At 47.0% G+C, this 282571-nt stretch overlaps 9 protein-coding genes across 22 annotated transcripts; 5 read left to right on the top strand and 4 right to left on the bottom strand.

Annotated features, from left to right (window-relative positions):
* The first annotated feature begins 1727 nt into the window (after positions 1-1727).
* NEDD4L (NEDD4 like E3 ubiquitin protein ligase) lies at positions 1728-73098 on the top strand. Of its 5 annotated transcripts, XM_054293324.1 has the most exons (31): positions 1728-1807; positions 18673-18746; positions 27688-27769; positions 30457-30495; positions 31854-31907; positions 47392-47442; positions 49316-49377; positions 49494-49596; positions 49823-49986; positions 50873-51005; positions 51503-51679; positions 52763-52837; positions 56826-56957; positions 57413-57532; positions 58167-58364; positions 58759-58836; positions 60139-60193; positions 60283-60339; positions 64064-64122; positions 65415-65480; positions 65944-66173; positions 66789-66910; positions 67675-67745; positions 67848-67943; positions 68977-69050; positions 70004-70064; positions 70363-70422; positions 70894-71001; positions 71317-71413; positions 71688-71760; positions 72719-73098. In XM_054293324.1, the coding sequence occupies exons 1-31, from the start codon at positions 1760-1762 to the stop codon at positions 72819-72821; spliced, it is 2922 nt and encodes a 973-aa protein (XP_054149299.1). In that variant the 5' UTR covers positions 1728-1759; the 3' UTR covers positions 72822-73098. The 5 variants fall into 5 exon arrangements, with proteins under 5 accessions (XP_054149299.1, XP_054149300.1, XP_054149301.1 ...); XM_054293325.1 differs by lacking the exon at positions 60283-60339; XM_054293326.1 differs by lacking the exons at positions 1728-1807; positions 18673-18746; positions 27688-27769; positions 30457-30495; positions 31854-31907 and adding an exon at positions 33835-34055.
* Positions 73099-101405: 28307 nt separating this feature from the next.
* Positions 101406-120557, bottom strand: ALPK2 (alpha kinase 2). Its single transcript, XM_054293335.1, has 12 exons — positions 120539-120557; positions 118020-119385; positions 114703-114711; positions 111713-114546; positions 109636-109783; positions 108838-108965; positions 108700-108735; positions 107462-107736; positions 107254-107342; positions 106794-107011; positions 105918-105966; positions 101406-102271 (listed from the first exon to the last, which is right to left on the bottom strand). Exons 1-12 carry the CDS (start codon positions 120555-120557, stop codon positions 102037-102039), a joined length of 5406 nt encoding a protein of 1801 aa, XP_054149310.1. The 3' UTR covers positions 101406-102036.
* An 8443-nt stretch (positions 120558-129000) lies between these two features.
* Positions 129001-145069, top strand: MALT1 (MALT1 paracaspase). Its single transcript, XM_054293356.1, has 17 exons — positions 129001-129152; positions 129921-130087; positions 130872-130993; positions 131383-131533; positions 131657-131835; positions 132068-132164; positions 132818-132850; positions 133920-133946; positions 135011-135043; positions 135879-136082; positions 139101-139278; positions 140433-140507; positions 140894-141021; positions 142527-142676; positions 143387-143544; positions 143733-143858; positions 144605-145069. The coding sequence occupies exons 1-17, from the start codon at positions 129001-129003 to the stop codon at positions 145067-145069; spliced, it is 2445 nt and encodes an 814-aa protein (XP_054149331.1).
* An 18-nt stretch (positions 145070-145087) lies between these two features.
* On the top strand, positions 145088-187436 carry ZNF532 (zinc finger protein 532). Of its 8 annotated transcripts, none has more exons than XM_054293349.1 (11): positions 156771-156851; positions 157324-157471; positions 159079-159188; positions 164909-167265; positions 171829-172010; positions 174884-175060; positions 179052-179214; positions 181660-181938; positions 185149-185261; positions 185584-185731; positions 185989-187436. In XM_054293349.1, exons 4-11 carry the CDS (start codon positions 164929-164931, stop codon positions 186481-186483), a joined length of 3894 nt encoding a protein of 1297 aa, XP_054149324.1. In that variant the 5' UTR covers positions 156771-156851; positions 157324-157471; positions 159079-159188; positions 164909-164928; the 3' UTR covers positions 186484-187436. The 8 variants fall into 8 exon arrangements, with proteins under 8 accessions (XP_054149329.1, XP_054149324.1, XP_054149323.1 ...); XM_054293348.1 differs by having other exon boundaries at positions 156772-156851; positions 157330-157471; XM_054293354.1 differs by lacking the exons at positions 156771-156851; positions 157324-157471 and adding an exon at positions 145088-145725.
* A 6653-nt stretch (positions 187437-194089) lies between these two features.
* On the top strand, positions 194090-199153 carry SEC11C (SEC11 homolog C, signal peptidase complex subunit). Of its 2 annotated transcripts, none has more exons than XM_054293339.1 (6): positions 194090-194179; positions 194864-194973; positions 195398-195547; positions 196666-196785; positions 197316-197373; positions 197777-199153. In XM_054293339.1, the coding sequence occupies exons 1-6, from the start codon at positions 194138-194140 to the stop codon at positions 197828-197830; spliced, it is 534 nt and encodes a 177-aa protein (XP_054149314.1). In that variant the 5' UTR covers positions 194090-194137; the 3' UTR covers positions 197831-199153. The 2 variants fall into 2 exon arrangements, with proteins under 2 accessions (XP_054149314.1, XP_054149315.1); XM_054293340.1 differs by having other exon boundaries at positions 194101-194175.
* A 2775-nt stretch (positions 199154-201928) lies between these two features.
* On the top strand, positions 201929-206383 carry GRP (gastrin releasing peptide). The gene is made up of 3 exons (XM_054293337.1): positions 201929-202070; positions 202523-202773; positions 205978-206383. The coding sequence occupies exons 1-3, from the start codon at positions 201929-201931 to the stop codon at positions 206029-206031; spliced, it is 447 nt and encodes a 148-aa protein (XP_054149312.1). The 3' UTR covers positions 206032-206383.
* Positions 206384-211569: 5186 nt separating this feature from the next.
* Positions 211570-213162, bottom strand: RAX (retina and anterior neural fold homeobox). Its single transcript, XM_054293345.1, is given in 4 exon segments — positions 211570-212022; positions 212545-212808; positions 212913-212973; positions 212975-213162. Coding segments are annotated over 4 exon segments (966 nt in total).
* Positions 213163-219443: 6281 nt separating this feature from the next.
* Positions 219444-226959, bottom strand: CPLX4 (complexin 4). The gene is made up of 3 exons (XM_054293342.1): positions 226793-226959; positions 224925-225012; positions 219444-219671 (listed from the first exon to the last, which is right to left on the bottom strand). The coding sequence occupies exons 1-3, from the start codon at positions 226957-226959 to the stop codon at positions 219444-219446; spliced, it is 483 nt and encodes a 160-aa protein (XP_054149317.1).
* Positions 226960-230322: 3363 nt separating this feature from the next.
* Positions 230323-242874, bottom strand: LMAN1 (lectin, mannose binding 1). 2 transcript variants are annotated; one of them, XM_054293343.1, is made up of 13 exons: positions 242660-242874; positions 241711-241865; positions 241520-241627; positions 241006-241067; positions 240190-240289; positions 238931-239054; positions 238519-238577; positions 237804-237936; positions 236801-236997; positions 236625-236695; positions 234288-234438; positions 233465-233586; positions 230323-232427 (listed from the first exon to the last, which is right to left on the bottom strand). In XM_054293343.1, the coding sequence occupies exons 1-13, from the start codon at positions 242865-242867 to the stop codon at positions 232391-232393; spliced, it is 1527 nt and encodes a 508-aa protein (XP_054149318.1). In that variant the 5' UTR covers positions 242868-242874; the 3' UTR covers positions 230323-232390. The 2 variants fall into 2 exon arrangements, with proteins under 2 accessions (XP_054149318.1, XP_054149319.1); XM_054293344.1 differs by having other exon boundaries at positions 236801-236994.
* Between the last annotated feature and the right edge of the window lie 39697 nt (positions 242875-282571).

Here is a 282571-nt window from a genome sequence, read left to right as displayed (position 1 = left end):
AGGACCCCTGAAATCCTGGTTTTCTGTGGCATCCAGGGGATCAGAGGTGGCAGAGATGCTTCTGCTAAGGCAACCAAGTAGGTGAGTGCAAAGCAGGGGGGCAAAGCTACATCCAGAGCTGGGAATGATCTGCTGAGCTTGGAACAAAGAGGAATCAAAGGGAATGTACCTTGGACAATGTGGAGTGAGCCCGGTGCCAGGTGCTCCTGTGGGCTCCACCATGCCAGGGCTGGCCTTGGCCAGGCAAGCAGGAGCAGCCTGGCCGTGCTGCTGGGGAAGCCCCTGCCCTGCCCAGCCCTGCCCTGCCTGCACCGCGCGTGCTTTATGGCCAGCAGGGACGGGGCAGTGCAAAGGCTGATGTCTCCCCAGGCTGGACTTTATCAGCTCCGAGGCACTGCTGCCTGGGCAGAGGTCACATCCTTCCTGCCCCACAAAGGGCTTTGGAAAGGCTGGGAAAACACTTTCTGGCCTACAGACTGCTGTGGGATCTCTCCCTTTTCCCGTTCTGCTTGGCTCTGTGGAACAGAAAGAGGCTCAAAGCACCTGAGCACACAGAGGAGGGCTGCTGAAGCCAGTGGCACTTGTCTGAAGTGCCCAGAACCGCCCTGTGCTGGGCTGTGGTGTGAGATCTGTCCCGTGCCAGTAGCCCCACGTGCCTTTGGTGACACATTGTGCACGTCAAGGTAAATGTGGCAGAGCATAAACGTGTCTGGGCACCGCTGCCATGGAACTCCCTCAACAGCCTCCACTTAAGCACCACCGTACTGCCAGGAGACAGCGAGAGATCATAAATGGGAGATTAGCACAGGGAGGGGCACGGCTGGGGCAGAGCCAGCTCAGGGGCACGAGGCAAATCAAAACCTCATGCAGAGCTAGAGCGAGACTTGATTTTGCCCAGAAGTGCCCTCACTCCAAGTGCCCACGGTGCTTTGTTTCCCTAAAACTTGTGATGGGGAGGGAAGAAATGCCACAGTGAGCGACCACCTCTGACTGCTCCGGAGAGCCGCCAGCAGCGGGGGCTTCGCTCCTGCGCATCCCGGTCCCGCACAGGGACACGGCCCGGGACACGGCCCGGGACACGGCCCGGTGCCGCCCGGGGGAGACATCCTGGGACACGGCCCGGTGCCGCCCGGGGACAGGTCCCGGGACACGGCCCGGTGCCGCCCGGGGAGCGCTCTCGCAGTCCGGGCCCAGCGGCGCCGCTCCCGCCCACTGGGGGGCGCCACCCACACGCGCCCGCTGCCCCCGCGCGCCAGCTCCGCGCGCATCCCTCGCGCGCGCATCCCTCGCGCCCCCCTTTCTTCCCGCCCCCCGCGCGCGCATCCCTCGCGCCCCCTCACGCGCCCCCTCACGCGCCCCCTCACGCGCCCCGTAACGGCTCCCCTCGCGCCCCCTAACGGCTCCTCTCGCGCCCCCTCACGCGCCCCCTCACGGCCCCTCACGCCCGTCCCTCAGGGCGGCGCGGGAGCGGAGCGGGGCCCCTCCCGCGCTTTGTGCCGCGCCCCGCCCGCCGCCGTTGGGCCGGCCCGGCGCTCTCCCCGCCCCGCCGGCGCTACCCGTCCCTGCGGCCGCGCTCAGCCCCGGCCCGCGGCGGCGGCGGCAGCGCGGGCGGCCCCCGGCGGCCCCGCCCCCGGCCCCTTTCCGCCGGGCTCGGCTCCCGGCGTCTTCCGCCGCCCGCGGGCCAGCGGCGGCAGCAGGAGAAGGCGGCGGCGGCAGCGCGGGCGGCGGCGGGCGGCTCGGCGGGCCCGGGAGCGGCTCCATGGCGACCGCGGCGACGGAACCGGTGTACGGGCTCTCGGAGGACGAGGTGGGTCGGCGCGGACGGGCTGGGTTGGGGTGTGCCGGGGCCCCGTCGGCGGGAGCCGCGGCTGAGGTTCGGGAGCTGGGCGAAGGTCGACGGTCGGTCCGGGAGGGCAAGCGTTGCCCGCCCCTCAGGGCTTCGCGCCCCTCCCGCAGCGGCTACTTGCCCGGAGGCGGCCCGGGTCGGGGAGCGCTGCCCGCACCCCAGGCAGGTGCGGCCGCCCAGAGCCCGCGGGTGCCTCGGTGGGGCCGGCGGCGAACAAAGAGCCGCGGCCGGCGGTGCTGCGGGCGGGGGCGGCCGCCCCTCCGCCTCCTCCCCGCAGCGCTGCCGGTGTCCCCAGGGGAGCGGCCGCGGGGCCGGAGCGGAGCAGCCGCCGGGCCGGTGCGCCGGGTACTGTGTCAGACACAGCCTGGCCCCAATGCAGATGGAGCTGATAAGCGGGGTAGGACCCGCGATAACTAATCACCGTGTGCTGGCTTTATCAGCTGATGTCTTCTGCAGAATCAAGCAAATCATACAGGCATTAGGAGAATAGTCCAGTTTACTTTAGGTGAATGTTAAAAATCTTACTTAATGCCCTTTTTGTTTCATTGCCTTGGTCAGGTGCTCCTTTTCTTAGGAGCCAGTGTCATAGAGCATCAGCAATGGGCAAGGCTGCATTATGGGCTGTGGTTTCGGGGTATCGGCTGTTAGGAACGCATGTATATCTTCTATTTTTACAGGCCAGAATAGTAATTATAACAACATTGCTTCCGGTTTTGTGGGGTTGAGCACAACGGGTGATGTGTCAGTCTGTCTGTAGTGTAGAAGAAACATTAAAAACATCCTCTGCCTTGTGAAACTGGCAGTGTTTCTTAGCTGGTATATTTCAGCGGCACCGGGTCTGGATGACTGGAATGTTTAATTCTCATTGGGAAGGAGGTTCCTGGGCAGGAGTGGGTGTTTTGGGAAGGGGGGGTGTCATTCTGTTGTTGTTAAATTATAAAGCTGAGAGCAGAGTGATTGCAAATGCTCTGCGTGTGTGTGAAGGTAGGGGAGAGGAGAGGGCGTTGCAGGAGCATTGGGTGATGTAGATAGCGAGCACAACGGCAGAGGAGAACCTTCTCCTCCCTGGGCTGTTTCCATAAGCCTTAGCGTGAGCACAGCGGTGGCTGGCACCAGTCCCCGCGCAGCTTTGGGCCAGCTCCGGTGCATTGCCTCACGCTGCAGGTAGCTGGGCCCACTGCTGGGCCATCTGCAGGGCCCTGCTTGCTCCGGGGCTGCCCTGCGGTAATCCTGTCCGGTCCTGGGCTCCAGAGGGCCTCTGGTGATCTTGCCTGCTGCTGGGGGGTTTGCACACGCTTAGGGAACAGCTAAAGGCAGTGGGGTTTGCTGGCCCAGCATGGGCATTCCAAGACATTTGGTTGGAGGTGCTTTTGTGCTTATATTAGCAAGTGAGCTCTGTGAGGAAAAGGGAAACCTGGAGCCACCCTGCCAGGTCCCAGGGAGGTGGCTGAGAACATCACGCTGGAATTGGGCTGCTGCCTTTTCTGTTGTGCGTGCGCTTGGCTGTGTCTTTTGTCCCTGCCTCCTGCCTCGACATATGCTGGTACTTGCACAGAATGCTAAAGAGAAATGGATACAGGGAGAAATCTGCTGGCTGCTCTCACCTTGGCTTGGAGGTGGAGGGATCTTGGGACAGCAGGGGCTGTTCCTGCCGTGATGCTCAGCCCCAGCAGATGCTGGGGACTTGGCCTGTGGAGCAGTGGGCAGGGAGATGTGGTTTTACCTCCCGAGGTAAAACCAAGCTGTTAGAAAAGGAGCTGCTGGGAAAAGAAAGGCTTTGGTCTCTCAGCAGTGACCAATATCACAGCTGCAGTGATGACCACAGCCACACTGCCAGAGGGACAGCAGTCTGTGCTTTGTCTCTGGCTTTGCTGTGCATCTGCTGATGCTGGACACTTCTCGGGAAGAGCAGTGACCATCTAAAGCTACAATGGGATTCCACAAATGGAAATAGGATGGAAGAAAGAGGGAAAAGGGTCTGAGGGAGGGGTGGCGTGGAGAAGGGTGCAGGTGATACTTAGAGCCTGTTGGGCTGTTTCATGACCCTGAGAGCCTGACCCACCGTTGAGTCTCTAGTAATGGGCAGAGGAGAGCCCAGAGGGAGGGGAGGATGGTCTCTCTCAGGAAGATGGCTGCATGAAAGCTCTAGTGAAGGTAAAGCTCAGGTGGGCTGAGGAAGGTGTGCTGACAGTTCTTCGCACGCTGGCCTGTGGGTAATGAGTTCCCTCTAGCATTGGCCTGGACTTGGCTCATCATTTTTTGGAAAGCAGAGCTCTATTAGCTGTGAGAGAGCCGTGAGAGGCTGAGTTATGTACGTGGACATATTCAGCCCATTCATTTCCTTTGTTCCTGCCTGGGTTTGAAGTGCAGTTTGCAGATCTGTTGTAGATGGGTTTTGGAGGGCTTGAGTTGGCCTTGTGCAATGCTTCCACTGCTGGCACGTTTGCTGATTGGAAAATGCAGTGATTTACATGCGAGCCGGACTCACGGAGTGGCTCTCCAGAGAGAGAAGCGGCAATCTCTCCTGCAGAGCAGAGGCACAGCTGGTGTGTGTGCCAGGCGGGGAGCAGGCCCGGCCGCGTGTGCCGGCGTGTCTGCGCGCTGTGGGCCTGCACTCATCCCTGCGCACGGGGCTGCCTTCCATGCCAGTGCGGTTCCCTTTTGCCCAAGCACTCTGACAGGTGTTGGAACACCAGGCCTTTTGGGGATTTGGGGATCACTGACTCACAGGGGATGAGCCAACCATTGCAGTTTTTCATGGCAGATGATGTTGTGTTCATAGATCAGCCTCCTTGTAAACCTGAACTGTAAAGTGTTTTATATTAATTAGTTAAAATGAGTTGTAAATCAGATTCATAGCCTGCCAATTTTTCACTGTCAGGATGACCTCAGCACTGGGCCAGGCTGCTCAGAGGCTGTTGGAGCTCCATGCATGGGGCTGTTTGGGACCATTGGGAAACAGGCCTGGGCAGCCAGCTCTGGCTTAAGCCGGGGTGGGCCAGGTGACCTTCAGAGGCTTGTGCCAACCTCAACCTCTTTGTGATTCTGTGAAATAGTATTTATACGGGCTCCTGGAAGCTTAGGTACTCTCATGCAATCTCTAAATATCAGTGTATGTAAAAACTTACAGTCCTTTGTAGTGGAAAATATTTGTGAATGAAGTGCACCTCTTGTTTGTTTCAGTTTGGGTTTCTTGAGAGTCAGATGTTGCCCACACAAATCCACAAACATTTTGCTTTCTTAGTGTCCTTGGGTAGAAGCAAAACTTGCAGCTCCTTGGAACTTGTTTGCTTTAATAAAAAATGGAACTTCAGAAAAAATATCCTTGAAGACTGTCTTTTTATACTTTAAAATATTAGGAGGAAAAGAGGTTCATATGTGAAACTGCTCTCTGCAGTTCCAGCATTCTTCTCTTTTTAAGTTCTGTTCAACTTCTGTGACTTGTGATTGAGTCAATTGGAATTAGAAGCTTCCTACTGAGATGACATTTTGTCATGCCTTAGAATTTGTCAAAAGGATCTTATGTTCCTGAAAATATCTCAATGTGTGAGATACAATCCCATATGCCTCAAGATAATAATTCTGTGTGTAGTCACTGTAGCCTAACCTTTCATCACTGTTCTGGTGTGCTGTGCTGGGCACAGCCTTGTGCCTGAAGAGTGAATCCTAAAGGATTTCAGAACCTCAGGAGCCTGTGTGGTGCTTCGCTTTACTGAGACACACTTTGGGGAAAGGGAAACAAACCCAGCTCTGAGTATGATGGAAACAGTTCCTATGGACAGGAAAGCACAGGCTCACCTGTACTGGATCTGGCATCAAGGTAAGGAGTAAGCCAGGATTTGCTACAGTGGTGCTGTGGTGAAATGCAGCCCGTGCTGTGATGGGTAAACTGTCTGCAAACTGTTTCAGACTGAGGCATGTGGGAGGTTGGCTTTTTGTGCCTCATGTTTACATGTTCCTGATGGATTTGTTGCTCTGGAATGATCTCCCTTGAGGGTGTCTCTTTCCCAGTACTCGAGTATCATGTTAGCAGATCCATGAGATGGGGCTGCAAAGGCCTCAAGAAGGTGTTATTGCTCATTATCAGCAGGATTTGCTGGGGAGGAAAAGGGCTGCGATTTTCCCTCCCACCCTGGACTTGGTGGCAGCAGTGACATGTGGGAGTTCAGGCCCGGATCTCTCTGCTTTGCATTTGAAGCAAACCATCAACTTTGGAAGTAATGGCAATGCTGAGTTGTTTGGGCAGTGTCAGTGTTGCAGATGGTTGCAGTTAGATTTTGGGTGACGTTTCCTGTTGTGTGGTCTCGTGGTGAGGCTGTACCCTGCAGCTCACCCGGCTTCCGTGCTGTGCTGGCACGGCCAGAGATGTTTCCTGAGCCCAGGCTGTGCCCGCAGAGCCCCTGCCAGGACAGGTGCTGGGGAGGGGTTCCAGAGCCATGTCCCCTCATTCCCAGCTCAGCTCCTGGAGCAGCACTGGAGCTCCGGGTGCTGTGGCACTGGAAGAGTGCTGCAGAAGCAGCTTGTGGGTGGCTGTGGCTCCTCAGCTGTGAGGTGGAAAGGGGCAGCCCAGGGATGCACCCCTGGCCCCGTGAGCTCCAGCCCAGCCCACTGTGTTCTTGAAACCTGGAGGCTTTATGTGAAAAAACCCTTGAGTTCCTTGAGAAGATGCACCCTTTGTCACCACCACTGAACACAGACCCTTTAGATGAGAGCTCTGTTGTTTCTGCTCTGAATATTCCAGTTACATAAAAGCTTCACTGTGCCTTCTGAGTGTGAGAGGGGCCTCCCTTGGTCACAGCTCTGACAGTGTCTTAGCCATAAGCAATTCAGAATAGTGACTTTTTTATTGACCCTGAATTGTTTTTATAGACTCTAAGTGCACTGGCTTCAGGGCTAGCATGTAAACCTTAAATGATGATTAAAAAGTCTAGGTAAGGAAGCATTTCATAAATGACAGGGCTTGCATATCTACTTGTGTGGCAGAATATCAAAATAGGCTGTGGTTCTCAGGAGGTCAATAGATTTTTATAACAGCCTGCATTTTAAACCAGCTTTTGATGAGTTATCGGCAGTTTTGGTCACTAGTGCTGACACTAAGTAAATTCTAGTTTTATTATAAAATTAATGTAAAGACATTGAAGGAGGCTTGTAGTAATACGAGGGTCTGAGGAATGTTAGTTTTAGCTATACCCCCATTCAGAGATGCTCTGTCTTCCCTTGGCTGTTGTCCTGTCCTCTGAGGGTGGTGTGTCGGTAGTGCAGCCCGTGGTTCCGCCGCTGCCTTAGGGAAGGGGGATAAGCGTTCCTTGGGTGTCATGTGAAGGGCGGGCCGCTGGAGGGCGCTGTGCAATAAGAAATGGGAACGCGAGGTTCTCCTCTGCTCCTGCACAGAGGCCATTTTCCTGGGAAGCAAACAGGGACTGTGAGCCCCGCACCTGTTGATGAGCAGGCACCCCACCCCCGGGGCACAGCTTGCGCTGGGAGGTACGGTCATCAGATTTCTGACGGGATTTTTTGTGCTTTGTTTGGAAAATATCACCAGCCATGCTATGAGTGCTGAATGAGCTTATCTGTCAGAAGGGAATTTGTGTTACATCTTAGGATTTTGTGGGAAGAATTCACCCCTGCAGCTTCTAGGCTGGACTTGTATGTGCTAAGGACCTTCAGCTGGTGTTGGTATTTAATATTATATATTTAATATTATATGGTATTTAATATCATATATTTAATATTATATGTGCTAAGGACCTTCAGGTGGTGCTGGTGTCAGTGGTTGATCCCAGGACAGTTTACTGGCACCTCCACCTTGTACTTGAGTAGAAGAAGTTGAGGCTGATGGCTTCTGGAGCAGCCCACCCAAATCAGTGGATTTGCACTGCTGAAACAGAGATGCGGCTTTCTCTCGTACACCCTGGGACCACCTGTGGACAGTGTCCCATGTCTCTGCAGGGCTGTTGGATTGCAGTAACTTCTGGAAAGGTGGTGGAAGTCAGAGGTATGTGGCACGAGCAGCTGGGGTGGTGGTGGGTGTGTGTGAAGGGAGGGTAGGGCACCTGCTCTTTGGTGGCTGTGAGCTGTGGCATTGGCTGTGTAGGTCTCCTGAATCCAGAGCTTTGGCTAGAATCCTGACCCTGATGAAGTCTCTGACAAGTTTGCGTAAAAGCAGAATGTTAAATAGATTAATTCCCTAACAAATGAGTGGAGTTTTTAACCTTTCTTTAAATATTTCTTGAGTTGACCATTCCTGCTGTTTGTGGTGAAGGGAGTGGTAACAGGGAGAAGTGGTGAGTGGACAAAACTGTGAATTTGTGGGCTTTGTGCTTGTGCTGATTCAGCCTCATTAACAAAGCAACAGCTTTGCTCTGCAGCCATGAGCAATGGATGTGCTTCTTTAATCTCTGTTCTTGGTACAGTGATGTTCGAGGTATTATAAAATATTGGCTGTTGTTTGTAACAGTTGAGCTGAAAGAACTTGAAAAATGCTCTGTCTTAAACAGGGCTTGCTTTAGTGAACCGAGAGCATACAGCAGTGGTGTAGATGCAGCTCCATTTTATAGCTGAGGGAATGGTGTCACTGTTTAGAGTTCAGGGTTGCAGGATCACCTCCCTGCCTCACTTGGTATCTTCATAGGTGCCTTCCCCCCACTCCTTTGTTAAAAGGCAGTCTTAGTGCTAAAGTTTACACCCATCCCACTGGGTGGGTGGACACTTGAGATGGAGGGCTGCCCTATCCAAGGAGTGGTGAGTTGGGCAGCTTAGGTGCTGTGTGCCGCAGTGAGAGGCACGTTCCTTGCACAGCCTGCGCTTGTTTCAGTAGGATAAGTGCTGGGGGCACACATTTGGGTGGGTACCAGAAAGACCTCTGCATTTATCCTTGCTGGCTGTTTGGTTTGTTTCAGGCCCATCTGGTCAAGTTTGGTAATTTACTATTTTATTCCTTATTTCCAGCGTCTATAGAAAAACATTGAGTCCTCAGGGTCAGGTACATTCCTGTGCATGCCTGGCCTGGACTGTGTGTGAATAGCACCACTCTTGCTACCGTGGCCCGAGGAGGCACTTCTCCTTTCTGTTCGCTGTGGGAGGGAGCCTTGCAGTGTGGTTTTCCCGGGCAGGGTAGGCTGTCCCCAGCAATGCGGTGACACGCCGGGATCCTGCCAGTGTCCGTGCTGATGACTCGCCGTCCCTGCTGTTGGAGCAGGGCGCCTTGGGCTTGCAGTGAGTGGGATGAATCTTGCCTCCTGCCTTCTCTGTCGGCAGCGCCTCCTGGCCGCTGCAGCCCAGCAGGAGGGCTGGTTTCTCCTTGCCGTCCTTGCCTCGGCTGGCTCCGGTGCTGTTTCTCGCCCACCAGTCATGCTGCTAAGAGGCTTGTAGGAGACGAGAGCATTGTCGTGGAAAACTAGCTGTTCCCATGGCACGGGTAGCCTGAGAGTGCCAGAGGTGTGTTTTCCTTCCTCAGAAGCCGCTCTCTGGCTGTGGCCATGACATCAGGATTCCAGCAGTGCTGCTGGGTTCTCCCTGGAGGTGCAGCGACCTGAGAGCTGGGCAGGAACAGAGACACAGAGACAGGCTTCCCCTGGCCATCAGGGAGGCTGGCTGAAGGTCTGGAAACCAGAGCTGGATATGGGCCTTTAGGAGACATAAGGTGCAGTGAACCTGAATGGATTGTTCTCTTTTTAAGGTAGCACTATAGATATTTTTTCCAAATTTTCTTTTTCCTACAAAGTGGATTATCCTGATGCTTCTGTTACCTCTCTTATCCAGAAGCTGCCTTCTCGTTTTGCGTTCTGATTAGCATGATAAAGAACATGTTGCATTTTCCTCCCCTGTGTTGAGGCTGAGATTTTACTTATCCCTGTTTTAGGGCCAGCTGCATCCCAGGGGTGGTGGTGTGGCACTCTGGAACCCCAGAATGGGACAGGTGGTTGCAGCAAAGCCCAGCAGACCCCCCTGTCCTGCGGGTGCTGTGCTGGGCAGCTCTGACCAGGCTGGCAGCAAGGTCAGAGTTGTTTTTTCCAGGGATATCCTGCAGCTGTACTAGAGGTTGTGCCAAATCAAGTTGCAGTCAGGTTTTGGTTTTGTCTTAACTAGTTTCTGTTGTAGTTTGAAAGTCAAACATTGTAAATTAGACTGTGCTAAATGGTTAACAGGTGGGGTGTGGATTACCTGCCAGGTCATTTGTCACCATGTTCCTGCATGCTCCGAATGCAAGATCCTGACAAGAGCCCCTTTGGAAGCTGTTGAAACCATGGGCCCTTCACAACTGATAGTGACTGGCCTCAAAGTCTGCAGAGTTAAGATGCTGGAGTTCGTAGCTAGTGTGTTTTCAAGTCCTGTGGTCACCTTCTCATATGTGCCTACTTGTGTCACTTTTTTTTTTAGAAAAAAGCCTCCCTCATTCATATTTTGGGTCTTGTGCTTTAACACAGACTAAGTCTTCACAAACCAAACTGCTGACCCCGGTGTGGTGGTGTGGTTTGATTTAGTTGCCCTCAGGGTGTTGCTGTGCCTGGCAACTTCGGTTTTTTCACTGACCACTTTAGCACTTTTCTTAGTGTCACAAGTTCCTTACCAGCATTTTTGTTTTCTGATCTTTGGAGCAGATTTTGCAGTGTTCAGTATAAGCAGCTGCAGTATGGGCTTGCATGCAGGACAAATACCATCTCATGGAATGTGTTAGGTTGTCTGTTGGTGTGGAGCCTCAGCCTATCTCCAGTGGGAGCCTGTTAAAGGAAGCAGTTCTGTGCCATTGCAGTTTGGGCTCTGCAGCTCCAGGCTGGTTTTCTCCCTTTGCTTTGTACAGCACGGTCACCATTTGGCAGCAGATTTAGACTTTGTGTAGATCATCTTGTTATTTCTAGAAGGGGGTGTGACTTCATTTAAACCTGCCTGGAGGAAACTGAGTTTGTTCTTCAGACTTGTGTTAATTTGTGTGACCCCAAGAGCCTTTCAGTGCTGTACCTCAGTCACTGTAATATGCATTTGTGTTCTTGGAAGAAAAATCCTATTCTTTATTCCCAAGTTGTTGACTGAGCCCTCTCAAAGTCCTTGTGGTGTCAGGAGCAAGCAGCCCTGTGTGTACCTCATCATCTCTGCAGGTAGCAATGTGATACAGGGTCAGGAATAAGCAGGTAGAAGCAACAGTTTCTTTACACAGCTGGTTGCTGTGGAGGCCGAGCCACTGGCTGTAAGTTGCCTGAGGAATTCAGCATTGCTATGCCCTCTGCTCCCTCCTGTTCTGCCTCTTTGGGGAACATGCATCTGTGCTTCCCCGGGACAAGGTCCTGCTCTGGGATGTGAATGACTGACCCTATTGCGGCGCTTCTCCAAAACATGGATTCTGAATGTGCCTTTTGTTTGGGGCATCGAGCCCCAGTTTGCATCCAGAGTGCCTGGCAGGACACAAAGTGCAGCCTTTGTTTTAGATAATGAGTGGTGAATATTTTAACGAGCGTTTCTTAGTCTAGTCAGTGTCAAGTACCATTTTGGGAACAAGTGACTGAGCTAACCTCTGAGCTTGGTCTGTCAACAATCCATTTATTGATAGAATTTCACAAATTTTGAAGGAATTTCCCATAAACAATTTATATAAACAATTATATAAACCATAAAACAAAAACCCCCAAAACAAATGGCCACCCCAAATCCAAAACGAATGCAAGCAATACTCCAACCCTCCCTGAAACACTTCCAAGCCTTCCACATCAATATATAAGCAGAACTGATACAAACCGAAAAAGCATTCAGTATCGCTATCGCTGTATTTGGTTTACTTTAGAGTCTGTTCTTTTACAGTGTGTGAAAGACAAGCATATTCCATTAAAAGAAGAAAGTGCCTTTAAATTAAGATAGTATCTACTTTTCCTCTTCAAAAGCACCTTCAATGCATGTATATATAGGAGAGAGCTCCTGCAGCTGAATTACTCAGTCTCCTGCATTGGGCATATTCTTGTTAATATCTTTTTTTCACTCGAACTTAAATTCTGTTCTCATCTTTGGCTGTTCATAACATATCCCTGTATGTCAGTGGATGCTCTGGAGAAGAAGGGAAGAAGATTTGTCTTTCCAGCCACGAGGGGCTGTGCTTGCTCCTGCTCAGTTGCCAAAATCTAGTCAGCCTTAAGGCTGGATTAATAACTGAACAGTTTTCCTGTTCTTTGTGATACACCAGTTCTCAGATGGAAGAGCCTGCTAGCCCTAGGCTATCCAGTTATATGACAAATAAATACTTATAATGAATAAAAAGAGTCAAAGCTTTGTCAAGGGCTGCTGTAATAAAAAGGGAGCAGGAAAGGAAGAGGTAGAAGGAGGTGGTAGAACATAGTGTGCAAGTAGGTTGGAAACACCAGGACTACAACCAGGATCCAAAAGCCTGACACGAGATGTTTCTGGTGGGAACAGATCCCTTCCCTATTGACTTGGCCTTTTCACTGGTTTAGGTGGCTGGTTTTTGTCCTCTAATCTGTACGGGGGGGCAGAGGCTGTAGTGGAGTGATTCTTCCTTCAAATGTGAAATTCTTGGGGAGCAAAGCCTTAATGGACAAGAGGTACTGCTAGAGGCTTTGACGTGTTATTCTTTTGCAAAAAGAAACTTAATCAAGATGAAGAAGAGAAGCCAAAGGAGTGAACTGCTGACAACACCACTCACTGAAATGTTAATGTGTTTGGAAGAATTTTTTCACCAGGGGAGGTTGGAAACTCATACAGTAACATTAATTATTAACTGCAGCCAAGAGCTGGAAGATCTAATTTAATTTCTGGTTGGATAATAGGATGATTCATGCAACAAAACAAACTGTGTCAGAAAATGAAGTGTCTCTGAAAATTGACATTCCCAACTTCTGCTCTGAGCTAAAGCTACTGCAGGTAAGCTATTACAACAGCTAAAAAGTGAAAAGTACAGGCTGAATTCCCTGCAGATGTCAGGCTGTGATCCATAGGAATTAGGAGTTTCTGCCTTCTCCAGCCTGAGCAAACCCCCCTCCTTTAGCCTCTCTGCTTCTGCCCCCAGCACCCTTTGCCCATGGAGGCACAAGTAAATGTGTTTCTCCAGCCTCCGTGGAGCAGTGACAAGAGCGCTGCCGCTCATCAGACACTCCATGGGCTGTTAGGAGAGGTGACTTGTGGGTTCTGGTGTCCCAAAGTAATTGCAGCTAGCCAGCTCTTCCCTCTGGCTGAGTGTCGTCACCCAGGGTACCTGAGCCTTGTGTCTTTCTGAGACTGAAGGAGTTCAGAGCTGTTTCAGGTTTTAAGAGTGACACTGGCATTTTCATGTCGGTTGGCATAGTTTTCCTTCTCTCAAGGTTTTTCCAGCAAAGCCTGTTTAAGGAGCTCCCTATCCCATTTTTCTCCAGGTGAAGCAGCCTGGGCTGTGGGTGTGTGCTGTGGAATCGATCCCTGCAGTTATCTGGGTTAGAAATGAGCCTCCAATCACAGTTTATTGTTGGATTACGGTTTTATTGAATGTGTGTTTTGTCATTAAACAGTGCAGCCACTGGTGGTTTATGGTCTGGAATCATTAAATATCTAACAAGAGTATAGATTGTGGTTACATAAACATGTTTGTGTGATCCGTTGGCAACTAGCTGGGCTAGGGGAGTGAATGCAGCTCCGCTTCCCCTGTTGGACACAGGAGCTTTGCGTGCTCTGCCACACCTTCCCCTGGCCCGGGTTGCTCCAAGCCCCGCCCGGCCTGGCCCCGAGCTGGGAACGGCATTAACCAGAGTGACATCGCAGCTGTGTCTGCTGAGCACTGAGGGAGGCTGTTGGATACATGGTGGATTTTTGTGGGAACTGATTGTCTAAAATACAGCGTTACGCTGGATTTGTGTGCCATTTCACACAGGAAAAAAATAGAGATAATTGTATTAAGTGTAAGGCATAATTTTTCACTTTAAAAAAGTTTGAATGTTAAGGGCCTAGTGCATTTCATGAGATCAAAAAAAATAACAGTTCAAGATGTTTAATGTTTCTTTAAAAAATATTTAAAGTATAAATATGTCAGAGGTTCATTTAGTGAAAGGTAAAAACCTTTGTGTTGTTCTAGAGTAGCTGCTTTGAAAGCAAGTCCTCCTGTCAGGTCCTTCTGTGAGTCCTTGCTGCAGGCTGCTAATTGGGAATTCAGACCCTTTCTTGTACTGGACGGGGTTGTCACACATCCACTGGGGACATGGCTTTTTAGTGATTCTCTTTTGCCTAGTAAGTTTTGAAGTACTGCTGGAAAGTAATGGATCCGTGTGGGCCCTGACCTGAGGATAATGAGGATTTGAAATTAACCAACCTGCCTTGTTCTTATGCCAGTGTCAGGGCCAGTGCCCTGGCACTGGCAAAATCCTACACAGACAATCATTGTTCCTTTGTTTTATGGTAGTTTGTGCATGTCAGAAAGTGGGGTACTTGTTTAAATAAAACCTTAATTTTTTAATTAATCAGTTTGGTTTTTGTATCCCCAAAGGGAAGGAAAAGAAGTTCTGTCAGATTTTCTTTAGGAATTTTCTGTTGAAATTCACAGTAAATGTTCCGTTTGGATGCAGAGGGGCAGCACTGTGGTTTGAGCCTGTTTGTTAATGGTGTGCTTTTGGCATTGGGCTGGATGTCTGGACTCCTGGTCCCATGCACTGTCACTGATGTGTGGGTACCTTTGATCCCTATGCACCACTCCTGGTGTCTGTGTTCCAATTTGCTCTTTCCAGTTTTGTGTGCTCTTTTTGTCTGGCTTGTCCCCTTGGAAGAGCAGCAGTGTCCCTCTAAGACAAACTGGTGCCTTGATGAAATTCTGCCTGGTGTTTTTTTCCTCTGAGTGTGCCATTCCAGCCAAGGAGAATATGAATATAGTTCCTTTTCTTTAGAGGTCTCAAATAGGACCTAAATCACTATTGTAAAACATTTATGGTTTTTCTGTTGTATCAGCTTTTGAAGGCCATAGTTCTCCAAACTCTGCAGTTCTTTTAATACTTACTAGTATTTGCTTCATCTTATGATTTCGTCTGTGTGAGAATCCTTGCTTGGCCAGGAGTGCTCCAGTGGACCAGGTATGCCCCATGAACTGACCAATGCATTTCAGCCAGGAGGGTCTTTATGATCCAAATTGCATAGCCTTCTTTTGTGCAAAAGCTTTTAGGTTTAGTCGCTCTAATTTTGCGATCTGTGGAAAAAATAATGGGGTTTTTACAAATACATTGCATCCTGCAGCGAGGGTTGAGAGCTCTGTGGGTAAGGAAAGGCACAGTTTGATTTCTCTTGGATTTGGTGAGGAGTGTGGTGAAGCTGAAAGGAGATTTTAATGCTTGAGCCAGATGAGTTGTAATCAAGTGACCTTTTAAGTTTGTTTTCTGTGCTGAACTTGCAGAGGAGAGTGGAGATTTGGGTCATAGCCCTGGTGCATGGTTTTGTTTGCATTGCACAACTGAGATTTTATCAAACGCTGTTGGCAAAATTGCCGCTGACAATTTCAAGATTAGTAAGATATTGCAGGAATTACAGGGAGGCTTTCCACATTCTGTTGCTATGGCCTTTAGAAAGTCACTGTGATCAGAGATGGAGCTGTTTCCTTGGGGTTCTCTCAGCTGCCTTCCCTGGGAGTGATGGTGACAGCCCACCAGACAAGGCACCCCCCTTGGATTCTCCCTCTTGGGCTGCCCAGCATTGATTGATGTTAGGGAGGTGCTTATCCAGAACAGGATAAGCCAATTTGGGAATACTCTCTGCAGGAGGGTGATGTGGAATAGCTTCCTGAAGCACTTTTTCTTTTCACTCAGCTATAAGTGGATTGGTTCAATCCACCAAATCAAAGTCAGAATGAGTTCAACTCTTCTGCCACTGAACCTGGTCTCAGTTGCTGGGAGATTTAGGAGAAGCCTAGCATGGTTACTAGGCTTGCTGTGGCCAACACTGGCCTTTAAGCAGGTGACACACAGTGGGTTTGGCTTTGGAACTGCAGATCCTGGTTGATTTATCCCCCACAAATGGGGAGAATTCTAAGCGGTGTGTGTTTGGGCGATTGTGAGTGTGTAGCACACAGGGCTCTGTGTGTTTTCATTCAGGAAACCAGAAGTGCCACAGTTAAAACATTGAATTAAAGGTTTGTTGTCTTTTCCATTTGTATTTGTTTTGCCCTCAAAACACTGACTTAAAGATCTGTTATCTTTTAGTATGTTATGTTTTGCAAACTTTGAGATATAATGAAACTAGAGGTGCTCAGTGGATGAAACTGGATTCACAGAGTCTCTATGTGCAGGTAACATTCCAGTGGGATCTGGTTTCTCTCCTCGCAGTTAGTGGAAATTTACCTCTCCGGCGCCTATCGTGGGTTGGAATCAAAAATGTGTCTACAGAGAGAGAAGGGAAAAAGTAGCCAAAGTGAGCCCGACGACACTCCCCCACCGTGACTCAGGTGAAGCTCTCTCCGGGTGAAACCCAAGCTCGCTGGCCTTTCCCCTCGTTGCCTTGGCGATGGTCATTTATTGCCGCCGTTGCTGAACTTCCGCGTGTGCGGGCGGTGGCGAGCGGCGGGGCTCTTGGCGCGGGGGTCGGGGTAAGTGCAGCTCTCGGTGCCCCTGGGGCGGAGGCCGTGCTGTGCCTGCGGGGGGACAGCCTGGCGGCCCTTTCGGGCTGGGCAGCTCACAGCCGAGGGGCACAAACCTGCCCGCCTCGGGGTGCTTGACTCGGAGACGCTTTTGTATACCTTTGGAAAAACACGTTAAATGTTTAATCTTCCTGACTGCATGACAGCTGTTCAAATATTGGTTTGCATTGATCCAGCCGTTGTGCCTTTCACACTTGTCTGTTCATTTAAACGAGTCAACTTTCTAATTTTATACCCCCATCGATTGTTATTTTCAGGCTGTTCTCTTAATGCGTACGCTACATGTGTCATGGGATTGTTTGTCCTGTTGGAAGTTGAATCTGCAGCTTTCCTTCTTACACCAGACTGGATTGCTGTGGCTTTCTTTTCTGTGCATTCAGAACATAGAGATGTGTATTGCAAAGCTTGTTCAGGTTGGTTTTACAGCACTTCTGTGTCAGTGAAGCTGGTGCTGGCTGAGCTGCATCTCCTGGATCACCCTTTGAACCTACAGCATTTCACCCTGCCTGTGGGGGAGTAAGCAGCTCGGGACACTGTGTTTGGCCCTCATTCTTTCTCTCTGCTGTCACAGCTCTTCTCTAAACTTCCCAGCTCCAGGGTATTTTACTAATCCAGGGGGAGAACTTAATTAGTTTTCTTTATGTCAGTACTTTAATGGGTCTTAGAAATTACTTGGTTTTCCAAAAGAACTAACAAAATGTTAATACTAGAGATAAATATACATACAACAGTCTGCTAAATCTGGAAATACATCTGTTTTCCTTCATCTTTTCTGAGGTGAATTGAGGTTTGTTCACTGTTGATGAAGTCTGGGTTTTGATCTACAGTAGGCTTCCAGTTCCACAGCTTGGTTCCACCTAAATAAGCTGAGTCCTCTGAAATGGCACTGTGAACTGCAGCTAAGAGAACACAAGCTGTGCAGAGGTTCTCCTTCAGCAGAGAGGAGAACTCTGTAACCTTTGACATGTTTTGGGAAGACAGGAATATGTAAGCTTCATGTTAATGATTGGACAAAGCAGAAGTCGGTGTGGACGTGCGGCGCAGTGGAGCTCAGCACTAATAGGTAACCAGGCCCTTCAGGGCAGGCTGCTGCAGCTGGGGAGGCCGTGTCTGGGGGCAGGGACAGCTGCTGGAATGTCCGCAGGGAGCTGCCAAAATGCTGCCAGCCCCACCACTGTCCCCACCTGCACACACAGCCTCTGTTCCCAGCAGCCAGTGGATTGAGTCACAGTGCTCAGGACAGCACTTGTTGGAGTCCTCGCTTGTGTTGTGCACTGTAGGTGCCAAACCCAGGTATGGCTTTACTCTGGGGCTGGTCCTGACCTTCCTCACAGTTGGAAAAATCCGTGCCAAGACAGCTGACACAAAGCTGTGTCTGGCTATCGGCTGCCTAAAGCAAACAGACCGGGAGAAACCTGTAGGAAAGTGTAATTGTTTTCTGAACAGGCTTCAAGGAACAGAGTCTCAAGTTACTGTAATTGAATCCAGTATCTTGCAGCTCTGGGAGGCTTATCAGAGGAGAGAAGGTATCACTGATACGGGGGACTGCAGAACCTGTTTCTGTAGAAGACTTTCCAGGTTTCGTTTTGGTGGCCTCTTCCTGTTGCTAAAATGCAGTGAAAAAAACCAAGGTGGAAAAAGGCCATTTTTACTGATGTTCCTCAGGCGCTTCATGCAATGAAGTGATAAACTGAGCATCGGGCTGATGCTCCAGTGATCTGCATCTGCAGGACTTGCCATCTGTCAGTGAATGCTGATTTTGAGCTCTCCACGTACACCAAGGTGGTGAGACAGGCTTAAAAAATTCGTTTTAAGTATTTATTTTTAACTGTGCATCCTTGATTTTTTACACTGCAGACATCTCTCACTACTAAAATGTTATGAATAATTTCCCTTGTGTTCGAAGAGTTTCAGTGTCAATGCAGAATGAATTTGTGGTATATGGATCACTCAGGATGTGAAATAGCCCTGTTCAGCAAATACTCTTCTGCTTTTATTGCTATTATTGTTACAGTATTATTGCTATGATGTTATTACTGTTATCTACTTCTGCTCTGCCTTTATTGAACTCTTAACAGCTCTGACTGGAGTCGAATACTCCTCACTCAGATAAGCCTTCCAATAGGTGGTTCTCTTCCAAATCCTCCCTAGGACAGACTCCTGCTGTCTGCTAACCTCTTGCCAGCTGCTGATCTGCCAAATGGCATAGAGAATAAACATTAAACCCATTTCTTTTCTGTTGCAGGAGGAGTCTCGAATCCTCAGGGTGAAGGTGGTTTCTGGCATCGATCTGGCCAAGAAGGACATCTTTGGAGCCAGGTGGGTGTTGTGCAGCGCCTGTGATCCTTGGAACATGATCAGCTGGGCAGGGCCCGGGCCCTGCAGGTGCTGGGCATGCGCTGGCACAGCTGTCATGCAGCTCCCTCCCTTCGCTCTGCCAGCCCAGGAAGCAGCTCAGGGCCCAGCTTGCAGAACCCAGCCAGGTAATAGCTGGGGGACAAGCTGCTTCTGAAGTTAAAATGAACCCAAACCCAGTAATTTTCTTTTTTTGAAGGTTAATTCAGGCTTGACGTTCCTGCTCTCTTAAGCCTAAGCATGACAAAGTGCTCTGCTGCAAATGTTCCAATCTACTTAGAAGGGTTTTATCTGTTGGAAATTAGTGGTAGCCAATTTTAGCTTTTATTGAAATGACTAATTTCTTAATGTATGAATGAGCCTCCCTGTGGGTTTTCCTGTATTTATTTAATGATGCTTACAAATTGTTCATTAGCTTGTGTATCTAGCTTAAAACTACATGAAAGCAGCAATTGAAAGTTTAATCAACTTTAGTATTTTGGGTGAAATTTGCAACAAGCGTTCCTTTGGTAGCTGTGTGCAGAATATGGTATGCCAAAGGTTTTTTATTTTCTTTCTCCAAATGTGTTGTTTTGAAGAACAGTTTTTGATGCTGACCTAAGCAACATAACTTTTATCTTTCAAAATGCATGAAGTTAAATCCAAGTGTAATTAGTACCGAATCCTATTGCTGCAGCTGTTAACATATTTTAAGGAAATTGGTCTCAAGATCAGTAGGATTTCCATAAAAACAGAGTTAATAACAGATTGCCTATATGTGTTTTTAAATTTGTTTGAATCTTTCAAATGAGTTAGTGTACAGTGATTTGAAAGCACGTTGGCATTGCAGAGCTGTGGCCCCAGCAGCTGCTGTGCCTCTGCATGGTGGAGCTGTGCAGGGCTTCAGACTGGAGCAGAACAGTTACCATGTTCCTGCCTGACTGTGAAGGATTGGCTGCAAGGTGTACATTGTGTTTTGCATCTCACTGGGTTATTCTGCCTGCTTTTAATCAACTTTACCATTATAAAACACTGCCTGTGGGCTTGCAGTGTCTGAAAGCCATTTCCTTCTTGATTACATCTAGGGAAAGTCTCTTACAGTGTAGAGCACTGGAGAAACTTGTACTTTTCTTCTGAGGATTGTAACAGTAAAGAAATCTCAATGCTCTTGAGTTTGGTTTTTTTGGGCTTCTTTTTGACTTGGGAAATAATTTTAATAGCAAGTAAGGATACCTTGGGACCCTCAGGGGAAACCAGCTTGCTCTCCACAGCACCCTGACAGGAAAGTGCTGCCAGGTGGGGGCCAGGCTCTGCTTCCAGGGAACAAGGGGCAGGACAGGAGGAGAGGGCTCAGGTTGTGCCAGGGGAGATTTAGGCTGGGTATTTGGGAAAATGGCTTTCGCAAAAGGGCTGTCCAGCCCTGGCATGGCTGCCCAGGGCAGAGGTGGAGTCCCCATTCCTGGAGGGATTTAAAAGCCAGTTAGATGTAGCACTTGGGGACATGGACTTGTGCTGGACTCAGTGATCTGGGAGGGTTTTCCCAACCTCGTAGTTTGCTATGATTCCCCTAATAGTTCAGAAATTTATGGAATTACAGTTGCAATGACACAAAGCAACTAGAATGTAGAGTGGATTAGTAAGGGTGAGCACCCTAAGGTGATGGTTAAATGTGAGGCATTTCATCTGCATAGGTGCAGTGGAGGTGGGCACAAGGTTAGTGTAGATGTAAGTGAGGGTCTGTAACCTGCTTTATATTTTGCTCTGTAAAGTTAAAAGTCTGTGATGTGAACTGCAGATTGGTATTTTGTGAATTTAGTGTCAGTTTACATGTGTGAATGTTTAACATTTATTTCCTTCCAACTTCATAATTGAAGTGTCTTAGTAAATTTCATACAAGAATCCAGGTAGTGGCTGAACTCAGATTGTGTGTATCCTGTAAAGATACAGCTAATGGGGTGCCTTGGCAACTGTATTTTGCCTTCTAAATCATGAAGTAAGTGAAAATGTGGCTGTCCGGAAGTTGAAAATGTAAGGTGCTTTTCAGTTAAAATTGCAGATGCTTTCATTGTCATTGAGCTGTGCTTCTAATGGCATAGGAATTAGTTATGGTTTGCCTCTGGATTTATTGCTTTTACCTGCTCTTTTCTGAAAAGCCCTTTTTCTGGATTGATTTCATGTGTCCAGGACCCATGATGGAGCTGGGGAAGGCAGGCTCCAGGCTGCTGGTAGGATTGTAAGTCATGCTGTATAATCCTTTTGTGAGCAAGGCTGCTTGAAATGTGACTGAATTCTTTAATTCATGTGTGTTCTGTCACTGTGGTTCATGATGGGAGGACAGCACATGTGGCTGTGGCTTTGCAGGTGACAGAGATGGCAGATGTTTACCCTGTACTTATTCTTTTAAGTCTGCTATCACTTTTCTAGTCGGCTTTGAGTTATGGTATGTCTGGTTTTAACTATTTGAAAACTGGATCTGGAGCTCTCTCCTCCAGCACGTGCGCTGCCTTGGAACTGGATTGGCTAACAGCCTGTTCCCCTTCTGGTACCGAGGGCTCCCCTGACAAGCAGAGACAAACCCACTGAAGGGAGGTGCTATCATAAATTAATCAAACTATTAAAAAACATTATCTGGCTCCTGAATGCCTCTTCAGCACTTGCATGTGTGCCAGAGGGAGAGTGCTGTGTGCGTCCTGGCCGAGGGAGGTCCTGGAGGTAGAACAGATCTGGGGCTGAATTCCCGGAGCCACTTGACTAGAGGGCAGCTGCTCAAGTAGGGGAGAGTTCATACTCTGTTGTTGCTTTTTCCTTTTCCTAGCTGCTTTGCGGTGGAAGTTTTTCCAGTGTAGTGGAAATGAAATGTTATTAACACGTGGGAAGGGAAAGAGAGCAGCAAGCACACGTGGCTTGCGCTTTCCCTGGGGAATGAAGTGTGCTCCCATAAAAGCTGTGGGGTGCAGGGAGCAGCCGGGGGCAGATGCTGAGATGAGTGCAGTCACTGCTGGCTTCAGAGCAGAAATATGCTGGATAGTCGATAGTTTTGTTTGTGAAACGGTAATGTTGATGCTCCTACAGGTGTGCGAAATGAATATTGGGCTGCCCGGTGTGGGCACAGGGTGTCAGAGCATCCTTGACATCGGTGCGGGCTGGCCCGGGGCTGTGCCCGGCAGCAGAGGGCGCCAGAGAGTTTCCGCTGCCAACGGGTACCTGATGGCTTCCGACCAAAGTAGGCTTTCAGGTTTTCCACCAAAATCAGCAGCTTTTTACCCATTCCTACATGTTAGGGTCTTTAGGATGCGCTGGGTATATATTTCAGGAGCTTTAAATGGAGAAATGCTGCTTTTTCGAGGATGTGGTCTTGCTACGTAATAAGAGGACTTGGTAATAATTCCTGACAGTTATAATGTCATAGTGAAAAATAATTCTCATCAGATAGTTGCTTAATGGAAAAATTGTACAAATACAGAAACATAAAATGTTTCTTGTTGCTTGAAGAAAGGAAGCTTCTGCATTCAGCTCCTCAGCTTTCCTGCCTGCCTGCTGTCTACTGTGGGCTGTGAGATTACCTGAATCTGATATCTTTAGAAAGAAAAAAGGGGCATGTCAATAAAATCATCTAAGGAAAATATTTTGGTCTGAAATATTTAAGGCAGAACTACTGTGCTGCGCTTTTCCCTTCCAGAATTCAGGTATCATGGAGTTCTCTCTCTCCTTCCCCACCCCCGCTGGATTTTGGAACTTGTTAAGGTATTTTGGGAGTGTGAAATAGCATAGGAAGATCTATGCATACATCAGCCCCTCAGCTCCAGGGGCTGATGTATGCATATTCTGTTAGAGCATTCATTTAACCTTTGCAAAAAAACATGGCCTCGGGGAGGAAAAAACCCCATATTTACACTTCCATCTGTTTTGGAAGATTAAAATATTCTTTATGCTCTGGGAGGCTTCCAAGAGAGCAGGAATACAAAAGGAATCCATCTCGTTACTCCTTATTAGAACATAACATGGTAAAGGAAGGTGGAGACACTGGAGGTGGGGTTTGAGGTATAATTTTTAACTCCTTTTTTCACCCACAGGCACTTCTTCGCAGCTGTCTGTGATGTGAGTCATTATCTCTAGCAGCTCTTTGCTAAAGCCTTGCTACATTTCTTGGAGAGTCAGAAGTGTGAGCCTTTCTTTGCAAAATAAAACACTAGAAGGGAAATGGGAGGTCTGTAAAATGTCTCTGGGATTTAGTATGGAAGAATGAGATTTTGGGATGCTTAAGCACAATGGATTGCAAGTTTGACTTTTCAGTGAAGGATAAGGTAAGGTTTTGTTTTCTTTTCAGAAGCTGATGTTCCTGTATCCTTGTGTATTGGACACTTTGTGTCACAGGACATGAGACTTGTATGGCAGTGAGGTCAAAATCTTCCTTCTGTTTGAGAAAAACTCTTAATGGCTGTTACTCAGTACAGGCATAAAGATGAAACCCAGAAGGCTCGTGCTAAAATAAAAGCAGGGAGCAAACACAGCCAGCGTGCTCTGGAGTATTCCTTGTAGTTAATTGCTCTGTATTATTATTGTACTTCTCCTTACTGTGCAGGATGGGGAAGATCACCGGGGGAATGGTTATTGGAATAAAATGACAGTGACTGTAAGAGGCTCGGCCTTAGAACATTGTTTTTACTGCTTTCCATAAAGCTTGGTTAGAAGTGTCTCATTATAATTCTAATCTTCTTTGAAGGTGCATGTTTTGGGAATTTGTTTCCCTCATCTCTTTGGATTTAAAAGTGACTAAGCAAAACATTGGAATTTAAAAAAAAATTTGGAATTTTTAAAGCTAAGCGCATGCACAGCCAGTGTTTCCTCTAAGTATGATAGTATGATTAAATGATTCTGATAAACATTTCCAGGTTCACAGAATTACCTTTTGTCAAGCATAACCTGCTTTTCAGCCCCGATGTTAACTGCTATCCAAGGGCTCCCATAATTTTGTGGAGACTCCTTGACATGAATGTTTTTGAAGACAGTGTATGTCACTGATCTGAGTTTGTGAGAGTTTGGTGTTGTTGAAGGCATGTTGTGTGTAAAAGCACATTTCCCCTGTACAGCCCCCAGTCTGCAGGTTTACCAGAGTGTCCCTGTGCAGCAGGTCGGTCCCTGCAGTGCTGAGTACTGGGCACCTCTGCCCCCAAACCCGCCCACAGGTGGAGGGATCCCCAAAGCAGGCAAGCACAGAGCCCTCAGCCATCCAGTCCTGTGGGGAGGAGGTGGCCTGAGGCCTTCCCTGTTCTTGGCAGAAATCTGAAGGTGCTCATTTTGGGGATTTTTGAAACATCCAACTTCTCTGACTTAGGAGTAGGAGGTGGCACATGCCTTAAGGGCTCAGTAAGGGGGGTGTTCTATGTGTACCTGCACTGAGGAGAGTGCAGCTGGGCTGGATGGAGTGAAGGGGTGGGAGGAAGGGATGGATGAAGATTAACTGATAGCCAAATAGTAGTCTCCTCAAGACCAGGGAAAGAATCTGATTGGGATGTGGCTTTGAGAAAGAGGCTTCTCTGCCTTCATGTTGGAGTGTGCTGGTATTTCTGCAGCCAGAATTACAGGAGCTGCTGATCAATTCTTTCAGATATGTGAGGCAGAAAAGGGGTAGCATAAAGGGAATGGTTCTGTGTTTCTTACAGAAGCAAAATTATCTTGTGCAAGACTGTTCCAAAGGAAACTAGTCAGGCTATTTTGAAATGCAAAGTTTGCCTGCATGTGACAAGCCTGGCGTTCACGCACTTGCATAACAAGTGTTACTAAATTTTATATGTGGGGAGGCGGTTTCAGCTTTTAAAATAAAAATAGAGCCATGTAGGCCTTGGTAGTTCTATTGTTCTTTTACATGTGCCTGTGCTCTCCACCCCCTTCTTTTAGAGCTTAAAATAAGTAAATAATACGTCATGTCACTGGCAGAAGCTAGTTTGAGACTTGCTTTCAAAACTGTTTCAAAAGTATAAAGCAAATGCGATTCCAGACTCAAGTGAACAAATGGGACGCTGTTCATTGGCCCCAGTTTCACACTGCTCTAAAGTAATGTGATTTTTAAAGGAGGCTGATCTTCCTCGAGGTTTTTTGCTGGAGTTTTTAAGTCGTCAGTGCTTTTATTGTCCTCCAGAAGAAGAGCTGGAAGCGTGCCTTTTCATGCTGAGATTCAAATGAAAGATGATAATTATATGCATACAGTTGCATGAGCTTTAAGAAAATGCCAAATACTGCAAGTTGACAAAACCATGGCAAATACCTAATTCTGGATGTCTGAGGGATTCCTGAGGTCAGGAAAAGCATTTCTTAAAGCCTCAGATTATTTTGATGGCTGTTCTGCAAAACTCTCTTTGTACTAAGTTGTGATTATGATTAATATAACTTTGATTATTAGCATCATTTTCTTAGGATTCCCTTTTATTCTCTAGAGAACTCTTATCAGCTTCAAGGTTCTCCTGATCTTGGCAGGTGCTGATGTTCTCTTTAGGTTTTGGCCAATCATATTTGGATAGATGAGATTTGGTGCTTTCAATAATTTTCGATTTTGTACGGAGGGGCATTTAAGATAGGTGTCCACAAATCAACTCACCTTCATCTCCAGCCACTGGTATGATGGGGACTGGGCTCATTTCTCTTTTAAACAAAACTTGGTGCTTTGAAATTTCTCTTTGTTGCCCTACATGTAGGTTTGTTATCACTGTGGCTTCCCTTGGGTCGTCTCTTGCGCTGCATTGGGCAGCTCTCTGTCAGTCTGTCATGCTCCTGTGTTGGTGCCCCTGTTTGAGTGCTGCCAGTGGAACTCTGGGGATGGGCTGGCCATCTGTAGTGTCCCCAGGCTCCAGGCTTGCAGTTCATTTCCTGTGTCCATTTTCTGGTGTTACGGTGATTCTACCAGAACACTGTGTAGATTCCACTTGGACATTTCCTACATTAACAGATTCCTAGCAGTCCATGACTGCCAATTTGTTGTGCTGCAGGTTTCATTAAGATGGCATTTTAGCACTGGTACTAGTGTAAAAATTGATGTAGAGAAAGTTTTCTACTTGTAGTTTTCTGTTTTGCGACATTTCCACATTGAATCCTCGATCCTCTTCCCCAAGCAAGCCCAGTACTTTTCCTCCAAGTGATTTCTGCAGTGAGCTTTCCCAGCACGGTGCAGAACTGTTAGTTCCATATGTCAGATACACGATGTTATCTGTGTGAGTGGAAGGGCTTCGTTCTGCTCATCCAGTGTCACTTTCACTCCTAAGCTTTTGCAGCCTGCCCTTTTAAATCCCCTTCTGTGCTGCGTTCCCCTGCAAGCTCAGGTCTGCCACTGGGGTGGGCTGCCCGGGGGGCAGAGCAGGTGGCTGCAGTGCAGGGCTGTGTGAGACACTTCCACTTGGGGCAGTGTCAGCTTTCCTTGCTCTCCAGATCGTTTTGAGTAAACAAATGCATGTAAGTAAACAGTCTCAAATATCCAGTCCTTTGGGTAAACTCCAACTCCACCTTCAGGACCAAGAGCTTGGCTGCTCGGCTCAGTCTGACTCACTCTGTCCCGCTTTTAGACCAGGCAGAGATGTCAGTAGTCTGTTCAGTAAAGGCAAAATTTCCTTACTGAAATGTGTAATAAACTTGATTATTCTGTAGTTTTTTAGAATAGAAAAAGATTTTAAAAATAATTTTTGCCACTGTGCCACAGTTTTCGTTTTCTGTAGGCAGAAGATTCTTCCAGGGTATTTTAGCACTAAAAAATTGCAGTATTTCTAAGGGTTCCTGAAAAGAGCATTGTCTAAGTATGGATTGATAACCCAAATCTGGGAGGGTACCTGTAAATATTAGTACGGTACATTAGGCAATTCAAAGCAGCACCAGCATTTCTTTATAATCACAATGATGCTTTGCTTTCTTCTAAACATTGCTGCTTAATGCTCAACCTAATTGCAGATTAGGTAGATGCATTTGTGTGCATCTACTGGTAGGAATAATCAATGCCACAAGATGTCTTGTTTATTCTTGTTGCCACCTTTGTGGCATTTTGTATTCAATACATGGAACATCCAGTATAGTGAACATGCAAGCGCCGCTTGTTCTGTAGTGACACTGTCACAAAATAGTTCCTTAAATTCAAAAAGTATCAGCATTTCGATGACTTGGTTGGTAAACCTGAGTGGTGGCATTGTCAGTGTCTCTCATTGATGCTTTCAAGAAACCTTGGGTCACCATCCAGCAGAGTGTGCTGCAGCCTTGAGAGGGAAGCACCAGAGCAGGTCAGGGTCCTGGTTTTACTCAGGCACCCATTTCCCCCCTTCAAGGAGAGGCTCTGCTCTGGTTCCACCTCCTGATGTTGTACCTGTGTGAGGTTCATCTGTTCCTGCAGGACGCTCTTTCTCCCAGCTTAGAGCACAGAACCATGGAATGGTTTGTGTTGGAAGGGGCCTTATGGGCCATCCAGTTCCACCCTCTGCTGTGGGCAGGAACAGCTTCTACTACAGTAGGTTACTCTCTGCCCTGTCTGAATCACTGCTGATACTGTGCAGCTTGGTTTTATGGTTCACAACAATTATAACCACTGCTTCCAAATACTTCCTGTTGCACTTGTGTCAGCCTCCAGGGGTTAGCTGCAGCCAGTCTCTTCCAGGCTCCCATTTTCCCTGCCTGGTTTTAATGGAGTGCCACGGGCATGCTTGTGGGCAGGAGCTGTGTGGGAGCAGGGACAGAGCAGCAGGGAATGATCTCTGCTGCTGTGGGCAGGGTTTTACATTCAAACACTCATTTTCAATGTGTCAGTAGCTTACCAGAGTTCTGAGCTTTCACTGAAGACAATTCCACTAGGAGTGTTTGGAGGTGCTGTTGTTGCCCAGTTAAATGAAAAATTCCTTCTGCAATGCTCTTTGGCTGTACAATTGTAGGCCATTAAATCTGATGTCTTCTTTTACAGTGACCCATATGTGAAACTTTCCTTGTATGTAGCAGATGAGAACAGAGAACTTGCTCTTGTGCAGACAAAAACGATCAAAAAGGTATGTATATACTCTCTGTAATTCCATGGCTTTGGAAGGATTAAGAACACTGGAACACAACTGTATAACATAATGCAGCACTAATTAAAACCATTACATACATGTCTAGCAACTGGATAATGTGCTTGTCTCCTAAGCAAAATCTGAGAACAAGTGCCTGCTGCCTCAGTTTGTCTGGCCTGGAGACAGCACCTAATGTTGCATATTGTTCCCTAAAGCTTGGCTGCACCATTCACAGATTCTTTTTGCAAATTCATATTTCATTGGAAGACATGGCTGAAATAAAGGACTGAGAAATGCTGTTTTAGTTATCATTTATCTGACTTTCAGCAAAAATGATCATTCTGTTCAAAATTTCCATTTTCAAAGTATTTTCCTAATGTGGAAATTTAAACAACCAAGTACAGTCGATCTGAGGAATGACTGACTGGCAGTTACATCCTTCAGCTCTCTAACTGTGTCTAACCCTTCACAAGTTTCTCATTTTTCTCCTCGTTTTTGTGTCCCTCAGTTGAATGGGTAACTTTGTGCAGCCCTGCCTTGCAGGAGTGCTTTTGGGACAGCAGAAGGAACTGCAGTGTCCCCTTTTTGTTCACCTTTTCCATGTCCTGTATCTTACTGAACTGTGCTTCTGGAATTGCTTCATTACAGCCAAAGGGGTTAAATGCACATTGTTTCCTTACTCTGAAAAAGTAAAGTTACCAGAAGAATATCAGCTTCATGTGGCATGATCTACCCAGGTTAAATTTCGGAGTCTTTTTGTTTCAATTTATCTCCCTCCATAGTTAATGCAGCTGTAAGGTCAGATTAATGCTTTGTGCTTTGTTTTGGAGCTGCGTTTGGAATGCCCTACTGAAACAGTTCTCTCTGAAGCAGACAAAACTGTATTTGCTGTTTGCTGGCTTCGGTCCTATAAGTGGTCTGTGTGTTCTTTAAATACCTGCTGGAATTTAAAAGTTCAGATAAAGATTATCCACTTTCTTCAATTTCTTCACCTTGACTGTGCTGAGCTCCAAAGACTTCTACCTTTCCCAAATGGAATATTAAAAATATCTCCATCTCTGGGAACGCCCAGTCTCCCCATTGAGAGCATCATTTCTCTCCATGTCCTCCTTTTCTGTGTAGGGTTGAATGAAAACCCATTTTTGAATACCCAAGGAAGGTCTAGCTCAGCTTGACTCCTGGCAGTCCTTTATATGTGCAGCACTTGCCCTTTTTTAGGATGTGGCTCTTCTTGAGGTTGTGTGTTTGTTATTTTTTCCCTGCTCATGTCCTGTATGGAGCCATTCCTGCAGTTCCTTCTCCTGTGCTGGCACTAAGATAAGTTTGCACTTTCTGACTCGGCTCACTAAGAGTGGGGCCTGTAAAGGTGGGACAGATTTCTGTGAGTTACCAGGCACTTACCAAACTCTGCTGCCTTGTCCATCAGGTTTCCTTGAACTCTGTGGTTAAGCAGCATTCAGAATGAATGGATTATCAGTGGGCAGTAGTGCCCTCAAAACGCATGTTAAGCCAGTGCTTTGTTTGGTGCATTGTATGTACCCTCTCTTGCAACAGCAGTAGCATTTGATGAATACAAGTGCTTAAAATGTAACATTGTTTTCCTTACTGCTTCATTTTAATTTATGTTTACTGAATACATTGTGCTCCTTCAGGGAAAACAGCTGAAAGTTTCTGTGCGCCCGCAAGCCCATCCCTGCTCTTCCTGTCATTGATTCACCTGCCCTTTACAGTGGTCTTTTCTTCCAAAAAGTGTTTCCTGCTCTGCCATGAGCTCCTGTATTCCCAGTTTGTAGAGAGATGCAGTATAATCAGCCCTCTTGTCCTGCATATGAGGAATCTCTTGGATCTATAGCAAGGAGTAAGATAAACAGCCAAGATTCCCCTTCTCTGCTAGAACAGAATTGTCGTGGGTGCAAAGCCAATTTTTCCTGTCAGCTCTGCCCGTAAATCTCTGCTGTGTGAGAGCATGAGGGAATGATTTGGCATGAGCACAAAATCATTGGACATATTGTCCAATTGTTTTTATACTTACCCAAGCTTGAATTGCCCAAATTACTGTTTGTAGTTCTCATCTCTTTTTTGTCAGTTTATTATGTCATGTTTGCGCTCACTTCAGCTGGCAATCTATATGCACATTTGTTTTAGTCAGGTTGTTAAAATTAAAATCCTAGGGCTGGGAGGACATTGGAAGAATATCTTACCTATTCCAAGAAATGACCTTTTTTTGTTATGTTTTGGTTTTGGGGTGGTTTTTTTGGTTTTTTTTTTTGTTTGTTTGTTTGGTTTTTTTTAATTTTTCTGTTTATTTCACAGTATAAATCTGAGCATATTCTTGTAGCCCTAAAGTTACCTCTGTGTTTAAAAAATTTGTCTGTGTTTAAATGAATCTTGAGAATGAAATGTCCTCGGATTTTATTTCTATAGGTTCTCAATGATTTGTCTTTTAATCATCAAATTCTGTTTTTATTTAATGTCTGTTTTAGGATCATCTGACTCAAATATCCTCCCACATTTGGTTAACTCAATAGAGAATTTCTAGTTGGCAGTATATTTTTCAATTTCTTTTATTACATGCTTTTCTTTCTTTTCTATTTCCCTAGAAAACTGTCACTTGCATGTATGTTTTTATAATTCACACCAGAAAACATAAACATTAGATGTAAATATTGTTATTGCTTTTACAGACCCTGAACCCTAAATGGAATGAAGAGTTTTACTTCAGAGTAAGTTTCTCTTTATTTGCAGTCATTATTAGAACATGCACAGCTACTCTTGTTTTCTGGTTGTTTATCAAATAGATTGTACAGCTGATCTTATTTTGTATTTGTTTATATGTTTGCTCCAAAGACCTGCTTGCCCTGATGTACTTGCTGTTGTGTTTCTGAGGGGATGGAATGCTCGGCAGGAATTGGCTCCGGGTTCCTTGGAAACTGTTTCCCAATCTGCAATTATATAATTGTGAAGGGCAGTAACTTTGCTACTCGGTTGCAGACAATATTTTTCCAAAGAACAATTGACTTCTAGTGCAGCTGTAGCTCCCACAAAAGCAGGTCAGGCAGAATTTCAGGGGATTTCAAGCATTAATCTCGAGCAGTGCCTGAGGGCGGATGTGGCGGATGGGATGGTTCGGCCGGGAGCTCTGTGGATGGACAGCAGTGCCACCAGTGGAATGTGCCACGGGGAATGCTTCTGGGACACGTGCACCAAACAGCTTTTCTGAGTAATGCAGCTCTAAAATCTCAGGAAAAGGGAATGCACAACACTGCTGCAAAACCTCTGGTATACTTCACAGATGCTCTGTTAAAACATCTTGAATGTCCTCAGAAATAATGGGACCTGTAAAGCAATTTAGACCCTATTCTGTGTGTCACAGTTCTCTGATTTTCTCAAAACTGGGAAGTTTATCTCCAGCCCACAGAATTGTGGTATATTGTTTCTAAATTTTCTTCATTAAACATGCTGGTCATAGTAACCCAGCTTGAAAAGATTTTCTGAAAAAATATATCAACTGGATCAAACATTATAAAACTTGTTTAATAGCAGCTGTTTTGTCTTTCTGACAGGGTTCTTTTTATGTTTGATTTTGTCCTTTTAAATGTTGGCAGTCTTTCTGCTTCAGTTTAAGTAAATAATTTTCTGGGGATATATTTGCTGTTTTATGTGGTGGGGAGATTTCTGCTGGGTGTTCCCAGGGTTCGCCATCCCTAGCTTGCTAAACGGGCTAGGGATGGCGAACAATAGACAGTCAGAAACATATCTGAATATGCAGTTCTGAAGGAAATGCAGCAAAACTCTTGCTCCTTGTAGATCAGTCAGTCAGGGAGCCCTGATAGTCTGTCCTGGGACTGGGCTCCTCTGCCAGGGAAATGCAGTAACTGAGCACAGCAAATAAAAGCTTTCATGTCAACTGCTAGGCTCTTCCCAGTTACAGTAAGGTTCTGGTGCTCCAATTCAAGTAAAGATTTACATCAGACCTGTTAGTCCTGTCCTAATTACCTTGGTTTGATTGCTGCCTGAGCTAGCACCCAGACTGTTATTGTCCAGCTCCTGTACTTGCAGTGACATGTGGATTTTCTCACAGGTAAACCCAACCAACCATCGGCTCCTGTTCGAGGTGTTTGATGAAAACAGACTGGTGAGTGCTTGTCTTAGTTATGTTACACTAATCACAGCTGATAGAAACACAACACAGCCTAGAGGTGTCTTCAGACAGTTGTTTCAGTGAGTGTGCCAAGAAACACAAATAGAGATGTAAAAACCATTTGAGTCTGGGACTAAAAGGGCACTAAAGTCTCAACAGAGTAAATGTGATGGAGCCTCATTTTGAATGCAGAGACTGTGTTGTTAAGTAACATGCTTTAGCTGAAAAATAAGGTAATACCAACACCTGTGCTTTTACAAGGCAATCTCCAGGACCATTGCTGTGTGGAAGCTGTTCACATTTTTGTTGCGTCTCATAATCCATATAAAAAATTGTGGGATTGTGCTGGTTGCTGGCAGTTTGATCAGTTTGAGCTGCCATTGCTCTTGGGATTGGTAATTTTCTGGCTTTTGAAAGCAAGCTGCTGGCAAGCAGAGTTCAGATGGCAGAGGACTGACCCGCCACATACAGGTTTTCAGAGCTGTTGACAAGATTTAGGCTTTTCAGTTCTCGCAGGGAACAGCTGTCCAGGCCCTGAGGTGGAGCTGCGCTTCTGGTTAACCAGAGTTTTTTTTCTGGTATGTGCTGAGAAGTGTGTGCACCCTTCACGTGTGAGTGCCCTCAGGGCACTGAATATCTTGTTGTAGCAGAGCTGATTTAGGGTGGTTGCTTCACGTTCTGGTGTATCCTGTCTGCCTGTCCTCCTGAGCTCTTCTGGCTCTCAGAGTGTAACTGTACTCCGTGCTGGCAGTGCCACGCGTGGTGGCATTGCTGACTCCCTCTCTGGAGGCCAGCCAGGAGCAGGCAGTTCTGTGCAGGGTCTGGGACAAATCGGTACAAACGGACATGCAACACCCAACTCCGCTTTTCTGTCACCTGTACTGCCTGGTAAACCTGGAAAAGGAGCTTTCTGTCTTGCTCTCCTGCATGTTTCTGCTGGTTTTACTGTGTGAGAGATCTTTGCCATATGTATGATTGTTTTGTAATTTGTAGTTGCTCAAAGGGAACTTCAGGTTATAATGCTGTTGGGGATTTTTAAAGGCAAAAGTTTTTTGCTTAATTGCGTTATGAGCATGGTTAAAATGGAAAGCATAACCGTGTGGTATTTATTCCTGTCCTGCCATGACAGCCCAGAGCTGTAACACACCCATGTTATGCTTGAAAGAATTTTCCTCATTTGCATGTGGTGTTGACTTAAACTTTTAACACAAAATGGAAGTGTTCTGTTGTAGTTACATTTTTCTGCAAGTGCTTTCTCCAAGTGTGCCCTGTGAATCTGATGTGGTTTAGATTTATAGCAGTGCTGAGTGTGTTCGCTGCCTCCGTCAGCTGCGAGAGCTTTCCCGCTGGGGCCGCTCCTCCCTGATGGAAAAGGAGCAGCTGGGAAGGTGCTGTTTCAGGCTCTTGCTGGCATTACAGAAAAAAAAAAAAAGGAAAAAACAAACTCCTCACACACACTTACATTGGAGAGGGGGAACCAGGCCACGTGACTCCCACCATCCTACCCTATGTCACCGTGTGTGTAGGAGCGCTGACTGCTCCTGCCCAATCATGCCTGGAATGCCGCTTGCCACTTGGGCTATTTCTGCTATCTGTCGCTCCCGGGGCTGCAGTGCTAACCGTTTGGCAGATGGGACACTTTTTCTCGGAGTTCATGTCTTTGGTTTTTAACTTCTGGCAGTGCCTGAATTGTTGCTGTTCTCCCTCTCCTTTTCTCCTTTCTGTAAAACCATGGCCCATCGGCTGCGGCTTCATTTTGGCTCTGGGAGAAGCAACACAGCCCCCGAATCGGAGATCCTCGCCCGGGAGAGAGAAGATGACTTTTTCATGGCATTCCACACCTTGCCAAGAAGAAGCAGCCCTCACGCCTTCTCGCGGCATGGAGCAGAGGATGGCAGCAACGGAGGCTCCTTGAAGAGGAGCACATCCATGTTTATCCCGCAGCTGCTGAACGGCGTGGACGCGCGCCCCACCAGGAGCTCGTCCATGCAGATCTCGCTGCAGCGCAAGGCTGCCGATGGCTGCGCCGATGAGAGCGCGGCCCCGGACTCTCCGGAGGAGACGCTCCCCTGGAAATTCTCAGACTTCAGGGAGCGTTATGCATCCCCCGCTGAAAAGCGCTCTTCTCCAAGCGCTCCACAGGTGACTGCTGAAAGTTCTTCACCCAGGCTGCTGGAAGAGTTAGGGCAGCAGACAGATGGAACTGTTTGCTGTAACCGTAGAATGTTTTGTAGTGCTAATCCCCAGAGCGAGGAGGCTCTGCCGACTGCCCAACGAGAAGAAGCAAGTCAAGCGGCTTCAGGTTTAAACATAAGTGGTGTGAGGATTCAGCATCGGGCCTCAAGTGCTGAGGTGCCTCAGGTTACTCTACTTCCCCTTGGTCCTGAGGCTCCAAATAGTGCTCCCACCTCTGAACCCCGGCGCTGGTCCTTGCAGCATGTGCCAGATCTGTCAGCAAATTCAGGGAAAAAGTTCTTTGTTCTCCAGTTACAGCAGCCACAGACAAGCAGTGCGGGCACAGGAGGTGGAGGTAACTTTGGCTTTACCGGAACAAAAGGGGACAGATTGGTCAGGTACCCTCGGATACGGCTGGAAAGGAGTACTTCCTACCCCGTCCAGCCACCAGCAGAAGGAATTAGCCCCACAGGTGATGGGCTGAATTCGGAGCTGCCTGGAAACAGCGGGAACAGGGCAGAAATACCTAGAAGCAATTCAGTAGAGCGGATGCCTCAAGGGCAGGGATGCTTGTTTAAAATCAGACCTGATCAAAACATGAGGCAGCAGCACTTCAGGATTCTTGTCACGCGTGGGCCAGAAGAACAAAGTCAGGGTGTTGGTAAGGAGGGTCGTGGCACCCCGTGTCCTGCGGCAGCTGGCACCGCAGTAAGTATGATGCTGGGTGTGCTGTGCTGCTAAAACACAGATTGCCTTACAAAGGCTGCCAGGCTGCAGCCAACTGCAGCACTTCCATTGGTAGTGCTGGAATGTTCTGCCTTTCTGTGGAGCAAACCACAAACCAGCTTTATTTCTAATCTAATGTAACTTTGCTCTCAGTTAAGATTACATCCAGTGTAATATTTTCGGATCTTACTGTCACATGTTTCTTAATTCACTGTTATGTCAGCTGGAAAGATTTTTTTTAAATCAGAGCATTCAAATAGCAAATTAAATGTTCCTGTTAGTTTAGTTGACTGGGATCTTACTGCATGAAGAACTCTTTGTGCACTCCGGTTTTAAAAATCAGAATACTTTGGCACTTTCTAAATGTAATGGACACACGTGTACCTCTACACACTTCCAAAAAAGTATTGTAATGAAGTAGTTGTTAAAACTCTGGGAATCTTAGGGTGATTTCAATCAAAGTACTGACTTAGGTAAGGTACCAGGAAGTCTGAGGAAAAAAATAGTCTTTTTTAGTAAATTCTTATAGTAATTTTTCTTTCTTCCTTCTGGAAGTGAAAAACATGTAATGCCTTTTGTATGCCACAAGTCCGGATCCAAGTCCAAGTGCAAGTGGCTTGGCACAACTCAGTAAACAGTCTTGTTGTTTGGATTTGCCTCGATTTGGTGTTAGGGTGGCAAAATTAATCTTCTGGGTTTGCTTTGTTACAGCAGGTGAGGATTGATGGTCGATGTTTTTCAGCCACTTTTTCAAAGCCCAAAGTAGGAACGAAACTGAAGGGTTTGGATTAGTCATTTGCTTAAATTGCTTTGCTGTGCAATCCAACACGGCCCACTCGAGTTCCCAGCTCGGGGATGCTGTATTTAGCAGAGTGAGCTCTGGCTCCAGCTGTGGCACGGGCTCTGAGGAGATTTCAGGCTCCATGGCTCCTGTGCTCTCAGGCACTGAAATGCAGCACAGGGACAGCTGCTCCCTGCAGCAAGGCCAGGGCTGACTCTGCAGCTTTCCCATGGAAAAGCTTTTGGATGCCGTGTTTTGCCAGCCTTCTTTCTGGGAGCTCTTGAAAGCGTAAAATAGAAAGAAATCCCTTCCTGGTACAGGTTTGGTTCCAGGACACATAAGGGAGCAGAAAAAAGTATGTCTGATTTTCCTTTCCTCTTTATTATCCCTTGCTCCTTTCCCAGATCAGCCATTCATGGAGACCCACTACAGCCAGTTCTGTAAGTAGTTGTGGGGTGTCAGACCCAGCACAGAGGCAGCAGAGGTTTGCAGAGATGTGCCCTGGGTTCTGTGCAGCAGTTCTTATTTTCCTAAAGCATCTCCCCTCAAAATCCCTGCTTTCATCCCCCCTGTAGTAACAGTTCCCATCCCAAGGACATGCTTCAGTGTTCCCAGAGGAGAATGAGGAAATTTGTTCCTCTGTGCTCTTGGTTTGAGTGACCGTGAGGAATGGATTGAGGCAGCTGTGCAGCATGGCAGGCACAGAGGTGCCCAGCCCATGTGGCACTGCATCCTGCAGGGCAGACACTCTCAAAGGAAAAGAACTAACTGACACTTAAACATTTTTGGGGTGTTTCTTATCCTTGTAGTAAATCCAGAAATACTGTGGGTAGAGGTGATGGACTGGGCAGGATGCCATGGGAAGTGGGGGGGGATTGGAAGCGTTTTGGTGCGAGTTTAGTTGCATTTTTTGACCACAGAACATTACTTGTTAAGGTGGCATTTTTAATCTGCCCCACAGAAGTTTGTTTGAAAGATCTATGATGTGAGTAAGGGAGTGCCTGAAATACCTGATCTCTTGAGCTGAGGGGAGAGGTTGCCATGGTTTATAGTTGATAGTGTGAAAGAAAAATAATTGTGGTGTGTCCCAGTGCAAGAAGTTTATGTGGATGTGATTGATATAGGGCCTGGGCCGGGGCTGGGAGCAGCAGCTGCTGCAGCCTGATTTATCTCAGAGCAAACATCCGAGCGGGCGTCTGCAGTCCTGCTGCTCCGAGTGGTTGTGACCTTTCAAATATCTGCTGTTTTAGACAAGTGCTTTGGGGCAGGCAGGATGTCTTTCATTACCAGACAGGGTAAAATATTAAGTAAAGGCTACGCTCATGTCAAGCTGTGAAAAATTTTATTTGGAAGCCTTGTTGCAAATTCTTTTGCCTGCTGTGATATTTTATATGCCGTGCAATAGAATGTCTGTGCACTGTGCATATCCCACATACTGCTGTTGTTTATCATTGGGGGCTGTGAGTGCAGAGCTGGATTTGTGGGAAACACTTCAAAAATGTATTGGACAACTGCTGGAGAGAGCTGACAAAGGCATCTTTGTGAGCAAAAACCAGCGTGCCCTAACAAAGTGTTGCAGGAGTAGGACTGAATTATATTTAGTAAACAAACAGAAGTGGCACCTCTGGGTTTGGCAAGCCTGCATTTCTCACAGCTCAGCTCTTCCTCTCCGTTCTTCGAAATAATTTTAGAATAAATATTGCTCCTGCTTCAGGGATTGCTACCTGGACCCCTAACAGGCATTTCTAGGAAATAATCCATGTGGCCATAGCTGGAGGTTTAAATGGTTCAAATGAATAGTGCAGTGAATTTCCTGGCTCTCCACTTGCTCTGCAAGGAGTGCAGATGGCCAGCTGGAAAGCCTCTGCTCTCTGCAGATAAGGACTTTGTTGACAGCTGCAGGTAGAGGATGATGAATTCCATTCCTTGGGTCTCTGTTAAGGACAAAATCAGTTCTTCTCAACCCGAAATCACCCTTCTTGATTCTGGTGTCCATCAGCTTGCAGGCTGTTCTGGAGCCCTCTGGCCGTTGGGGAGGGCGCAGGTGGGCACACTCAGACCTGGGCAGAGCAGGATCTGGTTTTCAAGGCAGCAAGTACCGAGGACCTGAATAAATTCTACCTTTTTTCTTCTCCCTCTCTGGGTGGGAGACAGATAATTCATGGCAAGTAGTGTAAATTAGCTTGCAGAATTAAGAAGCCCGTCTGTAACTTTTAGTCAAGTTTTCAGAGAGTTAAGAATTGGCAATGCTGTCTTTTTACCTCATCCCTCTGCATTCCCAGAGCTCCCTGGGATTCTGAATTTTGTGTCAGGCATTTTTCTTTTTCTCCTTGAAAACTGTATCTGTTGGTACTTCTCTGTGAAGAAACCAGAATAAAACTTGGAGTAGCAGAGATGGAAATAGTATCACTTTTTAAAATAGCAGTAATAAACTCCTTGCTCCTGCATGGAAAATCTGTATGTGAGTTTGGGTACACAGCAATCTCTAAAGTGGAGAATTTATAATGGAAATGCTGACACGGGTTTAACGCTGCAGGTGCCAGCCAGAGCTGCCTTGCTGCAGATCTGGCCACAGAAAATTACAGATAAGAAAGCAGAGAGTCTTGATTGCTTTTTGTGCTCTTCAGCTGGTTTTCTATTTGAGAAAAGCTGTCAAGTAATGATGAGTTTCAGAATGTGCATGTTTTGTACACATATACAGAACAGAAGTTCTACACACGAACTGAAGTTTTTAGTTCAGCAGCTATTCCAAAGCCAAATCTGTCCTGTTTAGTTAGTTTCCAGGTTAAGTCTCATTGTAAAATACATTACTGTATGTAATGTCTTCATCTGAAGTCCGGGGTGAATACCAGGATGACATTGGGAGCTTCCAAAAGTCAGCAGTTATGTACAGAAAAATAAAATAAACTGGCATTATGACCAGCCAGGTTTTTGTCTCTGAAAGGAATGAAAAAATTAAAAGGGTATATGGGAGAAGCTTCCAGAGCTGAAGGCAAAGGAATGAGTTGCTCAAATGAAATGAAAATTGCACTTTGTGCTGTGGTGCGAGTCCAGAGCTGTCAGTGCTTTGGTGGGAAGCTGCAGCTTCCCTTTTAACCTGGGATTTATTTTAGAAAATAAATCTGATGCTGACTCTGTGTTGATAGACACATGGTAAGAGCAATCACAATCTCTTCTTGTTTCTGCCCTTTTTGCTCACCAGTGAGTCATGTGCTGTCATACCTACAGCATTAAAAAAAAACAGGTAAAATGAGAAATATCAGGAATTACCCTGCATGTAATTTAAAGCATAATTAATTATTAGCTTGGATGTTATCCGGGGCCTAAGTATACTTTGTGAGTCAGATCTGTGCATAAAAATTGCATAATGAAATAAATTCTATTTCCATTTTTGAGCAGTTGCCTTGTCTCTGAGGTGAGGCTGGATTCCAGCAATTTTTGAAGGGGTTTAGTAACACATGAAGTATGAAAAAGAATCATAAAAAGTAATCAGTTAATTTGCGGTGACATTATTTGAGGTCTATTACATGTTTTTCATTTACTGTGTAAAATACCCGATTTTAACTGAGCAAGTGAAATACAATTTTCTATTGTTGTTTGCAGATGAGGGGAATGGCACGCTGGCTGAGTAGGGAAATCCTTCCAGGAAACATTGCACTGTGGGAACTGGTCTTAACAGATTTGTTTTGGTCTGATGTCACCATTTTTTAATATCTTTTTGGCCTTGCAGCAGTGCCCCAGTGCAAATGTCTTACAGGAAAGCAAACCTTACCTGCTTTATATTTAGTGAGGGAACTGAAATCAATCTACTCTCGCTCTTGCCATCCCCCCAGTAAGCCTCACAGTGTTTTTTCCTTAGGGAATTAATATTGCATTGTGCTGGGGTATTTTGTTGTCCCTTCACAAAGGTTCAGTTAAAAAGAGGAGGGAGAGAAGAGTTTCTGTAGGGGCTTTGGTTGCTGTCCCTGTCTAAGCTTGTAAATCCTGTGAATTCAGTGTAATTAGCCAACTGCCCAACTTTGGCCAGCCTGTACGAAAGAATGTGAAATGCTTTCCTTTCCCCTTGAGTAGGTGCACCTTTATCCCACTGTGGGACCTGAGTGGATGTACCTTTATCCCAGGGTAGGACCTGAGTGGATGCACCTTTATCCCAGGGTAGGACCTGAGTGGATGCACCTTTATCCCAGTGTAGGACCTGAGTGGATGCACCTTTATCCCAGGGTAGGACCTGAGTGGATGCACCTTTATCCCAGGGTAGGACCTGAGTGGATGCACCTTTATCCCAGGGTAGGACCTGAGTGGATGCACCTTTATCCCAGGGTAGGACCTGAGTGGATGCACCTTTATCCCAGTGTAGGACCTGAGTGGATGCACCCTTATCCCAGGGTAGGACCTGAGTGGATGCACCTTTATCCCAGGGTAGGACCTGAGTGGATGCACCTTTATCCCAGGGTAGGACCTGAGTGGATGCACCTTTATCCCAGTGTAGGACCTGAGTGGATGCACCTTTATCCCAGGGTAGGACCTGAGTGGATGCACCTTTATCCCAGGGTAGGACCTGAGTGGATGCACCTTTATCCCAGGGTAGGACCTGAGTGGATGCACCTTTATCCCAGTGTAGGACCTGAGTGGATGCACCTTTATCCCAGTGTAGGACCTGAGTGGATGCACCTTTATCCCAGGGTAGGACCTGAGTGGATGCACCTTTATCCCACTGTGGGACCTGAGTGGATGCACCTTTATCCCACTGTGGGACCTGAGTGGATGCACCTTTATCCCAGGGTAGGACCTGAGTGGATGCACCTTTATCCCAGGGTAGGACCTGAGTGGATGCACCTTTATCCCACTGTGGGACCTGAGTGGATGCACCTTTATCCCAGTGTAGGACCTGAGTGGATGCACCCTTATCCCAGTGTAGGACCTGATCCCTGTGAAATGTCTCGGTGCCGTTGCCTGGCCCTGCTCGGGAAGGTTGGGAGCGGATGGCAGCCGGAGCTGTGGGTTCCTCGTGCCCCCGGGTGCCGAGCTGGCTGTGCTGGGCACTGTTTGTGTCCCAGCATTGGGTTCCAGAGGGCCTGGTTGGGCAGGTGACATCACTTGGGCTCTTTGTGCCAGGTGCAGCCAAAACAGATGCGGGAAGGGGAGGGAGGGAGGGAAGAATGCGGAGCCGCCGGCTGGCAGGGCCAGCTCCATTCTCCACGGAGCTGATGTGGGAGTTGGCACCGTGTGTTCCCTTCCCAGCACAGGCAGGCTCCTGCAGAGGCTTCCTGGGAGCTTGGAGCTGGCCAGAACTCTTCCTTGCCTTTTGTTCTGCTCCTAAATTTAATAGGGATTGGCCGTTCTGACCAGACGTTTGCAGCCAATAGTGCTGGAGTTCTGGCTTTTCTGGTTTTTGCTCTAATTAAATCATTGTGCAGAATTCCAGAGTACAAACAAAATAAAATAAAAAATAAAGCTTGGAACAAACTTTTCAAGCTTTTTTCTGTGTTCCTGAAATTTCACCCAGAGAGTTCATATTACCAGCTACCCACTGGGTTTTCAACTGACTGCAATTTAAATTATCCACCATAAAAAATCTGGCAGTAAATATTAGTGACCGATCCCCATGAACAAGTCAATATCATCTTGGCTCTCCTTTCTGTTACAAACAAATGTGTTGCTTGAAAATCAAGCAGGCGTGAAGGTTCTTGGTCCCAGCAAGGAAAAAGTACTTGGACATGTGTAGGTGTAAATGATTATTAATTTGCAGAAGTTAGGAGTAGTTAATGTCCACTAATAAGCATGTCAGTGGCCTAAGCATGAAGTACCTTATTGTTCCCTCTGGTCAGTACACAGCCATGTTTCCCCTCAGGATTCTGATTACTACCTAGTAGAACAAAGTCTTGTGTCACAGAAAAGTGGCCCTAGAACTCTTACAGTGGATCTTGCTTTTTTCCATAACATTAGGAAAATCATTAAAGCAAAAATATGATGTCACATATTGCCAGGCCTAATGCCTTCTTGAGTGTAAGTGCTGCTGGGATCAGCCAGTTGAAAGAACGTACTTAGTACCTTTGGAAAATTCAGGCTGAATAAATGTCAGCGTGCTTTCCCTGATTCCATTCCAGCAATCTCATTTCCCTGCCTTCAGAGCCTTTCACGACTTTGATTTCCCTGCCACGGCTTCTCTGTTGTTTAACCTCAGCCCACATAGCTAAAGCACTGCATCATGATCCAGAAAAGCCTGGTGATGCTCCGGATGTAACAGGGCTGCACCAAGGTGCTGCCTGGGGCTGCTGCTCTGCTCATCCCTGGCAGTCTATAGGGCACTCACACACCCTTGGGGAGAGCAGAGCTTTCACAGCTCTGCTGCAGTCCTGGGATGTCATTTTTAAACAAAGGCCTGATCCTACGTGATTACTGAGGTGAACTTAAACTGCAGGTTTCTGGACTGTTGCTGGTAAAGATGTGCACCCTCAGCTTCCCCAGAGAGCGGGAGTTCAGCTGGGCACACAGGGAGCAGTAACTGTGTGAGCTGGACACAGCCTCCACACTGGCAGGGGAATCACAGCTTGAGTGGGTGTGAGCTGGTGTGCTCCGGGCGTGGCACTGACACCCCGGGGCAGCAATTGGGCCATAAAATGAAAGCTGAGAGGGAAGGCACCAGGGAAAGTGTAATCTGACACTGTTGTATTGAGCTGCCTGGGGGAAAAGTCAGTGTTTGTTTACTCTGGTGGGAAGGAATAACAGATGATTTTTTAAGAAATAAGCAACTTGTGTTGTTTGTTCTACCTGCACTTACAGATTTGGAGTAGGAAAACCACCCCCACACACATCAATTAGGGTTTTTTTCTGTGGTTACAGTGCAATATTCTTGATTAAGAATATATCAGTGAAAATATCAGAGCCAGATTGCAGAGATCCACTGCAAAAGTATAGTCAGTTGCCATTATTAGCAAATGAAAGGTGGAATTTTAGTTATGCTTGGGAAGTGCTGCTGAAAATATTTTGCTTAAGAAAGAAGTGGTGACAGTGGCAAGTGGCAGAATTTCTGAGAGTTTATATAAATGAAGAGAGTGTTATTACAGTTCAGAAAGAAAGAAAGAAAGATTGCTGAAACTTTCCAGCTAAGAATTTTAGTAATCATGTAATCAAATGATAGAGGATTATCATAAAAGTATCATTGTAGCTTTATTCATGAGAATGAGATCAGGGAGTTGATAAGCCTTAGGTGTAGAGAGACATCTATGATGGCTAACTAATACTTTAAGGTGTTAGTTGAGAGCAGTTAAACGTGCTTTGTTTCAATTAATAGAATTGTGGTTTGCTGCTAGGTTTTTTTTGGGTTTTTTTGGTTTTTTTTTTAATAATTAACAATACTTTAATGAACACAAATCCTCTTTGTTTTTTTGGGGTCCTTTTCATTTTTAAAGCCTTTGGTAAAAGTACAGTTCAGAAGAGTTTTCTCTCCAGGTGAGACAGGTGATTTCCTGTAGCTCTCTGGGAAGGCAGCAGTGGTTTCTGCTCTCGTATTTTTCCTGTTGCTGTGTGCAGCTCTTGTATTTGTGCTGGGAGATGTGGTGCTGTCTGAGCCAGACAGTCTGGACCACTTCTGGAGCAGTTTTCCAGGACTTGGCAGCAAAGGCACATCGCATCTCAAGTGCTGGGTTTAAGCACTACATCAGGAAAATTGGCTTAATTCGTGCTTAATTTTTCACTTCTGTTGTACCAGAGTGGCTGCTGAGTGCTCAGTGGAGGTGAGAATGCCCTTTTGAGAGCCTGGGATTTGGCTTTGCCAAGTGGGTTTATCCCATCTTGCACGGTGCCTTTGGCCTGTAGCTGTCAGGATCAGCAGGTTTAAGCCAGCTGCCGTGTCCCCAGGGGCTGGGTTCCCTGTCCCCCTCTCCTCTTTCCCACCAAACCCCTGCTGGCACAGGTTCCACATGGTGTTCCACACGGTGTTCCCTTGAGCACCCTTCACAGCCACTCTCATCACGTTCCATGTCACCCACCAGGGCTGCAGCGATTCGAAAAGTTTGGAAATAACACGGCTGTCATATATTTAGAATAAATGTCAAGAGAAGATGGGCTCTGAACCTCAGCAGGGTTTCCACCTGGATAATAATTTAGGCACATAGCTGTGTGCTGAAGCACGGCACAGCGTGGTTGTGGTCTGAAAAAGGTGTGAACTCTGGTTTACTTTAAAGCCACTAAAAACCAGTTAAATTTACTGTAGGGATCATGTCTGCCTGCTTTGAAATTAAGCAATATCTGGGTTGGAATGCGGCATCTCTTTAAACAGTGCCCAGAAATAGTACACTAAAATTTTCAGGTCAGGAAGCTGGGAACATCCTGATCTGATCATCTCAAAATGCCAAGGGAACTGCAGGTGGGTGGAGTGTTATTTCCCAGCCTGGTGTCTGGCCAGGGAAGCAAAGCATCTCTGAGAGCTCTGTACCCACAGTGCTCCAGCCTCAGCCCTGGCTGGCAGCAGTGCGGGTTCGGGGGCCTGCTCCTCTGTTCACAGCTTGTCACTGCCTCTGTCCAGTGCTTAGTTTGGGTGAGCCACGGCTCTGTGGTTTGTGGCTCTTGCTGCTTCCCAGGCCAAGGTGATCGTGCTTTCAGACAGGGGCGTTCCATGGGAACAGCTGTAATGTCTGTTTTACTTTACGGGTGCACATCTCAGGTGATATTTACCTTTTACTCTAGAGCTGAGCTGAACAAGTCTCAAACAGCTGAACTGTTATTATTGACACTTTCCCTTCTGGAAAACAACAAGCTTCAGTGATTGAAATGAGCATCAATGCAACCGTTTGTTCATACTTTTGTGTGGTTCCAAGTAAAGCTGATGTGCATGTATACAATCCCGAGGCTCAGCTAAACGTTCTGGTTTGAACTGAAGTGTCAATAGATGCTTTTCCTTTCTCTGCTGCTTTGGAGACTAAGGGTGTTTAGAGCACTGCAATTTTATCCCAGGCTTTTCTTCCTGGCTTGCAGCACCAAATTACAGCCTAATTTTTTGGCACAAGTTAGAATTTATAAGTAGTTCTGTTGGTTTTTGCAGCTTTTTCAGTCACTGACTACTGATTACACTTAATGAAGTGTTTCCTTGGTTTTTCCCGTTGTCTTTCACTGGACAGCTGAGGTGTTGGCTGTTCTTGGGATGCAGTGATGACCAGGTTTCATTGCAGTGTCTGTGCAGGTGTGAGGGGTCCCTCACACACTCAGGACAATTCAGTGCACAGAATGAACACCTGCCATGCCTGGTGTGTGTGAGCCTGGTGCTGCTTTCCTGCAGGATCAATGCATGCATGAGCGAGGTGGTTGGACAGATTTGGGTTTCCTGAGCACAGGGAGGGGGGGTGTTTATGTCTGCCAAAACACTGCAGTGATTACCTTTCATTTCAAGAGAGCTCCTTGGAAAATAGGACAGTGTCTGACTTTCTCCTGTTCCACAACAAATGTGCTAAACCAACCCAACAGGTGGACCAGAGGATGCTGAAACTTGGTACAATTGCTCTGAGTGTTAAAGGCTAATTAGGAAATTTTGGGATAGCTTTTGTTATACTTGGGCTTTGCAGTAAGACTCTAACAAAGCATCTGAGCCCTGCCCCACCCCTGCCTGTGTGTGCTTGTCCTGCTGCCCACACAGAGGCCACATTCCAGGTGGGACAGGAGCAATACTGAGGGAGCAATGGCATTTGAGGGGTCACTCCTTCTGGCTGGGAAAGTCCTACTCAAGGTGAGCATCTGCATCCTGTGCCTTTGTGGTGGAGAAGGGATTACTCACTGTCTGGGGGGATCAGACTGGAGCAGGAGTTAGCAGTGTGATACTGTGATACAGAGCTGTGTGTCAGCTCTGTATCACGGTATCACACTGCTAACTGTGTGATACTGTGATACAGAGGCTGGTGCCTTGTATCCAGCAGGCTGGTGCCTTGGATGGCTCTGTGAACTTTAGTGAGAGAGAATTTCTCAAAACGGACACTGTTATTGTTGCTTTTTTCCCAACCTGGAAATAATTTCATTAAGGAGGTAATCTTCATTTGAAGGCCTTCAGGAGTAGTTGTGGAAAGATGTCCATAAAAGCCTACACCCCCAGGGGTGAGTACATCTTTATAGGTTTTAGGAAATTAGCATATTTGATAAAAAGCACCAGTTAGGAGGAGGACAAGTGGTGATGCAATTTCCCCCCAGTTAAGCCCCTTCTCTGGAGCCCCCTCTTCAGCACTAGTTGTACTTTGTCCATGAAAATATACCTTGAAGGGTTGTTCTCAGTCTTGATTCCCGGGAAGAACCAAGATAGTACTGGAGCCTTGTACCTCCCAGGGCTTGGAGCTCTGGAATTTGTTTTGTCTTTCTGCTTAGGGAAAGGCTATGGAAAAGTACTGGGATATCTAGGTACTAATATGATAGGTGACAGAGTTACAATGTGTGAAGAATACAGAGAACATAGGAAAAAAAAACGGCAAACCCCAAAGAGCATCATTATAAAGAGAAATGGAAAAAGAAGGCTGTGGAAAAAGTTCCTGTGGCTCATGAGGTGCCTTTGCTGGAAGCAGGAAGCCCCAAAGTGAGAATGCCTAGGTGAACATATGCATGCAGAATTAGATGAGGAAGTGATTCTGCTTACAGAGCTGGCTGGGACTGAGGGGTTTCCAGTTCCACTGTAAGCTACAAGCATATTTTGTTGGTTCGGGTTCTTTGAGGCTGTTTCTAACCTACCTGAACATTTCCTGTATCCATGAGTTGTATTTTTCTTGAGCTAAAAGCTGCAAGAAGAGATGTAGCAACAGGTGTGTATTTTCTTCAGAGTAGTTGTTACTGGAGTGACTGTACTGAAGTAGGAGGTGGCAAGTACTTGGGATTTGCCAGTGTTAAGGGGAAAACATGCTAATTTCCTAAAAATGGGGCATGCTACCAGGTTTTTCTAGTATTTGCTAGGAAGTAGATTAGCAGTCAAAATTCTGTAATGAAAAATCTACTCCCTATTTTTTACTTGAAATTGGAAAAACCATGGTCTCCTTAGTGCTTTTTGTGTTGCTCCATAGCATCCAGCACAGCAGGATGTGTCCATTCTGTGAGGATCACAAAACGTCATCCTATCTTTGTTGTAGAAACAGAATTCTTATGAGGTTATCATATAAAATATTAATTTTAATATTAAACTTAATGCTCTGCTATGAGAAATATGTAAACTTGACTGTGCAGCAGCAGCATGCACTTCCTGGAATTCCATGCATAGCATGGTTATAAATAGGCAGCAGGTTATTTGGGAATCACTGGGGCTGATATCTGGTGTCACAAACAGTATCTGAACAGAAGCCGCCTTCCCTGGGGGCTTGGAAGAACACAAGTGCTTGATGGTGACAGTTCCTGCGCCAGTGAGTCCCAAGTGTCCCTCGAGCCAGGGCCCCAAATGCTGGAATTCACCCTGCTGGCTGAGGTGCTCCCACCGTGGGTAGGTGTAGGACTGTCAGTCCATGAAGGAAGGCTTGGACCTGTCCCCCTTCAACAGGAAACCACCTGGGGCTCCTCAGTGCTTGGGGGGCTCTGGGTTGGTTTGATGGTTCCCCCAAGCAGAATGTGTCAGCACCACCACATGTGCTGTGGGCTCAGAAACCTGTTTGGAGTGTCACGAGAAATACTGTGCTAAGATAAATCAATTACAGCAACAAATAATGGGCAACGATAAGGGGTAGAAACCAGGGTTTCCTAAAATAATGGTACTCAACCATCTTTATTTTTGTCTCATTGTGGCTAGATTGATATTTATTATTTTTGCTTTTCTGATGTAAGCTTACTTTTGTGTGACAGACCCGAGACGACTTCCTGGGCCAGGTGGATGTGCCGCTCAGTCACCTCCCGGTAAGCACCAGATCTCTGGAAAGCCCTGGGGCTGTGCACTTTCTCTTAAAGCAAGTGCTCCCAGCAGAGCCTAAAATAAACTGTTGTGGACAACCTAGCCTCATCTGTGCAGGGACAGGGAGATGCATCAGCTGTGCATGGACAGGGATGCACTTTCTGTGCAAAAAAAGCTTCATGTGAGCAGGTTTGCCTCAGCAGATGCATGAAAAGCCAAAAGGCTGCCAGAACTATGTCATCTGTTCATTATTTTAGCTGCAATTGAATTCTTTGCCAACAGTAAGAGTTCAATAGCAATCAATTGAAAGTAATTTGACACAGGGTTTGAATCATTTTATTGTCAATAGACATTTGAGGTGTTTGGTTTGAAGGTAGTAATGTTTGTTTCTGTTTCTTAATTAATGGCAGAATTCAGAGTAAAGCTGGTTCTGTAGTTCTGTAAAGTTGTCTGGTTTCCCCCCAGCAACCAGGATTCTGCATGGGCTGTAAAATTAGATGCTAAATTAAGTGCAACTTCTATTTATAGATTTATAAATAAGAATAAATATATATGTGTATGTATATACGGTGATTGCATTAGCCTTGTTACAAACACTTCTGATATTATGTACTGTTTTGGATGACTAACATTGGCTGAATGTAGTTAATATTTTTTAAATGTTGTGCATGTTAATCTTAACATGTCAGTTGAGCATAACTGGCTTTTTGTGTCCAATTTTGACTTCTTGCTATTGATGGATGTTATTGTAGGAGAAAAATTGCTTTGTAACGACTTGCACTGTGATGCTTGTTTAGATGTATCTGTTATGGTTGATCTAGAGTGTGTTGGGTTATAAACTGTAACAGTGGAAAGCTACAAGGGAAGGATCAGGAACACCTCTTGGTGACAAATGTGTGGCTCCCTTCTCATGGGAGCTGTTGTCATCCCAGCTGTGCTGTGCAGAGTTGCTTGGCCTAGGCTTGTGTGGGTATCTCCATTTATGTATCCTTGTGCACAGGCATGATCTAAATAGCCCTCATGGGACAGTGGGAAGAGTCCTTTGCCCCTCAGACATTTTCCATAGCAAAGCTGCTGTGTCTCAGAGCAGTCCTTCCTTCAGTAGCTGTGGCACTGAAGGCCCTTGCAGGCACTTCCCTGCCTGCTCTGCTCCGTTCCAGGGAGAGAGTTACCTGTTGGAAAGGTGTGGGAGCACACTGTACATCTGCACTCATCCTTCCTTACCTTGGTAGGAGCCATTGGGATGTATTTATTAACAAATTAATAATCAGTGTTCTCATCCTGCTGGTTTGTTTGTCAAAGTCCTCCTTTCTCCAATACCATCTAATTACTCTGGACAGAATTTGGGTAAATAATACACTCCTTACTGGGATCACGTCCCTTCCAGCTGAGCACTGAGCAGCAGTGAGAATCCTGCATGCCTTGGTGTCCTGGTGAGCTTGTTCAGATCTGCCATCTCTGAGCAGTGTGTCTCTCCCAGAGAAAGCGGACACTGGGTCAGGCACTGAAAGGAGAGGCTGTGTGGGGTTTGGCTGCCAAGTGTAACACAGCTCATGCTTTAAGTTTAGCGTAAGGCTCCCCAGACAATCAGCAGGGGAAGTGTGTGTATGGATTCATCATCCTTTTCCCTTGGCATCTGAAATTCCTAGTTCTGTGCCCACAGCAGCTGTGTGCTTGCACATGTGAAGGATGTGACTTACTTGGTAAGAAAGCTGAAATTCTCAAGGAACAGAAAGTTTTCAAGATTCCAGGCTTTAGGTAACTTAGGATTCAGTAGAATTCAGAGATGTTATCTGTCAGCCTGATGTGTGAATGTTCTTTATATGGCTGGACTTGTGGGCAAGCCCATTAATTTGCTATTTTCTCCACTGCTTACAGACTGAAGACCCAACCATGGAGAGGCCGTACACATTTAAGGATTTCCTCCTCAGACCAAGAAGGTGAGAGGAAGGACCTTTAAAACATTTGAGGACTTTAAAACATTTCTTACTTCATGATTTTTTTATTTGCAATTATTTAAGTGTTCTTAAATGCAATGTACCTCCTTGTCTTGTAGCCACAAATCTCGTGTGAAGGGTTTCTTGAGACTGAAGATGGCGTATATGCCCAAAAATGGTGGCCAAGAGGAAGAAAATAGTGATCAGAGGGATGACTCTGAGGTAAGGCTGAATCCTCAAGGAAGGATTCAAGAAAACTTGTAGAGTCAGCTGCACTTGAAGGATAAAGCCCTGGAAACAGAGTTGGCAGTTGGTTCTCTTTGGCACCAAGCCACCACCCAGCCACCTTTGGAGATCCCTCTTCAATAGACCGCTGGGGATTTAGCTCTTTTCTCATTGAAATGAGGTGCACACTGTAACCACAGAGTCTTTTTCCTTCCTTCCTAAGCACGGCTGGGACGTGGTGGATTCCAGCGATGCCGCGTCTCGTCAGGAGGAGCTGCCGCCTCCTCCGCTGCCCCCTGGCTGGGAGGAGAAGGTGGACAACCTGGGGAGAACCTACTACGTGAACCACAACAACAGGAGCACCCAGTGGCACCGGCCCAGCCTCATGTAAGCAGCTGGGGCTGGGGGGGATGGAGAGCCAGGCTGGGGCTCGAGGCACAAAGGAAATCGTGCTTTGTTTATGCCTGAAAGAGACCTTGCTTGCTCCCAGCAGATCACAGAGACACAGAGTATTCTGGGAAATTCCAGGAGCTCTGGGATGCCAGGGAAGGCAGTGCATTAACAAACCACCCTAGAATATTGGGAGACAGATAAGGACTTTTTCAGTAAGTAATTTGACAGGAGGAAATTACTTTGTTTATAGAGACTGTTGAAGAGGTAAGGAAAAAAGTCAACTCTACTAAGTTTAAATGAAGTTGAACACATTGGCTTTGAGGAGATCCTGGTTATTACTCTGTGAATAGGCTTCATTCCCAGGATGTGCTGTCAGAGAGTTCTGTGGCAATACCTTCTCAAGATTAGCTTTAGAAAGCTGTGGCAGGCTTACATTTTACAGAGTGAATAACTGACAGTGTTAGGAGTTATAGTGAGATCATGTATTTAACCTGCACTGCCAAGGCCGCTGCTAAACCATGTCCAAGGAAGTGCTGGATCCCCCTTGCACTGGACACATTCATGGTTGGGCTCCACAGAGTGCTGGGTCATCTTGTCTAGGCCATGGTTTCCCTGCCAGCAGAGGTTGAACCAGATGACCTCCTTCCCAACCTGATGTTCTGTGATATTTGTGAAGTGCTTCCAGTTTTATTTTCTTTCAACTGAGAGATTAAACAGTCTCCTAATTATGAAGTTTGATACATACATAAATGATGGTTTTTATAATCGAAAGCATTACCAAGGTTTTGAAGGCAGTGGACAAAATGGGGGGCTTAGTTTAACTTGGGTTATTTCCTTGTTCTCTCTTTGCTCCTTCCCATGCTGGGTTCCCCGCCTGCAGCGACGTGGGCTCGGAGTCAGATAACAATATCAGACAGATAAACCAAGAGGCAGCTCACAGGCGCTTCCGCTCTCGGCGCCACATCAGCGAGGATTTGGAGCCAGAGCCTGTGGAGAGTGGAGACATTCCTGAGGTAAGCCCAAGCCTTGGGCTTGAGGAGCTGACTAAACTTTGAGCTGCTGTGCTTCTCACATGTGAGCTGCACAGAAAGTCGTGGTTTTACACAGCATTTGTGGACATTGCTTGGGAAGATGCCAGCAGCACAAAGACAGTGCAGCCAGAGGCACACTGCCAGGCTCCTGTGCAGCTGCAGCTGCCTGCTGGCCTATGGGCAGCACTGAGTCCCATGTCAATGCTGGGAGAAACATTTATCATTCCAAATTGCTTGTCTTACATACATTGATAGAAACACTTTCATATTCTGCTCTAAACAACAATGGAATAAATGATAAAAAAAAGGGAAGTGGACTGGCTGTAGCTGCCCTGTGCTTTAGCTTTTGTAGTGCCTTGATTTAGGGTGAAGAGAAGCTGTTGTTTGTGTTGGGCACAGCGAGATGATCACACAGAAGGCAAAGGGAAAGAAGACTTGGTCTGTATAAAATCTGAACTTAGTTTCTTCTCTTTTGTTAGCCTTGGGAAACCATTTCAGAGGAGGCAAGTGCCAGTGGGGATTCCTTGAGCTTGTCACTGCCACCTCCTCCTGCATCTCCGGTGTCCCGGACCAGTCCTCAGGAGCTGTCTGAGGAGCTGAGCAGAAGACTCCAGGTCACTCCTGATTCCAATGGGGAACAACTCGGCTCTTTGATTGTACGTAACTTGTCATCTGTAAAGCTCTAGTGCAGAAACGTGCATTTTTTTTTGGCATAACCTGAATCACTTTGTGCATGGGGAGTGACTGCTGGGCTTGGGAAAACCTGAGCATGTAGTTAAAATTCCCTTCCAAAAAACAGCTTCACCAGCAAGCAAACTGCCTCAGACAACAGAATTCCTCTGTTCAGATTTCAAGAGTTCTGTGTGAGTTTAACTTCAGACTCTGCTACTGTTAGACCTTTAGTGAAACAAAATAGATGAGAGTCCAGGGTATCAGGCTAGGAATTTCCAAAGGAAAGGGAAAACCAAAAAAATGGTCTGTCTATTTGTGTTATCTATTAGTCAGATGCCATTAAAAAATCAGGATAATGCATGTACAAGTGGGGGAATATTTTATGTCTCTTTGATGACAAAAATAGTTGTAAATATTAAACAGAGCATCATACTCTTATTTTTTATTCTTAGTACAATGCTCTCAAGGTACCTTTGCAGTTCAAGAGATAAGAAATACTCTGTTCTCATCCAACAGAATCTTGATTAGGTGCATTTTTCCCAAAGAGCCAGTGCAGTTGGTCTCTGCCTGATGGGAATATCACCTGGAGGTTGGTCAGCCAGTGACAGCTTTGATGCTCTCCTGGATTTGCAGGCAGAGGCACTTGGGCTTGTATTGAGAACTACAGTTTTAGTAGCACCCACTGGTTTTACTGCAGATGTGTCAGTGCTGTGTTTTCCTAAACACTGCTCAGCCCTGGAGTGCCCAGCTGGACTGGTGGGGAGGAATTACATTGTAGTGTCAGACATGATGTGTGTCTGCTTTTTTAGGGGGGGGGTTGTTTCTAGCTCACAGTCATGAAGGATGTGTCTTGGGAAAGGCACAACCAATTCAAAAGTTAGCAGCAAAGAGGAAGATTGAAACAGATTTTTTTGTTTTTTAAGAAATACCATAAATGTTTAAATCAATTAATTTTTAAGACTTTGAGCTCTCAGAGGTTAGTACGTGTAATTACTGAATTTTCTGAATAAACATAATGTTTTAAGACACCCTAACGTGGAGACATCTTTCTGTTTTTTTCCTTGCAGCAAAGAGAACCTTCCTCACGATTGAGGTCCTGCAGTGTGACAGATGCAGTCGCTGAGCAGTCCCAGTTATCCCTGGTAAGTCAGAGCTCCTTCCTTTTTGGGTGGATTCTCTCATTCTGAATAACACCTTGCCTTGGGCCAGCTCTAGTTAGGCACCAAGGTGGACATCTGATTGTCCCAAACCAAATTCATGTGAGCTTAAAAAGGAGGACATTCCTGAGACAGGAAAATGTTTGGAGACTGAGCACGTCACTCTCTCCTCAGTTGTTTACCATGGAAATTTAGGTTACTGCACTCCTGTGTGCACTCAGTGGAGAAACTCCTCCAGGGGAGGAGAGGACAGGAGAGCCAGCTCTACCTGGAACTGGAGCAGCCACAGGACTGATAGCAGGCATATTTCTGTGGCCCATAAATTGATTTCATTTGCAATCTATAAATCTCTCTAAAATGTTAAAGGATTGGTGTTTTGCCTGGTTGTAGTGAAAAGGAGGCAACTTCTGCAGGTTTATTTAAGGAGATTGTTCAAACAGGAAAAGATACAAAGATGTTTTGTAAACAAAGCTTCTCTCTCCTATCAGAACCATGCACACTGCGCTCCAGCTGACAGAACGTTGTGCCTCTCCTACAGCCCACATGCAGGGGTTGCAGAGGTGGCAGATTGTTCTTTCTGCCACCTCTCAGCAGTAGGTACAGAGACCACTTAAAATAGGAGTGTGCAAGGTGTGCTTTTGAATAAAACTGGTCAGATTGCAAAAGAATCTTTCAAAAGATTATACTTTTCTTCCAAGAGTTTTTTATTCATTTTTAAAAGTTATAAATATGTCCCATGTGAATGTGCAAATAGAAAACCTGTGCATACAAAGAAGTTTGGTGTGTCTGTCGCTTGTTCTCTCTGCTGCTCTTGGGTGAACATTTCCAGAAACCACAGAGGTTTTCTCTTGGCTGTAGCAGCTATTTAGTGTAGCTGAAGCACTGGGACTGTCCCTGGCTCTGGGGACAGTCCCAGTGCAGCTCTGTGCCTGGCTGCAGGAGGAACAGGGGCTGCTGGGCTGCTTTCTTGCTGTGTTTAGCATGCTGGACCCAGGGGCCAGGCGTGGGCTGGGGAGAAAGAGACGGGCCTTTCTCCTGCTTCTTGAGGGACACTCATTTCAAATCAGCAGCACTGAGCATTGCCCTAAACATCACCTTACCTGAGCTTAACCACATTTCATCCTTCCTGAGCTAATGATCGTTTCTCTTCTGGCAACTGAGTACGCGTTCTTCCTAAATCCAGCGCTCCTCTGGGATTCTGGCTTGGTAACCAGTGACTGATGACTTTCAGATTTGATATTTCCATCTAACTGCTCTCTCTTGGCAAATGTGTCTGATGCCTTGCTCCTAAAGATGTGACAGTAACCTGTGACCTTCTTCAGTAAATCTGTGTAACGTTAATTATCATTTAACAGCAGAATGGTCCCTCTAGGAGAGCTCGTTCTTCAACTGTCACAGGGGGAGAGGAGCCAACGGTAATAAAACTCTTTATCAAGCACTATCTCTGGATAAAATGGGGGGACATTTAGGTCTTGTACAACGAGGAACTTGAAAAAAAAAAAGCAGCCATGTGTTGAATGAAATACAGCTATTGAATGAAAACTTAAATAATTTTGTCCCAAATTTTCTCAACATTTCTGAAAACACTGCAATTGTACTCAAATACTGGCATGGTTTAGGGACTTGGATGTGACATTGAATTATGACAAAGCTGTGCACTAAGTAAATGCCTTGGGCTCCTGAAAGCTACAATAGCTAATTCTTGTAGGTACTGGAAGCTGCAGTGATTAGAGACATCAAATCATTGTACATGTAGCTGTGTTTGCATCTTGTGTCTTCTTGTCTTCCCATGACTCTCCTCCAGACTAATTCATTTTAATTCTTAAAGTTGGTCTTAATTTGAGAGCCTTGGGGGTACAGTGATATAGCACAGAGCTCTTAATGGTCTTACTGAATGCCAGTTTCATTTTCCAGCAGTTTTGCAGCAGTCCAAGACTGTAGTTTGATCATTCCATAAAATTCTTGGTATGCTTTGCTGAAAGTGTGATACAAGGAAAGTGGGTTTAATCTATATTGAACTTTATTCTAATTATATATGTTGAACCTTTAACCTAATTAACTGCCAGTCTGAAGTGAGTTATTTGACGGAAATCATTTACAGTAACTATCATAAATGGCTTTTATGAATTAGTGCCCTCCTAGAGAATGTGTTTCAGAGAAAGAAATTTAATCTATAATTGCTATAAATTGCTATTTGCATCTGGGAAATAAATAAATCTTACTTTGGGTGTTGATGCATCATTCTATTGTCTATATTCACTGGTTTTTAATTTTAGAACCAGAGGAGCACACTTGCAAATAGCAAAGTCTAAATAAAATGCCTGACTCATTAGTAGTTAGTTAATTTTGCTAGGTGAACTTGCACGATAGTGGTACTCCCTTGGTAGAGCATCTTGTCTTGATTAGACTTGATGGAGCTAAATATTAATATTTTGACTCATCATTAGTGTTGCCATACCAAGATGTTTTACCTCATCATGCTGTAGTATCTAATCCCCCCCCGCCCCGACTTTGTTCAGCATTTACACCCAGAGTCCCAGATCTGTGTAGGAATTGGGACTTACACAGGATTCAAGGTCTAAATCCTTTATCTTCAAAGGCTGCATTCTCTTGGGTCCTTGGGCACCTGATGCTTGCAGATGAACAGCCTGTCAGCAGTAAAAGTCTCTTGTCACCTTGGTTTTGCCTTCAGAATCCCTACAGATCCCCTCCTTGGAGCAGGAGCCAGGCTCAGGCCCAGAGGCAGTGTCCTTCTCCCCATCTCTGAGTTGTTCTCCTCATGGCCTGCCAGCTCTGGGAACCAACATGGGGATAACAGCCCTTGGCTCTCCAGGAGAGAAGGAAATGAGTCTGAGTCTGCACTTGGGTTCTCACCTGTTTTCCTCTCTTTTCTCTTCTCTATTGGAGTATGTCAGCTTCCTCACCCATCCAGTATCTTTTCTCCTTTCCTTTATTCGTTATCCCCACAGTTGTCCAGTTCCTTGTGTCAACTGTGCTCTGCTCTTAAACAGCACCTGCCCTGCCCGTGGCAGCTGCTCTGGGAAAGGTCTGGCAGAGATGAAGCAAGAGCAAGAATTAAGTTCATTATCTTGCTGAAGCAAGGAATGTAGTGGGGAGGAAGAGAATGTGTCCTGGATTTCAGCAGGAGCCTTTTGCCTTGTTTCATGGCAAAAGCCCAGAGCTTGTAGTGCCTCAGCTTCTGAATTAGGCAGGTCTTTCGTCCCCCTTGGTTCCAGTTCCTAGCTCGTGTCTATGAACTCGTGCTTGGATGTTTTGGGGACAGCACGGACACGAGAGAAGGTCAGCCACACACAGGGACAGTTCCTGTGGGCAGCAGGACGTGACTCTTCCCTTACCTGTATGCTTCTCTTAGAACAGGGAGCTTGTGGAACTTTTGCTAAAAGTTTCTGTCATGCTGAAGTTGAGGCTTCAGTTTGGGCTTATCTGGTGTCTTTGGGACACAGAAGCCCCAAGTGCAGCATTTGTGACAGAGCAAAATGATTAACATTTTAACCCCTCAGTAGTTTCTGGCAACTGAATCAAGATACCCTGGGGTAATGAAGAGAGCAGGACTTGGGAGATCTAGACTCTATGGTTATTTAACTCTTACTTATCCATCCCGATAAAAGGAAGAAACTTCAGCCTTTTAAGGAAAACTCACTAAAACATAGAGTTCCTTTTTGTCATTATGTGTAACAAAGTAGAATGTTTGAGGGCATATAAACTTGTCTGTTTGCTGAATCTGTGTCAAACTGACCCAAAAGATCTCTTGGGAGAAAAAAAATTATTTGATTCAAAGGCACATGATAAAGAGCCTGAATTAAATCAGAAACTGGATTTTTCCATATGGTTGTTGTGATTAAGAAAGAGTGTAAGTTAACAAGTTGCTTTTCTTTTTACAAGCAAGAGTTTAAAATGTAAAGTTGTTTTATCTATTATAAAATAAGAATTCAATGATTTCTTGCCTGAGCAGCCTTCTGTGGCTTACGTGCACACCACGCCGGGCTTGCCTTCAGGCTGGGAGGAGCGCAAGGATGCCAAGGGCCGGACCTACTACGTCAACCACAACAACCGGACCACAACGTGGACACGGCCCATCATGCAGGTACCCTGCTGCTCCCTGGGAGCCAGCACTTGGCTTGCCTGAGGGGCATTCAGCTGGGGCAGCTTCCAGAAAGCTGCAATTGAAAGGAAATATCCTAATCATTGTCATGACAATACAGATGAATCATAAAAAGCTGCAATAATTTGGGGTGGTTTTGGTTACTTTTAATTATGTCAAGGCACAGGGTTAAGGTGATTGCTGCAAGAGAAGGAATTTGCAGAGATGCAGAAGGGCTCTTAAAAGGAGGCAAATGTGTTCTTTGGATTAAATGTGAAAGTTGGCTCGAGCCATTAATAGAGCTGTAAGCTCTTGGCCCTTCCAGTGGAATTACATTAAATACCCTTTTTGGCCTTTAAGGAAATCTGGTTCAGGACAGTAGTGATGATAACAATGCCATCAGTTTTATCGTGTCCTGCACGTGGGCAGTGTTTGTGACCTGGCTTTGCTCCGCACAGCTCGCCGAGGACGGCATGGTGGGGCCGGGCACGAGCAGCAGCAACCACCTGAGCGAGCCGCAGATCCGGCGGCCCCGCAGCCTGAGCTCGCCCACCGTCACCCTGTCAGCGCCGCTCGAGGTGAGCCCCGGCCGCTCCCGCACCCACACTCCTCCCTGCGTCGCTCCTAAGCGTCTTCCCAAATGCTGGCCACTGATGTTCACTGTCACCTGGCTGAGGAATAGCAGAAGTGGCTCCCTACGCAATCAAAGCCTGTGCGTGTTTGACTTGTGGCAGTGTGGTTCAAACTCTTGTCTCAGCTACTCATGGCTGTGCTGAAGAGAGCCAGTTCTTCAGATTTCCTCTTCATGCTTAAGAGTTGAAGAGCTGTGGCTCACACAGCCTTGCACTTACAGGCTTTCTTGTAAATGAGGTGTATTGCCCCTGAAGCACAAAACACTGCTTTTGTCTTTTCCTTGGTAAAATGAAATGTGGACACATCCAGGGCAGGTGCAGAGGAAGGCAGAGTCAGGTGTAAATACCGGGGACATTGTTATTGCAGAGAAAGGCACGGAACACCATGTCCTTTACAGCAAAGGACTGGGCATGTTAAAAGGCACAGATAGAGGTAATTAAGTTGTAGTAAATCAGCCCCAGTATTTAATTCTGGTATTAATTCCATGAGGAATGAAAAGCTATTTGCTGTGAAGCCAGGTTAGGTTGGTTTTGCAGCCCCGAGTGCCGTGTGTGCAATGGTTCTGTTTGCTCTCCGCAGGGCATGAAGGACTCTCCGGTGCGCAGGGCGGTGAAGGACACCCTGTCCAACCCCCAGTCCCCACAGCCGTCCCCCTACAACTCCCCCAAGCCCCAGCACAAGGGGGCCCAGAGCTTCCTGCCCCCGGGCTGGGAGATGCGCATCGCCCCGAACGGCCGCCCCTTCTTCATCGACCACAACACCAAGACCACCACCTGGGTAAGCGCGCTCCAGCCGGGGCCCTGGGCCACGGTCCCACCTGTCTTCCTGCTGCATGCCCCTGTTCCAGCATGGCACCTGTCTTTGTGTTTTAAAGAGCCAAAAATGTGCCTGTGGTTGTAAAAGCAGTTGTAGAAGAGTGCAGGCATCCTAAGAACAGGCCTGTGGGTTTTGAAGCATATCCCTGAATACAGCACACATTTAATGGAGTCATCACCCTTGTTTATTCAGCACTGGAAGTCATTGCACTGTAGAAATCCTAACAAGGCATGTTTTGGTTTATTCTCCGAAAAGAAAAGAATAACTGTAACATAGAAGGATTTCCAGAGTCTGTGCTTGACTTTGTAGATCTGCCTTGATCTGTTGGATTTACACTTGCATACCTGTGTTCCAGGAGGATCCACGGCTGAAGTTTCCGGTGCATTTGAGATCCAAAGCATCTCTGAACCCCAACGATTTGGGCCCTCTTCCTGTAAGTGATGCTGTGCCTGTGTTCTAACCTACACCTCCTGTGCCAGGGCTCTGCTCCATTCTGGGCACAGGTTGCTGCAGCTCTTCTTGGAGCCTCTGGAGCCCTGCTGTGCCCTGGGGCTCACTCAGGCGCTCCAGAGCCAGCCCAGGAGGCCCTAACTCATGGCCTGTTACTGTGCTACTGAAGTGTTGAGCTTTGCACACTCTTACCTGGGCTGTGTCTGACTGTGCTTTTAGATAATCATAATCACTGCTTAGGAAAAACAAATCAGAATAAATTTTGATTTTTCAATGAAACCTCCATTTTTTGCAGAGCAAATAATCAATCGAATGTCAGAAGTTTTGTCATACTTGTAATCAAAGTATAATGGGGATTTACAGACATGTCAAATGCAGGGCTTTGCTTTGTTTTTAAAATACTCCCAGCCCGTAAAGGTAAAGAGTAATGTGTGAAAGCTGACACATTCCTGGTCACAGCAGCAGGAATGCTCTTTGGCTTTAGGAAATAGCTGTGCTCTTGCAGTTGTCCAGGTACATGGGGCGTGTGTTACCCTTGAGGCACTGAAGGCCCAATTACAATTTGTTCTGTTAACTGCAAGGGGCGAAACATGCTGTGAAACCAGGGTAGCCTGACCTGTCACTAGCAAGAGATTGTTAGTAACAGATTTCACCTCAGTTAAACCTCCCGGTTTGGAGCGAGGTTGGGATGACTACAGAATTTAACACGAGTTTCTCCAACAAGACTGAAGTGAAATAATTTCTCCTCTGTATTTTCTGGCAGCCCAGGCTGGCCAGCTTTACCTGTCCCTACAGCCTGCCACCAACTCTCCTTTCTGCACTGCAGGCCCTTGGGACGTGAGAAAAGGGAAGGGACGAAAAGGGAAGCACTGAGGACTAGGTTAGGACATTCTTGTCCCACTGCACAGGGAGCCTGGGTTACACATTTACAGTAAATAACCCACATGGCTTTCAGAAGTAGGAGCAGAAACATTCCAACTAAGATGGACCATCTGTTCTCTGTGATTGTTTGCTCACAGAGGAGATGGGTGGGAATCCTGAGGCAAGAGGTTTCCACTATAAAAATATTCCCTGCACAGGATGCAGTCACCTATGTAAGAGCTAGGTCTGAGTCTGCCCGGATTTGTGGCCTTGCCATTATCCATCTGGTCACTTGGGGTTTCCTACCTCATAAACATCTTTGAGACAAGTCCAGTAGGTGTGAGCAATACATGCTTTAGGCTGTGTGACACTGATACTATTTCACTTACTCTCTCTTTTCTTTGTTTTTATTTCCCATTTCCAGCCTGGCTGGGAGGAAAGAATACACCTGGATGGAAGAACATTTTATATAGACCATAGTAAGTAAGCACTCAGGCACTAGAGCAAATAGACAAAGGGAGGTACTAAGTATTGAAGTGAAAGCTTTGTGATTTTACTCTTCATTTAGGAAGCCAGGTGTTGATATGTGGAGACATTGATACCAGAGACTTAGTGCCCTCCTACGGTACTGTACATTCACTGGAAGCTTGCTTTAATTGGCTCATCAAGCTTTGTCCCTCTCTGACTTGTGAAGCATTAACATTTCCTCTCTGTGGTTTATTTTGTTCTTGTTGATATTTTGGATTTGTTGTTGTTGTTGTTGATGATCCCATGGCTTATTTGCACTTAATAAATTAAAATATAAACTAGGAATAGAAAATAAGATGAGAAAAGATCCTGTAGCCACAGCTCCACATATAGGCAGTGGAGCAATTAGCACTGAGAAGTACTTTCCTCTGCTTTCAGGTCTGTGGCAGTGCTGATTCTGATCTTATTTCCTATTTAGAGCATGTGAAACTGCACCAGCCCATTAATACTCTCCAGTTCTGTTAGTGGAGTTTTAGTGTAAGTGATGTTTCATTGTAGATTTGTCTTCCTAGAGCATCTCAGAACTGCTGTGTGAGTTTTGTTGTTGTTTGGAAACAAAGCAGCCCACAAAGGCTGGGCTGGGTCTTCTTCTAATAAGACATTTCTTCACAGCCATAGCTAACTCTCATAACCATCAGAGGAGCGTGCACACAGAGTTCAAGCCTAAACTTACCCATGTTTGACAGAATTAGGTTTGTCCCTCATTATCGCTGACTCCCACGCTTATCCTTAGAGATGACAATATTAAGTCATTATTAAAAGACTGCTTTTAAAGAAATACTAGTTTTGAAATGGTATAAATACTTTTAACTAAACATTAAAAATAACACACTTGATAAGTGTCTGATGAACCTCTCTTCCAAACTTTGGTACAGAGTTATTATCCTTTATCCCTTCTGTAATTGTTTTTCCCAACAGAGATATGGAAATATAACTATGGCCAATGATTCTAAACTGCTGCCACTAAGGAGTCACAGGATAAATCTGTCCCATTTAAAACACCTGTGTAACTGCTGAGCCTCCCAATGTCTTAAAACTCTTTAATTTTTCAGTGTCCTAAAGCTATTTGAGAATATGTTAGTCTCTAAAATGGAATGTTAAAGTCATACATTAATTAGAATTCCTCAAAGAATTTGTTAGGAAGCAAAATTTATGTGCATCTGAATTCTCCCTCTAGTCTCTTTTGATCTGAGTGGATTTAGCTTCTTATATAGCATTTTTCACAAAAGTTCAGGGAAGCTTTTGGTAATGCTGCCTGTTTCTAGCAGATGTCCATTTGGTCCCAGCCTGGTGCCTGAGCACTGCCGTGGTGGCTGGGCTGGGGGGCCTGGAAGGAGGGCCAGGGGCTGTGCCACTGCCAGGACACAAAACCAGCAGGACAAGGGTGACAGAGTCAGCTGCTGGTCATGTCCTGCTTCTCTGCTACGTTTTGTACCTCTGCTGCATAGTTCTCCAGCGCTGCTTGTCCTATTTTTGAGATGTTTTCCTCATCCCTGGAAGAAAGTGCCAAAGTCCCCTGCGGCCAGCACAGCCCCTGTGCTGTGCCCAGGGCCCAGGAGCCCTGAGTACTGATGCAGCACCCTGATGTTACTGGCACCACAGGCTGGGTGTGGCAGTGAACACCTCCCCCTGGCTCTCTGGGCCCTTGCCTTCCTAGGACACACTGGTGTTCCCTGTTCCCTGCACATTGCTGCCATTCCTGGGAGCCTCCCAGGAATGTGCTGTCTGCCTGTTGGAAGGGATCAGAAGGGAAAACAACCATTCTGCAACCATTTTCTGAACCCGTGATTCATGGGCAGGGAGGATGGATACACTGAGTGTGCTCCCCTCAGAGTCTGTCCACATCCACCTGCACATGGTGATATTCACAATATGCATCAGTGATTTACACAGGGAATTAGGGCGAAGTGCTCCTTAGTTCAGCAGGAAGCAGCAAGGCAGGAGAGGGGAGAGGAGCTCACTGGAATGGGATGGGGAGTCAGAGTGAGTCTGGAAATGGCCACTGCAGTGTGCAGGAAGAGGCTGTGGAAGGAGAATTGCAAAGTGTTACTCAGAATGGGAGTAATTAGCAGAATTTGGGTTGAAAAGGGCATGAAAAATACCATCACCTGGTCATGAGCTATCTCACCCTGTGATGTATTGACAGGAGTGCCTAAATCCAACCTGGAGTAACCCTTCTGATGCCATCAGCTCTGGGAATGTCTGGCTGTGGGAGTTCTGTATCTGGCAGCGGGTCCCAAACTTCAGGGAAATAGCGGCCCCATTGGAAAGGCAGGGAGAAGAGGGAATCCTCGAAGGCCTGGGAGCCTGGTTTATGACAGAGAATTGTATTGGTGGGAAGACTCAAATTTTTGAAATTTTTGAAAATGTTCTTCAAAAAGAATAAGTTTGTTATTCATATCCACTTGGGATAGGACAGAGAATCCTGAGCTACAGTTCCAGGTGAAGTGGTTCATGCCAGACCCTTGTAGCCCTGGAAAACCATTTTTAGTATGAAGTCCCTGTAAGACTGAAGAGAAAGTTAGACTGAGATTCGTTGGTGTCATCGCACACCCTGAAGTACAGAGAGCAAAGAGCTGACACACTGTCAGTCACTTCCACTTGAGTTACCTCTGATTTCACAGAAAACTGGCACTGTGGTTTGTGGCTGCTGGTGTCAAGAAGGTGACCAGAGAACTTTGTAGAAGGGAATTCCAGTATAGGGGTTGAAAAGAGAAAGGGTGGGTCTGGGTGTCCAGCTTAGCAGCAGCTCTGCTCCATGCATCTCTGGGGTTTCTGGAGCTCAGGCTGGCAGCCCTCCAGCATTCCCATAAGTGATAAATAGCTTCAATGTGTGAAGGGAAATGAAACAGTATTTTACTATTAAATTAACTAATAGATCAAATGTCTTGAAATGTGCTTGCAATCATGTAGAATTTTCTCCAGTTAACATTTGCTGAATGACACCTTTCAGATCCCAGTCCCTCTTAAACCAACTTGGGATGCAAACTTACAGGGATTTTCCAGTTCCAGAGACGTGGAAAATGCAATCTTGATTCCTCATACCCAGTTCCTAACCCAGAGCAGTGTCTGTAACAAACAGAGGGATGGCAGGCCAAGGGTGGCCAACACCTCGCCATTGCAGGTGGCACCTGGGATGGGGTTTGGAGCATTGTCTTATTGTTGCAACACCATTGTTTTGTTGTGATTCTGTCGTGTTCAGAATCTTGGGAGGAGCAGCTGTCTGGAGGCAGGGAAGGGGAGTCCCACCGTGGTCCTGTAGAACCTTTCCTGTCACCCTCCTGGTGCTCTTCAAAGCTGTAGATGGAAAGAACTGGGCTGTGTTGTGCCACTGCCAGCATCTCCATTGGTCATAACTGGGTGATTTTCTTGCACCAAAACAGGACAGTTCTGCCTCCCTTTACCCTCTCATTAAATCAGAGCCTAGGAAAAATGTTATTCCCTCCAAATCTAGAAGTATGATACTTCAACTGTCTATGCAAAATTTCCCAAGTAACCTAGGGTGTCATTGCCAAAAGTTGTGGGTTCCTTTACCTGTTGGGCTGTGCATCTCCAATCCTAGCCCATGTTCAAATGAACATGTTCACTCACTCCTGCAGATGTTGCCATCAAAGCAGTGCAGGTTCCCTGGGTTTTGGGGTAGTTCTGTGTTTTTGAGTGAATGTTTTCAACTAAACAGTGTGTTGGAGCTGGGGAGGGTGGGGAGACACAAGCCTTTGCTAACCCTGACAGACCTGAGCAGTGCTAGGGAGAAAAAACCAACAGAAATTCACAGTGTGGTACCAGAGAAGCCATGGGATCATTTCTTTTGTTATTTGCAGATAATAAAATTACCCAGTGGGAAGACCCCAGACTGCAGAACCCAGCAATCACAGGCCCAGTAAGTACTGCTTCCATGAAATATCCTGACTGGGTACAGCTGGAACAGCAGCAGGCCCTGCCTGCTCCCCAGATCAGGGGTTGGCAGCCTGGGGAGCAGGAGCTCTGACAGTCCACATCCTAAGTTGGAAAAAGCTGGGAATGTCACACCAAGCTCTGGGCAGTCCCCCGGATTGTCCAGGGTTTGGGGATGGTCGTGGAGAAGTGCTCCTATTGACCCATGACCGGGGTCACTACTGACAGTAGGATTTTACTGAGCTGACACACTGCTCTGTTGATTTTGGGATCTTTGGCCAGTGAAAAGCTCTTTGCATTTGGCAGGCGAGAGGTGGGCCTATGTAGATTCAAAGTGTGGGAAAAATAGGACAAAAAATTGGGTCTGTCAGTTTTAAGAGACATAAAGCTTTCTGCAGATAAACAGGGGTTTCAGAATATCAGCCTTAGGAAAAAATAAACACAGCATTTTACTTCAGTATCAAATTTTAAAAATATCAAAGCGTGATTCTTTGACTTTTTCTGCTGGGTGGTGCCAGTCTATGCCATTTTATGGTATTCTGAGTAATCAGACTTCAATCCCAAGATGTTTCCTGGTACCAAGAGTACCTTTTTATTCTGCGTAAGTCCTTGGGACTTGTAAGAGTTTCAGGACACAGCAGATGAGCCTGCTGCAGGGTTAAATTCCAATTGCTTAGTAATAATATCAATAATAGTCACTTTTTGACCATAGTTGCTTTTGGAGGGATTTACTCATTTATCAGGCATTTAAAACTGGAGATCCTCACACAGAGCACTGTGCAAGTTGCTAACAGGCCTCTCCCCAGAAATGCTGAGCACAAATGAGAGAGACTATTTGAGAAAGTTTGTTTGAAGGAAATGAAATTATCATGGTCCCCTTGAGCAACTGACAGTGGTTTGTTTGTTGGTTTTAAGAGAAAGCAGGAGCTAATCAATTTCACAGAGGCACTAAGGATTCATCTGAATGCTTTCAATATATTTCTGGTGTCATGGCAAACAGAATTACTTAAATTGCATTTCACATAGTGTTTAAATAAAGGAAACATGTAGAAATATTATTAAATGGCTGTAGTAAAGTCATATTAACATCAGTAAAATGATCAGAGTAAAATGATGTCATTTTGTGGGATTTTTAAATCTCTCCTGGCTGCTGTGCCTCATGGGTGGGTTCAGGGGAGCCCATAGCACAGTGTGTGGGTTGTTCATCCCTTTTGAATGCTGTGGGGTATCAGAGTGCTGAGCAGCAGGAATGACATGTCCTCCCACTGCTCCCAACAGGCGGTGCCGTACTCCAGGGAGTTCAAGCAGAAATACGACTATTTCCGCAAGAAGCTAAAGAAACCTGTGAGTAGAACCAGCTCGGGGGCTGCAGGACACACCTGCCAGGTTACTCCATTGTGCTGCTCATCAGGGGCTCAAGTAGGAGCCAAAAACATGAAGCAAAGTTTGAATTTGATGGGTTTCTCAACAAAAAGCTTTTCTAAGTCTTTAAGCCTCACATTTTTCTAGATAAATGCAAATGCCCTTAAAATAGAGCACAGTCAACGTTTCTCCTTTTTTGTTTTGTTTGTTTGATACTTTGTTATTTTCATCAAATATGTACCATAGAAATCTGCAGCACTGTTCTGGAACTGGCCCAGTTTCCCCCATGCTCTCAGCCTGTGGACTGGGAGAGCACTGGGAAATAAAACCATGGGGTACTGGAGCACCAGGTTTCTGAGCTGTCACTGGGCTGTTGTCAACCAGTAATTTGCCCAAAGACTTATTTCTTGAGACTAACAAGGGTAATCTAATCTCCTTTCAACAGGCTGACATACCCAACAGATTTGAGATGAAATTACACAGAAATAACATTTTTGAGGAGTCCTACAGAAGAATCATGTCTGTGAAGAGACCTGATGTACTAAAAGCCAGGCTCTGGATTGAATTTGAGTCAGAAAAAGGACTTGACTATGGAGGTGTGGCCAGAGAATGGTTTTTTCTCTTGTCCAAGGAGATGTTTAACCCTTACTATGGTCTCTTTGAATACTCAGCAACGTAAGTGTCCATTAAATATTTGTACTCTCAAGGGATGTACTTTACATTTTGCATAAGAGGCAAAGTTGCTCTGGGCAGAAGTAGCTCCTCCTTCCCGGGGTGCCCTGTTCCTGCTGCCCTTCAGAGAGCCTCTGGAGTTCTCCTTGAGAACCCAGAAAATATTTCCATTGCTCAGACAATATCCAGGGCAGCAAAACTGCAGTTTTTAAGGCCAGTAATGGTGAAGGGACCAATGTCAGAGAAGAGCCCCTTTCCTCTGCTGCCCAGAGCTCCAGCACTGCTGTAGAGCAAGCTCAGAATGCAGCTGCTCGTTCACACAGCAGTGGCCTCCCAGAAGTGTGAAATGGGGGCTGCCCAGCTTTAAAATCTTGGAGCAATGCATTAGTGCAAGGGGAGAGGGCATCTCTTGCTCACAGTGGGTTTGGGTTGCTGCTGGGGCAGCCCTTCAGCCCTCAGTGGCTCCGTGATGGGACGGACTGGAAAGGACTTGGACACAGCCCCATGGCGCTGTTGAAGGGACATGCCGCCGAGCACAAGTTATTTATTAACATATCTGAGTATGTGCTTATTTAAAGACTTGGTTCTTTAGCTATCTTTTTTCTTTCCCCAAAAAAGGGACAACTATACACTTCAGATTAATCCTAATTCAGGTCTTTGTAACGAAGACCATCTGTCGTACTTCACGTTCATTGGCCGGGTGGCTGGCCTGGCCGTGTACCACGGGAAGCTGCTGGACGGTGAGTCCTGCTCTGCTGCTGCTGCCGCTGGGCTTTGGGGAAGGAAATGCACCTGCTTGGGAGCCCTGGGGACAGTCTGGGACTGGCACTGTTGAGACTTAAATGGTGATTCACAAAATTACAGTGGCTTACTCAACAAGTGGGTTTTGTACAAAGTTTTGCTCCATTCTCCACTCAAGTTAAAACTCTAGAACCAGCATGAGCACTGTCCCTCGAGCAAAAGCATGGAATTTGTATCAGTCATTTCCATGAAAACCTGCAGCCAAACTAGGGGGGTCAAATGCAGCATATTTTGATATGTAAAATTACTGCTGAAGGATTTAATTACAATTTCTGCTGCATTTTGAAATGTCACACCAGGCAGACATTACTGATCAGATTTTCCTGAGCCCTGGTGCAGAAGGGGAAACGGAGGAATCCTGAGCAGAGGAAGCTCAGCAGCCTGGTTTTCAGGCAGCTCCTTGGAGAGAGGAGCAGTGATTTTAAATGGGATAGTGTGTCCTGAGCTCAGGTCCCCCTCTCTCTCTGCCACTAATGTTAGGGTGGTCACTGGAGTATGGTAGTTAGTGGATAATTGTAGAAACTGAAAAACTGGACTTTCTGTGCCTCCAGAAACCTGAGCTGCTCTGATGCTGTTGCAGTTGCAGGACTGTTACAGTCAGGAGTAAGAGGAAATGCCAGGGGTGGTGCCCTCAAGCAGTGGTACCTTTATGGAATGTGCAGGTGCAGAGCAGGGGCATGTAACGCTCTCCTCTCTCTCACAGGCTTCTTCATCAGACCTTTCTACAAGATGATGCTGGGCAAGCCCATAACACTGAAGGACATGGAATCAGTGGTAAGACCCCATTTAACCCTTGCCACATCTCACAGGCCATGGGTTTCTACAACTCTGCACTAATTGCCCATTTTCAAACTGCCTAATTGCGATCTGCCCTAGGATAGTGAATACTACAACTCTCTGAAGTGGATCCTGGAAAATGACCCTACAGAGCTGGATCTCATGTTCTGCATAGACGAGGAAAACTTTGGACAGGTATGTAAAGGTTATTTACATCTTAGAACTGGTTCTTACCTCAGTACTGAGCAGAGTCTGGTGGTGGTGAATGCACTGATGAGCCTTCACCTCGCTGTGTTCCCAGCTGGGACTGGGGGTGCCACATTCCCACCAGGGAGCTGTGACATCTCTGGGACAAGCTGGAAATGCAGCTGAGTTAAACACTTGCAATGAGGAGGAATAAAGCTGTCCCACAGTCCAGCTGGGACATGGTGCAAGCCCAGGGACTGCTTGGCTTCTGAGGTCAAAGGTGTTCTCAGAGGAGAGTGGCAGAATGATGCCAGGGAGGTCCTCTCTGTCCTGCCTGTCGCAGGGGCAGCTGGTATGACAGGGGGAAGCTGCCAGGTTTAAAAGGGTCACAGTCAATGGGTGACTTTTGCCATTACAAATGAAAATGTTGTAGACATTAAATTAATTTGCTTAGAGGCTTTTATGACCTTTTTTAGTGTCTGCACTTAGTTTACTTCTGAGACCTTGATCCTGGCTCCAGGTACGACTGGACCTGGGGACTATAGGGCTTTTTATAAGAACTTACTTCAGCAATTCAAACTATGCACTCAATGTCCTGTCAAAAACATTCTGATCCACTTTTCAGTGTGTACTGCCTTTCTCCTGAAGCAACATAAGGTTATGGATTACATGGAGAACTAGGGAGAGTATTGAAGCCACAGAATAGAGAGGTTTTGTAATACACTGGTTGGCTTTAGCAGTTTCAATATGTGATGTAGCTTCTTTTATTATAAAAACTATTACAATTTTGTATATGTAAAGTATGTACTTAGTGGTTATATAAATATATAATTTTGTTATTATAAATAATATTATTAGTAAATGGCCAGCCTCTCTCTGCCAGTTTTCTGTTCTGTTGTGCAAGATTGTTCAAAAGTGTAAATCAATTTACTAATGATTTCCTGATACTGCTTGTAAAATGCTGCTCAGGGAGAGTGGGTTCTGGGAGAAAGTCCCAAATGTCCTCAAATAACAGGAGGTTTTTTGGTCTTGTGAAATACAGACATATCAAGTGGACCTGAAGCCCAATGGGTCCGAAATCATGGTAACAAATGAAAACAAGAGGGAATACATTGAGTAAGTATCATTATGGAACATGCCTGGGGGGAAGAAAGAGCAGTTGTACTTACAATTGACCCTGCTGCAATTCCTGTCCTCTGTACTGGACAAGAGCATCCGATATTGCTGGAAAAAAAACAACTTACTGTTAATCATTGGTTATATCCAGTCAGACAGAAGAACAAAGAGTTAATTAAATTCCATGCTTTGTTCTCCTGGAATTCCCCCCCCATGGAAACGTGCATCTCCAACATCTGGCTTGAGTTCACATGAGCCAGAAGGTGCTCTCCAGCCTGACCTTCACCGCATTGTCCTCCTCTGCCAGTCACAGACCAGAGCCAGGATTCCAGTGCCAGCATTCCTAGCAAACATTGGCCAAATGTGAAACTAGGTTTTATTTTCAGCTTTCCCAGTTCTTTCGCCTACCAGGATGTAAAATGCTAAATTCACTTATACCTGCTGGCATTTTAAATCAGGGCCTTTTCCAAGGTAAAAGACATTAAAATTGATACATTCATGCAAATTGGGAATTCATTTCCAGTGCCTGGATCTGGACCAATTCCATGCCTGGAACTGATTTTTTGTGCCAGCACCTGTGAGGTGTTTGTGCTGTGGGTGACTGGTAATGAAAGCAAGGTGTCCCTTTGACGCTGCAGTTTATTTCTGTATTTATAGGTGAGATGCTGTCCTGACAGCTCTCCTCAGAGCTTGTAGCCTTTGCTGGGAATTTTTAATTACTCAGTGCTCTGGAAGAATAAAATGTCTGCTCACTTAGGTACCTACAGGAGCGAAAATATTCCCACTGTGATTTGGTCATAGTCACTGGGGCTTTTGGTTTGTTTCTTCAAAATTCCATCAGTCACCAGCCAATGAATTGGAACAGCTGGTGAAAGCTGCTTAGTTACCTGAACACTTGGCTGAGACCTGCTAATGAGTTTGTTTTTCTGATGGGGTTTTGTTTCTTTCTGCAGCCTGGTCATCCAGTGGCGGTTTGTCAACAGAGTGCAGAAACAAATGAATGCCTTTCTGGAGGTGAGGCTCTTTAGCTCCTTTCTTTCACAAAAGTAGGGATTTTTTTTCTAACACTGATTTCTTACCCACTGGTGTCTGTGAAAAGGGAGCAGGGAGCTTGCAGGGAATGCACATAGAATACTTACATTTATGATTTTTCAGTTTTATCTTGTGTGAGAATATATCATCTTTGCCTTATGAGAATAAGGTCATTCTCTTTCAAGTTTAATTATTTGAGCTTGAAGTAATTTGGTCATTGATGCTTTTAATTAGGATTTATGTGGGATGAGAGTTTTAACTTTGCTCTTTTTCTTTTTAGGGATTCACAGAGCTGCTTCCTATTGATCTGATTAAAATTTTTGATGAAAATGAACTGGAGGTGAGTCCATTTGGTGCCCCAAGCTGACAGTTCTGTGACAGATGCACCATGTTCTGGACTCTTCAGTCATCCATCCCTCTCCCTACGGGAATGTGCAGACACAGCTGTCTTGCTCAGAGTTGGAAATTAGATGTTTCTTCCTAATTAATAAATCTACTCATGGCATGCAAAGAACTGCACTAGGGAGGTGGTTGAGGGTGTGCCTCTGAAAGCCTGGAAGTAGCTTAGTGGGTAAGTGCCATCATGCCTCAGCCAGTCACATTTGAGCCAAACACATGGAAGTTGCTGTCACATTGTGGCAGCGTGCAGCCGTTCTGCAGCGACTGGAGTACTCTGAAGAAGCTCTGTCTGTCCCCTGTATGTGCATAAATGACTGGAGGTCAGAGTCCTGAGGGGCAGTGACACCTTGTCACCCCGTGAGTGCAGGGAAGCACACACTCCTTCACATCCCACCCTTGTGTTTCCCTGCAGTTACTGATGTGTGGCCTTGGCGATGTGGATGTCAATGACTGGAGACAACACACCATCTACAAAAATGGTTACTGCCCAAATCATCCTGTTATCCAGTGGTTCTGGAAGGTAAGACTGGCACCACCTCTGACTGGTCCTGTAAGTGAAAGTTATTGCCCTTTTTTGCAATCATTTTTCTTCATGCAAACTGCTAAGAATGGGGAGAGTTGTGCTGGGGGCAGGACCTGCTCCCATCTCACTCAGGCGAGGGCAGGTGTAGCTCTTGCTAGAGCAGCCCGCAGATGGCACCTGGAGCAGAGACAATCCATTGTGTCCAGAGGGATGGCTCATACAAAAGGAGATTGCTGCTGGCTTTGGGCTGCTCTTAGGGCCCATCCAGGCCAGGGTAGGAGGCTGAGGCTGACGGTGTCCATTTGCCAACAGGCTGTTCTGCTGATGGATGCTGAGAAACGGATCCGGCTCCTGCAGTTTGTGACCGGGACGTCACGCGTGCCTATGAACGGATTTGCTGAACTTTACGGTGAGCTGCTCGTGGCAATCCAGCCAGCCTCTGATGCACACACAGCACTCAGCTGCAAATGCTGATCTCAATGCTCCTTGGCATTATGCAAGCTCTGAAACCAGCTCACTGGGCTTGGAAAGAAAGAACCACATTCATGTTGCTTTAATGTACCTGTTACAGGTGAAGAATCCAGCCCACAGTTGATGCCAACATTTCATGTTAAAAATAATATTGAGGCAAGCTCTGTAGCGTCCAGCAGTTTCTGTTTCATATGGTTTTCATTTTCACCCAGGTTCAAATGGTCCTCAGCTGTTTACAATAGAGCAGTGGGGAAGTCCTGATAAACTGCCCCGGGCTCACACCTGGTAAGTCACCAAAGCATGAATTCCAGAGCTGCTCCTGCCAAAAGGGCCATGCTGCTGACCATTCTCAGCTCTGCATCAAACAGCATTTAATTCTGTGGGTCCCTAGTGCCTTCACAAACTGAGAAACTGAAGGATATTATTTTATTTCCCACATCCTAGTAAGTGGATGTAATGAACTACAGCGAGTCAGACATCACCAAACAGCCATAAAAAGCCCATAAATCATTGGAGAATTGAAAACAAATGTAAGATTATAAAATAATTTAACCTTGGTTTATAGATTTTGCAAACATTGAAAGCATCCAGTACAAATTTGTCTTGCTCTGTTACATTTCAGAAATGTGGCTTTTTAAAGAAAAATGGTGCTGAATAGACTGTCAGTACAGACTAGGGGATCTTTCTGTGAAACTAATAATTCTATAGAATAATGAGCTTAAATTAAAAAAAAAAAAACCAAGCCTGAAAACAAAAGCACAAAACCTACCAAACACAAACAACAATACTACCCCAAACACGCCCCAAAATCAACCCATCCTCTTTGGGTTCCAGTTCTCTGCTAGCTTTTACCTTTGGAAGATTTACTCTTGGATGTTTAATCTTTTTCCCCTCCAGAGAGCAAAGGATCTGTGCACTGAATCCAGAATATCTTTGCTGAGCTTCAAGAAATCAGTCCTTTGACAAAGATTGTTTTCCATCATCTAAATACAGTGAAGGGCTTTCTGTTGGCTTTTTTCCTGTCTGAAATGATTCTTACCAAATTCCTGCTTCCAGCTTTCCAAAGGAAGGCAGCACACAGTTACTGGAGAGCTCACCCTGGGCAGGTGTGAAGCATGCAGGGAACACTGTGGACCACAAGCTGTATTCCTAATCAAGACTCCTAATTATTTAGTATTTTCTAGTTCTTTAAAACTCTGTTTTCCATAGATTATTTGAGTGACCCTTTGCTTGTCCCTTCCAGCTTTAACCGCCTAGACTTACCTCTGTATGAATCTTTCGAGGACCTGCGGGAGAAGCTCCTCATGGCCGTGGAGAATGCCCAAGGGTTTGAGGGGGTGGATTAACGTGGCAGCAGCCATTCCCTCTCCAAGCACGTTCTGCTGGCTTTGGCACCTGCCCGAGGGACTCGAGGGCTTGTGGCACAGCAGTTGCCCGGCGCTGGCTCTGGAGCAGAGCCCGGCAGTGCGGGGGCCGAGCCCCGAGGCTGGGGCTGGCACCTGGGGTGGCCTTGCTGATGTTCCCGTACCAGTTGTGAACTGATCACACTTCAGCAGGACTTGCTCTATTTATGTTGTGCCTCTGTAGGCAAAGCCCTTAATAAATATTTTACACAATTTCTAATGGCAATGAACGGGATTAATAATTTTACAGGTATAGTATTACAACTCATGTTTACTTCTTAATTGATTTAAGCATTTTCAGATTTTATTTCATTACAATTAAATATCATATACTTGGAAAAATGAGCATTTTTCTTAATTTCATACCAGACTTTTTTTCAAAGCACATTGAGCCTTGTGTTCCTAAACCAGGACAGTAGGAGAAAGCTCTGTTGGAAGCTTTACCTCCACAGGCTGTCTCTCAAAAGCAACTCTCTTCATTAAGCACATCACTGTTGTTCTGTATCCAGAAGTACGGGCTGGATGTTGCATTTTTGTATTAGTACTAGAAGAGTGTCAAGGCACAGCAGAGCCCTGACACAGCATGTCCAGATCTCTGAAACTGCCTCGTTACTGCCAAGCTGTACATGTGCTACAAAGCATCTGGGCTGGGGCTGGCATTTAGCCTTTTAGGAGAACATGCTGAACCCTGTCATTCTCTCTGTACAGTGATTCGTTTTTCATCCTTTCTGCATTCCTGTTTGCAATGGAGGCACTCCAAATGAAATCTGGCACTCTGGAACACAGCTCTGTTCTGGCTCCTGTTTGTGTGCACTTGCTAATGAACCTAATTAACACTGGGGTTGTTCATTTCTAACAGTACTGACTCTGAAGGCACTTTCTGTACCACCAGGAAGGCAGACCTGGTTTGAACATAAAGTTAATGGGATTTACTCCTTCCCACTACACATGTCCTTCTACACATGGTGAATTTGGCTGCTGCTGTGTAAGAGAAAACCCCACCAGCTGTAGACCGGAGCCTGCAGACGTGTTCCTCAGTAATTGTTTCTGTGATTTCTTTTTTACTTACAAAAACTTATTTGATATACACTGCTATCTAATTAATTTTGTTACCTATGACATGTTGCATGCCTAATCTATAATGTCTGAGTTGCATCTGTTTTCTGGCAGATTAAAGGTGACAGATTTGTGCTTGCCCCAGTGCAGTGACATGGTGACAGCACTGTTGGAGCAGGGCTGGTTCCACTGACCTGCAGCTCTGCCCCAGCCTGCTCCCCAGCATCCAAGCAAGATGACACCACTTGCCAAAACAAACTTTCACCTCACCGCCAACAGTTTTTGAGCCCTAGCCTTACCTGCGTGTCCAGCCTGCATCCAGCCACGCCGCGGAGCCTGGGATACAGCGTCACCCAGCTGGGAAGAAGCCTCACTGCCAGTAGCATTCAGCAGTTATGGTCCCAGTCCTGAGGAAGATTAGGGCAGTACTTGAGCACAGTTCGAGATTCCTTCTCTATTAAATATGCTTCCTGACATTCCTCCCTGACCTTTTCCATCTGAGGAATGAGTTGGAACACAAGACAGTGGCTGGCATCAGAGTAGACAGGAATGCCGGACTGACTGCTTGGCTCTGGGGATAGAAGAGATAAATCCAGGTGTTGCCACTGACCTGCACATTAAGCACAGCTGACTCTAACGCGGAACCCCGGAGAGTCCCGGGAGGCAGGGCCCGGGCGACATCAGGGGCGGGGCCAGGCGGCTTCAGGAGCGGGCCCGACACAGGTGCGCGGGGTGGGGCCGAGGTGATTTAAACGCCGGCAACCGCCCGTCGGCCATTCACTCACTATGAGCGCGGTGAGGGTAGGAGCTCCTTGTCCCGGCTTCCCAGGTGAGTCGTGGGGGCTTCGGCTTCCCCACCTCTCCCCCTCCTTCCCGTATTCCTCTTCTTTCTCCCCCTTCCCTCTGCCCCCAAAACCTCCGCGCCTTCCCCCCCACCTAGCCCTCCTTCCTTCTCCCCGTATTCCCCTTTTTCCTCCCCTTTTTTCCCTTTCCTCGGCCCCCCAAAAACCACTGCTCCTCTCTCCCCTCTACCACTCCTTTCCTCGTATTCCCCTTTCTTCTCCCCCGTCCCTCTGCCCCCCCCAAAACCGCCCTGCCCACCTAGCCCTCCTTCCTTCTCCCTGTATTCCTTTTTTTCTGCCCCTTCCTCCCACGTCCCTCTCCCTCTAAACTTGGGTAGAGCGAGCCACAGAGAAAGCGGGGGAGAGGAAGGAGAGCATCAGGTCTCACCCGGCGGGTGTCGGATGAGCGGCCCGAGCGGGGCCCCGCTCTCACCCCGGGCGCGGTCGAGAGCGACGGAGGGGGACCGGCTCCTTCTGCCCGCGGCGCCCCAGCCCCGCTCGTTCCGCTGCGCCCCGCGGGCTGCGCTGCCTCGGGGGCCAGGGGGGGGCTCGCTGTCGCCGCGGAGGGAGCGGCGGGGCCGGCACGGGCGGTCTCCGTGTCCAGCCCGCTGCCAGCTGCGATCCGGCGGCTGCTCCAGGGAAAAGCGCCGTCCTCCTGGCGGGCCCGGCAGCGGCACAGCCCCGGCTCCCCGCGGCCCCGGAGCCCCGGCGGGACCCCAGCCCCGCGCCGGCCGGAGCAGGTGTGGCAGCGCCGGGCTCAGTCCCAGCACCCGTCCCGGAGCGGCTCTTCCCGCCCGCGGCGATGCCAGTCCCGATCCCAGCCCCAATCCCACCTCGGTCGTCCGGCCCTGGGACTCGCACACCGCCCGCCGGGGAAGAAGCGGCTCTGCCCAGCTTCCGCAGCAGGCACCGGCGGGACCAGGACCCGAATCCCCGAGCCCAGATCCCGGTCCTGGCCCCGCCAGAGCGCCTCGGGCTCCGCGCAGCGCCGGGAGCGGCCCCCGCTCCGAGTTTCCGCACAGCGCCGAGCGACGGTCCCGCCACACGCCGAGATGAGCATCCACCACAAAAAGCGGGCCGGGCGCGGATCCGCCGGGATTTAGGGGCGCGGGGGGGGCGGGGCCCCGGGGGGGGCGGGGCCGGCACAGGGGCGAGGGGCGGGGCCGGCACAGGTGTGGCGAGTTACACGTGCACAGGTGCAGGGGGTTGCAGAGCGGTTACGCGGGGCGGCGCTTGGAGGATTTAAACCGCGGAGAGGGCCCAGCGGAGCCATTTGCTCCTCGGCGCTCGGTGAGTAAGGCTGCGGCCGGCCGGCCTCTATATTTCTTTTTCCTTTTATTTTTCTGCTGCGTTTCTTTTCTTTTGTGTCTCTTTTTCTCCTCTTTTGTGTTTCTTTTTCTCTATACCTCTCCTTTCGACCCTCCCTTCCTCCCCTCCCCCACCCCCTACACCCTCCCCCCCCCCCAACCCCCTCTCCCCCCTAGCCCTCCCCTCCCTCCCCCCCTACGGCCGCCCCCCGCCCCTCCTCTCTATTGTCCTACCCTACTGCTCCATCCTCTCCCTCTTGCTTCTACCCGTCCCTCCCTCCCCAGCCGCCCTCCTCTCTACCCCCTCTCCGGGCTCCCCTGTCCCCCCGCAGTCTCTCCCCACCTGCCTTCCGTCCTTCTTCTCCTTCTTCCACTCTCCCTTCCACCCCTACCCCGGCTCCACCTGCCCGCTTTCCATGACACCTTCTCCCCCACACCTTCCTCCTCCTTCCCCTCAACCTGCCTTCCATCCTTCCTTTCTCCACCCTGCCTTTCCCCCGGCCCCTGGTGCCCTGCACACCCCAGTCTCTCCGCACCTGCCCTCTGTCCTTGTCACCCTCCTCTCGACTAGCCCCTCTGCCCCCCCCTATTTCCAGTCTCCATCTCCTGCTATCGCTCTCTCTCTCTCTTTTTCTTTCCTCGCAGCCGCGGGGCTCGGGGTGCCGGGCAATAATAAAGCCCTGAGGGCCGGAGCCCGGCGCCCCCGCCCTCGCTGGGGTCCCCACACGGGGCGGAGCCGCTCTGCGGGTCCCCCCATTCCAGTTCAAGCACCGCCCCACACCGCCGGGGTTCCGGCTGTCCCTACATCACACTGGGGGGGTCCTGGGGCGGGGGGTGCGGGTCACAGCGGCCCCCTCGTTAGGAGGGGGGTCGGGGGGTGGTGGGGGGGTTAGGAAGGGGCCCCCTCATTAGGAGGGGGTCCCTGGGGGGGGGGGGTGGTGGTTAGGAAGGGGCCCCCTCATTAGGAGGGGGTCCCTGGGGGGGGGGGGGGGGGGGGGTAGGTAGGGCCCCCTCCGGAGGAGGGGGTCCCGGGGGGGGGCGGGGCGGAGGGGGGGCACGCCCCCCTCCTCCTGGCTCCGCCCCCCTCCCTCGGGTCCGCTCCCCCGGACGGGGTCCCGGCCCGCCCCCTCCCGGGGGCCCCCTCCTCCGGACGGGGCCCGGGGGGGAGGGAGGGGGGGCGGGTGGGGTGGGGGGGCCGGACGGGGGAGGGCCGTTCGTGTGTGTGCTTTATTCACGTGTATGTGTTTCACAGCGCGGAGCCCCCCCCTAAGAAGGCGGCCCCTGCCCCCTTCCTAACGGGGGGCACCCCCCCCCCGGGGGAGCCCCCCCCTAAGAAGGCGGCCCCTGCCCCCTTCCTAACGGGGGGCACCCCCCCCCCGGGGGAGCCCCCCCCTAAGAAGGGGGCCCCTGCCCCCTTCCTAACGGGGGGCACCCCCCCCCCGGGGGAGCCCCCCCCTAAGAAGGGGGCCCCTGCCCCCTTCCTAACGGGGGGCACCCCCCCCCCGGGGGAGCCCCCCCCTAAGAAGGGGGCCCCTGCCCCCTTCCTAACGGGGGGCACCCCCCCCCCGGGGGAGCCCCCCCCTAAGAAGGGGGCCCCTGCCCCCTTCCTAACGGGGGGCACCCCCCCCCCGGGGGAGCCCCCCCCTAAGAAGGGGGCCCCTGCCCCCTTCCTAACGGGGGGCACCCCCCCCCCGGGGGAGCCCCCCCCTAAGAAGGGGGCCCCTGCCCCCTTCCTAACGGGGGGCACCCCCCCCCCGGGGGAGCCCCCCCCTAAGAAGGGGGCCCCTGCCCCCTTCCTAACGGGGGGCACCCCCCCCCCGGGGGAGCCCCCCCCTAAGAAGGGGGCCCCTGCCCCCTTCCTAACGGGGGGCACCCCCCCCCCGGGGGAGCCCCCCCCTAAGAAGGGGGCCCCTGCCCCCTTCCTAACGGGGGGCACCCCCCCCCCGGGGGAGCCCCCCCCTAAGAAGGGGGCCCCTGCCCCCTTCCTAACGGGGGGCACCCCCCCCCCGGGGGAGCCCCCCCCTAAGAAGGGGGCCCCTGCCCCCTTCCTAACGGGGGGCACCCCCCCCCCGGGGGAGCCCCCCCCTAAGAAGGGGGCCCCTGCCCCCTTCCTAACGGGGGGCACCCCCCCCCCGGGGGAGCCCCCCCCTAAGAAGGGGGCCCCTGCCCCCTTCCTAACGGGGGGCACCCCCCCCCCGGGGGAGCCCCCCCCTAAGAAGGGGGCCCCTGCCCCCTTCCTAACGGGGGGCACCCCCCCCCCGGGGGAGCCCCCCCCTAAGAAGGGGGCCCCTGCCCCCTTCCTAACGGGGGGCACCCCCCCCCCGGGGGAGCCCCCCCCTAAGAAGGGGGCCCCTGCCCCCTTCCTAACGGGGGGCACCCCCCCCCCGGGGGAGCCCCCCCCTAAGAAGGGGGCCCCTGCCCCCTTCCTAACGGGGGGCACCCCCCCCCGGGGGAGCCCCCCCCTAAGAAGGGGGCCCCTGCCCCCTTCCTAACGGGGGGCACCCCCCCCCCGGGGGAGCCCCCCCCTAAGAAGGGGGCCCCTGCCCCCTTCCTAACGGGGGGCACCCCCCCCCCGGGGGAGCCCCCCCCTAAGAAGGGGGCCCCTGCCCCCTTCCTAACGGGGGGCACCCCCCCCCCGGGGGAGCCCCCCCCTAAGAAGGGGGCCCCTGCCCCCTTCCTAACGGGGGGCACCCCCCCCCCGGGGGAGCCCCCCCCTAAGAAGGGGGCCCCTGCCCCCTTCCTAACGGGGGGCACCCCCCCCCCCGGGGGAGCCCCCCCCTAAGAAGGGGGCCCCTGCCCCCTTCCTAACGGGGGGCACCCCCCCCCCGGGGGAGCCCCCCCCTAAGAAGGGGGCCCCTGCCCCCTTCCTAACGGGGGGCACCCCCCCCCCGGGGGAGCCCCCCCCTAAGAAGGGGGCCCCTGCCCCCTTCCTAACGGGGGGCACCCCCCCCCCGGGGGAGCCCCCCCCTAAGAAGGGGGCCCCTGCCCCCTTCCTAACGGGGGCACCCCCCCCCCGGGGGAGCCCCCCCCTAAGAAGGGGGGCCCCTGCCCCCTTCCTAACGGGGGGCACCCCCCCCCCCGGGGGAGCCCCCCCCTAAGAAGGGGGCCCCTGCCCCCTTCCTAACGGGGGGCACCCCCCCCCCGGGGGAGCCCCCCCCTAAGAAGGGGGCCCCTGCCCCCTTCCTAACGGGGGGCACCCCCCCCCCCGGGGGAGCCCCCCCCTAAGAAGGGGGCCCCTGCCCCCTTCCTAACGGGGGGCACCCCCCCCCCGGGGGAGCCCCCCCCTAAGAAGGGGGCCCCTGCCCCCTTCCTAACGGGGGGCACCCCCCCCCCGGGGAGCCCCCCCCTAAGAAGGGGGCCCCTGCCCCCTTCTAACGGGGGGGCACCCCCCCCCCGGGGGAGCCCCCCCCTAAGAAGGGGGCCCCTGCCCCCTTCCTAACGGGGGGCACCCCCCCCCCGGGGGAGCCCCCCCCTAAGAAGGGGGCCCCTGCCCCCTTCCTAACGGGGGGCACCCCCCCCCCCGGGGGAGCCCCCCCCTAAGAAGGGGGCCCCTGCCCCCTTCCTAACGGGGGGCACCCCCCCCCCGGGGAGCCCCCCCCTAAGAAGGGGGCCCCTGCCCCCTTCCTAACGGGGGGCACCCCCCCCCCCGGGGGAGCCCCCCCCTAAGAAGGGGGCCCCTGCCCCCTTCCTAACGGGGGGCACCCCCCCCCCGGGGGAGCCCCCCCCTAAGAAGGGGGCCCCTGCCCCCTTCCTAACGGGGGGGCACCCCCCCCCCGGGGGAGCCCCCCCCTAAGAAGGGGGCCCCTGCCCCCTTCCTAACGGGGGGCACCCCCCCCCCGGGGGAGCCCCCCCCTAAGAAGGGGGCCCCTGCCCCCTTCCTAACGGGGGGCACCCCCCCCCCGGGGGAGCCCCCCCCTAAGAAGGGGGCCCCTGCCCCCTTCCTAACGGGGGGCACCCCCCCCCCGGGGGAGCCCCCCCCTAAGAAGGGGGCCCCTGCCCCCTTCCTAACGGGGGGCACCCCCCCCCCGGGGGAGCCCCCCCCTAAGAAGGGGGCCCCTGCCCCCTTCCTAACGGGGGGCACCCCCCCCCCGGGGGAGCCCCCCCCTAAGAAGGGGGCCCCTGCCCCCTTCCTAACGGGGGGCACCCCCCCCCCGGGGGAGCCCCCCCCTAAGAAGGGGGGCCCCTGCCCCCTTCCTAACGGGGGGCACCCCCCCCCCGGGGGAGCCCCCCCCTAAGAAGGGGGCCCCTGCCCCCTTCCTAACGGGGGGCACCCCCCCCCCCGGGGGAGCCCCCCCCCTAAGAAGGGGCCCCTGCCCCCTTCCTAACGGGGGGCACCCCCCCCCCCGGGGGAGCCCCCCCCTAAGAAGGGGGCCCCTGCCCCCTTCCTAACGGGGGGCACCCCCCCCCCGGGGGAGCCCCCCCCTAAGAAGGGGGCCCCTGCCCCCTTCCTAACGGGGGGCACCCCCCCCCCGGGGGAGCCCCCCCCTAAGAAGGGGGGCCCCTGCCCCCCTTCCTAACGGGGGGCACCCCCCCCCCGGGGGAGCCCCCCCCTAAGAAGGGGGCCCCTGCCCCCTTCCTAACGGGGGGCACCCCCCCCCCGGGGGAGCCCCCCCCTAAGAAGGGGGCCCCTGCCCCCTTCCTAACGGGGGGCACCCCCCCCCCGGGGGAGCCCCCCCCTAAGAAGGGGGCCCCTGCCCCCTTCCTAACGGGGGGCACCCCCCCCCCGGGGGAGCCCCCCCCTAAGAAGGGGGCCCCTGCCCCCTTCCTAACGGGGGGCACCCCCCCCCCGGGGGAGCCCCCCCCTAAGAAGGGGGCCCCTGCCCCCTTCCTAACGGGGGGCACCCCCCCCCCGGGGAGCCCCCCCTAAGAAGGGGGCCCCTGCCCCCTTCCTAACGGGGGGCAACCCCCCCCCCGGGGGAGCCCCCCCCTAAGAAGGGGGCCCCTGCCCCCTTCCTAACGGGGGGCACCCCCCCCCCGGGGGAGCCCCCCCCTAAGAAGGGGGCCCCTGCCCCCTTCCTAACGGGGGGCACCCCCCCCCCGGGGGAGCCCCCCCCTAAGAAGGGGGCCCCTGCCCCCTTCCTAACGGGGGGCACCCCCCCCCCGGGGAGCCCCCCCCTAAGAAGGGGGCCCCTGCCCCCTTCCTAACGGGGGGCACCCCCCCCCCGGGGGAGCCCCCCCCTAAGAAGGGGGCCCCTGCCCCCTTCCTAACGGGGGGCACCCCCCCCCCCGGGGGAGCCCCCCCCTAAGAAGGGGGCCCCTGCCCCCTTCCTAACGGGGGGCACCCCCCCCCGGGGGAGCCCCCCCCTAAGAAGGGGGCCCCTGCCCCCTTCCTAACGGGGGGCACCCCCCCCCCGGGGGAGCCCCCCCCTAAGAAGGGGGCCCCTGCCCCCTTCCTAACGGGGGGCACCCCCCCCCCGGGGGAGCCCCCCCCTAAGAAGGGGGCCCCTGCCCCCTTCCTAACGGGGGGCACCCCCCCCCCGGGGGAGCCCCCCCCTAAGAAGGGGGCCCCTGCCCCCTTCCTAACGGGGGGCACCCCCCCCCCGGGGGAGCCCCCCCCTAAGAAGGGGGCCCCTGCCCCCTTCCTAACGGGGGCACCCCCCCCCCGGGGGAGCCCCCCCCTAAGAAGGGGGCCCCTGCCCCCTTCCTAACGGGGGGCACCCCCCCCCCGGGGGAGCCCCCCCCTAAGAAGGGGGCCCCTGCCCCCTTCCTAACGGGGGGCACCCCCCCCCCGGGGGAGCCCCCCCCTAAGAAGGGGGCCCCTGCCCCCTTCCTAACGGGGGGCACCCCCCCCCCGGGGGAGCCCCCCCCTAAGAAGGGGGCCCCTGCCCCCTTCCTAACGGGGGGCACCCCCCCCCCGGGGGAGCCCCCCCCTAAGAAGGGGGCCCCTGCCCCCTTCCTAACGGGGGGCACCCCCCCCCCGGGGGAGCCCCCCCCTAAGAAGGGGGCCCCTGCCCCCTTCCTAACGGGGGGCACCCCCCCCCCGGGGGAGCCCCCCCCTAAGAAGGGGGCCCCTGCCCCCTTCCTAACGGGGGGCACCCCCCCCCCGGGGGAGCCCCCCCCTAAGAAGGGGGCCCCTGCCCCCTTCCTAACGGGGGGCACCCCCCCCCCGGGGGAGCCCCCCCCTAAGAAGGGGGCCCCTGCCCCCTTCCTAACGGGGGGCACCCCCCCCCCGGGGGAGCCCCCCCCTAAGAAGGGGGCCCCTGCCCCCTTCCTAACGGGGGGCACCCCCCCCCCGGGGGAGCCCCCCCCTAAGAAGGGGGCCCCTGCCCCCTTCCTAACGGGGGGCACCCCCCCCCCGGGGGAGCCCCCCCCTAAGAAGGGGGCCCCTGCCCCCTTCCTAACGGGGGGCACCCCCCCCCCCGGGGGAGCCCCCCCCTAAGAAGGGGGCCCCTGCCCCCTTCCTAACGGGGGGCACCCCCCCCCCGGGGGAGCCCCCCCCTAAGAAGGGGGCCCCTGCCCCCTTCCTAACGGGGGGCACCCCCCCCCCGGGGGAGCCCCCCCCTAAGAAGGGGGCCCCTGCCCCCTTCCTAACGGGGGGCACCCCCCCCCCGGGGGAGCCCCCCCCTAAGAAGGGGGCCCCTGCCCCCTTCCTAACGGGGGGCACCCCCCCCCCGGGGGAGCCCCCCCCTAAGAAGGGGGCCCCTGCCCCCTTCCTAACGGGGGGCACCCCCCCCCCCGGGGGAGCCCCCCCCCTAAGAAGGGGGCCCCTGCCCCCTTCCTAACGGGGGGCACCCCCCCCCCGGGGGAGCCCCCCCCTAAGAAGGGGGCCCCTGCCCCCTTCCTAACGGGGGGCACCCCCCCCCCCGGGGGAGCCCCCCCCTAAGAAGGGGGCCCCTGCCCCCTTCCTAACGGGGGGCACCCCCCCCCCCGGGGGAGCCCCCCCCTAAGAAGGGGGCCCCTGCCCCCTTCCTAACGGGGGGCACCCCCCCCCCCGGGGGAGCCCCCCCCTAAGAAGGGGGCCCCTGCCCCCTTCCTAACGGGGGGCACCCCCCCCCCGGGGGAGCCCCCCCCTAAGAAGGGGGCCCCTGCCCCCTTCCTAACGGGGGGCACCCCCCCCCCGGGGGAGCCCCCCCCTAAGAAGGGGGCCCCTGCCTTCTTTACCCGCCCTCAGGATCCCCTCCTAATGAGGGAGTCCCCCACCCCGGGACCCCCTCCAAACGAGGGGCCCCGTGGGATGTGGGAAGCGGAGCCCCGGTGGCGCCCCCTGCCTTCACAACCACGGAACTGCATGGGGACACCAGCGGGGCCGGGGGCTCCGGACTCCGGCCCTCTGGGCTTTATTATTGTCCGGCGCCCCCAGCCCCGCGGCTGAGGGGAAAGAAGGAACGGAGAGAACGGGAAGAGAGGAGGGACAGCAGGGAGGAAAGCGAAAGGGGAAGGAAAGCCCGGAGGGGGGAAAGAGGGGCAGTGGATAGAGGAGGGAGAGAGAGGGAACAGAATGGAGTAGCGGGGTAGGGACAGGACAGGAATGAGTGGGGGGGTCGGGTGTAGGGGAGAAAGAATAGGAATACGGGGAGGAGGCGGGGGGACAGGAGGGGCGGCCGACAAGGGAGGAGAGGGAAAGGGCGGGGGGAGGAGAGATAAAGAAAGAGAATACGGAGAATTGGAAAGGAAGAATGAGGGGGGGAAGGGGCGGGGCCGAAATGGGAGGGAAAGGAGAGAGCTTTGGGGAGGAGAGGGAAAGGTGGAAAAGGCAGAGAAATAAGGGAAATACGAGGAGGAAGAAGGAAAAGCAGAGGAGGGGAAAAGAAGTGGAGGCCGAAGGACGTCCTGTCCCGGGCTGCGGAGCCCGGACAAGAGGCACCCGTCCACACCGCGCTCAGAGTGAGCAAATGGCGGCCGCTGCGGTTACTGGCCCTTAAATCACCTCGGCCCCGCCCTGCGCAGCCGCTCTGGGACCCCGCACACCTGAGCCGGATCCGCCCCTGAAGCCGCGCCCTCGGTACCGCCTGGCCCCGCCCCCGCCCACCTCCGGGCCACGCCCCCAGGGCTCTTCGGCTCGCTTCGTCTATACTCGGCTAAACTCGGACAGGTTCGGCTGAACTCGGCTCGTTTCGGCTTAGTTCGGCTAAACTCGGCTCTGTTCGGCTACACTCGGCCACAATCGGCTCTTCGGCTAAACTCGGCTCTGTTCGGCTACACTCGGCTACTAATTATTAATTATTAATTTTATTACTAGTAATTATTGTTTAACTAATAATTAATTTTAAAATTAGGGAGCAATTAATTATTGATAACTTAATGAGCTATAATTACTCATGAATTATAAAAATTACTTGTAAAGTAGTAAATAATTAATTAATGGTGACGTCATGAATAATAACTATACAATTATTCTTGAATTAGTAAATCAATAATAAGAATGATGGCTTTCAGAAGAATTAATTATAATAATTATTATTGACTATAATAATTATTATAACTGTAACAATTATTTTAACTGAGCGAGCCGAACCGAGCTGTGCCGAACTCAGCGAGCGGCACCGAATTCGGCGCAACCGCTTCCCCCGTCACACGGGGGCGCCCTCCTTGGGAGAGGGTCCCGGGATGGGGGGTTAGGGAGAGACCCCTCCGGAGGAGGGGGTCCCGGAGAGGGGGGCGGAGGGGGCCACCCCCCTCCAGGCTCCGTCCCCTTCCCCCGGACCCCTCCTCAGGACGGGGTGTACGCCGGCCCGCTCCCGGAGACCCCTCATCGAGTGGGCTGGGGGGAATCAGGGGGGGACACGTCACTCTGCAGCGAGAACAGACGTAAAAAACCCCACACAGACACACACCAACGGCGCTCCCGCCCGTCTCCCCCACACCACCCGCGCCCCTCCCTCCCCCTGGGTCCCGGTCCGGAGGAGGGGGGTCCCCGGGAAGGGGGCGGGGCCTAGACGGGGGTGGGCCCCTTGCCCCCCTCCTCCGGAGGGGCTCACCCCGACACCCTCGGGACCTTGTCCTAATGAGGAGGCCCTTCCAAACCCCACCACCACCCCCCGACCCCCTCCTAACGAGGGGGCCGCTGTAACCCGCACCCCCCGCCCCAGGACCCCCCCAGTGTGATGTAGGGACAGCCGGAACCCCGGCGGTGTGGGGCGGTGCTTGAACTGGAATGGGGGGACCCGCAGAGCGGCTCCGCCCCGTGTGGGGACCCCAGCGAGGGCGGGGGCGCCGGGCTCCGGCCCTCAGGGCTTTATTATTGCCCGGCACCCCGAGCCCCGCGGCTGCGAGGAAAGAAAAAGAGAGAGAGAGAGCGATAGCAGGAGATGGAGACTGGAAATAGGGGGGGCAGAGGGGCTAGTCGAGAGGAGGGTGACAAGGACAGAGGGCAGGTGCGGAGAGACTGCGGGAGGGGGAAAGGGGAGGAGGGAGAGGGGGCAGAGAGGAGCCCGGCTGGGGAGGGAAGTGTTTTGCGGAGATAACTAAAAACTCTACAACTTTGTGAAAGTTGTAAAGCTGGTATGTTTATTACAGCGCTGGACGCATGTGGACATTACGCTCTTTAAAACACATGCGTACCTCTGGGAACTTCAAGTCTCTTTTTATCTCCCTCTTGGATATATATGCATATAATTTCACAATAGGTTCATACATATTCATTTTTACGAATTTCGCGTGACATTTGCTGCTAGTTCTTCTTTATCAAAAAGAATTCTTAGGTCAGGTTGACATGCTCTCACAGCAGTCTCTCTGTCTCTCTTTATCACCTTTTGTCTCTTCTTCCTTATCTCTGTCTTTCACTGAAGCAGTTTCTTTGAGCTTAGGCTTTTGCAGTCAAGCTATATAGTTATGTTTTCTAACCATAGACTCAAAGATGTACATTTCAATTAAATCAAAATGGTTTTCTACTCTGGAGAATTTCTACTGTGTTTGAGACGGAAGGGTGGGAGCAAGATGGAGAGGATGGAGGGGTAGGGTAGGGGTGAGTAGGGGATGGGGGGGCGCCTGGGGGGGAGGGAGGGGAGGACTGAGAGGGAGGGGGAGGAGGGCAGGAAGGGAGGGTAGAAAGGAGAGGTATAGAGAAAAAGAAATACAAAAGAAAAGAAATGCAGTAGAAAAATACAGGGAAAAAGAAATACACAGCCCGGCCGGCCGCAGCCTCACTCACCGAGCGCCGAGGAGCAAATGACTCAGCGTCCCGCGCAGCCGTCTGGGGCCCCGTGCACCTGTGCCGGCCCCGTCCCTCGCACCTGTGCTGGCCCCGCCCCCCCGGGGCCCCGCCCCGCCCGCGCCCCTAAATCCCGGCGGATCCGCGCCCCTAAATCCCGGCGGATCCGCGCCCGGCCCGCTTTCTGCGGTGGATGCTCATCTCGGCGTGTGGCGGGACCGTCGCTCGGCGCTGTGCGGAAACTCGGAGCGGGGGCCGCTCCCGGCGCTGCGCGGAGCCCGAGGCGCTCTGCCCGAATCTGGGCCCGGGGATTCGGGTCCTGGTCCCGCCGGTGCCTGCTGCGGAAGCTGGGCAGAGCCGCTTCTTCCCCGGCGGGCGGTGTGCGAGGCGCTGTTCCCTGGAGCAGCCTCCGGATCGCGGCTGGCAGCTGGCTGGACACGGGGACCCCACGGGCCCCGCCGCTCCCGCCGCTCCCGCCGCCTGCCCCGCGCGGCGCCCCCTGGCGGACACGGCGCCGCCCCGCAGCCCCCGCGGCGACAGCGAGCCCCCCCCGGGCCCCCGAGGCAGCGCAGCCCGCGGGGCGCAGCGGAACGAGCGGGGCTGGGGCGCCGCGGGCAGAAGGAGCCGGTCCCCCTCCGTCGCTCTCGACCGCGCCCGGGGTGAGAGCGGGGCCCCGCTCGGGCCGCTCATCCGACACCCGCCGGGTGAGACCTGATGCTCTCCTTCCTCTCCCCCGCTTTCTCTGTGGCTCTCTCCAATGGAAAAACCTCTGGGTTTATAATGCCAGGGGAACCTGTTACCTCCTTTTTTCCCGAGCAGAGGAGATTCTGAATTGGAGAGACCCCCAAGGATCATCAGGTCAAACGATGAGAAGTTATTGGCCCATCTAGGGGTTGAACTCAGAATGTTCATATTCTCAGCTCCGAAGCAATTTTGGGATCACGAGAAAGCGCTAGGATGGGAATGCTGCTCCTTTAGTAGAAAAGAAGGCTGCTTCTTTTCTGCTAATGCTGTTTTACACACTAAGCCCCTTGAATGACCCTAAGGCAGAACTGGCTGGTGCCTGACAAGACAGCATACATACAACTCCTCCAAATAACCTTAAATTACTGCCTTTTCCAGCATTTCACCAATGGCTCGGAAGGTGCAACATCCTTTTCCAGGGAGAAATGAGCAAAACAAATCCTGAGCGTTCACTTAGTTCATGGCAATCCCAACAGAGAAATGCATTATTGTCATCAAAAGCTTCAAGATCTGTTAAAAATTCAATGACAACACTTGGATGGGATTCCTAGAAGCCTTAATATTCTTGGCTCCATTTTTATGATTTTTTAGTCCCTCAACTGGCAGCTTGTAGAATTTATCCTGGGAAATAGAGGTGAAGCAGGATTGGTTTTGGATTTTTTTTTACCTCTGGGCCCAATTTCCCTCAAAAACATCCCCATGTAGATTAACTCTTAATCCCCCAAATTTCCCTACCTGTCCACTACCAGTAATCCTATTTTCTCCTCACAATGTTCATTCTCCATCTTGGAGAAAACATCCATTTCTACATCCAAAATTTTTGCTCCATGTCCACAACTGATGATTTCAATTTACCTCAGGATGTTAATTCCTGAATCTCTGAGGATTATTTTACTTTTCCTCCCCAAATTTTCCCTATCTTTCCACTTCTGATTTCCTCATTTTTACAAGAAAATATCAATTATCTATTCTAGGGACTATCTCCAGTTTTACAACCCAAATTTTCCTTACCTTATTTTTTTACCCAAAAATACTCATTCTTAGATTTTTTTTTAAGTTTCATTCCCCAAAATTTCCCTACTTTTAAACAAATTCCCTCATTTTTACTTCAAAATATTTATTTAATACCATGGAGCTTTTCTCAATATTTACTCCCACAATTTTCCCTACTCATCGCCTCCTTTTCCCCATTTTTCATTCTCTTCTCCAGAGAAGGATGGAGACTGTCCTCAGGGGGAAACACAGCCTGGTGGGCCCCAGCTCCAGCAGCCCGTTTCCTCTGTTGCTGCTGTCCTGGCACGGCACAGGTAAATGCAGCAGCCCTGGCAGAGCAGAGCAGAGCTGGAGCCAGCCCACACCAGTGGCCACCAGTGGCTCCTGTCAGAAGCCAGCATGGTGAGAAAAGTGGAGTTCCCGGCACCAGAGACACGGATTGGGTGTCCTTCCAAAGAGGGCGGCGCTGTTTTGGGTAGGGACAGAAAATGGCACGGAAAAGCACCTAACCCGACCCCAGCCCAGAGCCCGCCACCTCAGCACCATTTCCCACAGCACTGCGGGTCACAGAGAGAAGGGAAATTACTTCCTATGAGCTTGACATCTATCCAGGCAGGAGTGGGATGTTGTCCTGCCCCTCCCCAAAGCACTGCAGGCACATGGGAGCAGCTCAGCACTGGCCCAGCTCTGAGAAATAAAACCTGTGAGGGGTTTAAGCGTTGGCAAAGATTTAGTGCTACGGTCCCAGACTGATGAGGGAAGAAAGGCACTTCTGTTATTACTAGGAAAGCTTCCTTTATTCCTTCTGCAGGCTTTTAATTCTGTGGCCTGTGTGACTGTCTGGTATCTTTCTAAAAAGACTTGTCAGAGATTTAGATTAAAGAATTGAATTTGGGTCCGTTCACTACAAAATCTTGCCAAAGCCTGAAGGGCTGGGGCGATGACTGCTCTCTGCAAAGGTACTTTATTAATCCTCTGTCAGATTTCCCTCAGCGCTGGGCACAAAAGGTGCGGGTTTGGATCAGGAATTCTGCAAGCAGGGCCTGTGTGACCCCTGGTTTCTTGTGTGTGTGTGAGCCAGGGCTGGGACAAGGACTCGTGCCGGAGCTCTTTAGAGCCATTTTAAAGGTCTGATGCTAGAACGTTTTGGAGGCTGTTTCCAGAGCTCTGTTTGCAGCTGGATCTCACTCCAAGTACAGCAGTCCAGCAGAGGGTTCTGACCTCTCCAGACTTCTACTCAGCCAGGCTGCGGCTGTCGCTGGCTCAGATTGGGACTGGGGCAGGCTTTCCAGGGAACTGGAGATCAGTAAGGACTGGTGCTCTGGAAAGCAGGGGCCTGCAGGGATTGGCTTTAGCAAAGCTGAAATGCAGTTTGTAAAGGTAGCCCAAAATTCGAATTCCTGTGGTTTTTGTGGAGGACAGGAGAACTAGATCAAAACGGGCTTTAGTGCTAAGAGGGTCTGAGGATCTGCCTCCCTACATGAGGCATGATCTGTGTGATTAAAATGATGTCCTTGTCCCAGAGGCTGATGGTTTCTGCTCCTTCTTGTCCTCAGTTGTCCCCGGCGTGTTGCTTGCTGATCCAGAGAGATCTGCTCTGTTTCAGACTCTCCATGCCCTGGTCACTGCAGTCCCCAGTGCCTGAGACACAGAGACAACCCTGGCCAGAGAGGCCAGTGCCACTTAAATAGAAATGAAATGCACCAAACTTGCTGTGGACAGGAACTACTCTGTGCTTGCTTCAGTTTTAAAATTCTGAGTAAATTCTTGATGCATAATCACTTAATTCTGCCTCTAAAGGGAGAGATTTTCCTCAACCCTATTTACAGATAGTTATATACAAATGCACATAGCTTTATAAAGGAAAACCGGAAGTAAAAACTAACACCCTCTGCTACATTATGTTATGATTTTCTTGTGGCCATTTATTTTGTGGTAAACCTGCCTTTCCCAGTGTGCTTGGTGGTTTCAGCTATTTGGGAATAACTTCAACTGACTCTTTGCAGTGAAAATAGGAAGGTGGGGATGAGTGATCAGTACCCTGGGAAGGGCTGTGCCTGCGTCAGGAGCAAAGGGTCAGGGCCTATCTTCTTCTGGTTTGAGGCAGGGTCTGGCAGCACCACAACATTCCACAGCAGACTAATTATTTCCTCCACTTTGTCACTTGTCCAGGCTCTCTGCATACTGCCATGTCAGTGGATACACCTCTGTGCCACAGGGGCTTTCCATGTGGGCTTCAGGGCTCTCCTCCAAGTAGTGGTAAACCCAATTTCCATTTTACAGACCTCTATTGCTGCTGGATTAGCTAAAGGACATGACCTCCCTGTGAAATCAGTTTTTAAACAAAAGGTAAACTTTGAACCTTGGACTACAGCTAAAAGATAAGAGATGCACACTAGATAATACTTGGCAAATATTAGTTGTATGCCACAGGCAGATACCTCTCTGCTGCACCTCTACATGTTTTAGTGTGCTGGTGCAGCACGGATATTTAGTTTTAAGGGGTTCTTCACAGAGCACAACCATTAAATAACTTCAACCTGCCTAAAGTGGGGTAACATAGTGTAAGTCCAGTAATTACCTTCCTCCGCAGCCCACCTAGAGTTCAGGGAACTGAGAGCCACCCGTTTGCACAAGTGACAACATTTTCCCTACCACACCAGTACTTTCCTTTGCCCTAGTGCGTTACTTATGTGAACAGCAGCTTTTAAGAAAATTGTCAAGTCTGAAACAGTTCCTCTTCTTCAGCAATCAAGCAGCTGGCTCACCATCTCCAATGATGTAATAATAACATAAGTATAAATTGTGCTTCTATGTTTTATCAGTGCCTGGGTACAACACACATTTCAGACGCAGTTTGCTTAACACCACCTTCCAGAGCTTTCACGGGGCATCACGAGAGAAGAAAGGCACCAAGAAAGTGCCACATCAGCTCCTGAGCTCCTTTCAGCTCAGCAGGGCAAGGGGCTGCTGGGGAGCAGCCTGGGAGAGGCACAAGGCAACGCAAGGCCTTCCTACAGCTCCTGCCTGCACAGAGGGCCAGGACAGCTCTCCGTTTACTAGCATAGCTCTGGAAACTTCTCTGTCAGTAAAGCATCGTTCAGACATGTAGCACAGCACCAAAATCATTATTTATCTGGTACTGAAAATAACTGGGTGCCTTTAGAAAGTGCTGAGGGAAAAAAACCCAAAAACTTAATCCAGCACCATTACTTCACTATGTGCTGGTTCAGCAAACACACATAAGCAATTCATAGCAACCCTCACTCAGCTTCCTCCTGTTCTTATGCTCAAACTGTACTATCTAAAGCTGACTTTTAAAAAAACCCCAACCATGAAACCCTCAAGACTTAATGTAAACAAAAGCACAACTTTAAACAACACTTAAAAAGCAACATTAATTCAAACTGCCATACTCATGCCAGCTTTCAGGAGTTAAATAAAAATACAGTTACAAATTAAATAGAAGCTTTTTTAAGTTACCACTTCAGCAGAGTAGGAGTATTTTGTCAAATGATGCATTTCAGGAAAACTTAATTTGATGAAAAATTCCCAGTTTGTGGTAAAGGTGAGTCAGCCAGTTCTCACAAACCTGTGGCTGCCACTGCCTGACTTCGAGAGAACTCCATCCCATGCTCCCAGCAGGTAGTGTCATTAATCTTTATGCTTTTCAGCAAAATCCTGTAATTCACACAATAAGCACTGCACTAGCACATACTGGGTGAAATCCAGGCTCTGCAGAAACCACCAGGAATTCTCCTGCTACTGATGACTGCCCAGTGTTCCACCTCTCTAGACCCCTCTGCGAGGCCTCTGGTCCCTCGAGCCCACAGCGCCTCCCAGTTCAGCATCCTCAGCAACCTCACTCCTGCCCCCAGACCCTGCACAGCAGCGTTGAACAGTACGGGCCCTTGGACTGACACCCAAGCGCTCTGCTGGCAAACCACAGCTCTCCTCTTGCCGTGGCACCTGGCCTGGCTTCCAGAGAGCCCAGAGCAGCGTGCCCTGTTGAGCCAAGCTGGCACCCACCTCACCCACCTGGCTTCTGCCTGAATGGCACTGCCTCTCTGCATGTTTCAGTCAAACCTGACCAGCACTCAGGGGACATGGCCAACTGCTCCCTGGCAGCTTCGATTTGGAATCTAGGGCAACAACTCTGCTTTTTGTAACTACACAGAAAATTTAAACCAAACCATGTCGTGGTCACTGTGACCAGAACCATCACTCCTGCCATGAGTCCTCTATTCACAAACCCCTGTGGCAGAGCACCTTTCCTAGTTGGCTCGCTGAGTACTTGTGATGAGAAATTATCCTCAACAAACTTCAGGAATTCCCAGGCTGCTTGTCACAGCAGTATGGTACACATGCCTAGTTAAGTTACTCACTGATCCTAAATTAAAATTGGACTTTACACTCCACTAGCACTCAGGAATGTTCTACTAGCATTTAAGAATTGTGAAACACACATAATCTTGCCACGCAACCACTTAGTTTCAAACGGCCCCAGAGCCTTGTTCATTGACCTGGGTAAAGCAGAGCCCTGGCCCACGCCCACAGAGGCTCCAGAGGAATGATTAATGTTTGACATGCTGCAGCTCACATATGTGAAACAGCTCCAGCTGCCAGCCATGGGCAGATGGTACCTTAATTCACCAGGCACACTGGAACACAGGAGCTGTGCCACCAGCAGCAGGTGTCACCACACCCACACCCGTGTCCCTGCCGCCCCAGAGCCCCTCTCAGCCAGGCCCCAAACATCTCCATCCACGTGTCCCCAGCAGCTGTGATCCAACAGCTCCGGCCCCTCCTGTGCCACGGGCTGCCCAGCCCAGGTGCCCCCTGGCACAGTCTGGGGGCACAGAGCAGCCCAGGTGCCCCCTGGCACAGTCTGGGGGCACAGAGCAGCCCAGGTGCCCCCTGGCACAGCCCCTGGCCCAGCCGGAGCCGGGGCACTCTCTGGGACCATCCCCACACGCCACACGCGCGGCTGGAGGCTCTGGCAGGGACCAGGGCCACCCCATCCATGCCAAAGACAGCTCCACAGCCTGGGAGGGGCAGAAAGCTCTCACCATCTGAATCCCTGAATAAGTATTGGAAGCAAATCATCTTGAAACAACTGCAAATTACATAGTTTAAGAGTCTTCACTTGGACATAAAATTTGCTAATTGTTTCTTGATCTTTAAATGGGCACATTCTATGTCCTATTTAATGAAAACAAAGAGGGGTCCCATACAGCATTAACAGGCTCTACAGTGGCTGTGCCATATAATCCCTGGTGAGACTGATATAGATTGACAGAGCAGGTACCTTTGGTCCAAAAAAAATTTACTGAAACACCTTAGCATTATTTCCAAATAAGAATATCAATACACAGATATTTAAAGTGGGCATTTGCTGGAAATCAAACAGAATTTTCCTCCCTTCTCCCTTATTTTGTGTTTCTTTTAAAAAGGTTACTTTTCACTGTTGGATCTCATTTCTCCATTAAAAGAAAGAATTCATTTAACCAGCAAACTGGTTCCTTTCTCAAACACTAATACTACTAACACCGTGAAACAGTAAGAAACGAAACACATAAAAAGGACTTCTCAAAATAATTTTTTAAACTGTATTCTGAGGACAAGATTGTGTAACTGGGAAACCTTGTGAGGCTATGGCAATGGATTTCAAGCTCTGGTGAGCTGAACCGGTATGTGATTACACAGGCAGGTCGTGCACGCAGTTCCTAATGGTTAAAGACAGCCAGATGTTTCCTTCCAGAGCCGGGCACTCCTCCCCTCCCCACCCAACAAGAACCCGTGTCCTTTTAAGCCCAGCTCGGCCCCGGGCAGCCCCGTTTGCCCGGTGACGCCTCCACGGTGTGCGGGACACAGGCGGACACGGAGCAGCAGGTTAGTGACTGTGTCTGTTTTCACAGCGAGAGGCGAGGCTGTTCTTTGTTCTGAGTGCCAGCAGACGCATCGGCCCTTCACCCGCAGGAGCGTTCGCTGCCGGGGCCAGGGCCGGCAGCCTGGCAGGTCACCCCGGCCCCGAGAGCAGGCAGTGCCACAGGCCCGGGGCAGCACAGGGGCCCTGCCCTCGCTGCTCGCGGCCCCCAGCGCCCTGCGCCGCCTGGAAACGCGGCACGGCCCGCGGGCACAGCGCGCCTGAGCGGGGCCTGGGCACGGCCGGCACTCTGCACCACCCTCAGGCCAGGCCCGTGTCACGGAGCTCCGGCCCAGGGCTCCCAGCAGGGAGAGAGTGACCCCTGTCCCAGGGACTGGGACTCCAGGGCCCGCCCACCAAATCCAATACATGCCAAGGCACACCACCATTTATTTTAACTGGCGAGTACAGGAACCTCGGTCACCCCATTCCAACCACGACAAGTAGAAGTCCACTTACTTGTCAGTTTTAAGTCTCTCCAGCCAAGTCAGTCTAGAAGAGCAGTCTCAGGAACTCCAGAGCTGTTGTTATCCAGTAAATTTAATATCCAATGCAATGGATTACCTTGTCCAATTTGACAGAAACACTTCTAAACCCTCACACACTGACAATCACTTTAGACTAAAAAACCGTTACAAGCTCCCTGAGCCACACCTGTTCCTAATCAGGACTAACTGACTTCCAGCACACCTGTGCAAATTCCCACGCCTACTTCTGCAGCCTGTACTAGACATTAATAATTCTTCTTTCCATTCCTTTCATACATAATGTTGCAATGCCCAGTGCTAGGTCAGGAACTGCCAATGCTCACTTTATTTTGAGCTCAAGATCTGTATTTCACCCCCCTGCTCTTTCTGTGTGCAGGTTCCCTGCAACACAGCAACCTTGCAGTACCTAAGGGGCTCACAGGAGGGATGGGAAGGGAATTGGGACAAGGGCCTGGACTCACAGGACACAAGGAATGGCTTCACACTTCCAGAGGGCAAGATTAGACGGGATAATGGGAAGAAATTCTCAGCTGTGAGGGTGATGAGGTCCTGGCATAGGTGCCCAGAGAAGCTGTGGCTGCCCCATCCCTGGGAGTGTCTGAGGCCACATTGGACAGAGCTCGGGGCAGCCTGGGAGAGCGGCAGACATCCCTGCCCATGAGGGTGGAAGGAGACGATCTTTTAGGTCCCTTCCCACCCAAAGCTGCAGCGCTGCCATTCAGACAAGCAGCAGTCAATGAGAGCTGGCTGCAGCAAGCCAAGGGCACCGAGAGCCCTGTCCCCAGGCCTGGCTGCTGGGGCCGGGCTCGAGGAGGGACGGGGCAGGGCACAGCGCCCCTCAGCAGAGCCACCCTCAACCCCGGGCACAGACTGCGCTAGGGACTGACAGAGGGCAGGTCACCACAGTCTCCTCAAGTTCTCAGAAGTGGATTGAAACAGAATTTTTACTTGCAGAGACAAAAAATTAATAAAGCTGCTTATCTTCATGTGTGGCTCAGGGACAGGGGACTAACAGAGCTGGAAGTGCTCCCTCAAAGCCACCCTAGGGCATCCTTTGTACACTGGTGTGCCCAGCACACCTGTCTGCAGAGCCAGCAAATCTCCTGGGACAAGGATAGTCACCCTGAGGGACTGGTAAATACAAGGTTTTTGTGTTAGCCTTTTGTTTGCAGCAAAATTGCTTAGATTCTGCTCACAACTATCTTGCTGGGGAAGAAGCAATGTCATGGAGAGTACATTGTCAGCCAGACCTTACTCTCCTAATCTGAAGATAATTCCCAACCCCTCTCTGTCAGAGGGTGAATGGTTACAGGAAATGCCAGGGTGATCCAGAACTGATGTAATGAGTTTGATGATTGGGAAATTCAAATCAATTTCGTTTACTGATCCCCAGCAGAAATCAGAAGAGATCATGGCTTCCAGGTTAAAGACCTTTGCTCAACTTTCTGCTGCTCTGAGTTAATCTTTCTCCACCCAGCCGTCAGAGTGACCAGCACAGGTAATCTTTAACCAGTGGCCATTGACTGACAAGGATCACAGCATTTCTCCTCTGGGATGTGAGCTGTCCCAGCACTTGTAGCCCTTACCTCTGTCCATGAGATTGTGGTAAATATGCCCTTTGAATGCTGCAGTGCTCTGGGATAAGCTGATAAACACCACCTTTGCCTCCTCTGAGCCCAAGAATTCCTGTAGCAATGTCCTCTCAAAAATTATATGGCCATATCCAAAAGTGATGTGAGTCAGCACAGTCACTGACATTCAGAAAGCGAAGGGATAAATTCAGTTCCACTGTTGGATATGTGTAATTTTTCTCTATAAAAGATTCTGGCCTAAATCTTTGAATCTGGAATTTTAAGCCAAGGGAGCCATGCCCACAGCTGGTAGGACAGTGGCAGGATTTTTCCAAAGATGGTAATAGCCAGCCCCAGAGCAGTTGAAGAGTATTATGTGCTGGAGTAAAGCCACAAGATACAGCTCAGGTTTTTGTCCCTGCAGTTATTCCTTCAGCTTTGAAGTGGTTCTTCCACTGTTTCTGCACAGAAAAGACACCATCCCTGTGATTTCCATTTCCCTCAACATATCTTTCATATTGTATATAAGATAAATGAGAGGAAAGAGCTTTTGTAGGGATCAAATTGTGTCCTTTGTCTATGACACCTTACTCACCAGGAACTCTGCATATAACATGGAAGCACAGAATCATTTAGGCTGGAAGGAACTTTTGGAGATCACAGGAGTCAGTCCTCTGCTCTGAGCAGTGCCAGCCTCACAGTTGGACTGCACTTCAAAGTTAGATGATTTTGCTTGGGGTCATAGGTATGTATTTCCAAGGGAAGAATCTGGCCCTCAGGTCTGTGTGCAATGTATATTGCATTATCTGCCCCTGTGTCACCTTTAGTAACATTTAAACAAACCAGCTCCTTTTCTTTTTCCAGGAATTTCCCAATACTTTGACATTTCATTTCAGAGAACTGGACCCCAACCAGTCTGCAGCAGTGCTGGATGTTGCAATGCAGTTCCAGACTTTCCCCAGGCTCCCTGTGGAGTGACCAGTGCTTCACCTACAGTTGCAGAGACCCATTTTGAGGGAAACTGGATTTCTTTTTCCCCAGAAAAACAACTCACAAACACCAAATAAGTGGTGTTTCTGCTGTGATTAAAAGTAGCACATTTTAGGTTTTTTTCTGCTAGTTTTAGACAACATGTGGCATTTTGGTTTTGGGTTGGTTGCTTTCTTTTTAATATGAGGTCTTCCTGACCTAATATTGTCCTCTTTTATTCTGATTAAGTATATTGTCATATATCTTCTGTAGACTTCAAATGCACATCTGTACTTTCAGAGCAGTTCCGAGTAGCATAAGGAGTTTGCACACAGGATGCTGATATAATTTTACAGGTCATTTTTAGATACCTACTTTCCCCAAAACATGTTCTACGACTAGGGCAGACTCTGAACTAGCAGAAGTAGTATTTTTGTCATCTTTACACTGTGTGCATGTACCAGTCCCAAACAAGGAATTACTATTTACATAACAGGACTGGGATTAGGAATCAGCATTTTAGGAAACCATAGATTATTATTGCCATGACAGATTTGCAGTCCAAGACAGATTTAAGCAAAAGAGATGTGTCATCAGCTGGTAACCAAGAGGGTGTAAGGAGGAGAGGGCAAGACACAGAATGTTTTCCAAATTTGATTTCATGGTGGTTTTCTGCTGCTGGACGGAACATCCAGCCAAAACCAGTAAAATTACCTGGTTCCTCACTTTTTGAAGTATTTATACTGAAAACTTGGCTTCCTAAACCCCCAAACTATTACTTCAGACTTTTCCAAAACGTTCTAATAGAACACAAGTGGTAATGGAAGTAAGTGATGAAACAACTGTTAGTTAACTAGCAAATGTTCTCATACCCAAAATGTGACTTTATTTTATGTTCAGAGAAGATCTCAGGTTCAAATCCTATTTTGGCCTAAAAAGTGAAATTCATCAGGCACTAAACTGGAGATTTTTACAATGGTCTCTTTGTTGGATGAGGTCCTGGGAGGTGTGTACCATCCCTGGGTTTGCCAGTGCTGTTCAGACAGGCTCAACTGAAGCCAGGCTTTTCCCCCTACCTCCCAGGTGCGCTGGAAAAAGTAAAACCTGAAAATTACTAGGCAAAGCAGACAGTACCTCAGAATTTAAGAAAGAAAAAAGATTGGCAAGCCTCAGCAGTGAACATGAAATGAGCACTGAGAAACTGATGAAATCAGTCTCACTGGCAGAAGTAAGCAATTAATATGCAGCCAGGGTAAACACTCTTCATCTCAGGGTTCAGCAAAACAAAGAGCTGAAACCCCCTTATCTTTTGCATTTTTCCCTCCCCACAAGTGCTCTCTGAAGGAACAGAGAAAATTGAAGTCTCTGAGCTTTTTTCCATTCTTTAGTCTGACTAAAGGTGACTCTGGCTCAGTGCAGCAAGGGTCATCTCCCTCCCCCAGATCAATATTTTAATATGACTTATCAGAACAAGAATGAATTGTTTACTTTAAAACCTCAGGATCCCATAAAGGGAGAGGGAAAGGTGTCCACGGGAAGCAGAGGCTTGCAGCAGCTGCCCACTGCTGGGAACTCAGAAAAGAAACCACGACTCCAAAGATTCAAGTACAGACAGTCAGCAAAACGTCCAGCGAGAGAATTCCATTCTGCCAAGCCCTAACAACACACCAGAGGATCCTTTGGCTGTTGTCTCCGATGGTAAGTGCCTCCCTGAGCAAAATTCATGTGAGGAAAAGGAAATGCTAAAAGAGATTAACAAAAATAAGATAGTGCAGGTGGATTTCCAACACTAAGCACTTTGGCATACTAAAATATCCACACATACCCAGGGCTCAACTGTGTAATTTAACAGGATTTAACGTCTTGGACCTAGTGATCTCTACCTGCACTTGGAAAGAGATTAGGCTTTTGTTAGGGTAGTGTAAGCCACCCTGTTTATTGTTTTTAAGAAATGGGGTGCTGAGGAAGCTGACAGACTTTCTGGGGGGCCAGGAAAGCTTCCAGGTCTGGCCATGTGGGAAGGACAGGTTCTGTGACCCATCTCAAAAAACCCTCTTGAAAACACATTTGTTCTTCACAATGCCCTCTGCACTGGAACATCCCAATGATGTTCTTTACACAGATGCCCAGCAGAAGAGAAGCAAAAGGGGGATTTTTCTCTGATGTTTATGCTTTGTTTTCTCCCTGTAACTTTCCTATTATTTTTGGGGTTTTTCCCCTTGCAGTACTAAAAACTCATGGCCATTTCTCTTTCTTGCATGCTATTTTGTCTTGGAAGTATTCCTATTGATTTGCTGGAAGCTTCCACGGAGTTGAGGGACTAAAAATTGCTTATTTGCAGTGGCATCAGCTGCTTTGCTTTCGCCTTACATGTTCTGCAGTGAAGTCAAGTCCTTCTGCCTGGATTTCTGGGCTTTCCTGCTCTGCACAGGATTGCAACCTTTTCCTCATGGAGCTTAATTAGTAGGAATTTGCATGATCCTTCCCCTCTGCTGCAGAGAGAAAGCTGAGTAAAATGTGTTTGAGGAAAGGGAAGAGACCAACACTGAGGTGAATTAGAAGGCCAGGTACAGCACCTCTGTCCCTTTGGCATTCATTTCTCACTCTCACCAGCTGCAGCACAGGCACATTTACCAAAACCAGCCCCGTGAACCTCAGGGCCACAGCTGCATCCTTACTGACAGAATGTTCTGGCATGACTGGGTTTTTGCCATCATTAATTCCAAAGACCCAGTGCCATGTGATGCTCAGGGTGTGCTGGAGCTCGTCTCCTTCTTTCAGAGCTATCTCCTTCATAGCTGGGACTGCACAGGAGCCTGACCTGTGGATCTGCACATCTGCCTGTTTTGTATGTGTGTTCAAATGCTCAGCACTGTCCCACTGCAGCACTACAAACTCAAAACACAGACAGAACCAGTGGGACATGAAAACCCCTTGGATGTCAGCCATGCCTGAGCATTTCTAGGCTTGCTTTCATGGCAGGGATGGGAATGCCAGATTATTACTGTTGTAATAATCTGGCATTGAATAAGTTCAATTTTCAGGACTTAGAAAAAATAAAGGCTACTGCTGTTCCTGGTTTCTAACCTCCTCCCTTCCATGTGCTCCTCCTTCTCTGTTTTCTCTGCCTCTCTGCAGCATTCAGGTATGATGATGGCATATAACTGAATTTCCATGGGTTACAAATCCCTGTGTAGCATATTTGTGTGCTCTTAATCCACTCCTTAGTCCACATAATCTTTTATGGGATATTTTCTACTCTCAGACTGCGAGTGTGCAGAAATGTTATTTGGCTAGCATGTTAAACAACAAGAGAAACACTCTGAAGCACCCAGCCTGTGCAGAGATGAGCACCGCAGCTATGGACCCTAGAGTTTAATTCTCTGATGTACAGGTGCTGATGTGTCCCAGAAGAACATAATGGAATAGCACAGGGGCAGTAGGACCAGGACTATAGACCTACTTGACTGTCTTGCATGTGGGCTACTCAAAAATGCTGCTAAAAACAAGTATATGAAAATCAAATATAATCCCCAGCATTGTGATTCCTCAGGTCTGACATAGCTATAAAAGTCTGATGCTGATTCTGGGCTGACTCCACCACTTAGAGGAAGACACAGGCCCTTGCAGAAATGACTCATCCCTCTCCTCAGGAATTTGCCTCTAGAATAGTACAGATTATTTCTCAGGTGCTGTCCATCTCCCTTGTCTGTAAGGCCACTCAAAGCCATTTAGCTTTTACATTCTCACAGCTAGCAGAGACACAATATTCACCTCAAACCAATTCAGGATCTCGTGTCCCGCCTCCTTGTGAGGACCCTGATGTGCCACATCTAAATATGCACAAACGTGGTCTTGTGTCTGTTTTGCAGGTCTTGGAAACCCCCTCTGCTGAAGTCTGCAGCGTGCCTCCAACACTCCTTCCCCAGGCTAAGGACCTGCTCCCAGAGCTGTGGAGTGTGACAATGGTGTTTGTGTCCAGTCTGTCAAACGCCATTATCACACTAAATAGTTCCTGGCAGACAAGGCATCGGGTCAGGAAGGTTTGGGACCTCTGGCAGTCCATCTTCCCACTGTGCTGAGGAATAAATAACTGTGGCATGTGCACAGGAGGACCACTCCGCTCCTTCTTTTAGAGGCCAAAGCACCAGAATATGGGAGAAATCCATATCTCACACATGCACTTCCAGATCCCCACTGTAAAGCACACCAGACATCTTAAGGAATCATCACTATACTGTCATCATTAGGAATGTGGATTTCCTTGGCATTAATAGGGCTGTGTTTCCCTCTGAGAGGCCAGCTTGTGATTTTCATTGAACTGACCAGGACAACAAAGCTGAAGGCAATTAGCCAATAGAGTGAAACTCCATCTCTGACTTTGGGACCAAACTACAACATACATTTGGAATATTAATTGGCTGAGATGCTCATGGCATTTTTCAAACAGAACACTTCCCAAAATTCTGATAAAAATCTATTGCCTCTAACTTGAAACACCATTTATCCAATGCTTTCAGCTTTGTTCCCGTCCCACCATGCTCAAGCCCCTTGCCTTATGTTCTAAACCTCCTGTTTTGGAAACAGTCACAATGTCCTCACAGAAATTCTTCTGAATGCTATTGTAAAGAATAGGCACCATCTGTAGGAACTTCCAAAAGCCAGGTACCAGCAGTGTACTGAGAAGCCTCAATCCCACTGAACAGTCCAAGATTTGTTATGCACTGATTTGCAATGGAAGTGGTAACTTTAATATTCATCAGCGTGTTCCAAACTTCACCTTTCCTGACTTCTAGTTCTAAATAACCCAGCATGCATATGCATATGCAATACTGTGCAAATCTTGTACTTGGCATCTTAAATATATTGATGTTTCCATAGCAGCTGTACCACAGGGCCATGGATGTAGACACAGAGATGTTCTTCTCCAATGCCAGTTTACAGAAGCCTGTAAGGAAATCCAGGAGATAGCATAGTTTGTTTCTAAAACCTTGTCCCAGTGTTAAATCTCAGGCACCAAGAGCAGAGGATCAGCTTCTTCCTTGGTTGCTGGCATCAGCATCAGGATGATTCCAAAACAATGTCAAAAGGCAAAAGACCAAAGTTATCCCCTCAGGTCACTGGTGCATATCACTGTCCTCAAGAGTAGTTTCATAAGTGGGATAGTGAGACTCAGTGCTCTGAAGAAATGAAGTCTCTAGGTTCTCTTGCCTTCTTGGGCACCATTTTCTTTACTGTTGATGAGTTTGGCAGATTTTTGCTTTTAGTGGGTGTTGCTTTCCTCTGTTTTTGATGAGTGGTTCGGAGAGATTTCAGCCCCAGCATCTCACAGTACTCATTGCACTGGTGAAGGGCTCTGAACTGCTCAATGAAGGAAAAGGAGCAGTTGCCTTTAAACCCCTTGTATCTGTAGCAACAAAGGGAAAACAAAAAACAAACAAAAAAACCAACAAAAAAAAAAAAACAAAAACAAAAACAAAAAACAAATGAGAATTCAAGATTCATTTTCAGCACAGGGAGGCAGAGCATGACTGCTGACTCATAAGCAACTTGAAAGCAATAAGCATTCTTCTACCCATGCTGGCTTGAGAAGCATCGACTTCCACAGAAACTCAGACTGGGTCATTGGGAGGTGAGAGGAACCAGACAACAAATGGTGACACAAGAGGGAAAAGCATTAGAGGCAAAGCTCTGTGGGCTGGGTCCTGGCACTGTCTTTCATGGCATTAAATTGGGAATAAAATTGTCTGCTGGCTACCTTTCTCAGTAACATAACACACACAGGAATTCCATGCTACATCCTTCTCCATGAACAGTTCTGGTGGCCACCATGAAGAAACAAGGTTGCTGCACAAGGTGTTTCAGAACTAGAAGCTGTTTCCATCTAAACATGTACATCATTTCCAGGCTATGCTGCTCCCCTCCCCTGGCTGCCTACAGGATCCCAAGGAGCCAAGCCCCTCAGGGAGGATGGAAGGAATGTTCCTGAGGAAGGCAGTTTCATCCAGCCCCCACTGTACCTCCCACCATGACAAGTACAGGGCACATGTATCCCTCCTCTCTTCACCCTGCTCTGGATGCTGACAGTCCTCCCAGGGCCTGCTTTTTAAGCTGCATCAGATTATTTTAAAAGGTGCACCTGCTCTTCAAAGGAGCCTTTTTGGTTAAATTCTCAGGATGGAGAAGGAAAAAGAAAGGCCAGGGGCCTCCTCTCCTTTTTTAACCTTTATCAGTGCCTGCTTTACCCTGTTCTCTTGGCTTGCTGAACATCCAGTGTCCTCAGAGGTGAACTCTGAGTTGTGACTACACAAAGCCAACCAAACAAGATTTGGTTCTTAAATGAACAGAGGATGCTCATTCCCAGCATCCAGAGAACATCCTTCCTCAGGCAGACTACACAGTGCTAAAGAGAATGCTGCTGCTCTGAGAAGTCAGGCTCCTGCTGACAGACAGACCCTGCTCTGGAGACCCCACTCAGCTGGCTCTGAACAGCAGGTGAACCTTGAAGGGATTTTCCCCTCCTCTCCAAGTGATCTCTGTGTTTGTTTAACAAAGCAGGTAGAAGAGCCATGTCATTGTTACCCCAAGACTGTATCCTGGAGTCCAGCAGGGCCATCAATGGTTCTCTTGCTGCCTTGGAGAAATCAGAGACTTCAGACTTTACTGAGCTGCTCTCAAGAGCTTACAGATATATGTTGTGTTGGTGGATGCACCAGACACACCCACAAAACAGGAATTCCACAGGCAAACAAACCTGCCCTCAGCAAGAGAATTTGTTCTATCCAGCACCAAGCCAAACCAAATCTTCCTCAAATCTGAAGGAGAAATGTTGGATTTGCCCTCAGGCTTAAACTCCCCAATGCTTCTTGTTACCATGAGGAGGAAAAGCTAAACTTGTCAGTGCCCTGGGACCAGGCAGAGTTTCAGATCCAGACTTGGCATTAACTCCAGTTAATGACCATAACCATGGGTTACTGTGCTCCTGATTCCCTCCTTTCTGTGCACCATTCCTGGATAAATCCCTGAGCCCTCATGCACATTGCATGCACAGAGCCAGGCACTGTGCTGTGGTGTTTTTGTTTCCGTTCGCCAGAGAGGCTACAGAGCAGCTGATTTTAAGGCTCAGGAGCAGCACTGCGGCTGCATTAAAAATGCTTCCCTGGCGTTCCTAGATCCACTTCGCCCTCTCCTGACAGAACTGCAGTGCAGCTCCTGCAGCACATTCACCACACCACTGCTTTGGGCTCCTCTGCTTTCCAGCTCCCTGGCAAAACACACAGAGCGAGGACAAAAGATCAAAATTCATTCCTCCACACATCGTGGACTCTGTTTTGGAGAACAGAAGAGATATGTTCTATGTCCCCTCTGCCAGCACAGTGCAAGCCACAGCAGTCCCACTCTGCATTTCTGGCTCAGTAGAACCATGTGTTCCCCCTTCATGGGACCAGGTTAGCTCTCAGCAGCTCAGCTGAACACACCCAAAGCAGCAAGACCCAGCAACACACAGGAGTTCTAGGCAGTGAGTTGATTTTCCCCACCCACGTTCACAGAATTAAAAATCCAACTGCTGCCATTAATACAGAGATCTTCTTTCCAGGAAAGGAGCATTCAAACAAAATACAGGAGCAGGAAAAATCTGTCATCTTGCAGGAATACCATTAGCTAAATATCAAACAAAATTACACTCAACATTTTCAGGAGGTTGTTCATTTAGGGAAATTGTTTTCCTTTCTATATGCCTGAGGTGATCCTTACTACAGCTTGCATTGTGTGCTCACTTCTTCCTGCCCAACACAATGTGTGTTTTTATAGGAATCATTTCCCACAGTGATCTGGACAACATTCACTGAAGCATTTTTATAAATCTTCTGATTCCTGAGAATGGTGTTGCCTAAATAAAACATTTATTACTCTTTTGGTTTGTAACAGGATGATGTACATTCATTTCAACTGATTTTACTTTGGATCTACAGCTGCAAGAGTAAATCAGTAAATCAGTCTAATTGAATGGATGCCAGCCTGCACATGTTCAAGATTCTCCCAGAATATTCTAGAGTCACATTTTTAATAATGGTATCATATTATATAATATAATATTAATAACACTCTGATAATTTAGATGATATTGTGAGGTATACAGACAAGGCATTTAGAACAAAGGCTGAACACATGATCAGATCTTTCTCCTTCCAGATTCTCAAAGGAGAATATGAAATTAAAGCACTTACCCCATCCCCTTTCCCTGTCCAGCAGCCATTGCCTACTCCTATCCACAGCTCTGCTGGCCTGTGTTATAACTAGAAGCCTTAATTAACTTAAGAGAAGTTAGATTGGATTAAAGTTAGAATATTACAGGTCTACATCTTTACACTGCATACACTGAAGTTTCCCCAAAAGAGCTGAAGCCTTTGCAACACGACTAGAAAACAGGCTCTAGCAATGCCCTGAATAATCTTTTGTTAAGGCTCAGAACTGCTGTTTTTGAGAGAGAAAAGGGAGAGATACCATCAAATCCCTTCACAATTGTCCTTGTTTATCAGGGAAGTGGCCAAAACACAGCATCCCACTGAGAAGAGTCTTTATAAAAGCTTGTGTCACAAATACATATCCCAAAGTTCTGGCACTTTTGCTGGCGGCAGGAGTGATTCTGGGGTGCCTTTTACCCCCGACTGCAGCCAGTGCTGGCCCCGTGTGCTCAGCCCTACCTCCAGCTGATGGACCACCAGGAGCCTTACCTGCTGTCACCAGGACCCTTCGTGTCACTTGTGAAACGCCCTTTGGACAAGCCCGTTTCAAGGGAGGCATGCAGGAAAAACAAAGCTCACTCTACAGGGTAGCCCCATTCTTTCATAACAAAATAAAAGTGTTTCCTTTACAGGCGGGTTTTCCATAAATACGAATACGAAGAAGTTAAAACACTTAGATAAGGACTGTTTTCTTCTAAAGTTAAAGCAAGAATGAATTTCCAGTGCACCCTCCCCTATCCACATTTAACTGTGAAGAGTCAGAGGAGTAAAGCACAAGCATGCTGCCGAGAAATCACGTTCACTCACCCTTTGGCCAGGGTTGCTATGCCAACATCCGTTAACTTCATCCCTACACCTGCAAGGCAGCAAGGAAAACACAGAGTTTAGCTTATACTGGAATTTCTAGGACAATGTTCACATATGGAGGCGTTAAATATTATTTACTGAGTCACATTTTTCACTTTAATTATTTGTCACATTTTTTTCAAAGCATTTTAAAGCACCCCAGTCAAGAAGAGGATGTTCTGTGTGTCACCAGCAGTTTCTAGAAGTCAGGCTCATGCCACTATTTTACAGCTGTCAGGGTGATCAACAGCACAGCTTGTTTCCTGTGCTAGGATTTTGTTCTTTCTCCTTCCTTTAAATTACTTCAGGGATCTTGTTTAGATGCCTTTTTGCTATTTTTTCTGCCTTCACATGTAAAAGAATATAGGATGTTTCCTAAGATTCCAGCTTTTTCTGTTTTTCTTCCCCTGTTCCAAATATATTGCAGGACTGAAGAGGAGTCACACCCATGGGAGCTGAGGTAGCACTTAGCAAACATGAGGATGTTTCTTCACTATTCTTTTTGAAGGAATATATTTCTTCAAAACTAGCCAGGACCCAAATGTGGAGCATTCCACTGTTGAGTGATTGTTGGTGAGTATTCAAATACAAGTAAAGAAAGGGGAAGGACTAGGGTGTCATTAGCACCTGAAGTCTTTCACTCAGCAGCTATTTCATTAATCTCTGGGTGGTGAGAGAAAAAGGCAGATTTGGCTCATACTGAGTGTCCAGATTCACTAAGGTACATGCAAAAGAGCAACTCCTCCATTAAGAGTGTAAGATTTAGTTTCCTTTTCCAAACTGCCCTCTTACAAGAACATAAGCTTGATAAAAATTGCCCCTACTCAGACAACTCACCTTGCAGGTCAGTGACAAGCAAGTTCCCATTGGTCTTCTCATACACCCAGTGCTGAAAGGTGCAACACTTCTGGCCAGCCTCTGAGTCTCTTCTCAGGAAATTCACTTCCTTGCCATCCTTGACAGAGTATTTCACAAACTCCCCAACCAGCTCCTCCTCCACTGTGGCATAGGGGATGTTATTAGCAGGGCGATGAATAAGAAAAATCTGAATGATTCTGAAATTAAGGGATAGAAACTAATAAAATCCTGAGAATTCTTTCAGTAAAACGGTAAGAAACAGACAAAAGTGGCCAGTGATCTCAGAGAGTGAATGAACAGGTACCAACTCTAAAGCAAGCTGGAAAAGCTGTAACACTGGTCCCAGGTTTCCTCTTTAGTCCTAGCAATCAGTGGGTTGCTATGGCACAGGATGGTATACATAAGCATATATGTATATAAAATATATATTTATACTCACTCTGGTACTTCTCCAAAGCCTTCCAAGGGTTCAGCTTCAGCTGCATATAACTTTGCATACTCTCTCGCAGTATTTTGGACATAGCATTCCTGTATTACAACAGACATGCCGATGGGAATATTGCTCAAAACATTCAACAGATCATCTGTTTGAATCTGAGGGCAGCTTTGGCCCACAGGCGTGGGTGGCCGAGGCCAGGGCAGCTCACCTGCAGCGCCAGGCTGTAGTTCTTCTGCAGCAGCTCGTCGCGGCTCTTGGTGCCGTAGGTGAGGGCGCTGTGCACCTTCAGCACGCAGGGGTGGCCGGGCGCGAAGGCGGGCGCCAGCCCCTGCAGCACGCGGCTGCGGAAGGCTCTGCGATGCATCCCCTCGCCGAAGTGCAGCCCCTCTGTCATTATTGCTCCGTGCAGCGTCCCACCAAAGTAGCTGGAGCTGAGGGGGTCCTCTCTGAACATCAGCTGCATGAATTCGATTTCTTCCACACCTAAAACACAACAGGAATCTCTGCAGGCACGTGGACGGGTGGGCAAGGGACAACAGATGCATCTCTCCAGAGAGGAGGAAAAAATGCTCAGTGGAAGCAGAAATTGTGTTCCTGAGGGCTGGGACTCCAAGCAGCTCCTGAGAGGCAGCTGCTTGCCTGTATCTAAAGCCAGCATGGAGAAAGGTGGCAGCTCAGGATCATAAGGAGAGAAGCCAGAGTGCAGCCAACAAGTCTGTTACAGATGAAATCAAGGAAGACTCTGGATTTCACCCCTTTAAATGTTCATTGGAATCCAAATGCAAAAAAATTCATAAGGGGGAAAAAGTTAAGCACTGAGAGAAACTAAAACATCCTAACTGCACTTCAAGTGTCTCTAATAATAACATTTCAAGGACCATCAGTAAAGAGGATAAATAGGAGAACAGAACTACACAACAAGGAATTCCTTCCAGCTGTCCCTTGCAGTTACCTCTGGTTTAGCCTCTGTACACTATTGCTTCTCTTCAAAGCACAGAGGAAACACTGCACAGATAAGGCCAGAATTAGAACACTCCTTAATTCCACCTAAAATTCTCTGATTAAAAGTTATACAGTGCTGCTACATGAAAAGTCCTGTCTTTATTTTGCACAAGGAAATAAATGCTTAACTCTAATTCTTCAAGGAAAAGAAAGAAAAGTCACCATGCCAACTGAAGACCTGGATCTCTGCAGGCTGTTCAGGAATGACAACCCCACTGGCAAGGCACTATCTTTAGCTGCAGCACAGGCCTCATGCCCGGTGTCACTGAACACCAGTTAACACACAGGCAAAGCATTCCAAAGCTCCATGCCTGCCTTGCTCCTGGATACAGTTACACAGCAGGTGACCTGCAAGAACCATGTGTTTGTGCCAAAGAGCTGCCAGTGTGTGTATGTGTGTGTCTCTGTATGATGCCGTGCAATGCTACTTCACTTTATATTTACCTTCATAACTCTGTAAACTTGACAGACGTTCCAATACTGGGAGGAAGCAAGAAAAAAAAAAGAATTTTGTAGTAAAAAACTCTGAATGGAAACTGTCATTGTCATTATTATTAATCAAAACTCTAAACTGGGGCTTACCTGCAGCAGTCAGATGAAACTCAGCAGTCACCTTTCCATACATGTTATTCAAGCAGCAATAATACATCCCCTGGTCTTGGTAACTGGCTTCAGCTATTTCCAGAGAGACGGGAGAGTCATCCTGGGCACTGCAACAGAGCATTTTGTGCTATCACACATTTTACCTGTTTTCACTGGAAAAACGGATAAATTTGATCTCTCTGCACTATTTGTTAAGACACAGCATAATTATTCAGCAGATAATGACATGTATTGATACTACATTTAGTATTGCAATACAACAATCAAAATCAGAAGAGTTAAAACAAGAAGAATCAGAATATAAAGTTTAGGCAATTCATGCAACTTTTCCTCTCCACTTAAAAGAACATCTAAGAAGAATCCTTCCTACAAATTTTTTCATTTTCTCAGAAGTGAGCATTTTGATGGAAATGTTTTTTTTTTTTTCTGAATAATGTTAATTTTGCATTTTTGAAGCATTCTAAACAGCTTTTTAGATCAGAATACAGAATTGCAAGGAAAATACCAGAATTACAAAGCAAATAACTAATTTAATTAAAATTGAAAGGGTAGATGCTGTTAATGCCCTTAAGAAGCTTTTATTTCCACCCTCCTCTAGGTTAAATGAGGTTCAAACCTCTTTGATATTTTTTTTAAATCTGGATGACACTGGCTATGAACAAGCTGAGAGGTGATGTAGCACAAACTGTGAGCAATATCAGTGCACTGTGAGAAGATCTGCCTCCTATGAATAGCAGTTACCCCGAAACTCCCAGTCCTTCAGAAACATTCCCTTACCTTCTCTGCAGCCGAGCCAGCACCTGGGAATCTTTAGTCCATGTAATGGTGGAGTCACCATGGATGTCACCAAACTTACAGCACAGCTTAATACTTCCAGAGCAGTCAGGGAATAACTCTGCTTGGATCTTCTTCAGCAGCCTGGGGGCTTGAAACACAAGAACCACAGTTTAGGATTTGATGACAATTACATTGTTTTGGCATTTTAACATTTCACGTTAAGAACACAAATGCTGAAATCCCCAGTAAGTAATTATGACTTCTGGTGTCTCAATGCTAATAACTAGTAGAATTTTTTAGCTGATCACAGCCTGGGGAAAAGTCCCAAAAGGTCCCGCCAGCCTGGACCTCTGCTAGGACTTTTCACTGCCTCACAGAACACTCCAGTGTCTTTGCACATGGGCATGGTGCGGGCAGGGGGCTGGAGGGGACTTGGAGAGAAAGGGAATTGACATGGACTTAGAGAAAGGTGTTGGGATCAGCCCCGTGATCATTCAAGTGACACATCCCTGCTCGATGCAAGAGATGTAAAATGCAAGATGTTTTGTTTCCAACTGTGTTAATTCTGAGCTGTTGCACTCTGAACGAGGTGGCATGGCATGTGCCCCTCAGGGATCCCATTCCTGCAGATTACAGTGTACTGGTGTTACTCCAGTAACACCCAACTTAAAGGGTCAGGCACACTGCCATGATTTTCCCCGTTCCCAGTTCCAGGCCCCATCCAGTCCAGGTCTCCCCACTGGACTAGCAGTCCCTGAGTCCTGGGGCATGTGAACCTCGCTGTATCAGGCCTAAAGTGACACAGACAGGACCTGACAGCTCTAGAAATAGAACTAATGGCTCCAGGTTCCTGGCCTGGCCAGCCTTCTCTCCTGCAGCTGAAATAATGCAAAAGAACACTGAGTATATTCCACAGCAACCAAACCAGCCTTCCCATAGTGCCAAGGAAAGGGCCACAACTGTCCTCTAGACCACAGACATAATTCAGTCGAGACTGAGGCAGAGCTGAAACAGGTGAATAAAATTCACTGTTATCTGATGCAGCCTGAATGTTTAAAACATTTTGCAAGTGTAGCCTCAAGCAATGGAAACAGGTCAGGCATTGAAGGAATGTGTCTCTCCTCCCACACATCTGGTTCCCTGGAAAAGGATGCATCTTTGAACAGAGACAAGTCTGGGGTTTTTTTAAATGTGATTAGAAAAAGTAGAAGTCTCATGAGACCGCACAGTAATTTGAGTGTGTGAAAAGCTCCACAAATGTGTACCTTACCTTTAGTCACTGTTCAGTCTTGCTCTGAACTATTAAATAATTTTATGATGTGAACATGAAATGTCATGTCAGAAGGTAAAAACAAGACCTCGGTCCTTGCAAACTACCCATAGCAACAACAAATCCCTCATCTGCCCAGGAGTCACAATCCTGCTACAGTGTTAGCAACCTTCTAGAAACTCTGGCAGCAACCTGGATCTCCTCTCCATTAAATGTTTCCTCTGTCAGTTTAATATTGCTCATTTCATCCGTGTCATTTTTGCAGCAGGGCAAAGCAATGCAGAACCAGTCAGAAGTCAGCACACAGGACCTCAAAACATTGTTTATCAGTGGTACCCTACTGCTAACAATAGCACTTTGCTAGTAATAAATCCTTTGGTAACCAAGAGGGGGGAATTGCAGCTGGGAGCTGCAATGCAGGAGCGTAACTGGGAACAAGCCCTTTGGGAACAGAACAAATAATGGGCTTGCAGCTGCTACGTGGTGTGTAGTTATGTGGTACCATTATGCTGTTCCTCCATGCAAAGTTACTCCAAGAGGCCAATGAGGCAGTGATTATTTTAAATAGGTTACAAAGCTCATGAACTGAATATACTTGCCAGCTGGGAAAAGGGTTCATCTCTGTGGCACGGACACAGCACTCATTACTAAGTGAACAAATCTGGAAATAAAGCTCCATGAGGGCAGGACACCTTTAGCTGACTGAGTCAATCCGAAAGAGGCCTGCAGTGCCTTTCAATAATCTTAATTTTGTACTGTAGCCAGAATGATGGGAAAGGACAAAAAAGAAAAAACATTTTCTCTTACCTTTGCTATCTTTTTTCAAAATGAGTTTCCTTTGCTGTTTTCTATCCTCTTTATGAATCACGCCTCCCTCGCTCTCGCCAGACTTTTTAGCGCAGCTGGTATCCTTGCTGACACTTCCCCTCTCCTCCAGTCTGGGTTTTTTGGACAGAGTTGCTGGTGGTAATTTCTTCTTAGCTCCAGCAGCTACATGCCCACTCTTTGTTGCATCCTCTTTACATTTGATGGGCTCAGGCTCTGCAGCAGCCACTGGTATCTGGCAGGATTTTGACCCTTCCTGATTTCTTTGACTTTCTGTGATGACTGGGAATGGATCAAGAGTGGTCCACGCCAAAGAGAATGACGGAGTTCTTCTGCGGGGTGGTTGTTCTTGAAAATGCTGGTTGTTCCCTGAATCAACTGGTGGCAAATTAACCAAACCCCTTACCACACTCTCTTCTGTCCTGACTTCCTCCATTTTATCATACTCAGTGGACTGAACTGTATTCTCAGCCTCAGCTATCTTGCTGGAAGGGATCAAGTCAGGACAAGGCTGCTCTGTGTTAATATTCATAATCTGTTTTGGAGCCTGGGAGCCAGTCAAAGTGTGCAAAGGAGCCTTTGCTTCAGCTTCATCTTGGTTATATTCAATAGCTCTTGGAATCTCATGGTCATTTTCACACAAGGCTGCTTCTCCTCTGGTGTCTCCAGGGACCCTCTGGAACAGACCCTTCAATGGCTTGCAGGAAATTTCCAATGTAGTTAAATTTCCGTTTGCTTTGACTCCAGTTTGTATGGATCCAGTTTTTCCCTTATTTCTTGGGGCAGGACACGCCACTGCAGATGCACTGGGAAGGCCCTCTGAGTGGCTTACAGATGTGGGGAAGGGCAGGGTTTTGTTTCCAAGCAGCTGATGGGAATGTAGCCAATCCTGGGCACCTCCATCCTCCCCACCTGCTGTGCTGTGGTGCTCACTTGGAGCCTCCCTGGGCAGCGGGGCGCTGGCTGATGTTACACTTCCAGCTGCATAGGTGGGAGTCTTTGAAGAATCTATTTTTAACCCTTCATCAGGCCTGAAGGTGCTGTCAACAGAAAATGAATGCTGTTCTGCTGTATTACAAGGGGAAGCTGCAATCTGACTCTCTGAAACCTGACTAACTCCTGAGTCACAGGAAGCTTCAGTCCTGTGCTCCTCAGGTATGCAAATCTCTGTCTGTTCTCCTCCTGGTTTACATGGTTCACAGCTGGGCACTTCTAGATAAAAATCTCTTAAAAATGGCTCCCCAAAAGGGGGAGAGACTGCCCCTTCTTGTTTTGCTATTTCTGGCAGTTGGTCTGTATTTTGGGGTAGATTCTTATGTGTTACAGTTTCGTGAATCTGAATTAAACTAGGCGATTGCATTACATTACTGTATTTCTGTGCATTAGAAACAATTTGAAAATCCTGACAGCCATTATTTTTTGAAAGATGGTAGCCATCAGAATTAGTGAAATTTGGTGCACTCAAGCCTGAATTATTTTCTTTTTCTTGTAAATTCACTACACAACTTTTATGTACGGAGTTAACAGAAGAGTGTTCTGCATGTGTAAACTGGCTGGTATTTTCACTGGGGAAAATGTCTTCCTCTTCAGGGAAATAAGCCCTGAGTTCTCCCCTCACTGGATAGCAGTCTGTAAAATGACAGCCTTCTCCAGGTATAGACTCATTTGTCATGGTTGTGTTATATTCAGTGTGAAGTAACTGTCCAACTGTCGCATGTGACATATCTGACAAGTCAGCTTTGGGACATGCTAAATTACCACTCTGAGTACTTTGTAACCCTTGAGAATCTGCTTCACATGTTTGGGCAGCACTATTAACAGCAGGCTTCCCTTCCCGAGCCACAGTGGATCCATTCCTGCCCGTGGCCATTGGCTTCGGCTCCAAGCACTCCTGGGTACTTAGGAGGACACTGCTTGCTGAAACACAAATGGATGGTGTTTCCCTGTCATTCCCAGTGCCAGAATTTAGACACACACCATCTGTTCCTACCACTTGTGCAAGACAAATGTCTCCTATGGATGCTCTCTCACATGCTGCAGCTCTCTGCAGGAGGATATCAGAAACATTGCAGTCAGCCTTCTCAGCTCTGGGGTTATGAGCTGGTTCTGTGATGGGCCCCTGCTCTTCTATCAAATCCACTGGCAAAGGATGATTGGAACAGGTCTCCTGCACAAAGTTCAGTTCTGTGACTTTGATATCTGTCAGCCTCGTACCTAAACTTGGGATGCCTCTGCTTTCAAATGGGATTTGATAGTCTGAGTCATCTTCATGAAGAAGTTTCCACAGCTTGTCATGCACTGCAGATATATCAGCATCTCCTTTGCACTCAGGTTCTCCAGATTCCAGGACTGACTTGGGATTAGCTTCAGACACAGCCTCATCAGCTGATTGGCTGCAGAGAATATCTGGGTTACTGCTCTCATGTATGTCAAGCCCAGGCCTCTGCTCTCCCTCCCCTGGCTCATCACACAGTTTTGCAGAAGAGAGAACAGCACACAAGTGTTCCTGTTTATCAGGAAGAGAGTCCATATCCCATAGAGGAGAAGGAGAAATGTTATTCTTTGACATTTTGCCATTCCTAATAATTTCTTGTCCAGAGAAGACCTGTTGGTGACAACCTTCTCTCTTTTCACAAGGAGCACAGCGAAGAGAGGAGGTCTGTAAATCTGCATTCTTCACTTGCAGCGTGTTTTCAGTAGAGAGCTGGCTGGTTCCTGCACTCTCACAAGTGCTGAGGATGCCTTCGTTTTCTGCGCTGGGCTCCATACAGAGGTTCTCACAATTCTGGGTAACACTTTTAAGATTAGCACCTTGACTCTTCAAAGAAGGAGAATAGAGCAATGCAATTAAAAATTAGAACTACAGCTTGACACAGGCCTAAAGACTTGCATTTTTTTAAACTTTTTTTTTAATATTTGTCAATAATCAAATTTCTCACTTGTAATTATCAACATAATGGATTGAAATCAACCTCCTGGGTCTGAGTCTGAAAGTGTTGCTCCTTAGAGAAGGGTTTGTAATGAAGCTAATCAATTTTACCTCACAGTTTCTCACTGTTTTTTAAGCAGAAATGGTTTTGCAAGGTAATTTTCCTTTGCAAGCAAAGCCCCCATGTTATATTTATATCCCTCTGTTTGTACAAATGGAGTGTAACAAGCAATCCCTAGAATACAGACTAGAATACAGACTCACTGTCTCTGGGTCTCAGCTCCCTCAAATCCACTACATTTGGGACTGCTTTTACTTTATATTGTTCTCCAACAATCCGCCTTAGTGGATTGCCACTTCCCTGTTTCATGCAATGCCACTCAAATTCCCTTTTCCTAAAATGACACTCTCTTTTAAATGGCACAGCTGCCCTGGAGTAGCTGAAATACCTCAATATCTGTAGTTATTTCATCTGCTTTAGACAGGTGAAACAAAAGACCTGAGCTGTGCTTTATCCTGCAGAGTGACAGGCACATCCTGCCAGGCTCCTACTATTCCTGCTCAAAAGGCAGAAAAAGAGGAAGAACTATAATATTTTAAAGGCCAGAAAGTGAGTCATCTGCCTACAACACAGAGCAACAGGCTGACCATGCATAGCTGTCAGGAGTCCATGCTCCAAAGCGGTACAGATTTTCTAAGGGATTTTTTCTTGGTGTGTCTCCCAGGAAAGACTGGAGCCAACTTAAGACATGGGCAAGAAAATGGGATGTTAACTGTCATTCCTAGGGTAGATCCTACTGAATGAGCAGGGCTGGTGTCATGAGCTGCAGTGACTCCACTCAGGACTCCCCTGCTTGCTCTGACACAGAGCTACAGCCGCTCAGGCCCGGACCGTTCCCTCGCAGCACCGAGCTCTCATCTCAGCCAGACACCCAATTACCTGTGTCAGTTCTGCTTCTCTCCTCTTTGGATAACAACATTCAAAATTGTCTAAAAGTGACAGAAATCTGTCTTGGCAAGGTCAAACCAAGGATCTCTCAGATTTTATGTGAATAGGCTCTTCTGATATGGAAAAAACCAGAATAATGGCTCTGTAACCCAGGAGTGACAGCAGCACCTTGTGCCAAGAGTGCTGAATATTGACCACTGACAGGGACCCAAGGGTGCTGACCACTGAACTCTGACAGGAACAGGGCTCTGGCTGAACACCGAACTCTGACAGGAACAGGGTGCTGGCTGACTGCTAACAGAACCAGATTCTCAATGACACCCAGAAAAGCTTCCTGGCTCTCTGTACATACACTATGGAACATCACACAGCTGACACCTTTGGTGTCTTGGACCTATTATCGATGCAGCTGCTCTGAAGCAGCAGGTAAATAAAGAATTTCACCTGAGGCTAGGCCATGAGGTCGTGAAAGGAGTGAGGAGCCTCGCACTTTAATGGAAGGAGAGTCACTCAGCACAGCAGGTGCTGCACAAGACACACTGCAAAGGGTGTTCCAGTTCGAACTCTCGGCGCCACGGGGCAGTGTAAATCCTTGGGTCATTAGTGCGGTGATCCCGTGGCTGCTCTGCACCCCTCAGCAGACCCGATTCCCACATGACAGGGAAAATATCCCACCCTTCCAAAGCGGTCAGCTGCGGGGTTTGCTGCGAGCCCCTCCCCTTGCTCCCGCAGAGCAGTCTCACTCGGGGCTCCAGCAAACGCCCCAGGGTACTTCCACAGAAACCTGTGTGCAGCAATAGATTCGCTCTAACCTCTCTTAGATTACACAGGCGGATTTCTGAGGAGTTTCTAGCTTACTATATGGGTGCTGTGAGAAGCTGTCCACGTTTTTCTAGTGCTCCAAAAAAGGGAGCAGTATTCAGGCAGGATGCTTTTGCTTGGCTCATTTTCAAGACCACATAATTTTGAAGCTACACCTGAATTTCACTGTCATACACACATGTTTAAAAATAGTGTTTGATGTGTGCCCAGGTCTCATCCTTTTGTGTACACCAATAGTAATTTTTTATCCAGTGAACAGTTTTGGCCATGGAAATGCAGACTTACTGACTAGGCACAACAAGACTTTAAGGGGCTGCTCTGAAATTTGTACCAGGCACCTGACAGCTGCTCTTGGCTAAGAGGCTTCTTTATCATTTAAATGAATGGGATTTAAATTATTGCACTGGACTTGGGGAAAAGAAAGCAAACACAGCCTCTGGCAAACCATGGCCATACACCCTGTCAGGAAGCTCTGAGAAGGTTAATTCCAGTGAGGGGTATTCCCCATCATAAGGACATCATGTGCTTCTCAGATGGGGTTGGAATTTTATGTACCATAAAACCAGAGAAACCTATGAGCATTTTTCAGGAAGAAGAATTCAGTGATTTCTGACTGCTGAAGACGCCCCAGTGATGAGATTAAAGTCACTCTACTGTGACACTACAGAACTGGGAGATATTTTTCCCAAATGATCAGACAAAGAAAAGCATGCGCAACTGGAAAAATCTTTTTTTGTGACAAAGGAGTTTTTTTCTGTGCAATTAGCTACACAGCTTCAAGCTAGAAAAACTAGTGACAATAAGATTATTCATGATTTAATAGTGTTTCTATATCTTGAGTCCTTACAGTGTGAAATAAAAATGCTGATTCAATTTTCCTACTTAGGAAAACTGGTAGAGCATCATACCAGTCTCTACAACTGTAGTGATTTCTCCAGCTCATTTTCTACCAACAGCATAAAATATGCAAGTACATGGACAGTACCACAGGGGTTTGAACTTTTAACTGGTTTATATATTTCAACTGTAATATCCAACTCTTTCACTGCTTTATTTTAAAAATCACAGAGCTCCATTCACCTCTGTAACATGAACTCTCTGCATTGAATTCCCTTCATTGTTACAAAACCAGAGCAAACCCCTGCTGATTTGGTTTCAGTTTCCAGCACCATTAGTAGAGGATGGGATTGTTTTTTGCATATAGATTGAAAAGAAAGTAAATGAAAGCATTCTCTGCTCAAATACCAACAGGTATTTGAGAAACTTTCTGGGTTGAAAGAAGCATTACTTTGCTAAGACCTGTGCAATACCCTCCATATCAGATTTCTCTATCCAGCTGTCCAGAGGCCCATTAGTGCCTCTCACCATTATCAGGCTCACTCTATAATTAGAACAGCTTAGGCTTTACTTGGGCCTTTTCTAAACCCAGATTTCCCTCCCAGCCGTAGCTGTCATTCAGAAGTACATGAATAGTATCTTTCAAAGTAATTTTGATTTTACGGTATTTTGTGACAAGCAGGAATAAATTGCATTGAGTTCAGCAGAGCAGCTCCTTGTGTTAAATGATAAAGATGTTACTTACCCCAAACGAGATGTTCTCATCTGGCACCTGGTTTTGGTCAGACGGCCCCCGAGTCCTTTTCCTTTCCCAGTGACTGTCTTTATCTGCCTCTTCTGTTGGACACAGAGCAGCCTGCATTTGCAGACTCTCTGCTTCCTCGGGAATCTGTGCTGAACAGACACCTTCCTGACTGGGAGACGGAGCTCTGGATTCCCCACCTGCTGCTGCAGCCTGGAAAGACTGTCCTATAGTACTTACATATCTGCAAAGTTCTATAGGGTTTAACAGCTTGAAAAGGTTTCTCCTCAGACTTTCTGTTAAGGTACAGACAGCGTGCCGTGCATTTTCCTCTGGCACATTCCTCCTCCCCTCCTCCAGCAGCAGTGAGCTTTCCCCCAGCACGTCCCCATCGGGGCTGGTTTCTGTCCTTGTCCCCGAAGCCTGATCGGGGCAAGCAGCACCTGTGCCATGGGCAGAGGAATCTACCTGGGCAGGGACAGTGTCCGTGGGCTTTGGTCCGTCCCTTGAGGAACCTGCAGCCAGATGGTCACTTCCATTAGTCTCTTCTTCACTTCTGGCATGTTCATTTCCAGTGGCTGCAGAAGCAACAGGCGCTTGATCCTTCTCTTTGTCTTTCAAAATGGCACTTTTATCTCGGTGCTGTCCAACAGTGAGAGTCATCTCTGTCTGCAGAGCTGACTGGCTGTACATAGAGGGGTCTCTCCTTACGTTTACTCCTTTGATTTTTGACTGATGCTCACAGAAGCCAATGGGGGTATCCATAGGCGTAGTGTTATCTGACACTTGGAACACACAAGGCATTTCACTGAGGAAGTAAGCACACCCATCACAATCCTTACCCAGTTTTAGATCATCTTCATCGCTTTCCAGTAAAAATTCTAATTTCTTTCTCCAGATTTCATCTTCATGCACTGTAAGCACATCTGAACATTCAAAGTACTCCAGGTCATCATCAGAAAAGTCATCACTTACGCTTGTTAGTTTCTCTGAATAAATCTCCAGAACAGCAGAATTTTCAGAGTCATATTTTCCAAAATCAGTGAGATTACCTAGGGAAGTGTCTGCCTGCTCACCCAGCAGGGAATTCCTGCTTAGAGGTCTGCCCAGCCCAGTCCTTTTACATGCCTGGACATCGGCCAGAGACTGAGGAGATCCAGAGTCTTGTGTGTTAAGGCAACAGTTGCCTGTGTGACAAGTGGTTACATCTGTGGGGTGGGAAGGCACCTGCCTGCTGCTGTATTCCACCGCTCTTCCACAAGTGACATCAACCATACCCTTAAAATGAAGCAGGTCATCACTCTCCTCTGACAAATCCCTCAGGCAGGAAAAAGTTGCCTGGGATTTAACTACATTCTTAACATCCATGTTGTCTTCTGTGTTAGGCAAGTGTCTTGAGGGATTTCTCAAGTGGAGACAAAACTCCTGCTTTGCTGAGTTTCTCAAGCAGTAAATGAATGATTTTTGAAGAGTCAGAACCTGATGAAATCAACACAGTCTCACCCTCACAGGGGGAACTCTTGCATTGTTCAAAATGTTTCCCATTTTCCTCATTCTACCCTGAAGACTGTCACGAGTTCATTTAGGACAACAGCAAATTCTGTGCAAGTTTTGTTCTTTGTATGTGGTTCTGGGTCAAGAAAAGTCATTCTAGCTCTCAATGAAGTGCAGATCTTGTTCTGCACTTGATCTGTGCACCTGCAAGTAAAATAAACGCAAAGCTTAAAATTACTTCTGAAATGGCTATAGGTATTTTCTAAAAGGCGGTCAGTTGACACATATTTGCAAGCACTTTCAAAATAAGAAATCATTATTTAAGACCCAAGATCAGACGTTAAGGCAGTAACCCTAACCCAGCTGTCTATGCAATGACACTTACTGGCAGCACATTGCAAGTGTCTGGAGTGATTTGTGCTAGGAGAACAAAACCTTGAGCACACCCACACACGCATGTGGCACCTCGACAGGGGCTCTAGTACACAGCCTTTCACCTTTTCTAAAGGCAAACGGGAACTTGCAGACAATGTACATTTCCACACGAACACCACTGCTACAGCTACCTGCTGCTTTGGTGGTCACATTGGCACAACAGCAGGCTATTCCTTGGATTGGCATCATAGGGACATAAATCTCAAACTCTGTTTGTAGAAATGCCCAGAACAACCAGCCTGCTTAGACTTTATAGGGCAATTTCTGTTTAAAGCAATTCTCTTGTGCTCTGCCTTGATATTTGTCATTCCTGTGCTGAAAGAACATGAAATGAGGGAGGCTTGCTTCAATTTCCTGCTCATATCAAGTTTTCCCCTCAAGTGGGTGTGTAGTAGCACAGTGGTGTGGCAATGCTGAATTCACATAAAACCCAAGTGAGATACACCAAAAGGCTTACACTGGCTGAATCCAAAGAAATGTGGAATAATTTCTCTCTTCCTGTAACAAAGCCCCTGTTTCCCTAGCATTCCCAAATGTTAGTATTTTAGATACTTGAGATGCTTTTGTACACTGCTAGGAGCACTCTGGTTCATCAGTCACCTTGCAAAAGGTGCGACATGGTAGCATTGGAAAAGTACTGTAGCAGTTTTGAGTCAATTTGACCTCCTGGAGGATGCCAGACTAAGGGCTCTGAAAAAAAAGTGACTACATTTATTCCAGAATTGGTGAAGAGCAGTAGGAAAAGCTTTCTTGCCAAGTAATCCAATGAAGCCATTTAAAGACACCTCTGTTCCTTCTCCTTTTCCTTCTCCCTGCTTCTGCTGGAATGATGTTTCCAGCCGCTGACCCTGCCCCGGCCCCAGCGCTGCCTGCAGGGCGGGGCCCAGCTCGGTGCCACAGGAAGGGGCTGGAGCCCGCGGGTGACACAGCAGCGGCTGCAGCCTGCCTCTCCCTAAAGGGCACGAAGCTGCCAGAGATACCTCGGTTCCCTTGGGGCAAACCTGCCACCAGCACCTCTGCCACAGTCACCTGGGTGGTGAAAAGTGGTTAACAGGAAGGACACAACATCAGATGTGTGACAGACAGTTTGAGTCCATGTACGGCAAGGAGCCCAGACAAACAGCACGCGGGGCAACCAAAGAGGCCTTTCTGATCACACTGCTTTCCTTTTCAACTCCAATGAATATATTTAACAGGACAAAAACAGAGCAGTAGGGATTAATCTTTTCCTCATCCATTTTATTATGGTACCATAGAAATACCCTTCAGAGTTCAGCCTCTCCTCATTAGGTAAATATGCATTTGTCTACTGTTTCCTGTTGCATTCTTTCAATGCTTCTCTCATTTTTGCTTTTCAGAAGACCAGATGGCTCTCTCCTCTCTTTTGGAGGTTGCAAATTATTTTAAAAGCAGGTAATTTCCCCAGCTGAAAAGAGCTCTGGCAACATGTTCTTAATGCAGATTGACTAATGCAGAGCCTTTACTAAAGCCATTGTACTAGACAGTTATCGTTGTCTCAGTTAGGCTGCACTCTGACATTGAGGGGAAAAGAGCTGTCAAGATTTCTCCATATGAAAATGACATTGGGTTTCCATGCACTGTCAGACACAACAACAGAAATGAAAGCAAAATAACATTTCAGGAGAAAACTGTATGGGTTTCCACCCAAGAGAAAGAGATACTATTTTTTTACATCTGGGAGGAAAGTAGAAAGTATTAAGATTTTTTAAAAATCCAATTACTGAATTTAGACAGAAACTGGAAAGAGAACTTCTAGTACGATACCCTCTCAGCTAATCAGGAAAACTTGTGACAGAGGATGCACAGTGAAATTCACAAAGGGAAGAGGAATGGGAGAGACCATGGTAATTTACCATCAGCTATTGACCAGTAACCTGAAATGAACTCACTTCCCGATAAACTGGGAGTTGAACACTTGCTGGCAGAAGACATGAGAACATGCCAGGATGCTGTGGCTGCTTGTCCCAACTCTCACTCTGAAAACCAATGATGCTACTTGCTCAATCAGGTCCTGGCTCACAACAGGAGGCACTTGAAGCACAGCCACACAGGAGGAATTCACACACCAGGTTTGAGCAGGTCATGGCAGGAAGTATGCCTGCTTTGGCTCTCGAATCTTCTGTAAACAGATTTTCCATTTTGTACTGATCAGAACCATAGGGAATTTTTATGGTAGCCCTTGACGCAAATTAAAGACAAGTTGATGCTCAGCAGGGTCTGCTCCTGCCTGAGCTCAGTGCCTGGGAACTGAGATTAAGGGAGAACAAAGCTGGGAGCAGCATGGGAACAGCAGCCTGACAACTGTGCTTGGGTGTGATTGAGGAGAAATACTGAACTGATGCAAACCTGCAACAGTCAGATTAACAAGGCAGCAAGAGACAGATGGAGCTGCTTCACCAGAACCCTTTGATGGCAGGAAGTTATCAGGGTTTGTGAAAAATAATCCATTTCAAATAATATTTAACAAAAGAATGGCTGAGAAAAGCATCAAAATGGCTAAAACAATCACCCAACATTTCTGTAAGGCATATATATAATAAAACAAATTCAAGTTAATTTCCAGAAGAGGTTTTTCATTTTAAATTCATACTTTGTCATAATTCCACACTGGTTGTGAAAAGCCTATTCACTCTTCATAGTGAAAGTATTGTCTGAAATTCCAATTCTATATATAAAATTTGACTGTTCAATATTATCTTCCTTGAAATTACATCCCTCCCAATTGAACCTTATTTTTATACATTATTAAATATGTTCAATATTTGATAATTTATTTCAATTGAGATCAAAACAGTTTTGAATTACACTTTAACATGGAAGGAATAAATTTAAATTATTTTATATTTTGTAGGTAGTTCTGGTGACAAAGCCACTTCTAGTGATTTCAGAGGGATTATTCCTAATGACAGAAAAAAAATTAACTAACAAAAAATATAAACTTGATTAAACTTAAAAAGTGGCCATTAAATTTTCTCTCTTGCATCACATTTTTCCTACTTTATTAAATTATTACCAAAACAAAAATCCTCCTGTGAAAAATGACCAGATAATATTGGCTTTTGCATTTAAGTATTAGCCTATGCATGCTTATTGGAATATGAATCCCAATATTATCAGTTAGATGGTGCCTGGGCCAGTCTGACCCTCGCTGCTGGGCCAAAGGCAGCAACTGTGGTGTAAATCACCCCAGAGATACCTTGGCTGCTGGAGATTGCAGCTGGGCACTGAGCAAGTCCAGGCTTGTCAGGAACTCCGTTTACCTCAGGAGAGAGAGCTTCTGGCGATGGTGAAGAGAAAAAGGAGAGGATTCCGCTGGAAGGTTTAATGTCCAGAAGTTTATTCCATGGTTACAGAGGTCTGGACGGGAGCAGCTGCTCCAGCAGAATGATGAGCACATGGCCTGATCACCTTTTAAGCTCCCGGGGCAGGGGGAGGGGGGGGGACAGCTGAGCACCAACCAGGTGAAAGGGGCGGGGTCTCAAGGGACGAGGGACACCTAGACATAGGCCAATGACCCCTGGGCATAGGGGCATCTTTTGAACTTGACCAATCACACGATGCCTTGCTGGAATGTTAAGCAAGGGGGCGAGGGGGAAGGGAGAGGCATATAGGCACACCTGGGAAAGGGACCCAGAAGCTTAAGACACACCGCAACACATGCTGTTAGTGATTATAACTATTTAGAAATAGTATCAATTGTAATTGGTTTTAGCTGCATGTTAATATAATCTATCAGCTAAAGTATGCACTGTGTTGCTCATAGAAATAGTAGGGTTATGAATATAATAGCTATGTATCACTTATGGAAATAATAGTGTGATGAATGTACTGTGTTATAGACCTTAGCAAAACATAAGATGTGGAAAAAAGGCTTTTGTGTAACCAAAACCAGTGCAAGGCCATCCACTGACCAACCTGTCCAAGTGATAAGGTAACCATGACACAAACCAGAGCACCAGAGGACAATTAGAGAATACCGTGTTAAAATTAAGGAGGACATACTAAAATCTTATCAGAGGATGTGAAACAGCAGGAGGGAGACACAAAAAGAAATAAAATATATTGACCTGACACCCAGCATGTCATGCAGATAAGCTGGAGTATGAAGAAGTCAAACAAAGGAGTTCCCAAAACATCAGAAAGTTCAAAAGAACGTTTGAATAATGCATGAAACACAAGAATATGCATGTATCTTATTGATGTAACTGTATAAAGATAACATTGTCTGTATGCCCCCCCTCCAGCACTGGAAATATTGTCCTTTTTTATCCTAATACTATTGCTATCATTATTATTATTATCATTAAACTTTTAAAAACTGTAAGCAGTGATTTCTGTTTTTCACATTCTTTGTAAGCAATTTTATAATCACAGGAATTATTTCTACAGGAAGCTTATGCAGTTTAGCAACCCAGAAGTGAATTTGTGCCTTTCTGTGAGGTTCATGTCCTCTAGAGTCAGTGGGAAAATACCCTTTATGACCTCTCTGAAGCATTTTTCTTTTATTTAAGATCTATTCACGGAGGGATCTGTGTTTTGTGGGCAGGCCCTCCTCGGCCCACACCCTTTTCAGTAGGATTCCCTGCTATCTTTGAGCAGTCCCTGACCTTGCTGGCCAGCTCCCGTTATCTGCGCAGCCCCAGCCCGGGCTCGGGCCCGTCCCACACGTTCCCGTGGCACGGTGAGCCCCTGGCCAATGCCCCCCCTCGATGGGGCCCAGCTGTGACCCCCAAAGCTCCCACTCGGAGCAGGCCCTGCCAAGGAGCTGCCTCACGCCCACCCGGCAGAGGAGAGGGAAGGGAGAGGCTGAGCGGTATCTCAGCAGAACACCGGGGAATGACACTGATAATGCCACAGTGGCTCACCCTGGGAAACAGCCTTGCATCAACCAGCGCTCTGGGCTCTCCACACCCAGCTGACAGCACTTCTGGGACACCTGAACCATGAGAGACAGCTCCAGAAACACTGTGTGCCTCAGGCACATGGACACGGCTGCAGGAACTCAACTGCTGCTGGCCACACCAATCCTGCCAGAAGCCCTTGCCTGAAATGGTCAAGGATTAACTTTCACCAGAGTTGTGCACACAAGAAGGCAAGCCTTCCTCCTTCGTACGTAGGTGCGCCTGAGGAGGATGTGGATGTGAGCCACACACAGTCTGCTCAAAAGAGGTCTTTTGAAATGTTACATTTTTCTTCTTCCAAAGTAAAACAAAACATAAGACTTTTCAGTTATACAATTAACACAGACATTACACACCAATTTGTATTTCTTAAATGAGGTATTATACGCCCTGTATGGAAATACATACAATATACTTATGGTCTGGAACATATAACTTTGTCATTCCAGAAAGGTTGCCATGAATGTTTTGCTATGTTTAAATGTTTTTTCCTGATGTTCTCTATTTAAACTTTTCCTTTAACATAAATCAAAGATTTCAAAAGTTTTTGGTTCAAAGTTTCATCAACACTGACATTGGGAATCTTTTAAGCTCAGTGTATCTGTAAGTACTTATGGAATCTAGTTCCACATGAAATTTCTGATCCACCATTCCTGGTCTATACAAGCTTTCCAACTTGGAACACCATAAAAACATTTTCCAAATGTGTTGTGATCATGGTTGCATTCTTAACCTGTTACCTTGTAACAGTTACAACCTCTGAAAGAACAAAAACCAGAATTCCAGATTCACTGTAACTTTGTGAACTCTGCTCACCACAGGGCTATAGTAAGGATTTGTACCGCACTGAGCCTACTACAGAGTGTAACATTTGATGGGTGCACAGATTTACAATGATGCATTCACTGCTTGTTTCTTCACCTCACAGGAGTTCTGCCTGGTTCAGTTCTGTCTCATATACAAATAGCCACGTTATTCTTTTCCAACTCCTTTGAGATACCTCACCCAAATGGAACACCTCGAGCAGCATACTTGTCAAAGAGTGCACAGTGCCAGAAACCAAACAACAGAAACGCTGTATTATCAAAACTAGTTATCACACTATTTGTTGGATTAACAAGGTCTAGGTAAGAAAAACATCAGTGAGGTTGTGGCTGTTCAAAACACAGATGTCTGGAAAATATGCCCTTGCCAAAAATTCTGTGATACATTGCAGTTCTTCAGCTGCCAATATCCAAGGCTTTTTGACAACATTTTGATTAGTGCAGTACCCACTGTAAACAGCCCCACACTATAAAAACACCTCAGCCATAATTCATCAGCTAAATAGAATAATAAATGACTGGTTCTGCACATGTCAAACAAACACCTTAATATAGAGTAATTAAAAAAAGCAATCACAGCACAACTCTTAACACGGATCTGTCTTAATCTATTTTTAACATCTGTCAAGCATCTGACCCTATCAGACTGAGCAATTCATGAAGCCTGGGAATCGTCTATTACTACCAAGTGACCAGACCTTTTTCTCAAGAATGGAGGAACTTTTTATCTAATGAGTACTAGACCATGCAATAAACATTTAGAATTAACAAATTTGTGTTTCAGGATACCTAGTATCACTTACACACTCTTTAGAGAAGGAAGCCTGCTTTTGTACAATTTTTGCAATTTTGTCTTAATGAGACTTGGTGGAAATAGTAGCAGAGTGCAGTTTCAGAAACAGTGAGCAGAATTATACATGCAACATGTTTAGAAAAACCCAAATCTATCAGGATAAACAAAAATGGCTCTTCTTTAGCAGAAGAAAATAACAAATCCCATTTCCTGGTCAATAGCAGGATAAATCACTATATCCATGTAGTGCATAAATCACTATATCTATGTAGTGCCTTGGTAATGAAACTAACTTGCTCTTCTTCCTATATTAGACTTTTATGATTCACATCTATTTGCCCACAGGAGAAAAAAAGCAGAAAAATAATGTTCGAAGTCCAAACACCCCGATCCCTCACTTACCCTCGAGGTCTTTGTGGATGTTGTGGGGTAGGCTGGTCCTGGGCTGGGCTTCCCTGCTGGAGACAAAGGAGGCTGAATTTGTGCGCGTTGTTTGGAGCTGCAAGCCAGCCCGACGGCTTCGCTGGTGTCTGGAGTGTGACCTCGGGATAGGGAGTCTGATCACTGAACAGTTTGACTTTTAAGAGAGACGATTTCATTACATGCAGCAGATGGCCCTTCCTGGGAAAACCTCTGCCAGACAGGGAGTTGGCAGTGAGAAGAGGGCACATCCTACTTCCATAGAAGTCGGTAGGAATTTCCTAATGGCCTCGAGACAGAGGAAGTGTTGGCCTTAGCTTTTCATAACAAAGCACCGGATTGTTTTTTTAAGCACGTGCCTAACTGCTCTCCTAGACCCATTGGGAATTTCTTGCGGGAAGTTAAGCACTGCTGGGCATGAGAAAATCCACAGTGCCTACCTAACAAGCAGGCTGAGGAAATCAAAGGTGAACGGTGAACTTTTCATAATCTCTACACAGAAATTCACCTAATGATTCTCATCCCTCAAAGGCAAATAAGCAAATCCTGTAGTAAGAAACTATTTCCACTCTTGGTACCCAAGACACAAGTCTCACACAGGGCAAATTGGAATGAATTGCACAAACTGCCCTGAGCTCAAGGGATCTGGAAGAGGCTGAAAACCAACTTTTTGTGCCAAGTTTTTTCTTAAGCATTTTGAAGGACATGCAGCTAAAATTGGTTACAAGATACTACTGTGCTAAATATTTCTTGCTCCCAGTGTTATCTATACAGATAGGAAACAGGTCTTCAGCAGTAAATACAGCACTTCCAGCCACAGTCATCCAGAAATAGCAATAAGGATATTGAGAGCCTAACAGTCAAAATAACTCCCACAGAAATGAGAGGCAGCCACATTCAAATCGGAACAGTTTGGGTTGGAAGGCACCTTTAAGGGTTGTATAGTCCTACACCAACATGGGCAGAAACACCTTCCGCCACACCAAGTTGCTCCAAGCCCTGTCCAACCTGATCCTGAACACTTCTAATGATGGGGCATCTACCACCTCTCTGAGCTACCTGAATGCTTGATCACAGATTAAAAATGTTCGTGAAATTACCTCCTTAGACACTTTGAGTCCACTTTGAGCAAGCTGCAATACCAGAGTGTAGGGGGAAACAGTATGGGTAAATGAAGGTGGTATAGAATGCAATCCTATCCCCTAAAGAGTTGCAGCTGGGTTAATTACTAAAGATTAGGAGCAGGCCTGATGCTAACAGGCCACACCTGTAGCCAATAAGGTTATAAAAGAGTGGATTAGTGGGAGCTGTAGTTAGTTGGCTGCTACAAGGACAATGAAGAGTCAGTGCCTAGAGGAGTTGCCTACAAGTAACATCAAGGAGGCATGAATCTCTGGCAATATGCAACCCTTGCAATGTAATAATAAAACCTTTGTACTATAATGACAACAGAGAGGTGAGAATTCACCTCAGATCATCTGTCCATTTGCAGGGATGACCATCACTCATGGGAACATCTCCTTGGGAGGCTCTTCCCGAGCAGCCCCTTTTCTCCCTCGCTAAGGACGCAAGGTGCCTTACACTGCGTGCTTCGACAGTGGCACCAGGCTGGGGAAAGTTGTGACAACGACAAGAGAGGAGTTGTGATGATGGTTGTACTGGCTGCAGTTGGATAAATCTGCTTCTCCTCAAAGCGAGACCCCTGCCTGCAGTGTTCTGGGGGCTTTATCTGGTTTATGCCCCAGGCCCGATTCTAAAGCCACGCTCGGCCTTCTCAGCACCAGCTGGGGACCCTGCAGGATGTCCCGCCCTCGAAGTCGGATACTCTACACTCACATTTCAACATGGGTACAACCGTACCCGGTCTGTTTCCTCTCGGTGTCCGACGGGACGTACTCGGGGCACGGTGCCCCCCTCAGGGCCGGGCTCCCTCAGGGCGCGGTGCCCCCCTCAGGGCCGCGCTCCCTCAGGGCGCGGTGCTCCCTCAGGGCGCGGTGCCCGCTCTCCCCTCAGCCGGATCCCGCTCACCGCCCCGTCCCGCGCTGCCCGCACTCCCCACGCGGCGCTTCCTTCCGGGCGGCAGCACCGCCCCGGCGAGCAGCCATGGAGCGCGGCGCGGCGGGGCCGCTGCCCCTCAGCCGCCTGGCCGGGCCGCTGCTCCGCAGGCTCAGCGAGCTGCTGGACCGCGCGGCGCCCGGCAAGGGCTGGCGGGAGCTGGCGCAGCGCGCGGGGAGCCGCGGCACGGTGCGGCTGAGGTGAGCGCGGGCGGCGGGGCGCGGGCGGCTGGGCGCGTTTGTCTCGCTAATCCCCTAAAACACTGAAAGTCCGCTTGGTAAGTGACGGTATCACCACATACTGAAGGTATCTCGCCCCCAGGCTTGCGTGGCACTGTGATTTAAGGAAGGAAACGTTGATGAATCTTTTTAGTGGACATACGTAACCTTGTATTCTCTTTAGGTAGCTGTCATTATTTCTTTATTTGTGTTGATTGAATCGGCTGTGATTGAAAGTGCGTGATGACAACGACACCAAAGTTGAATCTATAAAGTTCAGACACAGTTAAGTGCACTGTACAGTCGGTGTGTTAGGCTGGGCTCCAGCAGCCTCTTGTTTACAACAACTTTAAAATCAGTCTTCCTGTTCTTTGAAGTTAAGAGTCTGACTCACTCTCTACGGCTTCTGAATTAGGCTCATGGAAATGAAAGGTGCTGTACTACTTTTTCTGCTGACACTTTGAAAGTGAAAAATAGAAGTACATTTGCTGAGAATTGTGAGGTACATGCATCTCTTTTACCATCGAGCTCACTAATACCAGTTTCTGTCTGTGGAGGTGTCACTGAATAACCTCTGAACTCCTGAAACTTGAAGGAAATGCTGCAAATATGTCCAAATCAGCTAGGAATTTCCCATCTCTATTTTTAAAAATATTTTTATTTATCTATAAGTGATTGTTTACCCAGGTCCTCTCTGAGGAAAAAGTATTGAGAAGGTGTGTGCCGTGTCTCTCTCCCATTATTCCACAGCCCTCTGGACTTGGAGCAGTGCTCCCTGCAGGTGCTGGAGCCAGAAGGCAGTCCCAGCTGGAGTCTCCTGAAGCTGCTGGGGGATCGGGGCTGCACTGTGGTGGAGCTGGCGGAGTCCCTGCAGGCCCTGGAGCACACAGAGGCTCTCCGGTGTCTCAGCCATTCAGGTCAGTTCTGAGCTGTGCTCTCACTGCAGCCCTGGATTTTAGACTGGCAACACTCAAGGTAGCCCTCTACAGTAACCAAAAACATCTTTAGTGCTTGCATTCTGGTGGTTGGGATGCAGATGATTACTGAGGTTATTGGTTGATCTGATTCTGAGGTTAAATGTGAGCCTAGCTTTCACGCAGTGTTGTTGCAGACTTGGACTTGGCTGGGTGTTGTCATTCAGTTTGCTGACTGGGGTTTGGTGTCCAGTGGATGTGGTCTTGGGACCATTCTGTAGCAAGATCTGGAATGGTTTAGGTTGAGAAAATAGCTGCTTCATATCAGAGTGGTGTCAGAGTTGCTCTCCTGGCAGTTAAGCTTTGCAGTAGAAAATTTGACCTGATTCCCTCAGGCTGGGCCTTAATCTGAACAGCTTAAAGAAATTGTTGGGAGTGAGCAAACATTTAAAACTGAGAATATCTTTCCAAAAAGGGGTCTGTGATACCATGAGACACATCATTTCCTTTAAAATTAAAATGCATTTATGATATGCTTTAAATCTTTTATGAGCTTCATCGAGTACTGATCAATTTGACCATGGGTTTTGTGTAGTGGAAGACAATTTTGAATGTCCTAAAGTAATTTAACTAATTGGAGCTGTGTGTATACACAGTACAAATGAATTATTTTCAGGTATATTTAATGGCAAAAATGTTCTGTGCTCCAAGGGCAATTTAAATGCAAATATAAATTATGGGCTTGTATTTCTTCATAACTTTCCTATGTGTAAATTGTGTCTTAAAGGTGTAAAGATCGTTGTACAGCCAGACTCTCAAGCAGTGCTCTCTGGCCAGGTTGTCAAGCTGTGCTGCTGGGCAACAGGACACCCATTTGTGCAATACCAGTGGTTCAAGCAGGAAAGAGAGGTAAGAGTTCATAGAGAATGCAGCGTTTTTAAATCGTGAAAATAAAACATAATTATTTTGGATTGTCCTTTTTTTAAGACTCTTATTCACAATGAGAGAAGATTGCTGTAAATATTCATAAAACTCATAAAGTTTAAGAAATGCTGGATGATCCTACAAATGTGCTAAAACAAAACTGCGATTCCTTGTGTTCACACCACTTCATTCCTGGGGGCTGTGAATGTGGAATGGGGCAGAAAGGAAGCTGTAAGTTCAGTTGTCTCAGCCTACCAGTAAGTGAAGCAGTTGAAGATGGTGTTAAGGACTTGGAAATAAATATTATAATGCTTGATCCTGGTTAAGATTAAACCGATTGAAATTGAAGGACTTTTGGTTCACCTGTGATGCAGGTTCCCCATGGTAATTCTCCAGAACTGGTTTTGAGTCCCGTGAGTGTAAAGGATTCTGGCTTTTACATCTGCCGCGTGAACAGTGAATCTTCTTTCATGTTCAGTCGGTGGGCGCGCCTTGAAGTTTGTGAGCCTCAGGATCTGCCTTGCGGTGAGTGGCACAAGCACCTTCTCAAAGTGCCTTCCTGCTTCCTCCAGGCACTTGGGTCCCTGTGGCTGTGCTTAGATTGTCTCACACTTCCTTTTCTTGGTACTTCCTTTTCCTTTTTTTAAGGGCTCTTAACAGGTTTGCCTGAAAACAAGTTGTGCATTTGTAATCAGCCTCAGCCACAAAACCTGACAGTGGGGGATGCTTTGGTACTAGAATGTGGAGCTGTTGGAAACCCAATTCCTCATTACCAATGGTTCAGAAATGGATTTCCTTTGGCAAATGGGAGCAAAAATGTCTACACGGTAAGTTACTGCAGTGGGTCACACTTGGGAGCGAATGTTAACCACTTTGAGCTTACCACAGAAAGTTCCCTTGAAGAAAATAATTTCTCCAGAACCTTGGTAACTTCTGATGAAGTGCTGCTTTTAGTTTTTTAACTCTTTTTTGCCTGTGGGGCTTAGATGCAAGGCTTAAATACCTGATGCAGGTATTTTTTGGAGGTCTTTTGGGATGATTGTGGTGATGCTTGCATAGGTAACATATGTGGATGTGGGACATCAAGGAACGTACTGGTGTCATGTGTTCAATGACTGGGAGGACGAAGACAGCAAGAAAGTACAAGTCACTATAGGTAAGTTCTTCTGTTTCATGCAGGTCAGCTCCTTTGTCCATTTCTTCCACATCACTAAAATTTATTTTTGAAGCTTTCAGTATTCAGACAAGTACATGCCTTCTATATTTTTAGTTTATCCATTTGTTAAAACACCTGTGCTTGCATCCAGCAAATGGCATTTTAGAGTTTTGGGGTTTTATGGTAATCAGCACACAACTGCTGTCCCTTTTTGGCCCTGCCAGCATGTATGTGGCTTGTTAGCAAATTGCTAGCTGATTTATGCTTTTTGACAACTCAAAACCACTTTAACCTTTGCTGGGGATATGAACTCTGTTACATGGAGTCCTTCAGCAATCAGAGGTTAGACTGATTGTTCATTTCAAGTAGAATGGATGAATGATTGTTCATTTCAAGTAGAATGAATCAATTTCAGTGCTGTGTGTTTGCAGTGAACTGAAGAGGACTTCCTCACCTAAGCAATACCCTAGTGTAGTACTCCTGGGTTTCAGGAATCATTACTGTACAGTGTTATGGCCAATGCAGATTTACACTGCTGTAAAGTGAGCCACATTGCACAGCAGCTTGACAGTGCCCTTTGTCTTCCACCTCGTGTGCTAACTCTCATAACTGAGAGCTCATCTTCCAATTTTTTCCCCTCCTTAAAACACAAGGAAGGAAAGCTGTAGCAGTGGAGTGCACAGAAGGTAAGGTAAACCTCTAATTGTAGTTTTAAAAATTGGTGATGGGAGTGACAGGTTGTTGAGTGTGTTGCTGAAAGGCATATGTGGGTTTTCAGGCAAACCTGGGTTTAAAACATTGATGGATGATGCAACAGTCCTCCTGCATGTGCTTGTCTCTTCTTTGCCTGGACACCATGATCTAGATCTCACAGGAGAAAAATCAGGCTACTTCCTTCTTTTGTGGTATTCGAGTGATCTGGAGATTTCTTTGGTGAGGCTCAGGAGGCAACATCCTAGCAAGAAAATCTGGAGATGTTCAGGAACGTGGGTGATCTTGGAGAGCTGGCTAGAGCTAGTTCCACTGCCAGCTCCATGTCTGCAGAAGTGATTGTAGCAACTTCCTTAGGATGATTTTTATTCTCCTTTGCATTGTTGCAACAGGGAGGAGAAGTGTCTTGTGACTGAAATGTTGGTGCCATCCCTCCCTGCTGAGCATCTCAGAGTCTGCAGCATCTGCAGCACAGGGGATTGGGTACAGTGGCACAAGGCTGCTCCCAGAGAGCACTGCTGCTTCAGAGATGTTCATTTTCTTTTCCCTGCTTTCCAGTGTTCTCAGAATAAAGAGGTGAAACCCCTGGTAACTTAGGATGTTTGAAGATTGTGTCTGAAGTCTTTCTGAATACACATGGCTTCCCAAAATCAGATTTTTTGCTCAGGATGTTGCTTTTTTTTCAGCCCTTCAAGCATCTGTTCTTCAGATTCTGATACCTTGTTCCTTTTTCCCTCAACCTACTTGCATGCCTGTGGAATTGAGGTGTCCTAACTGTCCTCCCCTTTGTTTTTACATTTACTGTACTGCAATGCTGTGTCTAGTACAGCTTAATGTATTGCTGTAGGATTTTCTCTTCTCTGTGTGGAATAAACACAAAAGGTTTGATTTGCACAAATGCAAAGTCAAAAGTATTTCAGATATGTAGTTTGTTTTCTGTGTTCAGCTTTGTTTAATAATGGCATGGCACTTATGTTTTTACTAATAAAATGGGGTTTCTGCTTCTTGTTTAAACTATTATTTTATTGGTGTTTTCCTTCACAGAAGATTTAAGTGATCTTCAGGAATCAGGTAAGTGATAAGTTTTGAAAAACTTTAACTTGGCATCTTCATTTTATATTACACTGAAGGCTTGCTGGGTTGCAGTATGAACTTTACAGTATTTGGATGTACCTGTAACTGAGAATTGAATAGCAGCTGGTATCACCTTAACAGCAGCACAGCTTTCTAGTTCCAAGAGATTGAACTTGAAGCATATAGAGAATCATAGGGGTGCTGTTTGTAAAAGAGCCCAAGGCTGCACATATACATACACAGATACAAAGGGAATTATCTTTCTTGTCTGGGGTTTCTTGGGGCTCCCAGTTTTAGCACATTGCTACTTTCTCAGATAATTAAAGTGAAAGAGATCTGAGGTGTCTGGCTATCACTCATGTTGAGTGGCATATTTCTTCCAGTCATGTTGGAGTCAGCCAATGGGATCTGAAGCCTGTTAGGTGGTTAGTGTAGAAGTGTAGCTCCAGAGGGGATTATCCCTCATACAGTTTTCCCAAAACCTCAGCTCCCAAAGATAGTTTCCTGGGTTAGATATCAAATATGTTTATGTTTGCCCAGCCTCAGTTTCAAGCACTGAAGGGCTTCTCTGTCATACGGTGTCGTGTTATCCAGGTGAGCCACTTCAGCACACTGCTTACTGTTTCTCTTGGCACAGCACTGGCTTTGCCACCCCTCTGTGAAGTACAGAATAAAAGAATTTTCACACTCAGATGGGAATTCCTGCTAAGCATCTCCCACCTGGCATGTTGCATTTTGTTTGGAAAGGATGAACTGGTCAAATGTCACTGAAAATGCCAATGTGCAGTTTGTGCGATTCAGCATCTATTCTTTCTTAATCTATAAAATTAGCTATTCACATCCAGTCAGGATTGTTTGCTGGAAGAGGCTGTGAAGGAAATCATCTAAACAAAAACAACAATACCAACAAAAGACCCCCAAACTCCACCAAAAACAGAGTGCTTTTTCCTGCATTGAACTAGCGAAGTGTTAGAGAAAGCAGTGCTACTAGACTGTGGCTGTGGGGAAGATGCAGTTCATTTTCTGTAGTCACTGACACGCTGCTCTTCTATTTCAAACAGACCCACAAGAAGAATCAAGTCACAGACCTGTGGGTAAGTAGTTTTGTACTGAAATGACTGTATGCATTTGACATCTAGGATGCAGATTTTGCTGCTACTGATACTGCCAGTGCAAGACCCATGGGGCAAATAGAGAGCTCCAGGGAGGGAGATCTGTGGATATTTGTGTAGTCCTTTTAGAATGCTCGTTTGCCTTTTCAGGAGTAAACTGCCAAGGGCACCAGTGCTGTTAGTGACCCTGTGAAGCGTTTGCAGCTTCTCATAGGGGCTGTTTGAGCTTACTGCTTCAGATTGCTGTGCCAGGCCTTAGCCAGTGCGTTCCTGCATTCCTTTGAACCCTTGGAGCCAGTGCTATTGGGATGATGTGATAGAAAGCATGCTATCCTGTCTGCTGAGGAAATGCTGTCCTTGCAGCCCTCCCCATTCCGTCCTGTGGGTGCCTTGGTGCTGAACTAAAGCTCATAATGAGATCGATAGCACATGTCATATGACGAATAGTTGCGGGGTTTTTAAATCACATTCTTAAATTTGCACTGTAGACTTGAGTGGTCCGGCATGTTGTCCTGTTGATACTTAACCAGATGGGAAGGCTGCTGGCCTCTGTCAGAATTTTATGGCTCTTTCAGGTTCATTAGTGTGAGGGGGAATGCAAGTGTTCCCCTCTCACGCACGTGATTTTTTTCCTGCAGGCTGAAAAGAGAGTTGAGCTGTGTTGTTGATATGGGATGACTTGTAAAATCAAATAAAATATTGTGCCTGAAGTGAGATTGATACCCTTTTCACTTTGGAAAACTTTAAATTTAAAGGTGTTGAATCCATGGAATATATAAATGTGACTTTTTTTTTTTCTCTCTCTGTGTCTTGGCAGCCACAGACAAGGTGGCTCTGTTAATAGGAAACATGAGCTACTGGAATCATCCCCAGCTCAAGGCTCCAATGGTAGATGTCTATGAATTGACCAGTTTGCTAAGGCAGCTGGATTTCAAAGTTGTATCTTTGCTGGATCTTACTGAGTCTGAGATGCGAAACGCAGTGGATGAATTTTTACTTCTCCTGGACGAAGGAGTTTATGGTAAGGACACGTGCATCCCTTCTGAAGTAGGTCCATTTTGTATGTATCAAGTAGCAAACATCTGGTATTTGCCTCAGCTAAACAACCTTCAGGGTTAATATCATGTATGTAGAACGGGAAGAATAAGCTAAAGGCACCCACCAGCATATCCTCTGACTTTTGTTAAAATGCTATTGTTCTTTTACTTTAACAACAGGTCAGATGTTTGAACTTCATTCTTTAACCGCACCTAAAACTGCACTGCAGGCTTTTATTTTGTTTGATAGTAGTTTGCTTGCTTAGATTTGATTTTGGGCCGCAAAGCACAAGACAGAAGTGGGGGAGAGCATGATGGAATTGATGTATGGAGCAAAAGCCTTGCATGGAAAAGGCCAAGAGTGATCTGGTTTGGAGTGTAAGAAAAGTGCTTACGTTTTCTGCTGACTGCCATTATTTTGTCATTTTTCTAAGATTGTATTTGCTAAGATTGTACAGAAAACTCCCGAAATTATTTAGGACAGAGAGCAAAATATTTTCCCAGGTCTCTATTTTTGGATTGCAGAATTCCTGTAGTAAAAATCCATTTGAGAAAACATTATTTGATCCTTTTTTGGAACACAAGGTCAGCTTATTTCTTAGCATGACTTTTTTTACGGATGTGTTACCTGATGCTCTCTCTGTGCAGAACTGCCTGCTCTGACATTTGGGCATTTCTATCTGAGCCAAAACCTGCCTGACACGAAGCCTCAGTCTGGCAGGAACATGAGGCTTTTGAGAGCAGTTTGCTTTTATTATTCTCTGGGAAATAGATGGTCTTATCTATTTGGGTGAGCTTTGAGATTTTTGCACCTTCTCAATTTTTCTCCCTAATTGTGGACATGAATGTAGCAAATAAAGTACTGAAAGGCTTTAATTAATTTCTCAGCAGCACCATATGAAAACTCTTACATGGCATATTTTTGCAGTTATACTTTTCCAGCCAGTTGATACAAAAGGTAAGCAGAACAGTTTTCAGTGGTGTGTGGCAATAACTACTTCTGTTTAAAGGATTACTTTGTTCTTTTGCATAGTGGCTATGAATGGCTTAAAGCCTATAAAAGATGCTGTCAGAGCCCAAATAGGTAACGATTTATTGCCTTTTCTAGTGGGCATAGCTTCAAATAGAAGAGGCATAATGACTACTGCTGCTTAGTCCCTGCGACATATAAACCTGATGCTTACTAGGTTGTGTAATTCTGGCTTGCTGCCAGGAAAGTGGCATTTCAGATGCTGGTCCTTAAGAGCAGGAGTAGTAAACAAAGTGACGATGACTGTCTCCTCTGCTGTCTTAGTCTGTGCTGTTCTAAATGTAGGTTGCAATTAACATTGTATTCCACACAGGGTAAAAGAACTGACCCATGTGTTTGAAAGGCTAAAAACATTTAGGCTGCTTTCTTTTTAAATGAGAGGGAGGGAGGGAGGCAGATATCAGTTAAATGCTGACGTCTCTGAGGAACTTGAGCCTACTTAAAATTGTTGTGTATGTCTCTGTTGAGGCCCTCCAAATATGTTTACTCCACTTACCCCAGGTATGTGCAGATTTATTTCTGATCTTGAGCTCAACATATTAGCTGTTGCAGGTACTTGGCACGTAGCACAATCATCTGCCAAGGATAGAAAAGGAATGTGGTCAGCCAGTCCAATTACTTACAGAATATATGCTCAAGTACAGAGAATCTTAAATATAACCCTGATTTCAGTCCAGATCCAAGCTCTGGAAATCACATGAACACTTTCTTTTTAGCCAAGGGCCTAGACACAAGGTTATGCAGTTGCACTTTATACCATTTTTAGCTCTCTTGAAGCTCACCAGGCTCAGGTAGCCCTCATATTTTCGTTTCTTGTAGCTATGTGTACTGAAAAGGTGAAAACATCTAGCATGCCCGTCTCCATGAGCTAGTACGTTAGGGTGAGGCTTACTTTGGGTTTTATCTGAATCTGCCAGTGTTGTAGTGACTTAAATGTTTCAGCAAATGTTAGTAAGAATAACAACATAAGAACATGGTATCTTCAACCAGCATAAATTGACAGATTTCTGTTGACTTTTATTCAGCTGAGCACTGTACTCTAATTGCAGATCTGACCCACAGACTGCTTTGACTAGGTAAATAAAAATTCTTTTTAGAAGGTGGAATTTGTGTCATTAAGGAAAACCAGCACTGGGAATAGGCAATAGGAAAATTCAATTAAATCATACAAGCCTCTGGTAACTGCATTTTATGGCAGTAGAGATTATTGATTCGAAGATCATCTAATCTTCATGCAAATTTAAATGACTTTAATGTTGGACATTTTTATTCATATAAGGAATATCTAAGTCCTAGCTTGCACGTCCCTTTCTCAGGGTTGAGAAAAACTTTCTTGTTTTATTGAAGTTTGTAAATCTTAAAATATTGTGGACTGTTGTGCAGTGACACGTGAGGGACATGATGGCAGGATAATAATTTCTGGGTAGATAAGCATGCAAAGAGTTTGTTTAGTAGACCCAGAAGAGTCATGAGTCTGTGACTAGGAGATATAGCTGCAATCAACTGAACATGAGCTGTTGGTAGTCGGTAATGGGGATGTCCTCTGGAGTCCTACCAAACTCTTCAGCATTTTTTTTTTCTGTCTATAAGCTGCAGACTTATTGCTGCTCAGAGCTTAGTAATTGCACATGTGGAGAAGATGTTTTATGGTTGGCACACTTCCTTGTTCCTGTCTGTGAATTACACATAACAGGCTGTCTCTGTTAGAGGTTATAGCTATTAGAGCATTTTAAGAGTATTTAACTTTGTGTCTTTATGCAAATGTCTAACTGATTCTATTGCATGTGTGATTTTTGTGCTTCTGTTAATTTATTGTGTTGGTGTATTGTGGAGTTGTTGTAATTGTGGCTTGGAGTGGCTTCAGTGAGCTCCCTGGCCCACAGTCAGTGCTGTGCATGACAGTTTTGACCCCTTTTGAAATGGACAGAAGTCTCTGATGCCCTGCTCACTCTCGCACCTGTTTTGAACTCAGGTTTGTTGTACTATGCTGGCCATGGCTACGAGAACTACGGGAACAGTTTCATGGTCCCTGTTGATGCCCCGAGCCCATACCGCTCGGCCAACTGCCTGTGCGTGCAGAACATCCTGCGGCGGATGCAGGAGAAGCGCACGGGACTCAACGTGTTCCTGCTGGACATGTGTCGCAAAAGGTACCCCCTGCACCCGGGAGCGAGCTGGCCTCTGCTCCCTGGGCTCCCCACAGAACGCTGCGCCTCATGCACATGACAACTCTTTAGGCTGAAGATTCACTGTGCTGCAAAGTCCATGGTTCTGGGGATTCACAGCCCGCACCTGAGTGCTTAAAGCATCGGTGGGATTCACCTATACTTGTGCCCATGGCCTTGGACAGAGATGTGAACCTGGTGGTTAGACTTTGTCCCCATGGGTACATACCTGCTTCCTGATTTCAATGACATTTTTTTCTTTTCTGCTGCTGTTTTTTAGACGTTATAAACAGACTGATCAGATAAAAGTAAAATTTGGCATCTTAAAGAAGAAACAGGACCCTTTCCCCTGGGATTATTATCCATCTTCTTCATTACAGGGAGGAAGGAAAGCCCTGCGATCAAAGGCATGTTAACTTAGCAGAAGGGCTCAAGTGAAGTGCTTATTTTAGAATTCCTGAGAGCCATGGATTTTGCTTCTATACTGAGGATGTTGTATCTTTATTTAGAGGTTAAAAACCAACTGATTTATGGGATTTTTTTTCTACACAAAGTACTGTGTTCTTTCCATGTTGAGATACTACTATGATCAATTAAACTTGCACTTGAAATCAGCTCTTCAGTCAGCACTTCTGGCAATTGGTCTCTGAGGAATGTTTCATAACAGAAAGTTGCTGGCACTTCAGTATCTGTGGAGCCTCCAAACTTCTTTGCTAATGAAATGCCCATGACCCAATTCAGCTTCACAATCTGCTGTCCAGATACAAAATCCATCTACGTAAGCTTTGTACTAACAGCGCCATGTTTGTTTTTTACATTTTAAAAAACATGGCATTTTTGAAATAACCTAAAATGGGTGGATATCAGAACTGTGTTTTGCAGAGATTGCAGCCAGACTCTACTGGTTACTACAGCATGCCCTTCTCTGGGTAATGCCTGGTGCCTATGTCTTTACACTGCCCTCAGGCTGAGTGTTGATGGTGCTGGCTTTTGTATGTGAGCAGTCAGGATTCATTACAGACTTGGAGAAGTGAAACAAATTACTGGTTCTGAACTCTCTCTGTTTTGTGTTTTGATTTTGTTGCCATTATGAGTTCTCAAATTACTATTTTGCTTTCTTGTGTTTCCATTTATTACAGAAATGAATATGATGACACGATTCTTATCTTGGATGCTCTGAAGGTTACAGCCAACATTGTTTTTGGATATGCAACGTAAGGAAGTTATTCTTTTGTGCCACAGAAATGACTGAGATTGTATAGCTGATCTTTTTCAGAATTGTGCTGTGGGCCAGTAACCTTGGTCACTTTTCAAGTGCAAAAACTGCTGAATAGAAATAGTCAGGAGCTTTACTAAAATTGTCAATAAGAAATTTAAACTCCTCATATGAGCAGTTTGATGAACAGGTCTAATCTGTGGTGTCATTTTTAAGAGAAACTTCCATCAGCTGCTTGGAAGGGAACATGAAGAGCAGGTTGGCCTTGGACACAGCCTGGTTTTCAAATTGTAGGGTTTCTTTCCCCATTCCCAGTATAAATGTACTCTTAATCCTGCAGGTTTTTCAGTGTTTTTTCCTTGACCGATGCTGATGATCTCACAGGTGCCAGGGAGCAGAAGCTTACGAAATTCAGCAGCTGGGGTTGGCCAATGGAATCTTCATGAAGTTCCTGAAGGACCGTTTGTTAGAAGACAAGAAGATCACTGTTCTGCTTGATGAGGTTGCAGAAGGTGAACTCCAGCTTACTGCACTAACAGCCTCCTCAGTCTGCATTACTGAAAACAACTTTGCTTCCATGTCTTTCCTCTCATGGTGAATGTGTTACATGAATTAAATCTTGTTGTGCTTTGTTCAGATACCAGGTGCTACTGGGCAGCACATGAACAACATTCCTGATGCTCAACCTCCTTAATAGTGCTCAGTTTTATACTTCCCTCTTCAGTGAACCTTATTTGTTCTGAGTATCTTTCAGCGTGGAGCTTTGAATTGTCCATCCACAAAACTGCTCTTCTGTTGTGTGGTGCCAGCTGCTTGTGGTAGTCCAGTCGTTTGCATGTTCATTTAAACAATTAACATAATCCTACTTGCCTCGGGGTGCTATAGCAATGATAATGATTTGTTCTCTAAGTGCAGTAAAAAGAGCAGTGCACTGTGTGAATTTGCCTGGCTCATTGATTGTATTTTTGATGGGAGAAGCGCTAAAGTGAAAAGTGTGGAGGGAAAGCATACTGCTTCTGTGCAGACACCTGCTCCAAGCACAGAACAGTGTCAAACTGGTGTGTGTAGGTGCAGCAGCCTGGGGCAGCTGCAGGTCGCAGAGCTTTGTGTTCTGTTCAGGAGTGCAGGGAAAGATTGCCTGGTCAGGCAGCATGACAAGCACTGGGAGCATTCCCAGGTGTCAGGTGCCAGGGATTACGCAGGTTCTGTGCTGACAGTGCCAGAGGAATGTTCCCATTAAGTGTTCCATGGAAAAGGCTGTAGCCTGCTGGCTCCGTGGTTCTTGCTGTGCCTGTGCCACAAGAGTGCAGTGCTGGCTCATGGTCAGCTTGGTGACCACTAGCTCCCCAAGCAGGTCCTTTCCTGCAGATCTGTGTCCCAGTGAGTCAGGGCCCTTCATGGGCCTCTGCAAGGGATTTTTCCTGCTTGGGAGCAGAACTTGGTGTTCCCTATTACTGGACTTGATGACATTCCTCTCTGCTCAATTCCACAGCCTGTCCAGGACCCTCCCAAGAGCAGTACAGTCTTGTGGGGGATCAGCCACTCCTCTCGGTTTTTAATCATCTGCAAACTTTCCGAGTTTTGTTCTCTTTCCTGACACATAGGTCATTAGTGATGCTGTTAAATAATCAATATTGGACCCTTGTATCTAAACCTAAAATAGGCCCCTTGCCCCCAGTTCTTTACAATAATCTCCTCCAATGGAATTACTCACATTCTTGAAATTAGCCACTCTAATTAGGACCTTACCCAGTCAGAGCTGTGATGCTGCTTGGACTGGCTCTGAGGAACGGGACAATGTTGGCCAGGCTGCATGCAACCCCTTGGGGCTCTGCAGAGGTGCCTGGCCTTCAGGGAAGGAAGAGCTGAGCAAGGAGTACCTGTAAAACTGTGGCTCTTGATGGATGTGCTGGCTCTGCCATAACTACAGTAACCACACATTGCAGGAAAGTACTTAATTCAGTTGGAATTGCAGCAGCATTGATTTTAAAAGAAGCTCTCTGCATCTTGTTTTTAGATATGGGCAAGTGTCCCCTTACCAAAGGCAAGCAAGCCCTGGAGATCCGCAGCAGCTTGTCAGAGAAAAGGGCATTAACTGATCCTGTTCAGCAAAGCTCATCTTCTGCAGAGTGCCTGGCACGGAACCTGCAGTGGGCCAAGGCTCACGGTACAGTACAGTCTGCTTTCAGATGACCCTGCTGCCGTGATGGGAGGAGGGAGGGCAGGCACTGCTGAGTGCAAATGGAAGAAGTGCAAGGCTATAGCTACGTTTTCATTACTATGTTCCTTTGGAAGTTTTTGGGTTGGGGCTTACCCTTACATGAGATAGTAATGAACAAGATGACATGTAGAATTCATGTATATTCAGTATATTTAAGACCACTCAGACCCTGGAGGGGAGACTTAGGGGTTGTCTGTCTCCTGGGACAGTCTCCCAGAACTGCTTGTCTAGCAGTGACATTTGTAAGATGTCACTGATCGCATTCTAAAGTCAACACCTAAAATAGCCAGGTGAACTGTATAGTAAATGTGCATGATGAAAAGAACTTTCCAATGCAGACAACTAAGAAAACTAAAATAAGACTGAGATGAGTTCCAGGTTTCCTAGCCTTTTAAGAAGGCCAGTGGGGCTTAAGACCTGTTTTTACCTTTTTCACCTAAACCTGTTGGAGTGCATCTTCAAATTTCTTTAACCGTTGGGGCAGAGGGTCAGGGATGGCATTTCTAAGACCACTTGTCATATAGGAAGGCTCTCTCAGAGATGCAGTTGTTTATTTGAGCCCAAGCACTTAATTCTTGTTTGTTAAATGATTGAAAAAGAAAAATGCATATGCTAAATTTATATTTAGACTGTAACAATGTGTTATTTATTGGCAGAGCTTCCAGAAAGTATGTCCCTTGAATTCCAGTGTGGTGTTCAGATTCAGTTGGGGTTTGCAGCAGAGTTCTCCAATATCATGATAATCTATACACAGATAATTAAGAAGCCCCCTGAAATCACAGCTTGCAGAGCCCACATCACAGACTTCCCACTTGTAAGTGCTTCCTGCTGCTGTCTCAAGATCTCGCTCCACTGAAGTTGAAAATTTTCTGCTCCACCCATATCAAGTTGCATCTTGTATAATAAAATGGGTCTAAAGTGCTTTAACTTATCAAACTGAAAGAAATACTCTTTTATGATCTATAAATTCTATATCATCAATTAAGGTTTTTTTTTTCTTAGGACTTGGATGTAGATCCTAAAGAGGCCAATAAAGGAACTCCTGAGGAAACTGGAAGCTATTTAGTATCAAAGGATCTTCCCAAACACTGCCTCTACACCAGGCTGAGTTCACTGCAAAAGCTAAGGGTTAGTATATACTGTTCATTACAAGTTTGCCCAGATAATTGACACTATTTATGTTGCTTTGCAGTTCTGTTGAGGCAGCTGTGTATTGTTACTGTGGTAAGTTCTTTGGAGGGAAAGAATGGGTAATAACGCAATTCAGTGACTTTAATTTCAGCTGAAAAGTAAAAGGCAGGGAATTGATGCATATGCAATCCTGAAACCAGTGTGCAAGGCCCTTTGTATTTTCCAGGCCCATGCTGAACTTGGCCAAGATGGTTATTTTTGTGCAGATCACCTATTGCATGCTCTGAGGATGTTCCTGTGCTTTTTAGGAGGAACATGTCCTGAAGCAGAGCTGCCTCTTACACAGTCGTTAGTAGGAGATGAAAGTGTTGTGTATCATGTGTTGTGTTGTGCTCCTGGGCACACAGTTTTTGAAAGGTTCTCTTCAGACTGGGGCACTGCTAAGTGTCTGTATGTTTGTGTCCTGAACATCTGTGCCAGACACAGCCTGGCATCTCTTCTTCAGGGCTTTTGGCAGTTGAGGTAACACAAGTGCAGACTGTTCAGTGAAGAAGCAGTGGCCAAAAGAGGACCTCAGGAAACAAGGCCTGCCCATTGTGTCCCTAGCTCCTAAAGAGGTCACTCTGCTTCTCCTGGAGGCTGGACCCTCCCTAAGTGTTTCCTGTAGTGTTTATTTGCAGAGTATAAGTATATATATATATATAAGTATAGCTTTTTCTCTCCCCTTCTTTCTGTTTTTACAGGAACATTTAATCTTCACTGTTTGCTTGCACTATGAGTATTCAGGAATAGAAGATTCAATGGACGAAAGAAAGGAGATTAATGTTGGGAAGCCCCTTATTGCTAAATTAGGGCTTCACCCTGGATTCAAACCCAAGAACTGTCTCCAGACATGTTGCATGCCTGGTTATCCTTTTCATAATCCAGTGGAATCGAGTCCAGAGGCAGCTGAATACTACATCCCTAGTCATTGCCAACCCAGTTCCTCTCCAAGTGTTTACCATCCACACTGTGCTTGCTCAAACAGCATCACACATCCAGAGGCATGTTCCTGCAATGGAACTGCCAGGATGTTGGCTCCAAGACACGAAGTACAGCATTACTCACCCACTGTGGAAAAGCAGAATGTACCAGTAGAGACCACTGATGATACTGTTGAACTGGAATTCTTCCTCTCTGACAGCCTGAGCCTCTCTGAGCAGCAATAGCTGGGATGTGTTTGGAAAGACCAGAGTGGCATCCTTGAACAGAGGGGCTTCCACACTGCCTCTCCATCTTCTGGTGTTTGGAGACTTCTGGACAAGGCCCTTGGAGAGTCTAGAGTAGGTGCTGTGAATGAGATTGTGGTGAAAATTTTTAATACCTTAAGAGACAAAACTGGACCAATAGATTTAGGAATGAAAAATGCATTCCTTTTAATTTTTTTTCACCTACTATTTATTGTTTGGTACAGAGAAAAATCTGAACTGCTCCAAGTTTCCTATGCTGTTCTTTGGCCGTCGTGTGTTAGGATTGCTCACGGATGTTCCAGTGCCTGGGATGTGGCCAGAAAGCAGCTCTGACTGCATTCCCCCTCTCTGATTGCCACATGTCCAGTGTCTGGCAGCATCTGAGAGGGCTAAGATCTGTACAAGGAACCCAAAACCTGAAGAGCCAACAAATTGACATCACTTTTGATTTTAAGAGAACCTTTGATTATCAGAGGAAGCAAAGTCACAGAATCATACTGTGGTGGATTGTTTCTATTTTGATTTTTCTTTTACATAACACTCTTAAGGTTTTTGCTGATCTGATACCTGATTCTTCATGTTCTGGAAGAACACTAACTGGAAAGATGAGGGCAAGTGCCTGCTCAGCAAGCAAGGTATTGTATGGTCAGTCTCACAGACGTGCTGAGGGCTAAAACAAGAATCACGAGAAAAGTGATGTTTATTAGGTCATTGAAAGTCTTGAAAAAGCAAAAAATATTGGGGTGTAAGGAAACTAAAATCAAAGGGAGTTTTCAGACAGGGGTAGTAGCCTTTCCTGTACTGGTAATAGTGAGAGGAAGAATTGCTTTCATTAAGATCATCATCATAAAAACAAGATAAGTGAATGCTATTGAGGCAGACTAGCCAGTTTCAATCTGCAGTGGAGAGTGCTGCGATCTGGTGGCCTGGCAATGTCCTGGTGTGGCCATAAAACTTTTGAGATGGGAATGTTAATGTTTCTTTAACTAAATCTGGTGATCTTTAGGTTGCTCTGTGCTGAAAGGTGGATATAGGTACATGGATATAGCTATTTCCAGGATGACAGCCATGCTTGAAGTAATCTGTACATGAGCTTGAATTTCTGTTTTCCTTCTGCAGGATGTTAAGTGGCATCATACCTATTAATGAATGAGATCTACCTGCATTAACTATTCTGTGCAGTTGACTTCTAAATCAGATTGTAGCTTGAGACATGCTCCAGGAGTGTGCTACTTAGTTAATACTTTGTCAGTTTCCTAATTTGTATAAAAGCTTGTTATTTTTTCTTACTGGGTAATAAATTGTTGTCCATAAAATTATGTACTATGTGCATATGTAGTTGCTACATTCTTCTACACCTTCCAGCCTTAACGAGACCAAAACTTCATTGAAACAAAACATGTGAAGAAAGATTTTCCTTAACAGAAAAGGGGAAATCTGAATCATGAGCTTCAGCTCAAGATATACAGATCTGGGCCTGGGCTGATAGCCTTGCTCCTCGAAGCTCAACCCTTGCCTCTTGAGAGGTGCAAAGGTGTTTGATCTTTAATAGGTACCCTTGGACATATTTGTATATGCATTATGTACTTGTGTGTGTGTGAATTGGTTTAAATCCTCTCTGGGCAGCATAGTATGGATATTGCCATCTTAGATCTAGAATTAAATTCCTGCTGCGCTTATAGGAATCGAATCATTTCACAAATGTTAAATAGTCAGCAGTTAGGTGGTGCCAAATTCTTCAGGCATAAACCCCTGCCCAGCTCTGAGCCCTGTGACTCAGCAGCTGGGCCTCTCTTAGCCTTTGGCATTCGTGGTGCCTGTGTAAATCATTCTACATTGATTCTAGACAGATTTTCCTCCGTGTGCATCATCCATGTAGCAGTTACCAGAGTGAGCCCTGCCATTCAACCTCATCACCCTTTTGCACACTTATATTAAACTTGCTTTTGCTAATACCTTTAACAGAGTTCTCTGAGTGACCTAAATCACTCAGACTTGTCCAAATTGTATGACAAAAGTCTGCCTGTGGCAGTAGAGTGTGTAGAGGAAAACTTTATCTTTCTGAACCCTCTTTAAAAAGAGAATGGTGATGGAAAGGCATTTTCTCACTGCAGCACTGTCTTTAGGAAGTGCTCTAACTGTTTTAATTATTAGTGTTTAGAATGAAATACTCTGGTTCTTCAGTGCAAGCAGCACTCATGTCCTTTGGCCTAGGTCCAGGAAAGCACTTTAAAAGTTCAATGGGTTAAATTAACATTCCAGTCTAAGTGAAATTGGTGGGATTAAAAGACATGCCTAAACCTAGGTAGTTGTTACCGCTCTTTGACTTCTGGTACGCTTTCTAAATCAAAGCTTCAGGGGTTTGTTTTTTCCCTACAGTGCAGTTATTTGCAGATAATTATTTTCTGCTGAAGTATCTGGTAGGCTAAATTACTTTGCCCTCTGCTGTAGCATTGCTGTATGGTTTTGTGTAACTGAAGTGTTTGTTGCCTGGGTTTGGATGTTGAATACGTTAAGAAGGAAGGTTTAAGGTAATCTATGTAAACTCAGGCTTCTCTGGCAAAAGAAGGGTTCATGTGCTTCAGAAAGGCCTCTGGCTCACAAGACCATCTCTGCACCATGGAACTCTTCAGCAGATCTCAGGCTGGCGTTGCTGTCTCTGTAGTTACTGCCTTGGTTCATGCATCAACTACTTTTCCTCATTCTGTCAGCTAATTAGTAACTTTGGCAGCTTTCACATGCAGTAAGCTCCTGGGCTATGTTCACCTTGACATAGATTCCTCAGTGCTGTAATGTGGATATGTTTCAGTATTATTTCTTCCTTGCACAGAATTTTAGTTCAGGTACAGTAAGATCTGCTCACATTTTAGAGTGCAGCATTCTGAGCTCCAAGGTTTTTGCTGGGAATTGGAGATAGGTTTAAAGTATCAGGTGGAGGAGAGCAGGTTGGGAATCTGGTTTGTTGGGTTTTTTTAAAAGATTGATCATTTAGTAATTGCAGTAGTCAAGGAATGTAGTGGGGACGCTTCTGTGTTGTGGCATTCAGGCAGTTAGTAATTTCTAAGATATGGCTGCAGCAATTTAGTCATAGCAGGCTTATTTTAAGAGCTAATGAGAAGTGCTGTGTCCCATGCTTGTTGCTGCAGGCGGTGAGCAGGATCCCTGTGGGGGTGTGTTACCACAGCGACAGCCTCCACATCTGCAGCGTGTGTGGGAGGGAGCCCCCAGCCTCCCCCTCTGCCCTGCAGACGGAATCTGCTGGCACCCTGCTCCCAGCCTTCACAGCCACTTGCAGGCAGGATGAAGAGGCTTCAACCTGTTGTGCAAATTACTTCACTACACATACGATAAAGCAGCTCTCAGATGCTTCCTGGGCTCTCTGATGACTTAACATGGTGGTTATGATTTATTTCATCTCTCTAAACATGCGCCAGCTCTGCTTTCCACCATCCTGTAAGAAGAGGGATTGACTGTGCGTGGCAGGACAGGCTCCCCGAATACTCTAAGTTGGAGGGACCTACAAGGATCACGGATCCAGCTCCTTGCTGTGCACAAGGCTGTTCCCAAGAGTCACACCCTGTGCCTGAGAGCATTGTCCAAACGCTCCTGGGGCTCTGGCAGCGTTGGGGCTGTGATCGTTCCCTGGGGAGCCTGGTCAGTGTCCTACCACCCTCTGGGAGAAGAACCTTTTCCTAATATCTAACCTAAACCTCCCCTGCCATTCCCTTGGGTCCTGTCAACAGTCACCACAAAGAAGATATCAATGCCTACAGAGGTAAGCACCTTTTCTGTGGGTTACCATCAGGCAGCCTGTCAGCAATTGCTCAGATTATTCCCCTCTGAAAGCTGTTTTTCAGAGCTGTAGGTGTTTAAAGCAGTCCCAGGAGTCTTCTCTGTTCACATCCTGTCTTCTTTGTGCCTACCTGCTCTTTTCCTCTCTTTCCTCTTCTGCTGAATGCCAGCAGTATGCATGAGACTTGCCTTGCAGGACCGGGATTGGTCCAGAAATTTTTCAGGACTGCTTTGAGATATTCATAACATACCAAATCTGGTATTTTTTTGGTCTGTAAGAAGCATAACAGTCTTTTAAGAAGCTACAGAGTCACTACAAAACACTAGTTTGCTGATTCTCAAAGCTTTGTAGCTTTGTTTCATGCCTGCCTCAGGGATATGCAGAAAATTGCTGCAGATTCTGGTTCAGTGTTGCAGCTGCAAGAAAACACATTTTTGTAACACCCATTGGATTACTAACCCTTATTTTAGTGGAAATAGTGGGTTTATTTGAATCAGAAAATAGCTGTGCTTCATGACAAGCTGTTTACCCGTGCTGGCAGGTGGAGAACTGCAGCTGTTTGCACCTCACTGCATCCCAGCACATGAATCAGAGGTGGGACTCATTACCACTGCAGAGCCTCCCTGCTGGTTCCTCTCTTGCTGTCTGCACTGGGATAATCCAGGTTTTGACAAGAGTACAACATGATTTCCTGGGGTGGGATACACAAGGAGCAAGCCACTTGCCAGCTGGAGTGAGTTTTACTTGGAATGAGGTGTTCTACCCTCCACTCTGGTGTTGCCTTGCCATCAGCATCTTTCTGCCTTTTCTGATCTGATGAGAAGAGCCACATGCCCAGCAGGCCCTTAGTACCCTGCATGTGCTGGGACACCTCTACACCTCCCATCATCCTGTTCTATAAAACAATCCATGGGAACTCCTCATCTCTGCTGCTGGCAATCCAATAATCCCTTCTTTTCTTTATAAGCTCCGATAAACAAAAACCTTTTTTTGTTGTTGTTTTGTGGAAACTGTAGGTTTCCACAACTGGAAAAGCTCTGTCTGATATCCTGCAACAATTCTTAACAGAATATGATAGTAAAGAAGGATTAGACCCAGGTTTGTTACTTAAAGGTTTCCAAGATAAATAACTGCCCTTTCTCAAGTAGTTTTGTTTACAGTTATTTTCCTTTTAGACTAATTAGTTAAGTATTTTCTTATTGCTATAGTCTTGATGCTAGACAATAGTTACAATACAGTCAACGTGTAGTTAATAACAGGGCTGTCTTGAGAGTGGTATTAATAATGTTTTTCCTTATATGAGTTATCCTGAGTCACTGGTGACAGCAGCTTTTCAAGCTGGCAGATGGTGTCTCTGTAAGAAAACATGTTTTCTTGCCTTGCCCATCAGTTCATTCCCAGACTGAGCAAAGAGAACTCGGTGGTAGTAGCATCTGTTGATGGAATAATTCATGTTAAACTCCATCTGCCTGCCAGCTCTAGGATGTTCAAACTGTGGCGTATATATAAGGTACAAAAGGTATTATTAGAATTCTGATGTATCACAAACTAGAGTGGGTTTAGTTATGTAGGATGGACATTTTTGGACAGTTTTAAGAAGTAATAAAAAAAAAATCTGATGAGTAGAGAGATGTTGCTCAGCAGTTGCTTTTTCAGCCTGCATTATTATTTGCAGCCATGCAGTGCAAGATGGAGATGTTTGACTGATCTGAAGCCAAGCCAGTTCTCGCATGGCGGCTGTGTGGGAGCCTAATTTCTGAAGCAGAGGTTTCAGAGGGGAAAGGACAAAGAGAAAAGATTCCTGGGGCTGGAAGGGAGGATGACCCCTCCCAGACAAGGTGAGCCTGTAATTTGGCCAGGTAGGTGCAGGCAGCCCCAGCAGTGTCACTAGTGACAGCAGCAGGTACCTGGCTGTTGGCTGCCGGTGGCCCCCACACTGTGTGGGAAGCCCACGCTCAAGCACGGCAGCTGGGGAGCCCCTGTGTGCCCCCACAGCTCGTGTCCCACAGGGAGCCGGGCTCGGTCACTGGGGCACCCTTCTAGGCAGGGGCTGCAGGCTGGAGCTGCAGCTGCTGCAGTTGTTTGTTCACGTGAAACAAGTCAAGAGCCTGCCCACCTGTACTGCAGAGGGGAAAGCCATCTGGGACTGCTGACCCGGCTGATGGAACTAAGCATGGGCTGCTGCTGAGCAGTGAAACCCTTGGGGCTGGATGCTGCTCTGGTGGCTCTCCCCTCCTCTGTACCCAAGACTTTTATGGCAGCAGACAGGAAAGCTTGCAACATGGGAAGTAGTGTTGTTACACAAACGAAATAGAATTTGTATAATCCTGACTCATCTTCAGTAGGTGGGGATGAATCAGATGTCCTTTTTCCAGCAGGAGATGCCAAGGACCAGCATGGAAAGTATGAGTGCTTGAAAGACTCCCTGGCCAGGCCGGCCACAAACCAGCAAGGCGCCTTGATTTTAACTTTGCTTTCATTGTAGGAAGATCATCACGGGCAGCTTGGAATCAGGAACCACAGCCAGGCTGAGCTGCTGCTGCCACCCTCATCTGTGAGGGCAGAGGAAAAGTGGCAGAAAAATCACTCTTGGGTTTGTCCTTCTTTTATTATGTGCTTCCAGAGAAGGCTCTGGAAAGGCAGAAGTGCAAGCACAGCTGCTGCTGGTCCCAAGTGCCTGTGTGCCTGTCCCTGCAGAGGAGCAGCACCTCTTGTGTCACAGCACCATCCCCAGCGCCTCTCCCCAGCTGTGCAGGTGGCAGCCCCGAGGGAGCAGCAAGCTGTGTGATTGGGGATGGATTTGTCAAGCAGCTATGCACTGTCTCCCACTTCCCAAGGCCCTCCCAAAGCAAGGGTGCAGCTGTGCCTGTTGTGTCTGTTCTCCCAGACACAGAACCCACTTGGGTTCTGGAATACAGTGTCTTCTCTCACTTCTCAGTCTCCTCTTCCAAGAAAGAAGTGTGTGGAGCGCACAGATGATGTCTGGCCCTGCTCATGCCCATAAATCATGGCAGCAGTTGTCACACCTTGCAGGACAACATCGGTAAACTGCTGGCAGTTTCTGTCCTCTGCTTCCCTGCTTGAAGTGATGTATTGGGTAGTTTGGTGGGATATATACTCAGCTACACTACGATTTTCTGAGAAAACTGTATTAGATAACATCTAGGACCAAATGTAAGTTTTACAGCAACACTTGCTCTCTTGGTTTGTGAGATGACTGCATGGGCATTACTCGTCTCCCACACCGTGTTCAGGTTCAGCGCTCTCCGTTTGCTGGGTAAGTGCACGGAACACACAGCACAGGAGCTGTTGATGGCACCATCTGCAAAAGCCTAATGGTTCATTCATTAAGCAGTGGGAACCGGCACTGCCACAGTTTAATCAGATATTGTATGATGAATAATTCAGAAATAATCCTCGTATACTTGAATAAATATAAGGAGGAGGAAGGAAAAAGCCCCATACATATGGCACGTATGGGAACAAAACAGGCATTCTTCAATGTGCCAGGCTGCTGAGCTCTGTGGTACTGATGTTAATCACGCAGGTGGCTAATTCCTGATGAGGAGCTGACTGAGGGGTTCTGGCCCAGCACTCGGAACATGTTCATAAGCAGAAAAGACAACAGTGTCACGGAAAATCCAAAAATCCATCAGCCTTGCATTGTGTACTATGCCTGCGGTTGTGTTGTGTAAGCAGGTTGGGGACTGAGGCTGTGCTCTTTGTGCTGCTGGAGAGATGGCTGTGATCAGGTGTGCACTGTCCCTCAGCAGCTCTCCCTGCACTCCCTGAGTGCTGCTCTGGCCAGGGTGCTGCACTGAGTGCTCAGGGAGCCTCAGGGTGCTAGATGCTGTATAAATGGAGTATACAGACATAAAGTATTAGGGTACATAGTTTTTCACCAGAGCCTGTAGTGACAGGGCAAGGGATTTAAATTTTTTAAGTTTTAAATTGACAGAGGGCGGGATTAGATTGGAATAAGGAAGAAATTCTTCCCTGTCAGGGGAGTGAGACACTGGCAGATTGCTCAGAGGAGCTGTGGCTGCCCTGCCTCTGGGGAGCAGTCAATTTTCTGCTGCTGCTCCTCTGGGAGTACTCAATTTCTCCAAAATCGGTAGTCCTGTGCAGAAGAAATGTCTTCCTAGCTTTTGACAATCATCAATCATCATACAGGCTTTTCTATTTCATCTTTCCTATTTCATATCTAGAAATGCTTGGGCTGAAGGCACGCTTTTGCCAACAGATGTAACCCTGTGACAGTGCCTTCAGCTGTGTGCCTTGAACACCAGTGTCACTGCTTGGCAGCTTGGCCATGAGGCAGCAAGTGCTGTGGGCATATGGCCTGTGTACCAGGCCCGCTCCTGTGCAACACTGAGGCTCATCTATGTGCAGATTTGGAGCAAAGCCCTTCATTTCCCACGGGAATACACTTCATACTGAAGTTCATGTGTAGCTGAGCGTCTGAGGGGTGTTGTTCTGCTCTTGCCTGTTCAGAGGAGCTGGGAGCTCTCAGCATGGCACAGCACAGTGTTACCTCATACACATGGAAAAACTGAGCTAATGACTGCAGCTCCTCACAAACAGAACTGTTTCAATGATCCATGATCCTCACTAACCAACTCTGATTTCTTTGGATAATGCTTAGTTTGCTCTGGTTAACAGCCAGAAAAAAAGGTATAATTAAGCCCTGACAAATCCTCTTGGCTCTGTATTATATCTAAATCAGCATCTCTTTTACAGATGATTAAAAATGGGAGTCTCTTGTTGTTCAAGACAATGCAGTATTTGGGCCTTGACAGTATTTAACACCTTGAGAGTCATTAGGGTTTCTCACTCTTCATGCTCCTTGGGCATTGCAAATGTTCACGCTGTGGCTAAAGAGCCTCTCCTTACAGGTGAATAGCATGAGTTGCCATCTTCCATGGACACATTCTTTAGATCTGGGGGAAACTGCCTGTTGCAGACATGTTCCTCAGCTCTGGGCAGTGTTTGTACATTTCTCCTGACCAAAGTCCTTATCTCCTATGAGATTACCTTCTTTTAATAAAACTCATAATTTTAAAAAGCAATCCTGGGTGTTTCAGTCCAAAATGTAATAGAAGATATATTTTAATAACCAGGAAAGGAAAATTATTTTTTCCCCCAAGAAAATACCTAGAGATTAGTGATAGGAACATCTGAAAAGGGGAAATTTAATTGTAAACTGGTCTTTAAATATTGGATGTTTAAATATATGTGGTTGCATTCCAAACAATGATACAAAGAAAAATATAAGTTATTCTAAAACAAGAAATATAAACTTCTGCTCTGCTCTTGTTGATCACATGTTACAAGAAATTTTATGGTGAAAAAAGCAATGGAATTTGCAAACACTATTAAGCATTTGCCAGAAGCTGTAAAGCTATTACTCTGAACACAAATTTAGAATTGGAAATATGGAATCTGCATTTTACCCTTCTTGCTTTAAGTTAAGCATGTTTTGCTAGCTAGAAAGGAAATGTTCTCTTATTTTTCCCCAAAAGTAGGAAAGACAAAACAGGCATTATTTTTTCTGACATAAAAAAATCAAATGTAAATTGACTTCAGTTTTTATTGTGTCAATCCACCTGCAAAATCCTCTCTGGTCCCAGCACATCTTTAAAGTACAGAAGCTCTGTTTGATGCAGTTAAAATTGATCCCTGTACAGAAGGCATGAAATGAATACACCACTGTTCAGAGTTCTGAATTTCAAGAGCCTTAAAATCCTTAGAAGTTAAATAATTAAGAAGTTATTATTGCACTCAAGTTCAGCATTCACCATAGCAGTAGTGTTCTGGGTTGGCAGCACTCCTTGCTGCCTGCTCAGAAGGAGCAGCAGGCTGCACTGGAGGCCTTTCTGCAGGAAAAGAAAAGGAGGGGTGCGAGGTGCCCAGAGAAAGAATGAGTTATGGACTCTGGGAGCTCCCACCCCAGAGCTGGAGTGCAGCTGCAGGGAGCCACTGGCGATGGTTTCACTGGCTGGGATGGATTGTCCATGCCAGCACAGCAGGGCTGGGCACTTGAACCTGGCTGCTGCACGGCCAAGGGATAACACAGCGTGACTTAAGGATAATTTCTTCCACCACGGCTTCTAAGAGCATGCAGCAGAGTGTCTGGGAGAGTGAACAGGACTTCTGGTCTAAGACTTCAGAGCCAAGACATAAGGTCAACGTGCCAAAAACTCCCAATGCAGAAGTGACTGGAGGGACACTCATGCTGCTGAACCTCTTTTTTTGTGTGCTTGAATTAAAAAAACACCAGACAAGTGCTATCAGCCTGGCATGACTTGTAAGATATACTTTACATTCTCTTCATTTTATGTGTTTTAAGTCAAATACTTAGGGTGACAGACTTTTTCTCCTATAGAGTTGTCAAGGACAGCTGGCTGGAAGGAAAGCAAGTAGATTTCCTTCCTGGCTGGAAGGAAAGCAAGTGTGAAAGGCAGCACACACAAGGACCTTCGTGCCATGTATGAACTGTGAAATTTATTAACATTTCAGATATTAATACCAGAGTAGTAGTAGCAGCTGCCATCTTCTTTTATGCTATTATGCAAGCCAACCACAGAAATTCAATGGAAGTAAAGAGAGGGTAGTTTTCACTTCTTTAATCAAATCAGTTTACTGATGAATTGGGAAGAAATAGGGTGTTGTAATTATCACGGCCTAATTCTACAAGTAACTTGGAGGATGAGCCCAAGGCTTGTGCAAGCTGAACTGCATGACCCTTCTTGAACATTAAAACTAGTGCACAAATCCTCTTTCATATAATGCTAAAATCGATTTATTATATTAACATTAAAGTCAGTAGAACCTATGTTCTGCTGCTGTTTTGGTTAATTGGAATAAGTTAGAATTTTTATGTGGAGGCAGGATTGGAGCAGCCAGGGAATGGCGATGGGTAATTTCCTGCCCTACCGATACCTGCGGGCACAGCTACTGGGGCAGCTTCCCAGAAGGAGCTGTACTTGTGCAAAACGCCTTTGGGACTCTGCTGCCTTCCTAACAGGCTCGTAAGAGACTCTAAGACACCAGACGCTAATGCACTAATACACATTATTTTATCTAGAATATTTCGTATACTGTCTGCCCATAGCGTTATGTATTTAAAGCCATTAGTATGCTTCAATAAAGCGATTCGCGTGCAAAGCATTACATTCTGAAAATGGTGCTGCACGGTGGTACCGGAGAGGGCGGGATCTCGCCCTGCCGTTGCTAGCAATGGCGATGCCGCCGGGATGCTGCGCAGCCAACAAAGGCGGCCGGTCAGAGGCAGCGCACGGGCAGCAGGCGCTGCGCAGGCGGGCCCCAGAGTGCCCGGCTAACAGGGTGTGGAAGGAAAGGCAGCATCGCTCCGGGACACGGTTCCCGGCCGCGCCCCGGGACCTGGGGGGTGACCCCGGCCGGGCCCGGGCACAGCGGCCGCAGCGCCGGCGGAGGGGCTGAGCCGCCAGAGCTGGCAGCGTGTGGCTCCTCCCGTCCTTTGTTGGCCTGCAAGCGGAGCGGCGGCCGCGGGCTCTTCCCCCGGCTGCCCTTCGAGGCCTGAGGCGCTGGGGCACGGGGAGAGCCCGGCGGGCCCCGGGGAGCGTCTCCCACGGCACCCGGGCGGCGCCGGCTGCGGCGCGGAGGAGATCGGCCCCGGCGGCCGGCGCGGCTCTGCCCGCCGGCAGCGCTCGGAAACCCGCCCCGAGCTGTGCGGGCTGCGGGAGGCCGCGACCCGGCCCCGGCCCCGCGGCGCTCGGCGGCCCCGCAGCCTCCCCGCCCCCGGCACTCTCCAGGGAGCCGTTCCACACGGAATCACACGGGAGCGTCTCCCCATCTGTGCCGCCGAGCACCCCCACCCCCACCGCCCAGCCCCGCAGCCTCCTGCCATTATGTTCCTCCGACGCGGGGCCGGGCCGCACCGCGGGCCGTAGCCCTGCCCGAGCCCGCCGGCTCCGGCCGCAGCAGGTGTGTCGCATGGGGACCGGAGGTTGCATGCTATGGGGTCGCTTCCTCCCGGCCCGGCGGCGGCCGGAGGCCCGCGGGCACCCGTGCAGGGACTGCCCGGGCCGGCGGCTCCGGGCCGGCCGGGCGGGGGCGGATCGTTCTCCCCGCTGCCGAAGGGGCCACGGCCTCTCCTCCCCGGCCGTCCCCAGGGTTCGCAAGGCCCGCTCGGCCAGGGCCGGTTCGGGCCGGGAGCGCGCAGACCCGCGGGGAGGTGCCCGGGGCCGCGGCAGCCCGGAGGAGGGAGCGGCCCCCCGGACCGAGGGGCCGAGGGAGGGCCGGCCGCGGTTGCGGCCGCAGCAGCCTGTGCAGGGAAGACGGGCCGAGGCAGCGGAAGAACATGGTGGTTCTCCCCAGAACGGGGTGGGGATGAGGGATGCGAAGAAGGTGTCTCCGCAGGGAGGGGTGCAGGGTTGTGCCCGAGACCTCTGTTCAGTTGCAGGTGCAGCCAGGGGCAGAGGGGCTTTGTCGGGGTCGCCCACCCAGCCGGAGGGAACCCTGCACAGCAGCATCTCCCGCAGCCTCCGAGAGGAGGGGGTTTCAGCGCGTAGGCGGAGGTGGTTACTGGTGTTCCCAGAGCAAGGGTGAGTAGCCAAGAGGAGCGGGGTGGCTGCTGTCTCGGTCTGGGTGCCTGTCAGCCATGCAGGAGGAAGGCCCTTGCGTGGCCGAGGTGAAGGGGAGCGGGCAGGAGCAGAGCGGCCACGGGCACAGGTGGGTGCGGACCCCCGGAGCGGCGTGGGCACCGCAAGGGGCTGAGACCCTGGGCAGGCATCGGCTGCGAGGCGCAGGGCCGGGCAGGCGGCCGGTCCGCACGGTCTCTGCGGGGTGGGAGCTGCGCAGAGCCTGACCGGGCCTCCCCAGCCGGCGGGTGCAAGCCGGGGGGGCTGCCCGGCCGTGGGGCTGCAGCTCGCTGCTTCTCAAGGCCTCCAGCATAGTCGAATAGCAAAAGAAAAAAAAAAAATCAGTGTAGCAGCCAAGTCGGTGCTGCGAGGAGGGGGCAAAGGAACTATTTTGTAGGCATCTTGCTACTGCGGAAATGGCTTTCTTGAGGGGAGGGAGGCGCATTTGTGGGTACTCTATAGTAATGCTGCTCAGAGCACAGAAAATGCCACTCGGGCGGCCCCAGATGGAACGAGGAGTGGGGAGGGCAAATGGGAGAAGCCCTTGATGGGGCACCCCGTGGCCGTGGGCATGAGGGGGCAGATGTGACGCGTGCGAGCAGCCACCCCTCATCTGGGGGAGCAGAGGGGCAGCAGCCCGGGTTAGCAGCCTGTCTCCCAGGGCTGTGGCCGAGCCTGCCTGGTGCTGCAAGAGAGATCCTGTGAGGATCTTTATTGCGGTCTCTTTGTTAGCTACAGCCAGGCACGCACACACAGCTCTCAGCCAGGTTGTGGGAGGTAAGTGGGGGAGGTGAGCAAGGGAGCGTGTGGGGGGCTCTGGGGAGCAGGGGCCGCGTGGGCCGGGCAGGAGGGGAGCCGGGGCACAGGGCTGTGCCGGCCCCACGCCACACAAAAACCAGCCCCTGCGATTTTCAGGGTCTTGTTGGCAACTCAGCGAGGGTTGCCATAGCTTTTTATGTAGGGTGACCAGAACCGGCTGGAACTGGTTTGAGGCAGATCAGCTCCTGAACACAATGCAGTCACTGAGCTACTACACTGGGATAGCTTCCTCCCTTCATGGCAGCCAAAAGCAGAGGAGCTTGCAGAAAGATACCATCCCAAAACAGTATGTGAATGCACACTTTAGACACACAGCACTGGTATGTGGCTAATGTAGTCATAAAGGGTTCTGTATGTAAATGTACATATTTGCAGTAACTGAGATTACTTTGGCTTTTCGTGCCTTTTTATGCTTAAGGAATGGGCAAGAGCTGAGATTTATGACCCTTACTAAAATATTTTTGCTTTGCAAGGGTGGGACACTGGCAATACAGTCTATTTTAAAACTAAACTAAATAAAATGGATTGAATTATTTGTAATTGTAGATATGCTTGTGACTGAGGATGCTTTGCATGCTGTTTTATTTACAGGGTGCTGTCTTGTGGTTTGCTTCCTTAGGAAACATTAATGGGGGGGTGGGTTCTGTGCCTTTCTCTAAGGCCAGAAGGAAACAATATTGTTGTAGAATTGTGCATAAAAGCATTGAAAAGATGCTGTAAGGCATACTCATTTTCCTTTTTTTTTCTTGTAGGCCTATTGATTGGGGCTGCCTTTAACCCTTTGGTGTTTGCAGAGGTAATGCGGCTGTGGCAGTAACTGAGCACTGGCTAAAAAAGTCCCTCAAAGGTCAAGGTTCACAAGGTGAGACGTGGTGATTTGGGCTGAATAGAACAATAGACTGGAGTTACATCCTGATTGCACACTTGGCACATTAGGAAGGAAACAATTGTTTAAGTGTTAATGAAGAAATGCTATTAAGGTCCTCCAGTTTTAAAAGGATTAAAGCTATTACTTGTAAAGAGTTACCGATATCTTGGTTAAATACAGTATTTTCATTGACAATAAACTTTTTTTTCCCAGTGTAGTGATAGGAATAGGCCTCTGAATGACAGTCATGAATTGCCGAGCAGTTGTGACAGGGAGCTGTTCTGTGCTGTATTAAGAGAGTCACACATGCAGGATTTGTTGTCTGATTATTTACACGTTGTTGTTTGACCACATCTCAGTGACCCAATACTTGATTTTTAATTAAGGTCTTCAGTGTTAAACACGTACTTAATATCACCTACAGAGAAAAAAACTGTGCAAAAGAAATAGTATGGATGGCTTTTCTTAAACTGTGGTAACCTGGGGAGGATTTTGCAGCAGCCAAGTGGAAAGATGTATTTTGGGGGCTGGATGGAGCTCCAGTGGTGTGAATTATAATATTGTGCGTAGGAAACTGGATGGGCAGTGCAGCAGCTGCAGAGGGGTGACTGCATTCAACTTAAAGCAGTGGATAATGGATAGAATTTTTAGGTTTTCTTTCTGAACTAGAAAATACAAGATGTGTACTTAGATTTGAGCTGACGTTTTTATCTTCTAGTGAAATATGAAGGAGTCAGAGAGAAGGAGAGGGGCAGAGAGAAGGAAGCAGTAATGAATCCAGCAAAGGGAAGAACAAAGGCTGTTAGAGCTTGCACAGTGGATCACTAAATATTTTGCCTGGGGGATTCTTTTGCTGGAACTGTTACTTCCTATAACAGGAAATCAGCAACTCTAGAATCCTAACCAGTGTAATTTTTTAAAAATCTTCCCAGTCCTGGCTGTGTTAGCTGGTTTGGTAACCTACAATCAAGAAAATATGGAGGCAGAACATTGGAAATACTCTGTTGTGGTGTGAAATGAGGGTCCTTTCCTCTGTGCTCAGCAGAATAGACAGCCCTAAAAGCCTTGAGAGATTGTGGATACTGGGTAAGTTGTGTGCTGGCTGCTGAGGCAGGGTGACAATACAAGGGAACCTTTTTGTTTCTGACTGCAGTAGATTACGTAAGGCACTGGGCTATTAATCGTAGAAAAGTGAAAATAGCATACTACCATTTGGCCTGAAATTCTGGGTTTGTAAGCTTTACTGCAGCTGTGATAAGCTGTTTTTCAGGTTTGATAGAGCAGTGAATAGCTCGTGGCAGAGCAAAGTGCCTGACAGATCACTGTGCTGATTTCTGCTCCTGTTCTTCAGCATCAGAATGCAGAGGGTCTATATTTGACTAGAGACGTCTGTGGCAGAATGATGCTGCAAACAGGAGTTCTTGTTGTATGCTAGGAATAGGATTCTTCCTGATGAGGATGCATGTTCTTTTCCAAGTGTCAGCTAAAATTCATATATTACACAAGAGCATTTTTTTGGGATTTTTTTTTCCTTCTGCCAGAATAGTAGGCAGCTTTAAAATTTTAAGTTCTCGGATTGCGATAGAATTCCTTGAATCTGTTTTGTTTGGGTTTTTGAATGCTATCTGTATTATGAAATTTTGTTTTTAGCAAAGGAGATTTTGAATTTGCAGGGATTTTTGATGGCTGTAAGATGAGAAAACTGAATAGATGGAGTCTGCAGTGTTCTTGGTGAGTTATCTTTTTTCAGTCTAGTAATATCTGTAAAGGCTCTTCATCAGGAGATTTGGATTGTGCGCGCAGGCCAGCTTTCCAGCTGCAGATGCTAGTGCTGGAGGGCTGCTCTTCTGTATCAGCACCCAGGATCTCGTTTTGCATTGGTCTCAGTTATTTGATCTTCAGAATGAGGGTAAGGATTTATCACATTCCAAGTCCCTTTGGAATGAATTGACTAACTGTTGTTTCCCTAGCCATATGCCTATGTGTTAAAATACAAATATGCAGCAGAGTACCAGGAATATATGTTCAGGAAAACCCAAAGTTGACCCTCGTGTTCTCGGGCCTGCTTGTTGCCCTGCTGGGCCCTGCCTGGCTGGGAGAGCTCCCTGAGGGGCTGCACTGCTCGTGCTGTGCTTTGGCCACAATTGTCATCCACTGCAGAAAAAGTACCTTACAGCATAGAGGTGGGAAGCTTGTGCCAATTAGAGTGTAATTCCAGTCTGCGTTCGTTTGGGAATCTCAACATTCTCTTTGTTGTTGTTGTGCATCTGAATTATTCACGTGGTACTGCCCCAGCCTATTTTTCATATAGAAGTACAAAATTAAGCCATGATTTTAATCAATTTCTAGGTAGACTAGGAAAAGAGTGGTATGTAGATTTCCCTGCTTTTCAGGAATTCATCTGTGTTTTAGGAGGGATTTGGGAAGTAGGTAGACCCAAACCCTGGCCTGAATGTCTTGATAAATACAGGTGGTTTTCATGTGGCCAGCTGTAGCTGGGGATGGCCTGTTCAGCCCCATGTTGTGCATAAGGAGATTCCTTGCTCACGTGTTGAAACATCCCTGTCCTTTTTGCCAGCCAAAGGCTAATTGTCCTGAGCTTTGAACCAGCTGTGTGTGGTTCTCTTCAAACTGTGCCAGCAGTGGTTCAGACTCCAGAAGATTCTCCTCCTCTTTCCCATCTTGTTTTCCAGTACCCAGTAAGAAATACCCAGTTCAAAAATTGATGTGTTGGACTACAGGATGAGGCTCCTGAGGAGTCATAAACTACAAGTAACACTGTTTTGGCTGTCAGAATGGTGGATTAAATCTTGTACTCATTGAGTCTTGAACATGGAAGCAAATTGGATTTTCCACTTTTTTGAAGGCAGGTGGATATGGTGTATAATATAGAAAAAGTAGGTTCTTGGGATAAATTTTAACTGTAGAACACCCCATACTTCACAAAGATGTTTACGTTAGGACTGGCATGACCTTACTGATGCTGTGGATGCTAAATAGATGCTAAATAAGACTGTTATCCAAAGAAATCGAAAATTCCTAGGGTAAGAATTACTTTGCATATGACAAAAGGAATTTCTGTGATTTGTGGAACTGGGTGTTTGTCTGGGTGTTTGCAACAGTAGCAGGCCATGGGCCCTTTGATAGTGAAAAGGAACCCGTTCATTATGTATATAAGCATGAGAGCCATTGCTGACTGTGGTTGAAGTGGCCCCTTGCACATCCCACTTGCCTGCTGAGTGTGTCAGACCAGGCCAGGCTGTGATTGGAGATGTGGTTCCCATTTCCTGAAGAAGGTTTTGTGGTTAGATTAGTGTATGGCTTTGTCTGTCTGTACAAGGCTTGGCTTTCAGAGCAAATGACTGGAAGTGTAAGTCAGTCACAATTACTAATAACCAATGAACTGCTCATCATCTGTGTATTAAGATGAAATTTGTCTAATGTTAGGATACATGTTACTGTAATTCTGATTGAATCCCTTATGCCTTCTCTACCTGATGAAATTTCTTGTCACAACAATACAGAAACCAAAACCCAAAAAAGTATGATTTTGTGCTGGTTAGCCTGGTATTGCTCCCTGTGTAGGCATTTTCTTCCAGAATGAGCTTGATGTGACTTAGACATCATTACTCTTGTTTGGAGGTGGAGTAATTATTCCAGGTTACTGGAATTTTGCTCTGGAATAGTGTGTCTGCCTGGGAATCAGTAGAAGTAACAGACTAATTCCTCTATGTGGCTACAACAGACCCAAGACGCTGCCATGTGCCAGACCCTGAAAAGAGGTTTCTCAGTGTTCTCACAGCTTTCTCATTTCACAAAACTGGAAAGAATGCTGGTGTTTTTGGAAGAACATGCAAAAGACAACATCTCCATCCTACAGTGTGCACAGTTCTCAAATGTATGTAGTACAAAGAGCTGTAAAAACAAGTTTAGGGCAGGTAAAGGAATGTAGTCACAAGAATGTGAATGCCATAGGTAGAGGAAGATTAAATTTGGTGGTTTTCCTTTTTCCTTTGATAACAAATGGATTTGTTGCTGAGGGAACTGAAGTTGAGCATTTGTCTGAACAAAAGCAAGGAATTAGATATTTAGATGGGATTTGAAGGCAAAGGGTAGGAATTCAGTAAGGCAGAAAAGATGGTCTGGTCCAATTAAAGCAATTGTTTAAAGTTGTTAGACTTGTGGTGTAGCTATTTGGAAGGTCTGGGTGAATAGAAAGGTGAGTGTCAAGAAGGGAAAGCTGGTTGCTTCTTCAAAGGTTAAGGATTAAATAAAAGAGTAAAAATTGAGAATGTAAGAAGTATTTACAGGCATCATGTTAGGCCAGAGAAGGAATAGACTCACAGCTGGTCTGGCAGCAAAGGTGTCCCTTAGTTTTGATTTTGGATAAAAGGCAGAGTTTTATCCTTAAAGGAAAGAGTTACTGAAAGGTTTGTGGAGGGAAAAAAAAGAGAGGGGAGGAATATGGCTACAGAGTCCTGGCAGTTGTGGTGAAAACATAGTTTATATACTGAATCTTAAGATGGGTGCCCTAGAATAGTGAGGAGGAGATAATAAAATGGCCTGGTTAGATCTTTTCTTCCTTATGTATCACAACTGACCATGTTTGTCTCCCTTTTTGTTTAACTTTGATTGCTTGAAAAGTTAGAAGAATGAGAGAAGTTCTTGATAAGGGCAGCCATAGTTCTCAGTAAAGGACAGCTCTGTCTCCTCTGCTGGGCAGTTGTGATCTTAAACATACTTGGAGGAAGAGGAATTAAGTGTGTAAGCAGGTCTTCATTCATTGTTATGGGTAAATGTTAATTAAACTCTGGGATATATAATTGGAAGAAGTTTCAGACTGGGGAGACTATCTAGCTCTTTTTGAGTGGATGCAACAACTGTAAAAAGACACCTATGGACAGATGTACAACCAGAATGCAACTAATTAGTATCCCAGATTATGAGAAACTGTGTCAAAGCTTTCTGTCAGTTTACATGGATTTGATATGCTTTGGTGTCTGCAGTCTTTTCCATTTAATCCTCAGAGAAACTTGTTTTGTGATTTTGATTCTATGTGTGCATCTGGTTTTTTATTAAGAACTTAATAGGTTAGACAAAGGGCCCAAAACTATTAAGTGAACTGTGTAAACAGATTTCCAAACTCTTCTATATTTATTTGAAGCTGTTTCATGAAAAGTCTGTGTCTATTCCAGTATCCTTTAAAAATCTTCCTCAGTTGCCTTCTCATAATCCACAAGGACTTCCAGGTAGCCAGAGTTGATGAATACCTAAGTCTTACAGATGTTTATTACTTTATACTTCATTATTTTCAGGAAGACTCCTCAGATTAATAGTGCAGCTGTTAAGGAAAGTCGAGACTTCAGAGGATTTACAAATGTCTCATGTTATTTTTATGCATGTCCAGGTATTTTGCAGTCTAGGTGGGTGAGGATAGGAGTGGATGTGGGAGAGGGAACAGGAAGAAAGTCACTGCAATTTGGGCCCAGAATAAAATTGCCAGGTTACTATCTGTGGAGTTTATAAATTATTATAGTTCTTGGTGTAATAATTCTACTGTATGCTTGGTCACTGTTCTGTAATGTATAATCTCTGAAAACATTACTTCAGAAGTGAAATAGCATTTCTTTGCATGGCAGATGTGAACAAGCACTTGTTTTCTGTAAGACTGGGCTACTAGAGCTTAAAGTAATGACTTTCTGCTTATTTTACAGATTTGCTTACAATCAAATACATGGCCATGGGGGATATGAAGACCCCAGATTTTGATGACCTTCTTGCAGCCTTTGACATACCAGACATGGTAGATCCCAAAGCAGCTATTGAATCTGGACATGATGACCACGAAAGCCACATAAAACAAAATGCTCATGCAGATGAAGACTCCCATGTCCCATCATCATCTGATGTTGGGGTGAGCGTCATTGTGAAAAATGTGCGTACTATTGATTCTTCCGAAGGCCTGGATAAGGATGGCCACCATTCCACAGGCAATAGCTTGCACAATGGCTTTCTGACATCAGCAGCTCTTGAGAGTTACAGTAAAGATGAAGGGAAATCACTTAAAGATGATGGGTCAGCTTCTGAGACTACACTGAAGGATTCAGCTTTCAACCAGTTCAGCCCAATATCAAGTGCGGAAGAATTCGATGATGATGAGAGAATTGAGGTGGATGACCCCCCAGATAAAGAGGAGATACGTGCAAATTTTAGAGCAAATGTCTTGGCAGGATCTCTATCGCAGCAGGAATATGACAAACTAAAGGCACTTGGAGGGGAGAACTTAATTAAATCTGGAATCACAGTTTCAAGTAGTATAGATAAAAATAAAACTGGTAAACGAGAGACAGAGACAAGCTCCATGAATTTAGGTGTCTATGAGCCTTTTAAAACTCGAAAAACAGAGGACAAGTTACTAAAAGACAATTCTGAGAAGCTTCTTGAAAACAGGGTACTTGATGGAAAACTGAGTGCTGAAAAATGTGACACAAATCTTGCCAGCATTTCCCAGTCCAAAGCAAAGTCATCAGCAAAGCTTTCATCCTGCATTGCTGCAATCGCAGCACTGAGTGCTAAAAAGGCAGCTACAGATAGCAGTAAGGATTTACAGTCTAATTCAGGAGAGTCTTCTCCATTACCAAAAGACATGAGTGAAAGTCCCCGGGCTATTGAAAAATCTCCTGAGTCTCAGAGTCTCATTGATGGTGCTAAGAAACCGCCTGTCAAACCGCCCGATAGTCCCAGAAGCGTCTCCAGTGAGAACAGCAGCAAAGGGTCTCCGTCTTCTCCCGCAGGGTCAACACCAGCAATTCCTAAGGTTCGCATAAAAACCATCAAGACTTCTTCTGGGGAGATCAAGAGAACTGTTACTAGAGTGTTACCAGAAGTTGATTTGGACTCTGGTAAAAAGCCAGAGCAGAGTGCTTCCATGGTAACCTCCATGACATCTCTCCTGTCCTCACCAACTTCCGCTGCTGTTCTCTCCTCTCCTCCCAGAGCTCCTCTGCAGTCCTCAGTTGTCACCAATGCAGTTGGATCTGCAGAACTTGCCCCCAAGCAGGTCACTATCAAACCCGTGGCTACTGCCTTCCTGCCCGTTTCAGCAGTGAAAACTGCAGGTTCCCAAGTGATCAATTTGAAGCTGGCTAACAACACCACAGTGAAGGCCACTGTCATCTCTGCTGCGTCCGTGCAGAGCGCCAGCAACGCCATTATCAAAGCTGCCAACGCCATCCAGCAGCAGACGGTCGTGGTGCCAGCATCGAGCCTCGCCAGTGCCAAACTCGTGCCAAAGACAGTCCATCTTGCCAACCTTAACCTTTTGCCTCAGGGTGCTCAAACCACCTCTGAACTGCGCCAAGTGCTAACAAAACCCCAGCAGCAAATCAAGCAGGCAATAATTTCTGCAGCCGCCTCCCAGCCTTCGAAAAAAGTGTCTCGAGTGCAGGTGGTGTCATCTCTGCAGAGCTCTGTAGTGGAAGCATTCAATAAGGTGCTGAGCAGCGTCAATCCCGTACCCGTTTACGTCCCAAACCTCAGCCCCCCTGCCAATGCCGGAATCACGCTACCGACACGAGGGTACAAGTGCTTGGAGTGCGGCGACTCGTTCGCTCTCGAGAAGAGCCTGACCCAGCATTACGACAGGAGAAGCGTGCGAATCGAAGTGACTTGTAATCATTGTACAAAGAATTTAGTTTTCTACAATAAATGTAGCCTCCTGTCCCATGCTCGTGGGCACAAGGAGAAAGGCGTCGTGATGCAGTGTTCCCACCTGATCCTCAAACCAGTCCCAGCAGATCAAATGATAGCATCTCCTTCCAATACTGCTGCGGCCGTGCTCCAGAGCGCAGGGGGAACTGGCACGCACTCCCTAACAAAGATCCAGACTGGCTTAACTGGGACAGTGATCTCGGCCCCTGCGAGCTCTCCTGTCATTCCAGCTATGCCCCTAGACGAAGATCCATCAAAACTCTGTAGACATAGTCTAAAGTGCTTGGAGTGCAATGAAGTTTTCCAAGATGAGACATCTCTTGCAACTCATTTCCAGCAGGCCGCAGACACAAGTGGACAAGTAGAGTATCCTATGTTTACATTCATCTATAAGCCTAGGAGACTTTGGATATGTTTTTACTTTCATTTAGCTGTTATTATCTGAACCTCTGTGATTAAAATGATAAATGAAAACCATAGAAAGTCTTGCAAGCACTTACATAGTGAATGTCAACACTTTTTAAATAAGACTTAGAATCTTTATAGGCCCTGAAGTCTGAAATTGACACTTATATTTTTGCTAAAATTTAGCATTAGCTTTCTTACAGTTGAACATGATAATGCAGAAAATAATCGTGGGTATTACTAATCATATGTTAATGCTTCTTTCTGTGCTTTGGAATTTGACTAGCCAGTGGAATCCACTTAATTGGCACCCTCATTAACAGCCCGTCTATTCAACCTGAATGATAGCTTTAAGTGATTCATTCTAGATTGGTCTTCAGGTTTTAGGGTTTTCACCAAGTGCCCTAAGTGAGAGAGGCATTCCCCTCACGTGCAGGGAGGGACTCAGGCAGTGACAAATGGCACACTGACTACTGACAGGAATGCTGCTGTTTGCCTCAGCTCTTCCTCACAAAGTGCAAAGTGCTGTTCTTACTTGCACATCTTCCTTTCTGTGTGACCATTGGTTTAGTTGGTTCCATTTCTTTTCCTCTTACAATTGCTAATGAGTTCAACATAAAAACCATTTGAAAATTATTTACTAATGTATGTGGCCTGACCTGAAAGAAATACGTCATTCAATAAAACGTAATATTAATCAGTGTGCGATGTATTTTATAATCCTGGCAGAGTGAAGGTGGTCAATTAAATGATATGGTTGGATCTCTGTTGGGGTGTGCCAATTAAAAGGGATTCTGGTGTGGTTCAAAGCATTCAGGGGAGCTTAGTGCTCCAGCTTCTTGCTGCGGGGGAAGCTGAAAACCTGCAAGCATGCTCAAGACAGGAATGCCCCAGGAGTCTTTCTGGGAATCACACAAACTGGACAGGCTAAAGACTTTTAAGTCCTGCAGTTAGGAAAAAAAATGCACTAGTCCTAGGAGCACAGGCAGGTTCCTGTCAGGATCTATTCACTGCCTGTAGGACCTATTCTGTGCCATGAAGCAGCTCCACTGCACCTACCACTACAGGTAGTAATGTAAAGAGATTTGCACGTGGAAATAGCCTCGATTATGTCGCTCTGCCTTAGCTCCTCCCTTTAATTGGCTGGCAGAGTTAGACTGAAGTTACCTGGATTCCGGGTGGAATGCCATGCAAGTGAATTTCTGTTTGTAAGATACTACAAGTGTGCATAGCTCAGGGAGTTTCCTTCAGCAGAACATGTCCATGCACAGATGTTGCTGCAGTTCTGAACAGGATCTAATGGCTGACCATTAGAGTACATTCTGCACCAGCTCGGGCTGCTTAATACTTAGGCTGTTTGGCTAACTGATTTGCTGATGCTTATTGGTTGTAGATAGATTCTTTTTTTCCCCATAATAAGCCCATTAGGTAACATTCCATCTAAGGTCCAGTAGACCTTGCAAAAACCTGGTGGTTTTGGTACTGGAAAAGCAAACAGGAAAGAAGGTGACAAGACAAAGCAGTTGAATGAGGGACAGAGAATTGGTTGGGAGGATGAGGCTAAAATAGAAATTGAAAGAGAACAAAGTGATGTTCTCACTTACAGGCTGTGAGGATTTTTGTCTTTATGGCCAAGTAAACAAAGCCTTTTGCCCTTCCCTTTCTCCCTCTGTCTGGTGCTTTTGCCCTGTTGCTGCTGAGTTGCTCTCCCTACATGTCCTTTAGATACTGTTTATCCTGGCAATTTACTAAAGGAAAGCAATTGTGATGTTGACAGAATGTGAAAATGCAGCTGCAGGGAGGTGGAGAGAGAAGTACAGGTTCCCAGGTATTGCTGTTGAAGGAGGGAAGGCCCTGGAGCTGCAGGAGCAGCTGGCATTGCCTGCTGCCTGTCTGCGTGTTTGTGTCTCCTCACGGAAACCTGCTCTGCTGAGCTGCAGGTTTAAACAAAACAGTGCAAAGCACTGGAGGAAAATAAGCTATTTTCATGTTCTTCCCTTTGAAAAGAACACTTAATAAATGTAGTTTTAAATGTTCTTTGTTGAAGCATCCTTTTACATCTTAATTACACATTTTTGTAGTTCTTTTCATATGTCAAGCAGGCGCTGTTTTTTATGTTGAGTTTGGTTGCATCCTGTAGGGGTAGTGTTTCCTGGAGAAAGGCTCTGTACAGGCATTTATTACTACGTATGTTGCTAATTTTTCATTAGATGTTACCTCTTGAGAAGCTTGGATGAGAAATACCCTGACTTGTTTTCCTTCTTAGTGCTTGGCACTGTCTTTTTGCTGTAAAACTGCCATTATTGTGGGGGGAAGAAGACAGGGAAGTTAGATTAGATTGGTATTTTTTCTTTGGAAGGAAGAAAGAATAAAAATGAACACTTAGATTTTGCAAACAGGTAATAGGAAAAAAGGTTATTTGCAGCTTACTGTTCTTTCTAGTGTCCCATCTAATTGCTCCTGAAATGGAAAATGTATAGTGTTGTGTTTCAAATGAGTAAGTAGCTGCTCTTATACTCCTGTTATGAAGGTAGAATGTTTTGTTTAAAATAAGCAATGGTAGAACAATCTTATAAATGAAAATACATTCACTATGAAGTGGTTACTTTTCTGTAATGTTTTATTGCCATTAATATTCCTGTTAAAGGAATATTAATCTAAAGGCATATTCCTGCTAAAGGAGTATTAACCCTGACTCACTGATAGGTTTTCTGGCTGAATAAAACCCTCATGTACTTGCTGTGGGGAAAAGGTAGCAAATCTGGGCTAATGAATGTTAGTATTTCTCTTAGTTATAGATAGGAGTATATAGCTCCCATGGAAACTGCATAGCTCATTTCCCTTCATACTCAGCGTATGTGTGTATCTTTATTTTCCACCTCCACCATTTTTCCTTCTAACCCTTTTTTTTTTTTCTGAAACTTTGACTTTAAATGCAGGCAGGTGATGATTTTCACAAACTTGTGTTTTATTTTGGTGTGGGTTGGAATGAGAGAACTGGAAGTTAATGCCACCTTAAGCCCAAAATAAAATGGTAAGCAAACGTGCTGAATGTCAGAATTTCACAGTAGATGCTTCTTGTTCTACTGTAATCAGTTACAATCAAACATTTTCTGTACTCATTGAAATAGCAGAGCAGGGGCCTTAACTAAGAGCATTACTGGCATGTTGGCTCAGCAAATGAGTCTGGCAGATTGCTGCAAAATCAGGAAGATCACTGAGCTGGGGCTGGAATGTTGTGTAGCTCTTCTGTGGCATCACATCCCAGTTTCCTTCAGAGGTCCTGCAGGCCAAAGGCTTTGGAAGGACTGTGAAACCTCCAAATGTTTCTGTTACTGGAATAAGTAGTTCTGGACTGCTGTTTTCTTACGTAATCAAATTATGCTCCAGATTCTCCAGTATTGTATTACAGCTTGTTAATACAGGAATAGCCAAAGAGATTTGGGGAATGGTACTGAGCCCAGTAAATGCGGCGCTTATTGCTGGTCAGAGAGTTTTGCCTTTATCTGAACTTAAGACAAAGTTAACACCCCAAAGCAGTTCTGGTCAGCCTGAGGCTGTGAGTTCCCCGCTTTTGGGCACTCTTTGGTCAATTAAGGCCAAGTATTTGGCATTCCAAAGTGAGTATTTCTTTGTGTCTCAGTGTAGCCTTGCTGCACCCCAAAGGCTCTAAGCAGGTGCCAGTTTGACATCCCTGTAGATAGCTAAACTCAGGCAGAGCCTCGCAGGAGAGCAGGGCATGTACCCGTGCTGAACAGTACTGCAGTGGGCTGGCAGGAGTGCCAGTGGAACCTGCATTGCAGCGATGGCCTGTTTGCTTTGCTTAACATGCTGTAATTTAATGATTTGCATTTTGCCACCCTGCTGCGTCAGGACATGGGAGAACTCTGTTTGTACAGAGACTGTGTTCAAACACACCAGGCCACAGTGCTCCCAGAGCATTCATTTCAGGATTTCTTCAGGCGTATGTTAGTAAATAATTTATAATGCAGATCTGGAGATTTTTTTTGGTCAATATTCTTGCAGAGTGTACACATCAATACATATGCCAGAACATTCTTAGAACATTCCTAAAAACATGCAAATACCTGTTTAAAAACATACTGATGTCATGAAGGAGTCTTGGGTTTGATTTTAAATCTTTGCAAGGCCCTGGTGAGGTTCACAAGTCCCAGGCCATAAGAGACAATAGCAGTAATTTGATTTTGGAGTTGTTTGTAGGCCCCTTGCACTATGAAGGTAATCTGGGAAGGCACCCCAGTAATATTTCCGTAAAGCACGTGTATCTCCCGTGGTCAGTGGTGTAGGAAGGAGCTTTGTAGCCCAGGATGCCAGTCAGTCTGGCTACCAGCACCTGCCAGCTCTGCTAGCAGAGCTTGTGTTTGTACTTGCTACTGCATTGGGTCCCATCCCAGTTATGACATTTAACCTTTATTTGCTGTATTGCAGTGTTTGACACAAGACGTTATGTAGAGCTGAACCAAACCTTTTGTCTCATCTATTCTGGTTTATCATTTAGAAGACATGCAATATCTGCCAGATGCTGCTTCCTAACCAGTGCAGTTTTGCATCACACCAGAGAATTCATCAGCATAAATCTCCATACACGTGTCCTGAATGTGGAGCAATCTGCAGATCTGTCCACTTCCAGACCCATGTCACTAAGAACTGCCTGCATTATACCCGAAGAGTTGGGTTTCGGTCAGTATGATGATTCCTTTTGCTGTCAATTGATGTATAATTTATGGTTTTTAAAGTGGTTTTCCATTTCCATAAGCACTGTTTGGAGACAATACCAGCTTCATGGGATTGTTATGGCAACAGTACTATTAGTACTGAAATTTTGAAATAAATACATTAGGATTCTGCTTTGTTTTGGGCATCCACTTTTGTATATGATTAAATCAGAATATTAGCTAGTGTAACACAGATTCAGGACTTCATGGTTTATAAAGTCTAGAGAATTCAGAAACATTATCTTCATTTCAGGTTTTCAGAAACCTTCTTGAGTTTTTCCAAACCATTGAATTTTAGATTGTTCTTTCTGGTAGAAGAGTCATCATCAGTACTTCCAGAATGTATGGTTGAGATGTTGATGGGCATGCTGCTTCTGTCTGGTTGTTCTCTTTTCTGTGGCAAATCAAGATTCGTAGACTTTATCACTTTGCATCACTTGGAAATTGCCTTTCTCAAACAACCCTGTCTTTTGGTTCTCCTTTGTTACTCTTCAGTTTCCCTTTGACTTTTACATTTCCCTGTAATGGCAACTCACTGAGAAAATGGGGAGCAGAGGCATTTCATAGAAATGTTTAGTTTTGAAAGATTTGAAAAGATGCTTTTTGTTAGCATTTTCCTTGCACTTGAGTGGCAGGCAGCACAGCAAGAGATCAGAAGAGCCACCCGTACCCTGAGCTTTGCTTAGCACTCCAAAAACATGTCCACTTCACCCTGTCTGCCTGGAAAAGGCCATTGTAAATCTTCCAGCAGGTAGCTCCTTCCACCCTTAAGGTGCCACAGTTCATTTTCCAGGATGGCTGTGCAATTGTCCCCTAAGGGATGAAAGCATTTTTACTGCATCAAGCCTCTGTTTTCAGCTTGAATTCATGTCCTGACATAACTCCAAGCTCTTCTCATTTCCTTGGGTTCTTTTCTTTTTACCCTTTTCTCTCAAGCAGTAGTGTTTCTTGTCCTGCATTTCTTGTCCTCCATCTGCTTCCTGCACTCCACTGCTCTTCCCTCTCATGTATGTCTCTTGGGTTTGTGCATGGAATCACCTCTAGGGACTCCTGGCCTGCGCTGGTAACACCAGCAGAAAGAATCCCCTTCACTGGGAATCTAAGTCACTAAGCTTTTCAAGATGTCTCAAAAAATCTCATCTCACATTGAGTCAAGAATTTCTTGATCTGGTGAGAGGAAACCAAAGTCACACAGGCAAGCAAAAGCAGTCTCTGGGGATGTTACTGCCTCCCTCCCTAGCCTGCCCAGCCTCTCGTGGAACTGTGGTGCTTTTCCCCATGAGCAGCACAGCCTGTCCTGCCTCTCACAGGGCCTCTGCCGGGAAGCTCCCTTTGACTCCAGTGGTTTAGGCTAGGTGTCTGCACGGAGTCAGCTGAAAGCTTCAGCCTGAAGTTTCACTGCATGCTGCCAAGGTGAAAGCAAGCAGCTGTTGGAGCAGTCCCCAGAGGAAGGCTTGGGCCTTAGGAACTCTGTGATACACAATGGTGGATGCTGAGTTCAGTTGTTACGTGGCATCACTCGAGAGTACAGTCAGACTGTGGCACGGGGGGTGGCAATGCCACCCTGCTCTCCGAGGGACACCTCAGGAGCACGTGTGTCACTGAATGCATCATGCTGTGCACGGCTGGGAAAAGTGCTCACCTCTCTGGGACAGCTCTAAACAGAGCCAAAAAAGACCAGAATAATCTGCTTTAGAGAATGCATTGGTGAGCAGAGACTATAGAAACTCAATGAATATTAGTAAGAGTGTAAATTAAATGCCCAGAAAAAGAATGGATGGCATTTCATAAAATTCAAGGGTGATAAATTTTAAAAGTAAAATGGGATCTTTGAATTCAATGTAGAACTGTATTTCCTGCTTTATTGTTATCATCAGGGCAGTAAAACTATTGAAAAATGAAATTGACATTTATATGAAAACAATCATACTGCCATGATAGATGCTAAAATTAGAATTCTGGAAGGGTGGAGGCCTTCTACGTTTGAAGAGTTTGTACAAGTCTTACTGCAAAATACTGATCAATAAGAAATTGTCTCATTTGACAGGTAATTGCTGATTGCACTATGTTCTTGGACTGATTTGGGAGCATTTGCTACTGGAGATAGGACATTAAAGGGGATCATTGTGTATAAAAATTCTTATGTTCTAATATTAATTCAATTTTTTAATTGTTTTATTTTAGAATAGATGCAGAAAGGTCACAAATTTTTGTCACAGCAGAAGTATGTTTTTGAAAAATATTTTCTGAATTCCAATATGATATATTGATCTGATAGTAGGGATTTGGTTTCGTTTTCCTGAGTTTCAATCCAAGTGCTGATTTGATTACATGTACCAGAAAATCATTACCAGTATGTCTTCTTTAAATCTAAACAAGGGAAATTGTGAAAATATTTTCCTTACTGGTTTTCCATTTGGTGGTAGTTTCTAAATTGCTGTGGTGTACTTTAAACAATGCCCTGCATGTGATAAAAATGAATTCTGGAAAATCTCTTTCCAAATTTGCAGAGGATTTAAGCATTTTCTGCAATCAATAGAGTACTTGTCTGTCCACCCTTCTATCTGTTTTATTGTAATAACATAAAAACATGTTCTGACCTCATATCTCTTAGATTTTCAAATGACAGTGTGTGAGATTTCTCTCCCCTTACTTTGTGATCCAAAAATTGCTGGTTATGTTGATTCTTCCGGGATTGTTGCAGTTGACAGAGTAATGTAGTTTTATCCAGTTGTTCTCCATGTGTGTTTCTCTGTGGCCTTTGCTTGAAAAGCCATGTTGATGATGTCCAGCCCTGCTGGGGCAGGCTGCACTGACTCTCCTCCGCTCTCTCCGCAGCTGCGTGCACTGCAATGTCGTGTACTCTGACGTGGCGGCACTCAAGTCTCACATTCAAGGTTGTCACTGTGAAGTCTTTTACAAGTGTCCTATCTGTCCCATGGCATTCAAATCTGCTCCCAGCACGCACTCCCATGCCTACACACAACACCCGGGTATCAAGATAGGCGAACCAAAGTAAGCAAACTTCATCTTCTACTGCACTTGCCTGATTTGAATGAGCTGTGAAATTGCATTGTGTCCTGTGCTTGCAGGACACCTCTGACAGCCACCGGTTTGTCAGCCTGCTGGGAATGTGGGATTTGTGTAGTGCTTTCATGACTTTTCAGCTGGGAGTTCATTGGGCAAAGGTGACATTTCTCTGAATGCACTAGCAACTCTTTAAGTACTGCATGCTACAAGAGAGTGATTGCAAAATGTAATTACACAAATTATTTGGACAGGTGGCCAGAGTGTTGCTCGTTCTGATGTTTTAATCTGCTTAGCTCATCTGCATTTTTACTGTGAATTAAAATAATGTGATTCCTAAAAGAGATGCTAATACTAATTGGTGCTTATGTGGTGATTTTCATAATGTGGTTGAGAAGTTGAGAAAAAGCATTTTATCTATTTATATAAGCTTTTTTTCCAATAGGTAATCTCTTTCTGGCTTGAAGCAGAAGTGGTTTTATTCTGTGGCTAGGAAAGTTGCCCACAAAGGTGGTAGTTTGCTGAAGGTGGTGACACAGAGTACAAGTAGGACTCGGCTTCAGGGTCTCTTTTGAAAGCTGTTGGACAGCTGTGCTGCAGGTGCTCTGTGTGTGCAGACTCCTGCAGCCCTCGGGTGTGACCTCTGAGCGCCCCTTCTCCTCGCTGTGCCTCTCCCTCGCTGCCAGAGCGCACTGCCGAGAGCAAACAGGGCTGAGCTCCGCGTTCTCTCTGGGCGGGCACAGCACCAGCATGGTGACAACTGGCACGCTCAAGAACATAGAAGGTGTCTTGTGATGTAATAACCAGCCTTCTTCCTAAGAGTTCACTTTCTCACTGTTTCTTCTAACATATTAACAGGTTTTTCTCTGTTCAGTTTCTCACTGTTTCTTCTATCATATAAACAGGAGTTTTTTTCTTTGTTTACACTTCCAGCAAATCAAAATGGCAACAAACTTGCCATGTCTGATACCAACTGGAAGTAATTTCTGCCTCGTGGGAAATGATACATTGTTTTAATTCAGGATGGTGTCATCAGTCAGGCGCTGTTAGATACCAGCATTTAAAACTTTTTTCAGGTCCCCATAGTTCTCATTAGAGAAATCTAAAAGATTAAGATCACTGTTTGTGTAAGATGTTACACATATGAAAAGTGAACTGTGCTTGGATCTGCCAATTGTTTCTGATCAGGTTAATGAATTAAGTATTTTGCATTAGTTTTTTTTTCCATATAGGTGCACTTATAATTGCATTCCTCAACAAATTTACTTTGATTATAAAAAAATGAAATGAAATTTTATTATGTACTGCTGTAATAAGTCACAGAACCCATAGTGGAGCAGTCCTCTTAAGAAGTGGTGTTTCCTTTAAATTTGCCAGTTTTAATCCCAGTGCTGCCTTAAATGCATGCAGAGTGCCTGGTAGGATTTCTGCAGCCCTTGCAGTGCTCAGAGTTGTTGGCTTGCCCAGTTCTGGTCAGAGCTGGCAGGCTGCATGTGAGGCAGTGCATTCACACTGGGTACCTGTGCGGCACCCAGGCTGTGTGAGTGGCACCCCTGGCAGCCCCATTGCTGCCCCAGGGCCGTGGCCCCGGCAGGGACAGTGCCAGGCTCAGCAGTGCCCGGGGCTCCTGGGGCTCTCTGCTGTAGGGCACGCTGCTCTGTTACAGCAATGGGGCTCCTGGGCACGCTGGCTGTCTGCCCCTGGCACTGTGTGATTTGCAATTACATTACAAACAGTTGCTGCACAACAGATGCACTAAACTATTTGGTGTATGAAAAATGACTTTTATATGCAGGGATTCTCAGTGGGATGAAATGAGATTATTTTAATATAGGGAAATGGATGGCTGTCTTGTCTTTCAGCTCTGGGAAGCTCTCTCCTGTAACATACTCTTAAGCTCTGGTTTCCCAGAAAACCACCGAGGTGGTCTTTTTTCAGTAGGCAGTGTCTAGGAATGGCACTAAGATATTTTCCATGGCTGATCTCTTTGTGATTACTGGAGAAATTCTTGTTTACCAGGCAAATTTTGGATATTTACGGTACTATTGGTAAAAAGTGTATTATCCCACAAGTTCCTTTTTTAAAAAAAAAAAATGTGAAGGAGGAATACTATCCTCTGGTGCAGAAGCTTTCCAAATGCTAAATGTCTTTTATATGACTGAAAGTATTTTCCTGAGATAACACTTGTATTTATTCCCAGATAGTACATGAATTTGCTAAGCAGATTTTTGGAAAGTGAAAAGGCCATGTGCCTGCTTTGGTGTGTCCTGTGGGGCAGGAGCAGTGCTGAGTAACCAGCCTGGGAGTGGGGTGGGATGGGATGGGATGGGATGGGATGGGATGGGATGGGATGGACGGCCTGACTTATTCCAGCATCCCTGTAAATGACATCCTGTGGAAGCACAACTGCCTTTAAGCTTTGAACAGCATTTTAGGCAGTTGCATGTTAAACACTGACTACTTCAATTAAATTTAAAAAAAAACCAAAACCAGTGTACATGGTTGCATGTATGTTAAGGATTTAAAATTATGTTTTGCTGTGTTTGAAGGAAATACTCCAAGTGTGTATAGTCATAACTCATACTGTGAGGTGTGTATAGTCATAACTCATACTGTACTTAGTGAATTTAAGTGAGTACAGTCTTTGTCCAGAGACTTGTCTGATATTTGGATCTTTACCAGATAGTTCTGCTTCTGTAAAGGCAGGGTAAAGTACTTTAGCTGCCATAGAAAATACAGAGATTCAGCTCGTGGTGGTTTTAGAGAGTTACAGTTTTTATATGTGATAAATTCAGAAAGCATTTCTACAAATCTCCAGATCTGCAGTGAAGGGTTCACCACAGAAAGCAGGACAATAGTACATTGATCATCAGAGGATGCTGTGCAAATAATACATTTATCTTAGCATGTGTGAGAAACAGGGACCCCTTGATAGCACAAAGTCTTTCCCAGTTAATATGAAGGAGTGTATTGTTTTTCATTTGGAGTTCCGGGACAGTTTGGACATGGAAGCAATGCCCATGTTCTTGTCATCTCAAAACAGTGCAGCTCCCTAGAGCTCTGGAACAATGCACTATCAATGGTAATTACTTAGAGGCATATAGAAAGGATATTATGTGGCTAATGAGAAGATTTAGCACTTTAGCAGGTAGGAAGGTTTGATGGCTGTTTTTTTAAGTGGAAGTTACTCTTAAAGATGGGAAGTGCCTGTTGCTGTACGAGCACCTGTGGTTGGTTCTTTTATTTTAGCTAAACTTTCTCTGCAGCACTACAGATTACATGGCTTAGATTTCTCTCTTATCTCATTATCGGTGGTTAGAAAACTGCTGTAAGAACAGGAGTCTGGGGAACCTATGTTCAAAAGTCACATGTGCTCCAAGAAAGGAAGTCTTTGGTGGTGTCTCTACATTTTTGTGGCAGATTCATCACATTGGAATGGCAGATCAGGGAAATCCTGTCCTGCACTGTTGGAGCTTCAGGGCATTTACAGAGTCTAGGTTTGGCATTCAGGAGCATCACAGCCATGAACATTGCCCAAAATGTATTTATCTTGAAGTATGTCCCTAACTACAACTGAATGAATCACTCTCTTACAATATACTGCATATACAATATACAGGTTTGTAACCTGGAGCAGGGATATTATCCTTTAGCTACAATGTGGGTTCAGAAACTGAAGGTGTTGAACTGTCAGATATCCTGAGCAGATGTTGTTGTGTATCTGTAACTGGCACATGCTATTGTTTTCTGGCTTCTTGTTTACACTTTTAATTTTTTTTCTATTTTTCTGTTTCTTCTACTGCTCTTATATTTTGAAATTGAAGGATGTTTTGAATTAGTTTAACTTTTTTCAGGCATTGTGAAACAATTGCTTAAACATGTCAGATCTTATCTGTGATGAGAAACAAAGTTAACGTCATGATTCTTGCAAATAGATCATCAACGTGACTGACATTGTTTATTGTGCTTCTGTTTTTAGAATAATATATAAATGCTCTATGTGTGACACTGTGTTTACTCTGCAACCTTTGCTCTATCGCCACTTTGATCAGCACATTGAAAACCAGAAGGTGTCTGTTTTCAAGTGTCCAGACTGTTCTCTTCTATATGCACAGAAACAGCTTATGATGGATCATATCAAGGTGCGTAGGCATCTTCTCTTGTTTCCTTCATTATACCATTTGGCATGCAATACATGCTGTGAAAAGGCATGGAGTAACAAGACTGCTGAGAGAGATGTTACCAGTTCTGAGGGGATAATCTGTGAATGTTGTTCTCAAATGTTAAACTTTTATATTTTATCTGGTCTTCAGCATATCTGTAATGACTCAGTTGATTTTTCTGTAAGAATGTTGATCTTGGTGTACTGGGAATTTCTCAGCAAGTCCAATCCTAACCAATACTGGGTTTTATTTACAGTATTTTAAGTATTATTCCAATTGTTAGGAGCAGAGAATGCGAAGTGCATCACAAAATCAAACCTTTGATGTTGAGAATTCACCAGGAAGCAGTATGTTGTTAAATGTAGAGGTTACCTGTGTTATATGAACTTGAACATGTGAGCTTTGAAAAAAACTCCAGTGGATTTCCTCATAAGCACCCTTAAGAGCTGACAGTTCACTGTGATTCTTGAAGGTCCCGGTTTGAAGGATCAGCAGCCCCCTGGCTATCATTTGTTAGTGGTGTGTTTGACACAGACTCTTACCTCATGTCATACAGACCAAAGCTGGGGTTTTTCTGCCTGAACACACAGTGGGACTGGAGCTCACTGCGCTTCTCTGGCACTGACACAATTTCTGAATGCCATTTCTCTACTGCAGAGTGGAAGACCAGACATCTTTTTTGGCTACTAAAACCATAATTTTGCATTTTAGTCCCAGCTATGGCACTTGTAACCACAGAATCCTCTGAAGTAGTGTTGAAAATAAGATCACAAGTCTTGAAAAAAACAGGTGGTCTTAAAGCCAGTCTTCATGTTGAGGAGGAGATGAGGGGAAGGCTGAGCCAGGATGTTCAGAATACAAGGACTGAGTATTTCCATTGTTTCTGAACTAGTAGCACTAGTTCTTGCATGTTTACTGCAGGATATCCTAGATGCTCCTCTCATGCAGCAATGCAAAACTCTGATTTCTGTTTCCTTTGATCTACTCAGATAGTTGGGGGTTTTTCACTAAATAGGCAAATTCTGTGTATTGCAGTGTAGTCTTGTTTCTGTAGTTAGTTTTTCCTGAGTCAGATATTACTGGAAAAGTATTGTTATATCTATACACAAGTACTTCTGTAAGACCTGAAGACAACACTTTCAGGAGCTCAATCTGACTGCAGTTAGGGCCAGAAGCTCTCTTTACAGAAATTGGGGTGTTTAGCACCTCACATTTCAAAGATGTGCTCACTTGCTTGGGCACTACTTTACTTCTTTGGCTTTAGTGTTCCATGGCAGTATTTGAACTTCCAGCCAGTGGGGTTTTAGCATGTTCACGATAAATGATTCAGACATTTTTGAGACTAAAATTAGAGGATTAGTCAATACATGTGCAGTAGCAGTATTGCTGGTTTTGCATTTAGGATGTGTGTATAGCAGTAGGGACTGGAGCAAAGCATTGTAAATTGGAATTCATTTAAGGGGGACTGAAAAAACAGTAACAGGTTATAGATAAAAGCAGAAGAGGATTCAGAGAGAGGATAAAAGCACAAAAGGACTCAGGGAAAGTACGAGTGCCAGACAGAGGCAGAGCTCAGCTGCACAGAAAGTAATGGTTTGGTATGGCTAGACATAAACCATCAAGGCAGAGACAGACCTGGTAAAAGTAGGACAGAAAGGGACAGAAGGAAGCTCAGGAGGAGATTATTTAAAGCTACAGAAAATAACCCAGAATAATTCCTGCAGATGCCAATATTTCTTGATGGCAAAATGTATGTCTTATTTTCCTGTAATGACTTGCTACAAGAAAATTTCCAGCAGCCTGTGAGAGCAGATGGTGAAGGACTTGCCTGGCCTGGCCTGGCCTGGCCTGGCCTGGCCTGGCCTGGAGGTGTAATACTCCCTGTTTGGCCAGCACTGGGACTCCATACTATGCTTTAATGCTCTTGGTGTAGTTTCAAATAAGAAATGAAATTTCAAATATTGCATTTACAAGACATTTGGAAAGTTGAGCACTAACATTTTACATGCTGACAGGTTAGGCTGGAATGGAATCTCCAGGTGACCTTTTTTCCTGCTCCCCTGTGCAGTGGGATACTAAAGCCAGCCTCCTCCTTTACTACACACCTGCACTTTGCTCTTAGTTGTTGGTCCTGTGCACTTTGTTTTTTATTAACAGTTATGAGCCCTTTTTCGCTCCCTGCTAAACCACTATTTAAACTTAACCTCCAAAGTAAGTCCCTTTTTTTTTTTTGTGAAAATACCTATATACGGTGTCAGTTATTGTTAGGTGATGCTAGGTCTTGCCTTTACTTAATCCTGTTTCTTTACAAAGGTGATCTGATGATAATAGTATGCCAAAGAAGTAACTGAAGGCTTTTGATTGAGTACAACTGTGTATGTCTATGTCAGTTTTGTACCTTTTTTTCTCTCTCCTTTATTATAGTCTATGCATGGAACTTTGAAAAGTGTTGAGGGGCCACCAAACCTGGGGATAAATCTTCCTCTCAGTACTAAACCCACAACTCAAAACTCAGCCAGTCACAACAAGGAGGACACGAAATCTATCAACGGCACAGAAAAGCTGGAGAAGAAATCTCCTTCTCCCATAAAGAAAGCAGAACCTAAAAAAGTCACTAGCCCTGGCTGGACATGTTGGGAGTGTGACAGGCTCTTCACTCAGAGAGACGTTTACATCTCCCACATGAGGAAAGAACATGGAAAGGTAAAGGAATATATTCAGTACAAAAAGGTGAATTAAACCTGAAAGGCGAAGTATTTGTTTCACATTCCATTTGTGTTTCTGAAAATAATTCCTTTAAGTCCCAGTATTATTATTTACTGTTCTTATATCTATTTCATCTTTTTTGCTTTGGCTGCTTAGTTTTTTTCAGTTTCTACATCATTCTGCTGAGAAAATCAATTGTAGACTTGTTCATTCAGTACCAAAATTTTTTCAAGATGGAAAGAGTGACAGATATCGCTGTATTTCATCCAAACCATCTAATCTGTTCCAGGTTCTTATTTCTTCTTTGTGCCTTCTCAGTTCCCTCTCTTTACGGTGGTGTGGTCAACGTGGCAGTGCTGGGGTAACAGTTGGACCCAATTTTAAAGATCTTTTCCAGCTTAAACAATTTGATTCTGTTCTGTTCTGAAGCTCAGTGCCTGTTAGCCTCAGGGAGTGGAGACTCAGTCATGTTTTACTCATCCACTGAGTGCCAACTGGTGTTTCATTTAAAGGCAGACACATTCCATAGCTGAGCTGTTGCTCTAATCTGACACTTAGGAGTTCAGCTGAGTTAACAAGTTGAATTTTGTATTTAAAGCACCTGAATTTGAGCCACCTTACTTAAAATGGATTGAAAGTGAAATGTGGGAATGTTGCATCCTCATGTCAGCAGAGAGACTGTTTGATGTTCTTCCTGCACTCAGTAGCGTTTCCAGTTAAATGACATTAAAAAGACTGGCAGGCAGGAAGGCAGCAGTGACCCTGCTTGGCTGTGGCAGCCACCAGCCAAGCCAGCCTTCCCCTCTGCAATGCTCTGGCTCTTTCCTCAGCTGGGAACCAGGAAGCCAAACTGATGTGCTGTGCTGCACTGCAGCAAAAGAGCAGGACTGGGAGGGATAATAGGCTGATTTTGTCTAAGTGGAGGAGAACCACGCTGAATGAAAATCCATCGTTTTCAGGATTCTAATGTGCTGTAATAAATGATTGCACATTTCCAGAGGTTTCTATTACAGTTATTATCTCTAAAGCTGTTCTGCAAATTATTTATTCTGTTTATAAACGTTTTATGGAAAAGCTGAAAATGCTGGACTACTGAGTGTCATCTTCAATTTTCTTAGGACAACTTCAAGCAAATAGCACCCCAGCATCATTGCCTCCAGTAACTCCCACCCCATTCCTTCAGCTTCCTGCTGCCCAAATATTAACTCAGCAGAGCTTTTACTGGCAATCAGAAATGCGTTTAGGACTGAATGAATTGTACATTTATGCAATTCTTAAAAACAAAGCAGCACAACTTCCCAATGAAACTGTCACTTCAGAGTGAACTAGAGAGCGATATTCAGTCTGATTCCATCCACAGCAGAGTAGCCAAAGGCATGTAAAAGAAGGTTGGTAACATATCAATAATGCTTTTTAAATATTAGCTTTAAATCTGTGTCTTTCTCTCTCTGATGCTTATGTGCAATGTTACCTCAAGAATAGCCCTTATTATGAAATATTAGATAATTGTTGCACGCAAATCCTGGCCTGAAGGCCTCTTTCACTGCTTCCATTCAGGTGCTGGTTTTTATCCCCACTCAAGGAGTTCTTTGAATAACACAGGAGGCACACAGATACTAAAATGAACAGAAATACAATTCCATGTCTTTCAGAAATGGGGGATACAGGCCAGGTGCTACATTCCTCCCCAACCTGTCAAAATTTCTAGTAATTGTTAGCTGTCAAAAAGACTATGTTGAAAAACTAAACTTCTACCATAGACAGAATAGAAATGAGCATAAGATAACCAAGTATGTCATAGGGATCTAATAAATACAGGAACTAATTTACAGTCTTACTTTCTTAAGAATCATAGGTGTGGGTTAAATGCTCTAAAAGGATCCTTTCAGAATGATTGTTTAAAACTGTAATTAAGCAATTCATATGCTATTCACAGAATCCATTGCCATGCAAGGTACATGAAAACACTACTTTCAAAGTAGTTTCTGCTTTTGTAGGAGCAGAGTGAAAGAGCTGCAACCCCTAGCTGATCCCAGGCTGGATTATGCAGAGGTATTCATAGGAGAGGTGTTGCTGTGTATATCCCCTTTGGACAGATCCTTAAGGTTCCAGCCCCTACTGGGAATTGTCTACGCAGACAGACAGACAGATTCACCTTTTCTTGCAACAAGCCTGTGTAACTCCTGTCTGAAACTGGATCATGTGTGTCTGCCATCCACCAGGCACCCATCTGCTGAGCTCCTTGCACTTGTGTGCAGGTGTGTTTCTGTCAAAGGGCAGATGTTTTCTAAGTAGGAATTACCAACTCCAGCTTAGTCATTGATCATCCTCTTCTGTCAAGACAAGATGCTGTAAGATGCAGATCATGCTGCACTTAATTACAGAAATAATTTTTCAGTTCTTTTTGGTTTGGCTGCCATTGCAGAATCTGATGCATGCAAAATTCTGTTTGGGTCTCTATCTTGAGTCTCCCCAAGGAATTCAGAACAATTGTGGGGTCCCAGCTAGCTGCCCCAGGTCCTGCTTGGCATCGTCCTCCTGCTTTTCTGACCACGGGCTTGATGCTTCTGCTCACTGCCACACAACTAGTGTGTGACTGCTCCAGCCCTTCTCAGTTTCTTCCTTTACTTTTTCCTGCCACTCGACCAGCTGCAACATCAGCCCCACAGAATTCTCCCAACAGATGGCCATCAACTTGGCATCAGATCATACTGCTCATTTTGTCCTGACTTTCCTGAACTCTCTTAGTGTGTCAGTGTCTGTGAGGTTCAGGTCTGGTCCTTCTTCTGTGCTCTTCACCGCTCCCTGTGTGTGACTGAGGAGCTCCTAGTCAGCAGCTGAGGACATGGTTTGGTGATGGGAAGGGAAAGCACCCCCTCATCTGCTGCCTTTATTGATCCAGAAATAGTCCTCTGATCTTCCCTGTTTCTTTGGTGGAAGAAATTCTCTTCATCCACTGTCCCTGACACCAGGTCACAGCTGGAGACAGGTGTCTGTCTGTCTGTCTGTGTGGAGCTCATAGGGCCACACTGCTTTGAAAGAGGTCCAGCTCTGACTTGCACAGTGTTGTTGAAGTGGGGCTGTACGTGAAGTACAGTACCAAAAATGGGTAAGTGATGTTTCTTTCCTATTTATCAGAAGGTTCAGCACAGGCACCACTTTTACTGAGTTTTTTTAATGAAAGTCTTTCTCTTATTTTTTTTAAAGCAAATGAAGAAACATCCTTGTCGGCAATGTGACAAATCTTTCAGTTCATCCCACAGCTTATGTCGGCACAATCGTATCAAGCACAAAGGCATTAGGAAGGTTTATACGTGCTCGTAAGTTCTGGTTTAATTTATTTAGAAATGGAATACAAAAACCATTGTTAGTTGAACATCTTTCCTTAACTGTGGAAAAGCCAGATGCCCAGGACAGGCCAAACCAATTACCTCTCCTGCCTGCAGAAACGTGTCAGGCTCCTCAGAGTGCAGTGTGTAAAGTCTACAGTCTGAAATTTGGCTGAGCTGAGAGTTCACAGTTCCACTTTGGGGAACCTGGTTTTCAGGGGTATCTCAAATACAAACCCATTCTTCCAGTCTACAAAAGGCACTTGTTAAGCATGATACCTGAATGTGTGTGTCTGTGTGTGTATATCTGCAGGCACTGCCCAGATTCCAGACGTACTTTTACCAAGAGGTTGATGCTGGAAAAACACATTCAGTTGATGCACGGCATTAAAGACCCTGATGTGAAAGAAATGACTGAATCTACCAACATGGAAGAAAGGGAAGTAAAAGAAGACACAAAGGTAATCACTTCGAAGACTCATTCAGTCACAGAGAATGATTTTTTTGGGGTATATATTCAGGATCTTTAAATAAATACAGGTACTTTGATGCCATAAATGACTCATCTTCTGTAAAGCAGAGCCCCAAAAGGATAGTCTATCAGAGTTGTTTTAGAATTTGCCAAGGGAAAGGTTCTGACATTTGCAAGTCACAAATAGTTATGAAAAGAACTGCATATTTATGCTTACATGACACACCATTTCTGTCTCTTTCTTAGGTTCCTAGTCCAAAGCGTAAATTGGAAGAACCTGTAATGGAGTTCAGACCTCCACGAGGTGCAATCACTCAGCCATTAAAGAAGCTGAAGATAAATGTTTTTAAAGTTCACAAGTGTGCAGTTTGTGGCTTTACAACAGAAAACCTTCTCCAGTTTCATGAACATATTCCTCAGCATAAATCTGATGGCTCTTCGTACCAGTGCAGGGAATGTGGACTCTGCTACACATCTCACGTGTCCCTTTCCAGACACCTCTTCATTGTACATAAGCTGAAGGAGCCTCAGCCAGTATCAAAGCAGAACGGGTCTGGGGAGGATAATCAGCAGGAAAACAAACCCAGCCACGAGGACGACTCTTCCAACAGCGCGGCATCGGACAGAAGATGCAAAGTGTGCGCAAAGACTTTTGAAACTGAAGCGGCCTTAAACACTCACATGAGAACACATGGCATGGCCTTCATCAAGTCCAAAAGAATGAGTTCAGCTGACAAGTGATCAGATTGTTTGGGATGCAGAAATCTCGCTCCACATTGGAATACTAATGACATTTTTGTTACAGAAAGCTCAAGGTATAATAGTATTAACAGTACTGTTCAGGCTGTTGCAATATATTCTGCATAAAAGTGTCCCCTTCACCTCATTGTCTATACCCTCAGAACCATTGAAGCAGTATTTGAGTTGAAAAATGTTTGTATATATTTAAACTAATAATTTTTATACTCTTTGGTTATGTGTTTGTATCAGTAACTAGTGGAAAAAAATTTTTTTTTTCTCGTTATTTTCTGTTCTTTTGTAGTAAGTTTCTTTAAAACAGAGTTCTGAATGCCAGGGCAGTTCCTTAGGTTCTCTTAAACTGTTTGGTTTTTGAATGCTTCGGAAAGAAAATTTAGCTAATGGAAGTTTAGCATCAAGAGGAGGTGCTAGGAGGGGAGAGGAGAGAGGAAGCAAGCTAAGGGGAGGGTCCACGAACTTGGACCTCCAAATGTCTAAGGAAGCTTTTAAACTTTTTCTTACAAAATACATTATAAAAAAAGACAAAAGTACCACTGCATGTGTAAAATAAAGTGCTGGTTTTTAGGTGGCAACACCAGAACAAGTGCAGACCTCCTGGAGTGGTGAAGTACTTTTGAAGAAGAATATAAATGCACAACTCTGAATATCATGCAGTGACATTTTTAGGTCACCAGGTCCTTGTGATCAAAGCTCAAATTGTTACAAATGGGCTGGGTTGCTCTGGATTTAAGAAATAAGATGTAATTAGAGGAATAGGTTTATAATGGTGATGTTTTTTGTCATGTAATTTATTAAACATATAGAAGTGAGTACACAGCATTATGTATTTTCCTTGCTGGTTATTGAAAGGAAATAGTTGACCCTTGCTGCAGGGGTTGGGCTTTGCCAGCTCCATCTGATCATGCCAAACGTTCTGGTGCTCAGTGTCACACACAGCCACAATGGGAAGGTGCCAGCCCCAGCCAGGAGTGGGCCTGGGGCCTGCAGCTTTAGCACAGGCCAGACATTGCAAACTCCTGCCCAGCACCACTAGTTTTGCTTGCACAAGTACAAAAAGGTACCATACTGTCCCTTTCAGATAGAGTTCTCTGTGAGAGTATATTTTTAGTTTGTTTTTGCATTTTATACCTTGTATGTAACCCTACAAAAATTTTTGTACTTTTTTTTAAAACAAATTGTGTATATATAGATAGCTGCATGATAAACAGTAGTAATTGTTGGGTTCCTTGAAAGTCTTGCTGCTGTCAGATGTTACTATACACTATGTCCATTACGACTGTATTAAACACATTTCATATGTAAATAAATGTGGAGCATTTTGCCCCAAAAGATTTGTGAGATTCTGTTATTTATCATTAAATTCTAATAGTTTTAAAATTCGAAGTGTTTAAAAAAATATGGGTCCTCTCAGCCACCTCTGTAAAACTGAATCATTCTGGAAATTGTTTCTCAGACAGATGAGTTCTGCCCTCTCCATCCTCATTCCTGGTTTGGCTCCTGGGTAGATGCTTGTTAGCCCGTTTCTATTACTGGCATATCGAGTGCTTGTGAGGTACTTCATCCTGCAGTGGGCACAGCACCACAGCCACCACTGCCCTTCCCATGTAGTGGATACCTCTGAACACTTGTTTGTTGATGTGCACTGTCAACTGTACAACAAATGAGTTATCACTATGCAGAATGGTGTTTTGTATACAGTGAACAGATAATAAAAGTTCAATTTTCACAGCCATTACTATTACTTTTCTTTATTTTCCCTTTTCACTGTCTGACACCTGCAAATGGCATCACGGTGCCAGGGTGTCACACTGGCACTCGTGTCCCCAGAGGAGCTCCTGCACACCAGGGAGTGCAGCCCAGCTGCTTGGCAGTGGGCTCTCCTCAGGTCTAACTGGCAAACAATTTAACTCTCCCACCAGTAACCTCTTGAAAGATTTAAGGGACAGAGGGTCTTGAACTGCCCCACAAGCTCCAGCCACATTTCTTTGTCAGAGCTGACATACCTCCTTAACAGGAGCACAATGTCCTGAAGAGCAGGAGGTGAACAGAAGGTTTTAAAGCAATGTGAGATATGGTGAAAAGGCACAAATATCAGTAGGCATGCCTAAAGGAATTATTTCCTGTTGTAAACTATAGAAAAAATGTTTCAACTTATTTTAGTCCAAGATCTGACATTTGAATTGTTTGCTTTTAATTAACAATGTGACACTCACAGTCAATGATGACATAAATACTCCTCTTTTTTACCCCTTTCCTCTGAGGATTGAGTAATGGATTAAACTTCATAAAACCTCTCTGAGAGTTAGGAAAGGGATCATCTAGACTCCACCATTTTGCAGCCACTCTTGTGGCTGGAAACAAAGGTGCTGAACAGTACAACCTCAAATTGCAACAGAAACTAAGGCTATGTATCTCCTCCTGTTGTGTGCCTTCCCATTCCATCCCTTCTGCTCTCCAAGGAGGCAGGGAGTGCAACGAGACCTCTGCCCAATTATCCAGCTGCAAACTGCCCAAGCAGGACTGCACCAACGCTCAGCTCCAGCTGCCACCACAGCCACAATAAAACTGTTTTTCACCTGCTGCTACTGGTTAACAGCTCGCCTCAGGGCATGTGGGCAGTGACTGCCCTGTGCATCAGCCTCCCTTGTCCCTGGGGTGCCTGGGCATGGCACAGGGGTGCTGTGGCCTCCCTGCACGGTGCCCCCAGATCCCTCCCTCGGGAGCTTTGAGCCCTGGCCTGCTTGCCTGGGGGTACAACCAGAGCTAAACCTGGCCACCCACAATCCCTCTGATTCTCTGCACTTGTCTCGTGTTTGTATTTCTGAAGGGCATTTACAGATGCACAACTTGACCTGCCAAAGGCCCAAATGTTCTCAGTTCTTAACCTCTGTCTAGCTGTGGGGAATTCAGTTTGGCAAGCCTATTTATTTTAAAGGGATTTTTATACAGCTGCGACCTTTTCATTCTGTTAATATTACCTTTCTCAGTACACTTAGCGTACACACATAGCTGCCAGGCCAATAATGGCACACAGAAGAACCTATTTTAGTTTAAAACCTTTCTCAAATATTAGGGCAGTTCGGTAGTCAATTATTTGTATTTGAATTTCAGCTTATTACTCAAAGGTTATCTGCTGGGCTCTGTGAAGGGTGACTAGGAGCAGTGGGGAATGGACTGACAGGAGAAATGAGTACAGAACTGGTCACCCATGGAAGGCACAAGCATGCCTGACCTACATCCCCGGGCTCTGTGTGCAGAGCAGATTCTGCAGCCAGGAGTGGATGTGGACGCAGGAGCACGGAAGAGGGAGCTACTTCGTGGCTCATCCCTGGGCACTTCCTCACTTTGGGAAAAGAAATTTGATTTGCTCCTCAACAGTGGCCGTGCAACACCTGGTTTTGATGTTGTTTCTTTCCTAGCTGGCAAAAAAGAGCCTTCCTCACTGAGGACCAAATGTCCCATCTGAGGGCATCGCATTGAGGCACTGCACTGGGAATGACCCAGATTCACCTGGAAAATTAACTGGAGGCACTGCAGCTCTCTTCTCTGAGCCCCAGGATTCTATTTTGAAGGAAGAAATGCATTTGAAACAGTAATGTGACTATTAGCCAAATAAGCTGAGCACGGTACCCTTCTCAGCTATGTCCCCTTATATGATTTGGTGAAAGACTTTATGCAGCTCATTTCTTTTCTGCTCTCAAATTGTGCTGGTTTGTATTCAGTGGCTCTCATGTGCTGGTGGGGATATGGATGCAGTGCATTACCAGCACCGCTCTCCCCGGGTCAGGCCAGCACTTGCCTAGCAGTGCCATGCCTCTGCGGGCCAGACCAATACTGCAGGTCAAGCACAACAATATTTCCTGATTTAGTGACTGGTTCTGATTTTTTTTCTCCCTGTTCCATGGGAGAAGGGGAAGAAAAAGAGAACATTAGTCGCTAAATTCAATTGAGTGTTCAAATAGCTAGAGCCTTCCCTCCCCTTACCCTTCTTCCCGAGCAAAAGAAATTATTTTCACAAATAAACTATTCCCTGAAACAAATCCACTCAGCTGAAATCCAATTAGCCCCGCAGACACCGGGTCACAGAGCAGACTCCAAATGTTGACTCATACCCTTAGCAAGTGATACTGGGGCTGCACACTGTGCCTGTGAGTGGTCCTTGCCAGCTCCCAAGGCACATGACAAGGCTCAGGAGAGGAGTGGCACAAGACAAAAGCCACACGTGCTCCCAGGCAGTGGCTCCCAAAGCGGGGATATGCATCCATGGGCACGCAGGGAGCAAACAGCCTTTCTACTGTTACAAACTGCAATGAAACACAAATATTAAAAGTACCCAGAAGAGGGGAGAGCTCTGTGCCCATAACCAGTACCCTGGAAAACAAAGAGCTGTCATTCAATATTATATATACAGGTAGTACTAATGCCTGGCTGTGTGCAAAAGTCTGGCAAATCTGCCAGAATGTCAAGAGCTACATTTTCTGTGTACTAAAAAATGAGCATGATTTTCTAGCTGCAGAGCTCCAGAAGATCTACTGTACAAATATTGAAGTCAAACATCCAGCGCAGGGAAAGATTTCAAAATACATGTAACCTTTAACAATCGAAATCATGCAGATGGTAAAATAACAAAGCCACCATGAGAGGTGTGGGTGATTCCCAGCATCTCTGGAAAAGGAAGAAAAGCAACTTTCTAGTATGTTTCTCTTGCCTCACCACAAACAGTGGAGGAGTCCAAGTGTTTTCTGAGCTACCAAACACCAAGCACAACCAAACCAACAGGCAAAGGAACCGCAGTGTCAGAATTAACTGTGGGTTCGTGCTTCAGACAAAAGAAAGTCCCCTCTATGTGAGCAAAAACATGAGCAGCTTCGATCCTCCCAGGTCCCAACACAAAGCTGCCTCCTCACTTTTCTAAATTCTCCATACACTAACTCTGCTTCTTCCCTCTGCTTGGTACAGAACTAGATTTTTACCACCTCAATTTCCACTTTTAATCCTCTCCATCAGGAATGACTGCCAGGAATTGTTCCAACACTGCACCTTGTCACTTATGTTCTCTCAGCTGCTGCCATCTCCCTTGTCTTTTGCCTCCAAAAATTATATCCCTGCTTCCCAATAGGCAAGAACATTTTTCTGCCTGTTTGATGAATAAAGCACTACCCAAAAATAACACTTAGAGATTATTCTTCTATGTCAGCCATTTGTCTTTGTTCTGTGAGTGGCAGTATTGCAACTCTAGTCTAGGATGAAAATTCATCCATTTATTTTCAGCCATTCCTTGTGTGACCAGGTAATAGAACAAAGTCTCAAATATTTACTGTAAAGTGCAAATACATAATTAAATACAAAGTAAGGATTAAATTTATCGTACTTAAGGAGGAATTTGGGTGTGACACACAGCGGTTTGGAACAAAAGATGGTTCCTTGTGATTTTTTTTTTTTTATATTGATGCAGATATGGTACCCAGCATTAATACAATGAATTAATAGCTAAAGTAGAATGTACAGCTATAACCACAAGAAATGACAGAGATTTCCTTCCAATAGCAAAGCAAATTTAACAAAGAAGTTTTTGTCAAGTGGTTTTGGATTGCTATGAGTTAGTGGTCTGAACCCTAGTGTAAATTAATGGTATGTTCAATGAGGTTTTTAGACACTGAGGTTTGTTAGTCTCCCCTATGTTGATTGTACCGCCTGTATCAATTTTGTCCCAATCACCATTTTTAATCTCTGTTTTCTTGGGTTTTTTTACAAAAATAAAGGCAAGCAGATTTGTACACAAAGGCAAAAAACTCTATTAAAAAAAAATCTGTCCAAATAGTATGGTATGAAAAACCTACTCAGGGAATTGCAGAAAACCTTTTGCTCGGCAAGAGTCAATACCACATTTCAGTCGGCAGATCTCACTTGTACAGAAGATATAACTTGTTACACACCTTTTTAGTTAAACTCTTAATTGCACAAAAAAATTCAGAATCTTTTCACCACCTTTGAATCTGCTCTTGTATATTTTCCTTCTCTCTTAGTAATTACTTCTGAATATTGTATCTGCTCAAAGGGGACAGTGGCAGATGCTTTTCTCTGAGTATGTAAAGGATAGCAGAGAACTAACCTGAAACAACGTAAACTCAGGGGAACTCTTGTATAGTAAGTAAAAGAATACTGGTGTCACTGGAAGATAATTAGATGAGGGGAAGGATCTTGTCTGAATCATGCCTACCTGGTGTCCCTGGAGCTTTCTTTCCAACTTGCCATTTCTGTTCATTCCTGAGAGCATCACACCTTCCCCTGCGGTCTAGTGTCAGTTCCGCCTCTCTTAGTCAGTCCTAGTCTATTTCATTCAACTGTTTACCAGCGTTACAGTCTTGATGTATTTCTAGTAAATTACAAAAACACTGCTCTGGTCAGATGGTTTGTTTCCATTTATCTTAGTAGCATTTCCATGTGTTCTCTGTTCACCCATTCTGAGTCTTCACGGGCTAATTTTAAACTTGATGAATGCCTGACTCGGTTTGGTCCATTTAATTCCCAGGAAATCAGGCTCTGGGCTGTGATTTTTATCTGTGTGGCTGCTTACTGCTTCAGGCTCATGCAACCATTCAGTGACGAACTGGAAATGGGTGTGAAGTCTGCCTGTGCTGCTGGGGGTCTGACCCACTGCCCAGCACACCGAGCGGCCCCGGCCCATCGCTGCGTGCCGCCAGGCCTGCCCAGGGCACCGAGGGGCTGCCGCACACGGCTGCGGCTTTTCCGGGCCTCTGTGCCCTTTGGTCCGGGCCGTGTCGCGGGGCTGAGCAAACGCTGAGGTCACCCCTAGCTGCTGCCATGAAAGGACTCCGCTCACAGCTGCCGAGGAGGACGCTGCCGTGCCGCTCGCTCCCTTCGTGCTCCTCCGCCGCCATGGCCCTCACGGCCCCTCAGGACCCCTCACGGGCTCTCAGGACAGGACCCCTCACGGCCCCTAATTGACCCCTCACGGGCTCTCAGGACCCCTCACGGCCCCTCACGGGCTCTCAGGACCCCTCACGGCCCCTCACGGCCCCTCACGGGCTCTCAGGATCCCTCACGGCCCCTCAGGGCCCCTCACGGCGCTCCCGTGCTCTGCACAGCGCCCCCTGGCAGACAGCGCCCCCTGGCGGACGGCGCAGCCCGCCCCTCATGGCGCGCGCCACCCATGGAGCGCGCGCGTCCCCCAGCGCCCCCCCCCGCGCCTCCCTTTCCCGCCAATCAGCTGCGCACACGCTGCGGCGGCTCCGGGATGCCCACGGCAGTCGCCTGACCCAAGACTCTCCGCGCCCGGGAGAGCGGCGCAGCCGTCCCGGTGTTTCTCGGGCAGATGCGGCTCTTTCTGCCGAGCCGAGGCGTCTGAGCCTTCACCGACGGTCCCTCGGTACAGCCAGCTGCTCAGGCACCTCCAGCTGTGACAAGCAAGGGGCCTCGTCCTCAGGACCTTTCGCCGCGGTGTGTCTGGGAGTTATGGTTCACCTGGCGGCGGATGCCCCCTGTGCGTCAGCAGGGCGGGAGAGAAAGGGGACTACAGATCCCAGAGAGCAGCGCGGGTGCCGCTGCCATCGCCGGCGCTGCGCGGGGCGCGGGCGGTGCGGGCCCGGAGCGCGGGAGCCGCGGCGGGGCCGCCATGGATCTGTTCGGGGACCTGCGGCGCATGAACAAGCGGCAGGTACCGGGCCCTCAGCCGCACCGGGAGCGGCCCTTCGCAAACGGCAGCTGACAGGGTCCTTCCCACCGCTGTCCCCCTGTGCTGCCAAGGAAAGGAACGGAAAATGAAGGAGTGTGGTTAAAGCGCCTCCGCTGCTGGAAGGGCTGGCGGGCAGCAGCATTTGGGGGTAGAAAGTCAAATCTGTGATTTTCTAGAGAAGAAGTGTCAGTATGACAGTTGCAGGAAATGATCTTTTGTCGTCCCTCGTCTCCTCCAGCCGCCCTTTTTAAACAAAAGTCGCTCTCAGAAGGGCAGCCTCTGCCTTTGCCCGGTGTCCCTCGCAGTGTCCCCGTGGGGCAGCTCCGAGCTGGGCAGGGAGGGACGGGGGGAGGCAGGGCCGTGGGACCCAGCGGGCTTCCAGCGTTTGCCAGGTCCTTCCCGGCTCTGTGGGCCTTCCTCAGAGTGTCTGCGGCTGTCACTGACACACAGGGGGGAAATAAGCCGAGACTAAGGCACGCACAGGATTCCAGCTTTATGCTGCAGCTTGGTGGATTCTGACATGGCAGCCTGTGCTACCAGGCTTGTGTTGGAATGGGACTCTAGCATGAAAGCCTAGAATTTGTGGTGCACTTGAGTTAAAGTTCTATGTTGTGCTTCTAAATACAATACAGGACCTTTAAAACCCAATTTTCTTGTTTCACACAGCTATATTACCAAGTCTTAAATTTCGCTATGATTGTGTCCTCTGCCCTCATGATCTGGAAAGGGCTGATCGTGGTGACTGGCAGTGAGAGCCCCATTGTTGTGGTGCTCAGGTGAGTCAATGGAAAGGCTTTCTGCTTCAAGTCCAGGTATTGTTGTGCCTTTTGTCTCCTCCCCCTCCCCCTGGGATACAGTTGGAATTTGAAGTGTCACCCATTCAAACACTCACTTTCTTCTGGCTGTGTTTGGGCTCTGGCAAAGGTCACAGTGTCAGTAGCCATGGCCCAGCTCCCACTGAGGTTTGTAGGAGCGGTAAATGTGTGAGACCTTTTAAAACCCAAGTTCCTCCGCTCAGTGGGTAAACCCCTGCAGATTGCTTTCTGGGATTTGGTTTCTGTTAAAGGTCAGCGTTACTGAATGGGTGAGGCTGCAGATCTCTGTTAAAATTGTGGGTTTATCTGTAAGAATTAAATGTTCTTTGATTTCATGGTGCTTCTTTCATTTATCCCAACAAACTCTCTTTCTTGTTGTTTGTAGTGGCAGCATGGAGCCAGCTTTTCACAGGGGAGACCTGCTGTTCCTAACGAATTTCCATGATGACCCAATCAGAGCTGGTGAAATAGTTGTTTTTAAAGTTGAAGGCAGAGACATTCCAATAGTTCACAGAGTTATCAAAGTACATGAAAAGTAATGCAACTTGGTGTTTTTTTGTTTGTGAAGCTGCTTTCCTTGCCCATGGCTTTCAGTGTCGGTTTGATTGTGGTTTAGTGTGTGAGAGAGACACGTGAGGATCAGCAGCGAGGGAAAGCTCAGCTGTAGGATGTGATCCACTTGTGTCCCCAGTTCTGTGTCACTCCTTGTGAGGGTCTGAGACCTTTCCCTCAGGGCTGGAGCAGGTGGAGCTGTGCCCAGGAGGAGTCCTGGCAGCAGGGATGTGCTGCTGTGCTGCTGCTGGTGCAGTTGGGATTTTGGTTGGAAGAGCAGATTTTTCACGGAAGGTGGAGATTCACAGGCGGGGTGCAGCCTGACGGTGCGTGAGCTTTGCTGGCTGAAGTTTTCCAAGTTTGATTCAGGGTAAAAGAGGAGACCCGTGTTTTTCCTGTGTCCCTTGGCCGCACTGCCCATGGCAATTCCTGCTGAGCAGCAGCAGGGAGAGGGCTTGGTGTGGCCGGGATTGCGGATCCCTGCCCTGCTCAACAGCTCCTCCCAAAGCACAGCTCTGCTCCCAGCTCTGCACAGGGAAAAGCCAGGCTGCAGGTGGCAAGCCCTGACCTGTTTGCTCCATGAACTGAAGGTGTTTATTCCTTGAGTGACATCTGCTCTTCCACGCTTTTTTAAAATTTCCAAGAACCGCCTATTTAATTTTTTTGATCACCTAAATTGTCTTTATGAGAAGTCCTCATTTCTTAATATTAGTACTTAATGAACAAAATTCATTTGAACGCTGTAAGCTTAAGAACTTTATTTGAATTAGTGTTCTGTCGAAGATGCTGATAAACACACAGGGTTTTGCTGAGGAAGTTTAGTGCCTGGATTGACAATGTCCCTTCCGTGCCCGTTGTGTAATTGCTTACATCAGTTCACAATCTAGGAGTGTTGTAAAAAATGTTTCTTGCTAATATCTGTTGATAAAGTCAGTAAAGTCTGTAATGTTAATGATTTAATGGTGGTTGTTCAATAAGCAGGGCTGAGAGCAAACATTGTTATCTAATCTTGTAGTGCTTTTCATCCTCATTTGCTTTGTAGATGTTAATTGAGATTTTTAGATTAAGTGCTATTTAGTTTATCACCTCATTGCCTTCTAGAGGAAATGGGAACATCAAATTTCTGACTAAGGGGGATAATAATGAAGTTGATGATAGAGGCTTGTACAAAGAAGGTCAGAACTGGTTAGAGAAGAAAGATGTTGTCGGAAGAGCAAGAGGGTAAGTAAAGCCAAATGTACTTTGTAATTAAAGAGAAAAATTAGCTCTTACATCCGTTCTGCTGTTGATACAAACCAGATCTGATGTATTTTTGAAGTTTCTTAGATAGAATTGTAATTTAAAAGAAAACCTGGAAAAGTTGCTTCCTGTAGTCCTCAGACTGATGTGGAGTGTGGGGGGAAAAAGGGGGCGTTTAACAAATAGCTCACCTGGGAATACAATATTAACCAGCTTCTCCTTGTGATTGCTGGGAATTTCTAGGAAATTATTTTGGCATTCCACAGGAATTTTATGGAAGGCTTGGGCTTTTGACTTTGTCTCCTTCTCCTTCAGTTGAGCTGAAGTCTCTTCAGATTTTCTCAGATAACTTTGATTAAGGAAAAGTAATGATTTTTTTTACTTCCTACTGAGATCCTCATTAGGCATAAATTATGGGATTGCACAGAAATATTCCAGACTGAGTAACATTAAAATACTTCCATGTAATGTTTGAGGGTTAATTTTACATTCACCTGTTTTATCAATTACAGGTTTTTGCCCTATGTAGGAATGGTGACTATAATAATGAATGACTACCCAAAATTTAAGGTATGTATACTGACATTTTGAATACTTGAATTGCTAAAATAACAAGTAGACACAACAAGAACCTTGCCTCTAAGCATACATGTTAATAAATTTGTGTCTGTGGTTTGGTACCTAACGTAGGATGAGCTGGGTTTCCTTGCTTACTGTTGGGCAGTAGAATTTGTTGTTTGTAAGGAGTTGAAAACATGTCATTTGTTAGAATGTTGTTAGTTAAGTGTATGCAGTTTTGATGCCTGGTTATGATGAATTTGATCACTTTAAAATCTTCCTGCAATTTGGTAGGACCAGAGCTCTGTAATTGTGCAAAGTGTGATGTCTGAGAGGGCGCCTTTTGAACAGTTTGTGCTTTCAGAGCTCAGCGGAGAGGAATTGTAACGAGTCTGTGTTCTGTGTTTCTTTGCAGTATGCTCTCCTGGCAGTGATGGGAGCATATGTACTGCTCAAGAGGGAATCCTAAACACAGGAACAAAGGGAAATTCACAGGGGGAGAAAACTAATATATTTCAGATGGTTTCATTTCTGTATACGGTTACAAAACTGTGCGAGCTTTTGTCTTGTCTAAATAAATGACACCTAATGAGTGAAGCTGTTGGCTGCTGGCTAATTAAAAATGATGTATTTACCACCCTCTGCAGACTGCTCTCAGCTAGCCTGGCACTGGTTTAGGGGGCTGGAGCAGCAGGGGCTCTCCTGCCTTGCCACAGTGGGTTTGACTGACTGGTGCTGCATCTGAACCCACTTTTGCCCTCCTGTTTGCCCTGGGGGTTATTTTTAATCTGTCAGTGCCCTCTTTTCTCCACATGACATGCTGTTTGCATCAGGGCTTGTAAGGACACAGAATCTCTGAACTGGTAGGAAGTTCTAGGAGGAGTTTGGTCAGACTTATGCCTGAGTTGGGTGGTTGTGGCTGCCAAAAACAGCCAGGAAGGGGAGCTCCACTCTGCCTTGGTGCTGAGCAGTGGGGACTCAGAGCTTTCCCCTTGGATTTGAAACCTGCTCCTTCACGGGGTGAGGACAAAAGCCCAGGTTGGCCTGGTTTTTAGAGGCCTGGTTTTTAGGGACTGTGTGTGTTGCTAGCGCTCAGGCTGTTGACCATCTGCCTTTTGTGTTCTAGCTCTTCAACTAACCCAACAAAAAGGTTTTCTGGGGCTGTAATAACACTTGTAAATTACTGAATGAATAGCACAGTAGTACACTTCAGGGGTATTGCCAAGACGGGGACACCAGAACTCTTGTGCCAGTTTGGAGAATGTATTATTCTCTCCTATCATATAACACCTGAATAGTGTTAAACGTAAAATTGATTTTTCATTTAAAAACTTACCTGATAACTGTCTTTTATGAAATTTGGTATTTTTCTCTTATCTTCAAATGTCAATGTTGCACCTTCAACAAAGCAAACTTGTTTTCCTTGCTGGCTTTGTTTTTGTACCTTTGATAAGGAACAGCATGATGCTTTTTTCCTCTGGAGTTCTGTTTCTTCTGTAATCCCTTACCTCTGCAAAAATACTCTATTATACAATAATGACACCTTTTCTGTTGTAACAGCTCATGCTCAGCAGACAACTGCTGAATTTCTCCAAGTAATATTACTTCTTTTGTGTTCTACTAAGCGGTTTTCATGTCCAACTGTATTATAAAAATTACTTATTTTGTGTCAAATTACATAGAAATAAAATTGAGTATAATAAATGGCATGGCAGAATAATGTCGGGATCGTTAATGCAGTCTTCCTGGAAGTGTATCATCCCAGTTAAGAAAAAATAATGTGTTTTTTGGAGACAGTGTATGTGGAATAAGACTTTTTTCTTTCTCTTGGTGTTGCTGAAATCCAGATTTATGCTGTCCTCCCACCCCAATGCGAGCTCTGACTTGGAGAGTGCAGTTGGACATTTTGCAGCTGGCCAATGTGACAGTGGGATCTAGTCAGAGGAGGGGCTCAGAGCCGAGCCAGGGGGATCAGAGTGAGGGTCAGGAAGCATTTTCATTCTGAGAGGGGGCTCAGACCTGGAACAGTGGGAGAGGGTGGGTGCCCCAGGCTCAGCGTTCCAGGAGCACTTGGACAACCCCTTGAGCTTTGGGGCAGCCTGGAAGGGCTCAGGCTGTAGGGCTGGATGGTCCCTGTGGGCTGCTCTGGTCCACAGGCATGTCCATAAATGCTTCGCATTTGAATTCTCCAGTTACTGAACCCCTCCACTGCAAAAACCATAAACCCAAACTTGTGGCTGCCACAGCAGCCTGGCACGAGTTCATTGTGCAGTGAGCAATCACTGGGCTTTAGCTTCAACTGTCCTGGGCTTCCTGAAGTGCAGCACAAACAGTGTCAACTACCTTACACTGGGCCTTATTAAATTAATGTTATTATTTCATATTATTCAGCCTCTGTAAAGTTGCGGAGCTCTTTTCTGAGAAATGTCTTCAGTTCTTCGGGGAGCTGTTGCTGCACCGAGTCGATGGTGAGGTTATTTGCAGAACACCTGCCCTGAGTGCAGGTTGGAAATGCTGGAGATTAGTCTATTCAGCATCTTCAACATTTACAGAGTATCCCTCGGTGATCACGCCTGTTATTGCGTTGGAGGCAGGCTTCCACCAGTGTTTGTTCTGTGCACACATTCTGGCTGCGTGTAACGCCAGCACCCCTACAAAGACAATGATGAAAGAAAGGCGCACCATCCTGTGTGTGCTATTGCCTATTGTCCCTTTTTATAGCTAGCAAACACGCCTTGCTGATAGAACAATGATGCTTGTCTGAAATGTAAAGGAAGCGGATTAAAGTGTTATCGTGGCAATAGCATTTAAAAACCATGAATGTTTTCCTGCCATGAAGAAGCACAGCAACATTTTGCTTTGCCATGGGATATATGAAAAGGTGAAGGGTATTTTAAAACAGAGAGCTGTTCCTTGATATTTAAACACAAATTGATGTTATCAGGCTTCTTAAAGAGAAATACTGTTTTGAGTGAGTTGGGTCACTCACAGTTCATAACATCCTTTGGTTCTACCTGGTTCCTTTTCTGTTGTGGGGGGTTCCAGAATAATATTTCTCTATATAATCAAGTTACTATTTTCCTTAGAAGGGTAATCAATTAAGAATTAGAGTAAATCCTAATGAACAAGTAAATAAATAATAAAGGGAATAATAATAGTACATATACAGCGTATGAGAAAGGTTTATTTGTTTGCATGGTATTTTCACTACAAGAGATTTGGGACTGAGGAAGAATTCATGTTTGGTTAGTTTTGGCTTTGTTTTCTGAAAATGGACAATTTCCTGAATTTTTCAATTTCCTGCCTTAATTGCTCCAAACAATTAGAAGTTTCTCTGGATGGCAATATTTTATTTGATCAGCTGTCACTCAGCACAGAGCACATGTCGGTCGCTGTACTGCACAGTGCAACTGAGGCGTGAGAATACTGTTGTGAATTAAGCAGGAATGCATAATTAATAACCAAAAGAAAAGAATGAATCACATTAATCAGTAAAAGAAGACTAAACAAACTGTGACTAAACAAGGGGACAATTTGGCTCAATACAGCAGGATACAGGATTTACTTCAAAAGGAATTGTACAACAGTTTGCCTGGAAATTATGTTAATTCACATCCGTGTGAGTTTCCAGTAGGGATAGTTCAGTTCCAGTCGTGTGGGGCTAGCTGGAGGAGCTGGCAAGTTCCTTACAGTCAGCTCTGCTCTCTGTGTATCCCAGTTCCTGCCACAGTTCTCTAGACAGCAAAATCATCACATTACACGTGGCTTCATCCTGTCCCTGCTATTCTCCTGGGTGACAAACAGCACATCAGGGCTTCATATCTTATCGTTGCTTACCCACCTTCACTCCAGTGAAACCACTCTAAGTTGTGTTCCACTTCAGGGCCTTTCCAGGGATGTACTGTCTCTATCTTTTCCCTGCGCTGCCTCTTCAGGCTGGAATTCTTTTCATCCATTTACTACAAAGCTGGCCAGTTCCAGGTGCCTCAAGGGCTTCAAAGGTTACAGGGTCCCTGTGCAGGGAAAGCAGAAAGTCCTGTAAATGCGCATCCACTTTACTGTCACTTGTGACAGGACATTTAGGTGAAACTGGGAATTAAGATAAGCTCTTTGCACCAGACTTTGCTCCAGCGAGGGACAGGGAGGCCCTTTGCCCCAGGTGCGGCCGGACCGAAGCGCGCACGGCGCGGTCCCGCAGGGTGGCGGTGGCGTCGCCCCCTGCAGCTCCCGGGCGCGCTCTCCGAGGAGCTCCGGTGCCCCGAGGTGCCCGGGCCGCCCCCAGCGCCGCCCGCCGGCGAGCGGAGCGGGGAGCGCGGACTGGCGGGACGCGCCCGTGTTGCGAAGGGAGGCGGCAGCGAGAGCGGCCCCCCCGCGCCGCCCGGGCCTCACCGGCACCGCCTCGCTCCCCCCGCGGGGCGGGAGCGGCCCCGTGAGGAGGCGCCAGGCGCGGGGCTCCGCTCGCCCGCGCGGGCCGGCTCCGGATAAATGGGGGGCGGCTCGGACGGCGGCGCGGAGCCCTGGCGGAGCCGGAGCGCGGCGCGGCTCGGGCGGCACCGAGCGGGGCAGGATGCGCGGCGGGCGGCCCGCGGCGCTGCCGCTGCTGGCGCTGCTGGCGCTGCTGACGGCGCGGGGCGGAGCGGCGCCCCTGCAGCCCGGCGGGACCCCCGCGCTCACCAAGATCTACCCCCGCGGCAGCCACTGGGCTGTGGGTAAGTGCGGTTCAACTCCTGCCAAGGCACCGGAACGCGCGGTTCCCGCGTCCCGCGCCGAGGCAGGGTAAGTCTTAAACCTCAGCTTCTCCGTCCGCTTTTATTCCAGCGAATCTGACCAAGAGCCTCTCTCTATCTCCAGACAAAGCGCTTGGTAATCGCTGCCCCTCTCTCAACCACATTTTCTCTGACCATGTAACTTGTATAAGAGACAGAAGAAATTAATAGTACCGTATGACACTGACAAAATCTTCACTCCCAGTAGTGCTACAACTATCTACCCCCTTCCCTTCCCTTCCCTTCCCTTCCCTTCCCTTCCCTTCCCTTCCCTTCCCTTCCCTTCCCTTCCCTTCCCTTCCCTTCCCTCAGTCAGTAGCGGTCCCACTGATGTTTGAACAATCAAATTTTTACCCGTTTTAGTTAATTTTGTGCTACTTTAATTGTTGTTACAGGACATTTAATGGGGAAAAAAAGCACTGGAGATTTTCCTTATGATTTTGAAGAAGAAAACAAGACACCATTTTCAGCATTACCTGAAAATATCAAGCAGCTGGAAGAGTATCTGCAGTGGGAAGAAATCTCAAAATATTTGCTAAGGCTGCTGGAAAGGAATGAAAATAAAAGTGGTCACTTTTCAAAAGGAGGGCTCCCCTGGTACACCAGGAACACCTGGGAGACAGATGACAATAGCAGTTGGAAACATGTAAGTAAGATAAAGCCTGTAAAGATGCTCCATGTGTTCAGGTTTTGGTTTACAGAATCATATCAGCTTCCTCTGACTGGTGGATTGTTCAGAAAAGCAGCAGAAACACATCTCATGTATTAGACATTCAGTACAATAAGACTCTTCTCTTGATTGCAGATTGTCACTCACCGATTGTATTTTTGGTGACTTCATTTGCTAGTGGGCACAAACATGGCATGCATTCGGCAGATTTTAGTGCCTGGGTTCCCTTCCAGCTGCTTGGTTGGGCCATTCTTTTTCTTTTTCTTTTTCTTTTTCTTTTTCTTTTTCTTTCTTTTTCTTTTCTCACATTGGCACATATTGCCCAGCAAAGCCAAGCTGGTGTGAAAGGCAAGTGTGAGGGCAGGAGGAAGCACATCACACTGAGGATGTTCTGCCTTGAGCTAAGTAAAGCCTCATCAGGATGTTCTGCCACTCAGGATGTTCTGCCTTGAGCTAAGTAAAGCCACAGGGCTGCAGAATTGTTTTCTGGTCCCAGCTTTGTCCCTGTTTCCTTTGCCTTTTCTCCAGCCCATGGGGCTGGCTGTTGCTGTGGTCATTCCTGGGTTTGCTAAAGGAGTCTGTGGTTACTGTTAAGCTGCCCCTCCTCATCCCTGAAGCTGATGTGCTTCCTAGTGCTGTTGCACAAGACAACAAGGTTTTGGAACAGATTAATCCCTATTGTTTTGGGAAATACTGTAAAATACACTGGGAAGGATAACAGTGAGGTTTTACAGAAAGTAGTTGGCGTCTAATGTAAATCACAGGATCCACAAGAAAATTCCTTTCCTTATGATACCTCAGCCACAGTCATGGTGATAAAGCTTCAGAATTCTTTTGGGTGACCATGAAATGGAATAAAAAGATTAATACATCCTCTTAAAGATATCAATGGGAAGAATTTTTCCTTCCCGTATTCTACTGCAATATGATGTCATTAATATTCCTGGGCTAACTTCAGCCTTGTTTCCCTCCTGAAATCCTGGTGCAATCAAATCAGTGAGTACTTAGGCTTTTATTTGAATGTGGGCAAAAATTCACCCTTTAAATTAAGCTAAGATTTAAGTCTCTCACACAGTGATATGAATGCTGCCCACAGGTTTCTTTCTGGCTGTAGCTCTGTGATAGTGATGCATCATAGTAACTGATTATTAATACTTTCTAAAAGCAAAACTATTTATTCCATCTTCAGTTCTGCAGTGTGCAGCTTTGTAATCAAATTAAATGAACAAATTCCATTATTTAATGTAAAGAGGGAAATGTTCTGACTTCTAAAAGTGTCTGTCAATAAATCCTGCTTAGGAGGGCTGGAAGTTGCCTCCGGTAAGTTGAATCATACCCATATGTGTGTACTTCCGCCTTAAATTAACATCCACATTTCTGTGGTCAGACATCGGACATCCTTATGGAGTAATCAGGTTATTGCCTTAAGCATCCAGATTTCTGCAAGGATTATTAAAAACCAGCTCATGTTTTTCCTGTGACTAAGATAGAGGACAACTTGCAGAACCTCATTTGGCCATAGAACCTTTGATGTCCATCATTCAACAGTTTCTTTGTCTCCACGCTGAAGTGAAATCTAATGAAAGGAGCTGTAACTGTGCTTTCATGTTGTTGGACACGACCATCTGATGATACACAGCCTAGACAGGATATGATGTCCTGTTTTCCCCTTGGCTTCAAGAAAGCACCTGAAATTTAAGGTATTTCTGAGATCTTCCTTCTAGATGAAGAAAACATGAAGATCAAAAGGAATATACTTTACTCTTTTGAGGGCCGCGATAGTTTCCTTAACATTTAAAAAATGAAAATTATTTTTCATTTTAAAGTTATTTTGAACAAAAGATGCCTTATTTATAAAGGTGGATCTCTGATATAGGGAATGGGACATTCCCTGTAGTGTGCATAGTGGAACAAACGCATAACTGGCCTTTGGGCCAGTTTTGTGTAGATTTGTCAGGCCATGAGGGGTTTCATGTGCACGGACTTTGGTTGGGTAACACCTTGGGGTAAGGTGCTGCTGGAGCCCAGCTGTGGAAGGTGTCCACGCACAGGAGAGGATTGCCAGCTACAGGAAGCTGAGGATGATGACACAGCGTGTCCAGAAAATTTGTCCTTGGCATGAAATACTTTTCCAGGCATATTTCATGTGAGTTTGGAGCAGAAACTTTTTCTTGGAGGAACCAGATAGCAGATTTGCAGCGGGTTACTGTTCCCTGTGCAGTGGCCTGTTGGACTGAGACACTAAATGTGACCAAAGCAGGTAAATGATGAGCCCTGCTGCCAGCTTCTGGAATGGCTGTGCCAGGAGCCCGTGCCCTCCGAGGGCTGCAGTTCCCCTGCACTGACCATGAGAGATGCAGCCTGCCCTGCCTGCAGCCCTGTGCTCCACCTGCTGCACACGGCAAACGCTGCCTGTGCGGGAACTAACTGACTCCAACAACTCTGCTTCATGGATGCTTTCAAATTTAGCTGATTTAATGTGAAGCTTGAATTTTAAATTTAGGATCAGGAAGCCCCAAAGCTAGAAGTAAACACAGATGAGTATCTCAGGTAACTCAACTCAGGGTCTCTCTTATTAGCCCAAATCATCCAGTGCATCACCACTGATGCTCACGCTGGGCTGCACATTTCTTAAGAATAAAAGAATTATTTCTAAAGGACTCACTCAGAGGAGGGAAATAGCTGTAACACACAAATAGTCAGAAAATGGAAGAGGTGAGACCAATACTTCTTGAGGTTTGACTTAGGGTGGTGCACCTGTGTTATTTTATTTTCAGTAAATGCCTTGCCTGCTCTTTATTCTGTGAATAAATTACGTTTAATGTAGTTAAAGGGGAGGAAAATCTCTCCTGCAAGTTGGACTAAGTGCAAAAGTAAGTTGGAAAATAAACTTTAAATTGTTTCTATTAGTTGGCTTTTTCACACTAATGAGACAGGATATAAATGAGATGGCACACAGAATTATCTGGGAGAATGACTTTCCTCCTACTTTGGCAGTTGGTTATTACACTAACCAAGACAAATGGGATCTGTTTCAGAAAGATTATTAGGAATATGTTTGTTATGTGAATGCACAGAGCAGTTATCTATTAGGTTTATTAACTTATAGAAGGTTTATTATCTTAGTGAATTACTTTTTCCAGGACTGGTCTATAACTGATATATTTTCCTTTTTTTTAGATGATGGACTATCTGCTTCAAGTTGTGAATATGAAAGAGAGCACTCCAAGCTGAAAGAAGATCACTAAATCATGAAGAAATTGAATACTTTCTGTAAGAGACTATATTTCACAAGCACTTGATTGTATCAGATAATCAACACGGTCACTTTTCTGTACACAAGAATTCCTTTGTGTAAACTACTTAAATACACATATTCTTGTATGGTTCAGCAAGGACTAAATCCTCTACTTCATTTTCAAGGTTGCATTTTCTCATTTGAATGGCTTTGATATATATACATATATAATTGTAATGGAAGGGTCTTCCAATTAATTATGTGACTTACCTATCGAATCATTTAATCTCTTAGTTTGAAACTACATTACATTGCAACATTCGCAATAAATAGTACCAAGAAAAAGACGGATTTTATGCTTTTATTTCAGTTAAGCAGCGAAATTCGCTGTGTAAAAGCCAGTAGCAAAGGCCACCGCCTTCCCCGGGCCAGCGCGCGTGTTGTACTTTGAGCCGCTCTGCCGGGAGCCCCCGTGCCCAGTGTGTGCCCGGGAGGTGACGCCGTGCCCTGTGTGTGCCCCGGCCCGCTGCGGCAGCTCCGCCGTGCCCGGTGTGTGCCCGGGAGGTGACGCCGTGCCCTGTGTGTGCCCCGGCCCGCTGCGGCAGCTCCGCCGTGCCCGGGACGGAACCCGGCCCGGGACGGGCCTGACCGCCTGCTCCCGCCGCGTCCGCCAGAGGGCGCCATCTGCCCGGCCGTGAGGGCAGCGCTCCGGGGAGCCCGAGACCGGCTGTGCCCCGGGACCGGCTAAGCATGATACCGGCCGAGCCCCGGCCGTGAGGAGAACGCTCCGGTGTGAGGGGAGCGCTCCGGGGAGCCTGGGACCGGCTGCGCCCTGAGACCGGCTGAGCGCCGGCCGTGAGGGGAGCGCTCCGGTGAGCCCGGGACCGGCTGAGCCCCGGCCATGAGGGGAGTGCTCCGGGAGCCCCGGGACCGGCTGTGCCCTGAGACCGGCTGAGCCTGACACCGGCCGATCACCGGCCATGAGGGGAGCGCTCCGGTTAGCCTGGGACCGGCTGTGCCCTGACACCGGCCGAGCCCCGGCCGTGAGGGGAGCGCTCCGGGGAGCCCGGCACCGGCTGTGCCCTGACAGCGGCCGATCCCCGGCCATGAGGGGAGCGCCCCGGTTAGCCTGGGACCGGCTGTGCCCTGACACCGGCCGAGCCCCGGCCGTGAGGGGAGCGTTCCGGGGAGCCCGGGACCGGCTGAGCCCTGAGACCGGCTGAGCCTGTCACCGGCCGAGTCCCGGCCGTGAGGGGAGCGCTCCGGGGAGCCCGGCACCGGCTGTGCCCTGACACCGGCCGAGCCCCGGCCGTGAGGGGAGCGCTCCGGGGAGCCCGGGACCGGCCGAGCCCCGGCCTTGCAAGGTGTCCCGGTGCGCTCCGGTGCCAGGTGAGCCCCGTGGCTGCGGCTGTTTGCCGTATCTCAGTCGCACCACAATGCCCGGCTCCGCAATCCCAATCGTTGTGGGGCAGAAGTGTCATATGACAGAGGGATGACTGCCAAATGTCAGCCAGTTTTGACATAAGGCCTTGGCAGAACACAGAGATGCTCAGAGAGGAGACACAGTATTAATTTTACTAGAGAGACTGGTAATGTCAGCGTCCTGGTCTAACGAGCTTTTGGTTTCACTTTTTTTTTGTTGTTTTTTTGTGTGGGTTTTTTCTTTTTTTGGTTGGTTGTTGGTTTTTTGTTTGGTTTAGTTTTGTTTGTTTTTGTTTTGGGGGGTGTTGTTTGTTTGGGGTTTTAGGTTTTTGTTTGTTTGGGAGTTTTTGTTTCATTGTTTGGGGTTTTTTGGTTTTCTTTTGTTCCACTATTTTCTCCAATGCTAGCATTTTGCGGGTGGGTACACTGTGGCTGACAAACTACTGAGGGAAGTCCCAAGGTTTATAGCAGCGACAAAGGAGGACGGCTGACTGCATAGAAGGGAGAAGCTAAAACGCTGTAGCTGAAGGGAACGCACTTGAATTAATGCCTGTTCATAGTGCGTGCCTAGAGATGTGGAAAGGAAACCAGGAGCTTTGAGCAGCTCCTTGAGATGTTGCAGTAGTAAGAAACTGAATGTCCATAATTGAAATGCCTGTCAGATGTAGCCAGGGCAGATGGAAACAAGATCGTTCAACTCTCTGTGCAGAGGAAGGGAACAGTATTGCCCTCAACGCCAGCAGCTACCACCAGAAATTCAAACTATGGCTGAGCAACGTGTGTTTTCATGTCACAGGGGCTGTGAGCTACACTGGCAGCAGCACACACAGCAGCCAGCCTGCTGCTCCGGAGGGAATGACAGCTTCTGAGCCACCCAGCAGAGACTGAGGGTCCCTCCTGCACACAGAGACAGTCCTTCTCCACCGGGACGCCAATGAGCTGAACCTCAAGTCAAAATTAAAGAGCTCAGGTATCTGCTAGTTTTCTTGAACACGGGTAGGATTTTGAGCAGGGATAGAGAGAAGGAAGGGAGACCAGAATGCACTCTTGAGAACAAATTCCATCATGGCATTTTCTTCATAATTACTCATTCTCTGGTAGTCTTTTTTCTGTATTATTCTTCCTTATTCCAACTTCAGGTGTTGAAAAGAAGTCAAGTATGGACACTAAAAATACTATGTTGCTAATACAGTTTAAGCAAAAGAAGAAACAGACCACTCAGAAGGCCATGCTAATAGCCTTAGCAAAGTTAGAGTAAAGAAGTGGTTAAGGATCTAGATGATTTAATCCAGTTTTAAGAAAAGGTTTTACAGTGAGCAATTAGATGCTGTTTAAGGAATTAATCGCTAATGGGTCATTAACTCTGACTGGTATTGTACAGTTAACAAGCCGAGGCAGGATTATTAGACTCAGCACCCAATTAAGGAGGAGAAGATATTTACAACAAAATGAACAAATGGGCTTTTAAAATGGAATGGGACAATTTGAAAGAAAGTGTAGGAACACAGAAAACTAGACAGGCTAGAAGAAAGATGTGTTTGCATATGCCTCTGTCTCTTTATTTGCCCACTTCTGTGTAGCTGGTAAAATATTCATTTTAGCAATAAACTCCTAGCTTTCCTTGAGAGACATGGACCAGGTCGATCCACTTACAGGGTTCACCTGTACAAGGTGTAAGAAAGACTAGTTTAATATGCCAATAAAAGAACAACCACCGTATCTTGCCATAATCTTTATTTGTTTGCAGGTGCTGGATCAGGACCTTATTAAAAGTGAGCAGGTATCTTCAGCTGCTCCTTCTGCTGCCCTGTCATTGTGGTTTTATCTACTGCCAGTCTTTGACTATCTCAAGTAACCAAGCATCAGCGCTGCTGACAGCCGATCAGGAATTAGAGGGCTTCTTTCCAACGGCTTTACAGGATACAGAAGAACTATAGGTAAGAGAAAGGGAGGGTAGTAGTGCCAAAATATGGGAAAGCACTATTGAAATCTTGGGGAGTTTCTTATTAACCATGGGCAATAAGGACAGGTGAGAACTTTAGGGCAGCAATTTAATGTGCTTACCTGCAGGAGGGTTTCCAGCTTCAGAGCCACAGCTGGCCTGTAGCCAAGTAATGACAAGTGAGATTGTTCCTACCCTGAGAAGGAAGAGTGTGCAGAGCCTGTGCAGTCACTCATTAGTGTGTGTCTCCTGCTGACACAAACCAGGCTACACAGGCACTTCTCAAGCACACCAAGAGAAATTCTTCTCTTGCAGCCACCAAAAATGCCATGTCTTCTTGCAACTGGTGATGCAAGCAAAGCTTGCCCGGGAAAGGACCACTAGAATAAGACCTAAAAACTGAAGCAATCCAATTTTTGTTCTCCTTCAGGTGTCTTTACTAGAAGTTAGCAAAATACCTGCCTTGTCCTGACAGCAACGGCAGTTCTTTTCCTGGCAGCACTTCCTCTGTCTGCCAAGGAAGCAAAGAGACGTGTGCAGGGAAGGATGGGCACCACCACAAATGCACACACAGTAGAACTGTCAGGTCCAGAGCGCAGCAGGACAGTCTCCCCCAGCAGGGCTTCATTCCCCCCACACTGAGGGGGAACCACTTGGCTTCCCTGCGTGCCCTGGACCAGCACAGCTCAGGGCAGGGAAGCTGGGGGTCCTGAACTGGTGCTCTGGTCCAGAGAGGCAGGTTGGATCTGCAGGGAGGCTGGGGACAGAGGAAAAGGCGTTTGAAAACAAGAGGGATTCCTATTATCTGTAAAAGAAGCTCTCCATACAATAGATGGGGGCTGCTGTGGGGGAGATGGGGGAGAAAGCTATGAAGGGATGTTTAGAAACTGCTGTCTGAGGTTAAAAAGCTCTCTGAAGTGAAGCTGAACAAGGCTGACATACTTGTTTCTGACTGGACTCTTAAAAGATACGCACAGATTGTGAAAATATAATTAGACGCCGGCCTTTGTCTGGCCACAACGAGTGGGAAATGGTGAAAGGAGAGGTCTCCCAGTCTGCATTGAATCATCCCCAGGACACAATGAGGGCACTTGTGCATCCCTCTCTCTTCCCTAATGAGAAACATTAATTGCCACAACCTCCCGAGTGTGTAGAGCACCCCATGCCCAGCAGAGGAGAAGGGGTGTTTCATTACAGCTTCTCAGCCCCATTACAGGCAGTAACGGAGATAATGAAAAATAAAGATGCCGCAGTTTTAGTTTGGGCAGCCTGGCGATGGGCACTGGGTGGGCAGGGGAGCGGGCACGGCCCAGCTCTGTGCCAGCCCCCAGGGGCTGTCCTGGGCAGCCAGAGCAGGCAGGATGAGCCTGCCAGGCCCCAGCCAGGCGTCAGTGCCCGACCCGAGACCGTCTGTGTGTCCCTGTGGGCAGCTGGGCTGCAGGGTCAGGAGCCCTGGGGGTCCTGCCATTCCCCTTCTTTGCAGAGGCAAGCACTGCCACTGACTCTGGCCTGCAGAGCCCACCTGAGCCTGGCACTGCTCCACAAGGGCAATGGGGGGAGTAGTGTGCCTGCCCCGAGGACTGCAAGGGCTCTAAGCCCCCCCCTGCCCACTCTCCATCACGGGGATGCAGGCCCCAATGCCACAGGCAGCTTGGGCAGGGTTCTGTTGATGGAGGACAGAGAAGAGCCCACAGCCAGGCATCTCCCACCCCTCCGTACATCACACGGAGCAGAGGCTCCAGCCCAAGATGCCCATTTGGGTTCAGAAACATGATACACAGCCTCCATGCAGATGGTACCATTTAATGGTGTAAAAGTAGAACCCTGTCCCCAGATACAACAGTCCTGAGCTCCCAGCCACCTTACATAGCTCTTTGCCCTACTGTAGCTTTTATTGCAACTAAAGCATCCAGCCAAGGAGGGAGAGCAATAGAAACTGTTTTTCCTAAGCTATGATCAGGCCCCTAACTCTTCAGGGGTTGTGGAAAAGGGAATTAAAAGGACCACAAAATACAAAAGCAAGTCAAGGCGTAGGGGAAAGGCGAGTGTAAGGGACAGCCCTCCTGTGCCTGGCCATCCATCCGTGGCAGCCAAAGCAGGGTAAGGATGTCCTTCAGACGTTCTGGGATGCGCCTTCCCCATGGCTTTCTCCCAGGTGCTGAGAGGGAGTTCAGATTGTCTGCCAGGGCTTGCCGATGGACTGGATGTGCTCCTTGGCCTTCAGCCGCAGGGCGGCAATGCTGGTGTTGCGTGGGTCTGCCTCATCCAAAGGGAACTTGTCCACAAAGGTGGCCCCACACTGATAAGGCGGCGGCGGCCCCATGGTCCCCAGGGGCTGCAGCGCGTGGGTCACCGCCGGAGAGTTCAGGAAGGGCGGTGGCGTGTAGCTGCCGGGCAGGCTCTGCGGCGAGGCCACGAAGCCGGGCAGGCTCTGCAGGGCCGTGCTGCTGGGCACCGGCGGGCTGAGCCACGTCTCCAGGGGCAGGCTGCTGCTCAGAGGACCCAAGGGCGCTGCCTGCGGCGAGCGGTTGAACGAGAGGATGGGCGAGTCCTGCAGCTTCATGGAGGTCACCTCCAATTTCTCCTGCCGCCTCCACTTAGCCCTTCTGTTCTGAAACCAAACCTGCAAGCAGAGCTGTATCAGCCAGGCCCCAGGCAGCGGAGAGAGGCTCACCTCTGGCTGCAGCGGTGCATGCAAAACAGAGTGAGGGAAACACACCTTGCCGAGTTGGGGCAAAAGGGAATTTGGGGGGCTCGGGCGTTCTTCCACGACCCACAGCCCCGCGCTCGGTGGAGAGCAGTCCCGCAGTGGAGCGGGCCCGCCCATCCACCCGCCACTGCCCTGGCACACAGCAGATTCAGCGGCCCCGGGCCGGGACGCGCCGCTCAAAGGGCGGCAGCAGCACCGACGAGGCGGCTGCCGGGCGCAGCTCTGCCCCGAGCCCCGCGCTGTCCCGCCGGCCGGGCCGGGTCGCGGCCGTGCGGCAGCCCTGCCCAGCGCTCCGGCGGGGCCCCGAGTGCGGCCGGAGCCGCGCTGCGCTCACGGGCCCGCGGCCGCACCCGGGCTGCTCCGGCCGCCGGGACCGCGGGGCTGCGCCCAGGCGCGTCGGGCCGGGCCGTGGCGGGGAGCCGGGCCGGGCGTTACCTGGACGCGGACTTCGGGCAGATTGACCTTCATAGCCAGCTCCTCGCGGCTGTACACGTCGGGGTAATGGGACTTCTCAAAGGCACGCTCCAACTCGTGAAGCTGGTACGTGGTGAAGGTGGTGCGGTTTCGCCGGTGTTTCTTCTTGGGCTGTTCCTCTTCAGACGGCTTCCCCTCGCCGCTGCTGCCAGCGGGCAACTCGGGGCTGGCGCTGCCGGGACAGTACGGTTCTGCGAGGGGAAGACGGGGGGTCACCGACGGGATCTCCCCGCGGGGCTTGCCCGGGGGCGCGGGGGAGCGGCGCCCGCTCGTCCGCCCCCCGGCACCCCGCGCTCGTCCACAGCGCTCACCTTGGAAGCGCTCAGCGCGGCCCTGGGGCTCGGCCGGCCGCTGCTCTCCGGGCATCTTGGGCAGGCAGTGCCGGGGCCCGCGCCGGTCCGCCTCCTTGGCGCTGCCGTCGGGCGGGAAGGCTCCCAGCAGCCCGTCTTCCTTGGTGAACCCCAGGATAGCCTCGATGCTGTGAAGCCTCGACGGGTTGCCGCCGGGGCTCCGCGCCGCCGGGGCGGCCAGCGAGAAGGCGCCCTCGGCCATGGCGAGCGGGGCGCCGGGCGGGTGCATGAGGCTGCCGGCCCGGGGCTCCGCCGCGCCGCTGCGGTCTCACCCGGCCTCAGGGCGGCGCGGGCAAGTCTGGCACGGTGTCGCCGGACGGGCTGGCCTCCTTGGGGCGGGGGAGGAGTGCCAGGGGGCGGTAAGCGAGAGGGAAGGCGAGGCCCCCGCACCTCTTCGGCACGGAGGGGGAGGCAGGGCATCCCCCGGCCCCCGTCGGCCGCCCCGCCCCTCCCCGCCGGCCCCGGCCCCGGTCCCAGCCCCAGACGGCGCCGGGCGATGCCATCCGGGGCCCCCGAGGCGGAGCGGGGCGGCCCCCCTGCAGCCGGGGGCTGGCCCGGGGGAGCGCCGCGGTCGGAGTCCCGGGACCGGGGCAGCGCTGTCGGAAACCGCGGTGGGACGGGCGGCGAGAGGCGCGCCGGGCACGGGGGGACGGAGCCGGGACGGCGGGAGCCGCGGCAGCCGCTGCCGGGGGCGCGGTAAAGGGGACTCGGCGAACGGGACGGGAAGGGGCTGGAGCCCGGAGGAGCCGGGCCGGCGGACAGCGGGTCCCCGGCACGGCCCCGCGCTGTTCGGCGGCTCTCGGAGCCTCGCTGCGTTTCTCTTGTCCGACGGCCTCAGCCCGGGTCCCTCCCGGACGGTTTGCAGGGGCGCCGGTTTCACGGCGGCCGCTCGAACGCTGCCCTGCGGGACGATCCGCGGCCCTGGCCCGACTCGGGGGCTCCGGGGTAAAAGCTGCTGCGCTGGTGCTCTGCGGGACACTCGCCCTGCGCCCGATTGCCTCCAAAGGCATTTCACAGACCGGGTGCTCCCGGGCAGGATGGACGCAGGAGGTGGGCTCAACCTTTCAGACTTCACAAACCCGAGGAAGCTCTGAGCAATATTTGCGAGGAAGTTTTCAAGTATGCTGCTGTAGGACAAAGCCTGTGAGAAGAGCTGATTCGGTGACCCTGTACTCCACGATGCGAGTGGGGCTGGGGGCAGTAGCAGGCAGGGCGTAGCTTCATGGGGGATGAACAGAATGTTTTTGGAGGTGAGGCAGGGACCCAAATCCCACACATTTCTCTTTGTACTTGACTTGGTGGAAGACGTGGACCTTCCACAGAACCAACCAGATAACAGCATCACGTATCCTGCATCGATCTTTTCCCTGCTTTTGTCTTTCTGTTTTCACACCAGCACTTCCCAGTTCCTCTGAGGCACCAGTTACCTTTTGTCCCAGCTTGTTTATGTGACAAACGCAGTAACACCCAGAGTGATGTTCAGTCTATACTTAGCTTTAGGATGCTTCCATTTGAAGCCTGAGGAGCGTGAATGTGGAAGAAAAACACCACTGCTATTGCTTGTTCTTCCAGATATATTAGCTAGTCTAATAAGTATGACCTCTCTCAATAAATCTGCATTTTTTTATCCCCCTTCTTCCCCATCAGGCTCCATATCATGTAGATTTTTTTCAGAGGAATCACTTCAAAAGTTGGCAGTGCTTGCTTCTGCCAGCGTCCACACCTTTTGCAAGTTTATGTTCTGATGTCCCAAAGCAGATTTCTTTTAGGAGTGCCCGGCTTTTCCTAGCTTCAGGTGAGGTTTGCCTCAGTTCACCACTGACTGCTTGGGGGTTGGTTTGAGGCCGAAAGAGCTCAGACCTCCGTTTGCACAGAGGGAAGAGGCCAACAGAAGAGACAAGAAAAGGTTAGTGTGGCTTTTGTGGACACTATAAAGAGCCAGTCAATACCATTGTAGGGACATTGGAGGGTACTCAAAGCAATCAGCGAGGGGCCATTGTGTTCTGTTAATCTACATGTGTGTTTCCCAGGAACTCTATTAGTGAAGATGAATGAACTGTGCAATGTCCCTAATTTCTTCTAATTTGAAGCTGGGGGTTTACAGCACTCAAAATCAGCAAAAAACACACCTGTCCCTCCAGAAGTCCTGGGCAAAATTAGGAATCAGTTTTGCTTGTTATAGTTAGGAAAGATAGGAATGCAAGATGAAGGAGCAAAAACCCTTTAGTCAGTGCCACAAAGGGCATTGGATCCTGGCACAGATGCTGCTTTTGGGGTACCTGTCAAAGTTGTCCGTTACAGAGTCAATACTCGGGTTTTTTGCCATTAATTACAATATGAATGCAGAAAAAAAGCTTTCCAGCCCTGGAGCACGGTGCTCGAGTCCCACACAGGACACAAGAGACCTTCTTCCCTGACAGAGAAGGCTCCTCTTTACTCAGCAGTAGAATATTCCACTTGCGTTTTCCATGTGGAGCTACGTTTGTCACTGTAGCATCCTTCTGGCAGGCGAGTGGGATTGTTGAAAGAGGAAGCCACTCCCTTGATCCCAGTTTGAAAAAATACCTGAAAAAAACCCCCTATGACAGTGTAGCAGAGCAGAGAGAACTCTGACTCTTCCAGCTCTAGATCTGTCTTTTCTCTCCTGCCATGCTTCAGGTACAGACTGTGTGACACGCATGAGGCATTACAGTGCTCCAGGAAGGGAAGAAGTCTAATGGTTCCTCTGATTGCACGGAGGGTTTAGATAGGCAAAGGATGGTAACTGAACTTTTCCCTTTGGGTCTGATGTCCCGCCTGTCAGTTGAATCGCTTGCAGCCCTCTGGGATTTGTATTGTATTAGTATGAACCCTCAGAAAGTGATCCTGTGGTACCTCCCAGCTTTGCAAAGACTATTGACCTTTGGGAACTTGTGGGGGCAACCAGAATCAAATTTGAGAGTATTCGTTAGGGGATGAAACAGGCAGCGTTTGTTACTTGCCTTTCCAAGGGGTATCCCCATTTCATCACCTTTTTTATTTTTTTGCAATGCTTTATTAAAATTTCTGCTGAAGTTACGCTTGGAGAGTAACAGAAGTTCTCAAGATGGACCATCTGTGAAGTGCAGCTGTCTGCTGTACCTCCTTCCACGTGTACAGCGAAGAGTAAAGGGAAGTAATTTTCATCCTGTAGTCACTGTTGAGACATATGCATGGGATGTGGCTTCATGCAATGAAATCAGCACCATGAAATGCCACAGGTTCCTCCTTCCTTTTCTCCTGCCTTTTTTTTTAATGTCCAGGTGCAATAATTACTGCCTTGCAGAGCAGAGATTTGAAGTCACACTACAGGAGAGACGTCACTCTCCAGACCAAAGATGTGCAGCAGGGGGGAACCTCCCTGAAAGATTAATGGGGCTTCCAAGGTTAGACTGCAAATCAACAGGAGGGAAGCAAGGAAAAGGAGGAAATATTCACCTAGAGTGAACCTGTACCCTCCTGCAGTTTGCATGCTCTGTATCATCCAGCAGATTGATAAAAACAACCCAAAAAAAGGAATTTTTCCTCCCCAAAAATTCCTAGGGGCACAGTTTCAGAACCTTCTTGGAAGCATAATGCATGAGGAAACTGTCTCCTCCTGTCACTGTATTGCTCACACTTTCGTTGTTTTTCTGCTGAGACTTTGCTTGATCTGCCCAGGAGAATCAGCTGTGTTTTCTCACCTCCCAGAATCCTGTCTGGCACCCAGGAGTTGCACAGAGATCTTGTCCTGCTGTCTGTGCAGGCTGTGGGTGTAGAATAGGCCCTGGGAGCGAGGCAGCCCTTTCTGGTGGGGGCACCATGGGCTGGGTGCGAGGGTGCTGGCGTTCGGGAGGGAGGGGAGGTTCATGCTATAAGGCTATATTAACACAATCCTTCTTTACTTGTTTTCCAATTAGCCTAATTGAATTCGGATTGCTTAAGTGTGGGCACTAGAGACATTTATCTTGATGGGATGACGGCCTTGAGCTCCAGCGATCCTATTAACTCTAAGAACCCAAATCCCAGGTAGGGTAGGTCCAGCAGTAGCTGCCATGTGACCTAGCCCTTTAATCTGTTCCTGACAGAGATACACGGACAGACAGACATGTCCCTGTCCATTCTCCCACGTGCATAGCTGCGTGCACCGCATACGCATACATTTGTGCACAGATATGAACACAAGCATTCCCAGACTCGCACACCAGCACATGCAGTGGCTGCCCTGTGCCCTGTGCCCCGGGCTGAGCACCTTGAGGGCTGCGTGTACCTGGGGTGGCCTCACCACCTCCTGCATGTACTCGTGTGCCTCCCCAGGTCTGTGCCTAGCGGCTGGAGCTGGGAACACCCGGCGCTGGGGGGATGAGCCCTGCGGGCGCTGCCAGGAGCAGGCAGTCACCTCCAGCGAGCTGGAGATCAGGCTCCTGCTGAGGCAGCGCAGATTTGCCCGCCCTGCCCCGGCCCTGCCACTCCAGGCTAAATGTGGGAGCTGCGGTCTAACAGTGCTGCCTAAGGCAGCTCACTCCTGTACCAGCAGCACTTCAGTGGGCTGGGTGCCCATCCTGTGCCAGTCCCAAGCCACCTCCCAGTCCCGCTTGTCTCTGCTAGCCCTGACACTTTTTTTGGAATCTCATTAATCGTTTGTTTGGTGATTCTGACTGTACTTTCTTCTCTGATCCTTTAAACTGTGAAAATGCTGATCCTATATCTGCTGACAAATTTAATTAGGTCCTTTAAAGCACCAGATGCTTTCAGTAAGATTTTTGGGATGTCCCAAGCACATTTTAATTCAAAGGTCAAAACCCTTAGGCTTGTTTATTTTGGTGTTTTATAAATAGGACAATTCAGTCTGTAAAGCAACACAACAGTGTGGAGACAGCCCCCAGATTTATACCAATGCAGAGGGAAATGCATTGAGCCTCACAAACCTCAGGCTGGTTGAGCTGAGCTGGTGACTATTTTATATACTTTGTCTTTACATAAAGACCTCCTAAAAGACCCCGCTTGTCTTTCCACATAGATAATTCGATTCTGTGGGGCCATGTGAGAGCAGAATCCCAAGAGGAAGAAATCAGATCTGAAGTCTTGGTGGTTTTCAGCAAAATAGCTCTGATGCTTGAGGGACCTGCTGGAGATAGGTTCTGTCCACTAAAGAAATTACTTGTTGGATGAGAGCCATTTAATGCACTAGAACATCTTCTGGAAAGAGCAAGGAAGGTCAGAACTTTTAAACTCTGTGTTTCCTAGGTAAGAAGGAAATGAGCAAGAAAAAAACCCATATTTTCTTAATGCTACAATGGGGAAGAAAATGGATAACAGGTTTTCAAGCAAGGGGAGGGGAGGGGAGGGAGAAAAGACAAAGAGAAGAGGAAGGAAGCAAGCAAGGAAAGAAGGAAAAGAGAAAGAAAGTAGGTAAATCATACTTAGTGAATTTGTTAATTTAAAATTATTATTTTTACTTGATTGGCTAGAGGCAGAAAGAGAGAGAGAGAGAGAGAAAGAGACTTATAAACCTGTAGGAAGGTGCTACATGTATTAATTTCCAAATTTAATTTCCAGGCTAGCTCCTGGAGAACTTACAAAGCCATTAATTTTCTAGAATTCCTTGGGAGTAGCAGCCTGCCTGTCCCATAGGCACCAGCAGATTTAACACTAGTGAGAGCTATGCCTTTCCTTAGGTTTAGGTGCCCCACCCTGGCATAACCTTCCACGTTTAGCCTTCGATGGAGACAACTCCCAGAACCAGTGTGGGGAGCTGCTTTTAGCCCTGTGCCGGTACCCCCAGCCCCAGAATTTGGCACACAGAGCAGACAAGCAGAGAGCCACTGCTGTCCCTTGGTGTTGGAAGTGCTTTGAGAGGCCGGGGAGTGAAAGCAGACTGGAGAAGCCTGCACTGCCCCAGAGCAGAGCTCACTGAGAGCCACCAAGCCTTATTTCCTCCAAGCCCCCACTCAGTGTATATGACAACATTTTTGTCCCAAGCTTCACTTTTTGCCTTTTGCTACACTTAATACCGAGAGGATTCTAAAAATCAAGGTTTTGCAGCAAATGTCAATATCTGAGCACTGTGTTTGCCTCAAGATGCTTGAAACAGACATGTTCTTATAAGAAATATGTATGTTTATTTCTGAAAGCAGGATTAAATGAGTGGTTACCTCTATGTGATGTATCAGAAGTACGATTTTGTTCAAACATACACATTTAATAGCATTTCAGTCATGTGGAAAAAATGGAAAAAGGCACATTTTTTCTCCGATATTAATTGTTTTAAAGCCATTTTTTTCCATGGGGGAAAAAGTTATGTTCAAAATTGAGGATCAATTCTAACTTCCTTCTAGGCAGTCCCAGCAGGTAAAATTTTACTCTCCCCTCAGGGTTTTAAGTCTCTCTCTCATCACTTTTCTATATTTACATTGAATGCTCTAGAGCTAAGCGCCTCCCTCTGCCTGCTCTCCCTCTGCATCCCCAGCAACACAAGACTGAAGTTACAGCCTTTGGGCAGTGGTGGCTCCTCTACATCATGGAACATTTCTGCTCAGCTGCCTGTTTCATCTCAGTGAAGGTGGCTTGTGCCTTCTCTTTGATGGCATCCATGTCCATATTCTGGATGTTCTGCAGCTGGCCCAGGATAGAGTCCTTGTCTTCTTCTTCCTCCTGATCTTCTGCCACCATCTTCTGAAGGTCTTCTGGCAATCCCACATCATCTCCAGCCATCTGTATTTGATTCTCATCCAATTCACTCTAAAGCAGGAAACAAAACCAGCAGATGAGAGTATTTCTGCTCTCCCAGGATCTACCAGTGAGCCTCTTGTTTTGTTCTTTTTTAGGTTTTTAGGGAGAACTGAAACATGTACAGATTTTTCAGTCAATTTTTTGTGTGCAACTTGTGAATTCCGGGCCTCAATCAGCCTCCATGAAAGTTCTAAGATTTTTTGGGCAATGCCAATTATATTTCTTTGAAGGGCTTCAGCACTGTCAAAAACTGAAGCCCTCAGTGTCACTTGCCATTTTAGAAATCTTTGCCATGCTGATGGTGCAGGGATTCCATTCCATGTTATTTGTAGCCCCCAAAATCATGCTGCAGGACGCTAGTGAGCCTATCAGCTGCCGTGCTGTGCCTGTCAGGTTCTGCTCAATGAAACAAGAGCTTTAGAAGAGCTGAGGTACCATTTCCTTATTCAATTGTTGGGCGGGGTAGGTGGGAGGAGTTTTAGGTGTCAGCACTAAACTGAAGCCTTCTGGAAGAAAGATGCATTAAACTTCAGAATGAATCACTAGAAAAAGGGCCCCTCACCTTCCCAAACCATGTCTGAACTCTGTCTAGGTCTTTGGTTGGCCTCTCTGAGTTGTGATGAGGAGCAGGGGCTGCCTGGCACATAATCAGTGTTGCAGTGCTGGCAAGTGGGGTAATAGGAGGACTTGGACAACAAAAGAGACGAGGGAGGTTGGTTGTGAGTCTGAGAAAGCAAAAGGAGACGGGAGAAGAAACTGGTTAAGCAATTAAAAGGGCTGAGATGCAGTAAGCACTACACACACTTGCTTCCTGCCGGCCCACTGAAACACTCCATCAGTGGGATTATGTCAATTTTTCAAACAATGGTGATTTTGTTCACATTTTCTGGTGGATTCTGATGGATCCAGAGCTCAGAAGAACAGGATATTTCGACACAGTTCACACATCAAAGATAAGCATTAATGCCTCATTACATCTCCAAAATTAACCATGACAGCAGCAAAGGCCTGATATGAATAAGCAGCAATGCTATCAGCAGGAGGTGTTTTTTAGAGTGAGGGGTCTGGGTTTTGCATGAATGAAAGGACAAATGAATGCAAGGACATATATGAGCAATGTCTGCGTTGTTGCAGGCCATAGCAAGGACAGGCAGGCTGGGGGTGGTCAGCTGCATAACCACTATTTATGGTTCCATATTTCCACACTTTCTGTTTGCAATGACTGCACTTTAATCTGATTTCCCCCCATATCTCCTGTGAAACTGTAGGGAGCTCTAGCAGGATTGTTACTGCTATGTGGATAAAATGGGTGAGGACATCTCCTCACCTTTTTGACGAAGGGTTGCTGGAGTCAGATCTGTGGGAGCTAGAAACAATCTCCTGAACAGAAGAGGTATTTTTTATTAATTGTGTAGCAGGAAAAATGGTTTATTCAGCAGCTGATGGCTATCAGAGGAGTTAGCCCTTTTGAAATCCTCGCCAGCAGCAGTAGAGGATGATAAAAAAATGTTAATTACTGAACAATTGCCCCTAATCAGACAATCACACATGTTCTTTCCTTTAGAATTATTTCCAACTTAAGGCATCATCACTGAACACTGCTGTAGTAATTCACATCTTTGTCAATGTGAACAATTGTCTGGCATGCTCTTGCACCAAAGCCCACTGTCCTATGGAAGTCTGGGATGTGATGTGCAACAGTTTGGGGCTTCAAAGTGTTATCTGACCTAAAACAAATATACTGAGATATAGTCTAAAGCAGTACAATTCTGCCCAAGCCACCTGCCTCTACCCACTTGGCATTTAGCTTTAATAGACCTAAAATGAGCTTCAACAGGGTGGGGCTGCTCAACAAGAAGCAAAGCAGCACATGATGCACGTACGGCCTCTTCGCTTCCTTCCAACATTTGAGCATTTGATTCCTGTTTACTTGGATTTGAAATGGAAAAGTGAACACAGAACCAACGTCTATTTTACTAAATTAAATGTGCCTGGCACTGGTCTCTTGCCCCAAGGCCAGCTGGCCTGGGAAAACCCACGGGGATGCTATTGAACTCTGCTGTCCTACCAAACAGGGTGGTCCCATCTAACTGCCATTGGGAACGCCTGTCCCAGCTCCCAAACTGGCTGTGGGAACGGCCTGGGAGAGTGCCCAGGCCAGAACTGGGTCAGACATTATTCTGACAATTCAGCAGCATTGGCGGTGGAGTCTGAGCGCACGGTAATATTTTTTGACCCTGATTATGCCTCTGATGTAGCCAGTCCCAGATCTGTTTTGCTATAGATGCAAGAGAGTTCTTTACATATACATTGATACACAGGTAGGTGTGAGCAGAAAACTGCCTAAATACCTGCTTTGTTACAGTTTGACAGTAAAGCCCTCTGCCCAAATTAAGGCGCAAGGGTCCAGATCAAGCATACCAACTTTATTTTGTAGCATTAAGTGTGTACAGAAATGAGAAAAAAGGTGAATGAGAGAGGGAGAAGGATTAAGATAGTGCAAGCAGGAGATGGTCACCATCTGACCATCACAGGGGAAATTACTTCTCTGGCTCCCACAGGTAAATGATACAATTTAACATTAGACAGCTCCATGTCCGCTGGGCAGGAAAAGCAATGTCCCTCAGGGGAGACACAGTCTGTGCCCACAGGAACAGCAATGTCCCTCAGGGAGGCAGCTTCTGTCACTAAAAGTTTTGTCAAGCTCCCTGCACGGAGCACAGGGCCCTCCACGAGACGAGAAGAGCAATCAAAGTTTGGTATTGTTCGTTTAATGGCACTTTCCTTCCTCTGAACAACCGTGTTAAAGTCTTCTGTGCAACTTAAGGAGCAAAGAAGACCAAATGCTGGTTCAGCACTGCTTATATGAAGTCTACTTGTAAACCAAAAAGATCAAAGCTCACAGACTAATCCACAAGGGAGCCAAACTCTTTTCCAGCCTCCCTATGTGATGTGCTGCGTTCCTTGTGCCTGACTTATCCTGCCATAACGTTTGCCTATGCTTATGTGTGCAGAGGTCCTTAGGGAGCTGACTCCAGACCTTATCCTGTGATTCATCACCTGTAATGCACCAGTAACATCCAAAATCAGAGTTCACCTTGCCTTGACCTGCAGGTGGGACTGAAATTAGCAATACAGCAGCAACACCGTCCTTTTGCCATTGAAGGGCTGCAAGTACCTTGCAAGTAGCTACAAGGAGCCAAATATTGGAACCAGCAGCCTTCCTGCCCAGGAACACCCTCAGAGAACCCAGAGATCACAGCCTGGAGCACAGAGCTGGGGAGTGGGACTACTCCCTACTGGCAGCTGCCTTGGGACTCCTTTTTCCACAGCTCACCATCAGCTCGTGCCCCTGTGTTTAGACCTTGCAGAAATTAATTGATTCCTGAATCCCAGCTCAGGAAAAAGGCAGCAAGTGGATAAGAGAGTTTGGTGAGTTTAAAAAAAAATAATAATTATTGTTAAAATATTAATATCTATATTTATATAGTTTTAAAAAATGTTTTATATATATGTGAGGCACTGAATACACCAAAGATGAAAAAGTTGTCCATAGATCAAGTGTCTCATGGCCAAAAACATCTTTCTGATGACAAACCTAAGTTGACAACTCTGTTAATAGGATTAGGTTCATTAAGGGTCTACTTTCTCTTACAAATCTGGCCCAGATAGCATGGAGCTTTAGATTTTACATGGCAAAGGGGGGCCCTGCTTAGTCCTGAATTTCATGCTTTTACTTAAAATGCTTGCTAGTGATTGATACTGGTGATATTCAGTGTTTCTAGACCATACTAGGCTACCTGAAATTACTTTCAACTTTCAAAATATTTAGTGCATTATCACAAGCCTGAGAGCATTTGCTGCCAGTGTGTTGTATTACAGCACTGAATTGTTTTACAGGGACACATTAGCATGCATGTAGAAGTTTCATTTTCTTCCTGCTATAACATGTTTTCATAAGGGCTGATGAAAACCAAAAAAATGCTATATAGGGAGAAACAAATGCAGGAAAATGTGTCCTGCAATATTGTTTTCTGGCTTAGAGCTACTCTCCTACCTTGGAGACAAATATTCTGCTGTTATTACTGAAATGCGGCCCCAGAGAGCACTTGGTACATGCCAAAGCCAAGATCCTCCTGGAGATGGGTCAGAGCACCACTGCAGACTCGTGTGTCTCTGAGTGCTCAGCCAAGGGGACTGGTGACCTGGACACCATCTCCAGCTGTAAAAACCACTGCTAGGGGGAGAATTTGAAAACCAGAGACACCCAGCTCCACTGATGTTTAGCTGAGACCTGGACACTCGAGTATCCTGGAGCTTTCCAAAGCAGCCCCTCTTGCAGCTGCAAGCTCTGGCAAGACGCTGGGTGAAGCTGTTCAGGAGCTGTGGCAGCCCATGCCTCCAAAAGGAAAGCAAGGCCTAATGATATTTTACTCCTCAGCTGCTAATTAAAATGCTGGTGTTTAGAGACTTAGGCCTCCAATCCAATCAATCACTTAAAATCTTGGACTTAATTTTTTTGCATAATTAATCTTTCTGTAATTAAACTCACCCTCAGGGTATGTTGTCCAGCTAGAGCACCAGAGGAACCAAGCTCTTAGGGGTGGAATACATCTTACCTGAGTTCAGATGTCACCTGTCTTCCCTCTGGAAGCCACACAGCCACTGGGAGGTGACCCAACTCCACCTTGAATGCTTATTTAAAAGTTTGGCTAGATGAGGCTACAGGTGCTGGTTTCTTTCTGTGTATGATGAGTCCCTAAATGACTGGTTTGGATTTTTTACATTTTTTAGCAGCTAAATTTACAGGAGAGAGATTCTTTACCTTTCTCCATTTTAATTAATCAAAAAGCATGGGAAAGTACTGATCAGAAAATGAGTGGTAATGACTCAGAGCTGGCAGGTGAGTAATACAAATAAACTTTCAAATTGCTAAGAAGCACATATCCTTGAGGGGTATAAATGAAATATGCCAACATCTTCCCAGTAGTGACAGATCAGAGCAAATGTGTGATCCAAACCCCTGGAAAGAGTACTCTGTCCTGTATTACCTCTCTGCTCCCCATGGCAGAAGCCTACAAAATAACACAATAATTTAAAAAATTGTTTGAAATATGTTGCTTGAAGCTTTTACTTTCAATATTTTGGTTTTCCTGAAAATATTGGACAGTGCCAAGATCACTAAAGAAAAAAGAATGGGCAGTTTAAAATTGGTTGAAATTTGGCCTCTGGACTAGAAGAGCTCATGAGCCACAGGCTTACCTTGGGCAGTCTGTACTTTTCTCTCAGGTGAACCCTCAGAACAGCTCGCTCTGCTTTTTTCTGTGCAAATGCTGCATCTCTTTCCATCCTGGAAATCAGAAAAAAATGTTCCCTCAGGATGCTAATAAAAACAATCTTTTGAACTAAACCAGTTGCTTGGCTGCAAAAAGCTACACATGGGAGTTATTCCCCAAGATAAGTAACTTGTCCAAAGGCAAAAAAGGAGCAATAGCAATAAAGTGATGCCAAAGGGCCACACTTCCTGTGCTTCTGTTACTGTGAATTTTCCTCGTCTTTCTTCGTGCATTATTTGTTTCATAAGAGCAATGAATTCTGAAGCTTCCCTGTATGGAGGAGCACTGACTTAATCTGTGATTTTATAAAATGTTTTCCTTAGATTTAAGAACTGGTCTGCACCATTTTTTATTTTGGATTACATATGCATTTATTTGCAAAATGTGTCTCCTCAAAGATTTTTGCTAACATATTTCAGTATAGGTATTTTGGTATGTAAAAGCTACTTCCAAAATGAAATACTATTTTTCCTCTGCTTCCAAAATGAGTGTTTGGATTTCTCTCCCTCTAACAACAAAACCCCCACAAACAAATCTAAAATCTGAGAAGTACCCAAAGCCTGGTTGGTTACTGGTTCTAAACTGCCTGAGCACAAGTTCAGCAGGGCATATTTACTCTTCTGGTCTCCACTCCTGCACAGCTGAGCACTGGGAAAAATCCGTGGGGCCTTGGAACAGGAGCATGCTCTGCCCATGTCAGAGCCTTCTGACACAGCACCACACCTCATCCAGAGATGATCTTTTCTCTCAGTTTCTAACATCCTATGGGGGTATTCCTGCCCTGCTTCCTCAGTACAGTTCAGCAGGGATAGGGCACATGCCCCACTTAAAACAGTACACAAGTAATTCTTTTCCCAGGCATTTCCCTGTCCCAGGAATCCTGTGCTTCTTCTCAGTCTCCCTAAAGCAGCTTCCTGCCAGCAGGTGGTCATTTCTCTTTTAGATATCACTTGACAAAAGGCAGAGCAAAACATTCTGTACTTTTTTTCCAGACCAAAGGAGACCTCTTCAGGGCTTCCTGATTGAAATGTCTGATGCTAAATACAGACCTGGATACCTCAAATTCCATCAGTCATTAACCTGGCACCTATAATCATCTTACAAGAAGGATTTACACAACCATTATGTAATTGACCATTAGAGGAACAGATGCATTTGAGATTTAAAAGTCAATCGTTTTATTTATAATTATGCATGGTTTGAACCCCTACACACGCCAAGTCTTCCATTTGACTTGTTTTCATAAACTCAGCAATTGATAAAGATTACAGACAAAATTGAGACTTAATTGGTTTTAAAGTTCTGCTTTATTTAGTAGATTTTAGAAAAAAAAATAACCATCTTAAACCTTTGCTCAAGATAAATTTTTCCAGGTCTGCCATAATAAATGTGGACAATGAAATATTGCATATTGAAAGTGTACTCCGCATGGAGTTCTAGAACAAATCATATACATTAGAGAATTAAATCCTGCACTACAAGCATCTTGGAAAATGTTTCTAGATAAATTAACATCACCTAGGAACGAGTCCAGCATATCAAGCTGTGGAGAGAGCAGGAAAGCATGGGAGAGAGTTACAAGATGGGGAACAGGGGGGGCAGGAAGAGGAAATGTATTATTTTACCATTTCCAGCTGGGGAACTTTTATTTTAGAAAATCTTTCTAGCAAAGATTAATCTACTTTAAAAAAAATATTGAAGAGCAGCATGTTTGGCTTTTTCTTGGGTTATTTTTATGTGCGCAAAGTTACCAAGAATCGGCCCCGTACTCATAATAAGGGAACAGGTACTCACTTCTCCTCAACCATTTGCTTTTGATATTCCTCATACTCCTCTCTGGTCATTCCTGCAGCTGCTGCTGGATCAGAAGGGGTGCTTTCTTCTTTGCTTTCGTCCCCTCCACCTCCAAGTCCCAAATTCTTTACCTGGTTGCTCAACATACTTTTCATTAGAAAGGCCATCTTCTCAAAAAAAGGAAAAAAAATAAACAAAAAAAAGAAAAAAAAAAAAAAAAAAGAAAAAAAAGGAGCTATAAGAAAACAACTCCAAGAAAGCCAAACAGAAAATGTTTTCAAACACAACAGTTGTAAGTGAGAGAGTTTCTACAGCCACATCAGCTCTTCAAGGGCACAGTGCTAGTGAAACGTGAATGCCAAAACCAGTTTGTCAGCCATAATCTGGATTAAAGAAAGAACTCCTTAATATATAGAGGCAGATGGTTCAGATTACTCCAAAAAAATGATTAGATGCAACTACCTACTTTTTCCATTAATACTTTAAGCTAATTGTACACACACACACACACACAAATCAATTGTAGTGTGCAATAGCATTTTGACATCTTCAGTCTTGAAGTTTGCTCTCACTTTCACAGAGATCACAACATTCCCTGGATCTGAATTTAAAACCTGCTTGACTCAACAGCCATAAGAAAACAGCAAAATTCAGGCTACTGAGCAGAAAGCCCTCAGATCTGAGATTTGAAAACTTGAATGCTTCATTAAGCCAAACCCTTTATTCTTTTTATCCATTAATATTTTATCCCACTGGACAGAAATATTTTGTGTGGTTTTTCTTCAGCCCCTCTTCCTATGGTTGGTTTGTCCTGCAGATGAATGAGGCGCCACTGTTATGTTTGCTTTATTTCAAGAAAGTAACCCCAAAGAAAGCAAGTCAGATCTTCCTAGTGTATTTTCTTCTGTGTTTCTGTCTGTTCTTCCACAGGCTGTCTCCATCTAGACCCCTGCTTTGGTGCTGCATAAAACACCTGCTGTTTGTAATCCTAACTGCTGATAAAGGGTGAATAAATCTGAATCTGTATGCCAGAAAACAGTATGGATACCTTTTGGGTCTAGATTGTTTCTGTTGGTCCTTATCTTCCTAACCTTTAGTCACATCATTACCCACACCAGCTCTACTCAGGTGAAGATTTCCAGGATCTGCTACCTAGGTCATAGTCTATTTTGAGAAAGAAAATCACCTGCTAGGTTTCCAAAGTTCATGAGTTTGGGTTTTGAGCATTTATCCTACTGCAATGGCTGCATGTGGCTTAATGCAACATTCTGGAATTTTGATTATCTAAATGGTTCTCCCAGCAGTCTCATAATTTCAATGAGAACTGAGAGATGGGAGGATTCCAATTTGCCTAATGCCTTAATCTATATTACAGCCTTTCTAATTAAAGCGGACCTATTACTATTAAAAAATAGATCAAAAATAAAAACAAAACATCTTGAAAAAAAGCTACCAAAAAAACCCCCAAAACCAAACCAAACCAAACCAAAAAACCTCAAAGCAAAACAACAAGAAAAAAACCACCACAGGACATTCTGAAATCCTGGATTTTTAGTGACTAAACAAGAAACTCTTTTTGAAACTATCACTCAGAATTGTGAATTCCAAGTAACAACTACTTCATCTTTATTTAAAATTGTCCTAGCTGGAACTCTGTAAACACTGATTTTTCTAGTGTTAGGTCTCAAGGGTCTTCTCCAAGTGTATGGAAAGTGATACCTGTTAAGCTTTGTGCTGTTGGTCTTTACTGAAAAGAAGCTTCCCTGACTTTGCTGTAGGCTTTGATCCCTCTAGAAATATTTCTAACATAATTTTGTGCCTAGAACTGATGTTTTCACAGGATTGAGAAAGGCGAGGACTGGCTTGGGGAGAGACTGCTAAGAGGTCTTGCCCTCCAGCTCTCAGCTTCACAATCAGCAAAAGGCTTTCCCATGTTGAGATCAAAGATAACAAAGAGGGCTTCAAAAGCTACTGGGCCTATTGGCACCGAAGCTGCTGAGAAACACAGGAGAGACTGATGACAAAAGGCACAGCTCAGCCCAGAGTGATTCTGTCCCAGGCAGGTGCTCTATTGCAGTTCAGAAACTTACTGCTTTTTGTTGATGGCAGCGACCCCAGGCTTCATGAGAATATACAAAACAGCCGCTGATTAAGTACACATGCTGACACTTCCTTTGCTTTAAATCTATGTCTTTTCCTTCTAGTTTAAGCAAAATCAAAATTAAAGACTGTTCCTCTTTTATCTGATGAAAGTGGGTGATATATAAAAGCCTGTGTTCCACACCCAAGGAACACACAGATCTCTAACCCCTGCACACAATTCAGTCTTGAAACAGACAAATTCCAGAGGCCAGCCCAAAAATGACATCCAAAGTCCCAATCTTTTCTAGATTCTTTGTTCCTATCAGACACATAATGCAAAAATACTTACGTGTTCTTGAAAGAACCAGGACTCTGCCCCTGCTTCATCCCTCTACCAAGAGGATGTAGCCATTTCTAGCAGCTGGACCATCAGAAAGAAGTGTTTTAGGGTTTTGTCACCTAGAATAGATTAAATTCAAGATTCCTGTCCTCCACTTGCTAAAAAACTTGCTCCTGGCTGGGAAAAAGTCACAGAGGGAATTCAGACTCAAAATGCCATTAACTCCCCAGTGTTAGGTAGAACTAAACCCAGATCTGTAAGTGTTCTGACTCTGAACTGAGGGTAAAGAATACTTCAAATACACTTGCTTAGATTTCATGCACATGTACCAAATGAAAAGAAAAAGGCTTCCTAAAATTATGCACCTTTATTCAAATAAGGTTATCTCTGAACTCCAAGTATCAATTTACATCAGTCAGAAACAAACATGAAACTGTCAGCCGTTTGAATTTAAAATAATAAAAAGAAAAAAGTTGACATTTTTTTGGTGTTACAGTCATCGATCATTGAGAAAGGTCAGATTTTCTTCCCACAGAAGTTACAAATCAGAGCAATTAATTTACAAACCATAAACCAGGTCATTTACAAACCATATTGCGCATTTGACTTGTGAAAGATTCAGGGGTGACCATGTGTTTAATAAACCCCCACCTGTGCAATCTCATTATTTTGTCATTGCCAAATATTTGCACTTATTACCCACAATTCAAATATAACCTGTTCTCCCTAATACTGTCCAACTGCATTCTGCGTCTTTTCCTGCTAGCTGCGAAACCTTTCTGGATAAGAATCAAACACATTGTCACTGCTGAAAGACACCTAGCAGGAGGCTACATTGACTGAAAAATATTCTCAGAATCCTAATTTGTTGCTATCACTTCAAGAACAGACAGGACCAAAGTTGAGCTGGGCAGCTGGGAGTTTTCTTTTGATCCAGTGAGTTATGGAAGCTCCAAGGGGAGACAGCTGTGAGATGAATCATGAAGCAAAGTCCCCAGTTTTGTGGTGTCCCATATCAGACCTTCTGTTCCCTCCCGCAGAAGTTTTCTCATGGCGTGTGGGAGCCATGTCTGACCCAGCAGGCTCCTCCTGAAAACAGAAGGCTCCAAGCTGCTCTTCTTTCTAACCAAACAAACAGAAGAAGGGGCTGCTCCAGCTTTAAATCAAAAGAATGGGTGGGTAAATTCACAGTAACAAAAATCCAGGCTCATTCCAATGGACACATCAGAACTGCCCCTCATTCTGCCAGATATATATCAAAATACTTTCTGCATAAGGGGTTTTGCAAAGCCTGCTGTGACACGAGTTCTGTTTGGATGTTGCGTTGATGCAAGAAGGTCTGAGGTCTGCAACTGAAAGGAAACACCACTGTACAATTTCAGAACCATTTAAGAAAATATAGTAAGTTTCATTACAAGAGTCCGGGTTGTAATAGCTTAGACTCAAGGCACCTGGAAATATTTGCTGGTGTTGAAAGAACCAAAGAGATAAATTCCAGTGGGTTATTCTGCTTTATCTGAAAAGTTGTTTATTCATTGATTAGCCTGAGGCAGTAGTTTTTCTCATTAGTACAGCAAAATCTGCTCAAATTTAGAAATGAATCTATAAAGCTATACCGCTTGGAGTATCCTCCATACTGCAGATGTGTTAATTGGTGTGCAGCCAGTGTCATTTTCTTAGTATACACAGACATTCGCTTTTTGGACACTGTACTTAAAGTAACAAAATATATTGCATAGATTTATCATTTCTCCAAACTGACAGGCACGATACTGAAGTGTTCTTCATTACAGTGAATTTGGCAGCACATGTTGCACTCCAAGGGAGCAGACTGCAGAAATGCAATAGGAGTAGTCATATTACAGATAATTTTTTGCAGATTCAGATAAATTAACAGTTCTAAGTGAAATATCCTGATGCATTTGTGTATTTTATAGAATTTAGGAAACCACAGAAATACTTATTCTAATTCTACATACAACTCAAGTTACCACAGATATGTAAACAAGGCAAAATCAATTAATTTCACATTCCTAAGTTGGGCCCTCTGCTTGCTTTCTTTCTTTCCTGAAGCAAATGTTCACTTGATAAGCAGTATCAAAATCACATGTTCAGTCTTATGCTTTTGATATCCAAACAGGAATTGACACAAAACACTGGTTCTACAGATTAACAAACATGTTTTAAGCAAGTTTGCAAAGAAATGGGTTAACACTCAATAGCTGCAGTTTACAATACTCACCATGTCAAGATTTAAACCAAAGCATCTGTACTTGATACATGAAAGACACAAGACAGCTTTAGAAAAGTAAAGACAAATTCACACATTAAATACATCCTTGATACAATCAGACTGGAAGATGGATAAACCAATCACCTTTGTTGGGAAAGTTCCACAAATCTCCCCAAAAAAATTACAGACAGACTTGAAACCATGAAAAAAGAAATCAGCCCCACAACATATTTGAAGAAACTACTTTATCACATTTTTTTCTCACTGCCCAAAATCAAACTGCAAAACAGGGAAAGAAGCCTTTCTTTGCATGTTCTGTATAATTGTTTTTTTACATCAAGTATCAAGAGTCAGGGTCTTAAAGGCCTGTCTTTGTGTCCACATATTAAAAAGGGTTTAAATAAGAATTAACTAAAATATTCCTACACTGTTAAATCCAAGTGGTAAACAAATAAAATGTCTATAATAAATTTTTACCCGCTAAAAAAACCCAAATCCCACAGAAGAATGGTTCTTTGAGGTCTGGGATTTTTTACCTTCTTTTTATTTTCTTTTTTTTTTAATTGCTATGTCAGGACACTTAGTAGCAAGTTTTCTGCACAAACCACCCATCTGCAATTCACACTCTGAACAAACACCAAGCCTGGGTGTTTCAACTCCTCCTCCGGAATCTTAACAAAAGCAGAGGAATGGGGAGTTTGCCTTTCAGTATTTGTGAGAAAGTCAGCTGAAAACACAGACAGGGTGCACAGTCTTACCCCATCCGGCATTTGCTCCCTGTTTTTACCATCAACACTTTAAATGGGAACTCATTTTATTTAACAAAATTCAATAATTTATAATATTGAAGTATATCCAACACTAAAATTTCCCTCATTTACAGAGGTGTAGAATTTTCTGTGCATACAGACTGGTGTTATGTACACACAAATGGAAAGGGTCATCAAAAGAACTTTTTGGCTGCTGCTTCTTGTTGGCTCCTGAAAGAAAAGGCAGAAAATAATTCTTCAAGTCTTTTTAATTTGAAACTAGCTAACTGCTTTAAATTTTCATTTATTTGAAGATTAGGAGATACCATTCCTTATTAATAGAGACTTAGAGAAAATATAAGTCATATCACAAAAACAGAATATTTTTTTTCTATTCACAAAGACACAGGTAGCATCACTGTACTTCCAATTTTGCATCAGACACAAAAGAAAAAAAAAGACAAACAAGCCCACATGAACAAACAAACTGACTTTTAAAATACTCCTGAACATTTTCTAAAGCTTCTCAGTATCTGATTTGCCTAAATATCAGGGAAAGAACTGACTTTAAGTGGGATTTCCTTTTACCCTCTGGCACAGATCATTAGTTTTCTTAGTGGATACAGACACTGTGGATCAACCACATCCAGGTGCTGGAATTACAAAAGCATCACAAAGAACAGCGGGGGACCAGCTCCTTGTTTGTCTTGGAAATCATCATTCCAGCTCATGGCAAAAACACTACCAAGCATGGAAGTTGTCCTTTTCATCAATGCGAATAGAATTTCAACATTATGACATCACAAGGAGGGGAAGAGAAGACAAAGACCATTCCAGTGAAAAGAAAAAAGAAAAGAAAAAAGAAAAGAAAAGAAAAGAAAAGCAAAGCAAAGGAAAAAAAAGGACACAACAGTCAGGTTGAACCAGGTCAGGTTCCCACTTGATACATGGTGGGTGAATGGAGATAGAATAAACCAAACTTCATTATGATAATTCAGCATTTCCAGTGGGTTCTGGAACAGTGGTAAATTTTGCATTCTCAGAGGTTTTGAAAGCCTGACCAGTTTAAACCCCAAGTGATCCTATCTGAATTCAGCGTGGACCCCGTTTGGAGTGGAAGATTGAACTGGAGACCTCCCAAGGTCTCTTCCAATCAGAATGATTGCTTGCTTTAACAAGATTAACACAATGATACCATTCCAATGACATTATCAGTCAGCAGTTCTAAAACTATTTGCCCTGCTGTCTTTAAGCCACACGAGACTTACCTATACATTACATAACCAATGAATAACACAGTTTGCACTGCCACAAATACGAAGAAATGCACTGTAGATAAGCAGGATGGAAACGGTGGCAACTCTGGACACTTTTGTTTGTCACCGGATGGCTAAAAACCAAGAAAAGAGCAAACAAGACATCCCATCAGAAGACTCAAAAAACAAGGGCTTTGCAATGTGATGTAAAAATCAGAGATGATGGAGAGAAACTACAGTACTCTGAAAAAATAATCTTACTACTCATCTCACTCTCCCCTCCCACCTTTACACTTCTCAGACAAATTGCCTGATGTTAAATTGAGGCTTACATGGGAAAGAATCCATAAATATGGTAAATTAATCAAGGACCTTCTACAGATCATAAGCTAATTCAGCTTAACTGCTACCTAGGCTAGACTAAGGTACTGCTGAATGTGAACACAGTCATTTTTTTTTGCATTAAGAAGCCTTAAGCAGAGCCTGCCTGATTTTTCCCTGATTAAAGCTCTCCCTTGTGTGCAGAAGCACCACAGAATCTCCTCTGTACAGAGCTGTTAAGTAGGGGGGGGAAACACAAAAAAAAAGCACCTAGAAAACCTAATTGCTTGACCTTGTTTCCACAGGAAATTAGACTAAAAATCATGCTCTTTGTGCAAAACTTCTCATCAAGACCCAGATCATGCAGTTAGGTCAAGGCAGCATAGTTTTAGTGAAGCAGCTTAATGAAGGATTAATTGCTCCCTAAATTGCATGCTGGCTCTCCCTAGCTTTTCACTAAGAGCCAGAGAAAGCCGTGTTACACTCACACTTACACTCCCAGCACATAAATTACCGTGTTGCGCTGCACTAAGTGCTCTATGTCCCTCTTCACTACGTGAAGGTGTTCTTTGATGTCGTTGAAGTGCTGGGTTGTTTCATAGACTCCTGCAGAGCCAGGGTGCTGAGCCCCACTGATGGACCTCAGAGCATCAGTCACAGAACTTCTGAAACAAGACAAACAACAAACCAGCTTTCATCACACACCAGCTTTTCTACAAACAGCACCTACTCTGGACAGCTCATTAGAATTAGGCTGAAATACATAATTGCACCAAAAGGCAGCAAGTGCTACTAGCTTTCAAGAATACCTCTCAAGAAATAATCCTTTAGCCAAACTACGATTTTTAAAAATCGCTCATTGTGCAGACAGCTGCCATTTGCAGAGTGCCTCATCTCTCAGTCACGCTGAGAATAAGAACTAGCAAATATTCTGTTGCCATTCTGTTGCCAAATCTTCTGCTTTGCCTGCTGAGGGCTACAGAACAAGAGTTCTGTCTCAGGCGCTGGCCAGGGCTCTAGGATCAGCAGAGTTTAATGCAATCTTTGCAGAAACCCAAAAGCTGTTTGAAAAATAAATAAATAAATAAATAAAATCAGTCATGTAAGAAATAAAAACAAGGAAGAGGCTTTAGGGATAAGAAAAGATTTAGATACATCCTTGTTTCGTGATTACCATTTATACAAGGAACTCAATTCCCATATGCATTGTCAAAATACTTAATATTATCTTATTGTGAATTCATTTTCCTTCTACAACAAATGAAATTAAATCCAGAAAAAGTTGAAGTTTCATATCTAATTTGGTTTAAAGTAAACTAGTCAATGAAAGAAAAAAACCTTAATCTCTAATCAATATGTTTATATAATTTTCCCCTACTGTGCTGTTTCTTTTGAGTGGCAAAGAGGATTATTCTACAGCCAAAATATTTATCATGTGAATGATAATCTCTTCATTATTAATAGAATAGACAATCAAAATGTATGCCTCTGGATTTCTGTTTAATTTACTTAAAACTTTCCATTTGGTCGAGATGGAAGCACACTTCAACGCTTTCATGGAGCACTCCTAACTCTCTGTAGAGTGGTCAGCAATTTTTCATTTACCTGGACTTGCAGTTAGTGTGATAATGATAATTTTAGAAGTAAATTTCTCACTGGAAGGTTTTACCTTAAATAACCTGTCTTGTCCACTGTCTCATGCCCACTGCCAGTAATTCAGTCTTTCCACACACCTCACAGTGTTATAACACAAGTGGGACACTCCCTTGGTTCTTCTCCCTCCTAACAGAACCGTCTCTACATAATGAACAGAAATCTGCACACCCACCTTCCCCCAGACCAATCCAGACTTTGTTAAAAGCAAAATAACTTCCCTTAATAGACACGCCTGTATCAAATTGAATTTCTATTGACTTTTGCATTAATAACACCCTGCTGACAGTTTCTATTGTAGGAACATGCAAGATTCTTCTGTAATCAGGTGATTAAGAAATCCACAATCTTGCCAAGAAAATTACTTGGCCCCTAAGTCCTTTTCCTGCGGGATGACAAACGATGCACAGAGGGGCTGTTTACTTCTCTCTCTAAATAAAGCATTTCTTTAATCTAAGAAAAGTATTAAGATGATGTTACGCAAACTGTGAGCTGGTAAGTAGTCACTAAAAGGGCAGACTGCCAATGTTAACAAGAAAATCTAATTTGCTTGCAAGGTATAAAGATTTGTCAAGAATATTAACATAAAAGCTTCTGTGGAAGAACAAGTGCAAAAATGGAAGCACTCTAATCTTTATTCTACAAAAAACTGACCTACTTAGATAAATCACAGGAGCTGCCCTTAAACTAATATGGGGGTGGGGGAAGCACAACTGAAGGAATTGTTTTTCTCCTTATTTTTTTAAATACAAGGTAAGTAATGCTATGTTTTAGCTGCCGCAAATGAAGGGCTAAACCAGCTTAAAGCCATTCCTGATTAAGACAGCAACAGTAAAACATCTTAAAGGGAGTACTGAGACACCCCCATCAAACACAAGCATCTTCACAAATCTATTTCAGCAGTACAGCACGTTCAAGATAAAGGGTTTACTTCATTGTTTTTAAAGGGGCTAAGCTGTTGAATTTCATTATATAAATAATGGAATTTCATTATACGAAAGAGACAAATTAGGGCTCTTAGCAATCGTTGGGGCATGAACTGACTTTATTACAGAAATTAAATATATGCAGGGAGTCTTCACTAAGGAACTGACACAAACGTCAAGTTTGTCAATACTGTCTCACTGAAATAATACAGAGGATTTAAATGGAAATCATAAAATTCAAACCACAGCCATAATATTTGGAAGGTGTTTACCTCATTTCCTTTACTTGTCTAATGACCTCTTCTTGGGTTTTCACAACTGTCTCTATCTCTTGCTGGAAAACCTGGTAGGGGCAGGGGGGAAAAAAGATCAACATATCTTGGAAAAAAAAAATTAATCCCACAGCTGGAATCAGGCTGGGCTCTGAATCACCATGGGGTTTATTTACCTGTCCCTGCTGACCTGGAGGCCCAGCTCCTCTTTTGGCAATCTCTTCTGTGACTGCAGAGACATATTTCCTCTGCTCGTCCAGAATCATGTCCAGCTGTCTGTTAAGCTGTTTGATTTCCAGGTGAATTCGATTCTGCCCCTCAAAGATTTGCCTCAGTTCACGATCACTCACAGTTTCAAAAACATCATCTGCTGCTAAGAAAAAACACAGGGGCTTTTTACACATGTGCACACCCATCACAAGTTGCATTGGATCATTCTCCTTGCTCCCTTAACTTATTCACATCCATCTACCTTCTCCTACAACTTCACCATCCCAACGTCCACAAGACTCTGTGGCAAAGGGATTATTTCTTATCAAAGAAAGGCTGAACCATATCTCAAAAATGCAGATCAAAATAACCTATAGGACCTTTAGAACATAATGTCATAATGTATCACTGTGCAATAAAGATGACAACCTGAAATTTCACCTCTAGATGCCCAAAGTACATTCCCGGTGTATTTGCAGTCACATACAGCTATTAAAATCCACAGAAGTAACAAATGGCTTCCATTATATTTTCAAATAATCGGGTTCTTGTCTGCCCAGCATTAAGCAAGCATTAAAAAGCTTTTCCATGGTAAGCACATGTTCCAAGATATTCACAGGCCACCTTTAAAAAAGTTTTCTATGAATGTGCAGAAACAGACCAAAAAGATGTCCTTTAAATAATGAAAAAGGCCATGCTGTCTTAATCACCGCCTTACAGAGATGCATGACCTCCTCTCCCTTCTGTTGTTCATAATTCCCACCACGTTTCCAGTCATTCATTTTGTTCTCAATACAGGCACCACCAGGATAACTTTAGAAACAGGAAACAAATTACAGTAAAGATTTTAAAATAATGTAAGTAACATCAGTGGGAGCTTAGTAAGATCAGCCAGAGTATCCCTAGTTCAGAATATCCTGGAAAACAAATGTTTTCCTGGACAACTGAAAAATAGCTCAAATAACTTACCTGGCTGTCCTTGCACATCGGGATGTTCCCTTTGAAATTCTTCCTTCTTCTTATCCAATTCTTGCTGAAAGTGTTCAAACTCTTCTTGATACTTCTCTTTATCTTTCTCAGAGATTTCTGCATCTGGTGTTGGCTTTAAAACATTATCAGAAGGAAGGGTACGTGTGAGATTTTTTCATGTTCTCCCCCACTCTTAACACAACTGACTTTCCTGGTCAGATTTCAGAAGTGAACACCTAACAAAATTACTGCAGCACATTCTACATTCAACTGAAGTGAAAAATCACACATTCCCATGTAGATCCAATAGAAAATTTTCCCCATACAAAATTAAAACAAGTTTAACAAGCATAAATGCTTTTTAGCAGTATGGAATCATCCTAGAAGTAGGGAAAGTTGAAAGTGAGAACAGATATTTGCCCACTTCCAAAAGAAAATGTACTTTATAATACTGCATGGTTTGATTTAACATCATGAGTTTTGTTGCTTCAGTGGTGCTTCCAGAATTCTGGTCTTGAGAACATTAATGACAGTATTAGTCAAACATTACAATACTAGTTTAATTTTTCTAAACCACATGACAGCACAGCCACATGTCAAAATTGTGAGACAGGAATGCCACGTATGACTTAAGAGGAAATACCATAATTTGGTGCTGCACATACAATAATATGTACAATAAAATATTTTACTAATCATGCATAAAAATTCTTACTGCTTCCTTCCCAGGTTCAGTCAACTGGAAGGTCAGAAATGACAGCACATCATGGTCATCTGTATTCAACAAACAAAAAAAAAAACCACCTTACAAATGTGTCTAACTCCCAAGCCAACCTTCCACTTGCAAAGGATCTTCAAAAAACTGCATCCTCACAAGTGTTTGTGCAGTGGGGAATGAGAATCTACAGGGGCTTTGTCAGGAAAAAATGAAAATTCTTTAGCTGCAGCAAGGAAAAGTCCAAAGCATGTAAGTAATTTGGGACTGCAAGAGGGTTCATTACATCCCCATGGTCAAAAATTAGTATAATGGATCAACATGAGTAGTAAAAACCCAACCACCCAACCAAACTTTCTTGCGAGCCTTACGAGTCCCCACAGCATTTGCCATAATTTTTAATGTTTTCTACCTGCAAGTCCCCCTGTGGCTGCAGATATTCCAAAATACCCTTGTGATGGCAACACCATATCTTCCACTTTGGCACAAAACTCGTAGTCCTCTTTATCCGGAGTAAAGCCATTATTAATTAATACCTAAAAGGACAAACACTTATGATTTTCACCACATTTTTGTGTTAATTTTTTTGTCAGTTCGCAGTAATGCTCACAAAATACAACTTTATTGGGTAACTCAGCTCATAAAAAACTATTTATGTTTGAAAGAGACGTTTTACCAACATTTTACATAAGCATTCTATTTGCGAAAGTCCACATCCTAAGAAGGTTCTGGGCAACACAGAACTGATCTACACCAGTCATCCCTTGCAGTTGTGGTTCAAAGATGAAGGAAATTCTGCAGATGCATCCCCAGAGAAAGAGAGAACTGCTAAGTTCAGCAGCCACATCTGGGACACGGAGCTCCCAGAGGAGGCATCAGGCCCCAGGTGAGAACAGAGCAGCCTTGGAGGCTGAAGTTTAACTTTCCTTCAGGAGTGACATACAGCTTTTCCCATGACAACACAGTACAAGGTCTGCTCTCTTCTACAGGTACAGTCATGTTTACTTTTAGAGAAACTTCTACTACAAAATGATAGCTCTGCACTTTATGGCTGCTACCTGTGAATATATGGACAGCACCTTTCCAGAAGGGATCAGGTGCCAACAAACACATACTCTGTAGCTTTCACAACCTGGCACCACATTAGTATTTTTCTCTCCTTACCTAGAAGGAATTCACAATCAGCTAGTATTTAGAGAAGCCTTAAAGACCCCCTTATACCAGTGGGTTTTAGTCTTTAGTCTTGAAAGCCCTACTGTTTCTTGGAGGTGAGAAGCCCCAAGTAGAAAATTTAAATCTACTGTTGAAGAGTTTTAGGTTTTTAGCCACATTTCAAGAACCTCTGGTTCAAAAATCAGCTATAAAACCCTCTGCAACTCTTAGATTAGCTTAAGAAATACCAAGCTCAGGAGCAGCTCAATCACCAGTAGCTTAAACAGACCCTGGCTTTGGGACACCTCCCCAGGCAAGTCCAGAGCAACAGAAGGGGTTGAGCACATCATGAGTGTGTTTGCACAACTGCCTCCTAAGTCACATCAGAAAAATCAGCAATACCTGCATTGCAATGCAGCCAAAACGGTGGAACTGACATATTTGTTGCAACTCTGGGAAAATCCGGTCTCACATTTCAGAAGCTGAGAAAAACAAGTAATTGTGTTATTTGGGACTCACAGTCAGTGTTTTTTGGTAGTAGGTGATCTTGACTCGCACAGGATAGGGCTTGTTCCGAAAGTCCCTCTGACAGGATGCCAGGGCTTGCGTGGATCCATCGCTGTGCAAAAAGGGAACATCCATAAAACTCTGTGTTATCATTAATCAACTGGGACAAAAAAGTGTCTGACTCTCACTAAGCAACCTCAGCACAGTTTTTCAATCTGCAAGCTTTTCCAGGCTGTTCTGCAATTGCACTGAGCTTTCTGCAGGGATCTCCAGTACTGACTGCATGCTGTACTCAGGACACAATGCAGAGGGAATGCAGCAATGGGGAGGTTTGTTTTCTGAGATACATCCTAAGATACAATTTTTAAATATATTCCTGCATCCAGGAACCTAGATGGAAATAACTGCACCAACTGAGCTAGACACCTCTCCTCTCCGAAATCCAAAAAGGTGTCCATTGTGCTGCTGATAAACAATTGGAAACCAAAATTAATCCAACTAATTTAACAGCAATTTGCTTTCAGTCAGTCACTTCTGCCAATTATTATCTGTGTGTGGAGGACCCCCATAAGCAATAGTCTGTACTGTACCTGTATTCATCTGAGTTCATCCATCCCAAAGGGCATATGCCAATAAAATATCCATCAGTTGCCAATTTCTCTGCTGTTACTGCCAAAGCAGTGTTTTAACAAATAAAAACCCTCAAATGTAAAGGAAACAACAAAGTTTTGTATGAAAGAAGCCTTTATAATGCTTCTCAAAGGGTTTCATGGAACAATTCATCATTCAAAAGCAAGCATTCAGCAATAACGCTGAAAATAAACTTACTTCTGATGGTCATACAGCAGCTTTCCATTGTTGCCTACAACAATCACTCCGGGATTGTTTTTCTAGGGAAAGAAATGGCACACAAATGGATTAGTTTAATGTGAAGGGAAATATCAGCAACATCTGTGAAAGCCTTCTGCTAAAATCAGTCTAAAACATCTACAAGCAAGCCAAAGTTGTGCAGGGAAAGCAATAGCACCCAAGCAGACCCACTAGGTTTAAGTTTCAGGATCATTCTGGACTGGAAAATTGAGAATTTAATACAGCAACTGTCATCCTCATCAGCTACAAAATCTTTGCTGCTGAGCTGCCTCAAAGCAGATTTCTCCCAAGAAAAAGAGCATCTTTGAAGACATGCATAGAAATTGGTGTTTCCAGTGGAAGGGAAACCTGACTAATTTTAGCCCTTTAAAGTGAAAGAGGGGAAGAGTAAGAAAACAACATCCTAGTTTCTTCCTCAACAGGCAGGAAATTAATTTGTCATCTTTGCTGCAAGAGTTTCCTTCCAACCAACCTTCCCATCATTGTCAAACGAATCAAAGAAAATTCCAACACCGTTCCATTTATCAGCTGCCCCGAAAACAGGACCTTCCAAGCCTTGCTCTTCCGTAAACCAGATTGCCTATGAAGAAAGCAAAACGTCATAAGTCAAGATTCACTTTTAAAGCACATTTGTTCTTCTCAGTTACATTAAACCGCTCCTACCAATCCATCAGCTCCAATGCGGCCTCTTCCTGTAACTCGAAAGGTCACTTCCACTTCCCAGTATTCAAATATTGATTTGTTTTTTGTCCACACGGAGCCCTTCTGGCTTTTCAAGGAGGTTGTTATACGGATCTGATCTGCACTTGGGATGGCATCTATAAAGAAAACAAGATGTTCTAACTTTCTGCTTAGCAGTACAAAAGAATGACAGGCATACATTCAGAGAGAGATTAATTTGCTTGCATTAAAGAACATTACTTTTAGGGATTATTTTCTTGAAAAAGAAGGGGGAAAAACTCATCTATAGACAGTTGCCTTCACGTCACTTGCATCATGACGTCAAGTTAAAAAAAGGTACATTTGAGAATTAAGCAGTAGCAACTAAGTTAAAGTCTGACAAAAACCAAAACCACAGAAGTTACTGCAGAGAAACTGTGAAGATGGAACTGTAAATGTCAACACATTTCACAAGCGGGGACACTCAGGAAAGGCAACGAGCCTTTGGGAGCACCACGGAAACCTTAACCCAGAGCGCACAGAAACAAACGCTCTTCAACCAAGTCCTATTTGCATTTCGAGCTTTGAGACGCCGAAAGCCAGCGGTTTGTGCGGCAGCAGGGCCCGGGCCGAGCTGGAGCGCGGCAGCAGTGACACATCAGCAGTTCCCGGCAGCGCCGCCAGTGCCCTCCCCGGGCCCGCGGCCGCCGCACCGCAAGCCCATCGGGCCACGGGCGCCTTCGCACCTGCGGGCGGGCCCGGGCACCTCCTCGCCGCCGCCGCATCTCCCCTGCGCCTCCCGTGCCACGTGGAGCCCGAGGGCACGGCCGGCACCCACGGCCAGCTTCGCCCGCGGCTTCTCCCCGAGAGCCCGCGTCCCCCGAGCGGACCCTGCCGCCTCCACCCCGGGAACGCCGCTGGCCCGGCCCCGGCACCCCCGCCCGGCACTTACTGCCCGTGTGCACCCAGAACGGCACCGTGCCATCCGCCTGCACCAGGTGTGGCCCTTTGAAGCTGTACTTGTACTCGAAGCGCCGATGCGGCGCAGCCGCCGCGCCCTCCGTGGCCTGTGCACCGGAGAGCGCCGGGCGGCCGAGGGCGACCAGCAGCAGCACCAGCGGGGCGAGCGGCGCCGCCATCTTGGCCGAGCTGCGGGGCATTGCACAGGGCCAGCGGGGCGGCCCCTGATTGGCCGAGCGCGGGGGCGGGCACGTGAGGGGCGGGGGGAGAGGCGGGACCGCGGTGAGGGCGGGCTGAGGGCGGGGCTGAGGGCGGGGCTGAGGGCGGGCTGAGGGCTGGGCACCGGGGCGGGTACCGGGTACCGGGCACGATCGGAGCGTGGCCCCGATCCCGGTCCCTCCTGGTGAATTTCCGAGCAGCCCCGGGTCCGAGGGGCCATGCGCTGTGAGCTGGGGAGCGGGTCAGCCGCGTTCGTGCGGCCTCTCAGGCAGCTGCGAGCCGCTAACGGTGCACAGAATGTCTGAAAGATAAATACGCCGTTCGTTCCCCTCAATGTTACTTCCTTAGCAAAGACGGCGCATCCACCAGCTCTTTTCGGTTCATTTGCAGAGCAGTCGGAAGTCCCGCGGGAAAATGCACGCTGTTTCCCCCAACATGCGAGACCAGCCCTCTGCAAGGTGAGCAAGCCAAAGCTCAGGTGGCAGGCCCGCGCCAGCCGTGAGCGGTGACAGCGGTGACAGGTGGGGACAGCCCGGACACTGCCCCGCTGGGAAATACGGCTGGTGTCAGCGAGCAGCGTCACACAGCGGGGCAGGGCTTGTCAAACCGAGAGTTAAACCAAGCACTGAACCAACAGTTAAGAGCTTCCTTTTCCATTCTCCTCGTTTTCAGCCTGTCTCACTGCCTTATTGGAGAAGAAAATACTTATCAGGAGTGTTTTTCAGTTTCTTTACACCCTTGGGTTTTGTTCTACATTTTTCACACCCATTTGATTCTGACATCCCTTCTTTTCCTCTTAATCTGCAAATATGAGCAATCTAAGACTCACTACGTAGGTTCAGAGCCTGCTAAAAAAGAGGACGACCTTGGAGGCATTTGGTAGAGATTAAGTTATTTTTCTAAAATGGCACACATTTCCTTCAGCGTGGGTGAAAGTAAAACCTTACATTCTCAGTTCTTTTTCAGCTACACAAAGGAGTAAGCAAATATATGACCAGATGAAACTTGGCAAGCAAAATGTTTCTGAGATAAATTTTAGAATGTCTGCATATAAATATAGTGAGGATTCTTGAGCAGTTAACACTTGTTTCTATAGAGAAAGAAGTGCTTGATGTTTTGTTTTGTATAGTGTCTTCCATCCAACAATATTCTAAACCATCCCTGATTTATGAATCTATTTTGCATTTTTTAGAGCATATGTGTGGGAGATGTCATGGGAATTGGGAGTCTCTTCTTGGCAGCTTTCTAGAGACAGAAAACTCAGCTGTTTTTCTGTCCTTTAAAGATCTAGAAAGTAATTTTTTCCAGTAAAATTCTGAAATTACTTCAGGGGATAAAATGGTGTGTGCCTCAGAGGTCCAAGCAGGGCAGCATGAGGCCCTCTCCTGTCTGCTTCCTCCATTTGCCAGTAACCTCAGAATTAATGCCTATGAAATACCAGAACCACGCCGAAGGAGACTAGAAAGCCAAAAGCTCAAGCCTTGAAAAAATTCCCTCTTACCCACTCACCCACACGTGTGAGAGCAGGCTGAAATTTTGCCATTTAGAGGCATTGGCATAGACACTGTCTTAGCAATTGTGCATGGAGGATTTGTAAAACCTCCTTTGAAAATGGAAACTCCTTTAAAAGTCTTCTTCCCAGGCACGGAAACCTGCCCTCCAATCCGCTGTGACATGCAGGAAAACATCCAGAGACTCCCAAAATTATAGATATTAGCAGTTTAGACTCTTCAAGGTAAGTCTCTTCAAATTGTTTTGCTACATGAGCTCACTAGAGGAAACAAAAATGTTTCCTATTTGTAAGAACTTTCTGAATCCTGTCCTGAAAATTACATTTGAATTCAAACCCAGTAACAGGGAAATGAAGGCTCAGCAAAGAGAACAGAAAATGGGCCACTGGATTGGATTGACAGGAACTGCCTGCACTGGCAGTTTGATAATCTGTATAATCATAATTCTGTACAATCATAACAAATGAAATACCTTCATTATCTCAAATTCTGCCTGGAAGTAGTTAGTATAATTTGTCTATCATTATTCTTATAAAAATGCCGTGATATTTCCCATAGATCTTGTCAGGGAAGTCAAAACCACTGTGAACATGCAGTAGCTACAAATCTCTCTTTCAGCCTCCAGAGCTCTGAGCATTTGGACACCTTAACAAGCCCACACTGGAAAGGGCAGAGGAGAAAAAAGGAAAACAAGTGAGGCTCCAGTGAGTGAACTCCTAAAAAGTGTGGGGAGAATCACTGCTTATGCTAATAAACTTTTGAGATATCTTGTGTTAACTTGAGGATTTTGAGCAGGAATGCAAGACCTGTCTGGTCTCCTCCCATCTCGGTGACCAGTCCATGATTTTTATAAATATCCATGAAGGCAAGCCTTTGCACACAGGCAGAGTTATTTTCTGTGTCACAATAGATGGGAATGCTGAAACAGACTGGGTTTTTTGCACTGGCTGTGCTTTAATATATGTGCAGTTAATTAAATGCTGTGTGGAAGTCACAGAGGATTTTGCTTTTGGTTTTTCCTGAGACCATGCCTTAGCATTTGAGCCTTAGCTCAGCTTTATAAAGCCACTCATTGAAGCCAAAGACTCACTGTCCTTGAGTTGCCCCGGGTAACAATGGATAGGGAAAGCCCTGGGCATCTTAGAGAGCATTACCTTTTCTCGTTATTTCTGTTTATCAAATCAGTGAAGGGAAGGTGGGCTTTCAGTAATTTTAAGCCACTCTTCAACAACCAGCCCGATTTAATCGCAACTCCAAGACATCTGGAAGTAACAATTTTTCTTTTTAGAATAATAAAATCATTAAGATTGGAAAAGACCTCTAAGATCATCAATCCAGCCTTTAAAAAAATCTCCTTTTTTTGACAGAAGAATTTCTTAAGATGTATCACAATTAGAAAAAGACAATATATTGAGCCCTGTTTTTCTGTGCTTCATCTCCCTGTCACAGCCTTGCGGATTCTCCCTTGCTCCTCCTCCTAGGCCAGCAATCTGTGTGTGAAAGTGTATTATTTAATTTCAATTACAATGTTAATTACAGAAGACAAGTGGTTACTGAATCTTGCACCGTAATTAATCAACCTGATATTTACTTACTCCGTTGCTCACACTGGATTAAGTTGGGTCTGGACAAGCAGGGCAAGGAAAGTGAGTGACAGGAGCATTATCATGGCACACTGCCTCCCATTGGGAAAGTTCATCTTCCTTCTGAAAGAGACGCCTTCAGGGATCATGGAATTTGAATTCCCTGTGAATTTGGTGTCATCTTAGCTTGACCAGCTCTGGAAGAACATATTAACCTCCTCTTGTGATTTTCAGAAAACCATTCTAATTTAGCAAGTAATTAAGGGTCACATGTAGGATAAAGAGCTAGATAAGCTTGGATTACGCACAGGAAGCTTTGTTTCCAAGGCAACCCGAGCAGAGGGGGTGTTAATGCTGAGGTCAGGCACTTAATGAACTGGGAATGGTTTCTGGCTGCAAAATGTATTCGAACCGGGCACGGCGAACTAACAACTGCATTACCATTTAATGATTTGATGAGAGAAAACAAATGCCTACAGGGCTACTTATCGGGCAAATACTGCAGAAAAAGCTTACAGGCGGTGCCACCGTTCTGCTAAGCGAGGTCAGGAGAAGTCCAAAGCGATGACGCTTGACAAGCCCGAAATACTGCGGTCAGCACGGATGGATTTGGTGGCTTCCCAGTGCGAAGGTGTCGCGCTGTGCGTCAGCTGCCGCTGCTGACACACTCAGCCCGTGCTGCGCTCTGTGCCTCCCCAGGCTGGTGCTGCCCGCAGCCTGTGGCATCGCCCTGCGGGATTCAGCGCGCTGCAAAGCGAGACAGCTCTTCCTAGAGCTCCGGACGCAATCCGCTCCTGGGACTTGAGACTCTGGGAATTAATCCCTCGGGGCATTTGACAGGGCAAACCTCACTCACAAATACCATGCGCTTGGATAAAGTGGCCAAACGGCTCATCTCTAGCAAAATAGATGGATTTAGTAAAACTCGGTAATGTTTTCAAAAATGATTCTTGCATTGTTTTGTTCTGTATGCCTAAGGAACAGCTGGGAATGAGATTGCTGTGCTTGAAGAATATTAGACAGTACAGAAATTGGAGATGAGCCTTAAGTACCTTTTGGAGTATTTGGAGATGAGAATTGGAGAATTGGAGATGAGATTAAGTACCTTTTCAGTTCACTTGGACCTTAGCTCTGTGAGAGAAAGAATTGCACGGGCATTTTTCAGAGCTTTCTTTAAAACAAGCAGGCATTCTCTGCTTTTTGGGACAATCCGGATATTCTGTAAGGCTGGGGTGTTCTTGAGGCAGGAACACAGGCACCTCTAATTTTGTGCCACGCTTTTTTCAAAATATGTGGATGCATAAATCACGGCAACTTTAGAGGCCAGCTGATCTCTCTTTTTCTTCTGTGTAGCCTTGGAATAAAAGCAGGTGATTTTACATTAGGCCACCTGTTTGCACAGTGGAATTGTAACACACTGCTCTTTCAAACAGGAACTGTAGGACTTTCAGTTAAGGGTAACTGTGCTGAAGGTGAGCTGGCAAAACCTGAGCCGCTCACAATGGTAAAAAACAAACCAACACACAAAAAAGCCACCAACCAAAAAACCCCAAACCAAGCTAACGAACAAACATCCAGAAGGGAATTTACCTTCTTTGCTCACAGGTAGACAGAAAAAAGAAAAAAAAAAGTAAAAAAAAAAAGTAAAAAAAAAAAGTAATAGCCTTAAGTAAGTTAAAAGTTTGGACAGCGGCAAGAAGAATTTATGCAAAATATTAGGGGATATTTTGCTTTTCTTCCAACTGCCAAATACCTGGCGAGAGGGCCAACAAGGCTGTAGCCTTTCTACACAGGACTTTTGAGGATGCCATCACATGTTGTTTGGTTGATATTTTTTTGAGACACAATTTGATAATTATTCCTGGATCAAGGCTAAATCTTACAAATAATAGCTGGGCATCAATTAAAGGGCATCATGCCTTCCACAGCCCACTTCATAAAAAAGGCTAGATTTCAAAAGAATGCATCAATTGGGTGCTAAATCTACTAAAGGGACTGCAAAGAGCTTAACATGCTTGGCAAAATCAAATGCCTTAATCCAACTTTGGCCTGTAGAAGCTTCAAGGTGGCAATTACTGGTTTGATAGCGACCAGAGTCAGGCCATCTGAGATGGAATCAAGCTGCACCATCTTCACTTTCCTCTTCAGTGAGAGATCCCCTTCTAACATGTTCTTCTGTGGTGCTGGGTGGCTCTTTTTAATTTGAATTTTATTAAAATGAACAATTGGGCCATTCATGTTTATCTCAAACAGGGATGAGCTGAACAGATTTTAAACCATCTAAACCTCTTTGAACATTATGAGTTGTCAAATTTAGAATCTCTTTAATAGAATGACCCAGAAGTGAGCCACAAAAACCGTGTGAGCATCCCTGCCTTTGAACTTAGACTTCTGGACTGCAGGCTCTGGATGAGCTGCCCATGTGATTCTCAGCACAGCTTGAACCACCCAATTTCTCACTGCTGCCTCTCTTCTGGTATGTGTGACAAGTCCCTGTCACTTGTCAGATGTCTCCCCCAGACTCGCCTCTGCTACACTTTTGTCATCTCCCTTGTTTTATCTCCCCTCCCTACCTTTGCTGATTTCTTTCTCCAGCACATTTCTCTCTGTGCTGACTCTAGGTCTTCCCTCAGCTCTGCCCAAGTTTCCATGTCCTTGTTGTTTCTCTAAAGCATGTCCCAGTCTCAGTGGGGAGGGCAATATAGGGCATGATCCCCAATGCATCTCTTGATGAACAGAGAACCATCCAGATATTTCCATTTGCAGTGCAAGCACATCACTGCCACTTGTCTCTATTTCTGTATGTGAGCAGGAAGGAGTTCTCAGTGGGTTTGGTAACCAAAGGAATAAGCATGGGGAAGTCCCCTTCAGCTGAGTTTTACTGAGAAGAGCTCTTGGAAACACCACGAAGAAACCCGTGGAACCCAAGGGAGAAGAGACCATTGAGACACCCGCACCAAATTCTTTGCTGTCACCCCTTGTGTTTTTTGCCTGCAAATGAAATTTGTAAACCTATTAAACATTACCCCATGTGAATTCTTACCAAACTAACATTTCTAGAGTGACCAAAACCGAGGAAAAGCCATTTTCAGACTATGAGAGGACTTCTCAGCCTCTCCTCTGCTGCTTGCTTGCTTTCTCCAGCTTTACTGATGTCAGCGATTGCTGGATACATTGCCATCTGCCACCTCTCCTGCAGGGATAGCTGCCAAATTCCCTCTGAGGTCAAAGATGAGGATTATTGGCCCCTGATGGTAGGGGCCACAGATGACATGGCCTGCAAATGCAACCAGGTCCCAGCAGAAACAAACGAAAGATGCTCCACTCTAGCAAAGGCAATGCTGATTACAGAGGTGATATGGCTCATGGCACTCCAGGAGCTTTGCAGCCATTGAATTGCTCTCTGCGTCTGCAGGAAAATGCAGGGTTTACCAGCTTTGCATCTTTCTTGGCTGTTTTATAGCTATGGCTGGATGGCTATGGGCACCTGTTTGGAGGAACTGGTTGTAACTTTTGTAACTTTGTTCTCTATGAAATGTCTTTCCAACAGCCAGCAAGAGATCCCTCGTTTTCCTGACAACCAAAAGAAAATAAGTGACCATGCATTAAAGTGGAAAGAGTCCAGTTTAGAATGTGAATAGAGCTACAAGTTATCAAGCATAAACACAAACCCAAAGAACTCGCTGTTTGTATACTGATTGAGTTTTCTATACACAGGTAAAAAAAAAAAAAAAAAAAAAAAGAGTGAGGAAAGGAGGAGCCCTGACACTTTATTACTCATCTACATAAATAGATAATCAAAATTGTCACAACTGAAAAGTTCATTGTCTTCTTGAGCTGACTGGAGGAGTCTCAGCTCCACTTTCCTCTTTTCATCCAGTAGGAAACAGCTTAGCTGCTGGATTTTGAAGAATTTTGAGAGTTGACTGTTTGTCCTGAGCCCGTGCCAGAGATTCCAGACCTGTCATCATAGGGCAGCCTCTTCCTGGAGGCCTAAAACTGTTGCTTACTTGGACAAACAGCCTGGAAAAGCATCCTGTGCCCACGTGTGTGCCTAGATTGGATATAAAGAAATTCAGAAACAGCAGAGGACTGTGTTTAACACAGAGATTTGCAGTGTCACCTTCAAAAAGCTCACAGAATTATTTCTGAGCCTTGTCAGGCAACACCAACAATACAGCAAGGCCTTTTTGTGCTCTCCTTTGGCACTCAGAATACTATCAGTAGCTGGGAACTACAGAATTGGTCTTGAAAACCAGGAGCTGGTATCAACCCACCTAGAGAATACATGGAAAATACAGAGTGTTTAATGTCATGCTAACCCTTTTTTAGGAAATGCATTTGCATACGGCAAAGGCACGAGCTCTGGCTCCAGCTGTAGTGACAACAGGTTTAATACTCTGATGGCAGAACTTTCAATTAAAAAAAAAAAAGAAAAAAAGAGAAAAAACAAAGAGAATGCCAAGGATACTGGCCAAAGTGTGGGCATTCATTTAATGCTGGAATTGTCCCTTTCTCTCACAAAACTCAAACCTTCATAGCTATTTCCTTCATGCGGTTGTTTCCCTTCTCGGTTTAGTTTCGAACCACAGGAGTTGGTTTGGGTTTTGAGGATGGTTGGTTTTGGTGGAATGGTTTTGGTTGTGGGGTTTTTTTGGTGGTTTTTTTTTGGTGTGGTGCTTTTTTTGTTTTTGTTTCTTTTTTTGTTTTGTTTTTTTTTTTTTGCTAAGCCCTCATTAACTCCACTCACGCTGTCTCACTCTGTTTGCCAGTGGTTAAGTAGTGCTTTTTTTAAAAAGCAACCAATTAGCACCTCATCAGCTTCAATTAGAGGAGACAAAAGCAGTGTAAAGATAACTCAAAGATAACTCAATGAGAGGGGGTGGCACAACATCATGTAATCACTTAAGACAGCGGTGAGCATTCACTGTACTGGTGGTGCCGGGCTGGGCCTATTCACCTTTTCCTGCTTCTTTCTGGATGCATTTAAGACTTTTTTTTCTCTTTTTTTTTTTTTTTTTTTTTTTTCCTTTTTTTTTTTTTTCTGGGAAGCCAGGCCTCCCAGGAGTCTCAGAATCTGTCATTCAGGGCTACCTGTTTACAGCTCAGCGACCAGAAGGACCTAAACAATCCTATATTGTACGCCCAGTGCTTCCTTAAACTTAGGCCTCTACAAAGGCATGTTTTCAGAAGCTGGGCAGAATAAGTTAAAGGCTGGCTTTATACTCATTAAGTGTTCTACTTGTACTGTCTTCTAATTACACGGCAGGGCAACAATGTCTTTTTTTTTTTTGTCAATGGCGTTCTTTGGAGCAGTTAATTTGGTGCCTGTACTAAATGCCCCCAAACATTAATTAGTGTGGAAGGAACCCTAATTTCCTCGGCAGCTTTCCTCTCCATTTACTTCCCTTGTTTTCACATAGGCTTGGATGAGCCTCTATAATGAAATTACCTCATTAATGCCTTTATTCTTTCAAAGTAATTCATTCAAGATCTACCATTTAGTTTTAATTTGATGCTGTCAAAAGCAAAAGGTGCATTCATGTCTTTGATTAGTGCATTTTTTTCCTCTCTAAAGAGTGGACAGATTTAAATTATTAAGATGGCAAGTAGTGAGTTATAATTGGATACAAGCAGCACTTCAGTGAATATTAAATGCTTTCAAAGCCTGGCCTATCTGGTCTGCTGACTATTAACTGTGTCCAGTGAGTTCTTCTGTGGGGTTTGAATTAACGGCACATTAGCTACTGTGAAGCAAATGAAGTTTAATTTTGTTTATAAAAAACGTTGCAGTTGCATTTATCAACATGACATTTCCTTGTAGCAGAGCTCAGTTTGCCCCATTATCCTACCCTGACCTCATTGCTCCGTTAGTCCAGCTCACACGGGAGCTCATCCTGTGCTCAGCCTTGCAAAGTCTGGACACCTACCTGGGTATGGCTTGGAGGATAAGACCTGGGAAACTCTAAATATTGTCATCTTAGCTACATTTAACCACCCTGATAATTTGTTTACAGAGTAGAGGGCCACAAAGTGTATTTATGATTAATGGGGAATGCACAGGCATGGACGATTTAACACCAAATCTTTGATCTTTTAATGTCTCCATCCTTCCTCCTTTCAATCACAGCTCACGTCAGAAACTACCTGAGATGCATCAGAGAAACACAGATGGCAGAAGACTTCTGCAACCTGCTTGGCACATGCAATTTAGGACTAATTACTTAGACTTTATTGGGTGGGTGCAGTGCTCCTAGTCGTCGACAATCAATCACATACTTGGGCCAGGAGCTGTGCAGGGCCCTGTGCTCCCAGGGCCTTTCAGTTTGGAATGTCTCCAAGGATGGAGACCCCTCGGCCTCTCTGGGTACCTGTTGCAGTAGTTACCCGATTCCACATGTTTTCCCTCAGTAATTGGCAGGGAAATATTATATATTCAGTGCAAGCATCAACTGTAATAGGATAACTCGAATTTATAATATTTTATTGATAACATCTATAACTTTATATTGTATTACATATTTATTAAAATATCTGATATGTTCAGTGCATATTACATAGGATAGGTAGATAGATATTATACATCTATTATGACTGCAATCACAAGGCACACACAGAGCTGTGCTGTTTGTATTTAGAATCTTTCCCACCTGTGCTGTAAAAGCATCTTGGGTTTTTTAATTTTTTAAATTAATTTTTAAATTAATTTCTCCACCCAGCAAGAGCAGGAGCAAACCTTTGTATTTATTTGTTCCATGGTGGAGCAAGATCAGGGGAGTTTTGAAGTCATTTCTCAATGCATGGCTTTCACCATAAACTGTGTCTCACTGCCCTCTCATGGCTGGATTATCCATGGATATCCCACTCCCATCTTCCTGAGAATCTCGCACCAATGTTTTGGCTAGCATCAATCATCTCTCTGAATTCCTGCCCCTCTCGGCACAGCCAAGCACCACAACTCCATCATCCCAAAGGAACTCCGGCGTTTGCCTCTTCACCCTCGCCCTTTTCCAGCAGACACGGGTAGGAGCGGGCTGTCAGAAATGTCATTCTCTAGGCAGCTCGTCCCAGCCGATGGGAATGGAGTTCCTGGCGACAGGAACACAACCGCACCTCCCACCTGGCTGAGCCCGCAGCCCGTGCAGCACGCACCGAGCGCTGCGGGAAGCTGGAATTCTCCCTGGGGGGAACCTGCCCTGCCCTGCCCTGCCGTGCCCGCAGCCCCGGCCCCGCGGCTCTCGCCCCCGGCAAAGAGCGGCCGCCTCCTCCTGCGGGCAGCTCCCCGGCTGTGCCAAGGGCAGGTGACGGTGCCAGTGGGGCACACCAACGCCGAGGAACCTCCGGTTGTTTGCAGGCAACAATCAGCCGAGCAGGGATGCTTTTCCACTAGAAGGGGACAACCAGGGACAAAACTGAAGAGGCTGGGGCGGCACAGCCCCCAAACCTGCCCGGTCTCCAGCTGCCGCACGCTTCTGTGACCAGAACAGCCTGGAGGGGGCGGCAGCCGTTCATCTCCAGCCACGACCAGGCTTCCAGTGCCAGGCTCTGTCAGCCCCGTCTCCTCTCCGTCCTGAACTACCGGCGCCTGAGCCATGCTGGCAGATTAAATACCCACGAACAATATTGCCAATATCAGATTTCTCTGCCAGCTAGGTGTATCACTTTCTCCTACCCTCCCAACAGAGACCTCCTCATTCCACATTCCAGTTCAGGGAACACCACCTTAGCCCTGGGCTGGGAAAGGAAACACAACAAACATTCAAAAAAGCATCCCTGCCTTGGGGCTGTCAGGGCCTGGGAGAAAATGCTTCCCACCAGCCTCTTGGCCTTTTCGCAGTCCAAGTGACTGAGGAAATGCACATTCAACCCCCGAGCAGACAGGCTGGAATGTTGTCTGCACACCAAACACCACAGCCCCAAACACCAGCTCTGGATTGCACTTCACAGCCTCAGTCAATGCCACGTAGGAAAGCCAAGTGAATTTCCTTCACTGAGAGACAAAAAACAACAGCAAGGGCTGTCCCAGCTGACCTGGCCCTCCTGGACAGCTGCATCACAGAACAAGATAATCCACCATATCTCATTCTGCTGTAGGAACATAGTAGGAGCCCTTGTAAAGCATATGAATTGGATAAGTGGCCTTGCCCCAGTTCTAGTTATTTTAAATGAGCTACAGCTGTGAAGGCCTTAGTTGGGCAGCAGCTGTGGCTCGTGAAGGTTACTAGGATAAAAGGGGGTGGGTTGAGAGCCCTGATAAAGCCAGAAGGAACAGCACTGCAGAGAAGAGCTGCATGTGAGGAAGCAACCCAGAAGGTATGGATTTTAGAAATAATATAACAACAGTATGGTTACAGCACAGGAAAATACTGCAAGACTGGGGTCTGTGGTTTAAAAGCTACTTTTAGACCAGCAAAAAGGTCTCTGGCTAGGACAATTCCCTAAATTTACTGGTGGGTCCCAAAGTCTGTTTCCAGGTGCATAAAAACCTAATGGAAAAGCTGAGCACACAGGAGTTCAAGGTACTTTGGGCACTGGTTCCCTGAACTGCAGCAAAATGGTCCCACGTCTGCACTTGAGCTACACTCCCTGCACCTTGTGTTTTCTGGAGCAGTGACCCTGCCCGAGAAGACCAGGGAGAAGGGAGCGGACCAGGGAGCCGTTCTGGGAGTGAGCAGTGGTGCTGTCAGGGCCTGCAGCCCTCATCCCAACACGTGTCACTCACCACGTGGTTCCTGGGGACCGGGCTGGGGCAGCAGCTGGACCACCGGTGTCCAAGGGCAGTCCCAGGCTCAGGGACTCCTGTCCCAGCTGCACAGGGAGGCAATTCTTGGAATCAATCATTCAGTTAGCATCTTCTTTCTCCAGGATTCTCTGGGCCTCATCAGCTCACCATCGGTCTCAGCTTGGTCATCTCCTTTTGCATTCTCTCAGTCCTTGCAGCCATTTTCCTTGCCAAGAGGTTTGTGTCTGTGTTGTGTCCCCATTGTCTGTCCTGTCCTGTCCTGTGTCACGGGTGTCTGCGCACATTTGTGCTGGAGCTGCTCTGCCCTGCTGCCATAGCCTGGTGCAATAGGAGAAGCCCCGGGGATTTGGAATTTGTAATGTGGGGTGTAGTTGGACTCTAGATGGGATTTGTAGATGGACCCAGGATATCTGGAGCTCTTACCTTATCCTGCAACAGTTTGACTCTTGTCCTAACTTTTTTTTCAGATTCAGATGGATTAAATCTGGGCCAGAGGGCCCCATCCCGGGTGAGGGGATTCCCCTTAGCAGGTGAGGCCCCATTTGTCTCTGCAGCAGAAGTGTGTATGGTGACTGTGTTACAGCACTGTTCTTTGTCTTTCTTTTTAGGAAGTAAATCTGGATACCAGCAGCCAAGGAGAGCAGTTCTTATTACTCAGCTCTCAAGAAAAAAATTGTTCAGCAGATTGATCATGTCACAAGAGGGATCTGCCCAGTGTGAAGGATGATGTTTGAGATTGAGGCTTCAGGTGACTTGAGGATTGGGACTGGGAGAGGGAGGGTGATCAGGTGTCCAGTTAGGAGTTATTGTGGGCAGGGGGAGGTTTGCAGACAGCAGGGTGAGAAAAGGTGTTTATTTGAGGGCCCCCCTACACAAGGCTTCTCAGAAGCCCAGCAGAGGTTTTCACATGTCTTACAACACACAAGGTCATCCACTGCACTCACAGGAATGCCATTTAACTTTGCCTTTCTCTTACCCAGGTGCCACTCCTAATAAAGGCCACAGCCTTGGAATCGGGATGAAGCTGGAGCCTGAGGGAGCCAGGCACACTCAGGAGAGGGCAAGTAGCTGCCTTGGTGGGATTTGTCCCACATAACTCCAGACTCATACTTTGGTTTTGGTTTTCTTCATTGTAGCTGACCGAGAGGATGACAGGCCATCACGGGGCCCTCCGAGGCAGACTCATTTCAGGTGCAACGTGGATTCCCATCACCGATCATCCAAAAGATAAGTCGGGGGCCACGGCCTGGAGATGGGATGATGGGAGAGTAGTGGGTTGGGAGTTCTTGGGGCAGATTTAAAGATTAGCAGAGGGAAAAGCAGTCTTTTCGAAGGGCTTCTTAGGACAGCTAAAGGGAGAGGCTCTACTTTTGATGGCAGCTTTCAGGCGGGCAGTGCAGAACAGCTCTGGTCTGTGTCTTGTTGTCCGGTGTGCTGTGTTCCCTAGTGTGTCTTTGGGATCCCTTTTGCCTTCTCCCCTCGAGGCCCTCACCACAAGCATGATATGTCGTGTTTCGTGTCCCCCTGTTTGTCACGTTCTGTGTCACGGGTGTCTGCACACATTTGTGCCGGAGCTGTTCTGCCCTGCTGCAATGGGACAGGCCTGGGGAGTTGAAATTTGTAATGTGGGCTGTACATGGGCTCTAGATGCTATTCCTAGATTGACATAAGGTGTTTGCAGCTTGTGAGTTATCCGTGTGGTGTTTGATGTACTTTGTAACTTTCTTTCAGGTGCAGATGCATTGCATCCATGGCAGAGGGTCAGGGTTAGGAGGTGCTGGGCCTTCCTAGGAGCGCGGTGAGCAGCAGAGTGGTGGGGTTTTGGCCGATGTGGTGCCAAGACCAGACACTGATGTTTGGTTTTGTTTAATACAGCTGTCTGAGAGACACCAGCGCGGTGCCAGCAGGACTTTCCTAGGTGCCGATGTGGCCTTTCTTTGCACCTGAGACCAGCATCCCCTGATGTCTGAGAGATAAGTGGAGGGCTAGGGCCCACAGAGGGGATGGAAGCAGGGTGCTGGGTCAGGACTCCCTGGGGTGGGTGGGGGGGTTTGAGTTGGCTCTGGAGATGAGGGTAGCCAAGACGTGGCACCTTAGGCCCCATAAAAGCCAAGTCTCACTTTTGACTACAGTGCTGACGTGCAGCAGGGCAGAGCAGTCCCGGTGTGTCTCGTGTCACTTGTCTATTGTGCATTATGTGTTGTTTGTGTATCTCATGTCTTTTACCTTAGCCCTTTGAGGGACCTGTCAGAAACCCTGGCATCATTCTTAGCATCTGTGATCTCTGCATTCCTTGGCCTGGCACCCAGGCCATAGATGTGTTTCTGATACCTGTCTGAGCTCCCCAGTCAAAAGTTCTCTCTTTAGAAGCATCCAGTCAGCTGTCTTGTCAGGTCTTGTTCTGAGCTGTATGGACAGCTCTGACCCACCTGGATCCATTATGGTGGATTAGGACTTGAAAGAATGTGAGGTTAGCTAGAGGCTTCTGACCATAGGATTCCTAGGCATCCATCTTTGCTGTTCTTGGAATCAATCATTCAGTTAGCATCTTCTTCCTCCAGGCTTCTCTGGGCCTCATCAGCTCACCATCGGTCTCAGCTTGCTCATCTCCTTTTGCATTCTCTCAGTCCTTGCAGCCATTTTCCTTGCCAAGAGGTTTGTGTCTGTGTTGTGTCCCCATTGTCTGTCCTGTCCTGTCCTGTGTCACGGGTGTCTGCGCACATTTGTGCCGGAGCTGCTCTGCCCCGCTGCCATAGCCTGGTGCAATAGGAGAAGCCCCGGGGATTTGGAATTTGTAATGTGGGGTGCAGTTGGACTCTAGATGGGATTTGTAGATGGACCCAGGATATCTGGAGCTCTTACCTTATCCTGCAACAGTGTGACTCTTGTCCTAACTTTTTTCAGATTCAGATGGATTAAATCTGGGCCAGAGGGCCCCATCCCGGGTGAGGGGATTCCCCTTAGCAGGTGAGGCCCCATTTGTCTCTGCAGCAGAAGTGTGTATGGTGACTGTGTTACAGCACTGTTCTTTGTCTTTCTTTTTAGGAAGTAAATCTGGATACCAGCAGCCAAGGAGAGCAGTTCTTATTACTCAGCTCTCAAGAAAAAAATTGTTCAGCAGATTGATCATGTCACAAGAGGGATCTGCCCAGTGTCAAGGATGATGTTTGAGATTGAGGTTTCACGTGAGTTGAGGATTGGGACTGGGAGAGGGAGGGTGATCAGGTGTCCAGTTAGGAGTTATTGTGGGCAGGGGGAGGTTTGCAGACAGCAGGGTGAGAAAAGGTGTTTATTTGAGGGCCCCCCTACACAAGGCTTCTCAGAAGCCCAGCAGAGGTTTTCACATGTCTTACAACACACAAGGTCATCCACTGCACTCACAGGAATGCCATTTAACTTTGCCTTTCTCTTACCCAGGTGCCACTCCTAATAAAGGCCACAGCCTTGGAATCGGGATGAAGCTGGAGCCTGAGGGAGCCAGGCACACTCAGGAGAGGGCAAGTAGCTGCCTTGGTGGGATTTGTCCCACATAACTCCAGACTCATACTTTGGTTTTGGTTTTCTTCATTGTAGCTGACCGAGAGGATGACAGGCCATCACGGGGCCCTCCGAGGCAGACTCATTTCAGGTGCAACGTGGATTCCCATCACCGATCATCCAAAAGATAAGTCGGGGGCCACGGCCTGGAGATGGGATGATGGGAGAGTAGTGGGTTGGGAGTTCTTGGGGCAGATTTAAAGATTAGCAGAGGGAAAAGCAGTCTTTTTGAAGGGCTTCTTAGGACAGCTAAAGGGAGAGGCTCTACTTTTGATGGCAGGTTTCAGGCGGGCAGTGCAGAACAGCTCTGGTCTGTGTCTTGTTGTCCGGTGTGCTGTGTTCCCTGGTGTGTCTTTGGGATCCCTTTTGCCTTCTCCCCTCGAGGCCCTCACCACAAGCATGATGTGTCGTGTTTCGTGTCCCCCTGTTTGTCACGTTCTGTGTCACGGGTGTCTGCACATATTTGTGCCAGAGCTGTTCTGCCCTGCTGCAATGGGACAGGCCTGGGGAGTTGAAATTTGTAATGTGGGCTGTACATGGGCTCTAGATGCTATTCCTAGATTGACATAAGGTGTTTGCAGCTTGTGAGTTATCCGTGTGGTGTTTGATGTACTTTGTAACTTTCTTTCAGGTGCAGATGCATTGCATCCATGGCAGAGGGTCAGGGTTAGGAGGTGCTGGGCCTTCCTAGGAGCGCGGTGAGTAGCAGAGTGGTGGGGTTTTGGCCGATGTGGTGCCAAGACCAGACACTGATGTTTGGTTTTGTTTAATACAGCTGTCTGAGAGACACCAGCGCGGTGCCAGCAGGACTTTCCTAGGTGCCGATGTGGCCTTTCTTTGCACCTGAGACCAGCATCCCCTGATGTCTGAGAGATAAGTGGAGGGCTAGGGCCCACAGAGGGGATGGAAGCAGGGTGCTGGGTCAGGACTCCCTGGGGTGGGTGGGGGGGTTTGAGTTGGCTCTGGAGATGAGGGTAGCCAAGACGTGGCACCTTAGGCCCCATAAAAGCCAAGTCTCACTTTTGACTACAGTGCTGACGTGCAGCAGGGCAGAGCAGTCCCGGTGTGTCTCGTGTCACTTGTCTATTGTGCATTATGTGTTGTTTGTGTATCTCATGTCTTTTACCTTAGCCCTTTGAGGGACCTGTCAGAAACCCTGGCATCATTCTTAGCATCTGTGATCTCTGCATTCCTTGGCCTGGCACCCAGGCCATAGATGTGTTTCTGATACCTGTCTGAGCTCCCCAGTCAAAAGTTCTCTCTTTAGAAGCATCCAGTCAGCTGTCTTGTCAGGTCTTGTTCTGAGCTGTATGGACAGCTCTGACCCACCTGGATCCATTATGGTGGATTAGGACTTGAAAGAATGTGAGGTTAGCTAGAGGCTTCTGACCATAGGATTCCTAGGCATCCATCTTTGCTGTTCTTGGAATCAATCATTCAGTTAGCATCTTCTTCCTCCAGGCTTCTCTGGGCCTCATCAGCTCACCATCGGTCTCAGCTTGGTCATCTCCTTTTGCATTCTCTCAGTCCTTGCAGCCATTTTCCTTGCCAAGAGGTTTGTGTCTGTGTTGTGTCCCCATTGTCTGTCCTGTCCTGTCCTGTGTCACGGGTGTCTGCGCACATTTGTGCCGGAGCTGCTCTGCCCCGCTGCCATAGCCTGGTGCAATAGGAGAAGCCCCGGGGATTTGGAATTTGTAATGTGGGGTGCAGTTGGACTCTAGATGGGATTTGTAGATGGACCCAGGATATCTGGAGCTCTTACCTTATCCTGCAACAGTGTGACTCTTGTCCTAACTTTTTTCAGATTCAGATGGATTAAATCTGGGCCAGAGGGCCCCATCCCGGGTGAGGGGATTCCCCTTAGCAGGTGAGGCCCCATTTGTCTCTGCAGCAGAAGTGTGTATGGTGACTGTGTTACAGCACTGTTCTTTGTCTTTCTTTTTAGGAAGTAAATCTGGATACCAGCAGCCAAGGAGAGCAGTTCTTATTACTCAGCTCTCAAGAAAAAAATTGTTCAGCAGATTGATCATGTCACAAGAGGGATCTGCCCAGTGTGAAGGATGATGTTTGGGATTGAGGCTTCAGGTGACTTGAGGATTGGGACTGGGAGAGGGAGGGTGATCAGGTGTCCAGTTAGGAGTTATTGTGGGCAGGGGGAGGTTTGCAGACAGCAGGGTGAGAAAAGGTGTTTATTTGAGGGCCCCCCTACACAAGGCTTCTCAGAAGCCCAGCAGAGGTTTTCACATGTCTTACAACACACAAGGTCATCCACTGCACTCACAGGAATGCCATTTAACTTTGCCTTTCTCTTACCCAGGTGCCACTCCTAATAAAGGCCACAGCCTTGGAATCGGGATGAAGCTGGAGCCTGAGGGAGCCAGGCACACTCAGGAGAGGGCAAGTAGCTGCCTTGGTGGGATTTGTCCCACATAACTCCAGACTCATACTTTGGTTTTGGTTTTCTTCATTGTAGCTGACCGAGAGGATGACAGGCCATCACGGGGCCCTCCGAGGCAGACTCATTTCAGGTGCAACGTGGATTCCCATCACCGATCATCCAAAAGATAAGTCGGGGGCCACGGCCTGGAGATGGGATGATGGGAGAGTAGTGGGTTGGGAGTTCTTGGGGCAGATTTAAAGATTAGCAGAGGGAAAAGCAGTCTTTTCGAAGGGCTTCTTAGGACAGCTAAAGGGAGAGGCTCTACTTTTGATGGCAGCTTTCAGGCGGGCAGTGCAGAACAGCTCTGGTCTGTGTCTTGTTGTCCGGTGTGCTGTGTTCCCTGGTGTGTCTTTGGGATCCCTTTTGCCTTCTCCCCTCGAGGCCCTCACCACAAGCATGATGTGTCGTGTTTCGTGTCCCCCTGTTTGTCACGTTCTGTGTCACGGGTGTCTGCACATATTTGTGCCAGAGCTGTTCTGCCCTGCTGCAATGGGACAGGCCTGGGGAGTTGAAATTTGTAATGTGGGCTGTACATGGGCTCTAGATGCTATTCCTAGATTGACATAAGGTGTTTGCAGCTTGTGAGTTATCCGTGTGGTGTTTGATGTACTTTGTAACTTTCTTTCAGGTGCAGATGCATTGCATCCATGGCAGAGGGTCAGGGTTAGGAGGTGCTGGGCCTTCCTAGGAGCGCGGTGAGCAGCAGAGTGGTGGGGTTTTGGCCGATGTGGTGCCAAGACCAGACACTGATGTTTGGTTTTGTTTAATACAGCTGTCTGAGAGACACCAGCGCGGTGCCAGCAGGACTTTCCTAGGTGCCGATGTGGCCTTTCTTTGCACCTGAGACCAGCATCCCCTGATGTCTGAGAGATAAGTGGAGGGCTAGGGCCCACAGAGGGGATGGAAGCAGGGTGCTGGGTCAGGACTCCCTGGGGTGGGTGGGGGGGTTTGAGTTGGCTCTGGAGATGAGGGTAGCCAAGACGTGGCACCTTAGGCCCCATAAAAGCCAAGTCTCACTTTTGACTACAGTGCTGACGTGCAGCAGGGCAGAGCAGTCCCGGTGTGTCTCGTGTCACTTGTCTATTGTGCATTATGTGTTGTTTGTGTATCTCATGTCTTTTACCTTAGCCCTTTGAGGGACCTGTCAGAAACCCTGGCATCATTCTTAGCATCTGTGATCTCTGCATTCCTTGGCCTGGCACCCAGGCCATAGATGTGTTTCTGATACCTGTCTGAGCTCCCCAGTCAAAAGTTCTCTCTTTAGAAGCATCCAGTCAGCTGTCTTGTCAGGTCTTGTTCTGAGCTGTATGGACAGCTCTGACCCACCTGGATCCATTATGGTGGATTAGGACTTGAAAGAATGTGAGGTTAGCTAGAGGCTTCTGACCATAGGATTCCTAGGCATCCATCTTTGCTGTTCTTGGAATCAATCATTCAGTTAGCATCTTCTTTCTCCAGGATTCTCTGGGCCTCATCAGCTCACCATCGGTCTCAGCTTGGTCATCTCCTTTTGCATTCTCTCAGTCCTTGCAGCCATTTTCCTTGCCAAGAGGTTTGTGTCTGTGTTGTGTCCCCATTGTCTGTCCTGTCCTGTCCTGTGTCACGGGTGTCTGCGCACATTTGTGCCGGAGCTGCTCTGCCCCGCTGCCATAGCCTGGTGCAATAGGAGAAGCCCCGGGGATTTGGAATTTGTAATGTGGGGTGTAGTTGGACTCTAGATGGGATTTGTAGATGGACCCAGGATATCTGGAGCTCTTACCTTATCCTGCAACAGTGTGACTCTTGTCCTAACTTTTTTCAGATTCAGATGGATTAAATCTGGGCCAGAGGGCCCCATCCCGGGTGAGGGGATTCCCCTTAGCAGGTGAGGCCCCATTTGTCTCTGCAGCAGAAGTGTGTATGGTGACTGTGTTACAGCACTGTTCTTTGTCTTTCTTTTTAGGAAGTAAATCTGGATACCAGCAGCCAAGGAGAGCAGTTCTTATTACTCAGCTCTCAAGAAAAAAATTGTTCAGCAGATTGATCATGTCACAAGAGGGATCTGCCCAGTGTGAAGGATGATGTTTGAGATTGAGGCTTCAGGTGACTTGAGGATTGGGACTGGGAGAGGGAGGGTGATCAGGTGTCCAGTTAGGAGTTATTGTGGGCAGGGGGAGGTTTGCAGACAGCAGGGTGAGAAAAGGTGTTTATTTGAGGGCCCCCCTACACAAGGCTTCTCAGAAGCCCAGCAGAGGTTTTCACATGTCTTACAGCACACAAGGTCATCCACTGCACTCACAGGAATGCCATTTAACTTTGCCTTTCTCTTACCCAGGTGCCACTCCTAATAAAGGCCACAGCCTTGGAATCGGGATGAAGCTGGAGCCTGAGGGAGCCAGGCACACTCAGGAGAGGGCAAGTAGCCGCCTTGGTGGGATTTGTCCCACATAACTCCAGACTCATACTTTGGTTTTGGTTTTCTTCATTGTAGCTGACCGAGAGGATGACAGGCCATCACGGGGCCCTCCGAGGCAGACTCATTTCAGGTGCAACGTGGATTCCCATCACCGATCATCCAAAAGATAAGTCGGGGGCCACGGCCTGGAGATGGGATGATGGGAGAGTAGTGGGTTGGGAGTTCTTGGGGCAGATTTAAAGATTAGCAGAGGGAAAAGCAGTCTTTTCGAAGGGCTTCTTAGGACAGCTAAAGGGAGAGGCTCTACTTTTGATGGCAGCTTTCAGGCGGGCAGTGCAGAACAGCTCTGGTCTGTGTCTTGTTGTCCGGTGTGCTGTGTTCCCTGGTGTGTCTTTGGGATCCCTTTTGCCTTCTCCCCTCGAGGCCCTCACCACAAGCATGATGTGTCGTGTTTCGTGTCCCCCTGTTTGTCACGTTCTGTGTCACGGGTGTCTGCACATATTTGTGCCAGAGCTGTTCTGCCCTGCTGCAATGGGACAGGCCTGGGGAGTTGAAATTTGTAATGTGGGCTGTACATGGGCTCTAGATGCTATTCCTAGATTGACATAAGGTGTCTGCAGCTTGTGAGTTATCCGTGTGGTGTTTGATGTACTTTGTAACTTTCTTTCAGGTGCAGATGCATTGCATCCATGGCAGAGGGTCAGGGTTAGGAGGTGCTGGGCCTTCCTAGGAGCGCGGTGAGCAGCAGAGTGGTGGGGTTTTGGCCGATGTGGTGCCAAGACCAGACACTGATGTTTGGTTTTGTTTAATACAGCTGTCTGAGAGACACCAGCGCGGTGCCAGCAGGACTTTCCTAGGTGCCGATGTGGCCTTTCTTTGCACCTGAGACCAGCATCCCCTGATGTCTGAGAGATAAGTGGAGGGCTAGGGCCCACAGAGGGGATGGAAGCAGGGTGCTGGGTCAGGACTCCCTGGGGTGGGTGGGGGGGTTTGAGTTGGCTCTGGAGATGAGGGTAGCCAAGACGTGGCACCTTAGGCCCCATAAAAGCCAAGTCTCACTTTTGACTACAGTGCTGACGTGCAGCAGGGCAGAGCAGTCCCGGTGTGTCTCGTGTCACTTGTCTATTGTGCATTATGTGTTGTTTGTGTATCTCATGTCTTTTACCTTAGCCCTTTGAGGGACCTGTCAGAAACCCTGGCATCATTCTTAGCATCTGTGATCTCTGCATTCCTTGGCCTGGCACCCAGGCCATAGATGTGTTTCTGATACCTGTCTGAGCTCCCCAGTCAAAAGTTCTCTCTTTAGAAGCATCCAGTCAGCTGTCTTGTCAGGTCTTGTTCTGAGCTGTATGGACAGCTCTGACCCACCTGGATCCATTATGGTGGATTAGGACTTGAAAGAATGTGAGGTTAGCTAGAGGCTTCTGACCATAGGATTCCTAGGCATCCATCTTTGCTGTTCTTGGAATCAATCATTCAGTTAGCATCTTCTTTCTCCAGGATTCTCTGGGCCTCATCAGCTCACCATCGGTCTCAGCTTGCTCATCTCCTTTTGCATTCTCTCAGTCCTTGCAGCCATTTTCCTTGCCAAGAGGTTTGTGTCTGTGTTGTGTCCCCATTGTCTGTCCTGTCCTGTCCTGTGTCACGGGTGTCTGCGCACATTTGTGCCGGAGCTGCTCTGCCCCGCTGCCATAGCCTGGTGCAATAGGAGAAGCCCCGGGGATTTGGAATTTGTAATGTGGGGTGCAGTTGGACTCTAGATGGGATTTGTAGATGGACCCAGGATATCTGGAGCTCTTACCTTATCCTGCAACAGTGTGACTCTTGTCCTAACTTTTTTCAGATTCAGATGGATTAAATCTGGGCCAGAGGGCCCCATCCCGGGTGAGGGGATTCCCCTTAGCAGGTGAGGCCCCATTTGTCTCTGCAGCAGAAGTGTGTATGGTGACTGTGTTACAGCACTGTTCTTTGTCTTTCTTTTTAGGAAGTAAATCTGGATACCAGCAGCCAAGGAGAGCAGTTCTTATTACTCAGCTCTCAAGAAAAAAATTGTTCAGCAGATTGATCATGTCACAAGAGGGATCTGCCCAGTGTGAAGGATGATGTTTGAGATTGAGGCTTCAGGTGACTTGAGGATTGGGACTGGGAGAGGGAGGGTGATCAGGTGTCCAGTTAGGAGTTATTGTGGGCAGGGGGAGGTTTGCAGACAGCAGGGTGAGAAAAGGTGTTTATTTGAGGGCCCCCCTACACAAGGCTTCTCAGAAGCCCAGCAGAGGTTTTCACATGTCTTACAACACACAAGGTCATCCACTGCACTCACAGGAATGCCATTTAACTTTGCCTTTCTCTTACCCAGGTGCCACTCCTAATAAAGGCCACAGCCTTGGAATCGGGATGAAGCTGGAGCCTGAGGGAGCCAGGCACACTCAGGAGAGGGCAAGTAGCTGCCTTGGTGGGATTTGTCCCACATAACTCCAGACTCATACTTTGGTTTTGGTTTTCTTCATTGTAGCTGACCGAGAGGATGACAGGCCATCACGGGGCCCTCCGAGGCAGACTCATTTCAGGTGCAACGTGGATTCCCATCACCGATCATCCAAAAGATAAGTCGGGGGCCACGGCCTGGAGATGGGATGATGGGAGAGTAGTGGGTTGGGAGTTCTTGGGGCAGATTTAAAGATTAGCAGAGGGAAAAGCAGTCTTTTCGAAGGGCTTCTTAGGACAGCTAAAGGGAGAGGCTCTACTTTTGATGGCAGCTTTCAGGCGGGCAGTGCAGAACAGCTCTGGTCTGTGTCTTGTTGTCCGGTGTGCTGTGTTCCCTAGTGTGTCTTTGGGATCCCTTTTGCCTTCTCCCTTCGAGGCCCTCACCACAAGCATGATGTGTCGTGTTTCGTGTCCCCCTGTTTGTCACGTTCTGTGTCACGGGTGTCTGCACATATTTGTGCCAGAGCTGTTCTGCCCTGCTGCAATGGGACAGGCCTGGGGAGTTGAAATTTGTAATGTGGGCTGTACATGGGCTCTAGATGCTATTCCTAGATTGACATAAGGTGTTTGCAGCTTGTGAGTTATCCGTGTGGTGTTTGATGTACTTTGTAACTTTCTTTCAGGTGCAGATGCATTGCATCCATGGCAGAGGGTCAGGGTTAGGAGGTGCTGGGCCTTCCTAGGAGCGCGGTGAGCAGCAGAGTGGTGGGGTTTTGGCCGATGTGGTGCCAAGACCAGACACTGATGTTTGGTTTTGTTTAATACAGCTGTCTGAGAGACACCAGCGCGGTGCCAGCAGGACTTTCCTAGGTGCCGATGTGGCCTTTCTTTGCACCTGAGACCAGCATCCCCTGATGTCTGAGAGATAAGTGGAGGGCTAGGGCCCACAGAGGGGATGGAAGCAGGGTGCTGGGTCAGGACTCCCTGGGGTGGGTGGGGGGGTTTGAGTTGGCTCTGGAGATGAGGGTAGCCAAGACGTGGCACCTTAGGCCCCATAAAAGCCAAGTCTCACTTTTGACTACAGTGCTGACGTGCAGCAGGGCAGAGCAGTCCCGGTGTGTCTCGTGTCACTTGTCTATTGTGCATTATGTGTTGTTTGTGTATCTCATGTCTTTTACCTTAGCCCTTTGAGGGACCTGTCAGAAACCCTGGCATCATTCTTAGCATCTGTGATCTCTGCATTCCTTGGCCTGGCACCCAGGCCATAGATGTGTTTCTGATACCTGTCTGAGCTCCCCAGTCAAAAGTTCTCTCTTTAGAAGCATCCAGTCAGCTGTCTTGTCAGGTCTTGTTCTGAGCTGTATGGACAGCTCTGACCCACCTGGATCCATTATGGTGGATTAGGACTTGAAAGAATGTGAGGTTAGCTAGAGGCTTCTGACCATAGGATTCCTAGGCATCCATCTTTGCTGTTCTTGGAATCAATCATTCAGTTAGCATCTTCTTCCTCCAGGCTTCTCTGGGCCTCATCAGCTCACCATCGGTCTCAGCTTGCTCATCTCCTTTTGCATTCTCTCAGTCCTTGCAGCCATTTTCCTTGCCAAGAGGTTTGTGTCTGTGTTGTGTCCCCATTGTCTGTCCTGTCCTGTCCTGTGTCACGGGTGTCTGCGCACATTTGTGCCGGAGCTGCTCTGCCCCGCTGCCATAGCCTGGTGCAATAGGAGAAGCCCCGGGGATTTGGAATTTGTAATGTGGGGTGCAGTTGGACTCTAGATGGGATTTGTAGATGGACCCAGGATATCTGGAGCTCTTACCTTATCCTGCAACAGTGTGACTCTTGTCCTAACTTTTTTCAGATTCAGATGGATTAAATCTGGGCCAGAGGGCCCCATCCCGGGTGAGGGGATTCCCCTTAGCAGGTGAGGCCCCATTTGTCTCTGCAGCAGAAGTGTGTATGGTGACTGTGTTACAGCACTGTTCTTTGTCTTTCTTTTTAGGAAGTAAATCTGGATACCAGCAGCCAAGGAGAGCAGTTCTTATTACTCAGCTCTCAAGAAAAAAATTGTTCAGCAGATTGATCATGTCACAAGAGGGATCTGCCCAGTGTCAAGGATGATGTTTGAGATTGAGGTTTCACGTGAGTTGAGGATTGGGACTGGGAGAGGGAGGGTGATCAGGTGTCCAGTTAGGAGTTATTGTGGGCAGGGGGAGGTTTGCAGACAGCAGGGTGAGAAAAGGTGTTTATTTGAGGGCCCCCCTACACAAGGCTTCTCAGAAGCCCAGCAGAGGTTTTCACATGTCTTACAACACACAAGGTCATCCACTGCACTCACAGGAATGCCATTTAACTTTGCCTTTCTCTTACCCAGGTGCCACTCCTAATAAAGGCCACAGCCTTGGAATCGGGATGAAGCTGGAGCCTGAGGGAGCCAGGCACACTCAGGAGAGGGCAAGTAGCTGCCTTGGTGGGATTTGTCCCACATAACTCCAGACTCATACTTTGGTTTTGGTTTTCTTCATTGTAGCTGACCGAGAGGATGACAGGCCATCACGGGGCCCTCCGAGGCAGACTCATTTCAGGTGCAACGTGGATTCCCATCACCGATCATCCAAAAGATAAGTCGGGGGCCACGGCCTGGAGATGGGATGATGGGAGAGTAGTGGGTTGGGAGTTCTTGGGGCAGATTTAAAGATTAGCAGAGGGAAAAGCAGTCTTTTTGAAGGGCTTCTTAGGACAGCTAAAGGGAGAGGCTCTACTTTTGATGGCAGGTTTCAGGCGGGCAGTGCAGAACAGCTCTGGTCTGTGTCTTGTTGTCCGGTGTGCTGTGTTCCCTGGTGTGTCTTTGGGATCCCTTTTGCCTTCTCCCCTCGAGGCCCTCACCACAAGCATGATGTGTCGTGTTTCGTGTCCCCCTGTTTGTCACGTTCTGTGTCACGGGTGTCTGCACATATTTGTGCCAGAGCTGTTCTGCCCTGCTGCAATGGGACAGGCCTGGGGAGTTGAAATTTGTAATGTGGGCTGTACATGGGCTCTAGATGCTATTCCTAGATTGACATAAGGTGTTTGCAGCTTGTGAGTTATCCGTGTGGTGTTTGATGTACTTTGTAACTTTCTTTCAGGTGCAGATGCATTGCATCCATGGCAGAGGGTCAGGGTTAGGAGGTGCTGGGCCTTCCTAGGAGCGCGGTGAGTAGCAGAGTGGTGGGGTTTTGGCCGATGTGGTGCCAAGACCAGACACTGATGTTTGGTTTTGTTTAATACAGCTGTCTGAGAGACACCAGCGCGGTGCCAGCAGGACTTTCCTAGGTGCCGATGTGGCCTTTCTTTGCACCTGAGACCAGCATCCCCTGATGTCTGAGAGATAAGTGGAGGGCTAGGGCCCACAGAGGGGATGGAAGCAGGGTGCTGGGTCAGGACTCCCTGGGGTGGGTGGGGGGGTTTGAGTTGGCTCTGGAGATGAGGGTAGCCAAGACGTGGCACCTTAGGCCCCATAAAAGCCAAGTCTCACTTTTGACTACAGTGCTGACGTGCAGCAGGGCAGAGCAGTCCCGGTGTGTCTCGTGTCACTTGTCTATTGTGCATTATGTGTTGTTTGTGTATCTCATGTCTTTTACCTTAGCCCTTTGAGGGACCTGTCAGAAACCCTGGCATCATTCTTAGCATCTGTGATCTCTGCATTCCTTGGCCTGGCACCCAGGCCATAGATGTGTTTCTGATACCTGTCTGAGCTCCCCAGTCAAAAGTTCTCTCTTTAGAAGCATCCAGTCAGCTGTCTTGTCAGGTCTTGTTCTGAGCTGTATGGACAGCTCTGACCCACCTGGATCCATTATGGTGGATTAGGACTTGAAAGAATGTGAGGTTAGCTAGAGGCTTCTGACCATAGGATTCCTAGGCATCCATCTTTGCTGTTCTTGGAATCAATCATTCAGTTAGCATCTTCTTCCTCCAGGCTTCTCTGGGCCTCATCAGCTCACCATCGGTCTCAGCTTGGTCATCTCCTTTTGCATTCTCTCAGTCCTTGCAGCCATTTTCCTTGCCAAGAGGTTTGTGTCTGTGTTGTGTCCCCATTGTCTGTCCTGTCCTGTCCTGTGTCACGGGTGTCTGCGCACATTTGTGCCGGAGCTGCTCTGCCCCGCTGCCATAGCCTGGTGCAATAGGAGAAGCCCCGGGGATTTGGAATTTGTAATGTGGGGTGCAGTTGGACTCTAGATGGGATTTGTAGATGGACCCAGGATATCTGGAGCTCTTACCTTATCCTGCAACAGTGTGACTCTTGTCCTAACTTTTTTCAGATTCAGATGGATTAAATCTGGGCCAGAGGGCCCCATCCCGGGTGAGGGGATTCCCCTTAGCAGGTGAGGCCCCATTTGTCTCTGCAGCAGAAGTGTGTATGGTGACTGTGTTACAGCACTGTTCTTTGTCTTTCTTTTTAGGAAGTAAATCTGGATACCAGCAGCCAAGGAGAGCAGTTCTTATTACTCAGCTCTCAAGAAAAAAATTGTTCAGCAGATTGATCATGTCACAAGAGGGATCTGCCCAGTGTGAAGGATGATGTTTGGGATTGAGGCTTCAGGTGACTTGAGGATTGGGACTGGGAGAGGGAGGGTGATCAGGTGTCCAGTTAGGAGTTATTGTGGGCAGGGGGAGGTTTGCAGACAGCAGGGTGAGAAAAGGTGTTTATTTGAGGGCCCCCCTACACAAGGCTTCTCAGAAGCCCAGCAGAGGTTTTCACATGTCTTACAACACACAAGGTCATCCACTGCACTCACAGGAATGCCATTTAACTTTGCCTTTCTCTTACCCAGGTGCCACTCCTAATAAAGGCCACAGCCTTGGAATCGGGATGAAGCTGGAGCCTGAGGGAGCCAGGCACACTCAGGAGAGGGCAAGTAGCTGCCTTGGTGGGATTTGTCCCACATAACTCCAGACTCATACTTTGGTTTTGGTTTTCTTCATTGTAGCTGACCGAGAGGATGACAGGCCATCACGGGGCCCTCCGAGGCAGACTCATTTCAGGTGCAACGTGGATTCCCATCACCGATCATCCAAAAGATAAGTCGGGGGCCACGGCCTGGAGATGGGATGATGGGAGAGTAGTGGGTTGGGAGTTCTTGGGGCAGATTTAAAGATTAGCAGAGGGAAAAGCAGTCTTTTCGAAGGGCTTCTTAGGACAGCTAAAGGGAGAGGCTCTACTTTTGATGGCAGCTTTCAGGCGGGCAGTGCAGAACAGCTCTGGTCTGTGTCTTGTTGTCCGGTGTGCTGTGTTCCCTGGTGTGTCTTTGGGATCCCTTTTGCCTTCTCCCCTCGAGGCCCTCACCACAAGCATGATGTGTCGTGTTTCGTGTCCCCCTGTTTGTCACGTTCTGTGTCACGGGTGTCTGCACATATTTGTGCCAGAGCTGTTCTGCCCTGCTGCAATGGGACAGGCCTGGGGAGTTGAAATTTGTAATGTGGGCTGTACATGGGCTCTAGATGCTATTCCTAGATTGACATAAGGTGTTTGCAGCTTGTGAGTTATCCGTGTGGTGTTTGATGTACTTTGTAACTTTCTTTCAGGTGCAGATGCATTGCATCCATGGCAGAGGGTCAGGGTTAGGAGGTGCTGGGCCTTCCTAGGAGCGCGGTGAGCAGCAGAGTGGTGGGGTTTTGGCCGATGTGGTGCCAAGACCAGACACTGATGTTTGGTTTTGTTTAATACAGCTGTCTGAGAGACACCAGCGCGGTGCCAGCAGGACTTTCCTAGGTGCCGATGTGGCCTTTCTTTGCACCTGAGACCAGCATCCCCTGATGTCTGAGAGATAAGTGGAGGGCTAGGGCCCACAGAGGGGATGGAAGCAGGGTGCTGGGTCAGGACTCCCTGGGGTGGGTGGGGGGGTTTGAGTTGGCTCTGGAGATGAGGGTAGCCAAGACGTGGCACCTTAGGCCCCATAAAAGCCAAGTCTCACTTTTGACTACAGTGCTGACGTGCAGCAGGGCAGAGCAGTCCCGGTGTGTCTCGTGTCACTTGTCTATTGTGCATTATGTGTTGTTTGTGTATCTCATGTCTTTTACCTTAGCCCTTTGAGGGACCTGTCAGAAACCCTGGCATCATTCTTAGCATCTGTGATCTCTGCATTCCTTGGCCTGGCACCCAGGCCATAGATGTGTTTCTGATACCTGTCTGAGCTCCCCAGTCAAAAGTTCTCTCTTTAGAAGCATCCAGTCAGCTGTCTTGTCAGGTCTTGTTCTGAGCTGTATGGACAGCTCTGACCCACCTGGATCCATTATGGTGGATTAGGACTTGAAAGAATGTGAGGTTAGCTAGAGGCTTCTGACCATAGGATTCCTAGGCATCCATCTTTGCTGTTCTTGGAATCAATCATTCAGTTAGCATCTTCTTTCTCCAGGATTCTCTGGGCCTCATCAGCTCACCATCGGTCTCAGCTTGCTCATCTCCTTTTGCATTCTCTCAGTCCTTGCAGCCATTTTCCTTGCCAAGAGGTTTGTGTCTGTGTTGTGTCCCCATTGTCTGTCCTGTCCTGTCCTGTGTCACGGGTGTCTGCGCACATTTGTGCCGGAGCTGCTCTGCCCCGCTGCCATAGCCTGGTGCAATAGGAGAAGCCCCGGGGATTTGGAATTTGTAATGTGGGGTGCAGTTGGACTCTAGATGGGATTTGTAGATGGACCCAGGATATCTGGAGCTCTTACCTTATCCTGCAACAGTGTGACTCTTGTCCTAACTTTTTTCAGATTCAGATGGATTAAATCTGGGCCAGAGGGCCCCATCCCGGGTGAGGGGATTCCCCTTAGCAGGTGAGGCCCCATTTGTCTCTGCAGCAGAAGTGTGTATGGTGACTGTGTTACAGCACTGTTCTTTGTCTTTCTTTTTAGGAAGTAAATCTGGATACCAGCAGCCAAGGAGAGCAGTTCTTATTACTCAGCTCTCAAGAAAAAAATTGTTCAGCAGATTGATCATGTCACAAGAGGGATCTGCCCAGTGTGAAGGATGATGTTTGAGATTGAGGCTTCAGGTGACTTGAGGATTGGGACTGGGAGAGGGAGGGTGATCAGGTGTCCAGTTAGGAGTTATTGTGGGCAGGGGGAGGTTTGCAGACAGCAGGGTGAGAAAAGGTGTTTATTTGAGGGCCCCCCTACACAAGGCTTCTCAGAAGCCCAGCAGAGGTTTTCACATGTCTTACAACACACAAGGTCATCCACTGCACTCACAGGAATGCCATTTAACTTTGCCTTTCTCTTACCCAGGTGCCACTCCTAATAAAGGCCACAGCCTTGGAATCGGGATGAAGCTGGAGCCTGAGGGAGCCAGGCACACTCAGGAGAGGGCAAGTAGCTGCCTTGGTGGGATTTGTCCCACATAACTCCAGACTCATACTTTGGTTTTGGTTTTCTTCATTGTAGCTGACCGAGAGGATGACAGGCCATCACGGGGCCCTCCGAGGCAGACTCATTTCAGGTGCAACGTGGATTCCCATCACCGATCATCCAAAAGATAAGTCGGGGGCCACGGCCTGGAGATGGGATGATGGGAGAGTAGTGGGTTGGGAGTTCTTGGGGCAGATTTAAAGATTAGCAGAGGGAAAAGCAGTCTTTTCGAAGGGCTTCTTAGGACAGCTAAAGGGAGAGGCTCTACTTTTGATGGCAGCTTTCAGGCGGGCAGTGCAGAACAGCTCTGGTCTGTGTCTTGTTGTCCGGTGTGCTGTGTTCCCTAGTGTGTCTTTGGGATCCCTTTTGCCTTCTCCCTTCGAGGCCCTCACCACAAGCATGATGTGTCGTGTTTCGTGTCCCCCTGTTTGTCACGTTCTGTGTCACGGGTGTCTGCACATATTTGTGCCAGAGCTGTTCTGCCCTGCTGCAATGGGACAGGCCTGGGGAGTTGAAATTTGTAATGTGGGCTGTACATGGGCTCTAGATGCTATTCCTAGATTGACATAAGGTGTTTGCAGCTTGTGAGTTATCCGTGTGGTGTTTGATGTACTTTGTAACTTTCTTTCAGGTGCAGATGCATTGCATCCATGGCAGAGGGTCAGGGTTAGGAGGTGCTGGGCCTTCCTAGGAGCGCGGTGAGCAGCAGAGTGGTGGGGTTTTGGCCGATGTGGTGCCAAGACCAGACACTGATGTTTGGTTTTGTTTAATACAGCTGTCTGAGAGACACCAGCGCGGTGCCAGCAGGACTTTCCTAGGTGCCGATGTGGCCTTTCTTTGCACCTGAGACCAGCATCCCCTGATGTCTGAGAGATAAGTGGAGGGCTAGGGCCCACAGAGGGGATGGAAGCAGGGTGCTGGGTCAGGACTCCCTGGGGTGGGTGGGGGGGTTTGAGTTGGCTCTGGAGATGAGGGTAGCCAAGACGTGGCACCTTAGGCCCCATAAAAGCCAAGTCTCACTTTTGACTACAGTGCTGACGTGCAGCAGGGCAGAGCAGTCCCGGTGTGTCTCGTGTCACTTGTCTATTGTGCATTATGTGTTGTTTGTGTATCTCATGTCTTTTACCTTAGCCCTTTGAGGGACCTGTCAGAAACCCTGGCATCATTCTTAGCATCTGTGATCTCTGCATTCCTTGGCCTGGCACCCAGGCCATAGATGTGTTTCTGATACCTGTCTGAGCTCCCCAGTCAAAAGTTCTCTCTTTAGAAGCATCCAGTCAGCTGTCTTGTCAGGTCTTGTTCTGAGCTGTATGGACAGCTCTGACCCACCTGGATCCATTATGGTGGATTAGGACTTGAAAGAATGTGAGGTTAGCTAGAGGCTTCTGACCATAGGATTCCTAGGCATCCATCTTTGCTGTTCTTGGAATCAATCATTCAGTTAGCATCTTCTTCCTCCAGGCTTCTCTGGGCCTCATCAGCTCACCATCGGTCTCAGCTTGCTCATCTCCTTTTGCATTCTCTCAGTCCTTGCAGCCATTTTCCTTGCCAAGAGGTTTGTGTCTGTGTTGTGTCCCCATTGTCTGTCCTGTCCTGTCCTGTGTCACGGGTGTCTGCGCACATTTGTGCCGGAGCTGCTCTGCCCCGCTGCCATAGCCTGGTGCAATAGGAGAAGCCCCGGGGATTTGGAATTTGTAATGTGGGGTGCAGTTGGACTCTAGATGGGATTTGTAGATGGACCCAGGATATCTGGAGCTCTTACCTTATCCTGCAACAGTGTGACTCTTGTCCTAACTTTTTTCAGATTCAGATGGATTAAATCTGGGCCAGAGGGCCCCATCCCGGGTGAGGGGATTCCCCTTAGCAGGTGAGGCCCCATTTGTCTCTGCAGCAGAAGTGTGTATGGTGACTGTGTTACAGCACTGTTCTTTGTCTTTCTTTTTAGGAAGTAAATCTGGATACCAGCAGCCAAGGAGAGCAGTTCTTATTACTCAGCTCTCAAGAAAAAAATTGTTCAGCAGATTGATCATGTCACAAGAGGGATCTGCCCAGTGTCAAGGATGATGTTTGAGATTGAGGTTTCACGTGAGTTGAGGATTGGGACTGGGAGAGGGAGGGTGATCAGGTGTCCAGTTAGGAGTTATTGTGGGCAGGGGGAGGTTTGCAGACAGCAGGGTGAGAAAAGGTGTTTATTTGAGGGCCCCCCTACACAAGGCTTCTCAGAAGCCCAGCAGAGGTTTTCACATGTCTTACAACACACAAGGTCATCCACTGCACTCACAGGAATGCCATTTAACTTTGCCTTTCTCTTACCCAGGTGCCACTCCTAATAAAGGCCACAGCCTTGGAATCGGGATGAAGCTGGAGCCTGAGGGAGCCAGGCACACTCAGGAGAGGGCAAGTAGCTGCCTTGGTGGGATTTGTCCCACATAACTCCAGACTCATACTTTGGTTTTGGTTTTCTTCATTGTAGCTGACCGAGAGGATGACAGGCCATCACGGGGCCCTCCGAGGCAGACTCATTTCAGGTGCAACGTGGATTCCCATCACCGATCATCCAAAAGATAAGTCGGGGGCCACGGCCTGGAGATGGGATGATGGGAGAGTAGTGGGTTGGGAGTTCTTGGGGCAGATTTAAAGATTAGCAGAGGGAAAAGCAGTCTTTTTGAAGGGCTTCTTAGGACAGCTAAAGGGAGAGGCTCTACTTTTGATGGCAGGTTTCAGGCGGGCAGTGCAGAACAGCTCTGGTCTGTGTCTTGTTGTCCGGTGTGCTGTGTTCCCTGGTGTGTCTTTGGGATCCCTTTTGCCTTCTCCCCTCGAGGCCCTCACCACAAGCATGATGTGTCGTGTTTCGTGTCCCCCTGTTTGTCACGTTCTGTGTCACGGGTGTCTGCACATATTTGTGCCAGAGCTGTTCTGCCCTGCTGCAATGGGACAGGCCTGGGGAGTTGAAATTTGTAATGTGGGCTGTACATGGGCTCTAGATGCTATTCCTAGATTGACATAAGGTGTTTGCAGCTTGTGAGTTATCCGTGTGGTGTTTGATGTACTTTGTAACTTTCTTTCAGGTGCAGATGCATTGCATCCATGGCAGAGGGTCAGGGTTAGGAGGTGCTGGGCCTTCCTAGGAGCGCGGTGAGTAGCAGAGTGGTGGGGTTTTGGCCGATGTGGTGCCAAGACCAGACACTGATGTTTGGTTTTGTTTAATACAGCTGTCTGAGAGACACCAGCGCGGTGCCAGCAGGACTTTCCTAGGTGCCGATGTGGCCTTTCTTTGCACCTGAGACCAGCATCCCCTGATGTCTGAGAGATAAGTGGAGGGCTAGGGCCCACAGAGGGGATGGAAGCAGGGTGCTGGGTCAGGACTCCCTGGGGTGGGTGGGGGGGTTTGAGTTGGCTCTGGAGATGAGGGTAGCCAAGACGTGGCACCTTAGGCCCCATAAAAGCCAAGTCTCACTTTTGACTACAGTGCTGACGTGCAGCAGGGCAGAGCAGTCCCGGTGTGTCTCGTGTCACTTGTCTATTGTGCATTATGTGTTGTTTGTGTATCTCATGTCTTTTACCTTAGCCCTTTGAGGGACCTGTCAGAAACCCTGGCATCATTCTTAGCATCTGTGATCTCTGCATTCCTTGGCCTGGCACCCAGGCCATAGATGTGTTTCTGATACCTGTCTGAGCTCCCCAGTCAAAAGTTCTCTCTTTAGAAGCATCCAGTCAGCTGTCTTGTCAGGTCTTGTTCTGAGCTGTATGGACAGCTCTGACCCACCTGGATCCATTATGGTGGATTAGGACTTGAAAGAATGTGAGGTTAGCTAGAGGCTTCTGACCATAGGATTCCTAGGCATCCATCTTTGCTGTTCTTGGAATCAATCATTCAGTTAGCATCTTCTTCCTCCAGGCTTCTCTGGGCCTCATCAGCTCACCATCGGTCTCAGCTTGGTCATCTCCTTTTGCATTCTCTCAGTCCTTGCAGCCATTTTCCTTGCCAAGAGGTTTGTGTCTGTGTTGTGTCCCCATTGTCTGTCCTGTCCTGTCCTGTGTCACGGGTGTCTGCGCACATTTGTGCCGGAGCTGCTCTGCCCCGCTGCCATAGCCTGGTGCAATAGGAGAAGCCCCGGGGATTTGGAATTTGTAATGTGGGGTGCAGTTGGACTCTAGATGGGATTTGTAGATGGACCCAGGATATCTGGAGCTCTTACCTTATCCTGCAACAGTGTGACTCTTGTCCTAACTTTTTTCAGATTCAGATGGATTAAATCTGGGCCAGAGGGCCCCATCCCGGGTGAGGGGATTCCCCTTAGCAGGTGAGGCCCCATTTGTCTCTGCAGCAGAAGTGTGTATGGTGACTGTGTTACAGCACTGTTCTTTGTCTTTCTTTTTAGGAAGTAAATCTGGATACCAGCAGCCAAGGAGAGCAGTTCTTATTACTCAGCTCTCAAGAAAAAAATTGTTCAGCAGATTGATCATGTCACAAGAGGGATCTGCCCAGTGTGAAGGATGATGTTTGGGATTGAGGCTTCAGGTGACTTGAGGATTGGGACTGGGAGAGGGAGGGTGATCAGGTGTCCAGTTAGGAGTTATTGTGGGCAGGGGGAGGTTTGCAGACAGCAGGGTGAGAAAAGGTGTTTATTTGAGGGCCCCCCTACACAAGGCTTCTCAGAAGCCCAGCAGAGGTTTTCACATGTCTTACAACACACAAGGTCATCCACTGCACTCACAGGAATGCCATTTAACTTTGCCTTTCTCTTACCCAGGTGCCACTCCTAATAAAGGCCACAGCCTTGGAATCGGGATGAAGCTGGAGCCTGAGGGAGCCAGGCACACTCAGGAGAGGGCAAGTAGCTGCCTTGGTGGGATTTGTCCCACATAACTCCAGACTCATACTTTGGTTTTGGTTTTCTTCATTGTAGCTGACCGAGAGGATGACAGGCCATCACGGGGCCCTCCGAGGCAGACTCATTTCAGGTGCAACGTGGATTCCCATCACCGATCATCCAAAAGATAAGTCGGGGGCCACGGCCTGGAGATGGGATGATGGGAGAGTAGTGGGTTGGGAGTTCTTGGGGCAGATTTAAAGATTAGCAGAGGGAAAAGCAGTCTTTTCGAAGGGCTTCTTAGGACAGCTAAAGGGAGAGGCTCTACTTTTGATGGCAGCTTTCAGGCGGGCAGTGCAGAACAGCTCTGGTCTGTGTCTTGTTGTCCGGTGTGCTGTGTTCCCTGGTGTGTCTTTGGGATCCCTTTTGCCTTCTCCCCTCGAGGCCCTCACCACAAGCATGATGTGTCGTGTTTCGTGTCCCCCTGTTTGTCACGTTCTGTGTCACGGGTGTCTGCACATATTTGTGCCAGAGCTGTTCTGCCCTGCTGCAATGGGACAGGCCTGGGGAGTTGAAATTTGTAATGTGGGCTGTACATGGGCTCTAGATGCTATTCCTAGATTGACATAAGGTGTTTGCAGCTTGTGAGTTATCCGTGTGGTGTTTGATGTACTTTGTAACTTTCTTTCAGGTGCAGATGCATTGCATCCATGGCAGAGGGTCAGGGTTAGGAGGTGCTGGGCCTTCCTAGGAGCGCGGTGAGCAGCAGAGTGGTGGGGTTTTGGCCGATGTGGTGCCAAGACCAGACACTGATGTTTGGTTTTGTTTAATACAGCTGTCTGAGAGACACCAGCGCGGTGCCAGCAGGACTTTCCTAGGTGCCGATGTGGCCTTTCTTTGCACCTGAGACCAGCATCCCCTGATGTCTGAGAGATAAGTGGAGGGCTAGGGCCCACAGAGGGGATGGAAGCAGGGTGCTGGGTCAGGACTCCCTGGGGTGGGTGGGGGGGTTTGAGTTGGCTCTGGAGATGAGGGTAGCCAAGACGTGGCACCTTAGGCCCCATAAAAGCCAAGTCTCACTTTTGACTACAGTGCTGACGTGCAGCAGGGCAGAGCAGTCCCGGTGTGTCTCGTGTCACTTGTCTATTGTGCATTATGTGTTGTTTGTGTATCTCATGTCTTTTACCTTAGCCCTTTGAGGGACCTGTCAGAAACCCTGGCATCATTCTTAGCATCTGTGATCTCTGCATTCCTTGGCCTGGCACCCAGGCCATAGATGTGTTTCTGATACCTGTCTGAGCTCCCCAGTCAAAAGTTCTCTCTTTAGAAGCATCCAGTCAGCTGTCTTGTCAGGTCTTGTTCTGAGCTGTATGGACAGCTCTGACCCACCTGGATCCATTATGGTGGATTAGGACTTGAAAGAATGTGAGGTTAGCTAGAGGCTTCTGACCATAGGATTCCTAGGCATCCATCTTTGCTGTTCTTGGAATCAATCATTCAGTTAGCATCTTCTTTCTCCAGGATTCTCTGGGCCTCATCAGCTCACCATCGGTCTCAGCTTGGTCATCTCCTTTTGCATTCTCTCAGTCCTTGCAGCCATTTTCCTTGCCAAGAGGTTTGTGTCTGTGTTGTGTCCCCATTGTCTGTCCTGTCCTGTCCTGTGTCACGGGTGTCTGCGCACATTTGTGCCGGAGCTGCTCTGCCCCGCTGCCATAGCCTGGTGCAATAGGAGAAGCCCCGGGGATTTGGAATTTGTAATGTGGGGTGTAGTTGGACTCTAGATGGGATTTGTAGATGGACCCAGGATATCTGGAGCTCTTACCTTATCCTGCAACAGTGTGACTCTTGTCCTAACTTTTTTCAGATTCAGATGGATTAAATCTGGGCCAGAGGGCCCCATCCCGGGTGAGGGGATTCCCCTTAGCAGGTGAGGCCCCATTTGTCTCTGCAGCAGAAGTGTGTATGGTGACTGTGTTACAGCACTGTTCTTTGTCTTTCTTTTTAGGAAGTAAATCTGGATACCAGCAGCCAAGGAGAGCAGTTCTTATTACTCAGCTCTCAAGAAAAAAATTGTTCAGCAGATTGATCATGTCACAAGAGGGATCTGCCCAGTGTGAAGGATGATGTTTGAGATTGAGGCTTCAGGTGACTTGAGGATTGGGACTGGGAGAGGGAGGGTGATCAGGTGTCCAGTTAGGAGTTATTGTGGGCAGGGGGAGGTTTGCAGACAGCAGGGTGAGAAAAGGTGTTTATTTGAGGGCCCCCCTACACAAGGCTTCTCAGAAGCCCAGCAGAGGTTTTCACATGTCTTACAGCACACAAGGTCATCCACTGCACTCACAGGAATGCCATTTAACTTTGCCTTTCTCTTACCCAGGTGCCACTCCTAATAAAGGCCACAGCCTTGGAATCGGGATGAAGCTGGAGCCTGAGGGAGCCAGGCACACTCAGGAGAGGGCAAGTAGCCGCCTTGGTGGGATTTGTCCCACATAACTCCAGACTCATACTTTGGTTTTGGTTTTCTTCATTGTAGCTGACCGAGAGGATGACAGGCCATCACGGGGCCCTCCGAGGCAGACTCATTTCAGGTGCAACGTGGATTCCCATCACCGATCATCCAAAAGATAAGTCGGGGGCCACGGCCTGGAGATGGGATGATGGGAGAGTAGTGGGTTGGGAGTTCTTGGGGCAGATTTAAAGATTAGCAGAGGGAAAAGCAGTCTTTTCGAAGGGCTTCTTAGGACAGCTAAAGGGAGAGGCTCTACTTTTGATGGCAGCTTTCAGGCGGGCAGTGCAGAACAGCTCTGGTCTGTGTCTTGTTGTCCGGTGTGCTGTGTTCCCTGGTGTGTCTTTGGGATCCCTTTTGCCTTCTCCCCTCGAGGCCCTCACCACAAGCATGATGTGTCGTGTTTCGTGTCCCCCTGTTTGTCACGTTCTGTGTCACGGGTGTCTGCACATATTTGTGCCAGAGCTGTTCTGCCCTGCTGCAATGGGACAGGCCTGGGGAGTTGAAATTTGTAATGTGGGCTGTACATGGGCTCTAGATGCTATTCCTAGATTGACATAAGGTGTCTGCAGCTTGTGAGTTATCCGTGTGGTGTTTGATGTACTTTGTAACTTTCTTTCAGGTGCAGATGCATTGCATCCATGGCAGAGGGTCAGGGTTAGGAGGTGCTGGGCCTTCCTAGGAGCGCGGTGAGCAGCAGAGTGGTGGGGTTTTGGCCGATGTGGTGCCAAGACCAGACACTGATGTTTGGTTTTGTTTAATACAGCTGTCTGAGAGACACCAGCGCGGTGCCAGCAGGACTTTCCTAGGTGCCGATGTGGCCTTTCTTTGCACCTGAGACCAGCATCCCCTGATGTCTGAGAGATAAGTGGAGGGCTAGGGCCCACAGAGGGGATGGAAGCAGGGTGCTGGGTCAGGACTCCCTGGGGTGGGTGGGGGGGTTTGAGTTGGCTCTGGAGATGAGGGTAGCCAAGACGTGGCACCTTAGGCCCCATAAAAGCCAAGTCTCACTTTTGACTACAGTGCTGACGTGCAGCAGGGCAGAGCAGTCCCGGTGTGTCTCGTGTCACTTGTCTATTGTGCATTATGTGTTGTTTGTGTATCTCATGTCTTTTACCTTAGCCCTTTGAGGGACCTGTCAGAAACCCTGGCATCATTCTTAGCATCTGTGATCTCTGCATTCCTTGGCCTGGCACCCAGGCCATAGATGTGTTTCTGATACCTGTCTGAGCTCCCCAGTCAAAAGTTCTCTCTTTAGAAGCATCCAGTCAGCTGTCTTGTCAGGTCTTGTTCTGAGCTGTATGGACAGCTCTGACCCACCTGGATCCATTATGGTGGATTAGGACTTGAAAGAATGTGAGGTTAGCTAGAGGCTTCTGACCATAGGATTCCTAGGCATCCATCTTTGCTGTTCTTGGAATCAATCATTCAGTTAGCATCTTCTTTCTCCAGGATTCTCTGGGCCTCATCAGCTCACCATCGGTCTCAGCTTGCTCATCTCCTTTTGCATTCTCTCAGTCCTTGCAGCCATTTTCCTTGCCAAGAGGTTTGTGTCTGTGTTGTGTCCCCATTGTCTGTCCTGTCCTGTCCTGTGTCACGGGTGTCTGCGCACATTTGTGCCGGAGCTGCTCTGCCCCGCTGCCATAGCCTGGTGCAATAGGAGAAGCCCCGGGGATTTGGAATTTGTAATGTGGGGTGCAGTTGGACTCTAGATGGGATTTGTAGATGGACCCAGGATATCTGGAGCTCTTACCTTATCCTGCAACAGTGTGACTCTTGTCCTAACTTTTTTCAGATTCAGATGGATTAAATCTGGGCCAGAGGGCCCCATCCCGGGTGAGGGGATTCCCCTTAGCAGGTGAGGCCCCATTTGTCTCTGCAGCAGAAGTGTGTATGGTGACTGTGTTACAGCACTGTTCTTTGTCTTTCTTTTTAGGAAGTAAATCTGGATACCAGCAGCCAAGGAGAGCAGTTCTTATTACTCAGCTCTCAAGAAAAAAATTGTTCAGCAGATTGATCATGTCACAAGAGGGATCTGCCCAGTGTGAAGGATGATGTTTGGGATTGAGGCTTCAGGTGACTTGAGGATTGGGACTGGGAGAGGGAGGGTGATCAGGTGTCCAGTTAGGAGTTATTGTGGGCAGGGGGAGGTTTGCAGACAGCAGGGTGAGAAAAGGTGTTTATTTGAGGGCCCCCCTACACAAGGCTTCTCAGAAGCCCAGCAGAGGTTTTCACATGTCTTACAACACACAAGGTCATCCACTGCACTCACAGGAATGCCATTTAACTTTGCCTTTCTCTTACCCAGGTGCCACTCCTAATAAAGGCCACAGCCTTGGAATCGGGATGAAGCTGGAGCCTGAGGGAGC

Source organism: Melozone crissalis, unplaced genomic scaffold (genome assembly GCF_028551555.1).
Source record: "Melozone crissalis strain CALT ecotype California unplaced genomic scaffold, PUWL_Pcris_2 ptg000136l_1, whole genome shotgun sequence".
Lineage (NCBI taxonomy): Eukaryota > Metazoa > Chordata > Aves > Passeriformes > Passerellidae > Melozone > Melozone crissalis.
Note: the sequence above shows the minus strand (reverse complement) of the source record. Positions and strands in the feature narration are given on the sequence as shown.

Coding starts and splice junctions, on each gene's coding strand:
- NEDD4L (XM_054293322.1), top strand. CDS start 34,137: ATGTTTTGTAGTGCTAATCCCCAGAGCGAGGAGGCTCTGCCGACTGCC. Junction 49,378..49,493: donor TTCCTCCTCAGACCAAGAAG/GTGAGAGGAAGG, acceptor CTTGTCTTGTAG/CCACAAATCTCGTGTGAAGG. Junction 60,194..60,282: donor AACATTTTATATAGACCATA/GTAAGTAAGCAC, acceptor CTCTTCATTTAG/GAAGCCAGGTGTTGATATGT.
- ALPK2 (XM_054293335.1), bottom strand. Junction 108,736..108,837: donor GTTTCATCTGACTGCTGCAG/GTAAGCCCCAGT, acceptor GCTTCCTCCCAG/TATTGGAACGTCTGTCAAGT. Junction 107,737..108,699: donor AAGTTTACAGAGTTATGAAG/GTAAATATAAAG, acceptor GTTGTGTTTTAG/GTGTGGAAGAAATCGAATTC.
- MALT1 (XM_054293356.1), top strand. CDS start 129,001: ATGGAGCGCGGCGCGGCGGGGCCGCTGCCCCTCAGCCGCCTGGCCGGG. Junction 131,836..132,067: donor GGAGCAAAAATGTCTACACG/GTAAGTTACTGC, acceptor ATGCTTGCATAG/GTAACATATGTGGATGTGGG. Junction 140,508..140,893: donor ATTGTTTTTGGATATGCAAC/GTAAGGAAGTTA, acceptor ATGATCTCACAG/GTGCCAGGGAGCAGAAGCTT.
- ZNF532 (XM_054293354.1), top strand. CDS start 164,929: ATGGCCATGGGGGATATGAAGACCCCAGATTTTGATGACCTTCTTGCA. Junction 167,266..171,828: donor CCGCAGACACAAGTGGACAA/GTAGAGTATCCT, acceptor TTTATCATTTAG/AAGACATGCAATATCTGCCA. Junction 185,262..185,583: donor AGGAAGGTTTATACGTGCTC/GTAAGTTCTGGT, acceptor GTATATCTGCAG/GCACTGCCCAGATTCCAGAC.
- SEC11C (XM_054293339.1), top strand. CDS start 194,138: ATGGATCTGTTCGGGGACCTGCGGCGCATGAACAAGCGGCAG. Junction 194,974..195,397: donor CCCATTGTTGTGGTGCTCAG/GTGAGTCAATGG, acceptor TGTTGTTTGTAG/TGGCAGCATGGAGCCAGCTT. Junction 197,374..197,776: donor ATGACTACCCAAAATTTAAG/GTATGTATACTG, acceptor GTTTCTTTGCAG/TATGCTCTCCTGGCAGTGAT.
- GRP (XM_054293337.1), top strand. CDS start 201,929: ATGCGCGGCGGGCGGCCCGCGGCGCTGCCGCTGCTGGCGCTGCTGGCG. Junction 202,071..202,522: donor CGGCAGCCACTGGGCTGTGG/GTAAGTGCGGTT, acceptor TTGTTGTTACAG/GACATTTAATGGGGAAAAAA. Junction 202,774..205,977: donor ACAATAGCAGTTGGAAACAT/GTAAGTAAGATA, acceptor CCTTTTTTTTAG/ATGATGGACTATCTGCTTCA.
- CPLX4 (XM_054293342.1), bottom strand. CDS start 226,959: ATGGCCTTTCTAATGAAAAGTATGTTGAGCAACCAGGTAAAGAATTTG. Junction 225,013..226,792: donor AAGCAAATGGTTGAGGAGAA/GTGAGTACCTGT, acceptor TCTGATTTCCAG/GATGGAAAGAGATGCAGCAT. Junction 219,672..224,924: donor AAAAGTACAGACTGCCCAAG/GTAAGCCTGTGG, acceptor TTCCTGCTTTAG/AGTGAATTGGATGAGAATCA.
- LMAN1 (XM_054293343.1), bottom strand. CDS start 242,867: ATGCCCCGCAGCTCGGCCAAGATGGCGGCGCCGCTCGCCCCGCTGGTG. Junction 241,866..242,659: donor GTTCTGGGTGCACACGGGCA/GTAAGTGCCGGG, acceptor TTTTCTTTATAG/ATGCCATCCCAAGTGCAGAT. Junction 239,055..240,189: donor ACTACCAAAAAACACTGACT/GTGAGTCCCAAA, acceptor TTGTCCTTTTAG/GTATTAATTAATAATGGCTT.